Genomic DNA, 227,579 nt, shown 5'->3' with positions numbered 1-227,579 from the left:
CGGGTGTGTCCCCCACAGAGACACATTGAGCCCTAACCCTGTCCCGTGGGTGTGAACTCACAGGTAAATAGGGCCTTTGGAGACCCCCTCAGATGAGGCCAGATGGCAGCAGGGTGGGTTTTCACCAACGTGGCTGCAGACCCTATAATCAGGGAAAATTCTGACACAGGCTGGCCGGAGAAGCCAGAGGAGAAGAGAGAAAGCGACAGGGCGCCACGGGACAGGGGCCGAGGAGACACCCCCAGGACTCTGCCAACTTCGGAGACAGCGAGACTCCGAGACCTTGGTGTGGGGCCTCCGCCCTCCAAAACCCAGAGACGATGAATTCCCAGTGCTTAGGCCGACTGGGTGGTGTTTGTCACAGCAGCCCTGGCAAACGAAGACATGCAGCTGCGTCAGGCAGGGATCATCAGCTCGGCCTTCTGGAAGAATCTCTCCAGCGTCCCCTGACCTGCTGCCAATGGCCGTTGCCCCGCACACCTGATGACAGCTTTCCCCATCGGGATCCTTTTGGGGGCGCCCAACATGTTTCCTCTGGTGGAATTTCTTGTTCCCTTTAGCAGAAGGTTGTAACCTTCTCTTTCCCCTTTATCTTGGTGGAGCACATCCTTCAAGTGGCTTCATTAGAAAGGATGCACAGCAGGCAAACATTTTCCAAACCTTGCCTGCCTGACGATGTCCTTATGCCACCCTCGTGGTGATGTTTAGGGTCGTTAGTTTAGCTGGGATCAGAATTCCAAGTTGGGAATCGTTTCCTTTGGAAGCATGAAGGCGTGTCCACATTGTCCTCTGCCCCCTGGTATTGCTTTAGAGAAGTCTGGAGCATAGTCCCCAGTGTCCTGGAAATAGCCAAGGCCTTCACCAAGGCCGTGTGGACTGCGTGGGAGAAGGTTGCCACCACCTCTAAAAATTCCAGTGGTGAACCCCTCTGCAGGCCGGGGGCTCTTACAGAACTCGGCTCGCTGATCACAGTGGAGAGACAGAACCCTAAAATAATAGAGGCCTGAGGACAACACTTAACTGCCCACACCGGGAGGCTGTGACTATCATACCACAGAGGGTTACGGAGACGGTTAATAGGACACGGTGTCCTGAGGCAAAATGGACGGGCAGCTGTCGAGGGCACAACTCAGCCTGTTACCTGCAGAGCGGGGTGAGGATGGATGCCTGAGAAGCTGGTCACCCCAATAAAAAGTCACAATTCCTTGCTTGGGGTTTGGACCTGAGCCTGTTTTCAGAGCTGGAACCCACTGACTGAGGGGGGCCAGGAGGAAGGACCGGACAACACACCAGGTGATGAGCGCCCTGGCTCCTCCCAAAGGGACCGAAGGCAAATCGCTCTGGTGACTGTGCGCTGAGGAAAGGGGAGACCAGCACTGAAGCCCTAAGGGGCAGGTGGACACTGGTGCTGAGACATGGAACGTCGTCATAACTACCCATGACGTCAGAGTGGGTAATAAATGGAGTAGTGCCCAAGGCCCAGCTCATGGTGGGTCCCCTGAGTCACAGACCCACCCAGCGGTCATTTGGGTTTGACAAATTTGGCAGCTGGCACAACCCCCACCCCCAATCACATTGGGTGATTGATCTGTGGGGTAAGAGTGAAATAGGTAAGGTCAAGGGGAAGATTTGGAATTACACCCCACCCCATCCGTTCTGGTTTGCTAATGCTGCTGGAATGCAAAACAACAGAGATGGACTGGTTTTTATAAAAGGGGGTTTATTTGGTTACACAGTTACAGTCTTAAGGCCATAAAGTGTCCCAGATAATGCATCAGCAATCAGGTACCTTCACTGGAGGATGGCCAATAGTGTCTGGAAAACCTCTGTTTGCTGGGAAGGCACGTGACTGGCGTCTGCTTGTCCTTTGCTCCCGGGTTGCATTTCAAAATGGCTTTCTTCAAAATGTCTGTCTCAGCTCCAGCAGCGAGCTCCTGTCTGAGCTTATACAGTGCTCTAGTAAACTAATCAAGGTCCATGTGGATGGGCATGGCCGTGCCTCCAAGGAAACCATCCAACCACAGTTATCACCCACAGTTGGGTGGGGTGCATTGCCATGGAAACAACCCAATCTAAACGTTCCAACCTAATAAACACCAATACATCTGCCCCCACAAGACTGCACCAAAGGACTTGGCTTTTCCTGGGGGACACAATACACACAAACTGGCACGCCAGCCAATGGTAAATCAAAACACTGTCACATCGGAGTGGCGAGACGGTGAAAATCAGACCCATCCTTTGGGGATCCAAAGAACACAGGGGTGCTGATCTATTTAACTCACTCATCTGGTCCCTTCTGAAACTGAACAGGTCCTGGAGAGGCCATAGACGACCGGAAGCTCCACCAACCAAGAGGGCCTGGTCTCGGCCTCCCTGCCAGGGCTTGTCTCTGCTGTTATGGGAGAACCTGGCCCAGGTACCTTCTAGTAGACCCTGGTGCACACATGACTATTCCCATCAGAAATAGCTTGCATTTGCGTGGAATGAACAACTGTGCGTATTTACGGTTTTGCCCAGGGCTGTTTAACCCTCTTGCCCTCTGTCATTACACAGCACAGCTACCTGGCCTACCTGGGCGTTCCTCGTGTTGCCCCGTGATGTGTCAACGGTGCTGTGTTGACCAGGCTGGTTGAGCAAGAGCCCTTTGTAGGACATACACACCCAAGCGGCGGCACGGGGCAGCGGGGTCAGGCCTGGCACTCACTGGCTGTGATGACTGGAGAGCCACGACGGCTCAGAGGCTGTGTCACCGGCTGACATGACAGGTCCAAGTGCTCACCCAGTCCCCTCGTTTGGAAACAGAGCCTTTGAAGATGTTACTAGCTAAGATGAGTCCAACACGATGGGTGGGCGTAGGAGAGGGAACTTGGACACAGGGACAGAGACACACAGAAAAGGACAGCTTGTGATGACAGAGGCAGAGATTGGAGATGCATCTGGCAGCCGAGGAACGCTGACGATCGCTGGCAACCACTGGAAATGAGAAGGGGCAAGGAAGGCTCCTCCCCTGCAGGTTTCGGAGGGAGAGCCCTGCTGACAGCTTCTTGGCCTCCACAACTGGGGGATGATATGTTTCTGCTGTTTGAAGCTGCCCAGTTTAGGGGTGGTGCTCTGGTGCAGCAGCCGGCAGCCCCGGGTACCTGAGACACCTGCAAAGATGCAGAGGTCTGGCTCATCCACAAAAATTGTAGGGGTCCGGCCGTAAGGGGCATTTTGGGGGCGTCTCCCCCAAAGTGAAAGACCCACTGTTGCTCCTCGTGCCTCCCACCATGAATCAGGAAGCACAGCTGCTGGGGGGTCAGGTGTTGGAGGCCACACGTCTCACTCCTGGGGCGATGCTGCAGCCCCTGCCAGGTGATGTGGAAGGTCGCCGGCTTAGCTTGGGACCCAGAGCTGGGTGGGGGTCCGCAGCAGGCCCGGCAGGCCCGGTGGTGCCGTGTGGCTCAGGGACAGGGAGCACTCCACGGTGGCTGGCTTTTCACTTTTTGGGAAACCATCCCTGGTGTGCTCCTGGGCCCTGCTAGGGAATGAGCTCCTGCCCAGGGACCAAGTCCCAGCCCCAAGGCACAGGCCAGTGTCGCTTGAAAGTGGGCCCACCTGGAATGCAGGCGGGCAGGGTGGGGGACACAGCGGCAGGAGCCGGTGCCCAGGCAGGGGGGCCGGGGGGCCGTGCTCCCTCCGAAGGCTCCGGGGCAGCTCCTTCCTGCCTCCTCCAGGTCCCGGGGGTCCCCAGTATCCTTGGCTTGTCACTGCATCCCTCCAACACTGCCTCCTCCACCACAGGGCCTCGACCCCGTCCATCTGTGACCAAATCTCTTCTCCTAAGGACCCTGTCCTATTGGGTCCAGCCCTCCCTGCTCCAGCGTGGCCTCTTCTTAACTGATCGTGGCTTCAGAGACCCCATTTCCAAATAAGGTCACACCCAGGGGACCAGGGGCCAGGACCTGAGCATGTCTTTTTTGGGGGACATCGTATGACTAAAACAAGGGCTTGCTTTGCCCCAGGCTGGTCAGATCCCCTGAGAAGACCCTTCCACTCTCCTGCCTGGGGGGTGAGGTGGGGTGGGGTGGGGGGTTGTGCAGCTGCCCGAGACCCAGCTGCTTGTGAAACAAGCACTGTGCCCTCCTCCTGCTTGCGGCCCCCCCACCCCCACTTCCCATGGTTCCCCAAACCTTGAGGGGTCTGCAGTTTAAAACAGATCATTTTCCGGCTTCCAAAATTGTATGGCTTTTGTCTCCTTTCCTTTTCTTTGTGAGTTTATAACTTAACAAACAAGTTGTCCTGGTTTGTATATATTATGTCCCCCAGAAAAAGCCATGTTCTTTAATGCAGTCTTGTGGGGGCAGACGTATTAGTGTTGATTAAGTTGGAACCTATTGATTGAGTGTTTCCATGGAGATGTGACTCAATCAACTGTGGGCAATAACTTTGATTGGATAATTTCCATGGAGGTGTTTCCATTCAGGGTGGGTCTGAATTAAATCACTGGAGCCATATAAAGAGCTCACAGACAGGGGCTCAGAGCAACTGAGAGTGACATTTTGAAGAGGAGCTGCAGCTAAAAGAAGACAAAACACCCCAAGAACAACATTTTGGAGAACACCATTTTGAAACGCAACCTGGGAGCAATCAGACGCCAGCCACGTGCCTTCCCAGCTAACAGAGGTTTTCCGGACACCATTGGCCATCCTCCAGTGAAGGTACTTGATTGCTGATGTGTTACCTTGGACACTTTTATGGCCTTAAGACTGTAACTGTGTAACCAAACAAACCTTCTTTATAAAAGCCAGTCCATTTCTGGTGTTTTGCATTCCGCAGCATTAGCAAACTGGAACACAAGTGAACAAATCTCTTTGCTGTCATTTCAGCGGGCCTGCCCAGGGGATCACAGGTAGACGTGTGTTTGCCGTGGATGGATACGACCCGGCTGTAAAGACGGATGAAGCTCTGGCACCACTGCAACGTGGATGACCCCTGGGGACAAAGGACCATCACCGTGTCCCCTCACCTGCAGGAAATACCTAGGATGAGCAAATCCATAGCAGCAGCAGGTAGATTTGTGGTTCCCAGGGGCTGGGGTAGGCGTGGAGGTGGGAGTTATGGCTTATTGGTTTCTATCTGCGGTGTTGGGAAGGGCTCGGAGATGGACGGCAGGGCTGGTGGCACAACATGGTGAATGCAAAATGGGAAATGTTGTGCTATCCTTATGTTGCCACAATAAAATAGTAAAAATAGAAAAAGAAAAGAGTCAAGGCCCTTGGCAATTTGCTCCTGGCCTGGAAGCCAGAAGCCAGGCATCTTGAGCAGTCTGGTGAGTTCTCAGTTTCCCTTGGGTGAGGGTCTGCGGTGGGTGTAACTCACCTGGAGGCACCTGGCCCAGGTGTTCTGGCTGCAGGCCCTCGTGGGCAGGTAAGCAGCCTCCACCCCCCTCCCCAACCTAACAGAGGGCCCTGGGCCAGGGGCCTTGTGTCTGGGATGCTATGGGAGGGAGGACCCCAAGTGCTGAGGGGACGTGGCCAACCCCTCCTTCCCCAGGCCCAGGACCCCAGGCCGGAGCACAGGGCCTCCAAGGCCCCTCCCTCGGCCAAAGTGATTCCGAAATTACAGGGGGCCCCGGCTGGGCCCGGTGGACAGAGCAGCTGGGAAGCCCTGAACGGGTGAGAAGGTGGAGCCGGGGCTGACGCACAGCCAGCCACAGGGGAAGAGGCCACAGTGTGGGGAGAGGCCGCGGGGTTGGGGGTAGAGGCCGTGGATGCAGGGTTCCCATGGCAACCAGCCCAGTCACTGGGCCCTGCTGCTGTCTGGGGCAGGAGCCCAGAGGCCCAGGGAAGAGACCTCGTGGGGGCCACCTGGGCGAGGGCAGGTGGGGCCCAGGAAGAGGGGTGGCTTTGGCTCCATCAGTGCTTGGATGGATGGACGTATGGACGGACATCCCCCGGGGACCCACTGGGGGCAGGCGCTGTGGTGAGAGAGAAACTGCCCTGTGTCCCGAGCCTCCCTGGGGCGGGCAGGATGCCCCTGCCCTGAGGCTCCCCTGTGCCCCCTCAGTAAGTGCAGGCTGGGGCTTAGTGGCACAGGGCAGGGGGCGCCTGGCTCCTCTGGAAAATGCCTGTGGCCGTTCCCCAAGTCCCTCCGGTGTCCCTGGACCATGGGGAGACGGCCTCCCAGGTCCCTGCCCCAACCCTGTGCCCCCCAGCCCGCCGTCCCTGCTGCCTCCGAGCAAGAGGTGGACGTGAACGTGCCCCATTCTGCACCCCCAGGGCACCCCCGTCCTCAGAGGGCAGCAGCCAGAGCTCCCTCTGGGGCCCCTCTGCCTCCAGCCCCTGGCCCAGCCATTCTTCTCCACAGCTGTGCACCCCACAGCCCCTGTCCCAACTCTGGAAGGGGAAAGGCATCCCCACCTGACTGGCAGCCCCACACGAGTCCGGGGGGACAGTGTCTGAGTGCAGCTGGGAGACCCTCCTAGTCACCTGGTGGGAGGAGTACAAGAGGGACTTGGGGATCCCTGGGAGGGGCAGGTGTGGCCAGGCATGAGCGGGTCCCAGGTGTCCCCCAGGAGGGCCCCGCCTGCGCCCAGTTCTCGGGGAGGGGGTTGGGGGGCAGAGGCGTGCCCAGGGTGGGGGGCGGCTGCTGGACACACTGCAGGGCCTGGAGACCCCCTCCCGTTCAACCCCCTCCCTCAGCCTGGTGGCCCCTCTGGACGTGCCCCAAATGCAGGAACTGTCCCACTGGGGCAGCAGGAGGCCTGTGCCCACGGGTTCCCGCCCGCCTCCCGGGCGCTGGGCCAGGTGGGGACGGTCAGCCCGAGGCGGTGAGCGGGGTCGGGGCAGGCCCCAAGGGCACGGGGAGGACTGTCCCTTATGCTAAGGGCTCTGCCGGCGAGTGCTGGTTCATAGGCTCCACTGACGGCACAGGGAGGAGAGGCTCAGAGGAGGGCAGGACCCAGCGTGGGAGCCCAGAGCCGCCACCTGGGCACAGCCCCTCTGTCCCTTCCCAGGCTGGGCCCCAACACACCCCCTTCCTGGAGAGCTGTGGGCTGTCCCGGGAGCGGTACCCCCCCCATGCTTCCCCGCCTTGGGCCCTGACTTGGCTGCTTCTCTCCCAACGCCCTGACACCTCCGGGGCCCTGAGGCTGAACCAGACGGCAGCTCCTCCACCTTAGACGGTGGGGCCCGGACAGCAAGAGGGACTCCCGGCACTCAGTGAGGGTTTATATGCTGGGGCCGCACTGGGAGCTGCAGGCCCACCTGGCTCCATCCACCTGGCACTCAGGTGACCTGTCTGGCGTCACGGGGCTCAAAGGGGCAAAGGGAGAGCAGCCTGAACGCCCAACGGCAAGGGCCCAGCTACGAGGCAGCATGTCTAGGAGATGATGTAACCGAGCCACACGCACATCAGGTTTGTGAAGACCTTCTGGGCATACTCAGGTAGACGCTCCTAATATGATGTGAGGGAAGACAGAAGCTACAAAACTACGTGTGCTGCATGGTCTGAGCTACATAGCCACCAGAGCAAGTGCATGTGCTGAAAAGTGAGCGCAGAGGGTTGCCGCTGTTACTAAATTTCATGTCTTCCTGGAACCTGGGAATGCAGCCTTATTTGGAAAAAGGGTCTTTGCAGATGTGAGCAAGTGAAGGGCATCGAGATGAGACCACTTGGATGGGGGTGGGGCCCTAAATCCAAGGAGGGTCCTTAGAGGAGAAGAGAAGGGGAAGCCTGACGGCAGTCTCAGAAAACCCAGTCAGTTCTGGGGGGTGAGACTGCGGATGGTTTTCAAGTGTACTCCTTTTTGAAATGTGCTGTGTCAAACATGCAGTGCTTTTACAAGCAGAAAGAAGTGGAAGTTGTGCTTTGGTTTGGGGTTTGCTTTTCCTTGGCAGTGATTTCAGAGCAGCGGCGGCAGGAGGGAGGTGGACAGAATTGAGCCAAACGGCGACAGCCCCCCCCGAGGCCAGGGCATGGCCAAAGTCCATCTGTCCTTGGAGGCTGTCGTGGGTGGAGTGGGACCCCCCCAAGTCCACGTCCACCTGGAACCTTGGAATGGGACCCTATTTGGAAACAGGACTCTTGGAGATGGGACGAGTTAAAAGGCAGCCAAACCAGAGCAGGGCAGGCCCAATGTCACTATACCTGGGGTCCCTGTCAGGAGAGGAGGGGGACACACAGAGAAGAGGGTGGTGAGGACAGAGGCCAAGGGCTTCCAGCAGTCCCCAGAAGCCGGGACAGACGTGGGACGGAGTTGCCTCAGAGCCTGCAGGGAGGAGTGCTGGGGTCAGTGTCCAGTGCGGCAGCCCCAGGGTGCGGCACGCTCTCCCATCCCAGCTGGCTCTCAGCACTGTCACTCTCCGCTCCAAGGGGACCCTCCCAGCAAGCCTGGGAGGGAAGTGCTGGGGACCGGCCCCCCTGGGCTGGCAGCCGGGGGTCCTGGCTCCTCCCCAGGAGTCAGCCTGGCCCCCCAGAACTGTGCCCTCGGGTCGGGGAGCTGCCTGGCCGGCAGGGGTGCCACAGGCAGAGATCCGTGGCACCTGCTGTTTGCCCTGGGGGTGTGTCACGGGATCTATCTGGGGGGGCAGATTCACCTTCCTAATTCCATTCAGTCTCGGGTAATGTTGGGGGCTGCCCTCTGCTCCCCACACACCCAAGACCCGGGCAGGGGGGCCTGGAGCCCGGACACCCTCCTGGTGAGGCCTGGCTCTCCCTGCCTCTCTCTGGCGCTCGCCGTGTGTGCCAGGCCAGACGGGGCAGACGGGGCGGGGGGCGCACAGACGGCGTGTGCGAGAGCGTGCGAGCGTGCATCCTGCGGCCCTGAGGACAGAGCCGGTGACGAGTCCGCAGGAATGCCGCGCGGCGGGTGTCCAGCGTTCCCGCAGGTGGCATCGCCCCACCTGGGCCTCGAGCTATTTCCTGCGTGTGTCTCAGCATCCGGCCGGTTCGAGCCGCGCCTGTGACCCCACCGCTCCCCCCACGGCCCCTCCCTGCAGGGACCTCGTGGCCCCCGGGGGGACGCTCTCGGGGGGCCTCGGGGCAGGAGGGAGGGCTGGGGCCCCAACCTCAGCGGAAGAATAGGCTCTTTCTCCGGGTGATGAGATTATTTGGAAACAGGGCTGAAACTGCGTGTTCTTTTTACTGGAGATTATTTGGAAACAGCGGTTGGTAAAACCGAGTGTTCTTTTCGCTCAGGCGTCAGTGCGCTGGGGGGCCGGTCCCCGGCCTTCTCCTCTCCCCCTCTCCCCTCACCCGGCTGGAAACCCAGGGCAGAGGCTGGCCGGGAGCCACCGGGTTCTGGGGTGGGGGTCCCACGGGGGCGGCTCCTGCAGGCTGTGCCCATCCCCCAGGGCCTGGCAGCAGCGGCCTCGTGGGGGGGGGACGGGGGCAGTGGGGGGGGGCAGGCAGGGGAGGGAGGCGGCGGGGTGGGAGCTGGCCTGGGGGCACTCCTGGCCACCCCCACCCCCACCCCCACCCCCACCTCTGACCCCTCCCCACCGGCCAAGGGTCCCCGTGAATGAGGGGCCGCGGGTTCTGTGGGAGCCCGGGGTGGGGGGGCTTGGTCTCTGGATGGCTGGGGGCATCCTGGCCACCTCCCCCGAGCCAGCACCCCTAGGGCCCATGCTGGCCTCTCCCCAGGACCCTGGGCCTCTCCCTGGGATCCCCGCTCCTCCTCGAGGCCTCTCAGGGCCGCGGCCCGGCGAGGGGTAAGGCCCAGTCAGCAAACCGCGGCCCAGCCAGGACCCTCAGGTGAGGCCGCCCTGGCTCATCCGTAGAGCAGACGGACGGGCCTCCCGTGCTGGGAGACGATGTCGTGAGAGGCAGGGAGGGCTGAGAGGGGGCCGCCAGGTGCGTGGCAGGTGCCCACAGGTGGGGCGGCGCTGAGGACGGCTGGCCAGGGTCAGGCCTGGGCGTGACAGAGCCGGTGAGGTGGCTCGGGCCACGGCCTCACCTGGACCAGTGGGGAGGGGTGGCAGAGGTGGGTCTACACCACCATCTCCCCCTCCCCCCGCCCCCCATCCTCCCGCAATTGGCCGGGGCTGGAAGGATGCACCTGGGACGGGAAATTGTTTTTCTTTCCTCTAGTGTCCCTTTGGGCACCAGGCCCACTGGGGACGGATGGGGACCTCCCAGTCTCCCAAGGGGGCGTTCTGCCTGGGCTGGTGCAGGGAGCATCACGGGTACGGTTAGGACACAGATACAACGACGTGCACAGGTGTGAGCGGGTGACACGCCCCCAGGGGGTGGAGGGCAGGTTGCCTGGGGACAGCAAGCAGAGTGAAGGGAGGGGAGGGGTGCCCCAGGGGCCCCCTCCTCCAGAGCCCCTTCAGCCCAGCCCTGCTACCCTGGGACCCAGGGGCTGCCTTGCCCCCCGGGAACCTGAGGCACACGTGTTCCCGTGATTGGATGGGGGTGTGGAACCACAGGTCGCCACTGTCACCTGCCCTGTTCAGCCTCCATCTCGAGGGGTCCCCCAAAAGCCATGTTCAAGTCCAGACCCCAGCGCGTGGCCTTATTGGGAAATAAGGTCCTGGAAGACGTGACTGGTTAGGGTGCGGCCACACTGGGGCAGGGTGGCCTGATCCAACAGGACTGGGGCTGTTACATGAAGCGGGGCACAGCTGTAGCCCGGGGTCACCAGGGGCAGAGGAGCCAGGACGGAGCCCCCTGCTCCACCGTGAGGTCGGGCTTTGGGCCCCCAGAACTGTGAGAAAAGCTTGCAGTATCTTATTAGAGCCACCCTCCATGCGGGGCAGTGGGGGTGTACCCCAGACCCAGCCAGGACAGCCTGCTGGGCCCAGAGCTGGACCAGGCACCCGCCCCTCCACTGCTACCAGCACCCGTGTGTGCTGAGCTCTGGCTGGTGCTGGCCGGGGGCAGCCGTGGCCTCTGGCAGCCGCACAACCAAGGGGCGGCAAGCTGGGGCTCTGAACCCCAGGGACCAGGCTTCCAGGAAGACGTGGAGACGCTCTCCCTCCGACGACTGTGCAGGGTTGGGGTGAAGCCCTCACTCTGACATTCACCAGCTCACTGCTCCAGGCTTTCTCAGCACAGGCGCCCAGCTGCCCATGCCCGGGACACCCAAGAGGCTCATGGGGGGAAAGGGGAGCTCAGCTCAGGTTTGGCACGAGCAGGGTGCACGGCAGGCCCTGCTGTTACCAGGAGGCCTGAGGGGGGCTGCACCTCACCGGGTTGGCCTGGAAGTCCACAGCAGAATCGCCGAGGGGCCAGGCCGGGGGCCGAGGAAGAGGGAAGAGGGTCCGGAGCTGGCTGCCCCCCACCCCGCAGCCACCCGGGCAGCCAGCGGCCTGGACCAGGGCCCAGCCCAGCTCCTGCGGTCGGAGGAGGGCGTGTGGGGAGCACCAGGCACGGATGGTTCTCATTCCCCAGCCTCTCCTTTCCCACAGGAGAAACAAAGTGGCCTGAGTCCTGCATGTTTGCTTTTGTTGCATTTTCCTCATCTTGACTGTGGAGCCCAGGCTCCATGTGCTGGCCTTTGCCAGGGGCTGGCTGTGGCCTGCCGGGGCCAGGCTGGGGGAGCTGAGGCTGGGGCAGGGGGCAGGGGCAGCTGCAGGAGCCACCCAGTGCCCTCAGGAACGTGCCCTTTTCCTGCCCAGAGCCGTGCCTGCTGCTAGTTTTCAAGATCTTGGAGCCTCCCAGCTGCACCAAGTGGGGTCGGGATGGGGGAGGGATGGAGGGGGAGCAGGATGGAGGCTCTGAGCCCACCATGCCAGCCGCCTGGGGATCTGCAGTGTGCCCAGCAGGTGGAGAGAGCACCCTAAAGCAAGCCAGAGCTGAGGGCTGCTGGGGTGAAGCAGCCCTCCAAGACTGTCTGGGCCCTGATGCCCCCAGGAACTCACAAATAAGGGGGCATTGGCAGGGCAGGCCTGGTGCAGGCTCTGGGAGGCGGGCTGGTCACATCCCCATTTCACAGTTGACGTAAGTGAGGCCGGGACTGGGAGGTTGCTCCCCAGGGTCTCAGAGGGGAGAACCCCGGAGAGGTGAGGGGCCCAGGCCCCACGGCTCCCCACCACGGCCCTGGTGAGAATTCCAGTGGTCTCGTTCCTCCCCAGACCCACCAAATCCGGGGCGCTGGGCGGTGGGGGGCAGAACCCATATTTGTAATGGATCAGGGGCCATCACACACCGCCCACTCCCCATGCCAGAGGAAGAAGTCTGGAGCAGGCCGAGAGGGGTGTCAGGGCTGGACAGGAGGGGGGCTGCCAAGCAAAGGCCTCAAAGAGGGCAGGGAGTGGGGGGAGGGGCAGGGAGGCCAGCGGGGGCCACTGACGCCCCCCAGGGGCCTGGTGCCTCCCCTCCCACTGACCCCGGTGCGGGCAGGGACCGCGGCCTTCCCGGAACCCCCAGAGACCCCCCGCGGGCACCGGGAGGCGCCCCGCCCCCAGCCTGCCCCCCCCCAGCCTCCCCCTCCCCCTGCGGCCCGGCGCCCCCTCCCCGCGCGGGCGGCGGTGACATCACGACCACGGCGCGGGCGGGGCGCGCGCATCACTTCCTCGGCGCCTCCCACCCGGCGGACTCACGGACGGACCGACCGACCGAGGGGCGGAAGGACGCGCGCGGGCTCCGGCGCGCCCCGACCCCATGGCAGCCCCCGCACCGCCCGCCGCCGACGAGCTGCCCGGCCCGGCCGCCCGGCGCCTCCACTCCAGGTCGGGCCCGCGGGGAAGGGGAACAAAGGCGCGCGACGTGGCGGGGCGCCCCTCCCTGCGCCGGGGTGCGCGCTGCGGGCTGGCGGGGGAGGGGGCTGCCTGCGGGGTCCCGCCCCAGCGCCGACCCCCCTCCGCGGCCCCCGGGCCTCCCGGACCCCCTCCCTCCCGCCCGGCCCCGCCTCCCAGCCGCCCCCCGCACCCAGGGCAGCAGGGGCCCCAGGGACCCCAGCCGGGCGGCCCCCGACCACCCCGCTCCCCATGGTGCATGGGACCCCCGGCCGGGCGGGGGCCGTTGACTGAGGGCCGAGCCTGGTGGGCATGAGCCTGCCTGGGGAGCACCTGCCTCCCGGGCAGGGCACAGGTGAAGCCAGCGGTTTGGGCAAGGCACCCACGCCTGTCGGTGATGACGGGGTGCCTTCCCGGGCTGCGTGCCGGCGGGGTGACTGGGCCCTTGTCCCCAGGGTGCTGCCCTGTGCCCCAGAAGGGGCCGAGCCCTGCCGGTGTGTGCGGGCATCGAGCAGACCCGATGGGCAGTGGCCGAGGCAGGCCTGGCTCCCAACTCCCACCGCCATGGCCCTGGCGCCCTCTGGCCATCGCTAAGGCCTGGGGGCCCAGGCCGCTGACCCCTGGGGGGCCTAGACCCGAGCCAGCAAACCTCCGCCGGGCGCCCAGCTGCCGGGCGAGGCCCCGGGCCAGGAAAGGCGGCCTCGCTGCTGGCCAGACACAGCCCCGGGGCAGGAGAGGCACCCAGACCTGATGCTGCCAGGCCGGCAACGCGGGGCCTGCCCCAAACCATCCCCGTGCAGGGTGGCCCTGGGGGCCGTGCAGCAGCGGCCGCCCCAGGGTCACCTGGAGAGGGAACGCTTTGTCCCAAAGAGGGAGGGCTTAATCTGGCACCACCAGCAGGCAGCCTGGGCTTGGCAGCTCGTGTGAGTGTGTGCGTGTGCGTGTGTGTGTGTGTGCGTGTGTGTCTTGCTTGTGTGTGTGTGTGCGTGTGTGTGTGCAAAGGGCCCAGCTAGGCCCTGGGAGACCCCGCTGAGCCGGGCACAGGGTCTGTGCCGCCTTGGTTGCTCCGTGGACGACCTAGAGCCTCCTGTGGGGCCTTGGGAGCCCCCGAGGAGTTAGGCCCCGACCCCGCAGCTCTGGGGGCCTGGGAGGCTGGCAGGAGGGACGGGTCGGGCAGCAGTGTGGGAGCAGGAAGGCGCGGCGCTGTGCCCGCTCGCCGGTGTGGGAGCCGAGGGGTGTGGGTGCTGGGATGTGAAGGCCTGGGGGACGGGATCTGTGAGGCCTGTGTGTGGCTGACTGGTTGGGGGAACCTCAGTGGGAGGTTTCTAGTTGTTTGGGGCGCCCTGGGCTGGCCCAGGGTCTGCTCTGCCATTCCCCCTCCCCAAATGCACACCCGCCTGGGGGGCAAGCTTGGGTCTTATAAAGCAGGGTCCTGGGAGAAAACTGATAGAGCAGAAGGATGGCATGTGCCCCCCAGACCCCCAGCCCCCTGCCAAGCCCCATCAGGCCCCAGGGAGAGGGCAGGGTCTGGGAGGCAGCTGGGAGTGGGCTGGGGTGGTTACCGCTCAGAACCCTGGGTCCCGGATGCCAGGGCCCCTTGCCCAGAGTAGCGGCTGGGGGAGGGGGTGGCAGTGGCCAAGAAGGCCCCCCCGTGGGAAAGCCGTGGCTGGGGTCTTCTCCAGGCTCCTTCTTCCCTGCCAGCAGCGCTTGCCCAGGGCCAGGGGGTGGGGTGAGCCAGGGGCAGGGTGCTGTGTGTGCCCCCAGGCAGCAGCCACCGGTGTGTGGATGGGACGTCATCACGTGTGGGGCAGGCCTGCCCAGCTGCAGTGTCCCCCCACTCGCCTCCCTCCCGGACCCTCTCCCCTCCCCGTGGGGCCTCAGGAATAACGAGCTGCCCCCCCCATACCACTCTGCTCTGGGAACCCCAGGACACTCCCCAGCCCCACCCTCGGGTGCTTTCCTAAAGTGAGTGACACTCATGTCCCCCCTCCAGCAGTGCCCGCCCCTACCCTCGTCCCCTTCCTCTGATCGTTGGTGGGTCGGTGTGGCTTCGCTGGATGCGGTGGGGGAGATGGAGCTCCTTAGCAGTGTGGGCCCCACAAAGTCAGCCTGGGAGCCAGAGTGAGGGAGGGGTGGGGTGCAGGCCGAGGGGACGGAGCCCGTCCTGGGAACGGCTGGGGTGGTGGGCCGCTGATGGCACCGCTGGGCCTGGGGGTCCTTGCTGAGCAAGGACAGGCTGGACCCGGCCTGTGGAGGGCAGGGTGGGGAGGGGAGCAGGCTCCAGCCTCGGAGAGCCACGCTTGCCGTGAGGGTGCAGGGTTGGGGTTCAGCCTGGGAATTGGGGTCAGGCGAGGAGGAGACGGTCCAGGTTCCCTGAGCCATCCTGGGGTGTGGACTAGTGACCGCTGGAGTGGGCCCCTGGGAGCCCCCGGGTGCTGGACGGAGGCCGGGGGACAGGGAGGAGCGAGACAGGGACCCCGTGCTCCCACCCGTGCAGCGTCCCCACAGCCCTCCCGGGCCCGAGTCCCCGGGCCGCGTCCCCTCCCCATGTGTCCTGCTCATCCTCAGCCCCCGGCTCTCCAGGTCCCTCGGACCTTGAGGCAGCATGTCCCCTCCACCCCGGGTAGCCCTGACAGCCACGGCTGGAAAGGGGGTGGCTGGGAGGAGAGGATATGAGTGGGGCAGGGGGGCCTCTGAGAGGGCCTGGGGGTCCCAGGGTCCTCCTGGGGTGGGGTGGGGGGAGCCCCTTGGAGGCTGCCCAAGAGGCCTGTGACATCTCTGCGGGCCCTGCCCTGGGGGCCCCAGGCTGGGGTCCCGCCTGTCTAGCAGTCCCCTCTCTCGGCTGGACATCGGCTGCCCCCCACCGCCCCCAGGGCTCCCCGCTTTGCCCCAGGAAGCCGGCCCTCTCTGGCTTCTCCTCATCCCCGGGATGGGGGCCTGGGAGGTGGGAGGCAGGGAGCCGGGTTGGGGCGTCTGTGCCCCCAAAGCCCAACTGACCGCTATGGCCTCGTCCCTCGGGTACAGCCTGCCTCCGGGCGGGTCACAGAGGCTGCTTCCTGCAGGGCCTGCCCCAGGTCGGTCCGGGGATGCTGGTACCCGGCCCCCGGGGACATGGGAGGCCTGAGCACAGACCCTGCCCGGACCCCCACTTCACCGCGCTCAGGTAGGGCCTTGGCAGCCGGCAGGGTGGGCTTCCCGGGCTTGGCGAGCCGAGCGGCCTGCTGGTCTGGGAGCCCCACACCTGCCCTGCCAGGTGGGTCAGCCCCCGCCCAGCCTGCCCCGCTGTGTGGGTGCCGATCAGGGCTCTGAGCTTTGACCCCGACCCATGTCAGGCCTGGGGAGGCCCTGGACGGCCGAGCCTGCAGCGCTGGCCTGGGGGTGTGAGGGAGGGAGGCCAGGGACCCCGAGCTCACGATGCTGGCAGCCGCCGAGCAAGGCCGGGGCCTGGCCCCGAGCGGGGCCGAGGGCTGTGTGCAGGTGCTGCCTGGCCCCCTGCCTGCCCATCACTCCTCGTGGGCCCGGGGCTGTGGCCGCACAGGCAGGACGTGGTCAGCCTGTGGGGAAGGGTGAGGGCGCCATCGGGGGCACCTTGGGGTGAGTGGACACCAGGGCCCCTGACCCCTGGACACCCCTCCTGGTGCCTCTCCAGGTGGCGTCCCGGGTTGCAGGGGCCCACGTTAGATTCCCCGATCTGGAGGGCCACGCGGACCCCCTTCCCGCCCCCCTGGGCTGCTGGGCCCTGGACCCTGCTGGAGCCGGGGTGCAGGGAGCAGCTCCCATTGGCAAACCTGCCAGCACCCCGACTTGGCAATCACCTGTGGGCATGAGCCCGGTGCCCGCTGGGTCTCTGCAGTCCCCTGGGGAGGGCAGCGTTGGCTGTGCCAGGCCACTGGTCAGGACGCGCAGGCCTGAATCAGGGCGCCCCATTGCCATGGCGACCGTGGCCGGGCCTGACTCGCTCCAGGAAACTCTGAGCTCCCGGGCGGTGGCTGCGGGGGAGCCCAGCGGGCGAGGGCTGGGGGCCCAGCGGCTCTGGCAGGCTGTGGGCAGGTGCCCGAGGGCCTGGTGTCCTGTCCCCAAGGTCAGTGGCGTCCCTGCCCCCGGCCTGGGGCTCGGTGCCCACCATGGAGGGAGGGGCCAGCTCATCCCACAGACCTGAGCTGATTCCAGGCGAGTTTGACACTCGGCCTGTGACCCGGCAGATCCCGACTGAGCTCGTGGGCCCTCATTGACGTCTAGGGGGTTGGTGTGGAGCTAGAATCTTCTGTAGCCGTCATGCCTCCTTGTGCAGGGTCAGTCCTGCCTTCGAGGCGGTGACCCTGTGGCTCTGGCCAGGGCTCCAGCCTGCAGCTCCCTGACTCGGGATGTCATGGCAGACCGGGGCATCCGGGGGGCAGTGCCCAGGGCCTCAGGGCTGCAGGCCTGGCACCCTGTGGCACTCAGTGAACCCTGGCCGGCCGTGGGGAGGCAGAGGGTGCGTGGGCAGGGCCAGCCCAGCTGTAGGCCAAGGGGTCCCCACCCCCCGAGGAGCCTGACCAGCGTGGGGTGCACGCTCCTGGCCACCCACTGTGTCAGAAGCCCCTCTGTGCCCACCCCATCCCTTCCTGAGAGTTCAGGCCCACGTCCCCTCCTGGAGGCCTGGGGGGGACTGGAGAGCCCCACGGCCCCTGGTCGGGGGAGCCTGGGCAGTCAGTTTCTGGAGAATCCCCTTGGCGTGTCAGGTGGCACTCAGCGGTGGGCATGGGCGGCGATGGGGGGCCTGGGTGCCACAGCCCGGGTGCAGGGCAGATGGGCCCCGCGTGGGTGGGGGCTCCCCAGCCCTGCAGGGTCAGCTTTTCCCGGGGACCCAGCGGCTGCACCCGGGCCTGCTCCTGAGGAGTCGTGACATTTAGAGGGGTTTAAACTCCTCGCTTTCTCAGTGAGGATCCGGCAGTAAAAGGAGCGGGCAGCTGTAGCTTGTATCAAAGGAGCATTTGTTTAAAAAGGCCGAGAAAAGCTGCCGCAGACAACTCCCAGTAACCCCCGAGCGCAGGACAAACCCAGCGACACCGGAGAGGGTGGGCTCCTGGGCACGCGGGGCCCGGCGGGGCATGGTCAGCTGCTTTCCTGGTCAGTCGGGAAGCGGTGGACGTGACGGGGAAGCACGGTGGGCACCTCCCCGCACAGCCGACCGCGTCTCCGTGTCCCTGCCCATGTGCACGGTCCCCCGGGCCCCTCCTCGGTCTCCCCACAGCCCTTGCTGGGGTCCTGTGGCTTCCCCGCCCTTCGGGGTCACGGCTGCCCTATCCCCCGGCCCCCCGCCCCGTCCGCCTGCTGTACTCTCCTGCCAGTGGCCCTCACCTCCCTACTCCAGCCTCCCCCCAGCAGGCGACGGGCCGGGCTTGGGGGTCTCACGGGCAGGGCTGAGGAGGAGCCCGAGGTTCCGGGGGCCGGGGGTCAGGGGCTGACCTCAGCGGGCCGGGCAGGCTGGGGCGAGGGCCGGGGGCGTCACGCGGGGCCTGGGCCCCTCGCAGGTGGCCGGGTGCTCAGGGCAGAAGCCCGGGGCGCTTTTCCGGGGTCGAGTCCACTTCGTCCCTGCAGCAGTGCCGTGGGGCTGGGGACATCTGAGGGCACCTGGAGGAGGGACAGGTGCTCAGGCCGCGGCCGAGAGCTGGGGGCCGTGGTCCTGGCGAGGATAAGCCGCACGGGTGTGTCCACCTGGTAGGGGCAGGTTGGTGCCCGTGACCCTGCTCCCAGCGTTTGTCCCTGAGAGCGCCAAGGTGTGGCCTGAAACCCACAGGAGGGGGCGTCCAGGTGGGCGAGCGGGCGGGGGCCGGGGGGCAGCCGGAGCCCTGACGTCCCGGCCCCCCAGGATGGAGGCCTCGTGCCTGGAGCTGGCCCTGGAGGGCGAGCGGCTGTGCAAGGCGGGGGACTTCAAGGCGGGCGCCGCCTTCTTCGAGGCCGCAGTGCAGGTGGGCACGGAGGACCTGAAGACGCTGAGCGCCATCTACAGCCAGCTGGGCAACGCCTACTTCTACCTGAAGGAGTACGGCCGTGCGCTCGACTACCACCGGCACGACCTGCTGCTGGCCAGGTGCGGGGCGGGCGTGTCCCACGTCCTGTGTCCGCGTGTCCCGTGTCCTGTATCTGTGTGTCCCTTGTCCCGTGTCCTATATCCATGTGTCCTGTGTCCGCGTGTCCCGTGTCCTGTGTCTGCGTGTCCCTTGTCCCGTGTCCTATATCCATGTGTCCTGTGTCCGCGTGTCCCGTGTCCTGTGTCTGCGTGTCCCTTGTCCCGTGTCCTATATCCATGTGTCCTGTGTCCGCGTGTCCGTGTCCTGTGTCTGCCGTGTCCCGTGTCCCAATGTTCCTAGATCCATGTGGCCTGTGTCTGTGTGTCCCGTGTCCTGTGTCCGTGTGTCCTGTGTCCGTGTGTCCTGTGTCCGTGTGTCCCATTTCCTGTGTCCACGTGTCCCATGTCCTGTGTCCATGTGTCCTGTGTCCCATGTCCCCGTGTCCTCATGTCCTGTGTCCCGTGTCCTGTGTCCCGTGTCCCGTGTCCCGTGTCCCGTGTCCTGTGCCCTGTGTCCTGTGCCCTGTGTCCCGTGTCCTGTGTCCCGTGTCCTGTGTCCTGTGTCCTGTGTCCTGTGTCCTGTGTCCCGTGTCCTGTGTCCTGTGTCCCTGGGTCTCGTGTGTCCCATTTCCCTGTGTCCACGTGTCCCCATGACCTATGTCCGTGGTCTGTTCCCATGGGTCCCTGTGTCCCGTGTCTGTGCATCCGTGTCCGTGGCATCTGTCTGTGCATCCTGTGTCCACGTGTCCTGTGTCCGTGTGTCCTGTGTCCCGTGTCCTATATCCATGTGTCCTGTGTCCGCGTGTCCTGTGTCCTGTGTCCGCGTGTCCCGTGTCCTGTGTCCGCGTGTCCCGTGTCCTGTGTCTGCGTGTCCCTTGTCCCATGTCCTATGTCCATGTGTCCTGTGTCTGCGTGTCCCTTGTCCCGTGTCCTATATCCATGTGTCCTGTGTCCGCGTGTCCCGTGTCCTGTGTCTGCGTGTCCCTTGTCCCATGTCCTATGTCCATGTGTCCTGTGTCTGTGTGTCCCGTGTCCTGTGTCCGTGTGTCCTGTGTCCGTGTGTCCCATTTCCTGTGTCCACGTGTCCCATGACCTATGTCCGTGTGTCCTGTGTCCCATGTCTGCGTGTCCCGTGTCCGTGCATCCTGTGTCCCATGTCCCCGTGTCATGTCCTGTGTCCGCGTGTCCCGTGTCCTGTGTCTGCGTGTCACTTGTCCCGTGTCCTATATCCATGTGTCCTGTGTCCGCGTGTCCCGTGTCCTGTGTCTGCGTGTCCCTTGTCCCGTGTCCTATATCCATGTGTCCTGTGTCCGCGTGTCCCGTGTCCTGTGTCTGCGTGTCACTTGTCCCGTGTCCTATATCCATGTGTCCTGTGTCCGTGTGTCCCGTGTCCTGTGTCCGCGTGTCCCTTGTCCCGTGTCCTATATCCATGTGTCCTGTGTCCGCGTGTCCCGTGTCCTGTGTCTGCGTGTCCCTTGTCCCGTGTCCTATATCCATGTGTCCTGTGTCCGCGTGTCCCGTGTCCTGTGTCCGTGTGTCCTGTGTCCCGTGTCCAATATCCATGTGTCCTGTGTCTGTGTGTCCCGTGTCCTGTGTCCGCGTGTCCCTTGTCCCGTGTCCTATATCCATGTGTCCTGTGTCCGTGTGTCCCGTGTCCTGTGTCTGCGTGTCCCTTGTCCCATGTCCTATATCCATGTGTCCTGTGTCCGCGTGTCCCGTGTCCTGTGTCCGTGTGTCCTGTGTCCCGTGTCCTATATCCATGTGTCCTGTGTCTGTGTGTCCCGTGTCCTGTGTCCGTGTGTCCTGTGTCCGTGTGTCCCATTTCCTGTGTCCACGTGTCCCATGACCTATGTCCGTGTGTCCTGTGTCCCATGTCTGCGTGTCCCGTGTCCGTGCATCCTGTGTCCCATGTCCCCGTGTCCTCATGTCCTGTGTTCACGTGTCCTGTGTCCCGTGTCCCATGTCCCTGTGTCCCGTGTCTGTGCATCCTGTGTCCACGTGTCCTGTGTCCGCGTGTCCCGTGTCCTGTGTCTGCGTGTCACTTGTCCCGTGTCCTATATCCATGTGTCCTGTGTCCGCGTGTCCCGTGTCCTGTGTCTGCGTGTCCCTTGTCCCGTGTCCTATATCCATGTGTCCTGTGTCCGCGTGTCCCGTGTCCTGTGTCTGCGTGTCACTTGTCCCGTGTCCTATATCCATGTGTCCTGTGTCCGTGTGTCCCGTGTCCTGTGTCCGCGTGTCCCTTGTCCCGTGTCCTATATCCATGTGTCCTGTGTCCGCGTGTCCCGTGTCCTGTGTCTGCGTGTCCCTTGTCCCGTGTCCTATATCCATGTGTCCTGTGTCCGCGTGTCCCGTGTCCTGTGTCCGTGTGTCCTGTGTCCCGTGTCCAATATCCATGTGTCCTGTGTCTGTGTGTCCCGTGTCCTGTGTCCGCGTGTCCCTTGTCCCGTGTCCTATATCCATGTGTCCTGTGTCCGTGTGTCCCGTGTCCTGTGTCTGCGTGTCCCTTGTCCCGTGTCCTATATCCATGTGTCCTGTGTCCGCGTGTCCCGTGTCCTGTGTCCGTGTGTCCTGTGTCCCGTGTCCTATATCCATGTGTCCTGTGTCTGTGTGTCCCGTGTCCTGTGTCCGTGTGTCCTGTGTCCGTGTGTCCCATTTCCTGTGTCCACGTGTCCCATGACCTATGTCCGTGTGTCCTGTGTCCCATGTCTGCGTGTCCCGTGTCCGTGCATCCTGTGTCCCATGTCCCCGTGTCCTCATGTCCTGTGTTCACGTGTCCTGTGTCCCGTGTCCCATGTCCCTGTGTCCCGTGTCTGTGCATCCTGTGTCCACGTGTCCTGTGTCCGTGTGCCCTGTGTCTGTGTGTGCGAGTAGGGAGCACAGCCACAGGCTCCCTGCACCCCCTATAAATGGATCCTGCCCAGGGGCTCCCCCATCTTCCCGGAAGCCTCCCTCCTGCAGGCCCCAGGCTCCCCCATCCTGCCCTTCTCCCTCCCTGTGGCTGGAGCCATCAGCTCCCGGCCTAGGGCCTGGGCCCCGGCAGCCCCTCGTGGAAGGAGTTAGGGTCTCAGAGCTCCCCTGCCTCCCCTCTGCCTCCAGAGGCCCGTCCCCCAAACCTGGCCCAGCAGAGGAGGTGGGGCCCCCGGGCTGGTCCTCTCAGAGCTCGGGCCAGACAGCGTGCCCCTGCCCCTCACACCCCCAGGACCATCGGGGACCGTGTGGGGGAGGCCAAGGCCAGCGGGAACCTGGGCAACACGCTCAAGGTCCTGGGCCACTTCGACGAGGCCGTCATCTGCTGTCAGCGCCACCTGGACATCGCCCAGGAGCAAGGGGACAAGGTGGGTCGTGGGGCCCCCAGGCCGCCTGCCCCCCGTCCTCGCCCTGAGGCCTGTGTCCAGATCCGGGTGCAGAGCAGGGGGCCCCCGCCTCTCACAGCCCCACTCACCTGCCCCCTTGGAGGGGGCCACCCGACACCTCAAGGCACTCAGGCAAGTACAGGGGTCCTCGGACAGCCCCTCCGCGAGCTGCTGTCCCCTTTGCCCCTGTCTTCACACCCCCTGCAAGGGGCCCAGCGAGGGTCTCTGAGGGTGACGTGAGGCAGTCCACACGCCAATAGTAGGTCCAGCCACAGTGCCCGAGGCCCCTCCATGTCCAGCACTTCCTGGTTACAGATGGGGGAACTGAGGCACCGAGGGCGATGTGCCCACAGCCTGTCTTCTCAGCCTCCACGTGAGTGTCAGAGCTGGGTGGAGCTGAGAACAGGCCTGCCTCCCCCTCCTGGGGCCCCGTCCTCGGACCCTCACTCTGAGAGCCCAAACCCAGCCTCACTGCCGCACGGTGACGTGGTGACGGCAGCCCCGCTCTGTCCCCGCCGAGCCGCCTGGGGTCAAGGGGCCCCCCCAGGCACGCAGGGGTGAAGGCGCTCCCCGACTGCCCGGTGCCGCCCGCAGGTGGGGGAGGCACGGGCGCTGTACAACATCGGCAACGTGTACCACGCCAAGGGCAAGCAGCTGTCCTGGAGCGCCACGCAGGGCCCTGGGCACCTGCCGCCCGACGTCCGGGAGACGCTGCGCAGAGCCTCTGAGTTCTACGAGTGAGCAGGGCCGGGTCCTAACGATGGGGGGCTGCAGGCTGGGGTGCCTGTGGGGTGGGGGTGAGTGGAGGGTGCCTCTACAGATGGGCTGTGGGGGATGATGGGGCGCCTCACAGATGAGGGTGAGCAGGGGGTGTGTCCGAGGGGCCCTTCCTGTGGAACGGGCTGCTTCCGAAAGCTGGAGTTGGACGGGGGGCACTCAGCCCGGGCCCCAGCCTCGTCAGGTTCTGCCCAGTGGCCGGGGGACTGAGGGAGCCCCAACCCCCAGCAGCCTCTCTCCCAAGGGGTCCCGCGGATGCAGTGGCTCAGCGAGTCCTGGCCTGGGGTGGGGGGGTGCGTCCCTGGCCGCAGGGGGCCACGCTGACCGCCTCGGCCCCCAGGAGGAACCTGTCGCTGGTGAAGGAGCTGGGCGACCGGGCGGCCCAGGGCAGGGCCTGTGGCAACCTGGGCAACGCCCACTACCTGCTGGGGAACTTCGCCGAGGCCACTGCCTTCCACAAGGAGGTGAGCGGCGGGGGGCACGGGGCGGGACGGCGCGGCCGGGCTCGGCGCTCCCCGATGCTGCGTTACGTCGGGCCCACGACCCCGGCTCAGGCCTGCGCCTCCCCAGCGCCTCGCCATCGCCAAGGAGTTCGGGGACAAGGCGGCCGAGAGGAGGGCCTACAGCAACCTCGGCAACGCCCACATCTTCCTGGGCCGCTTCGACGTGGCGGCTGAGTACTACAAGTAGGCGCCCCTCCCCGAGGGGACCCCGAGGTGGAGGCGGGTGTGGGTCTGACCTCCCAGCCTGCCCGGGAGCCGATGGCGGTTCCGGGTCATTTGGGGGATACCAAGGGCCTTGGCCCAGGGCTTTGCGGGGGCAGGTTATCAGGGCACAGCACCTCCCGTGCAGCTCTGGGGTGCGCGGTCACCGTCTCCCCGTGTGGGCAGGGAGACTGAGGCCCGGGGTCACTCCTGGCCTGGAGGCCAAACGGCAGCCCTGGCTGCACCCCGTCCCGGGCCCTCGAGGGGTGCGGCACCACAGCCCCCCTCAGAGAGGGAGGGAGGGGCCCCAGAGCTCGGGCGGCTGCGTCCGTCCAGCACAGGCAGGCCCCGGGGCGGCCAGGCGGGGGGCAGGGGCTGAGGCTGCCGCGGGGGCTGACCGTGTCCCCCCGTGTCTCCCCGCAGGAAGACGCTGCAGCTGTCCCGGCAGCTCCAGGACCAGGCGGTGGAGGCACAGGCCTGCTACAGCCTGGGCAACACCTACACACTGCTGCAGGACTACGAGCGCGCCGCCGAGTACCACCTGCGGCACCTGCTCATCGCCCAGGAGCTGGCCGACAGGTGCGTGCCGTGACAGGTGTGGACCGGCAACGGGTGCAGGTGGGCCGCAGGTGCCGACAGGTGACGGGTGCGAGTGGGTTGACAGGTGCAGGGCGGTCGATAGCTGTGGGTGGGTCGACAGGTGCAGACAGGCTAACGGGTGCAGGTGTGTCAGTGGGCGTGGGCAGGTTGACAGGTGCAGGTGGGTTGACAGTTGCAGAAGGGCCGACAGGTGCGGGTGGCTGACAGGTGTGGTAGATGTCAGCCCAGACTCCCACGTGGGCCCACATGGCTGAGAACCACTGTGGGGGCTCTTGGGCTGCCTTTGCCCCCTAGCCCCCCATCCCCATCCTGCTGGCCCATGACCATGTGACCCCATGACCCCCTGACCCCATGACCCAGAGCTGGTGACCTGGGGCCCCATGGGGGTGGCCAGTGGGGTTGGGGTGAGGCTGAGTGGACTTTGGTGCCACGGCCCACAGTGACCCTCGCCCAGGCAGGTTGGGGGCTCACCTCCAGCGCCCCATTTCTGTCCCCCTCTCCCTACACAGACTTGACATTTGGGGGAGAGACAGACAGATGCTCCAGTGTGCAGTTAGACACACCAACCTGGCTCTCCCCCAGGGTGGCTCTGTGGGCCTCTCATAGGCAGGGCAGAGGAGGGGTCCTTTAAAGGGGGCATAACACAGCAGAGAACCCAGGACACCCCGCAAGGGTGGAGCCAACCGCCAGGGTGAGGCCCCACCAGTCACTAGTGAGTGAGAAAGGCCACGAGCAAAGCCCAGGTGGCCGTGAGCTCCCAGGCCTGCTCCAGCCCCCCTGCTCCCCCAGGCTGCCCCCAGGAACCTCTGTTCCCCCAGGCCCCGCTGCTCCCCCAGGCTTCCCCAGGCCTTCTGGGAGGGTCCAGAGCTGCCCTGACCCTGGCCATCCCTGCAGCTCCTTGGCTGTCACCCAAAGGCCCAGGGTGACCTTCCTGGCGTCACAGATGTGGGGCCCGAGGTCAGGGCCAGGCGCACAGCCAGGCCCGGAACCAGCCAGTGGCCGCCAAGTTGCCCCCTCTTGGGAGTGCAGGCCTGGACTCAGTTTCCCCCTGCAGAGTGGGTGAGGGCCGGGCGTGCTGGAGTCTGGGGAACGCCTATGTGTCCATGGGGAGCCCCAGGCAAGCGCTGACCTTTGCCAAGAAGCACCTGGAGATCTCCTTAGAGGTGAGTTGAGCCCCAAGCGCCTGGCTGGAGCCCCCCAGGCGGCTGCCTGCCCAGTCTTGACCCCTGCCCCACACTGCCGGGATCCTCCCTGCCCCGCGTGCCGGCCGGCGTCCGCCAGTGCCCTGGCGTACTCCAGCGTGTTTCCTAGACTGTCCCTCCTGTCCTGGGTCAGCCAGGGAGCCTGCCGCTGGGCCGCTGTGGCTGGGGTAGGACGGGCAGGGGGCCTGTATGCCCCCAGCGTGGGGGGACAGGAGCCACCCTGCCTTTGGAGTGTTCGTGTCCCCTGTGGACCGCCCCAACAGAAGCTCCAGCAGGCACCGGGACCCCCTTCCCAGGAAGCCGCACCTCCCTCCTCGGGGAAGGTGCTGGGGCCTCCGAGGTCCCCCCAGGACCCCGCTACCTTCCCTAATGCAGCCGGTCTGGCAACCCCAATCCTGCCCCCCAGCCCCCCGCCTCCAGGAGGCAGCCCCGGCTACCCTGAGCCTGGCTGTGCTGAAAAGGCACCAGCGCTTACCTGGAACCTCCTCAGCCCTGTGAGGGTAGCAGCTGGGTGGGTGGGGGGCCCCGGGCCACTCCTAGCCATGCCCTTCCAGGGGCTCCACCTGAGCCAACCCGTGCTGGGTGATGGAGTCGTGTGGGCTTGTGGGGTCCTCGGGCTCAGCTCCTGGGCGAGGCCTGGCTTTGTCCTGAGAGTGGGGAGCAGGGCAAGGCCCAAGGCTGGGGGACCCTGGGGGGCAGAGGCCCGGCCCGGGGGCAGGCAGGTGCAGCCAGGAGCAGGTAGGGGGCCGGGCAGACCCCACTGCCAAGCAGCCAAGCTTGGAGGCCACCCAGTGTGGGCCCGGGCTGCTTGAGATCCCGAGCGTGTCCAGGTCTGAGTGAGGATGGCGGGTCCACAGCAGCCCCGGGAGCACATGGGGGTGGGTTCCCCGCACTGGATCCGGTGCCCAGGGCCCATGGGACCTGGCGCCCACTCAGCCCGCCTGCCCGCTGCAGACGGGGGACCGCCACGGGGAGCTCACGGCCCGCATGAACGTCGCCCAGCTGCAGCTGGCCCTGGGGCGGCTCACCAGCCCAGCGGCCGCCGAGAAGCCCGACCTGGCCGGCTATGAGGCTCAAGGTGGGTCCCGGTGGGGAGAGGACTGTCCCTGCAGGCGCAGCCTTGGGGGGTGGGGGGGTGCCCAGGGGAGGGGGTGTCGGCTGGCGCTGAGCCCAGATGTGGGCACGGGGGCGGGCTCTGCACCCCAGGAGGGGAACCTCTCAGGACGCTCAGTGGGGGTGACGGGGCAGCACGAGGCCCCCAGGGGAGGCAGCACCCCAGCTCCAGCCCTTCCTGGTGGAGGGGGAGCCCCCGCCCGTCTCTGGAGCATAAGGTGGTGTGGGGGTGGACGGACAGCTCCCCAGCAGTGTGACGAGGGTGGGGCGGTGTGTCGGGGGGAGCAGGAGGTTTCAGGAGGCAGGAGTGAGAGTGTGGGGCGGCTCTTCACCTCCCCGGGACAGCCGGCTCCGTCACCCTGGGCTGATTGCCCCCCAGGGGCCCCGTGGGGCCTGGCCCTGGATGGGGAGTGGGGTCACAGCTGCTCGAGGGCCTCCCCCACTGTCCCTGCCCCGAGCAGCCCAGGAGGCCCTGCTCCCCCCTGGCCGGGGACCCCACCTGCAGGCAGGGCCGGGCCTGGGGGAGCACGCCCACAGGCAGAGCAGGGTGGGGGCTGCGGGAGGCGGGGAGGCGAGGGCCCCGAGTGAGCCCGAGAGCAGGCGGAGGGCATGGGGCTGGGCGTGGAGGGACTCTGGGGACCCGGCCACTGTCACGACCTCCTTCGCGGGCAGGGGACTGGCAGGGGCAGCCACCCCGCCCCCACGGTGCCCAAGCGTGTCCCTGCCGTGGCCACGCTCCCTGGGGCACCCACCCTCCCCAGCCCCCAGGGCCCCCCGAGGGCGAGGCCGGGGCAGCCGGCCCAGTGCAGGCCTCGGGGTCTCTGTGGTGACGTGTGGGGTTTGCCCCCTCCCCACGTGGCTGGTCCTCACAGAGCCCTGTGGTGCCACGACCTGGACCGGGAGGTCAGGGCCCTGGGTCACAGGTCACACCAGAGGACAGAGGCGGAGGGCAGGCCCGCCTGGCGGGGTATGGTGGGCCGGTGGGTTGATGTGGACACCCCCAGCCCCAGGACACACAGGCCGGGGTTCTCTGGGGGTGGGTGCCTGGCGTGGTGCAGGAACCCCCCTATAGTCGGGGGTGGGGCAGCCTGGGGGGGCTCCCCGAGGCACGGAGCCGAGGGAGGGCGGCCGTCGTGGGTGACAGGGACCCTTCCTCAGGCGGGGCAGCCCCGGGGAGGCCAGGCCCCCAGAAGCATCCCCCCACCAGCTGCCATTGGACACTCAGGGAGCCCACCCTCCGGGAGGGATGTGGCCAGCACAGGTCCCCCGGGCTGCACGGGGGTGGTCTGGGGGCCGGGCAGCCCCCACCCCGGGATCGGCCGGCCCGGCAGGCCCTGAGAGCCGGGGCAGCCCTGGGGAGCTCAGGTGAGCCTCGCGTGGCAGGGCCTGGCAGGGGGCGCCTGGCTTTCAGGGGTGCCGGTGTTCACTCGTTCCCTCATTCGCTCATTCTCCGATTCACTGATTCACTGATTCCGTCCCTCGGTCGTCCAGCTCACTGTGGGCCAGCCGGGCTCGGGCTTGGTCCCAGCCTTCCAGAAACTAAGGGGGGACGGAGCCACGGCCAGAGTCTGCCAGTGTGGTCAGGGGGCTCCTGAGGGGGTGTAACCCCGGTCCCGGGCCCGGGGGCCTCCTGGGGGGGATGATGAGGGGCTCGGCCGACGAGGGGGGCTTCTGGGTGAGGGGGGCAGAGGTGCCGGGGTGTGGTGGGAGCATCTCTTCATTTTCTCTGACACGGGGCAGAGGGGCTGCCCGTGGTTCAGGCCGTGGCCCCCTCACGCCCTGGACCCCGCCCCAGCAGCAAGGTGCCCCCCACTTGTGTGTCTGGGTGACGGCCCCTCTCTGCCAGCTGGGACAGCCCTGCGGGGCACCCCGTGCCCTCCACTCACGCCCCTCTCTGGCTCCCTTCACCCCTGGGCCTGCTGCCCGCACCGGGGTCCCACAGGAAGCGTGAGGCCAGCCTCCAGGGACAGCTCCCGGAACGCCACTGTGCGGGGCCCGGGATATGCGGGGCCCAACCTGTCGTGGCCCTGCCTCAGTGTCTCCACCCGCTGTGCTGGGGACAGCGCCTGCTTGTCCCTGGGGAGGGCCCTGTCGCTGCCCACCTGGGTGTCCAGCCTCTGCCCTGTGGCCCTGCCCAGCGGCGGGCACCTCCTGGCAGTCACCGTCCCCACGGCAGCCCTCCCTGTCCTCATGTCTGCCCGGGACCCCGGTGCTCCTTCCTGTTACCTGTGCCCGGGCGGCCACGCCTGCAGCCCAGTGTCCTGCCCATGGCTGGTGACCGACCTCCGTGCGCCTCAGAGTGCCCAGGGCAGTGGCCTCCCGGGTCGGGGAGGGCCGGAGGGGACGGGGCATGGGGCCCTCACACAGGGACGTGCAGTGGGTGCCCAGTGCACCCCAGGTCTCCCCGCTTCCACGCTCAGAAGGCACCTGCCCCGCACCTGGCACTGCTCCGGCACTCGGGACCCATCAGTGAGCGACACGGTCTGAGAGCCGGGCTCTGGCGGCCACGTGGCAGGAAGTGCGTGAGGAGCGAGCGAGTTCCAAGTCGGAGGGGCTGGGAAACAGGAGAAGCCGAGCAGGGCCAGGCCTCCCGGGGCGGGGGCAGGGCGCTGTGGGGTGACATTGTGGCCCAGCCTCGAGGTGGGGGAGGCGGGGAGCCTGGGCTGGAACGGGGGGCAGTGCTGCAGGCAGAGGGGTGCCCAGTGCCAAGACCCTGAGGCAGGCGAGCCTGGGCCGGGGGCGGCTGGGGAAGGGCCTCATGGGCCCCTCGCCCCAGGGCAGGGTCCAGCGGAGAAGGAACAGGGCCCCACCCAGGCCTGGGCAGACCCAGAGGGGCCTCGGTGGGCTGGAGAGGCAGCTGGGCCTGCCGGGAGTGAAAGGAGGAAGGAGACGGGGGCTTGGCCGGGGCAGTTGGGCGGCACCTGGGTTTGGGATGCGGTGCCCGGTGACGCCTCCTGGGCATCTGGCGATGGGTCCAGCCGGCAATTGGACACGAGCACCGGGAGCTGGTCCGGTGACAGAAACGGTGACGCAGGCGTGACGGGCAGCCCGGTGGCCCCCAGGCCTCGCCCTTGCAGGCGGAGGTGGGGTGGGCGCAGGAAGCCACTGGCGCCCTGTCGGGGCAGCTTGGCCAAGGCCCCAGAAGGCCCCGCAGCGTCTCCCAGACAGAGCCTGCATTTAGCCGGCCGAGGCCCTGCGCCCGCCGTCTGTGCCCGGCCATGAGGGGCCCGCCCCAGAGCCGGATGCCAGCTGCGCCTCAGAAGGCGCTTCAGCCCCCACTGCTGCGGCCGAGGACCCACCGTGCTGCATCCGGGTGGAGGGGCCGGCGGACAAGGTGGGGAAACCGAGTCAGGCTCCTGGGGGACCCGGGGGCAGCCGAGAGGGAGGCCCCCAGCCAGTGCGGGATTTTCGCAGGGTGTGATGGGTAAGGCCTGGCCCAGAGGTCTGCCCCCCACCCCCCATTCCCTCCACTGCTGCCCGATGGGGAGGGCTGCATCTGGAATGACCCCAGCATTTCTTCCTCGCCACGGGTCTGTATCGGGGCTGCCTTCCCGATCTGGGAGGTGGGGGGTGGGCAGCCCTCATCCAGCTCCGATGCAGCCCCCCTGAACTGGAATCCACGGGTGTTTGCTGGGGCGGAAGGCGGGCCCAGCGGGGCCTCCATAGGAGCGGGCGGGGGTCGGGTCCTGCGGTGGAGCCGGGGGGCAGCCTGGTTGCACAGGCTGTGCTGGGTGTGCGGGAGCTGCTGGGCGAGCTCCAGGGCAGGGACCCCCACCACCCTGTCCCAGGCACCTGGGCAGAGGACAAGGCGTGGGCTCCTGGGGGTCTGGGGCCGGGGGCAGGGCGCTGTCCCCTCCCGCCCAGCCAGGTCTCTGCCTCCTGGAGCCTCGACGTGCTTCAGGCTGTCCTGCTGTGGAGCCGGTTGGTGGGAGGGGCGGGGTCTGGATGGCGGGGTCCCCAGCTCCCCCCACTCCCGTCCCCTCCACCCTAAGCACATTTAAGACCTACACTAGTCAAACAGGGCACGTGGACTGGCTCCTGGGGGTGCTGGTGGCCAGGATCTGACAGGTCGGGGGGGCCACTGAGGGGCCAAGACGTGGGGTCTTCAGCTGCCCAGCCCTCCCTGCTCCTGGCGTGTGCAAGGCTGTCCAGAACGTTCTGCCGCCTGTCCCGTGGCTGGCCCATTTCACCCCGCATCTGGCAGCTCTGTGACAACTCCTGGGGGGCTGCCCTGGACCCTTAGTCTCTGCTGGCCTAGTCCCCTCCTCCTTGGGCTTGCTCAGGGCTCGAGAGATCTTTTGTGCCCACATTGGATCTTCTGAGGCTGCACTGCCCCTGGGGGCTCCCCTGGGGCCTCTCTCACTCCTGTACCCCGTCCCCACTCCAAGCTCCCCCATGACAGGCCCACCCAGCTTGAGGCTCAAGGGGCTGTGTGGGGCAAGGAGAAACCCTGGGTGGCTTTCTGGAGGTGGTAGCCGCGGAGCTGAGCGTGAGGCATGGGTGGTGCGGCTGGTGGGAGAGCATCCTAGGCAGAGGGAGCAGCCAAGCCAAGGCTGGAGGGGACGCCCGGGGAGCGGGCTCAGGCACCCGGAAACGGCCCTTGCCCAGGGGTGGGCAGGGCGAGCTGCCAAGCCAGACCTTCCCCAGACGTCACCTCAATGCCCTCCTGGGCCTGCTCGTCTGGCGTCTACGGTCAGGGTGGCCCACTGGACCCGCAGACACAGCGTTTGCCGCCATGGGGTGCACGGGGGGCCCAGCCCAGGCCAGCGGGCACAAGCCGGGGCTGACCAGGCACTGTCTTCCAGGGGCCAGGCCCAAGCGGACACAGAGGCTGAGCGCGGAGACCTGGGACCTGCTGAGGCTGCCCCTGGAGCGGGTAAGCAGGGTTGGGGGCCGGGGGCCGGGGAATCAGGCGGGGGCAGCATCTGCCCGGCTGCCCGGCCTCTTGCGCCGCCCCCTCCCTCTCACGGCCACCATTGCTGGGTGATAAATGTGCCCGTGGCCTCCCCAGCCAGACCCCCCGCCAGACCCCCGGGTGTGCAGTGCCCCACCCCTGCCGGCCTTGCCAGCTGCTCCCAGGGGCCCAGGGGTGGGCTCGACCCAGCGCAGACCCCTGGCCCCCACTGGCCACTCTGGCTCCTGGGAGTCCCGAGCCAGGCCCCCCTCCCCCGCTCCCTGCCCACCTGGGCTCTCCTGAGGCAAACCCCAAACTCGGGGGCTGGGTGGGGGGCCCTGCCAGCAGCATTCACCCTCCCCGGGTGGGTGCTGGGTAGCCCCAGGTTGTGCCTGCCCCTCCCACAGGGTCCCGAGCTGGGGGGCTGGGGTGGGGTTGCCGGCAGCCTCACCCACATCCGCCCCCCTCCAGGAGCAGAATGGAGACAGCCACCACCTGGGGGGCTGGCGGGGGCCTGGCAGGGACGCGCTCCCCCTTCCGGTGAGGAGCAGGAGGTACCAGGAGGGGCCGGACGCTGCCGACAGGAGGCCCCGGGAGGGCGGCCACTCCCCGCTGGACAGCGCGGACGTCCAGCTCCAGGTGCACCGTGTGGTAGGTGGCCCAGGGGACCCCTTGGGTGCCAGCAGGGGACTCCGGATGGGGCACCTGAGAACAAGGCCAGGCTGGAGGGGACAAGCGTGGAAACTGCACGGCAGCTCCCCCCCACCCCCCACCCCTAGAGCAGACCGGGGCCGGCCCCTCGGGGGCAGAAGCACGAGCCCCTGCTAGATGCTGGTGCCTTTAGCACAGCCCCGGCCGGCTCAGCGCCGGGACGGCGTCTACCGTTGTCGGCTGTGCCCCGGCCTCTGGAAAGCCCCTGGGCCTGAGGAGGAGGCCCCCAGGGCTGGGCTTGCCGCCCTGGGCCTCAGTTTCCCATCTTCACCACCACAAGGGCCTGGCTCTTCCCGTCTTGGCTTCGCCGCTGCACTGGCCCACCCCACCCGAGTCTCTGATAGTCCCTTGTGTGCTCCCCTTTGCTGCTGGCTGGGGACCAGCAAGGCACACCCTGTGCCCCCGGCGGCCCTCCCTGAGGTGGGCACGGCACGCCATGCTGGGGGTTGCTGGAGCCCCCACCACTCCTGGGGTCCCAGGGCTTCAGGACGTGGGCCAAGCTGGGAAGGTGCAGGAAGCAGGTGGGGAGCTCCCCAGCGGTGTCCACAGGTCACTGCGACCTGGTGATAATTAGGGGAGGGGCAAGGGGGGCTGGGGGGGGAGTTTCTTGTTCTTTGGAGGGTTGGGGGGCAGGGCAGCTGGGGATACAAGACACCCTTAGGGTGTAGGGTAGGGGGCCAGGGTTGGCGTGGGGCTCCCCAAAGGGCATCCTCAGGGATCCCTGCCCGCCCCCCATGGGATCAGGGTCCCAAGCAGAGTGGGTGGTCGGCCAGCCCGGGGTGCCTGCGGCTTGGGGTGGGGGGCTCACGGCCTCAGGCCAGCCAGGAGCCCCTACTGTGGGCACAGTCAGCTTTTATTGAGGAAAACGGGGCGGGCGATGGGGGATGGACAGACAGATGGGGACAGATGGTGGGGGATGGACAGACTGTGGGGGTCGGGTGGGGATGGCCCTCCCGCCGTGCCCAGGAGCGGGGCTGCTTCCCCAAGGGCACAGGAGCTGGTTGGGGCTCAGGGATCCCCAAGGGGCAAACCCACACACGCAGCTGTGACTGGTCCCACACTGGTGGGGAGACCCGCCTGGCCCCGCTCAGAGCCCAGTGGTGTGGGGGCCTCGTCCCGGGTGGGGGGCAGGAGCGCAGTGGCATCGGAGGCCGGTACTAGCCGGGGCTTGGCAGCTGGGTGCTGGGGAGCCCCCCAGGGCCCCCGGCAGAAAGGGCCTGGGCAGGCTGAGCAGGGCGGCTGGAGAGGGGCCTGGCCTATGCACACGCACACGGAGACATGCGTGCACACAGGCGTCACGCGCCCCCCACGCCCGGGCCCCCAGAAAGTCGAGCAGTGCAGGGGGCAGAGCCCGTACCCCAGCTGCCGAGGCGCCCGCCCCAAGGGAGAGCAGAAAGGCAAACTTTTGTCTTTCTGTGATTCATGGTACCCCTAAACCCCCAGCTTCCCCCCCAGGAGGCCTATTTTTAAAGTCTCCCCCAAAAGGCCACCAACGCAAGGCGTCTTTCCCTCGGCGCTGTCTTCAGCGTGAGCAGTGATGTGGCCCGCCCCCCGGCTGAGAGCTGCCCTTCCCCTCCAGGGGTCTCAGGGGCTCAGGTGGAGGGGTCCCCAAGGCAGAGCCCGGACAGCCTTGGGGCGGGCAGGGGGTTGCGAGAGCCCGTGTTCCCGTGGTCCGCTCCCCCTAGCCCAGCTTTGAGCCGAGGGGTGAAGCCGCGGCACCCCCACCCACCGTGGGAGCCGCAGGGGGGCCGTGTTCCCAGGGTCCCTGGGGTGCGAGCCGGAAAAGCGTTTTTCATGTCAGGTTTCCATCCCCCGCCCCCACAATGCGAGCGCCTGGAGGCCCGGGGTGGGGAGCGGGAGCGTCTCCGGGTGTTTACGGAGTGAGGCGCGCGTGTGCGAGTGTGTGTGCAAGTGTGCGTGAGACACAGACCGACAGCGCAGGCGGGGATGGGTGGGCCGAGCCCTCCCCCGGGGCCTATTTAAGACGCGGCTCGCCTGGGTGGGCCCCCGGGGCAGCAGCACCCAGCACCTTCCCCCGCCCGTGGCTGAGCACCCGGGGGACTCCTGGAGAAGCTGCGGAGCCGGCCGTGAGTGGGGGGCCTCCTGGGGTCCAGTGCCGCACCGGGGGGATGGGAGGCGAGCGGGCAGGTGTGCAGCGGGCACGTGGGCAAAGGGTCACTCCCCAGCGGCCTCACCCAGGGCAGGTCCTGGGGGCGCATCCATTCTGCACGGCCCCTGCCACCACCCCCAGCTGGGCTCGGTGCCCCGTCCTGGGGCAGCTCGTGAGACCAGCTGGGAGGGACAGCCCCAGGCCTTGGCCGAGCAGGGAAGTTTGGGTGCCCAGTGTCTGTGTTCGTCCTCCCGAAGAGGAACCGGGTTTAAACTAAAGCAGGAGAGACTAGTCAGACTTAAGGAAGCACTCTGAAAGCTCCAGGGAGAAACAAGCCATGGTCTGGGGCAGAGGCGAGGTTGGGGTGCAGGAGACAGGACCCAGAAGAGGGGCCACAGTCTCAGGGGTGGTCACCTTGGGGGCGTGGGGGCTGGGGACAGGGAGGTCTGCGGGGTGGGCTGAGGTCTGGGGGCAGGGAAAAGGCCCTGAGGGAGGCACACATCCAGCGGGGGCTGTCCAGGTGCCAGGCCCCGAGCTGAGCCCCAAGGGAAGTGCCAGCCCCCACACGGGTTTGTGCTGCCGGCTGCCCCACTGACACCCCACTTCCCTCCGAAAGTGCTCCTAAGCCCCAAGTCCCAGCCCGGGGCAGTGGGAAGAGTATGCTGCCAGGCGGAGTCCCGGGCTGCCTTTCGGGGCGGGCCTGGCGCGCTCCCCTGGTCACCTGGCTGAGCGGCTCCCCGCTGGCTTTGGTCCCCCACGGCGAGGACCAACCCCAGTTGCTTCGGGCCCAAGCACGGGAGACGCCTGTCCAGTCCCAGCCTGGCCTCCCTCTGCCGGGGCCTGCAGGGCCACCCTCCCACCCACCCCGACCCCGCTGGGGGTCTCGGCTGCTGCTGCCAGGACCCCGGCCGAGCCCCTCCCACAGCTGTTCACGGCGCCTCCCAGGCCAGGGGTCCCTCTTCAAAGGAGTGTTTCTGTCCGTGGACTCCAGACCTGTGTGCCTGTCCCCTCCCTGGATGGCCCCCCAGGGGCTTGGGGGTGTCGGCACCTCCCCCTCCAGACCGACACCCCTACCGGGGTCCCAGCCCCATTTCCTCTGGGCTGCCCCTGGCCCAGGACCTCGTAAGCCCAAAGCTCGCTGGGGGTGGGACCAGCCCCCACCTCGCACGCCCCACCCCCGACTTGGGCTCCTCATGGGCTTCTCTGTGTCCACTCGCCGTCACCGTCACCATCACCGCGGGCCTGGGCAACCACCAGGACGTGTAGTGACCAGCAGGGGACCCTGTCCACACACGCCTGGCCCTCCGCTCGTTCACCTCCTGGTTTGTTCTCTGATGGCCTGGCCAGGTACTCGGGGGTCCCCTGGATGGTCTGACCCTGCCCGTCTGTGCCCCCCAGGGCATCCCGCGGGCCCCGTCCTCCGACGACGAGTGCTTCTTTGACCTGCTGAGCAAGTTCCAGAGCAGCCGCATGGACGACCAGCGCTGTCCCCTGGACGAAGGCCAGGCCGCTGCCGCCGAAGCCACAGCCGCCCCCACCCTGGAGGAGAGGATCGGTGAGCCCCCACCCGAGGAGGACCACCCCTGCACCTGCCGCCAGGCCCTCCGGGGTCTCCCCCCGAGACGCAGTCACCGCCCCCCCCGGCACCCATGGCCCACCGAGCTGGCAGCTGTGGGTGCTGGCTCTGGAGCTGCATCCCGGGGGCTGGGCAGATCCTCTGCAAAGTGCCCCCTGTCAGCGGGCGCCGCCCCCATCCCGCGCCTGGAGCCTCCGGGAGCGTGTAATTACCCCGCCCGCCGGAAGCCGTGTCGGGGCACGTCAGTGGGCGGGGGAGGTGTGGGGGTGCAGGCGGGGGTCCGCTGGCCGCTCACCCCTGTCCCCCGCAGCCCAGCCCTCGCTGACGGCCTCCCCGCAGACAGAGGAGCTCTTCGACCTCATCGCCAGCTCCCAGAGCCGCCGGCTGGACGACCAGCGGGCCAGCGTGCGCGGCCTGCCCGGCCTGTGCCTCACCCACAGCAACCGGGGCCACCTCCGCGGCGACGGGGACCCGCAGGAGCCAGGGGACGAGTTCTTCAACATGCTCCTTCAGTGCCAGGTGGGCCTGCCCTGCAGGGCGCTCTAGCCCCTCAGGAGCCCCCAGAGGAGCGGGAGCTCGGAGGTCCCCTTTCCTGAGATCACGACCTTGGGAGGCCCTTCAGCCGTCCACAGCCAGACGGAGGAACAAGAGCTGGCCACAGCCCCTTGCACGGCGCAGGGCCAGGCGAGCCCTGGGGTGGCAGCTCGGAAGCTTCCTGAAGGATGGGCAGCCCGGCCCCGGCCTTGGGAGCTGCCAGCAGCTGGCAGGAGGGAGCCCGAGGGTGGTCTCGGCAGCGAGGATGAGCCAGGGACAGGCCCCCGCTAGCTGGAGGAGAGCACAGAGGGAGGTGTGGCAGGAGGGTGAGCCTCGGCACCCCAGGGCCTCGTGGTCACCATCCACCTGCCGGCCAGGACGGGGCAGTGGGCTGGGTGGGCTTGGCCGGCGCAGAGAGCTGCGAGTTTCCAGCAGTGATTCTCCTTCCCGCAGAGGACAGGGGACCGCAGCCCTCGGCGAGGCGTGGGGGGAGCCCCCACCGAGAAACCCAGAGCCCCCCGTCCGCACGCACACACATGCCAGCGGCTGCGCCGGCTCCCCCGCCTCCTGCTCCAGGCCCTGCGGGAAAGCCCCCAGGCCTCCTCAGCCCCCCACCCCGGGGCAGCAGGTCCATGAGGTCAGCCCCTGCCCCAGGGACGGCCACAGGCGGCAGGGCCCATGCAGGGCAGCAGGAGATGGACTTCCTGGCCCTGGTGGAGACCCCCGTATGAACCTCCAAGTGACCCAGCCGCCAGGGTGAGGGTCCCAAGGGCTCTGGGCCAGGTGGCAGGCACCGACCTCATGCTGTCTGCGCAGTCCTCCAGGATCGATGAGCAGCGCTGCCCCCCGCCCACCGTGCTGCCCACTGGCCCCACCATGCCCGACGAGGACTTCTTCAGCCTCATCCAGAGGGTCCAGGCCCGGCGGATGGATGAGCAGCGGGTGGACCTTGCCACAGGCCCCGAGCAGGAGGCGGGTGGGCCGCCCGGGCCCCGGGAGCAGTGCCAGCCCGGTGCCAGCTGAGGCTCGGGCCCCTGAGAAGCCAACCCCTCCTGAAGCCGCGGTGAGGGTGGGCGCTGAGCCTCCCCGGCCCTCCTTGCGAGCCGGACGCCGGGCCTGCAGTCAGGAGGGGGGACAGGCTCAGCCGGGGCTGCCTGGTGCCCTCCTGCCCACCCTGCCCTCACCCTGCCCCTGCCACCCAGACCCTCTCCGTCTCCCTGCCTCCCCCGCCAGGCTCTGTCTTGCCCTGCCAAATGTGAAAATCTGTCGCCTTCCCCACTCCAGCCTCCCAACCGTGTCCCCGAAGCCCCTCCCCTGGAGCCGGCAGCAACACCGGCACAGACGGCCCCGACCCCAGGAGCTGGGGGAAGGTGATCCCGGAAAGCTGCCCTGCCTGGCACCTCAGCCCCCGTCCCCCACCCCACCCGCAGGCCCCGAGGAAGCCGTGAGGAGGGAAGGCACCAGCAGAGGCGAGGGCTGTCCCCAGGCCCCGCCAGGGCAGGTGGGGGCACATGGGGTGCTGGGCCCTGCGGTCACAGCCAGAGCCAGTGGGTCCATGAAAGCTGGGGGGTCAGTGCACTCACCTCCGGGCCTCCCAAAGAAACACCTGCCCTCCCCTCGCCAGCTGGGGGGGACGGCCCAGACCCCTGCCCACCTGCATTGGTCCCTGGCTGGGGCCCTTTCAACAGGCCCTGTTGGGATGACCGCTGCAGTCTGCTTTTAGCCCAAAGGCAGCCCCTCTGGGGAGTTCCAAGGGCTGGACCACGGTCCCCACGGCCCCCAGCCTGGGCCCAGTGGCCCCTCTCCAAGCTGGGGGGAGACGGCCAGGAGTCCCAGCCCTGGCCTGCACCGGGAGGGGGGGACCCAGGGCCAGGATGGTGGGTGCAGGCGGCCGCGGCCCCTCCTTGACTGCACTGGCCTGCTCCTGGGTCACGTGTCCTGCCTTGTTGTCAGTGGGTTCAACCCAACAGGTACGTTTGTTTTTGTTTCTCCTGAAAAAATAAAGTCTGCCAAGTGAGTCAAGGTGCCCGGGGTCCCCAGGAAGCTGCCCCAAGCTCCCAGAACCGCTGTGCACTCGGAGGCCACATGGCCGGGGGGCTCCTGCAGCTGCTGGGACAGGGAGCTGCACGTGGGGGGCCTCAAACAGCAGACGGACCGTCCCAGGCTGCACTCTTGGCCCCCCAGCACGTGGCCCTCTCTGCGTGGCCGTGGTTGGGTCAGGGCCCACCCTGGGTCAGGGCCCACCCGCATCCGGTGCAGCCTCGTGAGAACCAGTTCAGTCTTCAGAGACCTCATTCCAAGCAAGGCCACTTCACAGGTCAGGGCTGGGGCCGGAGCATCTTGTGGGGGATGCATGCACCCCAAGACACGGCCATCTGCTCCCCAAAGCCAGTGCCTCCACCCACCTTCCGGGAGAGGCAGGAAGGGGCCAGGGCGAGGTACCCGTGGGGGGCTGTGCTACTGGAGTCAGCTGAGTGGGGCAGGCAGGCCTCTGCCACCCTGACCAGGGTAGCCACTCGGGCCATCTGCACCCACGGCCCTGCGAGCCAAGCCTTCATCACCGAAAGATTCCACAGGGATGCACGGCCTAGGACTAGGCCACAGAGAGGGCTCAGGGCAGCGTGGGGGCTTGTCCTGGGCATGGAGAGGGGCAAGGCCCCTGCACACACCCACAGAGCTGGGCAATGGGGTGCACCAGCCACGGCGGCTCCCAACCTCCCATGGCTAGTGCCCCCAGCCTCTCCCCAGACGTGGGGGCTTCTGTTGGAGGGCAGGTGGGATGGGCAGCCCAGTGCCCTGCCCTTCGCTGGCACAGCCCCCAGTGGAAGTGGACGCTCTGGTTCTGTCTCCCCCGAACCATGTCCAGTCACAGACACCATCTCTGGGAGCCCCTCTGTACCCTGTGGGGTTCAGGCCAGGCAGAAACGAGCCACTTCACCGGGGAGCCAGCAGACACTGGCTGGGATCCCCACCGGGATGGTGCCCACATACACGCTGGATAGACCCTTCGGATGGAGAGTCTCTGGCAGGCCTGGGAGAGGGAAGGAGGTTCGGGAAGGGAAGAGCTGGAAGCACGGCGGGGCAGGGGTTCCGGCACTGCAGAGGCCCGGAGGGACCCGGCACGCACACAGCCAGCGCTCGGGCCAAGGGGATCGAGAGCCGGGCTGGTGCGAGGGCCCTGGAGGCAGGAGCACGTGTCGAGGCGCCCAAGGAAACCGCCAGCTGGTGGGAGGGGCCGTGGGCCGGCTCCGCTTCAAGGGCACAGAGGCCCCGGGCGGAGTAATGGAGGGTTGTCTGCTGAGGGGAGGAAGGTGTCACGGTGCCATCAAACCGCAACAGGCTCCCGGCACGGCGGGGGCAGAGCTGGGCTCGGAGCCTGCTGCTCCCTGCTACCCCTGCACCGGCCCCCGGCCCCCGCCCGGCCAAGGCAGAGGGAGGTCATCAGCTCAGGACACTTCTGCAACGAAATGCACCGCGAGCTCCTAGGCCCACGTAAACAGGGATTCCGGGGGACGCAGACTGCTGGGAAGACAAACTGCCCACCCCGACAGTGCTGTGGGGGCCCCCCCATCCGGCCGCTTTCCAAATGCTCTGGGCTGAGCCCGGCAGCTCCTGGCGACAAGGACCTGGGTCCCTGCCCGCAGCAGCCAGTGGAGGGTCTGGGTTCTCAGTCGGTCTCAACAGCCAGCGGCTGAGGTCAGGGCTGGGGTCGGCCCAGCCTCCCAGAGGGGGGTCCCCAAGGCTCCTGGAGGGGCCTCTGGGGAGCCCGAGAGGAGGATCTGTAGGGCTGCCTGTGGCAACGGGAGGGGTGAGCAGGGAGCGCCGATCCCAGCCCCCACCCCTGGGAAGAAGAGGGGTACCCCCAGAACCCAGCAAGTTCGGGGCCCCGATATTGGGTCAGGCACCTCCTCTTTCTGTCCATGAAACCCAATAATGTGGGTTCTTAGCCTTGTCTCCCACAGATGGGAAGGCACAGGCCAGAGGGGGCTACCGAGTCCTGGCCTGCTCCCGGCAGGGACACCGTGCCGGGCAAGAGGGACACCGCGGGCCCCCATCCCCCAGCAGCCCCAGGGATCCCCAGAGGAACTCTGACTCCAGAAAGACACAGACAGGAGAGCCGGAGCCCAGCGCCTGACGAGCTGTTTATTGACGGGAAGGCCAGGTCTGGGCCGCCGGGCACCTTCTCTTGGAGGAGGAGGCCAGGAGGCCCCCAGCGCCAGGGAGGGGGAGGTCAGCCGGGTGCTGCCTGGCCAGGGGGGGCGGGGTCCTGGTCCTCCCCAGCGTCTGGGTCAGCAGCAGAGGATGTGGGGGCTGTGGCCGCCTCCAAAACCAACTGCAGGGCCCCATCCCCAGCCACTCGGCACACCTGCTCCCCTCGGGCCGCCAGGATTTCCTCAATGTTCCTGAGACACAAGGGAAATGGCGTCACGCTCCAGCCCACGGCCGTCCGCAGCCCCAGCCAGGGGCAGCCAGGGACTCAGGCCTAGCAGCACGTGGCCTCAGGGTCACTCCTGCTGGGGCAGCTGGGCAGCAACTGCACTGGGCCCCTGCATGTCTGTCACTGAGAACCGCCTCTGGAAGCAAAAACCAAAGAAAGGGGATCATCTGAACCCCCTTGGGTGTGCCCACCCAGGACACACCTTGGGTCTGCGAGGGGCTCAGCGCTGCCACCGTCCCATTGACCGGCGCCAGTGGGGCAGCCCAGTTCCCAGGCAGGGGCAGCAGGGCAGGATCCCGAGCACCCCCCACTGCCCTCCCAGAGGGAGCTGGGCGGCACCTCGGGCCCAGGACTGCGCCCCCTCCACCTCCCAGGCATCCGAGAAGGCCGCGCGAGTGAAGGCACCGCACCCTGGCCCCCGCTGCTCCTTCCTCCAGCACTGAGGCTGGGCCAGGGGCAACAGTGAGCAAGGTGAAGGAGGAACCCAAAACCAGAGGAGGCAGCCGTGGGGTGGGCCAGGCCCAGGCCTCTCGCACAAGGAGGGCACGGGGCTCGCTGGGGGACAGGGCCTGCAGTGGCCGCCAGTGGCCTGGCCCCGGCCGAGTGCCAGCTGAGAGGGCGAAAGCACCGCACCGGCGTCAGGCTGCCGGGATTCAGCAAGTGAAACCGCGCCCGGCCTGGGCGACCCGGGCCTCATGCTGAGACGCCCTTCGTGGTTCATCTCAGCCGAGCTCCATGGCGGCCCTAGGAGGAGGCCTGGCCGACAGCCGCGTTGCGGGAAGTGCCAGGGGCCAGGGAGGCTGGGGGGTCCTGCTGGGTGGGCTCCCGGCCCCCATCCCCCATCCCCAGCCCTGTGGGCGCCTCACCTCCTCCCGTCCAGGTCGGAGAACCAGCCCAGGTTGTCGGCTATGACGTGGTGGCTGCGGCAGCCGCGGCAGGTCACGATGACCACGCCCTGGTGGTAGGCCCGCTTGGAGATGCGCTGGGAGGACCGGGTCCCGCACACCTGGGCGGGGGCGGGCAGCAGGTGAGCGGCACAGCGCGCCGCTCCCGGAAGACCCGCCCCCCGAGGCCTGGCCCCGCCCCGACGAGCGATCCGCCCCCTGGAGGCCCGCCCACGTCTTAGCCCCGCCCAAAGGGTGGCCCCGCCTCCTCCCCCAAGAAGGCCCCGCCCCTCCCAAGCGATAGCCCGCACCGCCCCGCAGCTCGCCCACCTTGCAGGTGTAGACCAGCTGGTAGTGCCCCGCCTCCGCGCGGCCCAGCGCCGCCCCCGGTCCAGGCTCCGGCCCCGGCTCGGAGCTCCAGCGCCGCCAGCCGCAGGCCCAGGCCCGCCGCCTCGCTGCGGCCTCCGGGCGGGCCCCGCGCCCCCACAGACGCCTCAGGCCGGGGCCCTGGGGCCCGGCGCGGCTCAGCAGCACCCACGTGCGCCCCAGCACTGCCCGCAGCATCCCGTCGCCGCCACTGCCATCCGCCGCCGCGCCGCTGCCATCTTACGGGCGGGCACGGCGAGGCGGAAGTGACGTCACGGCTGCCGGGCGCGGGGCGGGGCCGCGCTCTGCTGCCCCCTGGCGGCGGGTCCCCACGCGCGCGCCGAGCGGTGAGGTCTGGGGCGCGCGCCCCCGCGGCCGCGCCGCTGCTGCCGGAGCGCTGACCCGGGTGCCGCGGCGGGGGCGGCGCGCAGAGGAGGTCCGCGGTCAGCGTGCACCCCAGCGCGGAGCCGGGGCCGGGAGCGGCGGCTAGCGGAGGCGTGTTCCCGTGAATATATACTATGTAATAAAACAGAAGCCGCCCTTTTTACTGACACAGACACGCACTGACATGAAAATGGCCCGCATTGTATCATGTTGCAAAAAGGGTCACGTAAGTCCAGCTGCCCTCGCGGCGTGCGCGTGGGGCTCTCGGGGACGGCACGCCCGTGGCTGCGGCCAGGTCGGGGCAGGCCGGGGACCGCTCCGGGCGGCGTGCGGGGCGGCGGCTAGGGGCCTTCGGTGTCCGTGTTGTCGCTGCCCGTCGTGTTCTCCCAGTCCACCTCCCCCTGCCGCGCGCCGTTCTGCATTTTCCTAAGCGCCCGCTTCCTGTGGGAGACGCAGACGGTGGGGGACACAGCGACCCGCCCCCTCACCGCGCAGGCCCTCCCCGGCCAGCGCGAGAGGTTCCCGGGGCCACCGCCCGCCCCCACCTGCGGTAGTTCTCAAAGCTCTCCTTGAGGCGCCTGCGCTCCTTCTCCTTCCCCGGGGGATCCCTGCTGCTCCGGCCGGCGTCCTGGAGGAGGAGGGAAGTCAGGCTCCCTGGCTCCTGGCGCTGCAGAGGGGTAGGGGTGGGGGGCAGGCAGGTGCACCCTGTGAGCCTAGTGGGGGTTGGTGTCTTGCCCTTCAGGGGACAAGGCCCAGCAGCCTTGGACCTCTCCGAGGACGGGCAGCCAGTTTGGGCTGGGCAGGGGCATGGTGACAAAGGAGGGGCTGTCAGGACCCAGCACGGTGGACATGAGGTCGGGGTTCCCAGGCAGGGCTAACCCTGCGAGCCCTGCCAAGGCCCCAAGACACCACCACATCCGTGCAAGGAGCAAGGAACCACCCTCCCCACCACCAGTCACGCCAGCCCGCGGCCGGGGAACCACTGCCTCTTTGGCAGGGACCCTGGCGCCGCCTTACGTTGGGGGCCAGCAAAAGCCGATCCTTCTGCAGAGCCACCAAGGGCTGCTCCAGGCTCTCCCCCTCAGCCGTGCCACCTGGAAGGAAGGCGTGTGCTGCCGGCCCTGCCCACCTGCCGGACTCCCTCCTCACCCTCGGGTCACAGGGCCCTGGGGCCAATCTTACAAGACCCCGTGGAACCCTCCCGTCCACCCAGTGAGGACATTTGCATTTTACAAACAAGGAGTCTGAGGCCCAGTCCTCGTTCCTGAAAGAGGTCTTGGGCTGGGCTGAGGCTCCTTATAAGCTGACCGCCCGCAGGTGACAGAGGGCAGGAGGGCAGGGGCCTCCTTAGGGCCGGCACCACCAGACTGGGCCATGCTCCAGCTGGGGCCACCTCCCACTGAGCGGGCAGCAGCTCCTGGGAGGTGGGGGTGGGGGGTCCAGGGCCAGGGTGGGTCGAGGGTGGGCTGAGGCCCAGGGGCTGGGATGCCCGGGTCTCTGTGCTTGGCCGACACGCCCCTTCCTCCTTGCCCTTGGATCCCCAGGCCTGCGGGTCTGGCGAGGGCCCATGGCACCCGGGTTGGGAACTGCAGGAGCTGAAGGCCCCCGGGCCAGGCGGCTGCTGGCCACGTCCCCACCCCCCACCCCCAGTGGCCGCTGCTGGGTCCCGCCCCCCTCTGTCCCACGTGGGTCTCTGCAGCCACCAATTAGGGTCTTCTGGTCAGAAGCAGGCGGCCGACTACCCCCGGCCTCCACTTCTGCTTTCTGCTGCCGTCCTTCCCCTTTAGAAGTCGGGGTCAGGCTTGGTGCTGAGGAAGTCTGCAGCCCTCCATCTGATCTGTGGCAAATCCTGTGGGCCACCTGGAGAGCTGTCCCTAGCCACCCCTTCCTCCACCCAGGCAGGGGTTCTTTAAACTGCAAGTCAGATGGCAGCCCTCACTGACCCACCGTCTGAGCTCCCGCTTCCTGCCCCGGCGGCCCCTTCCCTCCACCCAGCCCCCAGCCTCCTGCTGACCCTCCACGTGCCCCCTCCACTCCCTCCAGCCCCGGTGCCCCCTTCCACCCCCATTTCATAGCCTCGTGTCCTAGCACCCTGTGTGCTCACCGCACCTCCTGTCACCTCCCTCGTGGCATGACCTGTCCTGGATGATCTGTGCATGGAGCCATCTTGGCCGAGCTTGGATGGCCACTCAGCCACCCTGAGTCCCCTTCTCCCCGATGGTGGGAATGGGGCGTGAAGCCCAGGCCTCACGTGACGGCCCAAGTCCCAGGCACCGGCCCCTGCGGCCATCAGTGCTGCCACGTCCCAGGCATGGTGTGCCCAGGGCCACAGGCCTCAACCAGGGTCCTCTGTGCCGGGGGCCGGCCGCTCCTGGGGGCACACTCACACCCGCACGGCCCGCTCCTCCTCACCTTTGTCCGAGAGCCGGGTGTCCTCCTCCAGGCCCCTCGGGAGTGAGAGCTGGCAGGGAGACACAGTTCAGATCGTCCGCCTCACCATGCGCTCCCCACGCCACCCCCGAGGCTGTGCATGGCCCTCCCTGCGCCTGACTGCAGCGGACCTCACTCCTCGGGCACTTCCGCTGCCCAGCCGGGCTGGGGCGGGAAGGGCACCAGGAAGGCCCAGGCCACAGCAGCTGGTAGGCGGCCACTGTCCACGCTGCATTTTACACCCACGCCAATGGCGGCCTCTGGGCTCGGTGAGGGGACAGGGTCTGCCGGAGGGAGGCCACCCTGAGCCCACCCCAGACTCACACTCACCTCCTGGGAGCTCCTGGGTGAGCTGTCCTCCAGGTCGGAGCTCTGGGGTGTAAGAAGGGGCCTGCTCAGAAGGCTGGCCTGGGCCAGGGCTCGGGGAGGCGTGCCAGAGCACCAGCCCCAGAAAGCACATGGGCTCCTGGGCAATCCTTGCCCTGCCCCCTCCCCAGAACATCTCTGCCCCACCCCCAGCCACTTCCAAAGCAGCCTGTGGGGCCCTGTTGGATGGATGTCACCTCTGTCAGACCCCTGTCCAGTGCCCCACTTCCTGTCCACAGGCCTGAGCCAGGGCCACCCCCATGGCTCCTCCTCTGGGCTCTGGACTCTCGGGAGCGGTCCCCAGAACCCCCATGCCACTGTGTTCTGCTGAGCCCCCCAGCACTGCCCCAGCCCCCCAGGGTCTGAGCTTGGCCTGACACTCGCTGCCCAAGGGCAGGCACAGGTCCCCCCACCCCCCCAGGCCCCCAGGCCCACCAGGACAAGCGTCTCCAGCTGCTGCCGCTTGAGCCTGCCCTCAGCCGCCAGCAGCTGGCCCTCGCACTGGAACAACTGCAGCTGCAGCTCGTCGGCCTTCTCGCCCAGCTCCCGGACCTGCTTGCGGAGCCCATCCTTCTCCTGCAGGCCCCGGGCGCACTGCGTGTGCAGCTCCTCCCGCGACGCGATGGCCTGCGGGGCGGGCAGGGGAGACCTGGGGCCGCCAGCAGCTGGGCAGAGCCTCCCCGGGCTCCAGGCACTGCTTTCGTTTCTCCTTGCCAGTGTTCTCACTTCACGTCCGGCCCCATCGCCTTCTAGCAAAGTTCCCAGCTAAATTTCTAGCAATGGGAAGGGCCATGGGGGAGGTTCAGTGCTGGCCCCGCTCCCTGTGTCTCCACTGACAAGCGAGTGAGTGTGGGATTGCGGAAGTGATCTAGGCTCATCATGGAAACTAAACCATTCAGAGATGAATCGAGTCTGCAGAGTCTCAGTCTGCAGAGAGAGCACCTGCTGGCCCCCCGATGTCTCTGCGTGGGCATCTGGTGTGCTTATGCCACACTGTGGGTTTTATAAATTTTGGACATGGTTTTATGTCAAAGCCCCACTTGCTACGGGCTGTGTAAAGATCTTGAAATGACCACAGCATGGCTTATCACGCTCGCCCCAGGGGATGCTGGTGTGACTTCCAGTTCATGGTCAGCACTCTTCCCCAAGTTTTACAAGTAGAACTGCTGGGTTGCAAGGAATCGACGCTTTCAGCCAAGTGAACTGCAGGGTTTCACTGAGGCACCTTCTGTGGCTGGGGGAGGTCAGATATGGGGACACCAGACCCAGCCACACGGGGAGATACTGTTCGGGAGAACATGTCAGCTGGGGGGGGCCATGGTCGTGAAGTTACAAAAGCTACTTGCAAAACAAGACAGCTGAAAGATTCTGTTTTTGTAGGACAAATCAAAACTAAAAATGTTGGGAAAAAAAGTCTGAAAGTATGGTGGAAGGTGGAGCACAGCCCCCCGCTGCGGACTGGACTGTACAGAAGTGACAGCACCAACTTTTATTTGCCCTTCCTGATGGTTTCTGGTCTTTAAACGAGCAAGTACCACTATTGCAACGTGACGACGTTTTGCTGCCTGCCCCCGAAAGGAGCCTGCATCTGCCCAGACAGATGGGGGGAGCCCCTGCCCCTGTCCTCACCCTCAGCCCCTACCTGGTCCCGCTCGATGGCCACCTCCTCCATCTGCTGCAGGATGGCCTCGATGCGCTCCTTGTATATGTTGGAGTCTTTGCGCAGGGCCAGGCACTGCAGTTCCAACATCTCCTTCTCCTCTAGGCACTGTGGGGATGGCTGCTCAGTGCTCAGCACCCACTGCCCTCGCTCCCCTGGGCATGGGCTCGGGAAGGGCCTGTCAGTGGTTCTGGGGGAGGAGGGGGCCCCTGCACCTCTAGGGGGTGGGGGTGGAACGGGGAGGCCATACAAAGCGCCAAGCACCTCCCCTCCGGGCCCGGGGCCCACCACCCCACTTGCATACCCGGGCCCGCAGGGCCTCTCCCAGGCGCAGGTCTTTGCGCAGGGAGAGGATGGTGCCGGCCTGCTCCTGGTGGTCCCGCAGTGCCTGCCGCCAGTCCTCCTCCAGCACCTGGATGTAGGGGCTGCTCTTGTCGCGGTTCCCCACCTGCCAGTGGCATAGAAGAGGGGTTTGTGCAGCGGCCTGGTGCGAGGGGGCCACGGCTGCCCTCAGGCCCAGCCTGGCCCCACCTGCACAGCAGCCTCCAGCTCCTGCACCCGCGCCTGCAGCAGCGCCTTCTCCTGCTGCAGCTCCCACAGCAGCTCCTGGCTGGGCCGCTGCTCCATGGCGTGCCGGAGCTTCAGCGTGTGCTTGCGCTCCACCTTGCAGTCATCCTCTGCCTTCATGAGGCTGTGCCGCAGCCGGTCGATCTGCCGGACAGGCCCGTCAGCGGGCGCACTCACCCCGCGCCCCGCCGCGGCCTGGACACGCTCGGGGACTCCGCTCAGCAGCTCCCCACCTGGAGCGAGGGGCCGGGGCAGGGCCGGGGTCCCCCCATCGCCAGCAGGGGTCTCAGGGTGCGGCTCCCCGACCTGGCGGCGGGGGCGGGGCGGGGGCGGGGCGGGGGCACCTCCACCTGGCGGCGGGGGCGGGGCGGGGCGGGGCGGCGGCACCTCCAGCTGCAGGTCGCGGTTGCGCATGAGCGCCGCGCCCTTCTCCTCGCTGAGCCGCGCCAGGCGCAGCGCCAGGTCGTAGTTCTCGTCCTTGCAGCGCTTGAGCTCGCGCGCGCCGGCCTCGGCCTCCTCCTTGAGCCGCTGCACGCGCTCCTGGTGCTTGCGCAGCAGGCTGTCCTTCACCCGCAGCTCCTTGATGAAGTCGTCCTTCGAGCTCAGCAGCGCCGTCAGGTCCTGCACCTTCTTCTGCAGCTTCATCACCTCCGTCATCAGCAGCTGTGTCAGGCCCGACTCCCCCGAGGCGTCTGCGGGCGCGGCAGGGTCAGGGACCCCACCCCGCACCCACGCCCCTGCCCCCACCCCACACACGGGGTGGCCCTGGCCTGAGCCGCCCCCTCTGGGAGGGTCCCTGGAGCTGGCTCCCGCCCTCAGTGACCTCAGACCAGCAGCCCGCGGGCCTGAAGTGAGCTGGGTGGTGTGGGTGCCCGGGGCTCTGAGGGCGCTGCTGGCCTCCCCCGGGGACCCTGGGCCCTGGCGGGTGCCACTGGCCCCATCGGGCTGCCTGGGCGTGGGGGTCACTTCTGCTTTCCTCCTACTCCAAGCTGAGAAATGAACATTGGCTCCTTGCGAGCTTCTCTCTTCTCCCAGGGCCCTGGCCTCAGGAGCTGCAGGCCAGGCACCCCCACCCTGGGATTTCCTCCAGGGCGAGGGGAAGCGGCACGCGGTCCCCAGCTCACCCCGGCCTAACTGGGCCAGCAGGCTCCTGCACCCCCTCTGGCTGTGGGAGAGGCTGGCACCCCCAGCACCCTGCCTGCCCCTCCAGGTACTGGCCGGCGAGCCCCCCTTGCAGGGGGCCGGAGCCCTGGCAGCGAGGCTTCCCTCAGTGATCAGAGAGCAGCCGGGTCCCCGAAGGGCCGGCTCCCCTCTCCTCTGGCCTCTGCCCCACCAAGCACGTTGGAAAGGGGGGAGCATGAGAGCGATGGCCACTTCCTGCCCCGGTGGCACAGATGTCTCCTCACACCCCATTGTTTCCTCCTTTGATTCACCAGTTAGGAGACGTGCCCGCCCCTGCCCGGCGCCTGGGCAGCCCCCAGCTCACCTATGATCATGGAGAAGACCCGAGTGGGCTCCTTGCCCGTGACCTTCCTGTAGAGCTGTGGGTAGTACAGCTCCAGGCTCTCGAGGAAGGCCACGTAGCCCTTGTGGCCCGTCCGCTGCAGGATATCCAGGAGCACGCCTGCAGTCAGAGAGGCCGGGCTGGGGGCATCGGCGGGGGCCGGGCCGGGGCAGCCGGGGGTGGGAGGGACAAGCTGGGGGGAGGTGGGCTGCGAAGGGCAGGGGCTGGGGCAGAGGGCCCGGGAGGGACAAGATGGGGGCGTCAGGCTCGGGGGGCCAGGGCGTGGCACTGACCCACTTTGCGCTTGCGGATGACCAGGTTGGGGTCACTCAGCACCTGCTCCTCGTCGTCGGGGTGCAGCACCTTGCACTGTCTCAGGTAGGGCGTGATGCGCGAGGGGTCGATGACAGAGATGAGCTTCACCCGGAAGCCCTCCAGGGCGTTCCAGCACTCGTCCTCGTTCTCGTAGTCGGACATGGCGGGACTGGCAGGCCGACAGGAGCGGGGGGCGTCACTGAGATGCCACCTCCTCCCTGTCGCCCCGTCCCCACAGCTCCCCTTGACTGCCACCTCCTCGGGAGAGACCTACATGGTGGCCCCTGCCAGCCTTTCTGGGCACCCACTCCAGAGCTTTCTCTCTCCTGGTCGCCCTGACAAGTGGGGTGAGAAGGTGCAGAGATGCCTGGGGCAGCTGGTTCTTAGGGGAGAAGACTCCCCTACATGACTGGCCTCCATGGACACCCATGGGTGTCATGAGCTGTCACGGTGGCTGCAGGGCAGAGCTGGAGGAGCTGTTTGCCACCAGATACCACCCACCATGGCCCCATGCAGTGAGAGTGGAGGTGGCAGCCTGGCCGGGGCTGGGGCAGGTTGGAATGTGGCCTCCACCTTCACAGGCGGCTGCGGGGACTTCCTCATTCCCTGATGGGCCCTGGCTCACAGCTGGTCCCTGTCCTCTCCTTCCGCCTGCCGGTGATGCAATGGAGTGGCCACCCAGCCTCCAGCAGCCACCAGAGCTTACCCGCACCGAGGCACCCGTGGCTTTGTCGCCTGCCGCCCCTGGGCTGGCCGACTTGGAGAGGCCAGCCGGGACACCCCCACGTACAGGCTGGACTCTTGGTGCTAGGCCCGGCTGTTGCTGGGTTCCTCTCCTGCCACCGTGGAGTCCTGGCTCCCGGCCACACCCTTGACCCCGATGGAGACCAGATGGTCACACTCCCTCCACCAGGACCCCCACCACGACCCCCGCCAGATGGTGAGGCCGGAGGGCCACAGGGTGGCGGACAGTGCCTCTAGCAGGATGGAGGCCAGAGCTCTCGGCCTCCAAAGGAATCCTCCAGCTCTCCACACTATCGTCCCATTCAGCCGGGTTGCAGACCAAAGGCCGAACAAAACACCAGTGCCCCAAGGAAGGCCGAGGACCTGGGCTGGCTGTGTGGACCCTCAGCCCATTTCCTGCCTTTCCAGCCTGAACCCACCCGGGTCTCATGCCTGCGGGGTTGTGGACAGGCATGTGTCCAGTCCCCTGGAGGGGCAAGGGCAGGATGCGGGAGGCCACTGGCCCCTCTGGGAAGCTCCTCGGGGCAGCTCAGTGCCTCTGGGGTATCTGCTCAGGACCCCCAGCCCCCTGGGGAGGGGGCACCCGGCTGGCATACCTCGGAGTCCTCAGGCTGCTGTGGGGCCAGACCGCTGCTCTCTCCACTGCGGCACTCCAGCTGTCTGTCTGTCCGTGCTGCGTCTCTGGGTGGCTCATGGGCGGGTGGAGTGGGAGGGAGGGAGGGCCCGGAACTTCCGGGCTGGTTCTGGTTAAGTCCATGGAGAGCGGGCGGTCCTCATGCTGGGACCGTTCCCCAGCAGCCCACCTCTGACGCACCCAGCCAGGCTGGCCCCAGGAGGGAAGTGGAAGTTGTTGGTTCCTGCAGAGGAAAGCTGGGGGTGAAGCTGCTCGGAGCCCCCCCGGACCCTCTGGTGGCTGGGGCCCACTCTGGAGGCCCAGACCAGGCTGGCATGGGGCCTGGCGGTGGAAGGGAGAGCAGAGGCCCTCCCTGAGGTTGGATGGGGCCAAACCACTGTTTGGCCTGCTCTGGCCTGGACACAGGCTTCCAGAGGCTTCCCCAGCTGGCGGGTGCTCTGTACCTGGCAGCTTCACCTTCCCAGCCGTCCTGGGGACCAGGGTCAGACCTCAAGGGGCAACAGCCTGACTGGCTTCCCAGCAGAGTGCACCCACACAGCTGGCCCCACATGCACCAACAGGGCTGCTGGGGCCTCTGGTCACGTAAGAGCCGGCAGCCTGTGCTGCCCCAGAAGCAGAGGCCATGGTGGCCGGCCACACTCAAGCTGCTGCCTGCAGAGGGGCCAGACTGGACACAGCCCTTCTCGAGTGTCAACCCCTGAGCAGTCCCTCAGGCTCCCCCTTCCCCACTGGGCATCCCCCTCTGCATGCCCTCCCCGGGGGGACATGAGGGACGGCTGACCATGGACAGCAGGGTGGGCCTGGCCAGGGCCTCAGGGACCAAGCCGCTTCCTGTGGGGAGCAGCTGGGCCATCTCCCCAGCCCGGCCCCGGGGCCTCCCTGGGGCCCTCACCTCACCAGCAGAACCAGTTGGACCAAGCTGCTGCTGGCAGGCTTGATGCAACCGGTGCCGAGAAAGGGCCGCGGCCACGGGCAGGCTGAGCCTGTGCAGCGGCCCCACCTTCTGGAGTGAAGCTCGCTGCTCCTGCCCCGGGTTCTGCCCCATCACCCCCGGCCCTGTCGTGGCCTATGCTCCTGCTGCTTGACTGAGAGCCGTGAGGGTTACAGCACAACCCCACCGTGCTGGGCTGTGGGCTACCCAGGGCGGACCTTGCATCACTGAGGAGCAGCCTGTCGGGGTCTCCAGGGGTCTCAGGCCAGGCCACGACCTCCTTGCAGCCCAGGATGAGCGGACAGAGTGAAGAGGGGCCCTGCTGCAGCTGTGGGGTACAGTGCCCCCCACTCTGCAAGCTGCGGCTACCCGATGGCACCTTCTCACAGTGAGTGTGAGGAACTGAATGGTAGAATGTCATGCTCTCAGATCATCAAAATTAAACTAGAAAGCAGTCACTTTCTACGAAATTGCTAAATGCTTAAAATCAAATGACAAACCTTCAAATAACCTGTAAGTCAGAGAAAATCGTAAGGAAAACCAGATACTACTTAACAGAGTCTGGGGACAAAGTAAAAAGCCACACACGTGTGCATATACAACTTTCCTGACATTAGGACGGCACAGACAAAACCATGCAGGGCCTGGGCAGGGGGCGACGGGGGAGAGAAAAGGACTCCATGGCGATTACTGGGGCAGCTGGGGATGGGGGAACCTGTTCTCTCTACTTCTCTAAATCTGGGCTTTTCCATGAAGAAAGCAGCCCAGGCCCGAGGCTGAGCGGTGTCAACACAGAGGGGCCCCGGAGGTGCTGGATGCCCAAGAGGTGAGCACGGAAGGCAGGAGCTTGGTGGTCATGGGCAGCACCAAGAGGGCCGGCTGCTGCCTAGAGGTGCTGGGTCCTTCTGCTTAGAGTGGATGGCTCTGCCCACTGGGACCCTAGCTCCCAGCCTAGTGGCCCTCCCTGGCCCAGGGCAGCTCCGCAGGCTTCTCTTCAGTTCAGGCGGCAGGTGCTTTTCGCAAAAAGGGTGAACGTTCATCTTGACTCTGGGCTACCTCCCCCAGGACCCCCGACCCCCAGGCTTGGGTTCAAGGGCCTGAGTAGCCCAGTCACCTGCTGCCTGCCCACCCCATGGAGCTGAGGGCACTGGATGCCAGGCCCAGCAGCAGCCCGACATCCAGGTGCTGCCGAGGATGGGCCCCCTGGCCCGGGTGGGGGCTCTGAATTTCCTGCTCGGGGTCTCAACACAAGACAGCCACAAGAGCCTATGCTTTGCTTTTTAATTGAAAAATAATGTTTGTCGTATTCCTTCAAATATTCAGACTTTGCCCGGGGAGGAAACAGGTCTGTGGGGCCACAGGTCACAGCAGGGGCCTGGGACCACAGTGCAGGGGGGATGGGGACGGGAGTTGGTGGCATCCATAGGCAGGCAGCTCCCGCTGTGTTCTCCCTCCTGCGGTGGGCAGCTCTCCAAATCTAGCTGGGCCCTGCCTTCCTGAGCAGCAGCAGAAGCTTCCAGGCCAGGAGGTACCTGATGGCAGGGAGAGAGACCCCAGTAGCCCAGGGAGAGGATCGTGTTGGCTGCAGGGTAGGCCTTGCTGCCCGCTGGCCAGTCCACCAGCCACCCAAAGGCCCACATGGAGGAGCTACGCCAAGGTGCAAGCGCAGGTGCTGGGGCCTGAGAAGACAACTCCCACCACCACAGAGGCTGCACAGCCTGCCTCCGTGTGGACTCACACCGACCCCCTTTCCCTCTGCTAGGACTCACCCCGCTCACATCAGCCTCCTCCGCTTGCGGACGTGCCGTGAGCGCCTGGTTCTGAGCACATCCAGGTCATCAGAAGTTTCTAGGCAGGAGGTGGCAAAGCCCTTGCCAGCATTTAGGGTTTCCTAAAACAGCCCCAAGCAGGGGAGAAAGGTGATAATCCAGTGGAAAAGAGTGGAGAGCAGGGGTCAGACAGGGAAGGCTGAGCCAGGGTCTCTCGGCAGCTGACGCGGCCACGGGGGGCAAGGCAGGCAGGGAGTGGGGTGCTGCCTGATGGCGAGACGCCCACCTGCCCACCGGGACCTCCTTGCTCAAGGGCTCCCTGACAGGGACAGACGGCCCGGCCCCAGTGGTCCAGGTGGGGCCAGGCCTGTGGGAGGGCGGCACAAGCACTGCCTCCACAGGTGTCCTGACAGGCACCACGTGTGGGCCTGTGGGGTGGGGAAGGGGCGGAAGCGCTTCAGAGGGAGGGGCTCCCCTGACCCAGGCCAAGCCCCCAGTTCCTGCTGGGCCCCACCCCGCTCCCCTGGGTCGGCCGCGGTGAAGGCAGGGACCACACACGCTGTTTCTGGTTTATTTCCTCATGAGGAAATAAAGAATACGGTGTCTCCCAAACAGCCTAGAAGCCTCTTCTGACGTGGGCAGTCGCAGCTGAGACCCGGCCACAGTCCTCATGCCCACGTGGAGTCAGGTGCACAGGCAGAGGAGAACAGGTGGGGCTGGGCCTCCCGGATGTGGGAGCTCAGGGCAGTCACCCCCGCCAAGGCCGCAGGGCCCAGCAGCCAGGCTGAAAGCGGCCAAGGGGATCCCTGCACCAGAGGTGACCCCCTCATCCTGGCTGGGATGGAGGCAGCTTTTGTACAGACTCTCCGTGTGGCAAGGTCAGCGGGAGCTGGCTCCTCTTCAGATGGCAGAGCGCCAGCCCTCCTGCCCCCTTCCACCCGTCCTGGCCCCACATGGCCCAGTGCTACACCCACAGCCTCACCTGTGACTCCAGCTGGGGGGGGCTGGCCACACAGCTGGGTTGCCCGTGCTGGAGGGCCGCCCTGTCAGGGGCTTCCAGCTCCCCTAGAAAGTCCCCGTCCTCACTCTCAGAGTCCTCGCTGGCAATTATCGAAAGGGTGGTGTGGACGCCGCGAGGGGGCAAAGTGGCAAGCAGTGCAGGGAGGGTGAAGGCCGCCAGGAAGCGTGTCTTCAGCAGCAGGTAGGCCGGGCTGTCCCGCAGCTGCCCCTGCACCAGGCCGAGTGAGGCCTGCAGCGCTGCTGCCGGGGGGCACCCCTCATGCCCGGCCACCTCACCGGACCCGGCCAGGGTGGCAGCCCTGCACTCCAAAGCCTTCTTGTGCAGCAGGAGGCCGGCCAGGGTCCTCAGGCTGCCCAGGGCAGGGGGCTGGTAGGGCAGCCTGTTCCCCAGGGGGGGCACACGCACCCCTCGCCACCCCCGCAGCCACTCCTGGGCAGCTGCCACACTCTCCTGTGAGATGAGGCTCAGGTCCAGGGCCCGCCTATCAGCCCCAGGCTGGGGTGTCGGCCCCAGGACCAGGGGCCCCCTGGGCTGTCCTGTCCCAGTGGGGAGCCCCGGGACCCCTCCTGTACCACCGCTTGGGCAAGCCCCGCTGTGGAGGAGGGGTTGGCTGAATGAGGGTGTCTCTGTCTCAGGATGGGCGCCTGGGGGCATGGTCTGGGAGGGCATGTCAGGTGGGACAGGAGCTGCAGTGGCCTCTCTGGTGGGAGAGAGCTCCCGAGGGGCACAGGCCACATCACTGTCCACCCCAGCAGGGCTTTGGGAGGGGTCTGTCCTGGAGAGGGCCGCTGGTGCCAAGTCTGCAGGGGGTTCCCGAGGGTGGTGCAGTGTGGGGGTCCAGGGCCTTGGGCCCCCTGGTGTCTCAGTCCGGGCAGGAGGCAGAGCAACTGATGGCCCTTGGGCTAGCAGCCCCAGCTCAGGGGCCACCTTGGGGGTCCCACCTGGCTGCTCTGGCCTGGGAAGGTCCCCCATGGCTGGCACAGACACGGGGAGTAGGCCCTGGGCTGTCAGCACCCAGGTGATGGGCAAGGGGGGTCTGGCTCTCACAAGGGGCGCCCCCCTGCACTGGCCCAGAGCTGGCATCAGACTGAGGGGCTGCACAGGCAGCTGAGTGGGGCTGGGGGCTGCAGGGAGGAAGAGTGGCGGCTCGGGCAGGCCCTGCTTCCGGCACGTGGCGGGAGCCTGAGACTGTCCCACACAGCTCACAGGCATCTGGCTGGGGCCCAGGGCTGGGGTGCTGGCCGAGGCCTCAGAGGGCGGTGTGGAGGAAGGGTGCGGCACCTGCAGAGCGGGGGGTCTCTCTTGCCTGGCTGAGGTCTCGGCCTCCTGCAAGGAGCTGCAGCCAGAGGGCTTGGGACTGGCCAGGGTGGGGACACTGAGCCCAGGGAGTACTGTGCTTGAGAGGGCTGGGCCTGTGGCTGGGGGTCTTTGGGGCGCTGGCGGCAGTGGTGACTGTAGGATCAGGGGCGAGGAAAGCAGAATCTGGGGGGACAGGACCACCGGGCCTGGGACGGCCTTCCTGGCCCGGGCCTCCCGCAGCCGCTTCTCCCGCAGCAGCTCAGACACGGTCTTGGGCTTTGGCCGGGGCCCGGAAGGAGCTGGCAGGGGAGCCTTGAGCACTGCCTCGGATCGGCAGGCCCCTGGCCCCCCATCCCCTTGGTGGCTAGTGCTCTTCTTCGTGGCTACTCGGGCTGGCACCCTTGGAAGGACGCAGCCTGCAGGGGTCAGATGATGGGAGAGACCCGCGTGAGAGGCGCTGCTTGGTGTGGGACAGGAGCCTGGGGTCCAGGCAGAGTGCCTACATGCGGTCCAGCCACGTGCTTCTAGCCCTCTCTGTGCCTGGTAGCACAAGCCCATGGCCAGGGAAGTGGGCACGCAAAGCGGCTCAACCCACCCAGTGCAGACCCAGGTCCAGGTCCCTCACTTGCCCGTTTCACCCCCTAACTCCCGAACATCATCAAGACAAGCACTGCGGGGCCCCGGCTCTCCCCTCCTTGCTCCCTCGGGACCCTGTCCCTGCCCTGCTCTGTGGCGTGTGGATCGGAGCTGCTGGCTGGGAGGCCCTGAGATGCTGGGCTTGGAGAGAAGACCCTTGGCTCCCGCCCTGGAGCTGGGCTGTCCCCGCTGGGGGTGCCCGGGGCTTCTCTGCTTAGCAGGTGGGGACCGAGGAGCCCAGGCGCGCCCCCCAGGCCTCAACCCTTCTGAATCAATGGAGATCCCATCACCAGTGGCCACAGGCTGTGTGCCCAGAAACTGCAAGTTCACGGCCTTTTCCCCGCTAGACAAAACGGCCCCAAAAGGGGAAGCAGTACAGTACCTGGGGCGTTCTGGGCACTCAGAGGCACCTGGAAGAGAAGCAGAGGGCGGCTACCACCCGTGGGCGCTGAGCCCTGGCCCACCACACCATCACCACCTCGCCACTGGGAACCAGGCCTTGGAGCCCCCCTCCTGGCCCCGGCAGGGGACTTGCACGCCACAGTGAGGAAGGAGGGGCCAGGGCTGTGGCCAAACGCCCCGTACGCGTCTTCCCTGCATCTCTCCTCTGAGCTCCTTGCCTGCACATCGTGTGGCACCACACCGGGGTCCTGACAGCCCCTTGGCACACCTGGCTCCCCCCCCGTCTCCCTGGCAGGGTTCTTGTGGAGGTCAGGGGAACAGTGGACACTGGGGGCAGCCAAAGGCACCCCTAGTGATCTCTCAAAAGGAGGCAGTGGGCCAGGGGCTGCTCTCTTGCCACAGGGGCCTGCAAAGCACCACTTTCCTCTCCTGTGCTGCACTGGGGGGGAAGGGGAGGGTGGCAGGGGTCGGGGTCCCTACCTGAAGAGGAGACCGTGCCAGGTGCCTGGAGCCCGCCTGGGGCGCCGTGGGTGGCTGAGCCCTCCTCTCCCGGATGACCTGCATGCAGCCGTCTGTGTCGATCTGGAGCAGCTATGGGATGGGGAGAGAGTGAAAGTCCACCCAGTGGCCCCCCACCGCCCATGGCTGCAGAGACACCGCTGGCAAGAGCGCATCCTAGAGGTGGCGGGTGGGTGGTCTCTCGAGGACATGGCCACTTCAGGTGGGACTCAGGTCCTTGGGGAGGTTCCAACGCAGGACCCCCACAGGACTCCCCGGGCCACCCGGCAACCTGTGTGGAGCCCACGGCGGCCCTCCCTTCTCCTGTGCCTTTCCCCGTCTCTGTGTGCACCAGGCTCCTCCCTTCCCGAGGCGCGGCCTGGCTGTGGCGCACTGACCGCCTGTACCCCCCCACCACAGCACGCTCACCTGAATGAAGAGGGCAAACACAGGGGTGCTGGCCAGCTGGGCGCCCTGCAACTGCATCCTGATGTTGTCGGCTGGGGACAAGGGCACAGGGCAGAGCTGGGGGGCAGGCCCTTGGGGGCTAGGCACTGCACAACCAGGAGGGCAAAGGGCAGCCCTGAGTCCCTTACCCCCTCACAGAGCCCACCGTGCAGCTGCCCCGGGCTTGCTGGGGAAGAAGAGCAAGGCAGCAGAAAGGGACACCAACCCTTATCTGGTTCTCATCAGAACGTTCCAGACAAGAGTTCCTGGCCCTCAGCACCGTGTGCCTCCTCCAGCTCCCCAGGAAAGTGCCCACATGCACGCACATGCGTGCCAATGCCTGGGAGAGACCCCGGCTCAGGCCCCACATGGCAGGTCACGTTCCTGATTGACCACCCGTGCCAAGCAGGAAGCAGCAGTGCCCCCCACGCTCCCACAGGCAGATGCCATTCCAGGGCACAAGCAGGGCAGGCGGCACTGCTTCCACTTTCGGAGGGGCTGCCCTCTCCCCAGCGGGGCCCTCTCTCCCATCTACAGGTCGGCCTTCCTCCCCCCACCCCCAGGCCCCAGGGCAACACCTCGAGTCTGCACCCCGGGGGGCCTCCTGGGTGCCTGTGCGCGAGGCAGGGTGATGTCGCCCACCCATGGGCTCACGGCCATCAGGAGCTGGCGGTCCAGCAGCCTCCTCTGCAGGGTGTGCCTCCGGCGCCGCTGCCCCCTCGGGCTGGAGGTGGGCCACGGCCGCAGCACAGGGTTCCCAGCTGAGGTGCTGCCCGGACCAGAAACCAGGGGCGAGCCAGGCGGGGGTGGCTGCCTCAGCTTCTCCTTCTGTGGGAAGGGACAAGCGCTTGGGGCCTCGTGGCCAGGCTCGTCTCCTGTGGCGGTGGACCCTGGCCTGGTGGCCAGTGTTGCCACTAGAAGGGACCAGGAGCGGGCGAAGTTGGGAAGGGCCCCCCCCCACTCAGTCCACAGCGTCAGAGCAGGGAGAGCGCGCTCAGAGAACGGGGAACAGTGGCGGTGGTGGTGGCAACGGGGGAGGACGGCGCAGCACGTTCAAGGTTTGTGTGTGGCTGTGTGGGGAACGCAGAGCTGGGCGGGGGCAGGCTGGCAGGGCCTTACCTGCTTCCGGCACCGGGTGGCCGTGTTGGCCCTGAGCACCCGCAGCACAGTCTCCGGCGGCACCTTCAGCAGACACTTCCCACCCTGACAAAAAGCACGGGATGGACATTACCCTGCTCTGCCCTTGCTGGGGGCTGCTGCCGTGAGCCCCTCCACTCACGCTGCGGAACTCCCGGCACTTCCACTTGGGAGAGGCTGGCCCTGCCCCATGGCCCATGGGGGCAGGCAGGGGTTCCGTCCCCCAGAGGGGCGTGGGGCAACCCTAAAGCCGGATCCTAAGATGCCTGCCTGGCTTGACCCAGGGCACGGAGAGGGCCCTGTTGCCAAGCCCATGGCGCTAACTGCCCAACAAAACCTCGCAGCAACCTCTCGATCGAGTTGCATGAATAAGAGGCTGCGGAGCACGTGTCCTCCTCCCCATCGCCTCAGCGGCCCCACCGTCCCCACAGGCTCAAGGAGTGCAACCTCCAGACAACACCTGAGGAAGACCAGTCCTCAGTGCTGCTGAAGACCAGCCATGGCAGGCAGACTCCCCCAGGGGGGGTGCACAGGGGAAGCTTCCACAGGGGTCTCTCTCATGGAGAACCCCTGGATTCCTGCAGGCTGGTAAAAACAGCCCTTCCTCCCTGCCAGTCCTCCAGGCTTGGGGGTGAAACATTTCAGAAATGGCACAACACAAGGAGGGGCTGACAGGGCTCCGGTTCTGCCACAGCCCCCACATGGGATTTTAGAGCAAACGAGTCGGGACAATGAGGGCTGCCCTGGGTGGACAGAAGAGAACATTCTATGAGCAGTGAGGGCTGTTTGGGAAGGCACTGGTGTCGAGCGGGGGAAGATCAGGCTCCCCAGGCCCGTCTGGAGCTTCGGCCTCCTCCCCAGCGAGCAGGAGAGCACTGCTTCCCTCACGTGCCCGGTGGGCATGCACTGGGCCTGCCTACCTTATCCTCCAGCAACTCTGAGCAAGCTGGGTGCGTGTCCGTGGAGCGTGAGTCCCAAATGCCTCGCAGGACAGAGCTGCAGAGCCCAGTGGGTGCCTGTGCCAGGCTCACGTCCTCTCTGGGTGCCAAGTCTGAGCCAGAAGCTTCTTTGCTGCCACCGTGGGTGGCCCTGGCTTCCTTGGGAGGGCCAGCGGAGTGTCCCGGCCAGCCCCCTGCCGCTGCTGTCCACGGCTGGTGGGCGCGCTGCCTGGCAGGAACCCACAGGTCCACGTTTGGCACCACATACTCGGCTAGAGGCAGTGCCGTCCCGTCCTCTGCGACCCCTGGCCCTTCCTCCAGCTCCGTCTCCGAGTCCTCACTGCTGCTGCTGCTGCTGCTGCTCTCTCCACTGCCCCCGCTGCTGCCACTGCTGCTGGAGCTCCAGCGGGCGCGCTGACGGGGCCTCCGCCGCCTGTGCTGGTGGCTCTGTCCCTTCTGTGGGGAGGAAAGGGCCGCTCTGGGCCACGTGAGGGACAAGGACAGGCAGCCCGGGCACCCAGGGAGAGGCGCCAGCCAGAAGGCCTCCAGGAGGCGGGGGCATGGACTCCCAGGCGAGGGGTGCCCTGAGGGCTGCTCTGAGAAGGAACAGCTGCTGACCAGGCAAGGGCCCTCGGCCCCTTCTTCACAGCCAGCAGCCAGACGGCCCTCCCTCCCCAGGCCCCTCGTTCCGCCCTGCATCCTTCTGACTTCATCCTCACCCTCATCAGGATCTTCCACTTGCTCAGACACTGAGAGCCTGTCCGGTGGGGGAGTTCAGAAGCTATTTTTGCCCAGTGACCTATAAAATCAAAACAACATGACAACTCCTTCATACGAAAACTGACAACATGCTGCTGCCAGCAACTCCCAGACACAGCCGGGTCTCCCCGGGGCCCTGCCCCGCCTGTCCGAGCTCCGAGAGAAGCGGGGTGTCGGACACGGGCCACGCCTGCCAGAGCATCTGGTTCTCACTGGGTAGTCAGCCCCTCACGAGAGTTCCAGCAAATGCACAACCAAGAGGAAAAAGCCATCACCAGGTATTAGATTTATGTAAAAAGTGCTCTCACAAATCTGCTCTACCCAGCTACCTGAACCAGAAATTTTGAATCATTTAATGGACTCTTTCATGTGGTGCTGGCTTTTTATGGGGCAGTTTAATAGCATGTAACAAAAACCTTGATATCATGCAAGTACTCCAACCTCCTACTCCACATCTGGGATTTTCCCTGAGGGGATATCAGAGATATGCAAAAATTTAGCTACACCAAGGGAAGAGATGTCTATTTGGTGCAGGATCTCTATTTTCTGAACAGTATAACTCGACAGTTTGTTCAAACACCACAGTTACTTGAAACTTGGAATAGGAAGTGAGATGTGGTAGGTTTGTATAGGTTAGAGTGAAACAGTGACACATCCCAAAGTAATTTGGGCAGACAATAAAACTATATTTGCAGGGCCCCCGAGGAGCTGGGGGGAAACACGGAAGAGTTGGACATCCTCACCTGCACTGATGTCGGTGCTGTCACAGACATTGAGGACTGGCGGTTTGATGTAATGAGCCCCCTACCATGGGACTTGCCCTTATGAAACTCGTTACTGCAAGGGAGAGGCTAGACTTGCATATAATTGTGCCTAAGAGTGTCTCCCTGAGTACCTCGTTGTTGCTCAGATGTGGCCTCTCTCTCTAGCTAAGCCATCTTGGCAGGTGAGCTCACACTGGTGAGAAAGAACGCAGCCCCTGAACACAGAAGCAATGGACCAATGATGCGGGAGGGTGGGGAGGATGCTGGGAGTGGACAGCACGGCACGGCCACTGCCCAGTGACCAGCAGCTCACCAAATACAGGGTCAGGGGAAGAGAACACACATCTCCCTCGAAGAGGACCAGACAGACGTTTACCAGTTAACAGCGGTTAGCTCTAGCTGGTAGATTAGGCACGTTACCTTGTTTTTTTGGGTGCATCTGTGCTCCCAAACCTTCTACAACAAAAGTGCATTAGTCTGTCCTAAGACGAGACTGTGGCCATCTGCCGAGATGGTAAGAAGCAGGGCAGGGCAGGGGCCAGGAGGCAGGCAGCCGGGGTCAGAGCAAAGCCCCCCACCCTCTGCTGGCTTCTGCAAACCTTGAACGCAAACTCAAAGCAACCAGAAACCAGAAACAAGAGAGCACATGCCAACAAGAGCTTACCAACACCATGTTTTTCTATTAATTCTATTAATTTTTCTTCTTCTTTTGAATTCCATCGTCCCTTTTTTAAGCCACAATATAATCTTCTCACATATCTGAAACAGACATGAAATGAATGGACATTGGAGGGACTGGGATGCCCTCCTCCTGCTGTCCCAGCATCTGCCAGCAGTGGAGACAGGGTCCTGGGGCCAGGGTCCCCTGGGTGAGAGGTCATGTGGCAGCCGTGGCAGGCTGCTGCAGGTGTCAAAGGAGACCACACAACCACAGGCCCTGGGCACAGGCCATTTGGGAGGTGTGAGCAATCATGACTATCAGCGCCAAGTCCCAGAAGGGACAAGGGTGGGGGTAACACACCCGCAGGGGAGATGCAAAAAAGGCAAGCGCCCCTGCCAGCCCGCGCCAGGCCCTCTGTGCTCAGCTGCTCGTTTACTTCTGCCGCTGCCTTACCCTGCTCTGAACTCAGCTACAGAGAGAAATGACTTGTACGACGTCCCAGCCACGGCTGGGTGGAGCAGGGCTGTGCTCTCACTCCCACCCGGAACTGGGACAGCCCAAGAAGCCCTCAACAGCCCATCTGAGCCAACACTGTGAGGTGCTGGGAGGGACAGCCTGGAATGCCCCCGTCTCCCTGGGAACAGTGGTGGCTGCGCTTTAGTGGGGTCCCCATCCGGAGCACACGCAGAAGCGACTGAGTCCCGGCCCAGTCGTATTTGCTGGTTGAGAAGAGCATGCTGCGCTGCGCCTGGGGGTGGTGTCATCTCAACAGCCTTCTAGGAGTTCCGGTTCCTTCTACCTAAGCTATCCCAGGATCCCGTCCGCCACGCCAACCCACAGTAAAGAGGCAATGACACGAGTGCTGGCTGCCTGGGGGCGATGTGTGGTCCAGGCTCTTAGCAGACCTGAGGGTCACAGGGCTCAGAGGGGAGAGAAAAATAATCACTGCGGAGCCTCAGTGCGTACATGAGGCCAGCTGGGTGAGCTGGGAGAGTGGAGGTGCGGAGTTCTAGTGACGTTGGGATTTAACAACAAGCCTGCTGTTTATCATGTGCTCCTAGGAGCGGAAAGAGGTGGACTGGAAAAGCACCTACAGGTATGGGTGCCGTGGTTTCCCTCCAGCAAGGGGAGGCGGCCCCCTGGGAGGATGATGTGCAAAGACGGCCCCACTTCTTCCCGAAACCCGGCCAGGTATGCCAACAACTGGGGCGCTGTGTCAGCGTCCAGACGCCCAGGTCCTCTCCCAGATGGACAGATCAGACTCTCTGGGGCCACTCTCAGCACTGCGCCCGTGTGACCAAGTCACCCAGGAAAACACCACTCCCAATCTGAGGGCAAGGGGAAAGCTGCAAGGAACCTGGAAGAACAGGCAGGGAGGAGCCCCACTTCCTGACCTCAGAACGTACTGCCAAGCTGCAGGAATCGAGAAGACATGCTCCCGGCACAAGGAGAGATGCAGAGAGGCCAGTGGGTTTTCGACAAGGGCGTCGAGTCCAATCACGGGGGAAGAATCATCTCTTCTACGAGCGGTGCGGGGACAGCTGGATGGCCACAGATTAGGGCCAAGGCTGGACCCTACCTCACCCCACCCACAAAAATTAACTCAAAAGGGATCCAAGACCTCACTATAAAAGCTACAACTAGGACATTCTTAGAAGTGATGCCAAAAGTCAGAGCAACAACAAAAAAACCAAGATAAACTGGACTTTGCAAAAAATTGAAAACTTTTGTGCTTCAAAGGATTGAATTGATTGTTAGCACTTAACAATCAAAAATGGGGAAAGGATCTGAATAAACATTTCTCCAAGAAGATATTCAAACGGCCAAACAGGTACATGAAAAGATGCTCAGCATCATTAGCCACTAGGGAAATGCAAACCAAAACCACAGCAAGATCCCACCTAGTGGCCTGAATCAAGTCACACAGTAATGGGTGCTGACAAGGACGCGGGGAAACCAGAACCTCACACGCTGCTGGTGGGAACATAAAGCGGTGCAGCCGCCTTGGCAGGAAGGGGAAGGCACAGGAGATGGAGGAGCAATGCTAACGGGTACGGGGCTGCTTTCTGGGGTGATGAAATGTTCTAAATTGCTTATGGTAAAGCATCTGTGAATACACCAATAACCGCTGGATTGCACACCACAGTGAACTGCACGGTATGTGAATTGTGCAGAGCCCGCCGACTGCATCTGGCTCCTAGAGAACAAGTCCTGGGACGGTCTGCCCTGGAAAACCGCAGCATCTGTGCTTCCCACCAGATCAACTCCGGGACTCCTGGCCCCCGTGGCCACGCCCTCCTCCCCCTGAGCGACCCAGCCCCTGCCACCGTCCCCTCCCGCCCGGGGGAGCCCCGGGCTTGCAGAGCACTGCCCCACTCACCGGTCTCGGCACTGGGCGTCACTCCTACCTGGCACCTCTTCCCGGATTTTAAACCAGTCATGTTCTCCATATTTGGCAACAGCTTGAAGTAACTTCTGCAGGAAAGGACATCAGACCCCATGACACCCCTGGGACAGGCACTGCCACAACGTGCCACTGCCCCCACCCCACCCTCCAATTCCTCCAGCCTCAGGAGGGACGGTCGGGGCCCAGGGAGGCCACCAGGGCCTAGCTCTGCAGAGCACGGTGCCCTCCCCCACAGAGCTTCCCCAGTCCTGTGGGGACAGGGTGGCAGTGGTGGGGAGTCCCCAAGAGGAGGCCCTACCCTGCCAGGGCAGGAGGCCGTGGACTCACAGCATCCTCCTCGGGGGCCCAGAAGCCCTTCTTCAAGCCAGGGTCCAGACTCTTGGTCCAGCGGTAGATGAGCTGCATGGAGTCTCTCCCTTCCATGTAGTAGACAACTAGGGCGGAGTGGCCATGTGGGGCGTCAGAGAAGCCACCCTTACAGGCGAGACCCTCCCACACCACCAGCCATAGTCACGGACAAAGGAGCCCTGTGCGCCCCAAGAAGCTGGCCAGTGACATCTAGGAAGCTGTGGCCACCTGCCCCCCTGACGCACCCCAAGGCCATTATTGGCGGTGGCCATGCCAGCCGCTGGCTCCACCTGCCCAGGTCCCAGCCTCCCCGCAGACTCACTCCTCCGGTAGGGGATGTGGCTCCCAACGCGCATCTCCTGCACCAGCTGGGACAGCAGGCGGTCCTCCTCCTCCGTCCACTCACTGCGCTTCAGGCCCTTGTTGTGCTGCTGGAACTTCTGCAGGCACTGGAAGGCGCCGCGGTTGGTCTTCCCGAAAGGCCCAAACAAAAAGTACAGGTGTCACCTCGTGCTCAGAAGGGGGAGGGGTCCTGGATCGCCCTGCAGCGGGGGCAGACATCCTGCAGCGCGAGGGCCAGCAAGCCCCAGATGTCCATCAGTCCAGCACCTGATCCTTGGCCCCCCGTGGGGAGCTGGAGAGCCTCATTGGGGGGAAAATACTGGGTCCAAGTGATAGTATGCTAACAAGCCAGTCTGGAGAAATCTTGAAAAACTCAGAGAAAACATGTTCAGGAAAACTACTAAAAGTAATAAATATACATGGTTCCCAAACTGTCCTGCAGGCACAGACCTCCCCACACTCCGTCCGCCTGGTGAGTCTGTGCAGTACCACCCCATGAGTCATCTGCCCTTTAACGTCACTCCTAGCCCTTCCTCTCCCTCGTAACCCCCAACTCCAAGGGCTCCCACCCTGTATCAGGGGAGGAGCTGGGACGGTCCTTGGGGCAGCATCCACACCTCAGGGGCCGTCCTAATGGCAAATTCCCACAAGGACTCCCCAGCTCAGACCTCCGGCAGCTCTGCCGCCACCCCTGCCCTCGCAGTGCTGGCCCCCTTCTCCCCCTTCTCCTTGTGGGGGAGTCTTCCAAGGGCTGACAAGTGATCTTTGGACCTAACCGTTTTTCCAAGCTGAAGAGAACAGGTATGCGGGACCATGCACTGTGTTTAGGTGTGCTGTGGGACCCCAAGAGCTGGCCCTCACTCAAGTGCCTGCCGACACAACTGCTCACAGGCCTCGGAACCCCACAGGGGTGTTTCCTGTGTGCGCTAACACACCCATGCTCTCCCCCAACACCAAACACGGGCAGCTTCTGGGCCAGCAAAAATAAAGACCCCTTTTGCACACCAATTCCTTGCCTGCCGGGAGTTCACCCAGGCAAGCGTGCAGGCAGCATTTCTCCTAAATAAAAGCCAGATTTGGGGTGTCCCCAGGGCTGCAAGTGGGGGCTTGGAGGGTGGGGTGGGCAGGGCTAGGCATTTGGGCCCCTGGGAGCCGTGATTCTCAAGGGACACTAGTTCTGGGCCAACTTCGACAATAAGAACATTTCTTGGGAGGGTATAGGGAACATTCTGGGGGAACCTGCTGGTCTCCTGCTTTCAAATACTAGTAGAGAAATATGTCTGATTCTGTGCTTCAGGAAAGATGATACAGCCATAGTGGAATGGAAAAGTACAGCTGAATTTCCAAAATTAAGCAGGACAACAACTAGCCTTAGGACTTGATCAAATTACCAAACATAAGTAAAAAGAAGAATAAGGCAAACTGAAATAATCAGTGAGCATGCAGTAAGACACAGGGGTGATGGTCCAGAAAATCCCATTTTATGACTAAACACGAATGACCAAACCCTCCCACTAAAAAACAGTCCAGCAGAGTGAGCTAGAAAACAAAACCCAGCTGCACACCACCTTCATGAAAACATGCAAAAAAGGCAATTTTTAAAAATGTTTGAAAATAAGGGGCTGGTCTTATCAGCAGTAGTCCTGAAATACCTAGGTCCCTTTCTGAGATTCTATAAAAAGATTCACTAAGTTTTATCTCTCAGAATCTTAAATCCACCAGTGTTCCTACACCAGACAAGTCCTAAAACCCAGAGGCAACAGCCTCTTTAAGAACAACAATCAGATGCAGCCCCCTCCCCATACTGTTGACACCCCCTTTCAAAATGAACAAGTCAGGGTGCTCACTGCCTAGACACCCCTGAAGATGAAGGAAGAGATAAAGTGAAAGCAAGGGGTAGCAACAGACAGATTGGATTTAACAAAGGATTACAAATACTGAATCTTTATATAAATATATATACATATATATATATATATTTAGAGCTAGGATATTAGAATAGCTATAAGGAAATACAACATCCTTTGAAATTTGCTCTATAGCTACTTGTTGAATGATGCTATGAAAGTCTTCACCTTCTGCATCTATCCCGTATTGCACAGTGAGGAAAGAACTGAGACTGTGGAACTGTGGCCCATAACATTCTTTGAAATTTGCTAACTGCTTGTTATATTGTACTTTGAAAGTTATCACTGTTACGTATATATACTAAAGTTCACAATTAAAAAACGTATAAAAAGAAAAGGGTTGGAGAAAAGAAAGGGAGGCAAATGCAAATAACAAAAACAGGAGTTACAAAATTTTTACCAGATAAGGATAAGCTGTAAAATGACTTTTAAAAAAATGTATCTCACAAAATGAATAAAACGATGAAGTCACCGGTAAAAAATTACACAGCAGTTACATGTATAAAGCAAAACTATCAAAGACACAAGGAGAAACTGGTTTTTAAATACTGTTTGTCAGGTTATATCTAAGTTCAGAACTGGATTGATCTAGAAAACAAAATTAACACAACCAAGGAACTCAATTTAATGGACTTACATAGACTCCACACTTCAGAATGGATAATATACATTGGAAAAAAAAAACAAAAAACAAAACGGCTTTGGTAAGTTTTGCTTGGTTTGCTACAGTCCTGTGCCAGGCCATAAGGAGGTGATAAATTAACAAACAGATCTTTTAAAGATCATGTTTCTCAGGTCACGTGACCCAATAAAATCAGAGCAAAAGAAAAAGCAACACAAATGATTCCAAGAAACCTAGCTATTGAAAATGAAAAAACATTCCTACGTCAACTTGGGTTCAAAGAGGCAATCCAAACTGAAATTACACACTCTAGACATCTGTGGAAAAGAAAACAAGCCCCACCAAACTACAGAACACAGAAGCTCCTGTCGGAAAAGCCCAGCCCCGGCGCCTCCTCGCTGAGCACAGGGACGCGGCCCCCGGCTCGGGCGGAACCCGCAGGGCCGAGAGCTGCCCTCCTGCACCACCCCCGGTCTGGACTCTGGGGCCCTGGCGGGAGGACAAGGAGGCGGAGGGGCGAGACGGCTAGAGCAGGGGCTGGCAGGGCCTGGGGCAGGACTGTGGGGGACCAGCCCCGCCCAGTGGCCACACCACGAGGGTGGCAGACGGCCGCTCCTCTGCCCTGAGGCTGGAGCACGGGCAGCACCCTCGGCCCTGCCCGGGCCACCTGCCCCCACACCGTTTCCCCGCACTCGCTCGCGGCGTGCAGTCCTCACCCCCAGCTCCGCTGCAATCTTCTGCCACTCCAGGTGGCCGTGCCGGGCTGAAACCTCTTTCAGCAGCTCAATCTCCTCCCGGCTCCACTCTTGTTTGTTGATGCTGGGGTGCTCACAGTTCTGCCAGAACTTCCGGATCTCCTCCGCACTGCGGCCACCTTCAAACTACACCAAGAGACATCCAGCCGTCGGGGGACTGAGACCCCAGGCCCACCACAGACCCACCCGGGTGCAGGTTCTGCTGGCTGTGTACACCTGGGGGGAGAGGCGGGGAGCTGCTGTCCAGCCCCCAGCCTTTGCACAGCCAAAACCACATTCCAAAGCAAAGCTCCCCGCCACCCATTTCAGCAGAGGCAGCTTGCCTCAGGGGAGCCCATGAGGCTACACTCCACCGCCAGACACAACTCTAAGCACACGCTTGACCAAAGGGGTCATGTCAGGTCCCAGAGCATGTTTTGGCCATGCAGAGGTGGCCCCGCTGGCTGTGACCCCCACCCAGGGCTCCCAGGACATGCTGCAGGGCTCCCTGTTCTGTCCTTGGCGCACGTTGATGTTGGAGATCTTCTCCCAATCGTGGCTGTCCAGTCTGTGCCCCAACAAGGCCTCTTCCGGGAGCTGGCTGGAGGAGGGGACAAGGCTTCATCAACCGGCCCCCTTGGCCTTGGCCCCCGCCGCCCCAGCCCCACTACAGCCTGCCTCACTTGATCTCCTGGATGTCCTTCTCTGCTTCTTGGATCTGCTTCTCGAGGACCTGCCTCTCTGGCTCGCCGGCAGCCTTGCTCTGTTTCTGCTGTAAGTACTCGAGCCTGCACCGTGGGGAGAAGTGCAGAAGGTCACGGACAGGGACGCCACGTGCGGGCAGGTATTGGGGCTGCCCCCCCACCCCCAGTAGCCCAAGGCACACAGCTGCTCCGCACAGTGCCACAGGCAAGAGCAGGGGCCGGGCAGCGGGTCCCAGTGTGGCCCTGCCTCCCATGGACGGGTTCCCTAACCGGCTGCCCACGCTGGCACGGGGAAGAGGACAGCGTCTGGCGGGTGCTAAGGGCTGCTCTCTGTCTGCTGAGGCACATGATGAAACCCGCCTGCCCTACCCTGCATCAGGAAAGACCCCCTGCCCGCATGTGCTCAGCACACAGCTGGGGACCACTCGTTCCTCAGGCTGCAGCTGTCCCCACAGGAAACCACTGCCCAGAGCAGACCAAGAGGGAAAACCCAGCTCTCTCCTGGCCCAGGAGAAGAGACTCCCAGTGCCCCCCACCTTGGGAGGAGGGTCCCCACATCATGTATCATTCCCTAGCTCCCCCTGACCTAAGAAAAGAATCCTCTGTCATCACAGTGACCCCCAGCTCCTCCAGCCATGGAGAAGGGTCCCCAAGTCACCATAGCAACCCCTAATGACCCCCTCAGCCTGAGAGCAGGAACCCCACATCAGCCCAGCACCTCCTGACAACACCTTCCAAGCCATGAGGCACAGGCAGAACCCTGGGCCCCCTGGCCAGGCTCTAGGCCTCCTCAGGACCCAGAGAGGCCACTTCCCTGGCTGCTTCTGTCCTGAGGGCCTGGAAACCCACCTGGAACACCCCACCTCCACCTCCAGATGCCACCACAGTTGGAGCAGCAGGGGAAAGACCTGTGTAAATGGACGGGGACCTGCTGCCATCGTGCCAAGTGGCACAAATCAGATGCTCAGGGCCGTGGCCCCCAGGCCCTACTGGTCCCCCTCAAGGGCTCTGTGAGCCCCTAGCACTGTGGCTCTGGGACTCTCATCTCTCCTACCACAGTTATCCCAGCAATGCCCCTAGTCCAAGTATTTACAAAATGGTGGCAGCGTGCAGGGCGTCTAGTTGTGTAATGAGACTTGATTAGCAAACACAGAAAGTAGGTTTCATGGTGCACATTTTCAAAAGAGGGAAACCGAGGCCAAGAAGAGAAAAGACTCACCAGCTCACACGGCTCAACCGCAGCTGTCCTGCCTGGCCCAGCACCTATGTGCGCAACGGCCAGCCCCACCGCCCGCCTCAGGAGAGGTGGCAGAAACTGTGGGCTCAGGCCCCCGCAGCTGGGCAAGGCGAATGCAGTGGAGCCCTGCCCACCCCCAACGGGCTAAGTGGACTCTTGCTGCCGACCAGGGGAGGCTGCCTTTTTGTTTTCAACTTACTTCAGTAGCTTGGGCTGAAGCAAACGCTGAAGGCGGTCGCTCACCACTGACTTTCTGAGCAAGGTCTTTTCCCAGTTCTTCCCTGAGAAGAAACAACGATCCCCCGGCAGTTGGGGGTCAGGCACCCCACAGCATGTTCCACAGGAGACGCGGTCCGCACACGAACCCTCAGCACAGGCGCGATCACCAGCTCCGACTCCCAGGTAAGGAGCCCGAGGGACAAGTGACTTTCCCACCCCCGCCAAGCTGCCACTTGAACCCGCCCGTGCTCCACGGCAGGACCTCCAGGGAGCCACAAGGACGCCGCAAGGAGGCGCCTGAGAGCCACGGCGGCAGCCCTGGGCTCTTACATTTGGTCACGAGGAGCTGCTCGAAGGACTTGATGCCCTGGGCTGCCTTCTCCCGGGTGTCCTCGTTGGCAGGAGGTCCCTGTTGGAGGGCACAGCACGGTGTCACGGCGTGGACAGATGGAGCTGTGCTCACCTCGGGGGCCTAGCAGGTGCCCCTGGGGTCCAGGCCAGGACTCGGGGCCCCTGGACCGGGGCCTCCTCGGGGGTGCACCCACAGGCAAGGGCAGGAACTGAACCTCTGGCTCACTGCAATGTCACGGGGGCTGCTCCGGGCCCCACCCAGCCCAGTGAAGAGTGGGCTCGACACCTCAACGGCCCGGGCGGAGGGCAGGTATTGCCCTAACAAATGGGGACGCCACCCTGGGGCAGGTTCTTCCCATGCCCCCCACCCACCTCACAGGACGCTCCAGGCAGGCCGGCCCCAGCGCAGTGGGCAGCTCTGCCCCATCCGGGGGAAGGAAGCCCTCGCTTTCACCAGGGGTGAGGGAAAGGCTTTAAGGAGAATGGAGAACATTATGCTGAAGAACCCAGTGAAATTCCAGACCACTGGCAGCAGGCTGGGGGACCGAGCCCCCCACTCACCACTCCAGTGACCCTGTCCTTGAAGTAGGGCTTCATGAAGTGCCCGATGTACACGTTGGAGGGCAGGCCCTTGCCGTCCTTCACCTTGGGGCCTTTGGAACCAGCCAGCTCCCACGTGATCTCCTCCTGGGATGGACAGGAAGGGAGTGTCCTGAGCAGCCGTGGGTGGGCCGGGCCGCGTGGAGACAGAGCCCGGCTGCCGGGCGTGGTACAGGTCCCCCCAGGGACGGGGCACTGCTCTACCTGCTGCTGCTGGTTCTGGGCCAGCAGCAGAGTAACCTCCGTGATCTTCTCCCGGATGACCTCCTGGTAAACCATGTTGAGCTGCAGGCAGGTCTCCGGGTCCTCGGGGAGGTTTCTGTCCTTGGGGTCATCCTCATCATTGCTGATGTCACCCCACCGCTCTTCTTCCTGCTCACAGCCAGAAGCCTGCATGAGCGAAGGGGACGTCTACACCCGGCCCCGCCGTGGTCCTGACACACAGGCTTGTTGCATCCCCTTCAGGAGGCCGCATGTACAGGTCCATGAGGTGGGTGGGCTCCAGAGAAACAGTGGGCACCAGGGGCAAGACCCTCCATGGGGCAGAGACCCAAGCCTCCTGGGGGGCCGGGCACATCAGGTCCGTAAGTGGACCCTGTCACTTTCCCCAGCGGTTTGTTAAATGTTTCCTAAATTAAAACCCGAGGAAATTCAACTTCCAGAAGCCTGTCACCTCCTTTCCTACAACACACGTGCGTGTTACGACTGAACTTCCGCAGTGAGCAGGTGTCCCCTCTGCCACTGGGAAGTGACAGACGCACAGCACGTGGGGATGAAGGGATCAACCCACACGTCCACCCAGAGACGGACGGTCAGGGGAACCCGGGAGGCCAGCACAGCCATCTGAAAACGAGGCCTCCTTGCACCTACTGACTTGGTAGGAAAATAAAATAATGAAAAATTCCCGAACAGTCGAGAACAGTGAATGACGGCTGGCGTGGCGTGCCTCCTGCTAGGGGTCATTCAGGGGTTCCACATACAGGGAGGTGCAGAAATTGCCCCCATTGTGCAGATGGGAAACTGAGGCACCGAGAAGGCGGCTGGGAGGGCAGGACACAGGCAGCCTTTAGCGTGCAGTGTCACGTACGAGATAAACGCAGGCAAGACGTGCTCAGAATAAATCCGGAGGCACAACTGCCGAGCTGCTAACTGAGCTTGTTTCTGAGGCAAACATCCGTTTCAAGGATGAGTGCTTTGTGGTGTTTGCGGTTTTAATGAAAAACCTGCCTGACTTTGATAATGTGGACAAGCACTATGGTTTAAGCCCAGCCCAGCCTCCTGAGCCCTCTGGAAGGGTCCAACAGGCTGGTTGCAGTTACCGAGACTGGGGGACTGGGGGCGTCGGAGTCCTCGCTGAGCAGCAAATCTGGAAAGGCAAGCACAGGGCCACTGACGGACGACACAGACTGATGGTGGCGCGGAGACGTCACGGGTGCTGGGGAGATGAGCAGCCATGCTCAGGGGCAGCTGCAGAGAAGGAGCACCCAAGGTCCCCAGACACAGAGGTGATGCGTGTGCCTGGCTGGGGCCGCCACCTTCCGAGGGGCCACGACCTCTGGGTGGAAGCCCTGCCCCTGCCAGCACCAGGCTGCGGGGTGCCTGGCAGAGAAGATGCCCGCCCTGCACAGAGCACCCTGGGCACAGACTACACAGAGAGTGAGCCGCGTCGTCTGTGCTGAGCTCCGCAGAGGACGTTCTGCAGAGGAAGTGAGAGGGAAGGGGCAGGTGGGAGGCCCTAAGAGTGGGTGAATGAGAGACCCCGGTGTGCTGGGGACCCTGAGAGATTCAGTCTCAGGGATGAGCCTTGGGCCTGGGGACAGGCAGGCGGCAGGGCTGGGAGGTGGCCACGGGCAGAGGCTCCGGCAGGCCGCGAGGCCCAGGGAACCCCGCCATCACAGGCAGGATCCATCCAGGCTGGGAGCGGGAGGGAGAGCACATGTGCTCCTCTCGGGCCCACAGCCAGTGGGTCTTGAGGCTAAGGAAGTGGCAGGTGGGATACAGGGAAGGCCTGCTCCAAGCAGCACCGTGGCAGCCAGGCAAGGCTGGCCGGACCCCAAGGGTGGGCACCAGCTGTTCTCAGCCATATCTAGGATGGAGGATGGGCTGCATGGGAACTCACCTCCTTCAGAATCTGAACCGAGACTCGATTCCGAGACCTCTCCGTTGATGGTCGAGGAGCTGGGATCTAAGATCCTTTCTAGTTCCTCGATCTCTTTTGCTATTTTCTCTCTCTCAACATCTACATCCATGACTTCCACCTGCCTCCAATCACCAGACATTAGAAATAAGGGCATGCTGGGTTCCCTTCCTTCTCAGAGACACACATGCCTGGGGGAAATGGAGAGCCCACTCCAACGCTGGGGTACAAACCTCCCACCACATGGCAGGCATGGGGCTCCCAAAAGGGAGCTTGAGGCCCAGGCCCCCCTTGGGGGAGCTCGCAGGCTGTGCCTGACACTTGCTCACGCCCATGGGGTAGAGGGGGTGGGAGGTGAGCCTGCAGCCACGTGACCATAGCCTGCTGCTCTGGAGCGTACCCAGCGCAGGCAGGAGAGCAGACGGCCACCGACGCGGCCCAGCTGCCTGGTCTCTGCCCTGCCGTGGCTGAGCCACCAGTGAGTGGTCACCTGGGCAGAAAGAGCAGAGCAGGATGGCAAATTCTGCAGAGACTATGACGAGGCCAGGGACCATGGGAAACCCAAGCCTATGACCACAACCTGCCCTCCCTCGGCAGAGCTGGACACCAGGAGTGCAGCAAACGCTCCCTGAAACCAGACCGAGCAGGTGACAAGCACTGACAGCATGGAAACCATGCTCCTTGTGGACAGACGGCTTCTATCTGTCCCTGCTGCCCCTCCAGTATTTGGCACACGGTAGCGTCTGATGCTCGACAAATGTTTGCTGAAGGAATAGAAACCTTTTTTCTTAGGGATAATGGTCTTGGAAATCCAAGGGGTAGAAGGCTGGGAAGGGTGTAGGGTGGGAGAACAAAACATTGGAGGAGAAAATTCCAAAGAAACACAGGAGCTAAAAAGCAAAGCAAAGCAAAATGCAAAACACGCCCCTCCCGACGCCCTGCTGGAGCCCCTGGCAGCGCCATCCCGGACTCGTGCGCTCGCGGACGTAGTGAGAAGGCTGAGAATGGCCAACGGGCTGTGGTGACCATCGAGGGCCAAGCCACACTACGGCAAGCTGCAGCCAGAGGCTCGCCCGGGGCTCCAGGGAGTGGATGGGTGGATGCAGGGAAACCCAAAGAGGGGGTCGCGCCCACCCCGCCACTGTGGGTGCGGCACAGCCAGAACAAGACAAAAGCACCCGCCCACAGGGTCCCCACAAAAGACGCGCTGAAGTCCCAACACCAGGACCTCAGAACGTGACCTTATGTGGAAACAGGGTCGGTGAAGACGGGATTAGTCAAGAAGAGGCCAAACTGAAGTGGGGGGAGCCCCAAATCCAGTGTGACTGCTGTCCCTGTGGGAGGGGAAGACTGGCCAGGCACACACGGGGGGGACGCTGCACGACGATGGAGACAGAGATGAGAGCGATGCGCTTACAGGTTAAGGAACCCAGGCCTGCCAGCTGCCACCAGAAGCTGGAAAAGACAAAGAAGGATTCTCCCCTCCAGGTTTTGAAGGGAGCATGGCCCTGAGGCTGCCCAAACCGAGACAACCAGTTTCTGTTATTTTAAGCCGCCCGGTTCGTGGTAGCTATGGCAGTGCTGGGAAACTCAATCAGCACCCCAGTGCCCCTCGGTCTTGGAGAAGGTGCTTTGTTTATACTTGAAACTATTATAAACCAAACTCAGCCAAAAGCCAAGCAGAGCTGCAGACCAGCAACAAACTACTGGCAGGCTCAAAGATGCCATTTGCTCCAAGTGGGACAGAAAGGAGAGACTTTTCTAGAAGCCTGGCTTTGAAGAGAAAAGGCAATTCATGTTTAGGAGATGCTTCGCTTCCAACCTCCATGCCCCCTCCTCCCCAGGTGGCACAGGCGGGTAAGGAACAGCAAGAAGGAGGTCAGAGTCACAAGTTCAAGTCCTGAGCCAGCCTGTTCCCTGCTCACAAACCTACGGCTTCACTGCCATCTGGGGCTGCCCCTTGCCCACACCAACCTGCCCCCACACCCTCACTGCTGGGGGAGTGTAAGGGACCACCCCAAAGGGCCACATCTGCAGAGATCCTCCGTGGGCGAACCCAATCCACTCCACCCGGGATCCTGACTCGGCTGCTCCTCTGGAGGCGGTGCCTCCCCAAGGGCTGAACCAGAAGCCCAGGAAAGCCCCGTCACCTCGGGACCGCGGACCGGTTAGAGGCGTGGAGACCCAGCACTGCGCCGACTGGCTGTGTGGCCTCGGACCGCTCGCTTGACTTATCTGAGCCTCAGCGGCTGCGTCTGTGAAACGAGACGGTAATCGGACCCCACAATCCCAGGAAAGGCCTGGCGCGGGCCTGGCACCCGGCAGGTGCCCTAAGAACCGAAGCCAGGACCTCCCTGGCGCCAGCAGCTTCGTCTCCCCTACCCTTCAGGGGTCGCCCAGGGCTGGGGGCGTCGCCTGCCCCGGCTGAGGGGCTCCCGGACAGGAAGCCCCAGGTCCAAGCGCTGCCTGCCGGGCTCTCCCCGCTCCGGCTGGGACGCGGCCACGCGGGCCTCAGTTTCCCCTCACTCGGGCGCTGCCCCGCCCCCTCCCCGGGCCTCGGCTTTCGCTCCTCGGCTCAGCGCCCCATTCGCGGGGAGCGCCACGGCCCCCGCCGCCCCCGCCGCCCCCGCCGTCCGCCGCCCGCCGCCCGCCGCCCGCGGCCGGGAGATCCGGCGCACCACCCTCACCCGCCGCCGCCGTCGCCCGGGCGACCTAGTCTCGCACTTCCGGCGGTCGCATCACTGGAGTGCGCGGGCCGGAAGTCCCGCCCCTGCGGGCTGGGAGGCGGCGCGGGGCACGCCGGGAAGGACCGCCGCAGGGCGGCGGAGACCGCACGCTGGAGAGCGGCCCGGTGCTGCACCCGCGCGGCCGCCCTCGGGACTGCCTCTCGGCGGCCGCGGCCCGGAGGTGTCTTCATCTCTTGGTGGTCTCCCCAGGGGCTCGGGAGTAGCAGCCGCGAGAACGCCTGGGTGCCACCAGCCGCCTCAAGCCGGGGGAGACTTGGGCTACTTTCCCGTCCCCGGCGGACCTCAGACTGCAGGCCAGGCGCCGAGCAGAAGGACAAAGCACGGGGGCGGAGGGGCTCACCTGCTAAGGACCTGGGCACACCTTTGGGGGCCTTTGGCGCGCGTGAGCCTGGACAGCTGCATGATGGCCCAACCCTAAGGGGTGTGTGCTAGGCCTGATCGGAGAATTAGACCAGTCTTCAGGGCTGCGCCATGGCGCGGTTCCAAGCACTTTGCAGTGTCGCGTCCGTCGGAGCCTCGTAGCAACCCCATGACGCAGAGGCCACCACCCCTTTTACAGCTGGGGGAGCTGAGGAGGGAGGTAAAGTAGCGTGCTCCCAGCCACCAGCAGGGCAGGTCAGGGGCCCAGGAGACCAGGCGCCCGGCAGAGTCGGGGCCAGCGCTGGACTGTGGGTGCCAAGAGCTAAAGCAGCGGGGCCTGAGCCCCAGGGAGTTCTGCTCTGGGGCTGCCGCGAGAAGAGGACCCAGGAAGTCACCCCGTTGTGCTTGGAATGTGCTGGTTACCTCCCAATACTGTGTGTCGGACCTGTCCGCATGGGGTTTCAAGTGCGGAGGTAGAGACAGGTGTTATACAGACTTTGTCACCGTGCGCTAGCTGGCTTAGTCAGAGAAGCTTGGAGTTGTGGACCCCTGACGTTGGCTGCAGCTTAAGGAGACATTTTGAAGACGGCTGTTGAAAGCTAAAGCTGACATTTTGGAGAATGCCATTTTGAAACGCAACCTGGGAGCAAGCAGATGCCAGCCATGTGCCTTCCCAGCTAACAGAGGTTTTCTGGATGCCAGTGGCCTTTCTCTAACGAAGGTACCCAATTCTTGATGTCTTACCTTGGGAACTTTATGGCCTTCAGACTGTAACTTTGTAACCAAATAAAGCTCCTTTATAAAAGCCAATCCATTTCTGGTGTTTTGCAAAATGGCAGCATTAGCAAACCGGAACACTTCCTGTCTGCCATTTTGCATGATGCCACTCTCCCTGAGGTTGAGTTGTCAAACAAGATGATTAAACTGCTACACCCTCTGATCTCAGAGGTCAGAGCTTTCCAGAAGGCACCGCCAAGTGCATCCCTCAGCTTCATCCCCTGCACTACCTCAAGGTCATGCCATTGGTGAAAACCAGATTCCATGTTCTGTTGACAAAGGAGACCAGAAGGTGGCATCTGGCCAGAAGGTGCTGGAAGGAGGTTCTCTGGGTGCACCCATGAAAACTAAGGGAACCTGTGCAGGTGGAGCTGGGGCTGCAAGGAGGGCACCCTGGGACACCCTGAGGTTCCGCCAGCATCTTTCACACCAGACCCACTTGCTGGGCGTGTGCCTCTGCACTTCTCTGAGCTTGGACTTTCACACATATCTGATAAATGTTTAATATCCAGAATATATAAAGAACTCCAACTCAACAAAAGACTATCAACCTAACTTAAAAATGGGCAAAGGACTTGAATAGACATTTCTCTAAAGAAGATATTCAAATGGCCAGTAAGCAATGAACACATGCTGAACATCATTAACCACTAGGGAAGTGCAAATTGAAATCACAATGAGATACCACTTCACACCCACTAGGTGGATGACTGTTATTAAAAAAAAAACAGAAAATGTGTTGATGAGTATGCTGAGAAATAAGAACTCTTACACACTGCTGGTGATATTGTAAAAGGGTGCTGTTGCTGAATTCAGTTTGGCAGTTCTTCAGAAAGTTGAAAAGAGACTTACCATATGACCTGGCAATCCCATTTCTTGGTGTGTACCCAAAAGAATGGAAAGCAGGTACTCAAATGTTTGTACACCCATGTTCATAGCAGCATTATTCACAATAGCCAAAAGCTGGAAGCAACCCAGTGATGGATAAAAAGTGAGGTATACTCCATTAAATGTAACAAAGGCAATATGCCAATGCTAAATGTATATGAGAGGGGGATATAGGGGAGGAATATGGGATTCTTGGTAGTGGTGTTATTTGCTGTCCTTAGTAGTATATTGTATTGTATGACATGTTATTTTTCTTTTTATCATTTTTTCTTATTGCTAAAAAAAAAACAAAAACAATTTTTCTTGTAATCAGTATGTTCAAGTGCTGATTGTGGTGATAAATGTACAACTTTATGATGATACCATGAACAACTGATTGTACACTGTGGATAAATGTATGGTATGTAAATATAACTCTGTAAAAAATTGTAGGAAAATATATATATAGGAGTAAAAGTGTTGGAGAAAACATGGTGAGAGGGATGATGCCTCACCAATATGGACTAACTACAATGTGTAAACTCAGAATTGAATCTCAGAATATAGCCTAACGTGGACACAATAATTGTAATAGTCCCTAGATTGTAAGCTCTTACAGCAGTTAACTCTATCCCTGAATTGTAAGGCCTATCTCTAAACTTTGAGATGCTGATCCCCTAGTGTATAACCTGATTGGTCTCTGGAACAATGCATATCTCTGAGACACCTGAAACTCAGAGCTAGAGCTTGGCAGATATGAATGTCAGTATTAGTGCATACAGCCACTGTCAAAAAGAAAAAAAAAGCTGAAAAAGAGCCCAGACTTCAATTAGTGATATGAATGAAGCAGGTCTGGTTAAGACCAGGGCAAGCCAGGCCAAAGGATAAAGGTTGAAACTGATTGTGTTTTAAAACTTCAACTTTCATATGAGACCAAGGGAATAGATATCTATTTGGTACAGGATCTAAATTTTCTAAACAGTACAACTGTACAGTCGATTTGTTCAAACACCACAATTGCGTGGAACTTTGAATAGGAAGTGAGATACAGTAGGTTAGTATAGGCTGGAGTGAAATAGTGACACATCCTAGAGTAATTTGGGCAGATAATAAAAAATATATTTACAGCCACCCCCCTCCCCAGCCCCGAGGATCTGGGGGAAGGTGCGGATGTCTTCGACATCTTCACCTGGACTAGTGTTGATGTTGTCACAAACATTGGGACTGGCGGTTTGATGTGCTGAGCCCTCGAGCATGGGACTTGCCCTTATGAAGCTCATTACCACAAAGGAGGGTCTAAAGTTGTATGTAATGGTGCCTAAGAGTCTCCCCCTGAGTACCTCTTTGTTGCTCAGATGTGGCCCTCTCTCTCTCTGAGCCAGCTTGACAGGTGAACTCGCTGCCCTCCCCCCTACGTGGGACCCGACTCCCAGGGGTGTAAATCTCCCTGGCAACGCAGAGTATGACTCCCAGGGATGAATGTAGACCCGGCATCGTGGGACTGAGAGTATCTTCTTGACCAAAAGGGGGATGCAAAATGAGACGAAATAGTTTCAGTGGCTGAGAGATTCCAAATGGAGTCGAGAGGTCACTCTGGTGGACATTCTTATGCACTATATAGATAACACCTCTTAGCCTTTAATGCATTGGAATAGCTAGAAGTAAATACCTGAAACTACCAAACTCCAACCCAGCAGTCTGGACTCCTGAAGACAATTATATAATAATGTAGATTACAAGGGGTGACAGTGTGATTGTGAACACCTTGTGGATCACACCCCCTTTATCTAGTGTATGGATGAGTGGAGGAATGGGGATAAAAACTAAAGGACAAATGGGGTGGGATGGGGGGATGATTTGGGTGTTCTTTTTTCACTTTTATTTTTTATTCTTGTTCTGGTTCTTTCTGATGTAAGAAAAATGTTCAGAGATAGATTGTGGTGATGAACGCATAACTATGTTATCATACTGTGGACAGTGGATTGTATATCATGGATGATTGTATGGTGTGTGAATGTATTTCAATAAAACTGAATTTAATAAAAAAAAAAGTGAGGTATAAACATAAGATGGAATATCATTTAGTGATAAAAAGGAATGAAGTTCTGATGCACGATACAACATGGGTGAACCTCGAAGACATCATGTTGAGATAAGCCAGACACAAAAGACAAGTATCGTATGATCTCATTTATATGAAATACCAAAGCAAATTTTATAGGGACAGATAGATTATAGGTTACTGGGGGCTAGGAGGTAGGGTGGGGGGAGAGGAAGTTATTGCTTAATGGGTGTAGTCTCTGAGGTGATAAAAAAATTGGAGTGATGGATATTGACGATGGGAGCAGTGGTGTAACTTACACCACTGAATCATACATTCAAAGGTGGTTAGAATAGGTAAGTTTGAGTCATATGTTACTACAAAAAAAAGTTAAAAAAAAAAGTCAAGAGTGGGTAGAATTCCTCCCAAGTTCCAGTTACCATCCAAATTAATTTTTTTTAGTACAGAAATAAAAATTCCGCTCACTGAAAAAAAAAAAAAAAAAACTCGACAGATTTGCAGGGGAAAACAGTTCCACAGTAGTAGTTGGAGGCCTCCAGCCCCCGTTTTCGATGATGGACAGAACCAGCAGGCAGATGACCGGGGAACCCGGGGACTCGACCGGCACCGTAAGCTCGTCGGACCCGACAGACACACACCGAGCACCCACCCCGCTCCCCACAGCAGCAGGACACGTGCTGCTCCAGCACATGGATCATTCGCCAGGACGGATCACACGCTAGGGCACAAGTCTCTCTATATTTAGAAAGACGGAAATCTTTCGGAGTATCCTCTCCACCAACAATGGAATGAAGTTGGAAATTAGTGGCAGAAGGGAAACTGAAAGAATTTAAAAAATGTGGAAATCAAACAACATAGTCAATTAATGAGTCAAAGAAGAAATCACAAGGGAAATTAAAAAATATCTTGAGATAAATAAAAGTGAAAACAGAGCATACCTGAAGTTATGGGATGCAGCAAAAGCAAGGCTCAAAGGAAGCTTATAGCTGTAAACATCTAGATTAAAAAGAAGAAGATCCCAAAACAATAATCTAACTGTATATCTTAAGGAGCAGGAAAAAGTAGAACTAAACCCAAAGCTAGCAAAAGGAAGGAAATAAAGATCAGAACAAAGAGCAAGGAAAGAGAGAACAGAAAATCAACAAAACCAGAAGTCTGTCCTCCGAAGAGACCAACAAAACTGGCAAACTTTTAGCTACACTAAGAAAAAGAAAGGAGACTCAAATTACTAAAATCAGAAATAAAAGTGGGGACACATCATTACAGACCCCAGAGAAATAAAAAGGATGACAAGAGAACATCATGGTGTACTATCTGCCAACAAACTTGGGTGACCAGGAAGAGATGCTGCGGTTCGGAGCTGTGGGTACCCCAGGAAGGCATGGTCTTAAATCTAGTCCATTCCCGTGGGTGTGAGCCCAGTGTAAGTACGGCCTTGTGATAAGGCTACTTCAGTTGAGGTGGGGCCACCTCAATCAGGATGGAGCTTAACCCTATTACTGGGGTCCTTTATTAAGAGAATGAGAGTCACACTGAGGGAAAGACACAGAAGTAGGAAGCTGAAATCAGCAAAACCCGGAGAGTAGGGAGAGACCAGAAGACACCAGCAGGTGCCTGGCCACGTGGCCGAGGGGAGCCCAGGACGGCAGCTGGTCCTCGAGAAGAAAGCATTGCCTTGATGATGCCTTGATTTGGATGTTTCCCAGCTTCAAAACCATGAGCAAATAACTCCCCCGCTTAGCCTGACCCATTTCATGGCATCTGCTCTGTGCAGCCTAGGAAACTAAAGCAGGTGAGTAAATTCCAAGAAACACACAAACCACCTACACTGACTCAAATAGAAATACAAAGTCTCAACATAGCTGTAACAAGTAAGGAAACTGAATCAGTAATCAAAAACCTCCCAACAAAACAAACAAACAAAACAACAACAACAACAAAAGCCTTCCCAACAAAGAAAAATCCAGGACCAGATGGCTTCACTACTGAATTCTAGCAAACATTTAAAGACGATTGAACACTAGTCCTTCTCAAATTCTTCCAAAACACTGAAGAGGAGGGATTACTTCCTAACTCATACTACAAAGCAAGCTTTACTCTGATACCTTGGTCAGATAACAATACCACAAGAAAAGAAAACTACAGGACAACATCCCTTTTGAACATGGAAGCAAAAATCCTCAATAACATAATAACACACTAAAGTTGGTAGCACATTAAAAGGATTACACACCATGACCAAGTGAGATTTATCCCTAGAATTCAAGGTGTTTCTCCATAGTGAAAATCAGTGTAATACACTACATAAATAGAAGGGAAAAAAACAAAAAACAAAAAACAAAAATTGATAATCTCAATTGATGCAGAAAAGGCATCTGACAAAAATCCAACACCTTTTGCAATAAAAATACTCAAGCTAAGAGGTGTGGGAAGCTTCTTAACATGAGAAACAGTATACATCAAAAACCCACATCTGACATCGTGTGCAACGGCAAAAGGCTGACAGCTTTTCCCCTCACATGGGGAACGAGATGGAAGCTGCTGGCACTACTGCTCGTCAACAGCCGTGGAGGCTCTGGTCAGAGCAATCAGGCAAGAGAAAAAGCACCCAAATTGGAAAGGAAGAAGTAAAATTATCTGTCCACAGAGGATATGATTTACATGTAGAAAACCCTAAGACTCCACAAAAAGCTGTTAGGACTAATAAATGAAAGCAGCAAAGTTGTAGGGTACCAAATCAACATGCAAAAATCAATTGTATCTCTCTACACTAGCAATGAACAACCCAAAAAGGAAATTCAGAAAACAATTCCAGTTACAACAGCATCCAGAAGAATAAAATATCTGGGAGCAAATTTAAACTAGGAGGTGAAAAAGTATATGCTCTAAAGTACAAAATATTGCTGAAAGAAAATAAAGACCTAAATAAATGGAAAGACAGCACATGTTCATGGACAGGAAGACTTATTAGGATTACAATACTATCCAAAGTGATCATACAGACTTAATACAAACCCTATCAAAATCCCAGTGGTTTTTTTTGTGTGTGTGCAGAAGTAGAAAGGCCGGTCCCCTCAATTCATATGGAATTCCGAGAACTCCAAACAGGCCAATCGTGATAAAGAGCCAAGTTGAAGGACTCACACTTCCCATTTTCAAAAACTCACTATAAAGCTACAATAACCAGAAATATGGTACTGGCACAGGGATAGACACAGAGGCCAATGGGTACACTAGAGAGCCCAGAAATAATGGTGAACTGAGTTGAAACCAGGGTACAAAGACCGTTCTACGGGGAAAGGACAGTCTTCAACAAACTGGGCTGGAACAACTGGATAGCCATATGCAAAGGAAAGAAGCCAGACCATTATCTTACACCACAGACGAGAATGAAATCAAAATGGATCAATGGCTCAATCTAAGAGCTAAAAACATAAAACTGTTAGAAGGAAACATATGGGGAATTCTATCTGACCTCAGATTTGGCATCGGTGTGGGGACCCAGGGGACCCCCTCTTTAATGGGGAATTAAGCCCCACAGCACACAGCAGCCTGCATGTCTGGGACAGACACTGAAGATCACCAGACCTCCTCAAGGAAGAAAGAATGTACAGACGGGATCGTAAACAAAGCATTGAAACACCCTCTCCTGATCACTGTTGAAAACACACCTCCAGACCCGTGTCACGAGACTCTGCTGAAACTGTCCTCACACCCTACGGACTCTCTCTGTCCTCAGCTCTGGTAAGCTGCCCTCTGCACTCCCCACCCTGAGGAGCACTAATTCCATTTTCCAGCCGGCCACCAGCGGGAAGAGCTCCCTCCTGTCGGTAAGTCCTAATAAACCCATGGCTCGCTTGTGCCTGGCAAGCTCTTCGCTCTTAGGGCTGTGCTCACCCAAGCCCTTCAGGAGCTGGGTTGAAACACATCGGTTTCTCACATATAATGCACAGGAAACAAAAGAAAAAACAGATAAAATTGATTTCCTAAAACTAAAAACTTGTACATCAAAGGACAATATCAAAATAGGGAGACAACCCACAGAACGGGAGAAAATGTTTGCAAATGTCTATCTAAGGGTTTACTCTCCCGAATATATCAAGAAATAATACAACTCAACAAAATTAAAAATTAAGTTAAAAATTTGGGCAAAGAAGTTGAACAGATATTTCTCCAAAGATATGCAAGCAACAGAAAAGATACCGTCATTAGTCATTGGAATGTGCAACCCCAAACCACAAGAGGGTCCCATTTCCCACCTACTAGGATGGCTACCACTGAAAAACCGAAAAGAGCAAGGGCTGGCAAGGTGGGGAAATAGGAAACCTGGAACACTTTTGGTGGGAATGTCAAATGGTGCAGTCACTGCGGAAAATTTACATGTTCCTCAAAAAGTTAAACACAGAAATACATGACCCAGCCTCCTCCCTCCTAGAAACATGCCTGAAAGGACGAAAGCAGGGACTGGGATGGGCACATGTCCACGAATGTCCATCGCAGCATTACCCACCAGTCAGAGGCAGGAAGCAATCAAGATGTCCATGAACTTAGGAAAGGACAAACAAAACGTGGTGCACGTGTATGGTGGCATATCATGTAGCCATAAAGAAAAACGAAGCACTGACACATGCTATGCTGAAAACATGCCAAAAAAAACAAAGCCCAGGCACAAAAAGCTATATACTGTATGACTCCATTTACGTGAAATCTCCAGAATACGGCAATCCATAGACAGAAAGGAGACTGGTGGTTGCCAGGGGCTGGTGAGGGGGGAATGGGGTGTGGCAGTTTAATGGATACGGGGTTTCTCTTGGGGTGATAGAAATAGATAGCGGTGATGGTTACACAACCTAATACACGTGAAACACCACTGAATGGCACGTTTAAATGGAATCTTTCACATTATGTAAATTACATCTCAATTAAACAATAAAACTCAACCGCATGTCAAAGATGGCTCCCATGCTAGAATCCGATCTGCCCAACTCCAAAACAGGCGGCTGAGTGACTGACGTGCAACAGCATGCTTGCTGCAGGGGCCAAGCATGCCCCTGCCCCCGTGTGCCCTGGGCAGGGGGCGTGCTGGCCAGCACCAAGACCCAGCTGTGAGAGGAGGCACACCCTTGCACCTGAGGATAGCAGCGTGAGTCTCAAGCACGAAGAACTGGTTAGATCAGGAAAGAAAAGGGGGACGGTGCATATGAATATTAGAGTTTATTAAATAGGAAAGCTGTTGACTTCAACAGGAGGGAAAAGGACATTGACTTGGAAACCAGGTGTGAGGGCGCCAGTGCGTGGTACACCCCTCCCCCCCCCGCCCCAAGTACACTGGAACACGCTGAGAAAGGCACCAGGGCTGCGGCCCGCGGGGAAGGCACCGGCAGCCTGAAATCCCTAAGTCCTGACCCTCACCGTACAAAACACCACTTGAAAACTCTTGTCAACCCAACCCAGCCCAAAGATTTAGAAATACAAAAACCTACAGAGAGGTGCATTGAACCAGCTTCACAGTGTGGGTCCTTGCGACCTGGTCCCTGGGGGATCTGGATAGCAGCACACATCAAGAGGAGCCCCAGAATTCAGAGCTGCGGCCTGCTGGAGCAGGCCTGTGAAGGCCACAGCAAACGGCAAGTCAGAGGCACCACCATGGGGGCAAGAAAAGGCACGGGTCCCTGCGGAAGTCAACACTTGCGTACAGCTTGATGACTGTCTCCCCTTGTTAACTTCTCTCACAAGTAACATTCTGGGATAATAATGGAAAGCACTTATTCAGAACTGCTGTTTTCAAGTTTAGTAATTAAAAAAAAATCACTGGCTCTTATAAAAGTTGTTCCAGTAGCTTATTAGAGTCTATAAGACAAGACAGTTGCTCAACGAGGACTTCCTATAAACTCTCTGTGCAACTCGTGTCCTCATGGCTACCCCGGATCACAACTGGCTAGTGACACTGCTTCAGGTCTTGAAATTAATATCTCATGATAAATATGTTTACTATAGGGGAAGGCTGCGTATTTAAAGACAAAATCACATCTCTAAATAAAGCAAGTAGTGATTTCCGATGTAAACAGAGCTTCAGGCTGGAAGCATTTCCAGGCTCTCAAGAGTCTTCCTCCTTCTCCTCGTCCTTAATCTCAGAAATTCTGTCTATAGATTTTAGGATTTCAGCAACAAGATTCAGTGTTTCTGCTCCAGAAACCAGCTGCCTGAAACAAAAACACAGATGTTATGAACCGCGGCTACGACTGGTCAACAGCAGAGACAAAGCTGTCCCAGCGTGACAGCAGGTCCCCTCCGGAGGCGCACATGCCCGATGGCCCCGCGGGGTCATTAACGACAGCAGCTGATGGTTCCCAGGGTTCATCTGTGCCAGTTCAAACGCCTTCTAGGAATTTGCTTTTCATCAACAGGAAGGAAAATATTATTGTTCTTTTAATTCAGTAAATGAAGGAGCTGGGGTTCAAATCTGTCTTGACAGTGAGGTCCAGACCTCCCAGGTAAGATGGTGATCACAATGCAGAAGGCTGCAAAGCCTCAGTGCACACCCCCCTGCGCACCCTCAAGGGTTAACAGTCACCACGCTTCCCCTTCTAGAGCATCCCAGGAGAGCCGGGGCTGCTGCGGTCAGGACGGAACCCCGTGCTAAGGGATGGCCCTTGCCCGTGGGTCCATCCTCGTCTGGCCCACCACACCAGGCCTCCTGGTGGCCAGCTGGACCCTCGCTGTGCCAGGCCTCCCCGGGTCCCTGCAGGGGCTTACTTTATCGAAGAGTGCGCATTGTTCATGACGACACGGAGGTTCTGCAAGGCCACGTCGGTGTTCTGCTTCACCACGGTCAAGCTAGCCCCCTGGCCCGACCGCAGGGCCTCGTTCTCTTGCTGGATGTTAGAGACCTGAGCCTGGGGCAGGGAGGCGGGTGGACCGTCAGAAAGGGACCACTTCCCCACAAGGCCCCCTGGCCTGGGCAGCGTGCACTTTCTGATGGAGGGCAAGTGGGGGGGTGGCTAATCCTATCCCCCTCGCTTCAGAACTGGCTGCCTCGAGTTCTGCACGTTTAGCACCGAAACCTAAAGACGAGACTCCTGCGCGTTCCACTCCACCCAGACTCTCTGTGCCCTGGTGTCCCTGTGAAGGAAAAGAAACAGGACCAGGAGGCCTTGAGCTGCTTCTGTGTCAGAAACCCTGAAGGGAAAACTCCCGCGGTCCTGACTTAGCGCTTTGTCTGCAGGGCATGGGGGAAGAGGCCGCCCGCTAGCACGCTTGCTTTCACGGCTGATCTTGAACTCACTTCTATACACTTGTGACTCCACAAATCAATGGAAAACATCTAAGGCCTTTTCTGTAGTTACCTGGAGCAAACTTATTTCCTGTTTCAGTTTCATTACGTGATTTTCTGCCTTCATAGCTCGTTTCTGTTATCCCAAAAAATAAAACCAAAAAGCATCACTGACATGGTAACATCCTCCCAGGACACTCCCCACAACGCAGAGGGAGCTGGTGGCCCCCCCATGGAGGGATGTCCCGCTTAGTCCCGGTGACACCTCACCTGGGGTACCTGGCCCTCCCAGCTCCCTCCAGCAAGCCCCTCCCTGTCAGACGTCCCGCTGTGTGCCTGCCCCTCCAGAACCTGTGCCTCTGGCCCCTCTGCTCACAGCGACTTCTGGGACCACCCAGAACACGTGCACCCAACCCAGCAGAGCTCTGGGTGTCTGAGAGAAGCAACGCCTAGCGATGAAAGCCAACCATCCTGAGAGTGGCGTGCCCTGACGTCCCAACGCTCAGCCCCAGGCCGCTGGCCTCCTGGCGAGGGTGGGGTTCCCACCAGCCCCGTCTCCCTGTCAGGTTCCCTCTCAGACTGCCTTCGTACGGTCATCAGCTCGAGGTTCTGCTCCACCTGCTGCACCACCGACTCCAAGTCATGGTAGTCCCTCTCCTCCTTCAGCATCTTTGCTTCTAGTTTCCGCTCCAGAGTCCTCACCCTCGCAAGAGGAAAGAAAGAGCGATGAGCAGCTCAGGCGACCCATCCCAAGAGTAATTCCAAAGGGCACTGAAATTTCACTAACTAGCTGGCGCCAGCCCTGAGTGCCCAGGGACAGAGGAATTGGGCAGAGGGGGGCAGGGGCCTCCCAGCCAGGTAGGGCACACGCGGAGCTGCCAAAAGCTTTCTGGCGCTAATGCAGAGGCTGGGGATTTGGGTCTAACGTTTACAACGAACAATTACCCAGAGCCCGAGAAATGTGCCTGATACTGAGGATTACATAAAACAGGCTCGATAAAACTTGGTGGATTCCTTTGTTATCATTTGGAACCAGGTCCCTTGAACGTTAGAAGATATTCTCAATTGCATCCCTAACTAGAGTCTTACATACATTTCTGTTTGAGTTTCAGAGAAGCTCTGAACCTCATTCAGCTTTCTTCTTAGCTTAGAATTTTCATCTTTCAGCTGTAGAGAAAGAAAATCCTTATTAGAAACTCGGAATGCCTCACTCAAAAGGGGCCTGGCACTTCTGCAGTTTGGCTCTGGCGCTTCTTGCTTGGCAAAAAGAAATAGCTGCACCAATGGAGAGTCACCCCACAGCACACTCACCAAGGGCCGTGACAAAGCTGCCACTTCCTGGAGACCTGTGCTCACAGATCCCAATTTTACTCATACCCTGTCACTTGTTTTCTTTTTTAGACGATTATAATATAAACAAAAATTTCTTGCACTCAGGCGGCTTCCCACGATGGCCCAGAGCTGGTGGCTCTCTGGATCCCTCCTCTCAGCCTGGTCCCTGGCAGCCCATGATGGGCCCCACCTGCCAGGACCCGCTGGTTGGTTCTGTTCACTGGCGTCATTGGAGTCTACCCGAGAGGAAGGCTCTCTACCGGGAACTCTACAGCGGCTGCTGCACACCGGGCCGTCCTGTCCTCTGAGTCCGAACCCAGCCCGAGGATGCGCCCCGCCCCCACTTACTGCCTCGTAGCTTATCTGCAGCGACCGCAAGTGCCGGTCTCCCACAGACTCCCCGTGGGCTGGGAACTCGGCGGTGGTGCTGCTTGCTGGAGACCCCGGGGAGGCCCGGGAGTCAGTGTCACTCAGGGTCCATGTGGGGAGAGACTCGGGCCCTGCCAGCTCCGACGGGTTGGAGAAAAAGGACACGTAGGTGCTACAGGGTGACGCACTGGCAGCCACCCTTAGCGAGTGCGTCTGCTCCATGGCCGACGGCAGGTAGGCCCCATGCCACCCGTCATCCTCGTCCTCGTCCTCATCCAGCAGGTCGCCGGCCCCTGTCGGGTCCTCAAAAAATGGCTGCTGGTAGTCCAGGCCATACCCCACGGTCGGGGCAGTCGGCGAGTTGTGTTCGAGCCCCAGTGAGTGCCTCGTGGCTTCCTAAAGAAAAAAGCAGGATGCAGAGCTTCCGACTCAGTTGTGAGACTGTACCTTTCCTGTTAGGTGTTCAGTGTCAACATACAGAAGGGCTCCCCCACGTCTACCGGGGAGAGGAGAACCCTGGAGGGCTCCAAACAGCTTTACTCCTGGTCCCACCAACACCACCACCAGCATTTGCGCCTGGGCTGCGCCTCGCAGCTCACGCACCACCTCCTCCAGAGGACACCACGAGCCACAAGACAGCCATCCTTGGAAGGCCTTTTCCATCTAAGGGCACTGAAAACAACTCCTTAGATTACCTTTGAATAAATCCTACTGTTGGGCGTATCCTCTTTGGACAAACTGAGATTCTTGGTCTTTAAGAATTCTTTAAAGGAGAATGGATTTGCCTCTTCAAGATCTTTAAGCTTATCATCTGAAATTAAAAAAAAAAAATAGATAAGGCAAACATTTCATGTCCATGAAGGTCATGAAAAGGGAGCCTTCCTGTGGGTTTCTCTTCCCAGAGCACTTCAAGAACTGGGAATGCGCCTCATCATCCCGCGGCAACCCAACAGCGCTCTCTCCTCACCCTAATCCCTCGCATTCCCTTTGTCAGCCTCCTTGCCTCCCACACTGTGCCGCACCCTTGAGCCACCCGGGGGTCAAAAACAGCGACACTGCGGCCCCTGCCCTGTCCTGAGTTCATCGGCGTGCATGTAACCTGGGCATTGGGAGGCTTGAAGGCGCCTGCCTCAGGTGCGCAGTTAGGGAATCACTGCCCACCTTGCCCCTTCCTGCCTAGGTAATCAGCGACTTGCATCCACCCTCCCCTCCCCTGCCCAGGTGCCCCCCAATGCCCCCCCCCCCAACTGAACAGCACACTGCCGCGGGGCAATCCACAGACTACTTTCCGATCATTTGTCCTCGTGCCGGGCACTGTGTTAAGCCAGCACCTTTGATCCCAGCCCCTGCTGTCCCCTCAGGCCACTCAGGTGCCACTCTCCACCCTCCCTGACGTCCAGGGCTCTTTTCTGTCCCTGGGGTCAGCTGCTCTTTCCAGTCCCAGGTCCACCACTCACTTCCATCAAGCCGACAGCCCACCACCTAATATGTGCCTCACACTGTGTCAGAGAGAAAAAGAAAGGATTACCGAACTACTCTACCTCCAAAACGTGTCTCGTGGGCTCCTGATGGACCTTGCTTAGTACATTTCCCCTTTCCATAGCCAAAATCTGCAAAGAGACATTGTCGCCCCACCGTGACTGTGGGAAACCCATAGGACCACGGGTGCATGTCTTGACTCATTGACACGGAGTCTCCACTGCAGTGGTTCTTGTCACCCAGGGCCCTGAACCTGCAGGTTCTGACTTCCACTGGCCTGTTGGGCCCTGGCATCTGTCAGTGGATTCTGACCGCCAGTGCACCGAGCCTGGGGTTTCCATGTCTTGTGTGCACCGCCCCCCATCTCTAAGTCTCTGTGCTGCCATTAGCCACTCAGACCCCAACGCAACCTCCTTCCATCTGCCCCTCAATCCCACCTAAACACTGGCTGTATGCCCTGGATGCCAGGCTGTCGAGAAGAGAGAGGGGAGTCTGACCTGGGCCCTGCCTGGGTGCAGCCTGGAGCAGCTCACTGACTTTTCCAGATACAGTCCACTGGACAGAGGCTCCCTGGCCCTGCGGCCACCGCCCTCCACCTGTGCTCCCACTGGGCTCACCCCTGTTACAGCACCTACCACTCTGGATTGGGATTGTGTGTCTAGGTTGGTCTCCCCAAACCAGACTGTGAGCTCCCAGCGGGCAGGGACCGTTGGTCATCTTTGAAATCCCAGGGTCTGGCCACCGGCCTGCAGCGAGTGCGCGGGGACCAGTAAGGCACAGGCACCTGCAGGCGGTGCAGCCCCTGCAGTGTTCCCTGGGGCCAGCGCCCGGGCCTCTCACCTGTGTCTCCCACGGGAGCTAGCACGGGGCTGGGCACATAGCACATAAACGTCGGCCGAATGCCAAAGAAGTGGGAGTCCAGGTCCCTGCCACGGGGGCGCTCACAGTCTAGCTGGGGGAGGCAAGACCGGCCCTCATACAACGCTGGAGCTGCAAGTAACAATAAGAGCGACTTTACGGGGGGCCGGGCGCTGCACGGGGCCTCACGTGATGCCTTACCTGCGCCTCAGCGCGACTCTGTGAGGTCACCCAGGTGCGAGGGAGGCCGCCGCGGCTCCTGGCGGGCACTCGGGGTGCAGCGTGACGCCCCGGGGGTCCCGGGGTCCCCGGGGACGGGCGCGCGTGCTGCTGGCCAGGGCCGGCCCCACCCCGCCTCTCCCACTGCTTTCCCCGTCCCCCCGACCCCCTCCGGCGCCCGCCGGGCCCCGCTCACCGTCCGGAATGACGAGGCTCCGGGCTCGGGAGAGCGGGGTGACGCCCGGGCGGCGCGCGTAGCCCGACATCCCCACGGGCCCGGCCCCGCCTAGCCCGGCAGCAGCAGCTCCATGGCCTCGGCTCCGCCCGCCCCAGTAGTCAGCCACTCGGCCGCCGCCGCCCCTCCGCGCCGCTCGCCACTGCTTCCGCTCCGACCACCGGAAGCGCACGTCGGAAGCCCGAGGGCCGGCGCAGGGGAGGGGGGGCGGGGCGCCGGCGGCGGAAGCGGAAGTGACGGCAGAAGCGGCAGGCGGAGATACAAGATGGCAGCCGTGGTCGCGGCGGCGTCGAGGCTGCTGCGAGGCTCGGGTTCCTGGGGCTGCTCGCGGCTGAGGTGAGCGACCGGCGAGCCGGGCCTCGGACAGGGGCCGGGGCTGCTGGAGTCCCTCCGGCGGCTGCGACTCCGGTCTCCTTGCGTCCAGGCTCGGCGCCGGCTGGACGGGCTCGGGGTGGGCGACGGCAGCTTCGTCCCCGAGGCGACGGGGGCGCCCTCCCGCCTTGCGCTTCGAGCCCGGGCCCCGGGGTCCAGCCGCTCCTCCTCTTCTCGGCCCCTGGGTCCTTTCTCGCCCTCACGCGTCGGGCCGACGGGGCTGGTCCGACGTCTTCCCATCCTGTCCTGCCCCCTTTCCTGCCGCGTGCTCCTTTACGAGGCTGAGCCAGAGCCGTCTCCCGTCTGTTAGAATCAGATCCGGGGTTCTCTCTGACACCAGAGTCTGTGTTTTTCGCTCCTGTGCTGTATGCTTTTCCCCGTTGATGGCTGATCCTCTCCCCGTCCCCACCGCCCCTCCCGCCCCAGTGGCTAAACCAGCCTCTTTTCCCCAGCGGCACAGTCATGCAGGCGGCAGCTATGTGTGGACCACCTTTTGTATGCCAAGCACTATGCTAGGCGCAGGGACACAGTGGTCGGCAGAAACAGTTGCTGCCCTTCCGACGCGGATGCAGATAGTAGACGGAACGGTCTCAGTAACGGTGTGAGTGCTTTGAAGTAAATAAGCAGCACTCAGGAGAGTAACTTTAGATGGAATGACAGAATCATTCCAGTCGGCCTCCCTGAGGACGTGATATTTTCAGCCAAAGGATGAAGGAGGGGAGAAGGGTCAGCCATGTGAGCAGTGCAGGCGAGTGTGTGTTCCAGAATCAACCAAAAGATCAGTGTGACTGGAACCTGGGGGTGGGTGGGGCGGCTGTTGGGAGATGACTTTGAAGAGGGGGCCTTAGGCCAGGTCACACAGGGCCTCCCTGACCAGGGGAAGAATTGCAGTTTTTCAGAGTTCACTGAGGCTTTTGCAGGACCGTGCTTTTCTAATTGCTTTAAATTTACCAACTTTCCTGCCCAAGGTCCCATGGCTGAGCTGGGATTTGTGCCCAGGCACGCTGCCCTTGGTCCTCTGTGTTCTCCCCGAGACGAATGCACAGGTGCAGGGGTCTGAGCCTTTTTGTTGTAACTGGGCCGGTTTCTCTGCCACAGGTTCAGAGCCCCCGCATGCCGACAGTTCAGTAGTGGCGGTGCCTATCCCAACATCCCCCTGTCTTCTCCCTTGCCTGGAGTACCCAAGCCTGTTTTTGCTACAGCTGATGGACAAGAAAAGTTTGAAACCAAAGTTACCACGTTGGATAACGGACTTCGTGTGGCATCCCAAAATAAGTTTGGACAGTTCTGTACAGTAGGAAGTAGGTCCTGTTAGTCACATCATGGGTGGTCTCGTTTGTTTGAGCAAGCGTATGTTTCGGTCGACAGTCAGTTACGAATTGTACACAGTGAAAGCATGCTATAAAATCTGAAAACTTAGTAACCCAAATATAAACAGTGGTTATTTTTGTTGGTGGCATTTATGGTGGGCTTTTCCCCCCTCTTTCTACTTTTCTGTAATTCTAAAAATGCTCTACCACAGAAATGTATGATATATACGTTATTGTATTGTCAGAAAAATGTACAGTAAATTCTTTTCTTAGCTTTCCTGAGATATATTTGGTATACAGACCAGACACAATTAAAGTGTGTAATTGAATAATTGTTGATGTATATATGTACCTGTGAAGCCATCATCACAATCAAGATAATGATCATATCTATCTCACCCCTATAATTAAATCTGATTTTAAGCCCTTTCATAATTTAAAGAGATTTCTTTTGATGAAATTTTCTTGATTTAATCTCTCAATTTTTTTTTTTATTACCAGTTCTTATTAATTCAGGATCAAGATATGAAGCAAAATATCTTAGTGGAATTGCGCACTTTCTGGAAAAATTGGCATTTTCGGTCAGTATTCAACTTATGTTTTTTTGGCCTTTCAAGTGTTTTTTAAGGATGGTTTTCATTTTAATAAATGATTAAGTTGCTAAATTAATGCTGTTTAAAAACCTTTGAGTTAAAAGATAATTTGATTGTTTTCATGTGTTTTGAAAGTGAATGTAAATTTCCGTCTTAAAAACTGTATATGGGGGTTGTTTAAAGTAACTGATTTAGGTTTCCTTATTATTTCCACCAGTCTACTGCACGATTTGACAGCAAAGATGAAATTCTGCTTACCTTGGAAAAACATGGTGGTATCTGTGACTGCCAGACATCAAGGTACAGCAGCTGTTACAAAAAAGCTTGTTTTGCCTCCACGTTGAACTGCCATTTTCCCTCTTGGCCAGAATGCCACTGAGCCCCACTGTCGAAGTTGGGGAGGTGGATATGAGAAGGGACTCTGGTGGGCTGGATGGGGCAACGGAGAACTGGGAGGGCATTGGTCTGCTGGGGGACACCCAGGGGCTGTGTGCAGCCGGAGCACAGACTTGAGGGGTGGGGATGGGGGCAGGAGCAGGCGGGTCTTTTGCAGGCCCAGGGTGGGGCTGTCGGAAAGCTTTGTTGGGGCAGTGTGAGATGGGCATCAGTCTTGTGGATTATGTGAATCTGAATGCTTTGTTGTAGTTTTTTGCACACAAATTACATTTAAAAGACTCATTAAGTGCTAAGAATTAAAGTTAGTCACTTTTTTAAACAGGTCTGCTCAAAAGCCTTGGGCCCCCGCTGCCTCTGAGCAGGTCCAGCTCCTTGCCTTCTCTGGGCAGGCTGCTCCATGGCTCGGGCGCTTCTCTCTCACTCTTAGCTCAAGCTTCTGTTCCTGCTCTTCTCCCGCCTTCCTCCGCCACCCCCCTCCCTCCACTTGGTCCCACAGCCAAACTAAGGATGGCTTCCTCCCGTAGAAAGGTCCAGCAGAAATCCCCCTTCAGTACGTGCCTCCTGACCGTGCCCAGCTCCCAGGCCTCACTCCTTCCTGTGTCCCAGTGGCATCTGTTCTGCACAGTGCTGGACTGTCCTTGGACCCATGTGGGTTTGTCGTCGTGTCACCTGTGTACCTTCCGTGACCCCCTCAGCTGGGAGCCTGTGATCACGTGGTGCCCTAGGTCGCCCACACCATCCGAGGTTAATCCGTGTTAATCTGTCAGTTCGTTTGCCAACACCAAGGAAGCACTTTACCTTTTGAGACACCGTGGTTGTAAACCACTTTATCAGAATTGGCTCTTTAGCATTTTGATTTGATGTTTCTTTTATTAAAGCCCTTTCCCGCGTGCAGTTATGGTTCTTGCCCACTAGCAATTTGTACTGTGAGGTGAAGGAAGGACGTGTGAGTGCAGATCCTTTATACAAAGGAATGAAAGATGCCCACAGGTGTGCAAGTCTTTAGTGATGTCATTGTCCTGTCCTGGACCTCAGTCCCTGGTGCTGGTCCTTTTTTCCAGAGACACCACCATGTACGCTGTGTCTGCTGACTCAAAAGGCTTGGACACTGTGGTCGGCTTGTTGGCTGATGTGGTTCTGCAGCCCCGGCTAACAGGTGTGGACGTGGGCACAGGAGGTGGACCCGGGGGTGGTGGCGGAAGAGGAGTTTGGCGGAAGCACTGCCTTCTGGTTTATTGGAGGAGTTGGGTTTACCTCCCGACAGCGAGTCGGCAGGACTCCATGGGAAATCACAGTGAGAATGGAAAAGTGCTTTGCATTTGGAGAGCACTTAAAACTTGGACACATCTCTCTGCACCCTTTGACATTTCTCGAGAGATTGGGTCTTTCATATCAGAAAGTCTCCTCAATCCCTCTCTATCCCATTTTTCCTTTGCCCTTCGTCGCCCTGCGGGTGGCAGGACTCGTGAGCTTCCTTCAGGAGTGGACGGGAGACGGGACGGTGCTGCTTGTTCCAGCCTCCTTCCTGCCTGCCCTGTTTCAGAGCCCTGGCCTCGGGTCCCCAGGGCTGCAGGTCCACATTAAGATCTGCTTGGTACCTGCTGCAGGCAGGTCAGGAGCCAGCGTCCCCTGATGTTTGTGCTCCTGTGTCTTTTAAGCACCTTGATATTCGACACCACCTTATCCCCACAGCAATGTGTGGGGCAGACAGGTCTGGCACCTTCCGGGCCTTTTACAGATGGGGGAGCTGAGGCTCAGAGCAGGTCCAGGCAGTAGCTTTGTGGTAGAGTCAGGATGTAAGGCCTGGGGGCCCCAGGGGCCTGCTCACCATGGCTCTCTCCCCCTCTCGCGAGCGTTCCCTCCAGCTCTGCCCCTGGAACACGTGAGGATCTGGGGGGAGGGCAGAGGTGACTGCTGCCACCACCCACTACTGTCATGGCGATTGCCACTCGACCCAGCCCCACGGTGCAGGATTAGCTGTGCTCCTTGCTCCGCCTGTGGTCTGAGCCCTGGCCCTCTGGGTGTATTTGCAGATGAGGAGCTAGAGCTGACCCGCCTGGCTGTCCAGTTCGAGCTGGAGGACCTAAACATGAGGCCTGACCCGGAACCTCTCCTCACCGAGCTGATTCATGAAGTAAAGTGTGAACTTCACTGCCCCGCAGCCTCTGGGCCAGGGGGAGAGGGCATTGGCTTCTGGAGGCCGTGGGTGTTCGCAGCATGTGCTTAATCCCCAAATCTGCCATTTATGCAGCTGCTGCATTTGCATCTTCTTACGTAGCAAGACCTTTATTCACCACTCTGTCTATAAGAGAACGCTGTTATCTTATGTTTGTGACAAATTTTCCTTCTCTTGTGGTAGATGTTACCATATTCGTAAATACATACAAAGCCGCCATTGCTACCTGCAGATGAAATAGCAGACAGTGGTGTTTTTTCAGCGACGTGGCTGGAGAAATGTCTCAGCAGGCCCAGCCTGGCTCTTGAGGACGTGTGGCTCCATCCTCTCTAGTGACATGTGTTTATCTGAATTCCCTCCGTAGGCAGCGTACAGGGGGAACACGGTGGGCCTCCACCGCTTCTGCCCCACAGAGAACATAGCCAAGATCGACCGGAGGGTGCTCCACTCCTACCTGAGCAGCTACTACACTCCCGACCGGATGGTGCTGGCTGGGGTGGGGATGGAGCACGAGCACCTCGTCGAGTGTGCCCGGAGACACCTGCTGGGGGTGCGGCCTGCCTGGGGAGACTGGGGGGCTGCGGAAGCCGACAGGTCGGTTGCACAGTACACGGGCGGGATCGTCAAGGTGAGGCCGGGGCAGGAGAGCGTCCCTGCTCTTGGGCTGTGTGTGCTGCTTGCTTCTGTTTGGGGGGTGTCTTCCTGTCTGTCCTGAGGGCGTTAGAAATGACCTGCGTGTTTGTGGCTCTGCCTGAGCATGTGTTGCATGCACAGTGGCGCGTGGAGTGCATCCTGTGCGGAGGCGGAGGGCTTGTAGGACTGGTGCATGCGAGCCGAGCTTCGGTGGGCAGCTGCTGTTCTTACTCGGAGGGGAGCGTGCTGGTGTTGCCTGTGATTCCTGCGTGATTGGATTTTGTTTGTATTAGAGCAGCTGGAGGTTGTTTTACAGAAACATTGTGCAGAAAGTGGAGTTCCCAGATTCCCTCCCCTCTTGCACAGTCTTCCCTGTTGGGGACATTTTGCGTCAGCGTGGCGCCTTTGTTACGATTCGTGAAACAGTAGCATCGTGGTTACGCCCTTCAGCTCGCTGCACGTTGGGGTTCATGCTTCATGATGTAGGTCCTTTGGGCTCCAGTGTGTGCATAACCGACCTGAGAGGGCGGCTTTTCACGTGGGCTCCCCTTGTTTGTCCTTGGCCACAGCTGGAGAGAGACATGTCCAATGTCAGCCTGGGCCCCACCCCGATCCCCGAGCTCACGCACGTCATGCTGGGACTGGAGAGCTGCTCCTTCCTGGTGAGTGCTGGGAGCTGCTTAGCCCACGGGCCACCGTTGGGAGGGCCAGCTCCTCACCCAGCTCCGTGCTCCCTTCTCCCTCAGGAGGAAGATTTCATCCCCTTCGCGGTGCTCAACATGATGATGGGAGGAGGGGGCTCCTTCTCGGCTGGCGGTCCTGGGAAGGGCATGTTCACCAGGCTCTACCTCAATGTGCTCAACAGGTGGGCAGGCTCCCCATGGGGCATCCTGTGCATTTGGGGGGTGGGGGTACACCTTCCAGGCGTTCCTTTCTCCAGTTTGCGTGTCGGGTGCTGCCCGGTCCCTCTCACCACAGCAGCTCTGTCTCCCCCACAGGCACCACTGGATGTATAACGCCACCGCTTACCACCACAGCTATGAGGACACAGGCCTCTTATGCATCCACGCCAGTGCCGACCCCAAGCAGGTGAGAGCTGGGGCCGAGTCTGTCTCCCTCAAAGCTTACTTAACACGTCCCCTTTTTCCTCCCCCTGGATTCAATGTCAAGTGTCCTGGAAAGACGTCTCACAGGTTATGCCCAGATTCTCTGATTTGACTAGCTCACATCTCAGCGTGAGAAGCTCCCCTTTCAGGCTGTGGTTAGGAGCCTCCTGGGGCTCCCGGCCTGAGTGCCCACACAGGTGGTCACCACTTGGGCTCTTCAGCCACGTGTTCTTTTTCGTAGGTTCGTGAAATGGTGGAAATCATCACAAAGGAGTTTATCTTGATGGGTGGAACTGTGGATGTGGTGAGTCCTGTGTGGAGCCCTTTTCACAACTTCCTACAGCAGCTGACAGAGAGTCGTGTTGTGTTGCAGGCTGGCCAGCAGCGGCTTCTGTTCCTGTCCTCCCCGCCCCAGTGCCCCACCCAGTCCCCCTGCCCTGCCCCAGTGTCCCTATTGGGTCCCCCTGCCCTGGCCCCAGTGTCCACACCGGGTCCTCCTGCCCTGCCCCAGTGTCCCCACCAACCTGAAGAGCAGAAATGTGGGATTGACTCTTGATATAGCTGCAGACCCAGGTCCTGGAAGAACCGTTCCCTCCCTTACTCTGAGCTGCAGGTAAAGGGAAGTTCTCGCACCAGGAAACCTCCCTGCTAGTTCTCCGCTAGCTGAAAAACCCCAGGGGCCACATGGCCCACACTGGCTCAGAGCAGCAGTTGTATGCTACATCATGTTGCTTGTGGAACCTCCCAGGTGGAGCTAGAGCGAGCCAAGACCCAGCTGATGTCCATGCTCATGATGAACCTGGAGTCCCGGCCTGTGATCTTCGAGGATGTCGGCAGGCAGGTGCTGGCCACCGGCTCCAGGAAGCTTCCTCACCAGCTCTGCAGCCTCATCCGTGAGTGCCGGGCACAGCGGGCCCTGCAGGCCTATTGGAGGCCGGGGGCGGAGGGCGGGGCTCTGTCATCGCGGCCCGTTCACCCTCCGCTCTTCTGTGGGCCAGGCTACCTTAGGCGTGGGAGCCAGCTCTGTGCTCCCTGGTGGAGGGGGTTAACTGGACCCAGCTGTCTGCACTCTGTGGTGGAGGAGACTAAACTTGGTAAGGGATGAAAAGTGCAGAGCATAACGCAGTCTCTCCCCATGTGGAACAGTGGTAGCTTGGAATAGTGCTTTGCCGTTTGCAGCCCTGTGGGGGTGTCCAGCTCCCTGTGAGCAACCTTCCACGGGTCCTGGAACTTTCCAGGCTGCATTCCAGCTTTTACTGGCACAGGAGTCTTTGGGGGCTGCTGTATGTTGGCTTCTCCAGATTCCCAAAGGACCTGTGACCTGGTTCTTGGGGCCTGTTGCCCCAAGACTCACTCTTGGTAGCTTTGTGTTCCTTACCAAGCCGGGCCCAGCGCTGCCTGGCATTGGGCTCTCAGGCATGTGGCATATTCTGGGGCAGCCTCTGGGCCGGGCAGAGCCTCAGCCCACTGTCCTCCTTGCTTGGGGCTTGCCCCACCTTCTCACTGGCACAGTGGGCCCTTGATCTCCCTCCAGGAACCCCTCAGCCCCCGAGTAGGAGTGTACCTCATCTCCCAAAGGGCTCGTTTTCTGTAGCAAAATAAGTGTGCTTGGGGGCTGCTTGTGGCATGTGGTCTCCATTCCTCGCTGCCTGGGGCCGCTGCAGCATGCAGCCCCTCGGCCTCCCTCAGCCCACCCCACCCTGCTGTTGGCGCAGCGCTGAGCTCGCTCTTCTGAGCGGGTCCGTCTTGTGGTTAACACATCAGGGAAAGAGTTCTGTTAGGGTGGGCCTGCCCCTCCCCATCTACTAAGAGGAACTCACTTCTGCTGTTCCGGTTCCCCGGTCTCGGCTCGCAGGCCCCACTCGGAGCCGGGTGTGTGGACCCTGGGGGGTGAGGGCAGTGGCCCTGGGCAGCCCCTCGTGACAGTGCAGCCCTCACAGGCAGGAGTTGGGAACGGTTATAGCTCTCACTGCGCCCCCTTTGTCCCCCACACCAGGCAATGTGACGTCAGAGGACATCAAGAGGGTCACTTCTAGAATGCTCCGTGGGAAGCCTGCAGTGGCAGCGCTGGGCGACCTGGCAGACCTGCCGGCCTATGAGCACATCCAGGCCGCGCTGTCGAGCAGGGACGGGCGCCTGCCCAGGGTGTTCCGGCTCTTCCGATAGCGACACCTGAGGCCTGGCACTGCCCCGGGCTGGCGTGTTTCTGAATTTGTTTCCTTGGAGGTTATTTTAGTACAAAAAGACGCCTGGGTATATAAACAGCAAGCAGTGGGACTCTTCTCTTAAACTTGAAAGAAAAACTTAACGCCCCTGGACTACCAGCTCCATTTTCGTTCCTTCAGAACTGAATGTGCCCATCTGTGGAATAAATACTTGCCTTCACCACTCCAGGCTAGAAACAAGAAGATTAAAGGCCGCCTTCTGTGGTAAAACCAGGTCCGCTGTGTCCGTAGCCTTTGTCCTGGACCCTAAGCACATGGAGTCTGAAGTTGCCTGAGCCTGGGGTCCCTGAGTGAGTAAATGCATGAGCCCCTTGCTGCAGAGGCAGTGAGTCTGGCAGAGCTTCTGGCTGTCCTGGAGGCCTGGGCCCCGCATGCCAAGCTGTGGGGGTCCTGGGCTTGGTCACTGGCACCAGGCCTCCCAGGACTCGTCCCTGGGGGACTGGCCAGGGCAGGAGCAGATGAAGCACCTGTGGAGCACAGCGATGCCGGTGATAAAAGGACAGTGCTTCTAGGGATGATTCAAAGTCCTGTCCATTCAGATGGCGAGCGAGCGAGCCTTTACCCTCTGGGAACCATCCAGTGTGACCTGTCTTGCTAGGCCTTGTGTAGGACTCATTCTGGAGGTCTGTGAGGTGTCAAAACATGGGCGGGGGAAGGGCCTCCAGAACCCACCAGGCGATGTACTCGGTGAAGTGATGGGAAGTGGCAGCCACAGCAATTTTAGAAGATGAAAAGGCTGAAGAGCCGCAGTGTTCAGTACGTGTTGTGCAGGCACTTCAAGAGAGCCGAGGGGTCTAGCGACTTTTAGTCATACAGGTTCAAATTGTTAGCTGGTGTGCATCAGTGGTTCTCAAACTCAGGCGCACACGGGGATTGCCCAGGGGTTCCGTGTTGGTGGCCCTGGGCCTGGGCATTCTGATGCTCGCGGCAGGCCGGAGGCACGCGGCAGGCGGGGCCTGGGTCACAGTTTGCTGCACAGTTTTGTTAGGAGAAGAGGATGGTCGACGAGAGCTATTTTTAATCCAAAATGTTTCACCTCTTCCCCGTGGAGTCAGATGACGGAGTGGGTGTTTTAAGGCAGCCCAATAAACATTTCAACATTTCTTCTGTTTTTAATCCATTTATTCTTTTACCAGAGTTTGTCCCGCTATTTTGAAAACCTGGCACCTTCGCCACCCACATACCCGTGTGGCGCGGTTTGTCTGTGTGGGGGGCCTGAACTCCTGGCATGAGCTGCCCTTGGCTCCGAGCCAAACGGAGATAGAAATAGATGGTAACAGTTTTCTGATGGCATCAGTTCCAGGAGTGGCTCTTCAGTGGTTATAAACCCTTTCTTGTTACCACGTTGGAGAAAAGCACCGTCACGCAGCCCTGCTCCCTCGGCTGAGGTTCAGCTGCGCCCTGGAGGGGCCTTGGCACGGTTAGTGGGGTCTCAGGTGGGAACGGGGTCCGCAGGGGAGAGGGGCTGCCCTCCCTCGGCCTGCTGCAGCCCCGGCTGAGCTGCAGTAGAGGGCAGAACTTTTCTCTCCACACGAACCAGACGCTGGCAGCGCCACCAAGCCACGGGCAGTTCTCTGCCAACAGTTGTAATTAGAAAAAAGGACATCAGTGTCAGCACCCCCAGCCCCATTGTTTTAAGCTGACACCCCTCCTGCCATCGCACTGCCAGCACTGCCCTCCTGTACCCCCTGCGCTGGACCAGCTCATGCACGAGCAAACGCTTTTGCACATGGATCATCTTCAAACAGAAGCACCCCTTCTCGCCCCCACCTCCCCAGCTCGCTCCCCAAGTGGACTCCACCAGGACACGTCGACTTGGTCTCACTGGTGGCCCGAGTCCCCATGACTTCCATGTTGCCAAATCCCATGGCCCTTCTCCAGCTTTGGGCTACCAACCTCCCAGGACACCCCCCCTGCCCGTGCCCCTTCCCCCTCACCTGGCCTCTGCACCTGGGGTGCCTGGAGCTCAGTCCCAGACCTCTCCTCTCCCAGCACGTGTCACAGGATGAGCGTGTCCAGGCCAGGAGCTGCTACAGCTGCTGGTGGGCACCGGCGATGTTGGACTGACCCACGGGCCTGCCAGGCGGGCTCCCGCCGGCTCCGCTTATGCGTGTGGGAAGGCCTCGAGCCTGACGTTGCCAAAACGCAGCCCTGCCCTAACCCGCCAAGCTCCTTCTGCAGCCTTCCCCGTGCCTATTAGGGCATGAGCCCGGGTGCCAGGTGCTGCAGCCACCTCCCGTCGACTCCACTCAGCGTCACCCCCACCACCCAGGGCCTTGGCACCCAGTCGGGCAGGACACCCTACTAGGCGCCCACCCAAAGGTCTCCCTCACGTCTCAGGTGCCCCTTTCAGCTGCTGGCCCCAGGCCCCTCCCTGTCCCCTCAGCCCTGTCTTCCCTCTGGGGCTCACACACACCCAGGCGTCTTCTCACAGCCTCCCCCTCAAAGCCGCCCTGAGACACTCAACGGGGGTTCTGCTCGCCTCCGCCCCTGGGCCCGGGACCTGCAGTCAGGAAGACGCTTGTCGCGAGAATGACCGGGCCCCAGACCAGAAGAGAGCAAGAGCTCGGTGGAAGAAACACACCCTCAAGCTTGTTGCGTTTCACAGTTCTTTATGAATTTCACAATTCATGCAGCTTATTTCCCAGAGACTGGCCAACTTAATTCGCATTAATTTGAATTTTAAATTAACTTTCCGAAGGCCATGCCTTTCATCTAAACCCTAAGGGCTAGTGTTGAGCAGGTCTCTGGCCTGCCTCCGAGCCCTGGGTGGTGTGTGGTTCCCCTGAGGCATGAAGCCAGACCAAGGGAGGTGGTGGGAGCACGTTCAAACCTTTCTTTTCCATGATCAGAGAATATGCCTAGAAAGAACCCATAAAACTGTACCCGGTTGAAGACTTGTTGCGACAAAAATCTAACAGCGAGATTTTTAGTGAATTAATTGCAACTTAAGGCACATTCATTCAAGCAAAACTTGATGTAGACAAACAGTCTGAGTAATTTCTGGAAATTGGATGGAATGGCTGTGCCGTGTCTTAAATAGAATTTCTCCTGCTGTATTACAAGATCAGGGCGTGCTGCTGGAGAATCCACATGCCCTATTTTGGAAGCTCATGCCGATGGACGTTTCCTGTGTGGTTCATTGGAAAGTGACTCCTCATTTTGCAGGGGTGCCCTGAAGGAAGGCCGCCCCGGACAGCACTCGCCCCGGTCAGACGGCAGGACAGCAGGATGGGGTCAGACAAACCCGGCCGTGGCTCAGAGAGGAAGGTACAACGTGGCCTTGGCGCTGCGGAGCCTTTTAAAGAACAGAGGCGCACGGACAGATTCCCTCCAAGATTCAATCTTTGGCCAGAAAAGAGTTTACGTTTTAATATATGCATTTATTAAAAAATATAAATATGGAAAAATAAATAATTTGAAGACTAGATCAAATGCCCCTAGGCCTTTCCACGTTCAAAGCCCCCACTCTCCTCAGGCGACGGGAAAGACAGAGCAAGGACCTCTAAACCTGCCTCAGGCGCTCACGAGCTGCTGTTGTCCTCGCCTTCCAGCGCTTTCTGAGGCAAGGAGGGGGCCTGGGTTAGGAGCCTGTGGCCTGACCAGGGGCTGGGGGAGCTGGAGGGGACGGGGCCCACTCGGCCCAGGGCAAAACCAAGCCATGACCTTGGTGGTTGCTTCAGCCTCCGACGCCGACTCGGCCTCGGTTTGGTCCTAAGGGGGTCTGGGGGTTCCGGGGAAGGGGAAGGTGTGTGGAAGAGGCTGGGGGCTGGCAATGCTGCTCTGGCGTGACAACCCTGAGAAAGCCGAGGGGGGATCTTTTGGGGGTTGCTGGCACAAAACGGGGAACTTGCTCCTGGCCGCCCCCGGCCAGCCCCGACGCGGCCCTCTGCAGGGGAGAGGAGCTGGCCCCGGCCCGGCCTGCCCGTGGGGAGAGCTGTATCTGGTTAGGGAGCACCAGCTGCTCTCGAGGTGGCCTTCCTCCTGGGGCACGGGCTCACTGCCACCGGGCGAGTTTCTGGTTGACAAGAGAGGATGGCCTTCAGGAACTGGCCCTCGGCTCCCAGAGGGCTGCGCAAGGCTGTCCCGGCAAACCTGCCCGGCTCTCCCATGGCAGCTGGGAGAGCCCTCAGGACACCGTGCAGATGGTGCTGGAGTTCTGACTCTTCAGTGCCTGCTGCCTCTGAAGTTCTCTTGAGATCCGTCTTTTAATTCCTATCAAGTACAGTTCTCGGTCAAACTTGCCGGCCGCCAGCGGAATGCTGCAGAGGGAAGAGCCTGTGAGAAGGGGCACATGCACCGTCCCGGGACGGACACGGTGGCTGCCCGAGTGCCCAGCCTCCCTGGTGGGCTGGGGTCTCACAGCTCTCTGGATGCCCCAGTCCGACCTGAAATAGCGGGGAGACAGGGCCACCCTAAGGACGCCCCCACCACGGGCAAGCCCCCAGTTCAGCTGCAGAGAGCACGGCCCGGCAAGCCGAGAGAGGAAGGGCCCGGAAGCCTGGCATGCCGCTCAGTGGCCACTGGTCCCCCAACCGCGGCAGCTGTTTCTCCAGGGCAGCCGGTGCCCCTGCACACACCTGGTGTCCCCAGGCTGGGCCTGCACGACCTGACGGTGTGCACACCGTGTCCGAGCATGCCCCCCATGGCCCCGAGTGGAGCCAGGCAGTACTGACGTGTCTCTCCCGGGCCTCACTCTGACCCGGAACAGGCCGTAGACTGGGCGGTGGTCGGACGTCCTGATCCCTGGGCAGGATGAGTACTTGACCGGGCAGATGTCGTCCTTGTGGCGGCTTCTGTACACGACCCGGTCCTTCGGGAAGAGAGGCCACAGCAGGCGGCCATTTGCACGGCCCTTGCCCGAGGCGCCTGGCTGGTCAGCCCCCTGGCCCTCCGTGGTAAACAAACTCCCAGGCAAGAGCACCCGAGTGCCCTACGCGGTGGCCGTCTGTGGGTGCACATGGGAGATGGGCTCTCCCTCACCAGTGACCCCACTTAGATGACGCCTGCTCCACCCAGCTTCTCTGGGGTCAGATCTGAAGCGGCTGGGTCAGCCCCGCACCCCCTGGGGAAGGCCCAGGCCTCCATCCGGTCGGAGCCTCCTGGGGCATCCGGCAGAGGGAGCACAGAACAGTGGGGTGCAGGGTCATTGTGGCCCCTGGCCAAGCAGGTGCTGTGCGCCGCCTCCGAGAGCTTCTGGGGCAAGGAGGGGGGCCCCTAATCAGCCAGAACCCCAGGGAGAGCCTGAGAGGGAGCCCTGGCCCCGGCCGCTGGCTCCAGACCCGGGCCCCGCTGCGGCCCTGGAGGGGAAACGTCCGAGTGGGCTGCTGCTGGGCAGGGCCTGTTCCACGCGGCCTGTCGGAGCTGCCTGGGTGCCTCCTGCACTTGATGTCCAGGCCTCGGTGCAGGGGAAGGGTGGCCTGATGGGCTGCGGGACGGAGGGGCATGCCTACCGTGTAGGAGGGTGTCCTCTGCTTGGATGTGCTGTCGTACGTGTCCTTCCCAAGGTCGAACTTGTACGAGGGCAGGAAGTGGATGTCTGGCTCCTGGAAGCCCTTGAAGATGGTCCCTGCGGTGGGCACAGACGCACTCAGGCCCCCCAGGCTCCCAGGCCGGCCGCAGGGCCCTGCTGCCCCCCCACCCCGGGCACTCACCCTTCCTCATCTCCCTGGTCAGCTGGTCGAGCGCCAGCAGAGCTGACATGTTCGTCCCCAGGTCCTGCCTCAGGATGGCCTCCACGGCTGCCCGCCCGCCACTTAGGCGGAAGTTGAAGTCCCCAAACCAGAACACCTCGTCGAAGCGGGTGGTGACGTCGGCTGGAGCACACGGGAAAGCACATTGGTCCCACCACCCCCCCCAGCTGTGCCTGGCACAAGGCGGGCGGCGCCACCTCCCTGGCTGAGGGCGTGGCGCTCACCGGGGCTGGAGCGGTAGGGGTTGGTGTCGGGCACGTTCCTGGGCAGCCCCAGGGCCTGGATGGTCTTGGCGTAGTCCAGCAGCCTCTCCGCCACCTTCCCGTCCCCGGCTGTGGGAGCAAACGGCTGTGGGAGCAAGATGCGGCCTGCACGTGGCCACGCCATGTGGGCGCTCGGCCTCGACCCCGCGCCTTCACCCCCAGTGGGCCACGGACCCTCCGGGGACGCGCTGCAGGGGAGGAGCGCCGGGCCGGGCGGTGGGGCGGGCGGCCAGGCCAGGGCTCCTCTCTCCCCCTGGCTTGTCCACCCCACGTCCGCGCCAGTTGTCTCGCACAGAGGGACAGAGACGGGACCAGCTGCCGGGACGGAGGCGCCCCACAGCTTCCGTTTAATCTTTCCAACTGTTTATTAAGAAATTTTTTTAAAATACCCCAAAATTGGAAGAGTTGAAAGGAAGTGTGTACCCACTGCACTGACATGACAATTCCTACTGTCTTGCCCCGTTGGCATTACATCTTTTAATGGAGGTGTGTGTACACACACACACGTTTTCAGACCATTGGAAAGTCTTGCGCCAATCCGTGACACCTTACCCTGAACCCGTGCGAGTAAAGACCTTCTACGGAGGTCACCATCGTCGTCTCACCTGGAAAACCTAGTGATCCTCACTGCCAGTCACCTGTAACCCCTCCACATCTGCGCTCCCAGCTGTCCCCCAGCTGCTTGTCGTAGCTGGTCTTAACCACTGCGTTTGGTTGTCTGCCCCCGTAATCTTTCCATCTGGAACCGGCCCTCCTGCCCCCCTTCTAGAAGTTACATGGTCAAAGGGAGGGGGCAGCCAGAGTGGGCCTCCCCGACCCCAGCCCCGTGCCCGCCTCCGCCTCCCGAGGGGCTCCGCCCGCTGGGGTGTCTGGTGCGGACACTTGCTGGAGCAGGGGCAGGGGTGACGCGGAGGACTCACAGGTGAAGTGGGAGGTGATGAAGAGAAAGGAGGTGCCAAAGAAGGTGAAGCTGACGCCCAGGGCCCCCTTGGTCTTGATGTGGGACACGATGCGCGTGGTCACCGTGGAGCTCTCCACCTCTGCGGGGACAGCAGTGTCCTGCAGCCCACAGCCCCCGCCCCTGGCTCCTCCAGCCGTGCCCCGGGTGCCTGCGTGTGCAGGGGCGCCCGCCGTGGGAGGTGCAGGCAGAGACAAGCAACCCCCCGGCCGGTGTGAACCGCGCCTTCCTGCCTGACCGCCTGGACGCCGGCGAGTGGGGGGGCACGCGGCGCACAGCCGGAGCCCCACCCAGGCCCCGCCCCACCCGCAGAAGCCCCACCCAGGCCCACCCAAGCCCCTCCCCCATGCCACTAGCCCCGCCCACCTGAGCAGAACCAGATGAGGTCCCGGCGGATGAAGACGGACAGGTAGAGCACGCCATGCGCAGCCGCGTACAGCATGACATAGTGGGGGCCCAGTGTCTCCTGCAGGCGAGTCTCCCACTCCCGCCTGCGGGGTAGCAGAGCCAACCTGAGGGCGCATCGACCCCAAGAGAGCCCCTCGATGCATGCGGCGGGAAGCGACCCACTACGGGAGGAAAGGCCACTGTGGCCAATCGCTGGGCACTCAGGGCATAGGTGAGCACCTGGAGGGCAGGTGAGCACCCAGGGTGCTGCGGGGGCTCCTGAGCCAACAGGCTGCTGGGCTGGGCAGCTGCTGGAACCCCACGTGCTGTCTTACCCACAGGCTCGCCATCACTGTACCTGAAAAGGCTGTCCCAACGCCCAGTCGAGGGCCGAGTCCCTGCCAGGCCACGGTCACAGCTCCCACCCAGGGACACAGGCCCAGGGGGACAGTGGGGGAATGTCACCCCCACCCCAGGAGTCCCAGGGGAGGGGGCAGCCCACTGCCCGGCCCCTCCCTGCTCTGGTCAGACCTCCGGGGCTTGGTGTCGAGGATGAGAAAAACCTAAACAGGCGTCTGCAGCCTCCACACCTGGCTGGAGAGCCCTCCCTGCGCACCTGTGCAGCCGGCAGCAGATGGGAGCTCGTAAAGTCGCCTCAGAGCACCTTGCCAAGGCCTGGGACACCCCGCAGGGATCCCTGAGGCGCCATGCACTCAGGAGGGAGGGGTCAGCGAGCCCCCAGAGCAGGGGGGCAGCAGCTGCTGGGGGCCCCGGGGTGGCTCAGCGGTGCCATTTTGGAGTTGGGTGCTGCGTCCTCGAGAGTGGGCTTCTGACGACAACCTAGAGGCAGCCCTCTGCTGTTTCTCTGTGCTCTTAAGCCAACTGTTCGACTGAAAAAGGCGACTAGCATTTATTCAAGATCCCCTGGGAAGCGAGCACCGAGTTCCGTGGGTTTCCCCGGCCACTCCGGGGCCCTGGTGCTGCCGTGGGTGCAGCCTGCGCCTCGCCACACGCTCTGAACAAAAAGGCCGATCTCAGAGCTGGGCCCCCAGAGGACACACGGGCCAGCGGGCTCCAGGGAGGAAAGCACGTGGGCAGCGCTGGCGTGGGCCCTGGCCACCCTACCTGTCCGAGCAGCCCTCCTGGACTCCGACCACGTACATGTCCTGGGCGTAGTCGGCCTCGGCGGGCAGCAGGAACTCGTCCAGGTTTGGAGGAAGCTCCTGAGGAAAAGCACGGAGGGGGCGGGCTGGGGACCCGAAAGCAGCACCTGCCAACAGCGTGGCCGGGGCGCCTGGGGGAGGCCACAGCTTCCAGAGCGATGGCCAATGCCTGTCCTGCCTAAGGGGGACTCAAGCTACCAGAGCTGAAGCGAAACGGCCTCGGCCTCCAGGGAAGCTTCCTGCTGTGTTGGCCCGTCTGCACCCCGCCCTGCCCGTCTCAATTCCTCGGACGTGAGCCGTTCACCGTGCACGGTGTTCATCGCCTCCACCGGGCTGGGCCACCAGCACCACCGCCCTCACCAGCCTCCTCACCAGCGCAGGCACAACTGTGCCCGGGGAGCCCCGATGGCCCGTTCCCCAGGTACCCGCTTCTCTCCTTCCCCCATGAGCCTCCTGCTTCTGGGTGTTTCACATCACTGAGGTCAGGCAGGGTCTGTCCTCAAGGGTCACCCAAGTTGTCACGTGCCTCAGTCATCCTCCTTACGGCCGAGCGGTGTCCCATGTGCGAGAGGGCCTTGGTCCATCCGGGAAGCCCTTGACTCCCCAAAGACGCACCCGGTCTAGGCCCCAGTCTCCTTCCCTGGACACGGTTTGGGCAATGGTCCCTCTGAGTCCATCTCAAGGCCGCCCCCTGCAGCTGGCACCCTGTGAGCTCAGTGGGCATCTGACCCTCCTTCTACAGCTGCACCCCCAAACCCCACCCTCCCGGGCGGAGACCACGGGCTGCCTTCCAGCGCATGCTGGCTCACGCCGTGCACCCCCAGCCTGCCCTCCAGCCTCCAGTGGCCCCGTGTGGCTGCACCAAATGCAGGACAGACACACACATGGAAGTGCTATGGGACTGGGGGACGTCCCCTCCGAGGGAAGCGGGGTGCTGTCAGCCCTGCAGGGGTGGCCCCTGCCCATGAGGATGGGCAGGAATTTCCTCCTGCTTGAGTCACTGCTTCCTTGGGGCTGCACTCACATCCTCCTGACCCCTGGCCCTGCGTCGCTCTCCCCAGGCTGGTCACCCCAATTGGCCGCCTCCCCCTCTGGGCATCAGAGCCCTTGTTTGCGCCGCGCCCCAGAGCCTGGATGACCCCAAGAGGCAGGATCCCCATGCTGTGACCCTCCACCTCACCCAGCTCCTGCCACTCGGGTATTCTGCCCTAGGCCCCCAGCCTCATCCTGACCCCAGCGGCATGGGGGTGGCAGAGCTTCTAGAAAGTTCACGCCCAGGCCCGCCACCGAATCAGAACTCTGGCGGGGAGGGGCCCCACGTCCCCACATCTTTCCAGGCCGAGAACACCCGGGCCCAGCCCCCGCCTGGCAGCCCAGGCCTCAGACACACAGGACCCCTCTGCCCAGACCTGGCCAGAGAACAAGATTTCGGGGTGACTCTGGGAGTCAGTTCAAGGGCAAGTGAACAGGGTCCAAAATAGGTTCCCGTGGAAGCCAAGGCCTCAGACAGACGAGCACAGGAATCCCCTGGCCGTTGCCCCCGGCCCCCCATGGATGCAGGGATCAGGGGGTCCGGCCCCCACCATGGGGGGTCCAAGAGTGGCTCATCTTTCACTCACCATTTCCCGAGGACCCCCAGGCCCCAGGAAGGGGAGAGAAAGATGCCGGGCACAGTCTGGTGTGGGAGACGGAAGCAGACAAGCAAAACATAAAAATGCTGACAGACGCATGTGGCTGTGGGAGTGACAAGGCAGGGAGGAGACGGGGCCAGGAGGGGCTGTGTGGGCACAAACTGAATGGGGCGAGGGACGGGGGCCACGAGGGTGTGGGCAGATGGGAGAGCAGCAGGCGTTGGCAGGGGTGGGGGGGCAACAGGAGGGAAACCGAGGCTCATCTCTCACCTTCTGGCCCTGCATGTTCCAGGTGGCCACGAAGACGGCCACGTTCCGGTCCGGGAAGTAGCGGGCCAGTTCGTCCGCCCCCAGCAGGGCTCCGCTCGCCAGGAGGCTTCCTTCCAGGTAGCTCCTGTGAGGAGGGGGACGCGCTGACCCCGGGGAGGGCCGGCCCGGGAGGCACAGCCCGAGACCCCCAGGCCATCGCTCAGGGCGGGAGGCGGGGGGGGGGGGGGCCCAAAGCCGGGGTCTGAGCAGACAGCCACCTCTCCAGGGCATGACACCGGTGGGGTCTGTCCATCTGTCCCCTGAGGCATGACCCTGGATGGACAAGGTCAAATCCCACAGAATTTCGGGGCCACCTTTCTCCTAGATCAACAACTTTCTATATGCAGACCCTGTAGGGTCATCCACAGTGCCGTGGTCGGCTGGCTCTCCTGGAAAACAAGCTGTGCTCACAGCTGTGTAGACACCAGCTCAGAGTCACACTGGAGTCAACGTTCTGGCTCTTTTGGTGGACCCCCATAAGGGGGCAAGGTGCTGGGAAGACCCGCGGAGACCCAGAGAGGCACCCACGCCCTCCAGGTAAAGACGCGTACGACAATGGGGAGCTACACAGCCACGAAACGGGGTGACGTGCTGTTGCGTGGCCATGACATGGATGAAGCTTGGGAAACAGGATGCCGGTGCGCGGAGGCACATCCCGTTCAGTTCCACTGATGTGAAACGTCCAGACTGGCAAATCCATCGAGGCAGGACGTAGACTGGCGGTGACTGCGGGGAGGGGGCTGGGTGGGGAGTGGCGGCTGATGGGCTCGGGGTTTCTGTTTAGGGTGAGGAACAAGGCTTGGGAACAGACACTGGTGATGACTGCACAACACTGTGAAGGTGAGGATGGGAATCAAAAGGGTCCACTACAAAAAAAGCAATTAAATACAGAAGCAGTAATGCAGCAAAGAACAAACAACATACCAGACACACAGAAAACAAACGGCAGCATGGCAGTTGTCCAGCTTTCCTTCTCAGCTACTCCCTTAAATGCGAACGGGTTAAGCTCCCTGTTAAAAGGCAGAGACTGGGAGATGGGCTGAGAAAGCACGATCCATTTAGATGTCAAGAGACTCACTTTAGGTACAAAGACACAAAGAGGCTGAAAGGAGACGGTGGGAAAAGATATCCCATGCAAACAGTAAGCAAAGAGGACACCAGTGTGGCTATGTGATTGTCAGACAAAACAGACTTTAAGTCAGAAAAGATTACAAGAGACAAAGAAGGATATTATATGTTGATAAAACTTCTATCCAGCAAGCAGATATAATGATTAGAAACATATCTGCACCTCACAACAGAACCCCACAATATTTGAAGCAAAAATTGACAAAACTGAAGGGAGAAATGCACAGTTCTACAAGACTACTCGGAGACTCCACACGCCACTTTCAACAACCGACGGGACGTCTGAGCAGACCGATAAGGAAACAGAGGATGTGAGCGACACCATTAAACGACTGGCCCTGGTGGACCGCACAGGACATGCCACCCACGCATCCTTCTCAAGGGGGAACATCCCTCAGGACAGCCGTGTGCTAGGCCATAAGTCAAATCTTACAAACTTAAAAATACTGAAATTGTATAAAGCTTCTTATGAAAATGAGATTAAGTTTACCTTTCACACAGGAGAGGTATGCCTGGTGGGGTGGGGCAGTTCAGGAATTGGCAGAAGGTTAAAAAGACAAACTGTAGTCCATGGTCGGTCCCCCTGTTTATCCACCCACTATTCATGGTCAGTCCCCCTGTTTATCCGCCCACTATCCACAGTCAGTCCCCCTGTTTATCCGCCCACTATCCACAGTCAGTCCCCTGTTTATCCGCCTAGTATCTACTATCCCTGCAAGTTGGAGACTTGGGGTTAGAGGTTCCCAAAATAGCCTCATAACTTTTACCTAACTAGCCCAGATTGGCTCTAAAGAGGCCTAGGCATTACCATTATAGTCAGGGGTGGAGATTTGTTCCAACCTTCAAATGTTGCAAATTTGCATGAGAAACTTTTTTCAAATGTTTCCAATTCCCCCCCCCCCCCCAACTGCATGTTTCAAATTTGCGCGGGCTAGTTAGGCTTGTGGAATAGAATGTAACCTCTGGAGTATCAGCCACTGGAGAAACAGGGGAGGGACTTGCAGTTAGGTGTAGGGAATAAATACTGCTGGGTCTATTGTTCAGCGCGCCAACCCCCACACTTTGGTTGGGTGCCCGTTCTTGCAAGATCGTGAATAAATTCTTTTCTTCTCCACAATCGAGTGAGTGTTTATTCCTTTTAGGAATAGTGCTTATTCCTCACAATCGTCTCAAGACCACAGTGGAATAAAGCTGGAAATCAGGAACAGAAGGAAAACTGGAAAATTTACAATTAACACACTACTAAACAACCAGTGGATCAAAGAAGTTGAAACCACAAAGGAAATTAGGAAATATCTTGAGACGAATGAAAACAAAATCACAACATGCCAAAACTTATGGGGTGCAGTGAAGGCAGCGCCCAGAGGGAAATTTCTGGCTCTAAATGCCTACATTAAAAAAGATCACAAATCAATAACCCAACATCACTAAAAATTAGGAAACACTAAAATTAGAGCAGCGATAAATGAAATAGAGAATCAATAAAACCAAAAGTCGGTTCTTTGAAAAGATCAATAAATTCGACAAACTTTAGCCAGACTGACAAAGAAAAAGAGAGAGGGGACACAAATAACTAAAACCAGGAATGAAAGTGGGGGCATGACTACCAATCTTACAGAAATAAAAAGGATTATAGGAGGGTACCATGAATAATTATATGCCAACAGATTAGAAAACCTGGATGAAATGGACAAATTTTTAGAAACATACAAATTACCTAATCTGACACAAAAGGAATAGAAAATCTCAACAGACCTCTAACCAGTAAAGAGACTGAATCAGTCATCAAAAACCTCCCAACAAAGAAAGTTCAGGCCTGGATGGTTTCACTGCTGAATTCTACCAAACATTTAAAAAGTTAACACCAATCCTTCTCCAACTCTTCTAAACAGTAGAAGAGGAGTGACTACTTCCTAACTCCTTCTCTGAGGCCAGCGTTACCCTTATACCAAAGCCAGATAAAGACAAGAAAGGAAAATAACAACCAATATCCCTTATGAATACAGATGCAAAAATCCTCAGCAAAATTCTGGCAAACTGAATCCAACAGTAAATTAAAAGGATTATACCCCATGGCCAAGTGGGATTTATTCCAGGAAGGCAAAGTATTGTTCAACAGAAGAAAATCAATGTAATTATTACATCACACTAATAGAATGAAAGGGAAAAAAACAAACAAACCACGTGATCATCTCAATTGATGCAGAAAAGGCATGTGACAAAATCCAACATCCTTTTGTGATAAACAATCAGAAAACTAGGACTAGAAAGGAACTTTCTAAACATGATAAAGGGTATATATGAAAAGCTCACAGTTTACATCACACTCAATGGTGAAAGACTGAGTTTTTCCCCTAAGGTCTGGAACAAGACAAGGATGCCGCTGTCACCACTATTATCCAACACTGTGCTGGAAGTGCTAGCCAGGGCAGCCAGGCAAGGGAAAGAAAGAAAGGGCATCCAAATTGGAAAGAAGTCAAATTATCCCTATTCGCAGATGACATAATCAAACAGAGGAAATTCCAAAGAATCTAAAATTCCTAAAGACTCTTGTAGAAAGCTGCAAGAATAAACAAGTTCGACAGGATACAAGATAAACATGCATAAGTCATTTGGGTTTCTATACCCCAATAATGAACAATCTGAAGAGGAAATCAAGGAAACAATTCCATTCCCAATAGCATCTAAAAGAATACAACACTTAGGAATAAATTGAGCCAAGGGGATGAGAGACTTGTAGGCTGAAAACTCCAAAACATTGCTGAAAGAAACGAAAGACCTGAATAAATGGAAAGACTTCTTGTGCTCATGGAGTGGAAGACTTAGTATTGCTGAGATGTCAATACTGCCTAAAGCGAGCTACAAAGTCAGCGCAATCCCCATCAAAATCCCGCAGCCTTTCTTACAGGAATGGGAAACGCTGACCCTCAAATTCAGGGGACCTGCAAGGGGCCCCAAGTGGCCAAAGCCATCCTGAAGTGTGATGTTGGAGGACTCACACTTCCTGACTTCACAACTTACACCAAGCTGCAGTAAGCAAAACCGTGTGGTCCTGGCGTAAGGACAGACACAGAGACCAATGGAATAGAACTGAGAGCCCAGACAGAAGCCCACACATCTGTGGCCAGTTGGTTTTCCACAAGGGAGCCAGGGCCAGTCGATGGGGAAATGACAGATGGTGCTGGGACCACTGGCAATCCACATGCAAAGGAATGAAAGGGGACCCCCACTCGCACCATATGCAAAAACTAATTCCAAATGGATCAACAACAGAATATAAGAGCTAATACTATAAAACTCTTACAGGAACACACGGGGAAGTATCTTCAGGACCTTGTAGTAGGCAATGGATTTTTAGACTTTACACCCAAAGTACAAGCAACAAAAGAAAAAAGAGATAAAGTGAACTTCGTCAAAATTAAAAACTTTAGTGCATCAAAGGACATTATCAAGAAAATGAAAACAACCTAGAGAATGGGATAAAATATTTGAAAACCATATATCTGATAAGGGTTTAATATCCAGAATATATAAAGAACTCCTACATTTCAATAATAAAAGGACAAACAACCCAATTTGAAAATAGGCAAAAGACATGAATAGACATTTTTCCCAAGAGGAAATACAAATGGCTAAAAAGCACATGAAAATATGTTCATCTTCATTGGCTATTAGGAAAATGCAAATCAAAACCACAATGAGATATCATCTCACACCAATAAGAATGGCTGCCATTAAACAAACAGGAAACCACAAGTGCTGGAGAGATGTGGAGAAACTGGAACTCTTATTCACTGCTGGTGGGAATGTAAAATGGCACAGCTGTGGAGGACAGTCTGGCGGTTTCTCAGAAAACCACTGAGTTGCCCTGTGACCCGGCAATTCCACTTCTCAGTATACACCCAGAAGATCTGAAAGCAGTGACACAAACAGACATTTGCACACCGATGTTCACAGCAGCGTCGTTCACAATTGCCAAGAGATGGAAACAACCCAAATGCCCATCAACAGAGGAGGGGATCAACAAAATGTGGTCTATATGTAGGATGGAATACTATGCAAAAGTAAGAAGGAATGAGGTCCTAAAGCATGTGACAACACGGATGAACCCTGAGGACACAGTGCTGAGTGAAATAAGCCAGACACAAGAGGACAGATATTGTATGATCTCACTAATATGAACCACCTAGAAAATGTAAACTTAGTCTTAAAATGGGAACACAGGGACCTACAGACAGACAGATGTTAGAGAGGGGGAGTGGTTACCTAATATGTGCAGATTTGTTAACGAGCTTGAACTTAAATGTCTGAGAATGGACAGAGGTGATGGTAGTTTGTTATTGGGATTACTTAAGAATTTGGTTGAAAAGGGTTGTTTAAAGTCATGTATGTAAATCAGTCCATGCAAGAACTACTACAAATGTAAATAATAATAGAGGGGTATATGGGAAAACATAACAATTGCAAACTTTGGACTACAGTTAACAGTAATATTTTAATAATATTTAATATTTTAACAAATTTACTACACCAATACTATGGGTCAACAATGGGGGTGCTGAGAGGTATGGGAGGATTTGGGTTTTAGTTCTTATTCTTATTTCTGTTCTGGAGTAATGAAAACGTTCTGGACTTTATCATGGGGATGTACGCACAACCATGTGATGATACTGCGAGCCAGTGATTGTATACTTTGGATGGTTTGTGTGGTGTGGAATATATTTCAATAAAATTTAAAAAAAAAGAAAAGAAAAAGCAAAAGGAAAAAGGGAGGGGGGGAGGCAAGGATTTGAACAGACTTTTCTCCAAACAAGATACTGAAACAACCAATAACTATGTGAAAAGATGCTCAACATCATCAGCTGTTTGACACATGCAAATTAAAACGACAATGAGATGCCACTTCACACCCACGAAGATGACTATTATTAGGAAAACTGAAAATGACAAGTGCTGACAAGGACGGAGAGAAACGGGAACCCTCGTGCAATGCTGCTGAGAATGTAATATGGTGCAGCCGTTGCAGAAAGGCTTGTCGGTTCCTCAGAAAGTTCCGTGCAATCACCACGTGGCCCGACGACCCCCTCCCGGGTAAAGGACTCAGAGGCGCCGGCAGCGGGGCCCGGGCCGGCCGTCTGGGTATTAGTGTCCACGCAGCGCCGGGCGCGGGAGCCACAGGGCAGCAGCCCGGTGCCGGCCACGGACGAGGAGAAACAGGACGTGGCCCATCCGGATGAGGGGACGTTACTTGGCGGAAAAAGAAGTGATGTACGGGACAGGCTACAACCCGGATGGGCCTTGGAGACATCACGTCGAGTGAAATAAGGCAGACACAAAAGCACAAGTACTGGCTGATGTCTCCCATACGAGATCCCTAGTGGCTCCCAGGGACGGGGTGTGACTGCTGAATGAGCGTGAGCTTTGGTTTGGGATGAGGAAAGCCTGGGTTTAAATAGTCGTGAGCGTTACACACAATGGTCGGTGTTCTTAACGTCAAAGAACTGTCCACGTAAAATGCTCACAATGACTTTTATGTTATGTCGTTTTACCACAATTAAAAATAAGTGAAATAAAAAACAGCCCAGAGAGTTCCTGTACACCCCTCACCTTTGCCCCAGCTTCCCCAAATGCTACCCTCAAACAGTGCACAGTGTGGTGACGGAGGCCGGGAAGCCAGCCTGGACCGAGCGGACAGCCACCCCGGGCCTGCCACCCACCGGCACCAACCCCCCGCTGCCCTCAGCAGGCCCCCTCCCTCCGCCCGCCGCCTCCTCCGCGAAGCCCTCTCGGATAGCTCCCTCGGTTCTGAGCGCTTGCTCCTGAGCTCGGCCGGGTCACCTGCCACCGGTGCGCCCGCTCTCCTTTCCCACATGACCCCGAACACCGGGGGGCCAAGGCCGCATCTCCACTTGGGGCTGGCACAGGCCTGGTATACAGTAAGTGCTCAACAAGCGCTTACTGAACGAACAAGAACGAGTAAGGGCTGGAGTAGCTCCAGGAAGGCGGCAGTGTTGGGCTTCCTGGAGGAGGCAGCTCAAAGCTTTCCTTTTTTAAATTAATTTTATTTAAATGTGTCTACAATTTAGAAACACTCTATACCTCCCAAACAAAAACTCCCCCTTCCTCCGTCCCCTCGCTCCTTCTGGATATTTCATGAATGGGACCTGAGAGCCCTCGTCCTCTTGTCTGGCTTGTCTCACTCGATGTGCTATCTTCTGGGTTCCTCCATGCTGCAGCTCGTCTCAGAAAGTCATTCCTGTTTCTGGCTGAGTAACCTTCCACTAGGGCAGGCCACACTTGCTTCTCCATCGTCTGGCAACGGACACCTGCGCAGGTACCTCCACCTGTTGGCTCTCGTGACCGTCCTTCGATGGACACTGGGGAGTGAGTATCTGCTGGGGTCCCTGCTTCTGACTCTCAGGGGAGGCCTAGGAGACGAACTGTGGGGCCCTACGGTAACTCTCAGTTTAACGTTCAAGGAACAGCCAGGCTGTTCTCCACCACGGCGGCCCCACTTTCCATCCCACTGGCTTTGCCTGAAGCTGCCGCTGCCCCACGTTCCTGCCAACACTTGTCATTGTCAGCTTTTCTGTAAAAGCCGCCCTCTTGGGCGGGAGGTGGCACTGCCCTGGGTCTGGCTGTGGGCAGTGGGGTGACCCTCTCAGCCCAGCCCTGGGGGTTCCTCGGTGTTTACTTGTCTCTTGCTGTCGATTTACAGAGGTCCACAGGGAGCGGCAGGCACAGAGCCCACCCCCGTCAGGTCACGGGACCCCCAAGTGTTCTCCAGCCCTGACCGACTCTTTTCATTCCAGTTTGCTAAGAAAACCCCAGTCCTGTCTTTCCAATACAGAAGCTGTCTTCCTTTGAAGGAGGCCACACCACGTGGCACACTTGAGCCACGGCTGCGCGATTCAAAGCTGGGCGAGTTCCTGTGAAGTCGTGAAAAATTCTTCACAATTGTCTATTCTCAGCTCACCAGCGGGAGAGTGCGAGGGCTCAGGCCATGTTTGTGAGCCGTGCCTGCCAGGGTCCTGGGGACCTTGTGGTGCCCACCCTCCACCCCTGCCCCTCAAGCCCACCGCCTCCTCGTGTGACGTGCCAGCGTCTTCCAAGCCAGGAAGCTCTGCGGCCCGTTTACACAGCTCCTGCACAGAGTACTATTTAGAAGGCAGCAAAATGAACGGCACAATCTTCATTTTCATTTCCTATTTTCCAGTTTACCAAACAAGAGCTCTTCCGTGTAGAACCACCAAGTGTAGGGGTTTGAAGCTGCGTGTTCCCCAGAAAAACATGTTCTTAAACCTAATCCATTCCTGCGGGTGTGGACCCATCGTAAGCAGGGCTTTTTCATGAGGCTACGTCAGTGAAGGTGTGGCCCGGCCCAATCACGACGGGTCTTAACCCTTTTACTGGAGTCCTTGATCAGCAGAGTGAAATTCAGCGAGAGACAAAGCCATGGAAGCAAGATGCTGAAAGTCCAGGGAACCCAGGAGAGGGGAAAGGCCACCATGTGTCGAAAAAGCCAAGGAACGAGGATCCCCAGCGGTCAGGCCAGACGCCCCATTCTTCCGGGAGAGAGCATCATTGGTTTGGACTCCCGGCCTCAGAACCAATGAACTCCTGCCCTGTAGGTCAACCCACTGTGTGGTCTTTATTTTGGCAGCCAGGAAACGCAGACATCCAGGAGACGGACTTTGTAACTGGGCTTGCTCTCAGAACGAGGGAAAACGAATGGTAGAAGCCTTTCCCCCCACCCACCATGTATCTTCAAGCTGGCTGTCATTCTAGAACAGGGTGGGCAAACTGCCGTCTCCGGCCACAGCTAGCCCGCTGCCTGGTTTTGTGCGGCTAAGGCTGCTTTTTACACTTTTAAATGATTGGGAAGAAAAAATGAAAAAGAATAGTACTTCAAGGCATCAAAGTTATGTAAAATTCAAATTTCAGCATCCCAAATAAAGTTTTATTGGCAAACGGCCCTGCCCTTTCCTGGGCGCGCTGCCCGAAGCTGTGTTTCTGCTCCAGCGGAGCATGGCTGTGACGGTGGGCCCTCGACAGAGAAGGTTTGCCGACTCCTGCTCCAGACAAAGGGCCTAGAAACTGGGACCCTTCAGGCAGCAGAGCTGGGGGCAGGAATCTCCAGCCACCCACTGCCCGCAGGTTTTCTGAAAACAGTGGCTTACTTGAGGATCCAGCCATGATCCGATCCACCTGCCGGGGGTGTCTACCCAACTCATAACGTGTCTAAATAGATGGCACATGACTAAAAGGACGCACCGACACTTCAAATGCACCAAGACACCCCACTCTTCAGAAGCGCCCCTGTGGTGACTTATTTTAACAAAGGGAACAGCTGTGCTCGAAAAACAATTGCACTTCTAGCTTCAGGGGAGCGGAGAGTCACAGCAGAGAGGGAAGGCAGCCAGGCCCTTCCCGAGCTATGAGAAATCCACTGCAGACTAACTATCACGGTTCCACAAAGCCCAAGCCCGGGAGACAGAGGGCCAGCTCCTGCTTGCATGCTGCAAGCCCTCTCCTGCCCACAGGATGCGAAAGGCAGGAGCCAGTGAGGGAGTGTCAAGCCGGCAGACGGGACCGGCCCTTCTGGAAATCGCCGCAGCCCAGCCAACACCTGCTCTCTCCCGGGTCCTGCCACGAGTGGGCCCTGCAACCTCCCGCAGGGTCCCTGCCCCTCAGCCCAGCAACTCTGCTTCTGGCTGTGGGTGCTGGAGAAGTCCCCAGACATGGGGGGAGGGGGGGCGAGACAGAGCGAGCGTGGATGGGTGCTGCAGCATCACCCCCAGCAACAACTGGGACCCACGTGAGCTCATCGCCAGCAAAGCAGGGACAGCAGCTGTGACTCAGCACATCCTGGGACTCTGCAGCAGGACAAACGAGGGGGCAGACAGGAGGAACAGGGGGCGAGGGGGTTACTGCTTTCTGGCTCCAAGTTTCTGTATGGGGCAATGGAAACACACTAGAAACGGATAGTGACAGCTGGCACTACCAGTGTACTCCGCAGCACAGAACTGTCCATTCTAAAGGGTTAATATGACTTTTATCATGTCTGTCTTACCACAGTAAAAAAAAAAAAGAGAAACAGAGAAAGGAGGAAAGGAGGAAAGAAAGAAGGAAAGAAGGAAGGCAGAAAAGACAAAAAAAAAAAAGATGAATGGGGAAGATTGTAGAGACTGACAACGCAAGCCATTCCAGACAGAACAACAAAGAACAAGAACACGATAGGAAATGGTGCACAGAACATGGGCTCCCTATGTAAGTGCAGAACCAGCCAAAACCCTGTACTTATCCACGTACTTTGAGCCCATACGTGGTACTGAAATACAAGGGGAAAGTTCTGGAAAGACATGGAGCAAATCAGAAACCATGTCACTTCTGGGAGGGTGGAGGGCTGAAGGAAGACATGCTTTCTCGGCTCCAGTCACGCACCTGGTAACAGTTTTCTTAAAGAACACATGTAGGCCTCGCGCAGCCTGCAGCCGAGACGGCGGACAGGCCCTACCTGCTCCGGACGTCCCTGGCGCGGATGGGCGCCAGGAGGCTGAAGGCGGACCGGGCCGAGCGCAGGGAGCAGTCGTCGCCGGCCAGAGGGCTGCGGGGCCGGCAGGGGCCCAGGCTGCTGCGGGCGCGGAGCAGCGGTGTCTGCACGTGGCGCCTGAGGCCCTCCTGCTCGGGGTCCCCCTTGTTTGCCACCCACAGGGAGTCAGAGGCCATGTTCGGGTCCATGGCTGGCAGCGGGCGCGGGGGCAACCTGCTGGCCAGCCTGGGGGTGCCCCCCACAGAGGCCACCTCCCGGTGCAGGAGGTCCAGGGAGGTGCTGGCCGACCCCGAGAGGCCCTCGGCCCAGGATGAGGAGCTCCCTCCCGCAGGGCCCGCGGCCGTCCGGGGCTTTGGGATGTCCTGCAAGGAGGTGCTGAGGCTGGGTAGGGCCCGGCCGGGGACGGGGGGCCCGGGGGTCTCGTCCCGCGTTGCCAGGTCTTCATGGCTTGTTCTGAAACGCCTTCTCCTCCAGCCCTTCTCGTCGAGGGACAGGGCTCGCTCCAGCCGGGGCCTCGTGGGTGGCTTCGGGGTGATGGGCCTGGCCTTGGCTTGTGTGTTTTCCGGGGTGACTTTCGCCAGAGAGCTGAAGGGCAGCACCGGGCTCTGCTCCGGCCCCCCACCGTCAGTGGTGGGTGGGGGCCCGGGACTGGGGGCACAGGCCTTGTCTGCCTTGTGCATTCTGCCTTCGTGGGAGGTGGACTGCTGGGGGAGCCCCTCCAAGGGGTGCCCAAGCAGGGACTTGGACGGCATGGTGCAGGCCAGCCCGCCTCGGCCGCCCTCACGGACGGGGGCAGCCCGGCCTCCCTGGGGTGTGGGCGACACAGACGGGCAGTGTGCGGGACAAGCAGGCAGACTCTACCGCAGGAGGCACCCGGGAGACAGCCCGCAGCGGCAGCGGCTCCCCTTCCAGCCTGGGGTGGTCCCAGAAGGTGGCGGTCAGTTGCTGCATGGCCGGAAACTCTGAAGTCCCCGAGTCACCTACGAAGATCTGAAGGGAAAACCGTGCAGTTGGGACCCGACAGCTCATGTCCGCCGACAATTTAATAATCCAGAAGGACTGAGGAGAGGCTGTCTGGGAAGGAGCTGCGTCCTCCGTGGAGACGCTGGCACCAGCCTCCTCTAGGAAGCGGGAGCAGGAGCCGGGGGTCTGTCGGGGTCCCAGGGCGTGGCCGGGAAGGGGCGGAGCTCCCAGGTGACAGCCGAGCTCAGGGCGCCCGGGGCGCAGGGCCCGGCCCCCGCTCCCCTGCGCCACCGCCGGCACGGCCTGGCCCGCGGCTCCCGCCCCAGCGCGCCGGCCGGGGCGACCCTGGGCGAACCTCGGGCCTCTCGGAAACCGCGACGGCTGCCCGCCCGGAGGACGCTGCCAGTGCGGCCCGGCCCCGCGGGCTCCCGCCACGCCGCTCCCGAGAGCAACGACCTCCGCGGGGAGCGCGCGACCGGGGCTCGGGCCGCACACCCGGCCCCCGCGCCCAGGATCCCACCCCCGCGCCCCGGCCCCGCGCCCCGGCCCCGGCGAGGCCCCGCTACCTCCCGCGCCTCCGCGCGCCCCGCCGCCGGCCGGGCCCGGGGCTCCGCCTCGCCGCTCCCTGGCAACGCGCGCCCGGGCGGGCAGGCCGCCCCCGACTCCGGCCGGGCCGCAGCGGCCCCTGGCGGCCGGAGGACCGCGCGCCCGCACCCCCGCCGCGCCGCGCCCTGCCCCGGGAGGGACGCGGAGGTGGCGCTGCCCTTCCGGAGCCTCCGGGTGCCCAGGCACGGGGCTCTCCCCGCCGGGCAGGACCCGAAGCCGCTGGCCACGGGAGAGGCTCATCGGACCCGGGGAAGGGGCCCTGGCCCGCAGCGCCTCTACCCCTGGTGCCCGGATGGAGGAAGTGAAGGTCAAGGGCGCCAAGGCCGAGTGGGTCAGGAGCGATTCCAGGGGCTTCCCAGGCTCCCACGTGCCTGCAGAGACCCCACTGGAAAGGCAGGATGCTGGGCTCCATGTCACCCACGCCCCATTTCCAATAAACCAAAGGAAATCAGAGGTGAAAGGGCTTGAGAGCGCAAAATATTTTATTTAACAATTTGCAGTGTAACAATTTGCATTTAGGAAAAATAACAGCTCCCACTCCGGGAGGAAGCTTCTCGAATCAAAAGTTGTTGGCAGTCGACACAGAGGACGATCAGCAGGGCTGGCTGGGGGAAGCCGGGGTGGGGCCCAGAGGTTTTCAGGTCCAAGAAGTCACACGGCCCCAGAGGAGGAGACACCACAGCCCACTCTGCCCAAGGGCTGCCCCGCCTTGGACCGGCCTTCTCAGAGTGGACAGGGACAAAGGACACCACCACACCATCTGTGAGACACTGCGGAGAACACCCTGCAGTGTTTCCTAGGGAGTCTGAGTCAACCAGAAAAATGGGAAGGGTCTGTCCTAATCCCTCATTTATACAATTTCTACATTTAAATTTTAAATACCAAGCAAACTGTTTGTTCCCCCAGAAGAACCTACAGAAGTTATTACCTACTGATTTTATAAATATTTAAGTCTTTTCTTTTCATCAGTCTCTTTACAATTAACAAGAAAGTTGAACATTTGAAGAACAGTCGAGGAAGCCGTAAAGCTTTTCAAGTCTGGCACAAGGAGGTCTGTTGCTGCAGTGTAATGCGGCCGGCAGCTACTTCAGTCCGAGTGTGCAAAAAGTTCAGGGGCAGAACTAGAAGATTCCAGAAAGTCTGTCAAGAAATTATTTTAAGCTAGTTTCTTCAAGATATTACCAACTCCTTCAATGCTAGCAACCAGTGAGAGAAAGCAAGTGGACTGGATCGCACATAAAACCACTCACGAGAGTAATGGTTTGTCTCTTTCAGGAATGTCGATCCATACAACTTTTTTTATGATGAATCTAACCAAACAACTTACATGCTAGATAAACCCCAAATCATGTTTATTACAGTCACAGTTTAACAATGGTTGATCAATTTGGATCAGCTATGGCCCCTCCAAATCTGAGCTTTCCAGTCACAACTGGAACCTAAATTTTATTGTGACTCTAGGTGACTGGGCCGTCCTCCCGGGTGGGCAAAGCCAGGCCTGATGGTGGCATGACATCACTTGCAGGTCCTCAGAGGCCATGGAAAATGAAGTGAAGCTGGAAACCCAGGAGACAAAAGCTCTTCAATAACTGGGGATCCCTCCAAACCTGACTTAATCGCCGTCCAAATCCACCTTGTGTTTCCACAAATTGAGAACTCCGGAGCCTCCAGTCACTCTCCAGGGCAAGGCACTGCCTCTGGCCCCAGGTGGTCCCGGGTGGACATGTCCGCTCTCCTGCGCTGAGCAGTCACCCTTGGCATGCAACCCCTCAAAGAACCACCGATTCTGGCAGTTGTTCAGGTCAGGCTTGGAGATACCCAGTTACCAGAGGCTTTTCCCTCCTGGAGCCAAGACCCCTCCACTTCCCCCGAACGGCCTCCTCATACCACTAAGAACATCACCTTCTTCGGTCACGCTGGGAGGAGACAGACCGTCATGCCCTTTGTCATTCTTTTACATAAAAGATTCTGAGTAAAAGACTCACTCTTTCCATCCAGCATTGTAAAGGACACGTGGGATTCATTTAGGCAATAATTTATCAAGATGAGTAGTGAGAAGGGAAATGCAAAGTATGATCAGCTTTGAATTACTGCTGTGTTCATTTCAGGACAGGAGAGAGCTCACAATCGATCTGAATTACTGGTGGAGAAGAGGAATTTCGGGCTTCTGAACTTGAGTCCACTCCAGGGAAGGCTCTAGGTCAAGGCTGGGTATTTCCTCTGCGCCATCCTCCCCGTCCTTGAACTCCCCAAGGTGGTGGAGGCCTGAAAGGAAAGAGCCAGCACTGAATGCCGCATGCCCACTGCCCCGAAGGGCTGGGCACAGTCAGTTAAGGTGAGTGCCAGGCTGCACACCAGGACAAATGGGTACTCTGTGCATTTTGGTTTCCAAAAGTCCTTGCTAATCGACAACGTCAGAACAAAGGCCTGGCCCCTGCCCGCAACATTCTCGGTATATAAAAGAGATTAGCATTTCCTGCTGTGTCGGGCCAAGGCCGAACCTGATGGCAGCACTCGTGCTCTAGAGCCGCACCCAGCTTAGCTTCCAATGGCCCCAGAGGGAGTGGGGCCCAGGGCCCGAGGCCCAGCTGCTCTGCAGGACACGCACAGGGTGCTCTGGGTGGGGACGGCAGGCTGAGTGCTGGCATCGGCTCTTGCCCCTTCTCAAAGCTGACTGAAGTGGGGAAGGAAGGTTTAAAACCACAAAGGTATCAGGGGAGAAGACCAGCACTAAATACCTGAGGCTGAAAAGCAGATGGCTGGACCAGTGGTAACTTAGTACGTAGCAGTTCCAAGACAGAGGAACCCCAGGCTGGCCTTGGGAGCTGGAACAGCCCAGTGTGCTCTGCAGACACCCCAAAAGGCATCCAAGGCACACAGTGGGGTGGGTAGCTGCAGGCACAGGGCTGGCCCCGGCACCCTGGGACAGCCCCCTGCCCCCCACGGAGGAAGGCATGCAAACAAGGTGCAGCTGGTACGTGAGGGCAAGGCCGGCACCATGGCAATCAGGGCAGACGGGGAACCACATTCTGGATGCCAAGCCACCCCTTCCAGACCTCTTCCTCCATTCAGCTCCCCCCAACACTGGCAGCCAGTCTACCCACTGCAGGCAAGAGCCTGGAAGGGAGAGGAATCAAAGAAAGCACTTGGGAGCATCTTCCCGACAGAAGCGGGCGAGCTGCCAGAGCGAGGGGCCCGCAGCAGTGGCCCAGAGGGCCTGAGCCGCAGACCTGAGAGGCAGCCTTACTGACCTGTGCAAACTGCGCTGGGTGGTAGAAGGACACTGCCCCCGCAGGGGGGTGATCGCCAGGAGCCTGGGGGCCAGAGAACAAATGCCTTTAACAAGGTGAAGTCACACAGTACTGTTTTCACTTGCAAGACACACATACAATTCCTAAGAGTTTATTAATACTTCTGAACGAGCCGCAGAAGCAGCCCCAAGACTCTTCCTGCAACACTGGATTTCATTATTTAACAGTTCATATAAAAAACATGTAAAAACTAAAGCAACATGCAGAGGAAAAAGCTTTAAAAACCAGAACATGCAAAAATAAGTAGCGCACTCACTGAGATGTCACGTTAGCAGCAGTTTAAGCAGTTAGTGACTGTTTGAATCCCGTGGACTAAAGCGTCCAGCCATAAAACCCAGAGTTTTAATGTGCAAGTCAGAATGGCCCGACTTGCCTTTCTGTTGAGCCCAGCAGAGGAAAGCTTAGTTCCATGATCTAAAAGATGAAGTATTCCTTTATTGCCCTCCACGGCCACCACAGAACATCGCTTTTACACTCTCCCCAGCTTCAAATAAACCTTCATGCACTTGAAATCAGAACCAAAAGTTCTTATTTCCGAATGAGACCTCCCTGGCCTGGACAGGCTTCTGAAACACACCCACAAGGCCAGGCAAATGAAACCCCAATTCAGAACAAGTGAAATTAGGACACTCGTCCCTTAGCTACAAACATTTTCGGGTCAGTTCAATCACTGATGTAACTGAATATTTAACAACTAAAAACCCTCTAAGCCCATTTAAAGAAAGGAACACTACATCCTTCGTTGTTTGATGTCTGACAGGACCATGGGGTAACGTTAGTTACAAAGTGCACAATCACAACCCAATACCCAGCACTCTCAAACAAACAGAGGAGAGGTGATGAAACCCTCACGTTAGGTGAGCACTGCCAGCCACGAGTACCTGGTTAAAATGCTGGCTGACTTCACGTGATAATGAACTCATTGAACTACAGCGCGAAAGCTACAAAACAGCAAGGACACACACAAAATACAGACAAATAAAAAAATCAGCATGCACATCACTGTTCCAAGCTGTCAGTTTTATCTTCAAAAAGCTGTATGATGCCATTAGAATCCAAACAATTGAAACGGGGAAAGCCAGAGTTAGCTCAGAGTTCCCACCAGGACGTTCGGTTATGGGGCGTATAGTTTCTATTCTAACGTTTGGTTAAGAAACTCCCGTTAATTTGAGGTAGGGCGGAGGATCTGCTCGGCCCTTGCCAGGCCCGCGTCACCTTGCGAGACGTGGGACATGACGGAACATTAGAGGCTGCTGAGTGTGAACCCAAGCCCGTCACACTGTTTGGTGCTAACAATTTTGCTACGAGTGTAATTTTTCTTTTTCTTTCTTTTTTTTTTTTTTTGAATACAACAACACTTCACAAGTTCTAAAAATTTCTAAACTGCCTTTTCCTACTCACGAACATACATTTTGAAAGGAGCAGCCACCTGGACAATTAAAGTTACATACGAAAGCCTCGAGCATCCATGGATTTTGGGAAGATGTTTCTGTCCAAGGCCTCCTTACCTCTCCTCCTTGGGATCTGTCCACACCAGAGGGCGGGAGTTCAGGGCCAGGAGGCAACGGTGCAGAATTTAGAATCTGCCAAGATAAACAGGAAATGCAGCAGCCACCGATCCCAGGGCACTCAGAAGTCGCCCTCACACAGAAGAGACAGGCGGCACCTCTCCGGCCCAGGTTGCGCTTGTGCCCTCCCACAGGCTCCCATTCCACTCGGGCCTCGAGACGGCAACTGTGCTGTTGTGCGGTTGTGGGTGCGGGCCGCCCTCTTCCCGGGACATTCACGGGCAGGCGCCAGCCCCGGCCCTGGGGCGTGCGGCTCGCCCCCCTCAGCCCACCGCGGCCTTGCGGCTCTGTGCTACTGTGAGGCCCCCAGCAAAGGGTGGCAACTAAGGCTTAGAGAAGTTCAGTGACTTTCTCAAAGTTTAAACAGAAAATTAACGGAGAGCCAGTATTCAATTCCAGGTCGGTTCAACTCCAGAGACCAGACTCTCCATCATTATATCTCACTGATCTCCGTATAAACTTCAAACCATTAGAAAAGGAATCTTTACTATAATAATTTCAGTAAGACCAAGTGACCATGTAATGTACACGTGATTATAACTTGCAACTTGGCAGAGAATATTCAGTAGGAGACAGAGCTGCAATTAAAACGGAATACTCTGCGAACAGTGATGGGTGCTGATTTGCTGAGGGTAAAGGCCGCCTCACTGGGCGAGGCCAGCTCTCCCTGGTTCCCCATCCCACCCCACTGTTCACCTGGGTCTCCGAGGCAGGCTCTGGAGGCACCTGACGCCCAGACAGTGCCCGTCCTCCCATGCCAGCCCCTTCCACAGGCTGCGGCTCTTCTGCATCTGTGAACGAGACCAGGAGGGAAGCCATTGTGCTGTCCCAAAGGCCTTTAGGGTTTCATTAAAGAAAAAACTTGAGGAAGTGTCTCCTATTCTGCATTTGTAGAAGGAGAAGTAAAGGGATATAGAGGGAAGCACCAACAAACCTCAGGTTCTTACAGCAGCCAGGTCATTCTTCTTAAGGGAAGACACAGGCCGGCACCTCTTAGAAAGAGGGTCAAAGGTCAGGAAAGCGGGGGTAAGACAAGGATGTGTGTTCTGCTTCTGCCTACCTGGGTTTGGTACAAACAAGTTGGAAGGAATTGGGAGCGGGGCCAGTGGGGCAAAAAGATCTGCAGGAGCCAGAACAGGGTCACTCCGTTTGGTGCCACTTGGGTTTAAAACATCCACGTAACGAGCTCTGGTTCCGGCTACAAGGAAGGAGAGGAATCAAGTTCAGGCCAGTGGACTGGACATCCAGCTCAGTGTAACTGTCGGAACGCAGCAAGGGCCCCGTGGGCCTGCATGTGACATGAGCCTCTCCGTGGGGCCCAGGGCTCCGGGCCTTCCCACCAGGGCAAGGTCTCCCATCTTACACCTTGAGTTACAAAGGGGGGCATTTCCAACAAGGCATCTGTAATGAACAGGCTGAGGAATGCTTTATCACTCTGGTGAACTGGAACCTTTTGACTCTGTGGACTCATCTTAGTGAAACTAGTTATTTCCTTCTGCCATGAAGAAAAATTACCACCTAGTCTACGCATTCTCACTGCAAAACCCCAGGATGCCTGTAGGGAAACAAAATCCCAACAAACCCTCATTTCTGGTTTGACTGGGTTACCTGCTTTTCTAGAAAACATGTTCACTGAGGCTCTGGGGGGGCCTCCAGGACCAGGGGGCGCCGCGTGAGGGGCCGCAGGAAGCGACACTGGAGGCGGGGGTGGCACCTTCTTCTGCGGAGGGAGAGACAGCCTCAGAGCCCCCTCGGGCAGCACCCTGGGACCTCCCACAACTGGGAGCGTCCACGGCCTGCCCAGTGCCCAAACGCTTAGGGGCGGCAAATAAAGGCTTTTCCTTCCAGTTATAGCAAACACCTAACTTCATAATTTACCTCCTCTTCTGGTTCATTTAAATTCACCCACTGATTTTTCTTTTCATCCCAAACTATCTGCCAAGATCAAAAAAAAAAGGAAAGAAAACAATTAGTAGAACAAAGGTAAAGAACAAGAAAAAAAAAAAACTTCAGGAAACATCTATCCAGGGCCACCCTGAGCCTGAGACGTAGCGCACGGACACCCACAGGCAGGCCAAGCACACCGCACCCAGCGACTCCAAGCATGCCGCCACCTCCCAGCACCTACCGACTTGTTCTTGTCGTCCGGCAAGTAAGCTTCTGTCCTCTTTTTCACAGGAAGCCAACGAGAGAACCAGGACTCGCTGCTCTAAATATAAAAACCACCAGAACAACAGTTCATCTCCAGGAGTGTTTTCTGTCAAAATGCCAACAAAGGGCTGGCCTGTCCCTCTCGCCGTCTGCGGTGTGGCAGGCAGGACTGGGGAGGCCAGGAGGAAGGGGCAGGAGCTCATCCTCACTCGCTGCCACTCACTCCCCGAACCCCGTTTCCCCGTGACCCCCACGGGAGAGCGTGAACCTGTGTCTGGGAGGCTGCAAAAATCTCTGTGGGAAATTTTTTGAAGTCTTGTATCTTATCTCAGTGCATGCAGGTTTCACGTTAAATTTGTGGCTCTGTTTTTTGGGGACACTAGCCGTGAAAGGAAGATGGATAACGTGCTGACAAAAGACGCCCCCGTTCACTAACTGCCAGGGAAAAGCAAATTCAGCCACAATGAAACATCTCTACGCACGCACCCAAAAGGCTCAAACTCAAAACACAGTGCACACCCAGCGCGGGTGAGGACGTGGGGCAACCACAAGGCCGGGCGCTGCTGCTGGACACAGAGCCTCCCTCATCCCACTGCTGCGGGGACCCAGAGACCCCCAAGGGCAATGAGAACACTGGCCCCGCAAGAGAGATGGGCAGGGGTATCCACAGGCTCTACTCGTAACAACCTCAAATTGCAAACAACCCCAACATCCAGACAAACACAACTGTGGGAAAGGCCCAGGTAACAGACATTACCCGACAGCAAAAGAAAAGAACAAACCACTGCCATCCGACTCCTCTCCTGGACGAGGGGGAAACCGGTGACAGATTGGGTGGAGTTGACCTCGGGGCTGGGCTGACAGCAGAGGACACGAGGGCACCCCCTGGGGCCTGGGAGCAGCCTGGTACTGACCCACGTGCTCAAGTACACAGGTGGTACGGAGCGGCTCTGCCTTTGCACAGCTTACTCTATGCCTACTAGACCTCAATAAAAAGAACTAAGAATGTTTGCTTTAGTTAAAAAAGGAAATGATGGCTTTTCCTTGCCCCCAGTGCAGGAGGAAAGCAGCCCCGCCCGGAGCTGCACCACGTCCCAGGCCACCCAGCCGCACTGAGAAGTCCAGCTCCAGGAGGCGAGATGAGCTTTACCTTCTTGGGTTCTTTGAGCTCCTTTTTGACGGCAGCTTTCACAGGCCTCTTCGCATCAGGCGTGGAGGCAGGGGAGGCCGAGGGAGGGTCTGCACAGTCCCATCCTGGAAGCACCTCAGAGCCCTGTTCCAAGGCAAGGGACAGGCTCACCTGTGTGCCCCCGCACAGGGCCTGGGAGGTGGGGACACTGCCCCAGGAAGCCGCAGACCACCCTGTGCTAAGGCCAGAGCACAGCCAGCTCGCCTGCAACCCTCCAACGTAAACTCTGGCCTCCAAATGGAACTGGTTTGGGCGGGAAGAAACTGGATATGTATAGGCATGGAAATGCTATGCAGTGGACATTTTAAAAATCAAATGATTTTTTTTTTAATATTTAAGTGTTTCAGTCCGGCTAAATATCATTGTTACTTTTCCAGGGAGAGGATGTTTCTCAGCGGTAGAACACATATCAAGTTTTAAACTCCTGCAGTCCCTGCAGGCGGGCGCTCAGGGAAAGGCTGGGCATCTGCAAGGAGGGCCCAAGGAGGCGGCCGGCAGTCGGACTGGAGCGAACAGGAGGTACTCAGGCCAAACGTGTCTCATAAAACTAACCTGAAGCTCAAGAAAACCAATGAATATTTTAGGGTAATAATGCAGAAAAAGAGGTACAAAAATCGGGAAGGTTCTCCATTTTAGGAAATGTTCTTCTTCCACTGACACTGAATTGTAGTCAATACTAGAGTTAAAAATTGGTAAGGGGTTTCATTTTATTTGGGTTTTGCTTCTTCTTGGTTAACAGATTATTTTTACACCATTGATGACCTCTTTCCCCCTTCTTTCTGTATTAATGTTTTTCACACTCTCTGCATCTTAAAGACTACAGCCGTTTGAGAAAGGCTTTTTCTTTAAGAAATAATTTACAAGATAACTTCATAATCATTATTCTCTCTCCACTTAAAAAGCGAAGAGGGAGAAGTCCGGGTCCCCCTCAATGAACCCTATCTGGGAAAACCAACCACCACGCGACAGAAGGCCGCGGTGAGTACCGGCTGCGCAGCAGCGGCTCCGGCTCCTGGCGGCTCTGCGGGCTCATTCTGGGCGAGTGGATCCGGTGGTGCTGTCCCCATGGGCGGACAAAAGGGCGGCTGCAACCTCAGGACGGCTGGGCCCGGAGCGACAGGGGCCGGGGGCATTTCTATGAGAGGCGAGACACCCCACTTCTCAGTGGGCCACTTCCACACCCATGTTATTTTCAGAGACAGGATTACAGCTTCCCCCAAATACATGGACGCTGTTATCACTTCCCAAAGCCAGGCTTATGTTTTGCATTTGTCCAAATGGACAAAGTCCGTTCGGGATTGGGGACAGGAAGTGCCTAATGCTGGGCATTTCACAGGGAAGGCAAGAGGGCTGTCGGAAAACAGAGGCCCGGGAAGCCTCATAGCCCTCCCACCGTACCTTGAACGGCCTAACAACAAGCCAAGTTACAGGGGGAACTCATGCTAATGTTCCTGCTTCTGTCTGGCTCAGAACTTCTAGAGCTGTTGGCCCAGTTGAGACAAGTTCTAGAACTTGCTTTAAGTTCAAATGACTTGCTCGGTCCTGGCAGCCACTGCCTCCCTGAACACCGGGGCACCCACCGGGGTACTGCTGCCTGGCCTCCAGGAGCAGGTGTCCGCCTTCGTGGAGAGCAGGTGTGCCGACTGGCATGCCTGAGCTCACATGCAGAGCCGCAGGATCAAGCCCGGAGGGTTCTGGAAGGCCGAGGGCAGACGCTGGGGGTCTGCAGGCAGGCCCAGGCTCGCTGGGGCCCAGGGGCGGCAGCACAGGGAACAAGGGCACCCTGGCAGGGTTCGCTGGCTGGCTGTCAGGGAGCATCTGCGGAGCTGCCCGGGGACAACAGAGAAAAGATGGTCCCGTTTACTGGGGCAAGAGAGTCACCTCCAGTCACGTGAAGAAGCCTGGGGAGTAGCCCCCAAACCACGGGGGGTACAAAATGACTCCTTGGTTCTCCTGGCAGCCACCCAGGAGAGGTGTGTGTCCAAGCCAGGCCCCGGGGTGCAGGCTCACCTGAAGGCAGCAGCTGCACGTTCCAGCTGGTGTGCTCTGCATCTGGCACGGACAATGCCAACAGAGGGTGCTCAGCCCCCAGGCCCTCGTCCTGCTCCACCTCAGAGCTCGGGGTGCTGGGGTACTCCTGGGGAAAGGCTCCGTCCTGATGCCAAACCACAGCTCCCTCCTGCAGAAGAGGCTGCGTATCGGCACTGCTGGAGCCAGACATCTGGACGCACATCCCAGCGCCTCAGCCACGCAGCCTCCCCCCACCCATGGGCCTACTGCTGCTGCTTCCGGAGCAGCCTGCTGGGAAACCAGAGAACCCTGACAGATATGTTTGCTTCTAAAATTTCAAGATCTAATTCTAACGTCTTCAGGACGGAGACCTGTCAGCAGTGGGGTCCCTGCCCCAAACCCTACCTTGATCTGCTTCTCCACATGCTGAAGCTGCACCAGCCAAGCTGGCTCCACAAATGACTCCTCTTCTGGCTTCTCCTTCAGCTGAGGATCAAAGAGCCGCAACTGGGAAGCTACCTGGAAACAAGCGAGAAATAAAAGCTTTGGTTCTTACTGGGGATCGGGAGCAAACGCATCATCCGTGTTCAGTCAGCAGCAGCTGATCAGTGACCTTCCTGCTGTGGTGTGCTCGGGGACGGGACGCTGGGTGACCAGAGAGAGCCTTGGCCTCTGGAGCTCCCGATGCACGTGCTGCTCCACATCTGCTTGTGGCTGTTATTGACTGGGACTCTACTCGTGCTGATCAAATAAGCCCAACACAAAGAATGGGAAAGCAAGCGGTCAAAGGCTCCCTCGCGCACCGCTTCGCTGCCTCTTTAGTAGTCTTTCCTGCCCCATCTCCCTACAGGGTGTGCAGGCAGGAAGTGGTTCTCCCTCTGTGCACTGCTCCAGGCCAGGGTTCTGCAAACCGCCCCCCTGCTGCTGGCTGCCACCACCACCCATTAGAACGCAATGGCCAGGAGCAGGGGGCGCCTGTGGGTGGCGGAGGACGAGGGACTGCTCCTCTGTGAGCTTCCTGCTGGCTCAGGGTCCCAGCAGCAGCCCCCATACCACCTTGTCACCCCAGCAATGGCAGCGCCCGCCCAGAGCAGCGGCTGAGCCCCTTTCCCATTTTCCCGTCACGTGCCCTCAGCTGCCCAGCCCAGGCAGCTCCCCTTCCTCAGGGGTCCGGCTCAGCCCCACAGGCCTCTCCTCCGAGCCTCTTTGCTCTGTTCCATCAGCCCCAGGGGTGTGGCTATTTCCTGCAGTTGCTTCCTTTGCAATACTTTTTACCCTGAAAATCAACTGGTTAACGATTCTTTGTGTGAAACTCTGTTCTAATACCTGGTGTGGTTTCTGCCTGCTATCTGGACCTGACTGACACATGGCAAGAACAGCACACACTTGTGCATCCAAAAGGGTCACACGTGAAACATAATGTTCCTGGGATTTGCTTTAAATGCCCCAGCAGGTGAGTGGGTACAGATGAAACAAGCTTGGCCACACCAGGGCCCATTACCATGTCAGCTCTTAAAGTCGGAGGATGAGGACATGAGGACTCATTATTTTCCCTACTTTTGTATACGTCTGAAGATTTCTGTAATAAAAATGCCTTAATGAATCTCACATAAGCACATTTTCACAAACAAAGCTACTGGAGGGAGTGAAGACACACTGACAGAACCACCCTAATGTTACGGTCCACTTTAAAAACATTGTTGTCACCGTAACCACCCCCTCGGTAGAGCTGGGCCCTGGCTGAGTGGTCTCCATGTCTCCTTCACTCTCACAGAGCTGCTCAGAGGCACATGAGCTCCCTTTTACGGGCGGAGAAACGGAGGCTTGCTGCTGGACCCCAAAACCACCCAAGCACATCTCCTCAAAATAAGAATGGCACAAGGTACCTGAAGAATTCCTGTGCTAAAATACAAAGTGAAAGGTACCTGCCCAAGAACATTCAAGCATCTCCACTCCTTCAGGAAACAGGTTCTGAGCACCCATGAGCAGCAAGCGCCCCAGGACCGTAATTCAATTCCCCCCAAGTCCAGGGACCCAGATCTACTGCCTTTCCCCCCCAGTGATGAAAGTGCCACAAGGAAAGACATTGAAAAGCCTCTACCTCAATCAGCTGGCTGATCAGCACCGGGGAGAAGCTGTGCGGCTGGGCGAGGATGCTCTTGGCAATGACTTCACAGTAGTGGAAAGCCTGGGTGGCGAGCCCCATCTCCGCCAGTCGGCACAAGTAGATGAACTTGAACACCTGAAACAAGCACACCCAAGCGGCCTTCTGCACCCCCACGAATGTCACCGTGTAAGGTGTGAGTCAGGGCAGCCGCTCTGTTTATGACTGCAGCCTCCACCTGCATGGTCCTACGGTTTCCATTCTAGAAGACACCTTAGGATCAAGGTAAACAGACCGAGCTTCCAAGAAACAGGCTCTGCTTTCTCCCCCAGCACCTTTAACGTGTGACCGTGGGGGCCACAGCCCTGTGAGGTGCGCAGACCATGGCTTTTCCAGGAGGCCTGGGCCGTACCGCCCACATTCTCCACACGCACTCTCTCTCTCATGTACACAGGGGATCAGATAAGAGAACCCGCCCAAGTGTGAAAAACACCGGATGTAACTGTACACTTTGAATGACTGTATGGTATATGAATCTATCTCAATAAAACAGAATTAAAAAACAAACAAAAAAACACCTGATGTAACAGTACTTGGAACCAAGGACTCAAGGTTTTTAATATATAAACTATTAAGAAACAAAATGTGAAGTCATCGATTCAATTTGGTTTAGTTTTAGAGCGCTACAGATAAAGTGTCTATCCTAAAAGATTTCAAAACAACAAAAAAAGGGCGGGGGACTTTGCATAAAGGTTCAAACGGTTTAAGCACCGAACACTTGTACACACACCAAGCACCCCCGGGTGACCACTCGCCCGGCGGTCCGGCTGCTCACCTGGAAGCTTGGCAAGGGGCAGGTCTGGGCCCCGAGGGACTGCGCGTACTCATACGCTTCTGTCCTCTGGATAGCTTCATTGGTCGCAAACTTCAGAAATGGCAAACTGTTGGGGAAAAGAATTATTCTGATTTGGAAAAGCAGACAACTCTCGGCATAACCCACCCGAGCGGGTCACCCAGATGCAGCGTCCCACTAGGTGACGTGTAAAGATGCAAAGCCGCCTCTTCCCGCACTGAGGGCCGAAGCTGGAAGCAAAGGCCAATTATGGAAAACTGCAACTGCCGCTTCTGGTTAAAATGAAGCAGAGGGAAAACAGAACCACTGTATTTATCTGATTCCTTACCTATGACTTGATCCAATTAAGACAAGTTTCGAAGTTTTCTTTGTATAAACCCCAAATCCAACCTGGGCCATGAGGTAGCAGAAGTGGGCGGCATCCAGGAGGCCTTTTGAGGCTGAAGAGACACGAAGGAGCCCAGGTCTCAGCTCTGGGAAACCCTCACGGAGACCGACTCATTCTAGTATAAAATCCCAAAAGGCCATGGGCCTCGGCACCCCACAGCATCTGCAGGATGGCTCACCCAGGGTGTCCCCCATCGTGGCAATCGTCCTGGACTCGACATCCACGTTACTGTTCAAGTTGGACAAAACCATGGCAAGATGAGGCCTCCAATCTCCCCACTTCTCATCTCCGCAACACTAAAATAAGGAAAACAACAAGGCAGAACAAAAAAGCCCTTATGCTTGCAAGACAGCGCCATTTTAATCTTACGACGGTGGAGCCTGGCAAGCATACTGCAAGTGCGGGTGGGGGTAAGTGAGAGACGCAGCCTTCATACCCTGTGGTGAGATCTTTAACGAAGGGAACCCCACGTGCATCAGAGCCTGCGGACTCACCGTGGAAGCAGCAGGCATCCGCCCAGACATGAGCTGGTAGACCGTCTGTAAAGGGTCATTAATGGGCAGACTGTTGGCGAACCTACAGACATAAAAATAGAAAGACTGAACTGTGGCTTGGTTTAGAAAAAACAACAAGATTGATCTTGTCCCCCTCATTTAATGATCAGATGGAGGCTGAACCCAGGCAGCTTCCATGTATCTCAGGATTAGGGAGAAGATCTGTAAAAGATGAAAGACTAAAGAATTCTCGGAGCTTTTACATAAAGTATTAAAAACCAAGTGGCTAAGGAAAAAAAAACCCTCAGCAATCCAGCCCTGGGAAGTGACCAAGAAAGCGCTGAGTCGTGTCCAACAGCCCCCCGGCTCCAAAGGATTTCCCCATTGTCCACGGCGAGCCCGGTGGTGGCGTGTGCGTCACGGCGCCAACACGGCCGCCAGAGTGGCCAGCCCATCTGGGCGTGCCCAGAGGACCTTTACCTGGTCATAACTCGTGCATGTGTCCGGCTGTCCATCTTACTCGCGAGTAACAGGGCGTGACCCCATAAGCCGTTTTTCATTGCAGACTCGAGAGCATCCTGCAAAGCGTTTCAGTGGTTACTGACCCGGGAGGACGCCCTCACCCATCAGAGTAACTCGGGTCACACGTGTCACTGCGCGGTGATGGGAACGAGGCAAGGACTCAACTGCAAGTTCACACACAAAAGAACCCAAAGCCTCCAGAACACGTGGTCCACAGGGCAGAGACAGAAGAAAGGCTAATTTTTCATTATTTTCTTTAGTTTCAAAGTTCCTATGATAGTGGGTCTTCGTATATGGTCATGGGTTTTATTATTGTTTTTAAAAGACAGACATACTTGCGGCCCAAAGTGCAAGCACACCAACTCAGGAACACGCACAACCGAGGAAGAGCCCGTCCCAAAGCCAACCCTTCAGCACGCGATGACATGTCAACTTTACTCCCCGATTCCAGAGCGGTACACGGGCCTCCAAGGATGTCTTCTAAGCCAGAGTAGTGCTCTAATTAATGTAGCCTCCCCTTTATCCATAATGACTGGGGGTACCATTTGGAACTTCTGGCTAAGAGGCACAAATGCTGTGATGGAGGTAAATGTCATCAAGTCTGACAGGTTACATGATTTGAATCAGTTGTGAAGTTTCAGTATTAAAGGCCTTCATTTATCACACATTAGGTTTCTCTCTTTCTCACAACCTTCAAGCGCAGAGTCCCGTGACCTCTCTGCCCCTTGCCCTCCGGTATGGCTGCTGACCCCTCAGGGGGCTTCCTGCAGGCGCCTCCCACTCAGCCCGGCAACCAGGCGTCTTCCACTCTAGAACGCCCCCGTGTGCCTGAGCTTAGCGTCTCCACTGGGGTCTCTCTGGCCTGGCCCCTGCCACCCCCACCCCCAGCAGCCCTGCCTCTACTCTCATCCCTCCCCACAGGTCACCTTGGGGCCGTGCCACCTGGGCCTGCTGCCCTCTGTGCGCTCCAGCTGGGCTTCATCTCCCCACCCCCAACACCTGCTCTGCTTCCTGCCCACAGGCCTCTGCGGGTGCTGAGCCCCCTGATCAGGCCATGCTCAGCAAGCTGCACCCCTCCTCCCCAACAGCCTGCACCCACATCACTTACAGGCCAGGAACTGTTTAACTTCTTAAGAACAAATGAACTTCTATTCTGACCACATTTATATTCCTGAGTCTTGCTATACACAGCAAGTTGCCTGTGTGCATAAAAGCACTGATGTGAAAACTGGACATGCACGTCTCCAATGCTGCCCATATTTAGAACAGAAACTGATACCTGCCAGGGCAACAACAAGCAGCCCAGCAGGCCCACAGCACAGTGCAGCTCCAGAGGCGCCATGTTCCTGGGAGTGAGACCCCAACCCTCTCCCTGCAGCCCCAAAGCTAAGCCAGACGCACAGACACTCAGGGGCTACCAGGGACCCCACGAGGCAGTAGTTGCTCACCTTCTTGCGGCCGTAGAGCAGCAGCTCTCGGAACCGCTCAGTCTCCTTTTCGAGGCTGCTAGTGGCAGAGGTCTGGGTGTTGGTGAGGAAGGAGAGCTGGGCCTCGCCGGGCTCCTCCTCTGGTGCCTGCCCCACGGCCTCACTAGTGAAGTCTATCAGGTTGGCCTCATTGGGGGATTTTCCAGGAAGCCACACCGTTTTGTGGTCTCGTAACAAAAGCTCTGCAATGTCCGTTCCCACCACAGTCTGTCAAGGTGAATAGGGGACGGGAAGGAGAGCAACAAAGGGTTTAACATGAATCCAGCTACTGCAGGGGTAACGAGAGTCACGACACTGGTCAGCAAGGATTCCCAAAGGGTCTCCTCACATGGACACATACCCGACACTGCGGGGGCACGGCACACAGACCCCGGACTCCCAGGAGGGTTTACGATGGCTGGCCAGACCCCCACGTCCCCCCAAACCACACATTCCCTCCTTCTTTGACAAACTGAGCCTCAGATGCTCTTCTAAGAGCATCTCTGTGGCCTGCAGCCAGCAGCTTGTCACAAATCAGCCCTGCAGTCAGGAGGGACGGATGGTTCCCACCCCAGAGGCCAACAGAAAGAAACATTCTAAAAGGAAGACACATACCCCATTCTGTCTGCACAAGAGAACAATAAAATTCCAAAGAAGACTTGCAGACTCTTTGTCAATTAAATTTTCATTCTGGAAACATTTTGTAGCTTTGTTCTGTGCAAAATTAATAACATCCACTTTATGGGTGTCATCTCTGGAAAAAGAACAGACACTCAGTGCGGCAGCAGCGACTGTAGCTGGGAGGTCAAACTCAACACTGGCCGCCTGCCTCCGACATGGAAACGCTCTAACGGGGAACGTACTTGCCGAGAGGTCCCGGGAACGCCCGCATCTCCTCCTGCTCAGCTGTGTGCTGCAGCAAGGTCTAGAACAAGAGGGGAGACGGAGAGAGCAGCTCGCACCAGGCCAGGTGGGCAGCAAGTGCCCATCCGGGTCTGCTGGGCAAGTTGGCAGATGGAGCTGTGGATGCTGAGAGCATGGCTGGACCTCCACAAGGAGGCTGCAGGGCACGCGTGAGGCAGGACACGTTCGCTTCCCAGAAGCCACTTTCAAACTAGTTAAGCAGTAAGACCCGCTTTTTCTCCAAAAATTCTGCAACAGGCCTTGACATACACAGCAGAAGAAGCCGGCTGGGGTTGCAGCTCGGCTGCAGCACAGGGGCCCTAGCACGAGCTCCCTGGCATCAGCCGCATCCCCACCCCCGTCTCGCCACTAGACTGTGAAGTACGTCCATCCACCGTCTGACAGGCTGCTCCTCAGTGTGACGTTATCAAGATGTAAGAAAATGAACACACAGGGACCCTCTCCACAGAACCCAAAGATGGAAACAAAGTAAATGAAAATACAATAAAACCAAGTCTAACACACTAGCTGGTGCAGACGCTTAAAATGCTGATTTCTAGGGAGATGAGGGAATAGAAGAAAACTTGCAAATTTAAGAGTCACAGGAACACAAGTGTGTTCCAAGGTCTTTTTCTCAGAGACAACGATCCACAAGTTGAAGACGACACATCACAAAGCACAGCAATGACTTGGAGGAGCTGTTGCACAGAGAGCACAGGGGAGAGGGGGGCTGCCAGCCAGTGATGGGGATCCCCGCTGTCCTCACCTCCATGCTGTGGACCTCAACCAGGGCAGGCTGACCTTCCGAAGGCAGGTTTGGAATCACCTTGATGAGCTGCCCGCCAGGACCAAACCTGGCGCAGATGTGAGGCGCTGAGAACTTTTCAGGAGAAGTTGGTCTTGACGGAACTGTGTTTAAATAAATTGAAAAAGAAACAATAGGTTTGTCAGGTTTTAAGGTTTCTCAACTAGATCAATAGCTTAGATTTTCAAGGTGCCCATGCATCTGAAACCAAAGACAAAAAGGCTATAATAGATTGGCTTTTGAATGAAAAGTGATAATTAACATCTTATCTAACAGTAGAACTTAGACATCTATCTCAGCAATATACTTAAGTCATTAAAAATGAGAACCATCTGAAAACAAAAAAGCACCTTACAAAAAAAAAAAAAAATAAAGCCCTTTTCGACCTGACTGGCATGTGGGATACGGCGAGGTCAGCCAGAGGCCCCAGGGTCAGGCCTTGGCCAGTGCCCCTTGAGGGACATGCCTGGCACCGAGGCAGAGCGGCCCCCGGCCTGCGGGCCCCAGCCGCACTCCCAGGGACGGAACAGAGCCACAGGACAACCCCGTCACTCAGAAGGACGGCCATGCAGGGCTGGGGCACCGCAGATGCAGGGTCCTGGAACCACCCCTTCCTTAGGGCCCCCACGTGGGTCTGAGCTGCGGGGCCGACGCACCTTGCTCCACGCTGGGCCAGCCGGCATCGGGGGGGTAGCCGCACTCCGGGAAGTCCTGGACCGCGGCGAAGGTGCTGCCATAGGTGCTGTAGGGGTAGTCGCCATGGAAGGAGCCCGGGGGGGCCGGGGCATCATAGGAGCTGGTGGGCCCGGCGTGGCGCCTGTAAATCTGACTCTTAAGCGTGGAAAAATCAGGTTAGCGCAAGCACTGGCAGCAGTTTCCTCTCCGAACTACAAGTTAGAAGAGGGTAATTGTGTTCTAAACAGAAACAGTTCCACATATTTCTTCACGCTTTCCAACAGGTTCTTGACAAATTCCTTTTTTAATAAATCTCTGCCAAGACCCTGCTCATACTGATGAACTTTTGTGGACCGTCAGCCAGTACTTTGTAAAATTCTTAAATGTCAACGTAAACAAAGCCTTACATGAATTCGAGTCTCAACAGTGTGAAGCCCCCTTCAGAGGACACAGCAGGAAGCTCCGGGGCAAGGAGACCCCGAGGGGGAGGCGAGGGCCGGGGCGGGCCGGGGCGCACCTGGTGGGAGTGGGAGCTGAAGCTGCTGCGGCGGCTCTGCAGGCTGCGGGTGCTGCGCAGGCTGTGGGCCGAGTGCTCGCTGTGGACGCTGCGCCTGTCCCCCTCCTCCCCGTAGGGGTCCCTGGGAGGCTCAGGGTCGTCGTCGAAGCTCCTGGTGACGCGAGGGTCATACCTCCAGAGGCCCTCATCTCTCTCGGGTCTAGAGGGGGCCGTGGGGCGGAACAGAGGCACAGGGCATCGCGCGCGCTCCCGGGGACAGCGTCATGTGGCTACAGACCCAGCAAACCCCGGCCACCGCATGCCTGCTTCAGCCTCCCACCATTCCAACACGTAGCCTGAGGGCACCAAAGACAAAAATCCGTCTCTCATGAAGTCAAAGCTGAAGCTATACTTAAGTCACGAGGTTCAGACTCTGTTTATGTGTTGTCCCAGCCAAGGGCACTGCAACCCTGTCCCTAGCGTGGTCTCATCCTTGGGCTGCAGGGCCCGACACTGCTGTGCAGAGGCCACGAGAAGGGAAGGGTGAACCAAGACGCCCCCTCTCCCAAGGGCTGGAAAAGCCACGAGGGTCTGGCTCATCTTTCCTCTTCCCACAGCGACTGGGAGTGGGAAGGTGTTCACCAGGAACCCAGTGCTGTGATAAACAACAAAGACCTGAGGACAAACAAGCAAGAGCCCCTTTGCCAACCTGTTGCCATAAGCACGGAGCTCCCTCCTGTACGCATCGTCTTCTGCACTGTACCAGTATGTCAGGTCACAGCCGTGGGGGTCCCTGAATCTAGAACCATAGTGGTAACGATCCCAGCGACCTGGATCTATGGGCGAGGAATTAATGGGTTAGTATACAACACACACCTGGACTGAATCATGTCCCACCAACGACGCGTTCGAGTCCCAGCTGCCCCATCCTGTGGACGTCAACCCACTGTGAGCAAGACCTCTGCAGCTGTGATTAGTGAGGACGAGGCCAAACAGAGCCCAGCTGAGCCTCACCCAGGACACCTGGAGCCCCGTAAGCAGGCGTGGGAGGCCGGGGCAGAGACACCGTGATGGCCACTGGCCACCCTCAGGACACCCTGCCGACCACTCAACTCTGGACTTGGAGCCTCCAGAACTGGGAGACAACACGCTCCTGGTGTTGACGCCAACAGGCCTGCGGTGCTGTGTTACAGCAGCCCTGGCAAGCCAAGACCATGTGCCAAGGAAGAAATGCCTCCGGATTTCCCTAAAGAAGTTACACTGCCTCAGGACTTAAGAGTGCTTCAGGGACCCCCAGAAGAGCCCAAGTTTTCAAAGAGTCAGCACAAGGCTGGGGGACGCCTTCTGGGGGCTGCTGGGAGATCTGCTGTCTTGCCTGTTCCTATAATACCTCATAGCCACTGGCTGTTTTCTTCTTTCAATGCACGTGTGTTTTTATTTGTTAAAATAGAAAAAACAACCCCAAACAGCTACAGTCATCTTTGTAAAGTTCTTTTCAGTAGCCACGCCTTTCCACAGTTAATCCCACGGTTTGTTTACTCCTCTCTTCCCTCTAAGAGGATCCACATGTTTTAAGAAACACTTTCAAAATGAAAGGTTACTCATAAAGGGCATATTAACACTACAAACAAACCGGACGTGCCACTCTCGGTGAGTTTGTGTAGGGCAAGTCTTCAGTGGGGTGGGTGGCGAGGCTGCCACATCGTCACCGTCGGGAAGGGGCCTCTGTGTGGACTGAGGACGGGTGAGCACCAGAGCAAAGGGGAGAATGGCTGGCCGAGGGGACCCCCAGCCCCCCCACGCTGCCCTGCTAAGCTGCACACGCTGCGTCACAGCCGTGCCGTCCTGCCTGGCAGAGCCTCTGCGGGGTCGGCCCTGTCCGGTACAGGGCCACTGGCCTTGTGCAGCGTCCGAGCACTCAAAACAAGGCAATTTGGATTTTATTTAATTTCAATCAGTTTGAATTTAAAAGTCATATTTAAAAAGCCACTAGCTCCCACACTGACAGTAGCTCTAGAACTACTGACAATTAGTTATGTTTGGCTAGAAAATCAATGAATTCTGCTAATATGATAAAAGCACATAATGTTATGATCAAGATGTAATTTCTTAATAAAAAACATCAACATAATCGTTTCCAGATGCTGATGATTCAGGCTACCCTGGCTCTTAGATAAACGTAAAGAAGAGACTGACGAGAGGGGCAGGTGGCTTCCCCGGGCGGCCTCCGGGCAGCGGGCCCGCTCATGGCCGGCCTTCCCAAGCATCTAGACGTACCTCCATAATCGTACTGGCTGGAGTAATAATTTGCATAGTAATCGCTCTGACTGCTCCATCCGCCTTTGCCATTATAATATCCTTCAGGAAACCCGTGCCTGAAAAACACAGGGTGCTATTAGCAAACGGACGACCATGCCTCAGCGAAGCAAACCCTGACCCGGCAGCAAGGCCCAAGTGCCTTGGCTATGGAAACTTCCAACTGGAAGACTCCACACAGTGACCAACATGAGATCAGGGAATTCCTGATCTGTCATTTGCTGACAGTTTATCTCAGCACAGTCACTATCTGCGAGCTGTCTGGCATCAAAGAACTGACCCTTGTGTTCTTAGTGCCGTGCCCTATAAAAGTTGATGCCAGAATATATGCTGAAGTGTTTGATATCATGCTTAGAAGCAAAGTGTGCTGATCATTGAAGTCCCCGAAATAGTAACCTCGCCTTCTTCAGTCCCTGGCCGGCTGCAGGTTTGCTCCCTGCGCTCCTCTCTGCAGCGGCCCTCGCATTCCCTGGGGGGCGGGGACCGTGACTGGCCTGGACAGTGAGCCCAGGCACCTGATGCGGCATCAGGCTCAACGTCAGCGTAATACATGGAGCACAGACCCATGCCTCGGGAAGCTAAGTTTAGCAAAAAAAAAGGCCAGACTATTTGGTACAGTCAATTCCTGAAAGGATATAAGGGCGTTCGTTTCCTGACAGCAAGTTCTAAGTAACACTTGATTTTTCAAACATGAGTTCTCACACAGCCCTTTAGGAAGTCCCACAGCAGTTGCCAGCTCGGCCTGAGGCTGGCTGTGTGGCCAGCAAGGGGGGCCTGCCACCCAACGGGCAGAGGGGCCTGCACCCCAACCTGACCTGCCGCACCCCACGGCCACGCACTAGCCTGTGCTGAGTGAAATTTGCACACGCCCATGAGGGGCCTGGACACGGACAACAATCCACCCTAAGGCACAACCAAGAACACTGCGCCTGCACCAGCCCCACCCTTCAGGGAAGACACAATCTTAAAAATCAAAGAAGGGTTTTCACCTCAGGCAGTTTCCACCATTATTTCCTCACTGGGCAGGAGAAAGGTAAGTTTACACTAAACGTCAGGATTAAGATAAAAACACATCCACACACATACTCTTATACTCCCTTGCACGCTCACACACCCCCACTAACCATAGCAAGGAAGGACAGAGTAGAGATTCTCTAGAGATTATTACCCACAGTGAGCAGTGAACACACCCAGACAACAGAAGCAGCTGAAGGCAGAGCACAATTGCAGCTACGATTACAAACCAGCCCACGGCCACCCAACCCCTCCCGTGGCCAGGGGGCCTTCTTGGTATCGTAGTGCCATCTCTGGCCTCCTGAAACTGATTCCAACCATGATCCACAAGTTGTCAATCGAAGCTGGTGACAGCTTCGAGTCTGAATGTGTCAGTTTGGTTCAAACCCTGCTTCCCGCAAGGTGTGAGCAGATAAGCAGTTAAAATACTCAGAATTTCCTGACATTCGGAGTTCCTTGCGAGACAAAGACCTCACCGTGTCCTGGGCTTCGGGGAAGAACACTCAGTTACGCGTGGAGCTCAGCGTGTGCCTGTGAAGCAGCGTGCACCAGGGCCAGCCAGGTGGGCAAAGCTTTTGACCTTTGGCTCCACCGCTCAGGGTCAGAGCCGCAGGAGATGCAGGCAGGTGCGAGGTCTTCTCCACACTACGGTGGGGGCAGCGACGGGCCCTGTGGACAGACTCCTCCTGCTGCCCGACTCAGGAAGCCACAGGCGGGGATGCTGACTGGCAGGCAGAGCTGAGAACGGCTAACAGGTCCCTGCACCCTGCAGCTCCATTCCAACACACCCAGCTTCTCTGAGGGGAAGTGAAGAGCAAAACCAGCAGTCCACCTCCAGGAGGGCAGGGGAACGCCGACCTGGCTGAAACTCTTGCTCAGGTGAACATGTGGCATCAACAGGCCCTTTAAATCCCTTCCAGTGGTGGCAAAACAAAAGCTGCTGGAGCACGCTGAGGAACACGACAGCCAGAGAGGCCAGGGTGCAGGGAGGACATGGGTGTCCAGGCCCTGGCCTGGCTGGCCTGCTTGACCCTGCGCTTACCAGCCTAAGGATATCTCCTCCCCATAACCAGGGACCCCGTCACAGGGAGGGGCCCACACCAGTTAATGGCTGCCACGGGCTGGGGACTGGGCATTCTGTGGCAAGCTGCCAGAGCAGCAGGTGTGCCCAGGATGGAGACATCACCTTCTCCAGGAAAGCACAGCAGTGAGGGAGCCACTCCTTGGCAGCCCTGTGCAGGGTCTGGCTTGACCAGGGGGCAGGGCCAAGGCTCACCTGACTGGCAATGGCAACAAACACCCATGGCAGTGTGTTTGGCTCGATTTAAAGACACAGCCTGCAACTGCCCACACTGACAAAACACACACACACACATTCAGTAGGACTGAATAAATTTTTTACAAATACAGTATTTTTCGAATCACTAGGTTACCACAGTAGCCAGCAATAGAGAAATCAGTCCGCGTGCGAGAAGGAAGCAGCGAAGGGGGGACAAAGTGCCAACCTGGGAGGTGGGCGGTCTGAGCTGTGGCTGGCTCGGGAGCTGGGCCGCTCCGGCTCGGGATAGCGGTAGCTCTCGGTGTAGGCGGGCGCAGGATCGTCGTAGTGCCTATACCGGGGCTCGTACAGCCCATAGGTGTCCTGCTGGAGGCAGAGTTTGTGCAATGTTAGACACCCATCAAAAGCAAAACCCACCAAGCTCTCTGGCTGAGGAGACCTGAGGCCTCATGCTCTGCAGCCTGGGGTCTCCTCGGGTAAAACCACACAGGCCTGGATCTGTCCGACTGCGGCATCAGCAAGTGACAGAAACCAGCCATGGCCTTTTCCACAGAGGCCCATGAAGCTTTTACTACAGATTTCATAAATGGGCAGAGACAAACTGAGTCACTGGAGTGTCTTACTTCAGACACCACCTCGGCTGAGCAGAAGGATCACGCTGAAATGCACTCAACTACTGCCTCGGAACCACAATCACTGCTGACTCCTGAGGCTTTGTCCCCGTTATAAGCCCGTTGATGACATAACTGGTCTCTCGGGTGGCCAAAGCACACAGATTCAGACCTGAGGCGGAAGGGCGAGGTCACCCAGGTGCAAGCCAGAACGCACCCTTCTGTGCCTAAAAGCCTCAACTCTGCCATTACCTGGACACAAACCAAGTAAAAACGTATTTATTTTTGGCCATACCAGAGACCACAACAATAAAAAGAAAAGGCAGAAGAAAATGCTGTCAGACAGAAGAGGTGAGTCCGGGAAAGGGAAGGAGCTATGAGGACATGGGGTGGCCATTCTCCCTGTGCTCCCTGTTCTCCCTCCTGCTCCTTCTATGGAAATAAAACCCTCTGGATCTTGGGAGTGAGATGTGTAACCTCACTGTTCGCATGTCTAGGGAAGGCGCAGCCCCCTCCCTGGGCAGCAGCCTCAGCCCCGGCCTCCCAGAACAGCCCCTCTGCTCTTGCTGCTTCCCGCAGTCCCGTGGGCCAACCCCACTCGGCTCTGGGCAGAGCATGACACTGGTTTACAAACTTCACGTTCCCCCATGACTCTACTTCGGACGACCTTGCGTGACACAGGATCAGGGGCTAGCAGTGGTGAAAAGCGGGTGACAATCAGCACGTCCTCCTGGACTGTACCTTCAAGCGATTGCAGGATTAAATAGAACATAACTTAAACAGCATTTGTGAGCTGTGTCACATGAAGAGGGGCATTAAAAGGTTTTCTGTGCTAACACGGCAGAGGCTTCCCTGGCTGGGCCGCTGGACGCCCCGCCCGCCCGGGAGACGCTCACAGGATGCCACCTGCCTGAGCCGCTGCGCTGGGCGCCTCTGCCGCCACAGCTGTTTCCTCTAAACCTGCCTATTCGGAAGAAAGTCCTTTCTTCAGAGTAGACTTAAAAGAAACCAGTTATCATGTTGTTTCTTGTGTTGGTTTTTTGATATCAAAACCACACATGACTACGCTGGTTTCCCAAGTGTGCAACCCTGAGCTCTAGTTCTGCAGAGCGCCAACTGGTGTCACTGGAAGCAAAGGCTCTTTTTGTCGTCTCAGCTGGGGGGTGCAAGCAGGTAGGGTAGGCAGTTCAACATGTCACCATGTGCCACGGACCTCCAAGGGACGGGGTGTACCCTGCAAGGCAGGCTCTGTGGCTGGGGAGTACTTCTGTCGTGAAGCGTTAATACATGCCGTGGGATTGCGGATCCCTTTGGAACTGAAGGGAAACACACCCAAAAGCAAGAGGAAAAGAACATGGGCTTAAAAAAAGAGGACTGCTCTGCCCTACCTGGTAGTAGAAGGAAGCCACCCCTGGATCCGGCAGGTACACTGAGGGGTACGGAGGCTGGTACGCGTCGTAGAGGGGTCTGTAGTAATAGTAGGACAAGTCCTGGGGTGGCGGGCCCAACATGCTCGGAGGCGTCAGGTGCTGCCACGGCTGCTCTGACCGCCCGGCAGCCTGGCTCGAGCTGGAGGACACAACCGACGCGCTGGACGACCGAGGTGGCCGAGGCAGCAGCTGCTGACCAGTGTCGGCCGGGCCTGGACTTGCTGGCTGCTGGGCCAGGGGGGTCCGTGGCTGCCCTTGTGCTGGAGGGCCTCCTGGACTGGAAGATTCTGGAAACACAGCTTTGGGCGCTTGTGGGGAAGAGGTCCGTTGCTGAGGAGGCCCTGCTTCTCGCTGGGCTCCTTCGAGTTCCTTTTGCTCCTGTGTGTCTTGCATCACCTGTTGGTAGAAATGGCCTGGGTCACGCACCCCAGGCCCGGGGGGTCTGGGCTGACCAGCAACAGTCTGCTGAGCAGCGGCTGGGCCATCAGAATGGGATGGACTACACATGCTCACAGGATTCTCCCAAGTCCGATTTAACGTGAAGTCTAGGGCTCCAGGAACGTCTTCCTGAGCGCTGGCGTGGTCTGCCTTCTCGTCGGGTACCAAGGTGCTGTTCGCAGGAGGTACTAACAGCACACCTGTGCCTCCAGCAGGGCTAGGAACAAACTCAGGGAGAACGTTCTCTGCATTCTGACTCTGCTGACTTCTGGGCACCAAGTTCGTAGGAACTGGGTGAGATGGCGGCTGGACCAGCAAATTGGCAGGCTGATTAGAAACCATTTCAGGAGTACCAGAAGCTTGGGGAAAACTACTTTGGACAAGAGACTGAGGCAAAGGCGCACTGAGGAGTGAGCCGGCCGGAATCCCAGACAAGAGAACCTTCTCTGCAGAATCCCCACAGAGCGCCCAACCGCTTGGTGCAGCTTTATCCCCGACCAGAGCTTCTTTCCAGGACCGACTCTTCTCGCTATGATTCGGTAAAGACATGGAAACATTAATGGGCTGAGCCAAATTGTAGCTCTGATCAGGCTGGGCAATCAGGACCGGTTGATTCTGCAAAGACTCAGTGGGCGGTGAGGATAATAAACTGGCGTAACCAGAACTTGCCTGAGATTGAAAGGCCTCCTCTTCTCCCATCTTGGGAGGATTCTCGAGGTTTTCCGAAGCACCGGGACCATCTCGGTTCTGGAGAGGGGGAGTGGAGCTTGGCTTAGGCGACTGGCGACTGGCCATGCCCTCTTCTGGAGGCTGAATCACTTCTGAGGGCTGAGGTTTCACAGGTACATAAAGTGCAGGAGCAGCTGGGGCGAGAAGGACATTGCCTCCAAAATCGGGCAGCTCGTTCTGCGCCCACAGAGTCGTGGCTGGGCTCTCACACTTCACAGCTCCCTGGGCCCGGGCAGAGGACCTTTTCTCAGGAGCCAGAAGCACAGTTTCCAAAGGCAGGCCCCCTGTGTGCAGAGCTGTGGTAGGCGGCAGAGGGCACCCCTGGGGCGTGAAGAGGGTCTCCATGTTGTCTGGTGGCTGTTCCAGGTTACCAGGGCAGGTGTCGGGCGGCGCGGCAGGTGGTTTTTGCTTCTTCTGGCAGGCACGGGTCCCCCTCACTTCACCCACCATGTTGGCACGATCTGCCTCAACTGGTTTTACCCCAACTAGGTGGGATTTCACTGGTTCAAAAGAACTATTTGCACTTGTCTGGAATATTCCGGTAGGTTTCGGAGGACTTGGTGTCGAGGGCTGGGACTGACTGTTGCAGTAATTTGGGCTCGCCATGGTGTCATCAGTCTCACCTCCCACGGGAGAAGAATCGATCTGCTTATAAAAACTACCTGAAGTCTCTTCGGGTTTTCCGGCTTCTTGCTGAATAAACGTGCCTGGCAATTCTTGGGGTCTGGTTGAACTGGGAAGACCTCTGTGGCTTTTGCTGCTGTAGCCGGATGACACACTATCAGACCGCACGGGATGCGGCACTGTGTCGGGGGCCTCAAGATTTGGGCTGCCCCCACCAGTAAGGCCCCCGGCATCATGCTTGGCAACGGCTGGTCCAGGCAGTGGCCCAGATCTGAACGGCTCACTCAGGGAGAAAGGGTTCAAACCCAGGGGCTCACTTGGCAGAACTTCCTGGTTCTGAAGGAACTCTAAGTTCTCCACGTTCTCACAGTGTAGTCCAATGGTGCAAGGCACCCCTGCACTTGCCGTGTCCCCCCACATATCAACAGCAGCGTTTTTAGGGGCTTGTTTATCATGGTGGCTGTCTGCAGGAGGAGGAAAATATGGCGGCAAGTCTCCTCCCTGCTGCATGGTCTCGCTGTTGGATCCTTTAAGAAAGGCCTGGTAAATGCCACCTGCTCCCAGGGGACGGCCAAGTCCAGGGTTGTGTGAGAAGCCATCAAAGTCAGGTTTACCGACCAAGCCTGTTTTTTCTGCAGGAAGATTCTCCTCATTTTCTGTCTCCCCGCCTTGGAAAAACACCGAGAGTGCTCCCGAACCTGCTGCTGGCTGGGCGCGGCTGACCCCGGCCCCCTGAGGGTAGTGCGAATGGTTTTCTGGGCCATTTCCCTGAGCCAGAGCATCTGTGGGAACAGGCTCTGACAGGTGCACCCTATTCTCCCCTGGATTCTGCCTAAACTCTGGGCCTGCCCACAGGTTCCCAACTGTGGGACTCTGCCCGAACGCGCTGTAGGGATCGAAGCTCTTTGCTGAGTGGTTTCCACTCTGCAGGTCAGCCTCCTCGCTTCTCTCATCACCGGCCCAGGGTCCTGGTAAAGAACCGAGGGAGTTGTGCTGCTCATGGACAGGGGCCTGATGCCCAGCAGACTGAAGGGAAAAGTAAGCAATGCCGGGCACCTGAGGCACCGCGTTTTGAACGGGCCCTTCCGGGGAGGGTGGGTACTGCTGGCCTAGGGGCTGTGGACTTCCCTGAACCGGCCCCCATGGGTCTGGCAATTGCTGATGATGTGGAGGGAAGAACGAGGGGGCCGCTGGAGTTGCAGTGCTGTCGGGTGGGTTCTGCCTCTGAAGGGGTCTGTCAGGCCCAGGTGCACCCCCCTGAGGATGACCCCCATGGGAACCGTCAGGGCCCAGCCCTGGGGTATACTGAGCAGGATGTGGCGCAGTCTGTACTGCTGGCTCGGAGCTGGGACCTGTGCCTGGGCTCCTGGTCATCAAAGGCCCAGGCGGACTGGCATCTGCTCTGGGCTGTGAAAACGGTCTCGGCAAAGGCTCGTGTGGTCCTTGAGGGTGACCCCTGGCTTCTGTGAGAGGCGCAGGTGGACCAGGACACTGAGAAAACGCCGGCGGGGATGGGCCTTGCATAATGGGTGGGCTGCTTTTGGATAAGCCGCCCAGTGATGTATTCTGGAGCGCCTGCCTGCTGAAAGCAAACGGATCCGTTACCGGCTGCAATGGGCAAGTCATGGGAGCCACAGGTGCGCTGCCGTTCACCCGTCTTCTGTAGGGGCTGTTAGACCAAAACAGGCTCTGAGGGTTGCCCGCTGGGGGTGGTCCGACCACTCCTGATGGCGCTGCCTGCGGCGGGGGCTGCATGGTTTACTTCTTGAAAAATTAGATGCTGCTCGCAGAAGAAACAGAATGCAGGTTTTCCTTAATTTGAACTGAAAAAAGAAAAACAAAAAATTAGCATAAAACCCAGATATTCAAAGTTCTAGCAGCAGTGAGGAAAACAAAGAGAAAAGAAAAGACTGAAAATGATTCTGAGTCATTTAAAGGCTGAGGAGCACAACCATATACAAAGCACGCCCCCCGCCAACACCAGCAGAGGACATCCGTCCTTGAGGTATCCCAGGGAGCACGGTGAGGGAGAAGACAGGCTGAGAGCACGGGGTGGGGAAGCAGAAACTGCTGGGCCTCGAGCTAATGAGGGGCTCTGGACAGTCCCTGCCCTCTCTGGGACTCGGCGACGTAACCGCTCGACATCTGCATGGATGCCCTCGCAGAATGGCAGGAATACGGCAGAATCCGACGGCCAGGCTAGTGCACGACCACGTATACAGTTCCTATAAATTACCCTATAAATTATCACCAGACCCAGAAAAACTCAGCTCATCTATTAAGATAGAAAAACTGCATATCATACTTTCCATACAGGTTAATTTTAAATCTTGGAACGGCAACAAAAGCTTAAAATCCACTCTTCCATGTTCTTCAATGAAAGAGCATTATAAAGTACAGAGTAATAAAGCCACCAAATAAGCATCTGGCATGAATTCATCTAAAATGCCATCTATCCCACCATGTGAAATACCTTATTTTTTTACACTGTGACTGGTTTAAGGTTTGAAAATTTCACTAGCAAAATAAGGCTGTCCCTGACCACTGGAGTTGTAATGACTCTGCCTGGAATGAAATGCCCAAGTAAACTTAGAGAAGCTTTAAAACTGACCGACTTGCAGCTTTCTTCACAAAGGCCTAAAGGTGGAAGCCACCTGAGTGCCTATCAACAAATTAAAGGACCAACCCAATATGGTTCGTGCTACAACGTGGACGAACCTCGAAGACATCACGCTGAGTGAAGTCGGACACAAAGGACAGATACTGGTGATTCCTCTTACATTTCTAAGTATTTCACCTTAGAATAAGCAAATCGATAGAGACAGAAAACAGAATAGTAGTTATCAGGGGAGGAAAGAGGGAGTTATTGCTAAATGGGTAAAAGTTTTGGTTTGAGATGATGAAAAGTCTGCAGATAGACAGTGGCGAAAAATAAACGTATTGTCAAGGTACTTAATGTCAAAGAATTGTCCACTTAGAACAGTTAAAAATGTTTATGTTATGTATATTTCACCACAATTAAAGCAAATACAATTAATTTTTTAAAAATTGAACCACCTGAGATGATTCCAAAATTTTCAGCAACAGCCAGAATGCCGACAAACCTCTTATAGAAAACAAAGAGGGAAGAGATCCACATTACAGTGTTTGTTGTTTGTTACATAAAATGCAACAAGTACAATCCCGAAGAGCAAAGCTTTAAGCTTTATGTACGTAAACACACACACACACACATTTTTTCGAACCTAGACTTTTAACGCAAAGCCCAAGTACTCTATCCTTAAAAAGTCCTTTTCTTTGCCTCTCTAGCACAACCTGCACAAACAAACCAAAGAGAAAACTTTCTAAGGGGGAGCTCCAGGGAAGAACTTGGAGTTCAAACAACACATTTTTACAGATGTCCTCCTGATACTTGAATAAAAGCAGCAGCTTCCTATGCCTACCGGGAGGCTAGTCCCATCAACGTGTTAACCAACAGGCCCCGTCCCAGGCCCCCAGGGGACCCTCCGTGACTGCCAAGCACCTCAAAATCCACTCACATGTAATGGACTCTGTTAAAAACAGCATCCAGGGCTTCCCTGGGGTCAGTTTTATACGGACTTGAAGTGGGACAAGCAGGGCCCCTCCCTAACACCTGCTGTCTGGGAACCTGCTCCACTCAGGTACCCAGCTGCAGCAGCACAACTGGACGCAGTGGACACCTCCGCCCCGGGAAACGCAGGGAAACGCCAGGAAACGCGGCCACTGGGAGAAATGGAGGCTTCTGAGGACGCTGTCCAGGATGTGGGCTGCCTCCTGGGAAGGCTTCGCCAGAGGACCCTTAACCATTCTAAGTGGGTTTTTTATTTAAACAACAACAAAGGAGTGTGGGCCTAGAGGATTTGTTTACCCAGATGTCACTGTGAGAACAGGAAGGCAAGACTGGGGGACATGCTCAATTACTTGGGGCACGTTGCTTCTCTTTTGGACACTCAGTTTCTTCATCTATAAAATGAGAGAATCAATCAGATGATTTTCCTAAGGTCCTTCCGGATTTAACCTTCCAAGATTCTACGCACACTGGATTCTGGGTGCCCTAATCCCAACTGCTATTTAATAGACAGATCATAGAATCTAAATTTCCCAGCTCTATACATAAAGGTTTTTTAGTTGCAGAAACTTTCCTAAAATTGTTTTCTTGACTCTGCTGGACTAAGAACTGTTTTATAAAGAAACACTATCACTTTACTACAAAGTAGCACCCTCCCTGCCCCCAGCTCCCAATGGAGAGCTTTTTAGCAATATGCCAATTTCAAATGGAACATTATTCTTTTGCTCCTTTTTCTCTATTCACCAGCAGAAAAACAATGCAACTGCATACTATTTACCTCGTGGCCATAAGGAATTTTATTCTGTAGAATAAGTCATTCTGCAACCTCAAGTGATCTAACTTTTAAAAAAGCAGCTGTTTCAAAAAGACCACTGATCTTGAAAATACATTATTCATCAACCTAGCTCTCCAATTAAACTGACCTGCATCTATGTGAAATACTTAAGCACATCCTGTTTTAGGACAAATTTCTGGCTACTGAACTGAGATATTTAAAACACAGGCACACCCTCTTCTCCCAACACCTCTGCCCTCAAGCTGCAAATGGGTAAATCACCAGAAGCACCATGAACCCTGGCTGTCTGCCGACAGGACACGACAATCTCTCTCATGCTGGCTGCAAAAGGGACACCCTCATTAGACTACTGGGATACCTGATGAGTAGCAGATACAAAAACACCATAAACTGCTGATCAAATACGCTCAGGTGCTCCAAAGGACTCCCTGACACCCATGAAAGATGTTTACAGAAGAAGGAACCACATTAAAATTCACTCACTATCTTAAAGGAAACTTGCTGTGCAATTTCAGGAATTTCTATAGTAACTGCTATTAAGGTAAATGAGTCCAGGGAACAAGAAAGAAACACTATTTTGCCTCTTGTCTTATCAGAATCCTAAGAAAGGGCATAGTCAAAAAAAGAAAAATACTGCAGGGAAGCTGCATAAACTTGCAAAAGTATCACTCTAGGAACAACTGTGATTTCTTGCTTCTTGGTGTCATATTGGTGGGAGGGGTGAGAACCACCTATTCCAAAGGAAATCTTGATAAGCAATCCATGCCCAACCTACAAGCCATTCAAAGTGTTAAATGAAGCAGCAAAAACAGGTTAAAAAGGCTTTGATGTTTGATTTACACATTCTTCTCCCCCTCTCCCATGTGAGACAGAGGCATCTACCTCTGTAGCAACATCTGGATCACCCCATCAGGAAATTACAAACAGCACTAACAATGCTGCTTCTTGGTTCAAATGCACCCACCTCAGCACCAGCACTGCTAAGTAAAAATGCTTCAACCCATGACGGCAAAACATCTTCAGATCCTTTTTAAAGCAAAGGAAGAACTAGCTGTTAAATAAATTTAAGAGTTTCTACTTTGTAAAGAGTTGCAGGTTCCTCGTGGGATGTTTGGCTTCTTTTCCAAGAATTCTAACACAAGCCAGTAAAGGCCACCGTCGCTAAGACAACCGTCAAACCAGCTAGGCCCGACACGCGCTCGCGAAGGGCCCCGTAGTGTATTTCAGGTCCACGTCGATCTCTCCTGGGACTCCGTAAGCTCAGCCCCACAGCCGCTGGGGAGAGAGTCCACAGAGATGCAGAAGGCGACCGGCCGGGCCGCAGCAGCACCTGCGCCACGCACCTGCCAGGGTGGGCTGCTCACAGCGCCCGGGCCGGGACCCTCCCGACTCCGCCTCGGCAGCCCCCGGCCCCGCGGAGCCCCGTCGCCCCGGCCTGACCCTCCCAGGGGCCGCCCGCTCGGGGCCCGGCCCACCCGGCCTCCTCCCCTCCGCCCGGCCCGGCCGCTCCGCAGCCTCGCCCCGGCCGGCGGACCCCCCCAACCCCCGGCCCGCGCTCGCCGCCTCACCGGCTCGGCGCAGGGCAGCCGAGGCCGGCGCCCGGCCGGTCCTCAGCAACCCCGGGGCCGGCCCCTCAGGAGCCGCGGGGGAAAGCCACCCCAGCGGTTGCCACCAGCGCAGACACAGAAGCTTCAGCAGCCATCTTGGCATATCCGGCTCCGCGCGCCGGAGCCGCCGCGTCGCCGACGTGTCCCGCACGGCGTCAGCGCGCACCCCGCCCCCGCCGCCCTGCCCCTCGCCCCGCCCCTGCCGTCGCGGCCTTGCCTTGCACCAATCCCTCAACGCCCGCCCCTTCGCCCCGCCCATCACCACGCGCCCCGCCCCCGCCGGCTGCCGTCCCGCCCCCATCGCCCCACCCACCGCCACCACGCCCCTCGCCTTCGCCCCGCCCCCTCACCGCCCCCACAGACTGCGGCCCCGCTCCGCCCCTCGCCCACCTGCCCGCCCTGGCAGGGCCGGGGATGCCCCGGGATGTCGCCTTGCTTATGTCGGCTTCTTCCTCTAGCTTTTCCTCTGGTAAAGGGGAGACAAGAGACCCCCAAGGGACGAGTCAGGCCAGAACGACCGACGCCAGTAGGTCCACCAGGAATGGCTCCTCCCGGCCAAGCCGCGAACCTCAGCGAGGGCCACGACGCAGGCGCGTTCCTTGAAGCCTTCGGTTGGAACCGAACGCTTGGACAGTCGGGAAGGAAACGCGCATGCGCCCCGTCCACCACGCGCCTGGGACAATCGAAGGCGGCGGCGCCGGCCGCGCATGCGCACCGCGCCGGGTACCTGGTCGCGGCGGTCCGGGCTTCCAGATCCTCATCCGCCCTCGGCGGTCGGTGATAACTAACTTTTGCTCAGCGTGTTGCGGTTTACTAAACGCCTTCTCGTTCGGCGCGTGGTTTGTCCCTCGAAGTCCCGGAACGGAAGCAGGGCGTCCCGTCCAAGCTGCGGAGAGCTGCACCGGCGCCGAGCGCGGCTGCGGGGCGCCCGGCCGCTCCCAGACCCTGGGGACTCGTCCTGCCTGCCCCTCGCGCCATCGCCGCCGCCGCCACCGCGGCTCAGGCCATGTGCACTTCCCTCCCGGAGTCACTGGCCCCCGCGGCTGCAGCCTCTCCGTCCGCGCCGGGGGGCGAGACCGCCACTCTCGCCGTCGCTCCTGTGCGCGCCTCCCGGGGGTCCCCTCCAGTCCTTCCCCTCGGCCCCCCACCCCTGCTGGTCACCTCCCGTGCCCCCTTCATGTGCCCCCAGAGGGCCCCAGGTTCCTCAGTTGTGTCCCCTAAACGGCAGCGCCCCCATCGCTTGTGCCCCGTGGTCGGAGGGCAGGGACGAGGCGGCTTCCCCAGGACCCCCACCCGTGACCACTGAGTATTTGTGTCGAATAGGGGGGGTACCAAGCCTGTCCCCAGCGCCTTCGGGCCAGGCACCAGCTCAGCCTCCTGTGGCATGACTCGGTGGAAGGGCGGGAACTGCAATTTGTATCCTCATTTTCCAGATGAGAAAACGGAGCTGGGCGGGTGAGAAGAGGCCAACCAAGCACGGCCCACTCACCTGCGCTCCTGGCCCGGCTTGCACCCCGCTCCTTCGGGAGGGCAGGAAGGGCGCATCACCCCGCGGCCATCCTCCCTGTGGCGTTGCGGCGGCGGCTGAGGCCTGCCCTGGGCGGGAAGGCACCCTGGTCGCCGGTGAGGCCCAGAGGCCGTGGAAGCTGGGGCGGGAGCCGCCACACTGTCGGGGCCCCAGGCGGCCAGGGATGGCGTCTGACGTGGCCCCACAGGCCGCTCTGCTAAGCTAACATTTGCCTTTCAGGAACCAAGTCCCCACCTGTGTAAACACAGAGCTAGGGAACCCCTGGGAGGGCTCGGTCCTGGCCCCACTGGCAGAGGCAACGGGGACAGCAGCCCCAGCACACCTGCCCAGCTTCCTGCCCTGGGGTCAGCGCACCCCAGCCCGGCAGCTGCCAGCCCCAGCAGGCACCTCCTTGGAGAGAGGGGTCGCTGTCAGGCCTGCTGAGAGACTGGGTGTACAAGTAAGTGGACGGTGACTTGGAAACCCTGGCCAGTGACCTGCAGCCAGCAGTGCAGGGGCTGCCCTGCCTACAGTAAACATCCTGGGAAGTCACAACCTCATTCCTGTGACAGTCGACCCCAGAAGAGCCAGGACTTGATTGATAACTGACAGCTTCCCTCATTTTTCCAACCTAAGACCCACTGGAGAAAGCCAGATCCACTCCCCTTACCCATCACACGGGATGCCCCCTCCCAATCAGCCGCCCCCAGCCTCCGAGCACCCAGCCTCCCGCCAGGGCCCACTGTAAAGCTTCCCCACTCCCCTGCCTGCGGGGAGTGACAGTGGGTGCCACCCTTGCTGTAGGAAGCTTGGATAAGCAGCCTTTCCATACTCTGAAAGAGGGGAAGCACCCAGCCCCAGGGCTCCCCACTCTGGTCTCGAGTTGGTGGAGAGCCCAAGGGCGGGCGCCTGTGTTGTCCAGCCCTGCCCAGGGCAAAGGCCAGGCCTCTGCTGGAGCCGTCCCTGGGGCAGGCATGTTAGGGACCCAGCGTTGGGCTTGTGGGAAAGCCGCCCATCAGCTGCCCTCTCCACTGCCCCATCTCCCTTGTCAGAACTCCTCAGATCTGCTGCTGTCCACAGTTAGCACCCTGGCGTGGAGCAGAGAGTTCCTGGGCCCTGCAGCGAGATCTGGGACCTCCAGGCCCTGCAGTTCCGGGCCTGAGAGTCACAGACATTTCACTTAAGGCCCAGCACGAAGATGCTGCCAGTCCCTCATCAAGCAGGACGAGCACCTGGGCAATTCGGGACTGGAGGGGGTGCTGGGGTGGCCTGGGACCTGGGGGTGGTGCTGAGGGCAGAGCGTGCAGGGGGCCCATGCTTTGGAGGGGCCTCATCCTTGGGGGCCACCATTCCTCCTGATGACTTTCTTCCCTTTGTCTGGAATAGTCTTTCCTCTCTCCTTTCCCCCAAACTCTCCCCATCATCCTTGAAGGCTAGGCTCAAATGTCACCACTTCCCTGAAGCCCCCCAGGTGCCTCAGGCCGAAATCACCGTGAAGTAGCAGCCCTCGTCCCCAGCTCTGTGGTCTCTCCTGTGGATGTATTTTCCAAGGGCTGCAGGACACCAGGCTTCTATGGGCTATGGAGGTGCCAGGGCAGCGGGCAGAGCCTTGGAAACGGGGCCCGGGCCAGACCACCGGCCGTCCCTTGCCGTCATTGCAGCACCTTGTCACCTGGTGAGTTCGATACAGCAGCACAGCCGGCCTCCGCCTTGAGCCTGTGCTGTCCAGCACCACAGCCACTGCCACACGTGGCCACTGAGCACTTGACGTGAGGCTCGTCTGAACTGAGGCAGCTCTTGGTGCAACACACACCAGATTTCTAAGACAACACAGGAAAGGAAGGTGAGAGAACTCATTAGTGATGGTGTTTGGGATCTATTTGGGTTAAATAAAATAGATGAATAAAATTAATTTCACGTGTTTCTTTGTACTTTTTAAAATGTTGCTACTGGGAGATTTAAAATTACTCATGTGGCTGCTGGCAGTGTATTTCTGGGCTGTGTGCGGCTGGCAAGCGGGAAACGGGATCAGGCCTCCCAGCTTGGGGGCTGCCAGGCAGGGCTGGCTGTCTGTGGGCCCCACAGGAGCCATGGGGGGCACAGCCCCAGGGAAGGCAGGTGACCCCGGGGCCACGAGCCTCTGCTCCACTCCTCCCGTGTGCAGTGGCACTGTGAAGAGTGGCCGGCGGTTTGTGGACACGTGAAGGGCAGCCTACTCCATGCTGGCTGCTGTGTTTGGCCCCTGACGTGGATCTTCAGACCTGGGTCCTGAGGCTGGAGGTGCAGGGGAGGGGCTGCCCCCCTCGGTCTGGGAGAGAGGGAGGGGGCACCTCTGTGAGGCAGGGGGGACTGAGCACCCAGGCTGAAAGTGGGTGAGGGCCTCGGGTGGGAGGAGCTGGCAGGGGGGGCTTCCTGAAAGCGGTGGCGGAGGGCTGGGGAGGACGGAGCTGCAGGAGAGGAAGGGGTGGAGGGTCCCCTCCCTCGGGAGAGAGGAGGCCCGGAGGTGGCTGTGTGTGACCCGTTGGGCGGTGTCTGTCTGGCATGCAGGTTGCCGCGCCCCGGCTCAGCCACACACTGGGCAGCTTGGAACAACAGACATTTATCCTCTGCAGTTCTGGGGGCCAGGAGCCCTGAATCGGGGTGCAGGCAGGGCCCAGGAAGGCGCTTCCGTGCCCCCTCCAGCAGCAGATGGGGCCGGCCATCCTCGGCGACCCCCGGCTGGCAGCCGCGTGGCTCCAGTCCCTGCCTGCATCTCCATGTGGGCTTCTCCGCCCTGGCCTCTCCTCTCCTCACAAGGACCCCGGTCCCCGGGCCAGCCCCCGGCCCCTGGGTGGCCTCATCCGAGCTCACCACATCAAAGACCTTGTTCCCATGGAAGGTCACGTTCCTGGGACCGGGGTCCGGGCTTGTACTTTCTTCTGGGGGGACACAGTTCAAGCCGGGACGGGGGCGTGAGCCGTGGCTGGCTCCTGCAGTGTCCAGCTGTGCCAAGAGACCCCCGAGGCCACCTACCAGGTGCCCACCTGGGCGAGTCACCCCAACTCTCTGAGCCCCATTTCCCCTCCTATAAAGAGGGGTGATGCGTGGACTCCTGCCGTATCCCCCCTCCGCCGAGAGCGTCCTGGCACCGTCCTGCAGCACAAATGCGGAGCTGCCTTCACCTCCCCAGGGTCTCGTACCCCGCTGGGCAGAGTGGGGCTCCCACAACATGTCCCTGAATTGCCGAGCAGGCCGACATACGAGGCAATGAGGAAGGCCAAGAGACAGGTAGAAAGCTAGAGGGGTGCCGGACTTCACCAGCCCCAGGGCCTTGATTACAGCAGGAGGAAAAACCTCATGGCGTCCCCTGGGCCACAGCAGGCCTGCAAAACCCAGCGGCCCTCCCTCAGCAGCCCCCGCACACACACTGAAAACCCATCTCACGCCTGGCACCAGGGGAGGAGGTGGTCCTGAGTGGGGGGTGGGCAGCCTCCAGCTGCCGTGAGCTCAGCGAGGGGGGCGTGCCTGGCCCCTGGCTGAGGAGGCTGGGGAGGAGGTGAGAGGACGTCCAGGATGGTTCTGCAGTCGAAAGGAGCAGGAAACCAGAAACAGGGTGATGGGGTGTGGCCAGGGCTGCTGGGTTTGGGGGCTTTGCAGTCCTGCTAAGGGGTCTGTACCAGACTCCAAAAGCAAGAGAAGCCTTCGGGGCCCCTGCAGCCAAGGGCTGACGCGGCGGGCGTAGCTCCCCCCAGGTGTCTCTAGCATGGCTGGGAGGTGGCTGTCTGTCCTCGAGGTGAGAGGCAAGCCTGGGGCTGGGGCGGGGAGAAGCAAGACCTGAGATGACCCCCTGAAAGCAGGTGACCCAGCTGCACCCTCAACTACACCCCAGCTGTACCCCAAGTCCCTGGAGGGGCACAGGCACCCCACAAACATCAGTCAAGTGAATGGACTCAACAGGAAGGTGCGTGATCTGAGCATCAGGAGGGAGGTCTCAGGTGTGGATGTGGCAGCTTGGGGTGGGGGTGGGGGGTGAGGGGGTGGGGAGCAACACCAGGTGCCTTGGCCAAGCCCCTTCTCCCCGAGCCCCAGTTCCCGTGTCTGGAATGCGCTGTGCTTGCCATCCTGTGAGGGGGACCCCGAGAGCAGTTGCAAGCTTGGACCCAGGAGTCAGGCGACCCTGGAGGAGGCACCTCACCTCCTGGAGCCTCAGCTTCCCCATCTGCAAAACGTGGATAGCCCGCTTGTCTCGGGGTGCTTGGCTGCATCAGCGGGGTGCAGACCTAAAGCGGGGAGCTCACTGGGCCCCAGGAAGTCCCACGGGACCCACGGCTCGGCCAAGGCGGGGGAGGCCAGCAGGGGGAGGCAGAGAGCCGCTTCGGGGCGCTGCTCACCGGGTGGGGACGCCCTGAGCCCCTGCCTCCAGGGGACCCCATGGTGGGCACCCCTTAGATGGCCCCCGTGCTCCGGGCTCTGTGCTGGGGGCCTGCTGGCCCTCCACCCCGGCCCACGGAGACCCCCACCAGAGTGGACAGGACCCTGTCCCTGCAGCACGGGCCCGACACACGCCTGTTGTTTTCCCCCCATTTTACAGACAAGGAAACTGGGGTTGGGAGGGAGTAAGTCGCTTACTTCAGGCTACACGCTTTTCCAAGACTCATTTTTCAAAATGAAGGAATTCCAAAGCAGGGTGATTAAAGCTCTAGTACGATGGGAACGTTTACCTGCCCCCCCCCACACACACGCGTCTTAACAGTTTACATTAGGGTGGTGGCTTCGTTGTAATTGATGAGAGAATATTGCAATTGTATGTAATTGTATATAATTTACATTAGGGTCACTGGGTTATGCAGTCCTGTGGTTCTTTTATTTTAAAATGTTTATTCTACTCACTTGTATACCACCTAAAAATTTCCCATGTTTATCACATTCAAATAAATAAGTCAGTGCCATTAGTGCCACCATTCCCACTATCATCACCAAAACTTTTCCATTACTCCAAATTGAAACTCTGTACAAGTTAAGCAAAAACGCCCTTTTGAACATTCACAGTAACAACAACAGCCACCATTTTTGAGTCTTTACTAACGTGCCAGGCCCCGCACCAGAAGCTTTAATGCTTGTGCTCTTACAGAATCCACGCAGGCAGCAGGCCCCAGGCAGGCGCCGCGAAACTCCCCTGCACGCCGAGGACGCCGAGCTTCCAAGATGTTGAATCGCCTCCCACAGCCCGACAGCCACCCAGTGCAAAGGTGAAGGGAAATGACAGGAAAAAACAGGAGGCCCGACAGCACAGCGGGAACCACTGAAGGTCTTCTCCAAAATGGAGATGCTGGAGCAGTGTTTCCCAAAATGCGTACAACGGACTTGAGTCTTAACCTGCAAAATAAGGGTCTGGGTAAACTGGTTTGGGAAACGCTGCTCACGTTAACCATTCTTAGAGACCCATGGCGTGCATGCACACACACATGCACATGCAGGCATTTTAAAGGCTCTGACAAGTCCTGCGATAGAGGATCCTGTTTCACTGTGACCCAGGACATCCCAAGCCCATTGACCTCCCGCCTCCATTTGGAATATCACGATTGTTATGGTCTGTCTGTCTGGCTACAGTGGGGCACTGGGAAGGCGCCCCACTGCTGAGGCCCCCTGCTGAAATACTCTTACAGAAAGTAAGGTAAAGGTGGGGTTGTGCCGGGGCCTGTGTGGGGCCACTCACTGTGAGAACAGCCGCGTGTCCCCTCCAGCGGCAGCTCCCAAGGGCAGGGTGCGGGTCGCTGCTCCGCCAGCAATTTGTCATCAGCATGTGATGAGCTAAGGAGCCGCAATTAGGTTTGCATGATTCTCAGGTATTCTCTCAAAGCAGGGCTTCTAGGTGAAGGAGGCAGGGGCTGATGGCGGCCTGGGGGGCTCAGCCAGGCCTGGCGCTGTCCTCCTGCATCCCGGGCTCCCTCTGGCCCTGGCCTGAGGCTCGCAGCGAGTGCGCCTTGTTTGTTCTCCGGGGTGTCCTTGTGGAGTCTGCATCTGCGTATCCCGTGATATTGGGCGCCGATGCGTGGCCCTCCAAACCAGGACGTGCCGCGAGTGTAAACCGCACACAGGGTTTCCAAGTCGCAGGACAGGACAGAGCCAAGTATCACTAGTCTTGTGCATGGACGGCACGGGGAACTGAGGACAGTTTGGACATCTCGGGCTGAGTAAGATGCACCGGTCCAGTGAACGTCCCGTTTCCTTTTCCTTTTTGAATGTGGTTACTGCAAAATCGAAAGCGGCCTTTGTGGGCCTCGTCAGGTATCCACTGGCCAGTGCTGCTCGGAGTCAGACTCGCGGCACGGAGGAGAGTTCCTGCTCTTCCGAGAGGGATGGAGGCCCACACCCTCACCCCACGCCGCCTACTCTCTGTCCCTGTCTCCCCACCTTCCTTCCCTGCTCCCCTCATCCGCCCACCCACCTCCCCTCCCCCATCACAGATACAGGGTTGAAGGGAGGACCCCTAGGAGATGGGTGGGTGGTGCTTGTGCTGACTTTGTGTTTTGAGAGTTGAAAGCACAGACTCTGGGAAGTGACACCCTGAGGAGGGAAAGAGGTGACAGCTGGGGTACCCTGGCACGGAGAGCTGCTCTTGGGGCATGGGCCCCCCAGGAGATGGCACCTGAAAAGCCACGGGGGCTGGGGCTGAGCCTCGCCCCGAGGGAGTGGCCAGGCCTTCCCTGGGAGGTCTGAGGGGGACGGACAGGGTGGAGGTGGGTGGTCAGGCGGCCCCAGCTGTGCACCCAAACCAGAAGCAAGTTGGAGGGAGGCGAGGGGCCGATGGGGCCCTGGGGAGGGCAGCGGGGCGGCTCTGGGCCCCGTGCTGGCTCCCACCCTCACCCTGCGGGCCCTTTCTGGGGTCCTGGGAATCTCAGCTGCTGCTTCCAGGCCATGGCCTGCCTCAGGGTCCCAGGCCTCGCCCCTCTAGGGTGCTGTTTCAGGCTCCCCATGCCAGGTGGCCCTGTTGTCTCCCGGTTCCGAGGCTGGGGTCCCCGGGGCGGCGGTGGCGGCCCTCTCTAGTGCACCCAGTTAAAAGATGAGGTGGAGACTGTGAGAGCATATTGCTCTCTCCGTGGGCTGCCGGGCTCCTGTGACTTGTGGGAGGTGGAGAAGTTCTCTTCGTTAAAACCTCCAGCCCCATGGAGGCTGGTCCTCCCGCCTTCTTTGGGACCCCTGGAACTCAAACTGCACTAGGGGTCTTCGGGACAGCATGCGGGCTGACGAAGACAACTGCCACTTGACTCTGAGTTCAGGCATCTTCTCCCGGAAGCTCTCGTCCCACATGGGTAGCCCAGTGTCCGGCTTTGCGCCTGCCCCACGCAGCCAGACTTGAGAGGCCAGGCCAGGCCGGGCAGCGGCCAGCAGCTAACTCTCCCCATGTCACGTGGGCATGAAGCTGGGGGAGGGGGGACGGCGGTGGTAGGTGGGAGCGAAGGCCCTGGGGCGAGCGGAGTGATGCCCTGAGGAGGCAAAGGGGTGAAAGCTGAGGTCCCTGGGATGTCCAGTCACACACTGGCCCGGGCGTTGCCGCAGAGCCCCTCATAGATGGGGTTGGCACCTCGTCCCTGACATGAGGTAAAGGAGAGGCCCCTCAGCAGTGCAGGGGCTCAGCCGAGCGGCCAGAGGCCTTGAGAGCAAACACTCAAGACAGCACCGTCAACTCTCGCCAGATACCTGCCGCCCTGGAACTCAGGCTTGCCAGCCTGTAGTCGTGTGAGCCATTTCCTTAAAATAAACCTCTTATTTATTTAATAAAACACACGCACGCACACACACAGACACACCCGTTGGCTTTCTCCAGAGGACACTGGCTAATGCACCCCCTGGCTGGGCTCTGGCTTCCCCTCTGGGGTCTCCAGCTCCGAGGGGTCTGTCCCGCCGTGCACCCTCTCCCCGCAGGCCGTTGGTGGGACGAGTCATTGGTGCCTTCACCCCTCTGTTGCCAGGACAGATGGGGGGCCTCAAATTGTATGGGGGGACACAGACCCAAGTTGGGGAGCCACGACTGCAACGCGCTGTGTGTCTCGCACAGATAGTTGTTCTAGTACCTTCTAGCAACTTCTGCAGAGTGTGGCCCCACATCCCCTTCTGGCCAGCACTGGGTGGTCTTTCCCTTGCTCTCCGTCAGACAGACAGACAGACAGACAGACAGACTGCAGGCTGACTCAGAGGGGAGCAGAGGGCCCGCCTGCCCCCCTCCCCCAGAAAGCGAGCAAACGCCACAGCCGACCGTAGCCAAACATGGACGACCATCAGCATCGTTTTTATTGCAAATCGGTTTTAACAAAAAAAGATGAAAAAAAAAATACATCATCTTCATCACTTACAGTTTTGCAAGTAACACGATAACGTTTAAAAAAGGTTTACTTTTTTTTGTAAACTACACTCTATTTTATAAAACACAGTAAGAACCAACATCTTAGGACGTGTCTGCTCCCTCGGGGGTGTCCTAACACAGCTTCTTGGCTGGAGAGAAGTCGCCCTGTTGGGGGGACAGGGGTACCCCAAGGGAGCCCCGTTTGGGGCTGGAGGACCCCTCCTGACCTATGCTTGCGGGAGCTACTGTCCCGGCAGCTCAGGCGGCAGGGCCTGTGCCACAGAGCCGAGCCGAGCCATGAACGACACCCCCCTTAGTGGGACACATGAGAGATGTTCACTGAGATTTTTGAAACAAAATCTACCTTTAAAAATGTATTTACAGATACTTATTCTGCCACAGGCTTATACACAACACTGCAAGAATCTGTTCCTGCCCCACGGCGGGCACCCACGACACCCCGAGGCTGGACAAGGCGCAGCCCCCACCACAGACGGGGCCACTGGGGTGAGCAATGACCAGCCACACTGCAGAACCTCGATGTGCCTCCCTAGAAGGTGGGAACCAGCCAGATCCAGGGTGTCATGTGCTGAGCCCACAAAATGCCGTTCAAGGAGAGGCTGGGACCCCCAAGGGGCGGCGGGGGGCAGAAGCCCCCCACATGGCGTCCGAGGTGGGCAGTGGTCCCCGCAGACACACACCTTGGCTCGAAGTCCTTGTTCTACACGGCGCTTAACAGTCGATGCGGCAGGGGGTGGGGCGGGGGCTTCGGGAAGGAATGGGAACTTGCAAGACCCCTGGACAACTACGTAACACTGAACCTGAAACAAAGATTCATGATTGGCACCACGGAAGGGACTCTCGGGATAGCCCAAGAAGATACTTTTAAAAGCATGTTTTTTAATTAAAAAAAATCATAAAAAATAACCCCACGAAACACCATGTTTTACTGTAGGGCCACCGTACATCTCCTGTTTAGGATGCACATCCGTCCCCGTGCCGGGGGTGGGAAGGTTTCGCCTGGCTGCCCATGACTCGGGGGGCGGGTGGGCCCGGGAGCGTGGGGGCTTTTGGGACAACGCCGGCTTCAACCTCCCTCCTCCTACATCACTTTTTTTTTGGATTTTGAAAACAACAACAAAATCAATAAATAAATGGCATTTATAAATCATGAATCTTTGTTTATATTTTACAAACACACACATAAGAAATCTTTATCCTAAGCAGGAAAATCCCACCTCTGAGAACTAGGATATTTGCTTGAAACAGACAAAAGATTCTACCTGGTGTCCTAGAAAACGGCACGCATAAATAAAAAGGCAGTGTTTTCATGTCAAAGAAAAGTACATAAATAAATACTAAAAAAAGGAACAAATTAAAATCGTCGTGTTCTCATTTTGTATAAAAACATCGCTTTCCCCACGGGCTCCTGCGGCCAGCCTGGTGTCCGTCCGGCGTGGGGGCCCGGGGAGGCCGCGGCCTACTTGAAGGCCTCGGGGATGTGGACCGCCTGGGGGTGCACGCTGGCGGGGGGGCTGGAGACGCCCTCGGACCAGTCGGACATGTTGGAGTGTGGCGACGAGCTGGACCACTGGTCGGGGGACTCGGGGGACGGGGTGAGGAAGGGGTGCTCAGGCACCTGCAGCTGGTGGCTGGGCGTGTTGTCCAGGGGCGAGGATGAGTAGCTGTGCTGGGAGGGCGGTGTCAGGAACTGGGCGGTGGTCATGGGTGGGGCCAGCGAGGGCGGCAGCGCCGTGGGCAGGGCCTGGCTCTCCGGGGGCAGGATGGTGTGCACCGCCAGGCCACCGGCCCCCAGCGGCTGCACGTCTGCCTGGCTCGGCTCCCCGCCCAGGAAGCTCCGGCCCAAGTGGCCGCTGGCCGCCGAGCTCACGCCGAGGTGTGGCGGCGGCGGTTGCAGGTTTGGCTGCGGCTGGGGCTGCAGGCTCTGCTGCTGCTGCATCTGCAGGTTTGGCTGCGGCGGCGGCGGCGGCGGTGGCTGCTGCACCTGCTGCAGCTGCTGGGTCTGCACCAGGTGGGGCTGGGCGGCCAACCGCGTGCTAGGCAGGCCCTGGTAGCTCATGAGCTGGGTCAGCGCCGCGGCAGGAAGGCCGCCGTGCAGCGGGCCCATGAGGCCGTGCTGGAGAGTGGGCGCCGGTGTGCCCAGGGTGCCCGAGGCCCCCCACAGCGGGTTGTACTGGCTCGGCCCCAGGCCATTCTGCAGCCGGGACAGCCACTCGCACTGCCCGTTCAAGGCTGCTGGGCCCCCACCCACGGCGAAGTTCAAGCCGCCTCCACCGCCGGTGCCCAGGACGGCCCCGGTCCCAGAGGCCATGGGCAGGTGGGACAGGCGTGGCGGCCCGGCCTCAAAGGCCAGCCGGCCGCCCACGCCCAGCGCCGCCATCTCGGGCTTGGCCGCCACGCCCAGGTGGGTGTCGGGCATGGTTGGCAGGTGGCTTAGGGGCAGGGAGGGGGACGGCTGGAATGGGGAGGGCAGCAAGGGCGGCGAGGCCACGTCCGACAGGTAGCCGTGGGGTGACTCGAGGGAGTCCACGGGCGACAGCACGCCCGAGCCATCCAGCAGGCAGCCCTTGCCGTCCGGCACCTTCTTCCTGCGGGCCTTGAGCTCCTTGGCGTCCTTGCCGCCGCAGGCCGGGCCCTTGGCGCTGAGCTTGCGGGCCTTCTTGCCCTGCCCGGCCGGCTTGAGGTTGCCCAAGTAGCCGTTGGGGGAGCAGAGCGGGGGCGACAGGGTGGCGCCGTGCAGTGGGGGGCTGCGCACAAGGTTGTGCTCGTCCAGGAGCCGCACGATGTCGTGGTGCATGCGCTCCTGGGCGATGTCGCGCGGCAGCCGGTCCATGTGGTCCGTGATGTCCCGGTTCGCGAAGTGGTCCAGCAGTGCCTTGGCTGTCTCATAGCTGCCCTCGCGGGCGGCCAGGAAAAGGGGCGTCTCCTCCTGGAGGACACAGGGACCCCAGTCAGCCTCACCCTGCACCCGTTCCCGCTACTCAGCCCCAGCACCTTCCTTACTCTGAGCTCACGTCCACCTTCAGGCGCCCTCAGAGAGGAGGTGCAGGGACTCGGGTTCTAAGCCAGCAGACCTGTACTTCCCAGGGGGCACAAGCCCCACCGTGGCCCTTCTTTCCACCCCCCAAAATGGCACAGATGGAAAGCAGTGCGGCCGTTTTGGGAGCTTGGGGCACCCTGAAGTGCATGCATGGATGCTCCGAAAGGCCCCCAAGTCACCCTGACGTCTCACATGGCTTCCCCAGGCCTCGGTGTCCCTGTCAGTGGAGCAGAAACATCCCGTCCCCGAAGGCAGCAGTGACAGGGGTCAGCGAGGCACACGCGGGGCTCCCTCCACATCTCAGGGGCCCCCATGCCGGGTGGGGTGGTGCTGCCACCCCAGAGGGAGCTAAGGAACTCGGGGACCCCAGGCCAACAGCACCCCGGTGCCCAGAGCCCGCTGCGCCCCTCGCCCAGTGTGGGGAGAGAGACCCTGCTTGGAAGAGTGGCGGCCGGGGGGCTCGGCGGACGAGCGGGTCTTGAGGGGCGGAAGCCGCGGTTCTGTGCTCCAACACCCAAAGGAGCCCGACAGTGGGCAGGAGAACGGCAGGGGCCTCGGGGTTTTGCCACGGAGGAGACGGAGAGCGTGAGCACAGCTGAGAGGCTCACCCTTGCGGGACTGACGTGGCAAGGGGTGGGCTCCCTGAGGAGGCGGCAGCCCCCACCCCATCTCTCCCGCTGAACCTGTACCCACGCCCCCCCCCCCACCCCTGGCGGCTGAGAAGAGTGTGGGGGCCAGGCAATGGGGCAGCGGTGACTGCTGACCACAGCATCTGAGTCCTCACTGGGATTGGGGGTCAGGCGGGGCCGACTTCACAGACAAGGAGGCCGAGGCCCAGGCGTGTGGGGCTTGAGTGGGGGTCCCGCCACTGGGGGAGGTGACCTGCTCCCAGGTGTGGCCAGAGCCCCCAGAGTGGCCCCCAGGCTCCCACCACCATTGCCCACAGCACCTGGAGCCCCTGCCCGGGACCCCCGGCCCACCTTGTTGTTCTGCATGTCCTTGTTGGCACCGTTTTTCAGGAGCACGACAGCGGCATCCACGTTGTTCACGGCTGCGGCCCAGTGCAGGGCAGACCTGCCTGGGGAGGGGGAGCAGAGGGTGGTGGGTGGGCAGGTCGGGCGCCCCCGTTCCCCCCGCAGGGCGCAGCCTTACCAAGGTCGTCCACGGCATTGACGTCAGCATGGGCACTGACGAGGTCCTCCAGCATGCCCTCCACAGCCAGGCGTGCGGCCAGGATCAGCGGGGTCGTGCCATCGTGCATGCGGGCGTCCAGGTCTGTGGCCCGGTTCCGGATCAGGATCTGGGAGGCAGGGCGGGCTCAGCGAGGCCCCGGGCGCAGGCCGCAACACCCCTGGGGCCAGCCCCCCGTGACGGCGGAGCCAGTGCGCCCTCCAATGCCCTCGTGGCCCAGCTGCCAGCACCACCCCGGAGCCCCTGCCCCACTCCCACGCCCACAGGGGCCCACACCAGGTCTGAAGGCAGCCGACAACGCTGGAGCCACGCTCTGGTGGCCAAGCTCTGCCACAGCCACGCAGGCCTCGGGAGATGGCAGGTGCGTGGGCACAGGGGGCTGGCCGGCAAGGAAAGCAGAGCACAGGCCCTGGGCAGGGCCGGCTCCTCCACAAAACCTCCTTCTGGGATATGCCTAAACGCTCGTCTGAAGAGGCACTGCCAGCGTTGGCAGGCCTGCCTCAGGGCCACGATGACTCGCTGGCAGCCCGTCTCGTCTTATTTCTACGGAGCGACACCTGGTTACTGGGGTGGAAAGCTCCATGTCGGCTGCCCACACAGTGCAAAGATGGGCCGGGCTAGGCACTGGCAGTGGGGCGACTGGCTGACAGCGTGGAGAGGAGCCTCTGTCAGGGATGCCCCCTGGAGACCCAGGCGCCCAGATCCCTAAATCCACCCACTTCAGGCTCCCGGCAAAGCCGGAGCCCGGGTTTGCAGGCAGCCGCGGCTTCTAAGCCCTGCCTCTCGCTGCCACGGGCAATGCCTCCAGCCAAGGCCACTGCTTCCCGGGAAGGGAGGGCCAGGGTGGCGGGAGGCCGTGGCTGCCAGGGGCAGCTGAGGGGACTGGACACCAGGCCCCGTGCCTTTGACCAGAGCCCCCGGGGGGCGGGGTGGGAGACTCCCCTGAGAGCAGAGGCTCAGGAGGAACCCGGCAGCGGCCCGGCTGGGGAAGGGGCTCCCGGGCTCCCGGCTGCTGCCCACCTGGAAGACACCCTGCGCATCGGCAGACACGGCTGCGTGCAGGGGCGTGCGCCCCATGTTGTCCTGGATGTTGGCATCGGCGCTGGCCTCCAGCAGGCGCTTGGCGGCATCGGAGCGCGAGTAGCGGGCAGCCAAGTGCAGGGCGGTCTCGCCGGTGCGGTCGGTCTGGTTGTGCAGACTGGCGCCCTGGTAGATGAAGTCCGAAATGACAGCGGGCGCATCCTCCTCCTCCTCGCTGTGGCCCGTCTCCAGGCCCCCTCCGCTGCAGGATGCGATCATGAGGGGCGTGAAGCCGTCTGGAAGGCACAGAGGGTCTCAGGCCAGGGACCCGGTGCCCGGTTTGCAGGCTACCAACCTGCGCTGACCCTCCTCCTGCTGCCACACTGAGCTTCCCAATGGATAGAAGCCACGTCCAGCTGCCCCTCAGCGGCTGCTGGAGACCCCAGGGCTTTGTTTCCCACCCGGGAGGATGGTGGTGTGCGAGGAGGACCGTTAGAGATGCCATGCACGGGTTGTCCCCGAGTGAAAGACAGAGAAGACTGGGGGCAGGCTGGGCCTGGGTGACTGCCACGGGGCAGTGGCACTCATGAGGACCCCCACCCCCGTTTGGGGCAGGAAACAGCCCAAGGACTTTAGGAAACATCTCCACCCCCACATCCCAGCTCTGAGCTTCTAGAACACTGGCCCTGCCGGGTCAGGAGAGGGCAGCTGCCAGGGGCAAGGGGCCTTTGCAGAGGTCTCTGGCCAGGACGGGGGGCTCACCGGGCCCGCGGACGTTGACGTCCATGCAGTCGGCCTCGGCCTCGCCCTGGGGTGGCGTGGGAGCCATGGCGGACACGCGCAGCTCGGCGGCGTCCAGGTGCTGCTGGGTCCACTGCCGCTGGTCCGTCTGGGCGTCCACATCTGGCAGGACCACCTGCTCCTCGAACTGAGGGGGCGTGAACAGAACCTCGCGTCATGGGGCGCCCGGCCTGGGGGATATGCCGCGGCCGCAGGCCCAGCGGACTCACCCGGAACTTCTTGGTCTCCAGGTCCTCGTCCCCCCACTCATTCTGGTTGTCGTCCATGAGGGTGCCGTCTGAGGCATTCTTCAGGGGCCTGGGAAGGAGCGAGAGTGAGGGGCTCCTGGGCCCTATCCCCAGACCACGTGGCCCGCCGAGGCCCTTGGGCATAGGGGCATCCGGGGGTCTGGGGAGGGGGCCCCGGTCCCCAGTGGGCGCCATCTCCCCGCGCCCGAGGACGGGCACAGCAGCCACTCACTTGAGGCCCACGGAGTCCTCCCCCAGCGGCTCCCGGCGCTTCTTTTTGCTGGCCTCCGACACCTTGAAGCCCTCGGGGAACCAGAGCTGGCCATGCTGGCGCCGCCGCTTGCGGGAGAGCAGCACCCCACAGCCCACGAACAGGAGCAGGACGAGGGCGGCCACGGCCACGTACATGAAGTGCAGCTGCGACGGCGGCGGCGGCTCCACAGTCTCGCCTGCGGGCGCGGGGGCCGGGGGCAGGGCCGGACGTCGGCGGGGGGCGGGCTCCACGGCCGGGCACCGCCCCCGGCCCGCCCCCCCGAAATAAGGTCATTCTCCCCACTAGTCATCAGAATTGCAAACTATCGCTAAATTCGCTCCTGCACCGTCTGGAGACGGCGCTCACTTTTTTCTCCTTTAAGGGAGGAGGATTAGCAAACTTCAAATCGCTGCACTCGCATTGAGCTGTTAAGACAAAGGATTTAGTGGGATTTTCAAGCTACAAACTTCAACACTTCACATGACACCAATCAATTCCTCGCTCGCTTCCTGTCTCTTTTTGAAAAAATAGCTGTAATGATTTTGAAATAATAATGCATCAGAGAAGATTCTGGGGGAAGGGGTGGGGAGAGGCGGCTCCCCCTCTCTGGCAGGTGCGCACCCCTGCCCCGGGCCAGGCTTGCCGGGCGCCCCCGTTGCCTGGGACACCCCCAAACTCTGGACGGCCGACACACACCCCGGGGCGGCGGCATCTCAAGGGAACTAGGAGATCTGGCCCCGGCCAGGCAGAGCCTTAGGGAGCACAAGCGCCAGCTCCTCTGTGGCCCCACACTCACTCTGCACGGCCTCGATCTTGTAGGGGATGTTGAGGCTGCCGAGCGAGGCGAGGGCCCCCAGGAAGGCAGCCACGTCCGTGGCGCTCGGGAAGCACTGGGAGGACGACTGGACACACTGCCGGTTGTCGATCTCCAGATACACGATGGACCTGGGGGGTGGGGGACACGTCAGGGTCAGAGGGTGGGACCAGAAACTGCCAACCCCCAGTCCCGGCCCCCCTTTCCCAGCAGCCTGACAGGGTTGGGGCTGGAAAGGAGCTGCCGGCACCCGGGGACAGCCTCGGGCCACAGAGAGCCGTCCTGTGGGGAGGTGGATGGCCCCAGTGGGGGGCCTCCAGACAGCGCTGCCAGTGCTCGCCCAGCCCCTGTTCCCCGGGGGGCCGCAGTGCAAAGCCCCGTCCGTGTCTCGGGAGGGGGGGAGACTGTGGGAGCCCCCCCCCCGCCCTCCAGGAAGCTGCTCCCGGCCCAGCAGGTGAGGATACACGGATGGGACTGGGAAACGAGGGGAGCAGGGCCGGGGCGTGGGGGCACCCCTGGGACCGTGCAGCGAGCAGACTTGAGGGCTGGAGGCGGGAACTCCCTGCCGTTTGGACCACCCAGTCCGGGGCGCTTTGGTACAACACCCCTGGGCGACTACAGTGCGGGGTGCTGATGGTCACGGCGAGTTAGGAGGAGACCGTCCAGCCAGAGTGGCCATGAGCCGATGCAACTCACATCCTCACAAGAGGGAAACTTGGACACAAGTACAGGTACGAGGGGAGATGGAGGCAGAGGTGGGAGGACGCATCCACGAGCCAAGGAACACCAGGGCCCCCAGAAGCCAGATGAGGCCAGGAAGGAACCTTGCCAGCACATCTGGGGACAGCGTGGCTCCCTCCCGTCCCTTGATGGCCTCCAAAACCGAGACAGTAAACTCGTGTTTGCTTAAGCTGCCCGGTTTGTGGCCCTTAGTGACAGCAGGCCCAGGACGTGCATGTACTAAATCCCAGGTCCTCTCAGACCCTCGGTCTCTTTTACTGTGAAGTTGAGGCAGGACACCGCCCACCTGCGCGGTGGCTGTGTGGGAGGGCAGGGTTGGCTCACCCACGGACGTCCATGGGGTCGAGCTCCCTGCGCCGCCGACCGCCCCCGCCGCCAGGCAGCAGGGCACCGGGCGCAGAGGCCCAGCCCTCGGCGGAGCGCCTGATGGGGTGTTTGCGCAGCTCCTCCTCGCGGCCGTAGTAGGGGAAGATCATGTGCTCGCCACGGGCGTCGCGCTTGAAGACCACGTTGGTGTGCAGCACGCGGCTGAGCTCGCGCAGGAAGTGGAAGGAGCTGTTGCGCAGGCGCGCGGGCGGCACCAGAACCACCACCACCAGCGTGCCGGCCGCCAGCAGCTCTGGCACGTGCTCCGCGCAGTCCAGCCCGTCCCACTCGCAGGCGGCACTGTTGCAGCCCTGGTCGCAGTGCCCGTCGCTGAAGTGGTCCTTGCAGTACTGGTCGTACAGGGGGCTGCGGGGACGCGGGTGCTCTCAGGCCGTGCCCCCCGCCCCGCGGCCGGACGCCCGGCACCCCCAGCCCGCCGACCCCCAGGGAGCTGCCCAGGGTGCTGCACCGGCCCGGGGCCCAGCCTCACTTGCACTGGTCCTCGAGGCGCTGGCAGTCGAAGCCGTCGAAGAGGCAGCCGGCCGAGTTGCACTGGCTGTCGCAGCGGCCGTCGTTGAAGTACTTCCAGCACTGCAGCGACTGCGAGCAGTTCTTCCAGGGGTCGTCGAAGTTGAGCGAGCAGTCGCCGCCGTCCCAGCCGCAGGCGTGGTTGTTGCACCGGACGCTGCAGACCTTGTCGCCGGCGTCCCGCTGGCACTCGGGGACCTTGCAGGTCTCCTGGAGGGGTGGCGGGGCGATGTCGCGCCCGGCGCCGCCCGCGAAGCTGTAGTCCAGGATGTGGCAGAGGAGCCCGTTGAACTTGGGGGGGCACAGGCAGCGGTAGAAGGGGCTCTCGGCCATGGGCTCGCAGGTGCCCTGGTTGTAGCAGGGGTTGGCACCCAGGCAGGGGCTGCCAGCCGGGAACTGGCACTCGGGGCCCGTGAAGGTGTCCAGGCACAGGCAGGCGGGGCTCTGCGGCCCCGACAGGCAGGTGCCGCCGTTGAGGCAGCGCAGGGAGCCGCAGGTGTGCGCGCTGTTCTCGCAGGTGGCGCCCTCGAAGCCCTGTGGGGGGTGGAGGAGGGCGGCTCAGGGGGCACCGCAGCACGGCCGGGTCCGCTTCCCCAATGCGGTGTCCCGGGCCAGTGTACAGCAGCCCCGGGGCAGGACTCTGCGGGTCTCGAGTATGGGGCTGCAACCCGTGCACTTTTGGGGGAATTGTGTATGGGGGGTGGGACCTGGTCGGGCACCTGCTCCAGGGCTCCCTCTGCAGACCACTTCCCTCCACCCAGACCCCCGGCTTCCCCTCCCGCGTCCCACACGGACCAGCGGCGCCAGACGCCTGCTTAAGCAAAACCTTTAAAGCAATACCACCCAAAGGGAATGAGGACAGAGGGAGCGAGATCAGCCCTGGCCTGCACCCCAGCAGCCTGTGCCGGAGCCCCCAAGGGTCCTCTCGGGCTGACCGTGCTCAAGGAGATGGCATTTGCTACACCTCGTCCTCCTCCTCCAGGCAGGCAGCCCTGACCACCTCGCAGCCTCGGGGACACGGCTCTCCTCCCACCACACAGCCTCAGACCCAGAAACACCCCCTGCCCTGGTGGAGTGGCTGCAGAAGTCCGGACCCCTGGCAGCACGCCCGCACCCCCTCAGCCCCACCTACCGCGGGGCACTTGCAGATGAAGCCGCGGGCAGTGTTGGCAGCCACGGAGCAGGAGCCCCCGTTCCGGCACGGCCCGTCCCTGCAGCCGTTGATGATGGCCTCACAGCGGCGCCCTGTGTGGGACCCGGGGCGGTGAGGGGCGCTCAGAGCCCGGCCCCCGTGCCCACCCGCGCCCGCCCACCCCCGCACCCACCGGTGTGGCCGGGCCGGCACTCGCAGTGGAAGTCGTTGACGCGCTGCACGCAGTTCTGGGTGCCGCGAGCGTCGCAGGGGTTGGACAGGCACTCGTTCACGTCACCCTCGCAGCGCTCGCCCACGAAGCCAGGCGGGCAGGCGCAGCTGTAGCCGCCCACCTGGTCCACGCAGGTGCCGCCGTTGAAGCACCGGGGGCTGCGGGAGGCGGGCTCCACGGGCGGGGCGCAGTTGTCCACGTTGACCTCGCAGTGCACACCTGCGGGACGCGGCGTGTCGGGGAGCCTCGCCCGGGGGCCGGCCGGGGGTGTCCCGCCCTCCTGCTCCCCCTGGCCGCAGCCCCTCACCCTGTGTGCCCCGGGGGCAGGAGCACTTGTAGGAGTTGGTGAGGTCGAGGCAGGTGCCGCCGTTCTGGCACGGGCGGGACACGCACTCGTTGATCTCCTGGGAGCAGTTCACGCCGTGGTACCCGGCCGCGCACTGCACAGGGGACACGGGCCTGGCTCAGCTGGCAGCCAGGCGCAGCGCCCCAACCCCCCGTGCGGGCCGCCCCCTGGCCACCGAGGCGGGGGCCTCAGGGCTGGTCCCGGCTGAGCCCAGACACAGCCTCGGGAAACGACTCCTCCTCCAGGCAGTCTGCCCTGGTCACCCCGGCCTGCCCGCCCATGACAGCAGCCGGGGAGGCAGCCGGGCCCCTGGAATGGGCCGCACCTCACAGGAGTAGCCGCCCAGGTAGTCGGTGCAGGTGGCGCCATTCTGGCAGGGGCTGGGCAGGCACTCGTCCACCTGGTCCTCGCAGTAGCTGCCCGTGTAGCCGGCTGGGCAGCGGCAGTGGTGCGTGTTGTGCGTGTCCACGCAGAGGCCCCCGTTCCGGCACAGGTGGGCCACGTCGAGGCCTGCGGGGGCGTGGCGGTGAGGCCCGGGCTGCCACCCACCCCCAGGACCTCCCTGAGGCCCACCTGCCCCACGGTCCGGGCGGGGGCATCACCCTGCTGCTGCGCGGCCTCCTCGCAGGAGACGCTGGGCACATCGCAGTAGAGCCCGGTCCAGCCACTGTGGCACTCGCAGCGGTACAGCGTGTTGGTCTGCCAGCACTTGCCACTGTTCTTGCAGGGCGAGGAGTCGCACCAGCGCACGAGGTTCTAGTGGGGGATGGGGGTCAGTGGCGAGCCACAGGCCCAGGCTACTCGAGGGGAAACCGAGGCCACTCGCCCAGACCAACTGCCTTCCCTCAGTGGGGGCTTTTCAGGAAGAAACGACTCGGCCGGACACTTCGTAACTGACGCTTTACCAACAGTGGTGAACTGGCAACACTATTGTGTGTTTCCCACAGAAACGCTGCTCTTTAACCATCTTCCTTCCAAGTTACCTCCTTCCTGCCTCACCCCACGGGCGCTGCCTGTTTACGTGACTCTCCAATCCCGGGCCGGCAGCTCAGCCGGGGGCAGGTCCAGGGTCTCAGTTCGGACCCCGGGGCCTCAGCTGAGGCCTCGCCCGGCCCTCCCAGACCCCGGCCCTCGCCCATCGCCAGGCGGCCGCTCACCTGGCAGTTGAGGCCTGTGTAGCCCTGGGGGCAGGTACACCTGTAGGTGCCGTAGCTGTCCTGGCAGGTGCCGCCGTGCAGGCAGGGCCGCGAGTCGCACTCGTTCACGTCGTGCTGGCAGTAGCTGCCCGTGAAGCCGGGTGGGCACAGGCAGCTGAAGGAGTTGATACCGTCCACACAGGTGCCGCCGTTGAAGCACGAGCTGCGGGGCGGGTGGGGGGGGAGCAGGGTGAGCGGGCAGGGCCCCCGACGGCCCCATCTCCCCTCCAGCTCACACCGTGGACACCTAAAGGGACCTCGAGGACTGAACAGGCCGGGAGCAGCCACTCTCCCGACACATCAGAGCTCCTCTGCCTCCTTTACAACTCAGGCCGAGCCTCCCTCAGCGAGTAAGAGAAGACGGTGACACTCACAGGCAAGCAGTAGTTAAAACAGAAAGAAGGAAGAAGCTGGAGCCTGCATAAGTAACGTAAGAGACGACTGTGTCCGAAAATAAGGATAGGATTGCTATTTAATGCCAAGCTTCCTGGCAGCCAAAGCAAAACAGGAAATTAGATGGGCTACAAAGCTCCTATAGTTGAGAGAGGAAAGCACACTGGTTCTTCAGGAGAAACCACCGTGTTCCTGCTTCTCAGTCCCAGAAGGCACAAGACCCTCTGAGGGGCCCGGCTCCAAGACCCCCGCACCCACCTCTCCGTGCAGTCGGGCGTGTTGTTCTCACAGTGGATGCCGCTGAAGCCGGTGGGGCAGGTGCAGGTGTAGCTGTCCATGCAGTCCGTGCAGTTGGCGCCGTTGCGGCAGGGGCTGCTGGCGCACTCGTTGATGTCCTGCTCACAGAAGGCGCCCTGGAAGCCCGGCAGGCACTGGCAGAAGGCCGCGTTGACGCCGTCCGTGCAGGAGCCACCATTGTGGCATGGGTCTGCAGGGGGCAGAGGCCGGGCTGGGGGGGGTCTGGAGGCCCCTCGCCCGGCCAGTCACCCAGGGCCTCCCAGCGTGGCTCCCGGAGCACGCACAGGCTCGATGGTCAGAAACAAATCGGGACTCAGCCATGGCTTGTCCCCCTGCTCGCTGGGGGATGGTGGGCCAGGCCCTCGAGGGTCTTCCCAAGGACTCGCTGAGTTGTGGGGTGCACAGGCCGGTGGCACGTGACTCAGCACGGAGCCTCCAGCTGGGAGGTGCAGGACGGACACAAGACCAGGTCATCTGGCCCCAGAGCCTGCCAGGAGGCCCCTTGCCTGGGTCACATGCACCCCGTGAGCACAGCCACCACCCCAGCGTGTCTCCGAGCAAACACCCGTGGCTGCCTCCCGGACCCTGCTCAGGCATCCGAGCCGAGGGCCGGACAGGGCCTGGGGACGCGGAGGCCCCGAGGGCACCTCAGGGGTGGACAGAGCCAGCTCGGCCCCCTGCAGCACCGCCGAGGCCAGAGGCTGCCCCTCTGCCCACTGACATCCTCACCAGCCAGCACCCGCCCCCGGCCCCCCAGCCGCCCGCTCACTGGGCCGGCAGTCGTCGACGTCCGTCTCGCAGTTGTGGCCTGTGTAGCCGGCCGGGCAGAGGCAGCGGTAACTGCCGGGAGAGTTGAGGCAGGGGGCGCCGTGCCGGCACGGGCTCTTCACACACTCGTTGATGTCGACCTCGCAGGTCTGCCCTGTCGGGGGCGAGGAGGAAGCTGTGAGCCACCCCCAGGCCTGCCGCACCCCGGGTCTGCCCTCTGGGATGTGCCGTCCCCCCAATTCAGGGCCACACTGGTCACAGAGATTCAGGGTGGGAGGGGCTCTCCAGGTCCGTTCCTGGTTCTAGAACCTCCCCGCCGGGCAGCTCCCGCTCACGACCCCTGTCCTGGAGCGGCTGTGGGCTGTGGGCGGCCTCACCTTGCCAGCCCCCGGGGCAGGTGCAGTGGAAGCTCTCGTAGTCTTCGGACTCCATGCACTCGCCGCCATTCTTGCAGGGGCTGGGGGCGCAGGGGGCCAGCACCCCCTCGCACGTGGCTCCTGGGGGTGTGGGGACACACGGTGAGGACCCTGGGACCCCGCCCCGAGGCTCGGCAGCACGCCTGGCTGGGGGACGCTGTGGCCACCTGCGTGCAGGCCGTCCAGCCACCGCACCTTGGCCTGGCCCGGGGCTGGCGAGCAGGGATGCACCTGGTCCCCGCAGGACCCCCCCGGGAGAGAGGACCCCAAAGTAGGTGGAGAAACGAGCAGAGCACGGGGGGGGGGGGGGCTAAAGACCAGCCCGAGCAACCCTCAGCTCTGGAAGCATCTGCCTGCTCCCCCAGGGGCTGTGGGGCCTGCCTGGGAACAAGGTCCAGCAGCCCCCAGCCCACGCGGGCATCTCCGCTCTGCCGGGGAAACCGAGCCGGACTCGGCCCTCGGCAGATCCTCCTGGGGGCCCGGGGCAGGTGTCGGGACTGCCGGGCAAGGGGTCCGAGCTGAAACGCCCTATGGGAAACACGCAGCAGGGTGACTTTTTCTCCATTGACCCCTGATGGACAGTTTTCCTGTTTACGGCCCGCGGGGTCTGGGTTCACGAGGAAGCAAGGAAGCATTATCTTCCTCGTCTCCCGCTATCTCCCGGGTGGGCTGGGGCCGTTTTCCAGACCCTTTCTTTCTATCGGTTTCCACGGCGACCTGGGCAGGCAGGAAATTCGCCAGAGTTTCCGACAATTGTGCAAGGGGAAGCAGGAAGCGGGCAGACAGGAAGGAGGTCAGCGCGTGGCCAGCTCCGCCCGCCGGGACTATCAGGTCCCCGATAGCGACACGTCCAGAGGGGACCCGGGGGCATGTCCCAGGTGCAGCAGGCCCCTCGGCGCCCGCTCCAGACGCCAGAGAGAAAACCCAGGTCCCCGGCTTTGGTCAAAGAAAACAGCTCTGGCCAGGGCCGTCCAGTGTCACGGGAAGGCCAGCAGGGAGCCCTGCCCAGCCCAGGAGCCCGCAGAGAAGCGTGGGGCCCACTCCCAGGTAGAGCCAGGTGGTGGCCGGGGGCTTTCGTTCTTGAAGCGCTTTGCCAAGCGCTTGTGCGGAAGGGACCGCTTCCCACCATCCCCTCGGCCAGGCCAGCGGCAGGGCTGGGGCGCCCAGGAAAGTACCTCCCGCCCCTGCTCGGCCTGAACAGAGGGCCCCTTGTTGCTCCTCGAACAAAGAGGCGCCCATGTCAAAGGACTCCCTCGGGCCTGGCCGGCAGACAGGGAGGGCGGCCGGCTCCCCGGCAGACTGGACACTGCGGGTGGGGGCCCAGAGCCCAGAGCCGGCTCCCCCGGGAGAGACAGCCAGATAAGAGCAGGACACACTGGTGCTAAAACTTTCTCTGCTGTTTATCTGGCAGTCAGGTGGTTTTATTGGCTCAACCTGGCCACCCTTCCCCAGGACAGGGCCCAGCTGCTCCCGGGCCTGAGGCTCGAAACAGGGAGGGACCCTCGAGAGACACAGACAAGGCCCAGTGTGCGTCTCTCTGCCCACAGGCCTGTCCCCATAAAGCCCCCCAGTTCCCCGAGGCCCGCCCGTGCCCCCGGCCTGCCCCTCACCTGTGTAGGGCAGCAGGCAGTTGCACTTGTAGCCAGCCACGTCGTCGATGCACGTGCCCTGGTTGAGACACGGGTTGGACGCGCACTCGTTGATGTTGGTCTGGCAGTTGGGGCCTGGGGTGAGAGGGGAGCAGTGGTCAGCGTCCACACCGGGGGCTGCTGACGGGGCCTGCTCCCCAGCTCCCCAGCCTCACACCCGCTCCCTGCCTCCTAGAGCAGCCCTGCAGCGAGCCAGGAGGCCCAGAGACTATCCCAGGGGCTCTGTGACACAGATGGTGAGCTCCCCATTGTGTGAGGCAAGCAAATCAATGCAGCAACAGAAGGGGGCAGGCCTGAAAGTACCGCGGGTGATGTGGCTGCATCTTGACCCTGGCGCGGGCCCCGCTCACCACTGAAGCCCTCCCGGCAGGTGCACACGTAGCCGCTGGTCATGTCCTTGCAGCTGCCGCCATTGGCGCAGGGGTTTGACTCACACTCGTCGTTGTTGACGTCGCAGTTGATCCCGCTCCAGCCGGGATCACAGGTGCACTTGTAGCTGGGGGTGACAGCACCGCAGCTCAGGTGAGGCCTGGCCGGGCCACCGCCTGCCACCCGCCTGCTTGGAGGCGCTGGTCCACTCTGACCCTCAGAACCTCATCTTGAAAGCAGGGGTGACACAGCCACCGGGCCCGAGCCTGTGACGAGGGCTCAGTTCTGTTCGCTTTGGGCCAGTGCCCAGCTCAAAGAAGGGGACCAGAGAGCTGGCAGTGCTGAGCTCGGGGTCGGACTGTGTGGCCTCAAACCAGGGACACGACGAGGGCAAGGCGGCCCCTGCCTGCTTCGTGGGCGCAGTCAAGCCGTTGTGACTGCGTGACATGTGCTCCTGGGAGCCCCCAACTGACACCGTGCCCCAAGAAGGGGAGCCCTGTCCCCCATGGCCACCTTGGAGCCCAGGGCGGTGCCAGGCAGTGGGGCTGAGCTCTGCTCACGAGGGGAGCTCCTGGCCCGAGCCCCCACAGGTGCTGCCCCCCAGCCGGAGCCTCTGCAGACCCCAGGGTGCCCTGCGCGGCGCCTACCCATTGAGGCTGTCCACGCAGGCCCCGTGGACGCAGGGGTCACTGTCGCACTCGTTGACCTCGGACAGGCAGGTGGGGTCGTGGAAGCCCTCAGGGCAGCGGCAGGTGAAGTGGTTGATGCCATCCTCACACGTGCCCCCGTTGTGGCAGGGGCTGTCCGCACACTCATCGATATTGATGCTGCACATGCTGCCTGCGGTGGGAGGTAGGGCTGAGAGCCCGGCACCTTCCGTGCCTCGGTTTACCCCTCCGTCGCACTGCAGGGGCCAACCCTTCCCCACGGGTCCCGGCAAGGCAGAAACTGGATGAGGGGGTGCCCAATGTCCCCTCGGGCCCCAGGGTCCCCGTGCCAGGCCCTGATGCACACCTGCCAGTGCCCCCTCCCAGCAGCCCAGGGGCAGGGACCCCCGCCCAGCCAGGGAGCAGAGGCCCACCTGTGAAGCCCGGCTCGCACACGCACTCGTAGCCGTCGATCTTGTCCAAGCAGGTGCCCGCGCCGCAGGGGCTGCTGGCGCAGTCGTCCAGGTTGATCTCACAGTTGGGCCCTGGGGCGCGGGGAGGCCACGGGTCAGCGTTGTGCCCCAGCCGCCCGCCCATGCCCGCGCCCGGCCCCCCGGCCGCCCCACCTGTGGTGCCCTTGAGGCAGAAGCAGACGTAGGCGTTGTCGCGGTCCTGGCAGGTGCCCCCGTGGCGGCACGGCTGGCTGTGGCACTCGTTGACGTTGGTCTCGCAGCGGTGGCCGGTGTAGCCCGGCCGGCAGGCGCAGGTGAAGGCCGCAACGCCGTCCTTGCAGGTGCCGTAGTGGCAGGGGTCGGGGTCGCACTCGTCGATGTCCACCTCACAGTGGGTCCCCGTGTAGCCTGCGGCCAGGGGGGGCTCAGCACTGGCCCGCGGCCGCCCCCCGCCCCCCGCGCCCGCCTGGCCCCTGGCCGGGCCCACCTTCCGTGCACACGCAGCTGTAGGAGCTGGGCCCGTCCAGGCACTTGGCGCCGTTGCGGCAGGGCGTACTGGCACACTCGTCCATGTCCGACTGGCACAGGTGCCCCGAGAAGCCTGCGGCCCAGAGGGGAGCAGTGGTCACTCTCCACCCTGCCCAGATCACTTTTTGCTTCACTCCCTCTTTCCACTCCCGTCTGTGGCTGGGCGAGCTGCACCCCTAGGTCCCCAACATGGGGCACCTTTTCCCAAAGGCCTCCCGGTCTCCATGGCGACAGCTGGGCGGGCTGGGAACGGGGTCCCCTCCCTGCGGGCGGCTGACGTGCATCTCTGGGGGCTGAGGCCCCAGCCCGCAATGCCGTGCCCGGCTCTGCATCCCCAGGACGCACAGCAGCAGCTCCTCTCTGCAGCCACCCACCCCAGGCTCCTGCCCGTCCCCCCGGCCTGGGAGGCCCAGCTTCCCGCCTGGCTCTGTCTGCAGCTGCGTGGCTGCTGTGCCAGGGAGCCGGGCGGGGCGGTGGCTCCATTAGGGCCGACCAGCCTCCCTCCTCAGGCTGCCAGCCCCCCACCCGAGGGCTGGGCTGCGCCCCTGGGGGTCTGCGGAACACACTGTCATCCCAGGGAGCCCCTCCTAGAGAGAACACGTCAGACGTTTGGGCTAAGAGGGGAACAGGAAGGGGTCTCCTGGCCCAGGACTCTGTCCCCTGCTCAGCCCTGCCGGCCGGGGGAAGCCCCCACCCCGTCCTCGGTTAGGACGGCGGGGGCCAGGCCTTACCCGCGGGGCACTCGCACAGGAACTCGTTGATCTTGTCGAGGCAGCGGCCGCCGTGCAGGCAGGGGCTGCTCGCACACTCGTCCGTGTTGACCTCGCAGTAGACGCCCTCGTAGCCTGGGGGAGGGGGCGGTGAGCGCGGGAGGGCCGAGGGGTGCAGCAGCCTCGGAGGAGGCCCCCTCCATGGCCCCACTGGCTCAACTCCCCAGGACGCCCCTCCCTCCGGGCCACCCACTCCTGCACCCTGGAGCTGCTCCGGCCGCCACGCTCTGACCCTGCCATTGGCCGCGCCACGGGGTCTGGCCTCGGTTTCCCCTGACATACCAGGCATGCAGATGCACTGGAACTCCCCGATCTGGTCCAGGCAGGTGGCGTCGTTCTGGCAGGGGCTCGAGACACACTCGTTGACGTCGATCTCGCAGCGCGGGCCCGTGTAGCCCTGCAGGCACTGGCACTCGAAGGAGCCCAGTGTGTTGATGCACTTGCCCGCGTGCTCACAGGGGTTGGCGCCTGTGGGGGGCAGGGCGCAGTGAGGGGGCTGCCCCCCGCCAGGGCCCCCAAGTGCCGGGCCCCCCACGCCCCCGCCACGTACCCAGCGAGCACTCGTCCACATCCTGGCTGCAGGCCGGCCCCGTGTACCCTGAGGGGCAGGTGCAGATGGCCTTGCCGTTGACGGGGTTGGTGTCGCAGTTGGAGCCCTCGTTGCAGGGGTTGCTGATGCAGGCATCGTTGAGGTGACACAGCAGACCTGCACGGGGCCGTGGACGTCAGCGGGTGCCCCCACACCCACCCCAGACACTCAGGTCATTCCGGAAGGTTCCCCGCCAGCGGGCCCATCCCCAGCCAGGCACCAAGGGCGTGGGCTCACCCGTGCGGCCGTGGGGACACTCGCAGTAGAAAGAGGCCACACGGTCGTGGCAGGTGGCGCCGTGGAAGCAGGCGGCGTTGGCGCAGTCGTCGATGTTCTCGCTGCAGTCCTGGCCGGTCCAGCCGTTGACGCACACGCAGTTGTAGCCGCCGTGGCTGTTGTGGCACGTGCCACCGTTCTGGCAGGCGTTGGGCATCAGCTGGCACTCGTCCACGTCCTCCGTGCAGTACTGGCCTGCAGGGGCACGGAGGGGGCTGTCAGCTGCTGGAACCCGTCCCCCCGATCATGGGGCTGCCACATCACTGCCTCTAGGAAGCCCCCGAGGGTCCACCCCTGCTGGCCCCGGACGTGGCCTCGTCTGCTGACGTGGACGGATGTGTGTCGGGGTCCGTGCCTGCCCAGCACCCCACAGAGAGCAGGACCCCGAGGGCAGGGCCAGTGTCCGACCCCAGCCTCCCCGGGCCCCGCTCGCAGACTGTGCATGGCCTGCCGAGGGTCCCTTAGCCTGCGACGGAGAACCTGAACCGGGGAGGGTGGCTGGGGCCCTGCAGACCTGCTGCCCCGCGTCTGTGCGGACCCCTGGACCTGGGCTGTGGGCAGAGGGGCCGCCCCGAGTCACGCCAAGCCCGGCTGCCAGGCTCGGCTCTCCCCGCCCGGGACCGTGCCTGTCCACTCCGGAGGGCAGCGGCAGTTGTAGGTGTTCACACTGTCCACACAGGTGCCCCCGTTCGTGCAGTCGTTTCCGGGACAGTCATCGATGTTCTCCTCACAGTTCTGGCCGCTGAAGCCTGGGGAGGGGGACAGGAGCTGTGTCAGCCCCTCCTGGGGGCTGGGGTCCCCCTTTCCTGGCAGGACCCCCTATACCTGCTCTGGACAAAGAGCACCCCTCCCCCTCAGCAACTCGGCCCCACAGGGCCCCCGCCCACCATGTGGCACCCTGGGATCCGAGCCACCCCCCGGCCAGCTCCTGTGACTGGGCCTGGCCTCCAGAGCCCATGGGCAGCGCGGTCACCTGAGGCAGCTTGTAAATGGGGGCTGGGCAGACAGGGAGGTGGAAACACATGGCTCTAGAAGGTTCTGTCACCTGTTAGGTGCTGCCTGAGCCAGGGCCATGCTGGGGGACTTTCTTTGACACCCTGGTGGGGTGGCCCCTGAGGCCTGGGGAAGGCCTCTGAGCTGAGAACCAGAGGCAGCAGGACCCTGGCGGGACAGGTGGGCCCTGCCCCAGCAGCTCAGGCAGGGGGAGTGTGGCGACGAGGCCCGTGGCTCCCAGGAACGGGGTGCAGCACCCCCTTCCCCTCCAGCCCCAGCCAGCGCAGCCGTCAGCTGGGAAACCCTCAGCTCTGGAGGCTCCACCATCACCCTCGGGAGGCGCATCCGGCCACAGCCAGAGCTGCAGCCACTCACCGGTTAAGGCCCCTCCTGGCGCCTCTGAACCCCACCTGCCCTGGGGGGCCGCCCATTTCCACCCTGCCCTCTGAGGGCCCCCAGCCAGCCACGCCGACCCAGGAGCAGAAGTGGGGGGCCAGGGGAAGTCAGGGAGTTGGGGGGGGCACCCTGAGCATGGGTGTGGAGACTGGGAACCCGGGACCCCTGACCTGTGGTGGGACCTCAGAGGCTCTCACGGTGAAGAGGGGTGGGGGCGGGCCCACAGCTCGGGGCTCTGGACAGACCTCGGTGCCCCGTGACCCTCGGGCCGCTCTCCCAGGCCCCTGGCCCCCAGGAGAGTTGAATGGTGGGTCTGGGTGGTCTTAGGAGGCGCCTCTGAAGTACCTCCACCCCCAGGTTGGGGTGGCCCCTCTAGTCTGTCCCCCACGGCCAGATGCCTGGGAGCTGGGAGCCCCCCACTACGCAGCCCCTGGGGGAGGGTGGGCTACACGGGCCTCCGAGGGCTGCTTCTCGCGGGGAACTGGACCCCCGGCTGCCCGAGCTCAGTGCTGAGGCTCCCCCCGGCTCTGAGTGGGGGGATGTCCTCGGTGACAAGGCTGACCCCTGACCCCCAGCCTCTGGCACAAGGGCAAGGCCCGAGGACCCCAGCTACCGAGAAGGGATTTGAACCCAGAGCCCGAGGCCGCCGGGCAGGGGAGGGACGCCTGCCCCACCCCTCAGGCCTGCTGTCGCGCCGCAGCGGCCAGTGACACACAGGAAGTGCACACGCTGGGCCTCCCCCCGCAGGGCCGGCCGGGGCGGGGCACGGGTGGGCAGCCTGCAGGTCACCCCAGGGTCACAGCCGCTCGGCAGGGGACCCTGGGCTCCCCTCCTGTCCCCTCCCCACCTCGTGCCCCTGGGCCTTCCCCCCCGTCAGACAAGACTGGAGGCTCCCCAACCTCTTCACGGCGATGGCGGCGGTGAGCAGTAGAGCAACAGAAAAACTTACTCAAGCAGAAACCACCGCAGAACGGCTGGGCCTTGACCCCGGACAGAGCTGGGGGCAGGGCTGGGAGGGGCTGGGTGGGTGGGGTCCCTGCCCGGTGCCCCCCCATGCCACAGGAAGCGGGCAGAGCGCCCCGTGCTTTGGGGGGCGGGAGGAAGGGCCCCTGCAGGGGGAAGTGGGGGTGCATGGGCCGCTGCCTGGGGAAGCCCCAGGTTGCATAACGTGGGGAGCCCCGGGCAGGGGTCAGGGACGAGGGATGGCTGGTGAATGGCTGGGAGGTGGCCTGCTCCCCACCAGAGGATCCACGTAGTGTTGGGGTCTCAGGACCCACGGGCCACAGAAGGGGGGCGTTCGGGGCGGGTGGAAAAGCCCAGGGGGCACTCCTGCTGCACCTGGACTCGCCTCCGCCGCCTCCCGGGAGACCACCCTGGGGGCTGCAGAGGAAAGGAGCCTGGGGGGTGTGGGAGGGGGTGCTGATGGGAGACGTGCAAGGCCGCGGGTGAGCCTGGGCCCCTCCTCCCAGGTACCCCAATCCCAGACCTGCCCCCACCCCACACCCAGAGGCCCTCCCTGGGCTCCCTCCACCCACTGAGCACCATTCCCACAGCCCAGGCCCCTCCCTCGGGGCCTCCCGCCATCAGCAGGTGGAATGCTGGGGACAGTGGGCTACAGGGGCCAGTGCGGGGGGCACGGCCCAAGCATGTGTGTGCAGCCTGGCGTGGACGGCAGCCACGGGGCACATGGCATGCGTGGTGTGTGTGGCTGTATGGGGGGCCTGGCCTGGCCTTCGCAGCCATGGGAACCAGCGTGGGGCGTGGGGCAGGTGGGCAGTACCTGGCAGGCAGGCGCACTCATGGGTGGTGTCCCCCGTGGGGCGGCAGGTGCCCCCATTCTGGCAGGGCGAGGGGCTGCAGGGCACGTAGGGCAGCTCGCAGTGGGGGCCGGTGTGCGTGGGGCAGCAGGCGCAGCGGTAGGAGCCAACCTCGTTGTGGCAGGTGCCCCCGTGGAGGCAGGGCCCGGTGCCCTGGCTGCACTCGTTGACGTCCTGCTTGCAAGTGGGGCCGTGGAAGCCGGGCGGGCAGCGACAGATGTAGGAGGCCTCGAAGGGCAGGCAGCGGCCACCATTGCCGCAGGGGTTAGAGGCGCAGGGGTCAGCCTGCTGGCACGTCTTCCCTGGGGAGGGGGACAGGGTCACGCCGGCCCCCAGAGCCCCGGAGGCCAGCCTCCGAGCCCACCAGCCCGGCAGAAGCTGCACCCGTCATGACCCGCCCCAGAGAGGACCACCAGGCCAAGGGCACACAGCCCAGGATGGGCAGGCCGGGTGCACCCAGCCCACAACACTCAACCTCTGCGCTCACTGAGCCCCCGCCCTGACCGAGGACCCGGGTGCCCAGGATGGGGACGAGAGCGAGAGCCAGCGCTGACACAGACACCTCCTCTCGCAGCCACACGACTAGGCAGCACCAACCCCGAGGACTCCGGGGCAGAAGGGGGCACGGAGAAAGCCCCGGACCCTCCCTCGGCCGTGCAGACACCGCCCGCCCAGCCCTCGACCCCAGGTGAGGGGCGCCCCCTGCCCTCACCTGACCAGCCCGGGGGGCAGCGGCACTTGTACTCGGTGAGCGTGAGCAGGTCGCAGGAGCCGCCGTTGCGGCAGGGGCTGGTGAGGCAGGCGTGGTCCCGGGGCGTCAGGCAGAGCGGGCCCGAGAAGCCCAGGCGGCAGGCGCAGGTGTAGTCCAGGGGGCCGCCGCGGTCCAGCACGTGGCACGTGCCCGCGTTCTTGCAGGGGGCGCTCAGGCAGGGGTTGGGCGCCTGGCACCGCTGGCCCCCGAAAGCCCCGCTGCAGCTGTGGGACAGATGCCAGGACGGTTGGCTCCGGCCCTCTGCACCCGGGCAGCACCTGTCCCTGCAGCTGTCCCCCCCGGAGCCCCCACCTAGCCAAGCACACGACTGGGTCCCGCCTCAAAACTGAGAAACGGGGACTGTGGAGGGGCGCGGGGCCCCTTCTGGGGTGATGATGTTGTTTGGGGGGCACATGGAGGTGGCGGTTACGCAGATTTGTGCAGGTGCCAAACGCCCCAGAACTGACCACTCCAAAAGGGCAACTTCCAGGTTCTAGGAATTTCACCTCCGTGAAGACAAAAAGGAAATAGGGTTATGCTGACCGGGTCCACGGGCTAGAGGCTAGAACGCCTGCCGGCCGCCCCCTTGGATTTCAAAACGCTGAGGGGTGCAATGCAGAGCGGCGGCCGCCAGGGCAGGGTTGGGACAGCTGCTTTTTGGGCTTGTCTGCTTTAATTCTGGCCTTTCTGCAACAAAGGTGCGTTGTTTGGGTGGAAAAACGGCCGGTGGTTTTTTTTCTTGCATCAGATTCAGATATCAACATGCAGAGAAGACGCAGAAGGGGCCAAAGCCGCGTGGACAAATTTGCTTCCCCTTTCCCTCCCGACCCTTCCTGGGGGAGGGTCGCACACCACGGGGGTCCCACCCCACACACAGCCCTCGGCACCCGCCTTCCTGCTGCCAGGGGCCGGCCCGGCTCTTTGTGAGCGGGCCCAGGTGGGCTGCAGGTGCGGCCGCCCAACCCGGCGGGTCCGTCCCCTTCCCTGGAACATGGAGTCCTGGAAGCGGCAGCTCCCGGGCTGGCCCCGCGGGGACCCCCGGGAGCCTCTAGAGACCGGGCCATAAACCACAGCCCTGGGTCACCGCGTGGCCTCGCGCTCCCGGGAAAGCGCAACGAGAGGCCCTGGGACCGGCCGGGCGTCGTGCTTCCCAGCCGCGGAGCCTCCGAGGCAGAACGCGGCCCCGGCCCCCCGCAGCCCGGGAGGCCCCCGCGGCGCAGTCGCCCTGCAGCAGCGCCCCGACCCCGACAAAAGCCGGCCCACCCACCCCTCCCGGCCGCCCCGAGCCGGCGCAGGGACTGATGTCCACCTGCCCCCAGAGGGGCGGCAGTTTGGGGTCCAGGGTCCTCTCAGCAGCTGGCCGGGCCCCCACCCCCGGCCCAGAGGCATCTGTCTTCCCTGAAGGCCTTTATCGGGGGCCGCGGTGTGGGGGGAGACCGGGAGGGAGCAAAATGGCCACGCGGGCCCACCATCTGTTGCCAGAAGCCAAAAGCCCCAAACCAAGTGGCTTAAAGAAAACAAATCGCCCCCTGCCCTGGGAGGGGCCCTGGGGGGTGAGCTGGGAGCCGGCTGCACTGGCAGCTCCCACCCAGCCCCCTGGGGAAGGGGGCAGGCGGTGGGCCCCCCCAGCGACAGGCCGGGAGGTGGCTGCCCCTCCGGGTCACCGTGGGCTCCCATGGCCCCCACCCTGCGTGGGGGTCAGTCACCGAGTCTGAGTGGCCGCTGGGAGCTGGCAGGGTGGGGGTGGGGCTGCTGGCAGCAGCCACGCTCCCCTCCCTGTCAATGCTCCCCATTGTCAGGCCGCAGATCGCCCCGATCACGCTGGGAGAAAAGGCTCTTTTTTCTTTCCCAGCCGTAGACAGAGTCCCGGGGGGCGGGGCCGGACGGAGGGTGGCTCGGCAGCCGGGCCAGCTCTCCTGGGCTCCGAGGGGCGGGCAGCCCTCTGGCGGGGGCAGGCTGGGCAGGCACCACCCCCGGCTCTGGAGGGAACCCAGCCCAGGCCACCCAGGGCCGTCCTTGCGTGGCTCAGATCCCCACTGACCGTCCCACTCGGGGCCCCTGGCCCTTAGAGCGGCTCTCAGCGAATGCGTTAAGGTGCTGACCCACTGGGTGGCCCCAGATGGACCAGGGGCTCTGCCCAGACACACCCCCAGACCTCCAGCCCAGGCCTGAACACAGGCCCCGGTGTGGATGGTGCAGAACCCAGTGCCCAGGTGCATCCCGGCTAATGTGCAGCCGATGGGCCGGCTGGAGGGGGCGGCACCCAGTGAACCAGGCACAGTGGGCAAAGGGCGGCAGGAGCAGGTGCGCCTGGGAGTGGGGCGCGCAACAGCTGCTCGGGTGGGCAGGGCGGGGCCCAAGGCGGCTCCGCATGAGGGGAGGGGGGCGTGGGAAGGCCTGTCCCCGTCCTCCCCTCCCGCCGGCCTGGAGGACTCGGCCGTGAGCGCAGCCCCTCGCGCCTCCACCCCCAGCACCCCCGGCCCAGGGGCATGCAGATCACCCTGGGAGGGACGGCGTGGAGGCAGGAGGCCATGGCAGGTGCTCCGTGGGGGAAGCCCCAGGTGTGGGCTGAAGCCAGGTAGAGGGTGCCCAAGCCAGGGAACCTTGGAGCCAAGCTGGGAGGGTGCTGGGTGCTGGGGGGTGGCTCTGGGGCGGGAGCTGCAGCGTCGGGACCATCCCGCAGGCTGTGCCTTCCCCCAGCTGCTCGGGGCGTGCCCTCCCCAGGTGTGAGGCTCCTGCTCCAGCTGCACCCACCTGCCCGCACCTGGCTCTCCACCTGGCTGAAGCTCAGGGGCCACAGAATAGGGCTCCCTGCGGACAGACACCCTGCATCCCTTCATGTCGAGCCATGGAGGCCCCCCTAGGGCTGAGGCTGGAAACGCAGCTGGACAGAACCGCCCTGCGCCGGCCCTGCCCGAGGCCAGGACCCCAGCCCCTCCGTGCCCCAGCCCCCCACCCAGGTGTCCCGTTCTCTGCCGAGTGACAGCAGTGTGGCCCTGAAGGGCTCTGCTTGCTCCCTCACCTCTCTCTCGCCCCCCACACCACGGCCTGCAGGTGAGCTGTCCCACGCAGGTGAGGGCAGGTGAGGGCTCGCAGGGAAGGGCCGGGTGCCACTGCCGCCACCAGCACTGGGCCCCTGGGCCCCTCTGTCCGCTGCCCCCAGCGCCGCCCTGGGCTTGGTCCCCGAGCCGAGAGCTTCCCGTGCCGGCGGCTCCACAGAAATGCGAGTCCGGAGAGCACCGCAGCCAGGGGCCGCCGCCACCTTTGACTGGGACAAATCCCAACAGCACCGCTTTCCTCGAAGCCAAGCAGCCATCTGCCAGCCCAGGGGACAGAGGACAGCTCCCTCCGCCCCAAAATGAGGAAGGGGAGGGAGACGCAACAGCCCTGCCCTCCAGGAGCTTAGGGTCACACTGGAGAACAGAGGGGTGCGGGGCAGGTCCGGCCAACGGGTGGGCACCCTGCACCCAGGCACAGGCACAAGCCGGTTGGGTTGAGGGGGGGGGACTGAGAACCAGAGAAACCCCATGGGAGGCACTTCTTGGGGGTCCACAGACGGATGCGAAAAAATGGCTCAACCAGAGGAAGTTTTGGGTGTGGGGGAGTAGCTCAGAGTGGGATCCCCCCACCCTGCTCACTACTGGTGAGGCTCTGCCCCTTTCTGGCCTCAGTTTCCCATCGGTGCAGTGGGGTGATGGAGCACGGGGTACATGCCAGCTGCTGCCACACTGGAGCCGTCACCACAACCGAGCTGAAGCCGGATCTGGCTCCCACACGCTGCGTGACGAGCCCTGGGACCACGTTTGTGGGTGCCTGCTTAGGGACGGCCTTGTCAGGGCGCAGCCGGTCTCGGGGTGCAGCCAGGGAAGCCCCAGGGGACCCAGGCTGGGGGGAGGGAGGGCACCAGGATGGGGAAGGGCTGCGCAGCCCCAGCCCTCACTGCTGCCCACCCACCCACAGCCCTGGGAGCCCGGGGGGAGTCGGGCCTGGCTTTGTGGGCCCCAGCCCATCTTCCCACCACCGCAGCAGAGGGATTACTCATATAGCAAAAAAGGGGATGATCTCCACACCGGGAGGAAAGCAGAGCCCCCAAATACACCTCACAGCTGCCAGTTCCCAGGGGGACTGCAGCCCTGTCCTGCTGGGGCCCCTCATGACTGCAGCAGGGTCTCGGGGTCCAGCCAGCGGCCCCCTCCCACCTGCTCATGCCTGCCTACAGCCCCAGCCCCTGACGCCAGCATGCCCTCCCCAGCGGCCCCAACCAGGCCCCTACCCAGGAGAGAGCGTCCGGGGCCCGTGGCTCCTGCTGTCCCAGTTCAGCTCCACAGGCCACTGTTGGGGCCTCTGTCTTGGAAGATTTGGGGTGAGGGTGGCTGCCCAGGCAACCCCCACCCTCCTCCCCGGAGCCGAACCCTGTGGGACGAAGCAAACGCCAGCAGGGCCCATGGTCTCCACCCAGCCCCCTGACCCTGGGCTCTGGGCCAGGACCCCCGCCTGGGGCAGGCCCACCCAGCCACCCACAGGCGCCTCGAGCCAGGAGGTTCTGGGAGAACAGCCGCCAGGTGACAGAGATGGGACCAGAACCTGCCCTGAGTCCCACCGAGAACAGGGGGGCCATTGTGCAGAGGTGGTCAGGGGATTCCGGGGCTCCCACGGCCTAGCCCCGCCCCAGCTGGGGCTTCCAGGGGTAAGGGAGGGGACCCCAGCCCCTCTCCAGCAAAGGCCCACTCATGCGTTGCCAAGTCCTGGGGGGCCCCGGCCCTGGCAGCTGAGGAAAGAGGTGCTCACGGCAGGCAGGGGTGGGGTGTGTCCTTTCCTACTGGGGGACGTGCGAGTCGGGGTGAGCAGGCCCAGGGTCCTACCAGCCCCTTCCCCTCACCTCCCCAAAGCGTCCTTCCCAGAGCCCCTCGGACAAAAAGCCACCGCATGGAGGTCCCTGGCTCCCCTCACACCTGCCGGGGGGGCTCAAAAGAACCCCCTCCCCGCCGTTGACCGAGGGGGCACCTGACACCTGAGAGCCGACCCCTCCCGTCTCCAGGTCTTTCCCCTCTTCCTCCCCCACCCCGCGACAGGGAAAGTGGGGCGCAGACAGCTGGGGGGAACTACCAGGTCAGCCTCCGGCACCACCGGCCCTGCCCACTGTTGGGGCCCCAAGCCAAGGACGGGGGGCTGCAGCGTGGGACCGCGCTCCCCAACTGCCGCCTGCAGTTCCACCTGGCCCGGGGCTCGAGGAGCCCGTTCCACCCCTTCCTGAGCCGCCCTCCAGCTCCGGGCTCTGCAGACCGGCAGGGGCAGCTCAGGGCCGCGTGGGGCCCCGATGACCCCCGATGACCCCCGGGCCTCGGCAAGGAGGGAGGGGGTCGCTCGGGGCTGCAGGAAAGCCGAGAGCCGGATAAGGGGCTGATGCCGCAGACCCCACCCCAGGCCCCGCAGTGCCGCAGGCCGGTGGGCAGCCGCGGGTAGGAGGAAGCTGGGGCGAGCGGGGGACTGGGGGGAGCAGGCCCAGGGCCAGCCGGGAGCTGGGGTCCGGGCCTGCCCGCCGCCCGCCCCCCACATCTGACCCTTTCTTGGGCCGCATCCTCGGATGGGCTCAAAGGCGCTGGGAAGAGGAAGAGCAGTTGGAGGGGCCACTTCCTCCCCAGCTCCGGGGCCGGGGGGCCGGGGCAGCCCTTTGTGTGGAGTCTGGCGGGACCCTGCCCGCAGGAAGCCAGCTTTCCCACCGCAGGAAACAATGCCCAGCTGCTCGGGGTCCCCGCCTTGCGGGAGCTGCTCGCCCCAACCCGGCGGCTTCAACACGGCCAGCCAGCAGGGGAAGGTGCTGGAAAGGCCTGGACACAGGCTGGGGGTGGAAAGGCCTGCAGGAGCCCCCCTGCTCTATCCTGGGGCAATCTTCTACCAGCTGGAGACAAGGCTAGGCCCGGGGTGTCTTCCTCTGGACTCTCCAGAGCATGGCCATCCCAGACAGCTCCTGGGGACCCCGCAGCTGAACCCTTCGGCCTGCCTCCCCTCACCGCAGCCACCTCGGGGTTCTCCTCCCAGATGGAGAGGACCCCGACCCGCACTCCCCGAGGCTGCTCAGCTGCGTGGAGGAGGCAGTGGGGGGCACGGGAGGCTGGGAGGGCTCAGTCCACGGCTCGGCTGACGGAGGCAGCGACCGCAGACCCGGCTTCTCCGCCCGGAGCCAGGCAGGCTTTTGGCAACTCTCCACACCAGCTCCGGGGCACGGGGTGGGGAAGGGGCTGTGCCCCCATGACGTCCCCCTGCACGGCCGCCCCTCGTTGCCCGAGAGACCACCTGCCCAGCAGGGCTGACGTTCGGGCAGCCCCGCTCCTGTCCAGCGGTCCCTGTCCAGGATGCAGGGGGAGGGGCTACTGAGGACCCTGAGGTCAGCCAGGTACACCCCCCAGTCCCCAGATGAGGAGAGCAGCCCCCCACCACACCCAAGGCCCGTCCTGAGCCTGCCCAGCGCCTGGTCTCGTGTCCCTGCACCCCCGGGCAGTCCCCTTCACAGGTGAGGGACACAGGCTCGCGGTCACGCCCACAGGACACAAGACCTTGGGGGGCCAGCCCCCCGCCCTGCAGCTGAGGAGGGAGGGGCTCCCCGGGAAAGCGGAGGGAGGGTGTGGCCCCCCAGCTCCGGCCTGGATTTCACACCCAACCACCTGATCTCCCCAGACGGCAGGGCCGGGCAGACAATGCCCCTCACATCCTGACAGGCTCGGGCTGAAACACAAAACCCAGGGTGGGCTCCAGCGGGAGGGCTGAGGGGTCCCCGGCCTCCACCACCCACCCAGCCAGGGGCCACACGGCCCCAGTCCCACCTCACCAGCGGTGCCCGGGGGGCCTTCCTGCCGTCCCCGGCACCAGTGGATGAGGGCAGTGCACCCCAAAGCCGCCCCAGGCGTCAGCGCTGGGCAGACAAAGGTGGCAGGGGGGCGGCCCCGCATTCTTCCACTCACTCCCTGGAAACCCGACCAGCTGCTGCGGCGTCTGCCAGGCCGGGCCCTGACTCTGTGCAGCGCGGGGCGCCGGGAAAACAAGTCGGCCTGGGCACGGTCAGCCCCCGTCCTGCAACTGTCACCAGCTCCTTTCTCCCAGCCAGACAGTGGGCAGGAGGGGCTGCCCGCACGAGGGGCTTCCAGCTCCTGTCAGCCAAGCCCCCGCCAGACCCCAGGCCTGTTCCCCCAGAATGCGCTCCCCACAGGACTGCAGGGTCCCAGCCTTGGGGGCGAGGCGGGGGAGGCACTTGTGCACCTGCCACTCGCTGACAGCCCGGGCACTGCCAAGGCGCATCCTCGAGGTGCCTCTGGGGGAGTGGGTGGGCTGGGCCTTCCCTTCCCCACCCCCAGCAACTCCAGAAGGGCCCGGAGGGGGCTCCAGGAGAGGGCCTGCAGCCTCACAGCTCAGGGGGCCCCTGGGGACTGAGGCCAGCGTGGGTATAGTAACGGCCGGGGGGTGGGAGGTGGGGTAACTTGGGCTGGCCGTGGCAGGCCCCAGACCCTCCGCCCCACAGGACACCGAACCTTGCAACCCCTCCCCCCAAATCCCACACAACCCCCCCAATACCACACAACCTTCCCCAAATCCTGGGGCTCACCTCTGTGGGCGAGACCCAGGGCCTCAGAACAGGCCGGAGCACAGGGTCCAATGCACCTGCCCTTCCCGCTGGGGGCCCAGGGAGCAGGGCGCGGGGCCACCCGTGCTGCGCCACACAGCTGCATGTGCAGCCACCCTTCTCTCCGCGCAAACCACGGAGTTGAAAACAAAGCTAAAGAGACAGTAACGGCAGCAGGTCCACCTGCCGGGAACTTTGTGGGGTTCACGTATCGTCACGCGAGAGGACAGACGGGCACCAGCAGCCCGCAGCCGATGGCCGGCACGGGGGGACGTCCCACGGCCCCACCCTGGGCCGATGGGGACAGGGTGCCTTGAGGAGCTACGTCGGGCCCCAAAGGAAAAGTCCAGCTCTGGCAACTGGCTCGGGCTCTGCAGGTCCTATGGACAGGAAGTCAGGCCTTCCGGAAACCCGGGGCCGCCCACCTGCCTCCCCCGGCCTCCACTCCCAGTTCCCGGTGCCCACCAGCTCCAGCAGGACCATCGTCCTGTCAGCCCTTGACACTAGGCTCCTGGGGGAGCCCCGGCCTGGTGCAGACGCTGGGACAAACACCCCCGTTGGGCCTCGTGCCCCTGCTCTGTCAGCCACACAGAGGCCACCGCCCTGTGCCACCACCATGGGGGAAGAGAGCAGGGGGCCCAGCGGGGCTGCCCCTGGCTGCCGGGGTGGACGACTCCTGGGGCTGAGGTGGAGGCTCAGAGGTGTCCCCCTCTCCCCCCAGGTCCCCAGTGTACGTGGGGACAGACTCCCGGGGAGGCAGAAGGGTGGCCGGGCCCATGGCCCATGTCCCAGCCCTGCCCGTGCACCCCCAGCCCCCCAGCCTCGCTCGGCGTCTCTTACTGAAAAGCCGTCAGGGAAAAACACGCACACTCAAAACTCCGGCTGCCCCCCCCCGGACCTCTCATTTCCAGTAACTGCGCAGTTTCCGCTCACCAACGACCAAAACCGAGAGGAAACGGTGGGAGGCAGGGCCGCAGGCCCCGCGACGCCGTCCCTGCCACCCGGCCCTGGACGGATCTTTCCAGAGGCTGTGGGCAGTAGGCTCCCGCCGCCCACTCTCTCGCACATGTGTCTGCCTCTACCCAGGGCCCTCTCGCCCCACGGGGCCGGGCGGACAGCAGCCCCTCGTCTGTAAACGGGGTGCCATCACCCCATCGGGGCTCAGCAGGCTGAACGGGCTTGGGAACAGGCCGTCGAGTAGAAGGGGGTCTACGGTGGAGGGCAGGGGCCCCAGGCGAGCACCCACTCCCCCTACGAGCTGCAAGCACACCTTCCATTAAGCACCTGCTCTAACGGGAAAAGCCTGTTCTGGGGAGAGTGACTGATGGGCACGAAGGTTTTGCCAATAAAGCCAGACCCTCTGCGGTGGTGGCTTCCGAGTTAAAGCCAGTGGCCCGGCCGGGACTCCCCCGGTGCGGGCATGGGGGCCACGCTCCCCGAGGAAGGGGCCGGCCAGGGGCTCCAAGGCCCCTCACAGGCCACGAGGACGACAGTCTGGTCTCCCCTGGGCCTCGGGAACAGGGCAGCAGGTCATCCAGGCCCCGCTCTGCTCCCCTGGACCCCAGTGTCGGGGGTCTCACGGGTGGGAAGGGGAGGGGTCTCAGGTTTTGCGGCCACCCCTCAGGCCCCCAGCCCCTCTCCTGGACCTGCTGCACGCCCAGGGTGCTGAGCACGACACCAGGGGACCTGCCTCCCCGGCCCGAGCCAGGAGTGCCTGCCTTTAGGCCACCCGGGGGCAGGGGGTGCGGTGGATTTGGCAAGTTAACAGTCACCAGGGGGCCGTGGGCTGCCTCGGAGAACCACCAAGGGGGTCCTCAGGGGCACCACGGGCCTGGGTGTGAGTCTACCAGCTGCTACTTCTGCCATAAGAAGAGAACCTAACTCGGTTACCTGAGGCTGCAGTGAAGACACGGGAGGGGCTGGGGCGGGGCCGGGCCTGGGCTCCTGAGCATCTGTCACCTCTGACACTGCCTAAAATCTCTCAGGGGGTCTCAGGACCCCTGTGGGTAGGCTGCCCTGTCCTTGTCGAGCAGCTACTGCCATCTGGAATTCAAGGGAAGTGGGGGGCTGAGGGGCTGCCAGGTGCCCCTGGGGTGGGGGGTCCCCCGTTAAAGCAGCATACCCCGACTCCCGCAGGTGACAGGCTAAGCCGGGGACCCTGATCTTTCCATAGAGAAAGGCTGGGATGGGGGTGTTGCCGCCTCTCGTCTGGGTGTGGAGGAAGCAATAAAACGGCGTTTGGGTGAAAAACTCTGCAGCCCACCTGGGACCCCGCCTGCCGCCCATGGGTGGGGGGAGCTCACGTCTGGACCCACCTGTCCCAGGGACTCTGGAAGGCAGGGCCAGGTGAGGGACTGAGGCTGGGGGAGGCGGCCAGTGGGTTGGGGTCCGTACTCCGTGGCCAGGGGGTTATGGCTACATTTGGCCTGCCAGACCCTCAGCATCCTGACCGGCCCTAAAGGTTCCTGGGAGCCGCTCTTGCGTGACTCGGGGGCCTGGGCAGGGCCTCGGTCTGGGTGGCTCCCAGGTTTGGAATCCACAAGGGTGAGGCGTCAGAGGTGGGACCCCCACCTGAAACTGAACCCCCGACAGTCTTCCCAGGAAATTGTGAGAGGCCAGCAGGCTCCAGGTCGGGCTCGGGTGCAGTCCCCCAAGCCCCCACCCCAGAACACCCAAGACTCCCATCACTGGAGCTTTCCAAGGGATCCCAGGCAAGGCTGAGGGGCCCAGGGACGCTGGGGGTTGCCATCTCCCACCCAAGGGCAGGGCCCAGTCCCCTGGGAGCTGTCCCCGCCCGATCCACCCGGCGATGGCAAAGCAGCAGCTCTGTGTCGGGGAGGGGGTGGGGAGAGGACCCCGGTCAACCCAAATAATTCACTCAAAAGTGTTCATGGCAGCCATCCCCATTCCCCCACGGAGCACGAGGGAAGTGGAGGAGGGTCCTAGGGGCAGGCACCAAGCCCAGGAGGCTTCCACCGCAAGGCAGGGGGTCCAGGGTCAGCAGACGCAAGGAAGGGACCACTCCATGGTGAAGCTAGTCCCAGAATCCCCATGGGCCTCGGAGCTTGCAAAAAGCTTCCTCAACCTGGGGAGGCCCAGGACATCCAAGTCCCCGGCAGTCCCTGGGGACACGCAGGTGTCCAGAGGCTACAGCTCACAGGGAGGGAGGGGTATCCAGTGGCCGCCATGCCAGACCCCCGACAAGGGCCACCTGGCTGCAGAGGTGACCTCACAAGGCCAGAAAGCAACCTGAGGGGGGGCCCATCTGTGGGTAGGAGCGAGCGGCCAGCCCCCACCTCACACAGGGCTAAGCCCCTTCTGCCGAGCCAACCCCGAGACTGGCCGCACAGCTCCCACCCTGGAGGGAAAGAATCCGGAAGCACACAGCCAACCAAGTACTCAAACCTCACTTCCAATGTCTGCACCCTGGCCCACTCCTGCCTGGACCCCACTGCCCCCCACCTGCCAGTCTTCACGCCACCCTCCCCCATGGCCCATCCTGCCACAGAGCCTTGTGCACAGTAGGTGCTTAAAGCCCACCAGGCCCGGCCCCCGTCCCACAACGTGCCCCCACTGGTCCTGCACCTGACAACTCTGCAGCTAGAACCCCACAGCCCACGACCCGGGCAGCGGGCCTGCTCCGCCTGCCCATCCCCACTCCTGCCACCCCCTCCAGGCCCCTCTTTGCGCCACCTGAAGCCAAGAGGCCGGGCAAGAGAGTGGGGGATGGGGACGCCGGCCGTGAGCTGCTGCAGGCCCTGAGCAGAGCTGGGGCCATGGCATCCCGCCATCCTCACCAGCCCGGGAATGAACCCCACTGCTTCCAGGAAGCCCTCCTGGATGCCCACCACCCCCCGACTCCCACCTCCTCTGGACCTCCATCAGCTGACGGCCCAAGGACACGAGTGTCAGTGGCCCACCTCTGCCCAGTCCCTGAAGGCCAGGCGTGTAAAGTCTCGTTCTCACTCCCTCGTGTTCTGAGGGGAGCCAGGCTCCTGCCTCCCCACCCTAGGGCCCCTCCCCAGGGCCTGGAGCAGGGTGGGGACCCTGGGGCGATACCAGGAGAGACAACTCTGCAGAAGCCACACTCCTCCACGCTCCCGCCCCTCTTCCGTGACTGGCCAGAGGGCCTGTCGATCACTGTCCCTCCCCCAGCAGGTGCACCCCCAGCCCGGGCAGGCCTAGCGAGACTGGCCTAGCGAGACTGCCGGGCCCAGAGCAGGCCCCAGACTGGCCGAACCTGCCTGGCCGCATTGCCAAGCCCGACCCCTGGGTGCCCCCACCCCAAAAGCACCGTGGGCTCCCAGGCCAGTCCCAGAATCCTGCCCAGACACAGTCAGAAGGGGCACCAGGGGCCATCGAATCTGACCCCCGCACATACAGAGGGGAAACTGAGGCCACCAAAGAGGGGGCCCAGAGGGTCAGCATCCGTGTCGGCCCGGCTCCGAGCAGGTGTGGGGTTGCCCGCTCAGTGTCCACACTTCCCGGCAGAGAAAGCCCCGCTCCGCCCGGGCACATGCCCGCTCCGTGGAAAACTTCGGGACATCCCAACGTGTCCCGGCGGGGCACCGCCGCCCCGGGGCCAGCCGCTAGTTAAAGCGGTGACACACCGGGAAGCTCTGGGGAGCCTGTGCCGTCTGGGCCCCGCGCCCCACCCTCGCCAAGCCTCGGTTTTTCCCACCTGTAAAACGGGGACGAGCCCGGCGCTGGCCGCCACCTGGCCGGGGCGTGACCACGGGGCCGAAGCGAAACGCCCGCCGGGGCTTTTATGACGCGGGATGAAAGCCCCGTCTGCGCGCGGCCCGGTCCTTACGAGACTGAGGAAGGACAGCGAGGCGCTCAATCGACCAGCAAAGCCACATCCTTTCGCTATTTATAGACAAGACCCGGGGGGCAGGAGCGGCCCCTCCCCACACCGGGAAGCCCGGCCTGGCACTGCCCGCCCGCCACTGCCGCCCCGGCGCGGGTGCCGCGATCGAGGGCTGGGGCAGCCAGCCTCGGGGGCCTGCGGGGGCCTCCCCGCCTGTGGAGAGGGCGCTGGGACCCGGTTCCCGGGCACCCTGGCCGAGACCCCTCGCGGCACCCAGCCTGCACCCCCAGACCCGAGCCAGCCCGGGCACCTCCTGAACGGTTTCCTCCTCTCATTGTTTCCCCTGCCCCACCCTCTTCCTGGTAAAGCCACAGTTTTCTTTCTTTCTTTTTTTATTATTATTACTTTTTTCAATGGAAACACGTTGGCTGCAACCCAGAAGCCTGCCGCGGGGGCCCCGCTCTCCCACACCCCGGCTGTGCCTGGCGCCTCACCTGGGCCTCCCCGCAGCTCACACGAGCAGGTGACACTTTCCATCTGACACTGTGTTTTTCTAACCCCGGCATCCTTTAAGACGAAAAGCTGCATAAACAGAGGAAGTCCCGAGGCAGGCCTGGTTCACCCCGGCCTCGGGTGACGAGGAGGGGAGCCCGTCCTGCCCCCGGCCGCACCCAAGACGCAGCAGGGGACAAAATGGGAACAGCAGGACTGGGCAGCACAAGCTGTGACTGTGCCCACCTCCCCAGCCCCCAGGGGGCGGTGCCCAGTGTCCTCCCCCGGCCGCAGCCTCCGTTCCTCCTCCTTGAGGGGGAAATAAGGCACCGGGCCCCATTTCCTAGCAGGCCAGCCGGGGGACAGGCGGACATAGGGCCAGGTCTCCTTGGACACAGACGGCTGGGCCACGCCAGGTTTGGGGCCAGACCCCCTGCCCCCTGAGCTCACCACCACCCGGCGTGTCCGAGCCCACAGCAGAGCAGACCCTTTGAGGGCAGGGCCAGTCTCCGGCCTGTCCCCTGCTGGCTCCCCAGTCCCTCAAGCAGCACACAGCCCATAGCTGGTGCTCGGAAATCCAGTGGCAGGAAAGAGGCGGCTATCCCAGGGCCAGGGCCAAGGTGCCAAGGCAGCGAGCCCCTCCTCACACTGAGCCCAGCAGGTCTACCAGGCAGCCCCCCCGGGGCTCCACGGATGAACTCATGAAGCCAACTAGACATCCCAGAATGAGGACGTCGAAACCAGCACTGTTAGCACAAAAGGAGCCTGCAGAAAGGGGCTGCTCCCGAGTGCTAGGAGGTAGGACGGGACCCAATCCCGGTACACCTGCGGGTTCCAGCCTCTACAGGTAAGGAAGGTGAGGTCCAGGCAACACCATGCCCGGCACCAACACAAGGTCACCCAGAGCATCCCAAAGCCACCTGCCAACGGAGACAACTCTATCCACCCCCGTGCCCCCTGGAAGACGGCCCTGAAACTGTGTGACTTTCTCACAGGTGGGGATGGCAGCTTAGTTGTCTAGAGCTGGTGAGACCCGATAAACCTTTTGGATAAAAGCCACGCGCCCACCCCAGCGGACAATCTCCCTCTGGCCTCCCCACCCCCCTCTTCCCATCACTGGCGGCCCCTCCCAGCACTTATGGGGTGGCAGGGGGGCTGGAGGGGGCGGGAGCCGCGATGGGTGCCCTGGCTTGCCCACAAGGACAAGCAGTGGCTCCCAGAGGCTCTCCGACTCCCCTGGGAACGCAGGCCACATGGCGGAAAACCTTTTTCCAACCCTGGGTCCTGCAGCCGCCTGACTAGTGACTTCTGGGGAAAGGTTCCTTGTCTCCAGGGTGGAAACGGGTGATTCACCGGCACTAACGCAGCCGGCACCATGAGCTGACTGTTTCTCACGCCCCTCTGACAGGAGAGCACATGGGCACAGAGGACCAAAGCTGGATGCCGGAGAGCTGGGCTTCAGCCCCCCGCACGTGGAGGTTGGAGGTCACAGGTCACCTGGGGGCAGGATGCAGACCCCCTGGGTGCCCTAACCGGGGACAGCTTCAATGTCCCCCACATTGCACCATGAGCCCCCAGAACCAGGCCTCTGCCTGGCTGTGGCCCCAAGCACGGGCCGCCCCGAGTTGGGGGCCTCGTGGCGGCCCTTTCGACCTGTCTCCTGATTGGATTTGGGGATGTGCACAGTGGGGTCTCTGAGGGCTAAGCGTGGCTGACTACCACGCCACACCGGGGGAGGCTTTCCGCCAAGGAGGGGGGCGTCACCAAGGCCCGGTGAGAACGGAGGCCCCCAAATCTCCATCAGTGGTCTGGCTTTGCTGGGGGAGGCTCCCCAAGACCCCAGGTTTCCTGGGTTTGGGGGTGACGGAGAGGGTCCTCTCTTGAAGAGCCTCTGCCCAGATGCCAGGGCTCAGGGGCTGGGGTGGCTGCGAGTGTCCACACCCTAAGGCTCAGTCCCTGCCAGTCCAGGGGGAGCCCAGCCCCTGGTGTCACGGGAGGGGACACGACCCCCCACGTCCCCCAGCACAGCACAGCACCCCTCTGTCCCTCTCCAAGTCCTCCGCAGAGGTAAGGAGATTCCAGCCGCCTCTGTGCGGGTGGGGGGGTCTGAGGGGCAAAGTGAGAGCAGGGAGGGCGCGCGTTCCGGGAAGCCGCGCAGAATTAATCAGCGGCCCCAACCCGCCTTCCCCAACAATGGGCCCCGCACTTCCACTGAATCCCAGCTGTCAGGCTCTGAATGAAAGGAAACGAGATTTAGGACATCCAGCGTTGGCCAGGCTTCTGCAGGGGGAGAAAAAGGCCCCAAAAAGCTTAAAAAAAAAAAAAAGACAGAAAAAAAACGCAGTGTGCATTCATGAGGGCCTGACAAAGGGGCGCCCGCTTTGCCCATTAAACAGCTCGCAGGCCTAATTGGCTCGAGTTCAAGGAGGGTGGGGGGGGGGCCACAGGGGGCGGTCGGCGCCAACGGGCAGGGCCAGAGCCCGAGTGGGGGGCTGTCCGGGGAATGGGCCCCTCAACGGTTAGAGCAAGGGCGGCCGCCCCGGCTGAGAGCCTCGGGAGGAGGGAGGGACCTTGGTCTCCGGCCACCAGGGCTCCTCGCCCTTCCCATCGGGAAGAAGTCAAGTTGAAGGGCACTGGCCCGCAGCGGGCGCTGTGCCGAGGCAGCTCGGCTCCGAGCGGATTTCCTCCCAGGGCCCGGAAGGGACGGCAGGCTGCCCTGCCCCCGTGCCCATTTCACAGCCCAGGACAGTGAGGCTGGGGGGGCCGCCCGGACCCAGCATTCGGGAGGGGGCCAAGGGGGAAAGCAGAATTCCGGTGGCCCCAGGAGACAGGGAGGCCACGCGGGGGACCCCAGCACATTCCTCTCCCCAGCCTCATCCTGAGGCCAGGAGGGCTTGAGCAAGGGAAGGTAGACAACCCAGAATGTGGGGTTTTATTTTGAAATAGACAACTTCCTGTTGAGAAGTTCACCTGCCCAGGGGGACGCTCACCTGCCCAGAGGAGGTACCACCTGCCCAGGGGGGGCGCTCACCTGCCCAGAGGAGATACCACCTGCCTGGGGGGGGCGCTCACCTGCCCAGGGGAGGGGCTCGCCAGGTAGAGGGTAGCCGGGGCTGCACCTCTCCATAAACAGTCTGAGCCCCCGGCAGGTGCACCAATGCTCAGAGACTTTAGAAAGACATGGGGTGCTGGGGATTCCCACCTGGAGCCCCGGCAGAGGCAGCGCTGCTACCCCGGCAGCCAGACATGCTCCCGCTCCCGCTCCCCACGCAGCATAATTGCTGGCGATTAAGTAATTGCCAGACTTTGTCCAATAAAAGTCAGCACGTGACCACGCCCAGCCTTCTGGGCCATCTCCGCAAGACAATGGGCCAGTGTTCTGTCCCGGCCGCCGCAGCGGGCAGGGGCTCCCGCTCCCACAAAGCCGGTCCCCGGGCGGGCGCACACTGCATACTCACACACAGGCCTCCGTGCCGTTGGCAAACACTTCACACTTGCCGCCATTCAGGCAGGGCTCGCCGGGCTGGGAACATCGCAGGCCTGAGGGGGGAAAGCGGGGGTCAGCGTGGCCGGTCCTGGGCCCCTCCTCCCCGGAGACCCCAGCCCACCCTGACACTCTGGGTCAGGGGGCAGAGTCGACCCCTCGCTTCGGAGGCTCCGTGCTGGGTGGCAGGGGGGGGCTGGGGACAGGGGACACCGGGAGCCCCCTGCATGAAATCCGACGGCTTCAGCATTCTTCCCGATGTGCTGCAGCGGGAACTGGGGAAGGGGGCCAGGCTGGCAGGTGGACGGGGTGCCCCCCCGCCCCCTTCTTCATCAGGGAGCCCCGCCGGCTTGGGGATGGGGCCCCTGCTCAGCCACCACCATTGGCTCGCTGTTCAAACACGCTGGCGAGGGGGGTGGCTGGCCAGGGGACGGCCACACTCGGCTCCCCGCTCGTGGGAAAATGCGACAGCTGCGGAGCCCCGCCCGCCAACAAAGCCCTGGCCGCAGAATCAGAGTGGCTCATTGTCGGGCCGGCTGCCTCCTGGGGCACCGGGACTGTACCCGCCTCCCCCCCCCACCGGCCCCGCCTTCGCAGACACCCAATACCTGCTCCGGCAGGCGGGCACCTCCAGGGGCAGCCCCCGCCACATCCAGGGAGGGGATGGGCAGCCCCATTTGGAAAGAACCCCATTTCTCGGAAGGGACAGATAATGAAGCCCCCCTTCCCATCTTAGCAGGACTGGGCAAGTGGAGCCCGGCCACTGGACACCGCAGTGGCCTGGAACTCTGCTTTCTGGAAGGAGAGAGAGAACTCTCACCTCCAGGTTTTCAGGGAAGAGAGGAATTAATCACCACCAGATTACCGGGAGATCCCCTCGGATGTGAAATGAGGAGGCGTTAGTGCTCTCTTCCCACGTCCCCCTCTCCACAGCCCCCCACTCGCAAAATCCCCAAACTGGAACTCTACAGAGCAAAGCCAAAACCAGTCCTAGGAGTCCCGCATACCCGCCTCCCCTCCCCCCAAAAAAGTTTGTGAGCAGGGCCGGGGGTGGGGGTTGGGGGTGGCGGCGAACGGCGTGGTGTGGGGAGCCGGTGGGAGCCCGGGGAGCGAGCCCACCCCGCCGCCCCTGCGTTGATTTTCCTAAATGGTCAGGAAGCCAGTGCGGCCGCGAGGATTCGCGAAGTGGACGGGCGCCCCGGACCCCGCACTCCGCGCCCGGAGGTGGAGAAAAAAGAAGATAAATGGCCCCGAGAAGCAACAGGAAACCAAACCCGACTCTATTCAAACCGAAAACTCGTAGGCAGCGCGCCCGCCCCGGCTGCGAGCCCCACGCGCGCTGGTGAAGGACGTGACCAGGGGGGCCAGGGCCCCCTGCTGGCCACACCCGGCTTCAAAGCCGGCTCCAAACCCGGTTCCAAGGCGGGCTCCAGGAGCGGCCCCCCAGGGCCGGAAAGCGAGGGTCCCCTCGGAGCGGGAGGGGAGGAATGAATGTTCTCCCTTCTCCAGGGCCTAGGACTCCCGACCGCCCCCCCTCCACAGCCCTCCCGGTTACCCCACTGCCTCGGGCGGCCCGGTGCCCCCTCCCCACTCTGGAGCGCGCACTCGGGGCGCCGCCAAAGTTTGCCAAGGGCGCGGGAAGTTACGGGGCCCCGCGGCGCAGACGCCTACCTCGTGCGGCGAGTGCGGGCAGCAGCGCCAGGCAGAGCAGCGGCGCCAGGGACGGCATACCTGCCCGCCGGCTGCCCGCTGCGCCCGGGGCGGCCTCCTGCGCGGGGCCGGCCGGGCTGGGGCGCACTCGCGCTCCGGAGGGTCCCCCGGGCGGCTCCTCCTCTCCTGTCCTTCCCGGCCGGCGGGCGCGCTGCACTCCCGCCGCCTCCCGGCTGCCGGCTCGGCTCTCGGCCCGTCCCTCCGCTCGCCCGCGCCCCGCGCCCGCGGCCCTGCGCTCCCGCCCGCGGCCAGGCGCTAGTGAGGCGCGGGGAGGCCGTGCGCCCCGCCCCCGCCGCGCGCCCCGCCCCGGCCCCGCCCCGCCGATCCCTCCGCGCCCGCGCCCCTCGCGGCCCGGGCCGACCCCGCGCCCACTCGGCCTGGACACGCCGGAGGGAGCCGGGGTCCCCGGGGCTAGACCGGGGCGGCCGGAGGGCGGTCCGGGCCGGCCCTGGAACTACTTCTTGTTCGAAAGTTTTCCGAGTCCCAAAGTTTGGGCCCGGGCCGCGGAAGGATCCGCTCTGGTGGCCGCCACGCTCGGCGACAATCGGCATATTTGCATCTTAATGGCAGGGGAGGCGCGGGGGCCGCGTCCGGAGGGGCGCTGGGCCCTGGACTCGGGGAGGAGCGGCCGAGGCCAAGTTTGGGAGATCCCGGGACTGGGCCCAGGGAGGAGTGGCGCCCTCGGCTGCCTTGGGGGCGCCCGGACCGCGTGGCTCATTTCCCGGGTGCCCCGAGGCAGCGGCTTTTAAACCCCTGGGGACCGGGGTCCGAGACCAGACGTCCTGGTCGACTTGACTCTGAGGGCAGTGGCGCCATGTCCTGGGCCACTGGGGTGGGGATTCGGGGCGCCCCGAGGGAACAGACCGGGCCACCGCCTCGCGGGGCGGAGAGCGCATCCGCTCGCCCAGGCGGGAGCCCGCTGGTCTCGATGCTCCTTGGTCACTGTCCTCACCCTGGCCCCGGCACCGCTCGTCTAAGGTGGCCCCGGAAAGCCCGCGAGGGCCGGGCCGACCGGCCGGCAGCGCCAGCGCCGCCTCGGCCCCTCCCCCGAGCTCCTTCCGGGTGGTTTCTTTCTGCTCGGGCATCTTGTGCCAAGCCTGCCTGAGCGCTGGGCGCCCACAGTGCCTGCCTGGTCCCTGCACAACCAAAGTTAAAGGACCGGCGCCGGGGCTGGGCAGCCAGCCACCCCCATTCCCCATCTCCACCGTTGGGGGGGAGGTGAGTGCAGTGGCCCCGGGCGCACCAACCCAGCCCTGGTCCTGGCTTCCTTTCTGGAGGAAGCGAGGCCTCCGCTGAGGCTAGAGGCCGGGAGGGGGCTGGCGGGCCGAGTGCGCACTGGAGGCCGCCGGACCGCGAAATCCCGGAGGCTTCCGGAGGCAGCGGCCCTTGCTGGGAAGGCGCCTGGCGGTGCCCGTTTCACGGCTGCCGGGGCCACCTCCCCTCCCGGCCTTTCTTGGCACACCTGTTGCCGGACAGTGGCGACAGCTGCCCCCTGCCCGGAGCACTCCCGGCAGCCACCCCAGGCCCCGGCAGCTGCTGCGGGCAGCCTTCCTCTCTGCCTCCCCCCAGGCGCTGCCCGCGCTGGCGGGGTAACTTCTTGGGGGCAGTGCCCAGAGAGGAGGTGCCTGGAGGCAGCTGAGATGTTTATATCGCAGCAGCCCAGCTGCTGGGCGGCCTGGAGGAGCAGATTTTCCCCTAGAAGGAAGAGTAGGGCTGCACAGACCCCTCCCCTGCCCCCCAGCCCCCATTCACAGACTCAGAACTCTGGGCACCACGTCCCACCCCTCTGCTGCTAGGGCTCCGGCCCCCTTTTCCGGCACCACTCCTGTGTGCCCTCCATCTGAGTCCCAGGCCACAGGTCAGAGCTCCTCCAGCCCTGGCTGGGAAGAATTCTCAGCCCTCTGAGACCCGGCCAGGGCTGGGGGCAGGGGGAGCACTGGACCGGGAGTCCTCCTCCACTCTGGGCCCAGCTATACCCACAGCCCCTCACTCTGGGCCTCACCTGCAGACACTCACGCTCACCCTATTTATTCATTCCAGGAATAAAGCTGAGCGCACAGGTCTCCCAGCTGCCAGGGGTCCGTGCCCTCTGGGATGGCTGGGGGGGGAGGGCACCCCATGAAAGTGCCTGGAACTGGTGGAGGATGGGGGCAGGGGCAGGTGGGGCTCCCCTCCCCTCTCCTCTCCTCCCCTCCCTTCCCCCCACCTCTGGGCCTGGGAAGGGGGTGGGCCTGGCCTCTGGCAAGTGGGTGTGGAAGCTTTTTCATTCACAAATTGGGCTGGAGAATTCTGGCCTCCCCCACCCCCCTTTACCTATCAGGGCTTTGGGGGATGGGGTGGGGCATGGGGATCCTGACCAAGCAGGGGGAAGGCCAGGACAGCCTGGGACCTTCTCCAATGGGGCAGGCGGCCTGGGGGCAGCCCCCGGCTTTGGGGGGCTAAGGCAGTGCAGCTTGGCTGCTGTGGAACCCAGTGGGAGGGTGAAGTGGGTCAACAGGAAGCTAAATGGGGGCTCCCGAGGCAGCCTCTGGAGTATGAAGCGGCTTCCGGCTCTACGTCCGGCAGTGGTGAGAGCTGGGACAAGGTTCCCAGGGACAGGCCCCTGAATGGCCGCGGAATCTGGAGCCAGACAGGCAACGCTGACCCCTTGGTGCCTGGTTTGCAGAGGGAGTCCTGGGGCGTCCGGCAGCCGCGCTCTTCTCCAGGCTCCAGAGACACGGGGCTGCTCTTGGGGTGGGCTGGGAAGGCAGTGCTGACTTTGCCCCATTTCTGCCCCCCAAAGCTAGTCCCCTGCCCCCACACGATCCAAAGGGGTGCAGCAAGCGCTTCTAGGATCCGAATACCTCCCTAGGTAAATAGAGAGGGGCCCAGTCCCAGGCTCCGGCATTTATGAAGCACCTGCTGTATACTCAGCCCAGACAGTGAGGTACGGGGGCCCCTGGCCATGCATTTCGCTCGCCCCAGTGACCTTAGCACGGGCCTAGCCGGCTCCAGCCCGAGTGACCTGGTTTGTGGGGGAGGGGGAGTCAGGGCTGTCAGAAACCCCCCAGAGATTCCGGGGTGCAGCCAGGGCTGAGAACCACAGGGGGCGGCCTCTTTGGTTGCTGCAGCAATTTCACTAGGAGCTTCTGGTGCAGCCCCAGGAGGAAGGCACCGTGAGGCTCCCTGTTTGTTTTGCGGGCGAGGAAGCTGTCCCAGGGTGTCTGGCCACCCAGGCACAGGCCCCCCGAAGGCCATGGTGGGCTGTGTGCATGGCTGGTGGCGCTGGGGAGACCCGACCTCAGGCTCACGTGCTGGTCTGGTGTGTGGGGGGCAGCGGACTGGATTTAGGGCCCAGGGGACTGGCCTGACCTGAGGGGTGGGTGCCAGCCGCGGGTGTGTGGGGGGATTCCAGGACACCAAGGGGTCAGCGTCACTTGTCTTTTAAAGTTGATAGTAGAAGATTCCCCGAGCAGCTTGCAAAGCTGGAGCCTTGGAGCCAGAGCACTGGCCTCTATCCTGGGTCCCGCCGGCCCAACATGGGCACTCACGCACCCCGGGCCTCAGTTTCCCCATCTGTCAAGTGACTTCTGAAGGCCTGGCTGCCTTTTCCACTTAGAAACAACCTCAAACATTTCCTTAAGTTTCATCCGTCTTTCCAGAATGTGGCTTCGGTGGCCATGGGGCATTGCTGCAGACGGATGGGCCAGGACACGGTACCCAGGCTGTGACGCATGTGTCACTGCGGCAAGAAGGGTGTGCTAGTGGGTTTTGGCAGCTCCCCGCTGCTGTTTCCTGAGGGTGGGTTCCTACCAGTAGGGGATCAGGCTTGGAGGGTTTCTCCTGCCTTCTGAGAATGGAGAGGGGTTAGGCTGGGGTCTTGATTTTGCTTCCCTGTCCACTCCCCATGTCCCATGCAGATATCCAGCCCCACTCTTGCCCAGGTGCCCACCCAGCCACCTGCTCCTGGGTCTGGCCAGCTGGGCCCCGCAGGTGCTGGGAAGAGGGGCAGGTGCCTGCGCAGGCTGAGGTCCGTCTGTCCCCTCTCTCTGGCCTCCACCTGGAATGACCCCCTATTTGTCCCTGCCTGACTCCTCAGCCTTCACCTCCTCTGGGAACCCATCCCCAAGCCCCGAGGTCCCCCACCCCCTTGGGCTTCCCTGCTCCCAGCTCCCATCACATGGCGTGGCTACAGCTTGTTTGTTCTAGGGGGTGTGTGTCCCCTGAAGGTGGGGACAGGCTGGGTCCCCAGCACCCACCCATGGATGCTCCCGGAAGGTTTGCTTATCGTCCATGACTGGACAGAAAGGCCACATGGTGCGGAGGTCCAGACCTCCCCAAGCCAGCCCTCTGGCCGACGTCCCCTGCCGTCCAAGGGCTCCTGGCTGTGGTGGGGAGTCTGGAGGTGACCCGGCTCCCTCTCTGCAGGCACCTGTGGGGTGTGTTGCCCAGGCAAGTCCCTCTCCCGGTGCCCGGCCTCCCCAGCGGGTGAGCCGACAAGGCCCCGCTGGGGCTGGGCCCTGCGTGCAGCCAGGCAGCCCATGGGGTCGGCCTGGAACCTTCCATCTCAGGAGAGGGGCTGCCGCACAGGGAGGCCTGGCCACTGGTGCTTTCCCCACAGCCTGGGGCCGAGGCCACCCACCGGTTCCCAGGTGGACCCTCAGAGCACAGACCCCAGCAGGGGCTCAGAGCAGATGGCCGCAGCCCTGGGCCTGGGGTCTCCCGAGCCCTGAGAGGGAGGGGCCCCGCTTGGATCTGCCCAGTCCCCCCACACCCCGTTCCCCCACTGGCCACAGAGCCTGGGCTGCAGTGGGCTTTCAGTTGGGGCCACTTGGGGTCAATCCCCCTCATCGAAGCTTTCTGGGCGCTCCAGGGGCATGGGTGGACACAGAGGAGCCAGGCTGGCTGGGGGACCCAGGGCGGTCAGGGGGAGGAGGCTCTCCGAGCTCAGGGTCTGTGCCCCCAGGCAGGGGCTGGCTGAGGGGACAAGGGCTGGGGCTGTGCCCGTTGTATGACGAGGACACTGGGCCCTGAGTGGGGTTAGGGGGTCCCCCTGGATGGCTCTCCTTGCCCAGGCACCGGGGTGTCCGGGAGGAGGTTCTGGGGTGTTTCCTCCCTTCCTCCTCGCGCCTGCCGCTGCTCAGAACTTTCTCCCAAAAGAGAGGGCCCCGGGGGACGAAACCGCCCGGCCCCGCCCCTTGGGCTGGGTCCCAACTGAGCGTCCCCGGGGCTGAGTCATGGCCAAGCCTCCGTCCTCTCCTCCTCCCCCACTTCTTTCCCGAAGTAAAAATAGCCAGAAAGCTCTTTTTTTAAAAAAAGTCCCGTTTCATTTTCACCAGGAAGACCTGGATCGCCAGAGCAGGGGCCCCTGCCCCAGCAGCCCCGGGTCCCCAAGGCGGGGGCCCTCGGCCGCCCTCGGCCTCCGCGCTCTGCCCCGGGGAGCCCTGAGCCATCGGGAGAGTGTCTCGGTCGCTCCAGACACATCTCAACGTGTCCAGACCGTCCGCCACCCCCCTGCGTGCCCCCCACGGCCCCTGGTAAAGAGAAAATGGGTCTGTGCCCCAGCCCTGGATTACAGGGCACAGGGAAATCGCCCCCTCGAAGAAAACGGAGCACGAAGCTCAGCAGATACAGTGCATCTGTGAGTTATTTTCATGTCTCCAGGGGGAAAGAGAGAAAAAAAAACCCATCAATTCTTAAGTAAGACCAGAATTCTTCTATATTTTTGCCTTGACAGCTAAGGAAAAGATTTGCCAAAAACCAGAGGCGCTGCCGAGTGTTGGCGTGGGAATGTTGCTTTAGTCAGAGATTTGCTCTGGGGCATTTGAATAAAAACAGGCACTTTGGTGGCAAATGCCGGCTGATCGTGAACACAGTCGCAGCTTCTGGGGCCCAGGAACGGGGGAGCTTTGTCATCTCGCTCTCTGGGCCTCTTCTTGACTGGCCTCGCCAATCTCCCTAGCGTCACCAGTGAACATTTGCTGCAATAATTTTCAAAAATCAGCACAAACAGTCCTGGTCTTTAGAGTGGCAATGGGTGTCCCCGGCTGGAGGGTGGATTCCCAGCCACCCTTCCGGCCCCGGTCTGAAGGGTGCTCGGGCCACTCGAGGGTCTTTGCACAAAATAAATCACCCAGACTGCCGCTCGGGTGCAGAGGAGGAGAAAGATGTCGCAGGAACGTGAAGGCCTGCAGGCTGGAGCGGGGGCGAGCTGCAGGCTCCCAGGGGCTCCCTGTGCCAAGGAGGGAGGCCGAGGGGACCCGGCCGGGCTGGTGGACGTAGGAACCCCGGCCCCCCCGACCCCTGCACCCCAGGGTGCAGTGCTCGCCTGGGGAACCCCACACAGGATCCACATTCAGGGCTGTGCCTGCCCTGGGTATGGATGGAGGGGATGGTGGGGGGCGGGTGCCTCACTTTGGGGCCTCGTTCAAGATTTGAAGGTGCCCCACGGAGTCTGGGGGGTAGGGCCCTGGGAGGCCCCTTGGAGCTCATTGCTTTTATTGCTCTTTGGCTCCCACCCACAGGAGGAGAGCAGGGGCCGGGAAGGGGTGACAGGGCAACTGTGTAGGTGGGTGGGATGGGGGGTCCAGACCCAGGCCCCCAAGGGAAGCTGTGTTCCCTCTGCTACCTGCCCCCTGGTGACCCTGGGCAAGCTGGCAAGCCCCTGGGGACCCCTCGGGCAGGGGCAGGAGTGGGGCCGCTGGGACAAATCTGCTTTCTCCTCATGGTGGAAGGGACATCCTTCTTCCCCCCAGCTGGTGATGGTGTCAAATCCTTAGAGCAGGGAGCCCTGCAGTGATTTCAAGAGAAGAAACGTGAAGTAAAGCAGGTGCTGTCCACCTTGAGACCCCCATGCCCACCCCCCATAGTCTGGGAGCTCTGGGCAGGTCTGGGGGGCTGGGTGGGGCCTGCGGAGAGGCCCTGGTCCCCCCAAGGGGCTGGCCGCGGCTGCTGCAGAGCGCTGGCCCCAGGACACCTGGCCGAGGCAGGCAGGGACACGGAGGGCTCTGGGCAGGGCGTCTGCCGGTCAGCATGTGTGGACCCCGCACTGGGCCAGGGCATTGGCTTACAGACCTGGGGCTCTCCCGTCCAAGGAGCCTGGACACTGGCCCCAGCCCTGGACCCAGTCGGGGACAATGGAGCGGTGCAAAGTGCAGCTACCGGAGGGTTTGTGTGGTGAAGGGAGCAGGGGTGCCCCAGAGGTGGGGGGTGGCTGGCGATCATCCATCAACTCAGAGTGGGCACACTGAGCAGCTGTCTCGCCAGGATACGGTGGGGACTGAGGCCCTGTGGAGCTTGTGCGCTCATGGGGGGAGGAAGTCAGGCAACACGTACAGACATGTGCATCTGCTGAGGGTGGGAGGGAGGTGAGGGGGCAGAGGGCAGGGGCCATTTAGTGGGGCCAGGGAGGGGGCCTCTCAGAAGGTGACCCTTGAGCAGTCACTGAAGGAAGTGAGGGAGCGGGTTGTGTGGGTATCTGGAAAGAGTGTTCTGGAATAGGGAACTGCGGGGTGCACGCTGTTGGCTTTGCCCTGCCTCTCTGCTGCCATGGGACTGCAGAGGCCACAGCGAGCTGGTAACAGCTCATCCTCCCTGGGGCCTTTAGCTCGGCCGGCCCCATCCAGGGACTTTCCGTTCCACGCTCCCCACAGCCCCGGTTAGAATCGGAGACGTCAGTGCCAACCACCTGTGTCCACCCTCACCTGGGCTCTGCTGCACCCTCAGGAGAGGATTTCTGGCTTGTCGCTTCCTGCTCATGGGGAAATGGTATTTACGTGCAAAGAAAGATGGGTTTTAAATTTCACACGCTTTGCGAAAGGCTGTCGCGGGCATTGGCGTGGGGGAGAGGGCCAGCGCGGGGGCAGCAGGAGGTGAGCTTCTGGAAGGACGGGAGCCTGTCCACGCGAGGCAACCGGCCTCTTTAGACGGAAAGACCTAACGAGATGCGTTTGTGTCCGTTAAATTATAAAGTGGGCTTTGCGTGTCCTCGTGGCGGTGCCTGGGCCTCCCTGGTGGCTGGAGGACCCCGCGTTCTGCGTCCACAGCGCCAGGCGCCCCCCTCCAGGCTTCAGAGGGGGCAGATGACATGCCAGGCTGCCCCTCATCAGGCAAACACTCTGCCAAAACGTGGAGACCCTGGAACTTTAATTTGCTCTGCAAAGACAGACACCAAACACGGAGCCCTGATCGAGCCGATCCTGCAGCCGAAGTGGGACTCGAGGCTTTCCAGAAAACGAACAGAACGCTACGGCAAAACTGCGCCTTCCTACAGGGCACGTCCAGTTTTTCTTGCTCCAAATCCACTGACCCCCACCCTTTCCACGGAACAGCCCAACCAGCCCGCAGGGACGGGTTTTAGTTACAACACCCCGAGCTGGCTGTAAAAGTGGAAATGAAAAAAGGGTCAGCTCAAGTTCCCTTGATCCGCAGGGGCCCAGAGCTCTCCGGCCTGTCTGAGATTGTGCTTCCTTCCCCTGCTGTGGGGTGGGGGCGGGGGCAGGGCTTCCAGGGCAGCCGTGCTTCCTTTTTCTACAGAGTAAGGGAAAATGTTGGGTTTCTGGAACCTTCATGAGCCAGAGCCCTCGGAAGCCCAGGCGAGACTGCCCGTCGTCCCCAAAGCTGGCGTCTGTCCCCAACTCACTGCCCCACTTCCTGGGCGCTGCCAAAACCCAGCCCTGCAAATTGGGTGGCTAGAAACAACCAAACCCCAGGTCTCGAGTCCCAGAGGCCCAAAGCCTGACCTCACGGTGGGGGCAGGGGGCTCCTTCCCAGCTCCTCCGGCCCCTGGTGGTCCCTGATGGCCCCAGGCCTCAGCTGCACTGCTCCGATCACTGCCTCCATCTTCCCACTGTTGGCCCCCTGTGTGTGCCCCCCTTCATGTAACGGCCCCCGTCCTGTCGGATCAGGCCACCCTGCACCAGTGTGGCCGCACCCTAGCCAGTCACATCTTCCAAGACCCTATTTCCAGATAAGCCACAGGCTGAGGGTCAGGGCTTGAACATGGCTTTTGGGGGACCCAGTTAAACCCCCAACCCTTGTTTTTCCCAATTTAATTGCATTTAGCGATAAGATTCGATGAGTTCGCCCTTCACCGTGACTTATTTTGGTTAAAGACAAAGTCAGTAGCTTGATCCTAAATCTATAAATTAGGTGTAAAACACCACAGTCCCGCGTCACTAAGGTGAACTTGAGCTCGGAAAGACGAGGGCCCGGCTGCCGAGAACCTCCCGTGGGCCTGCCGGCTCCTGCCTGGGCATTGGCACCCCAGGCACCTTCTGGGGGCACCGCACGGCCATCAGTGGGCAGAGGAAAGGGGGGACCTCCCTCAGACCCCGCCCGGCCCCTCCCGGCCCCACAACCTGCTCTTGCTGCGCCTCGTTTCCTGGCCTGAAAGTGGGAGACATTGGGGCTGAAGGTGAGATGTGTACCAAGATTTGCAAATCCGCTGGAAAGGCAGTCACCCGAGTCACCCCGCAGACAATCGGTGTGGGTGGGCGCCGCGTCTTCTCCTACCAGAGGGTGGGGTGCTGCAGCCTGTGGAGGGCTCGGGCTCGAGGGGACGGGGCTGCCCAGCCTGGTGAACCCCAGCTCCTTGCACACAGCTGCAGGCCTTGAGCGACCCACTTCTTCCCCAGACCCCGTCCTCATGGGGCCCACGGGGTCCTTACTGTACACGGCTTCTGGGAGACCTTGGGGTCGTAATTGCAAAGCCGCCAGGTGGAAGTGGCCCGCCAGGGGAGGGCTTGAGGGGCAGGCGGAGTACCTGTCCCCACAGCGAGGACCCCAGGATCCCAAAGGACAGGCCTGAGCTCTGATCAGCTGCCCACAGAGCTGGGCACCCGTCTCCCAGCCTGACGGGTTGTTGTGCCCAATTCCATCCCTGATTCAGCCCTGCTGCCTGTGGGACACAGACCATGGCATGAGACAGACAGACACAGCCTGAGACAGACAGACGTGCTCTGGGTCCCCAAGAGGCTCCTCGAAGAAGGAAGGTCTGATGGGAGATGGGGTGTCCAGTCTCGGCTGGTACTGACTCCAGTGGCGCAGGCTTCCTGACCCCACCTCCGGCAGGAGGCCCCATCACCTTGGAGCCCGGAGCCCAGGAAATGGCTTCCCCCCCAGTGGGGACCCTCTGCTCAGATCCCACGGTGGCGGGAAGGCTGGTCATCCTGGGGACACCAGGTCAAAAGGTGGGGGTCATGGGAGGAAGAGAACAGCCGAGGGAGGAGGGGGAGAAGCAGAGAGAACCATCTGGAACACAGCCTTCAAATCGGACCACCCTCCTCGTCTCAACCAAGGCAGGGGTGGGCCCCTAGCTCCCCAAGTGGGGAAACTGAGGCACGGAGCCCCAGGCTGGGGCCACACTTGCCTTCAGGGGCTCTGGGAGACCTGCCCCCCCACCCCCCACCTTTGCTTTTCTGCCCCCTCTGTGGGGAGCACTTTTTTTTCTTTTTTTTTTCCCTTTACCTCAAGGCCAGTTTAGAGAAACATATTTATGTTTCTTGTTTTGCATGACTGAAAATGGCTTTTATTATTTTTATTATAAAAGTTCAAACAGAACAAGTAGAGAGAAGAAAGTTAAAATTGCCTACAATCCTAAAGCAGGGTGTGCCTTGCCTTAAATGAAACTGGGGCATTGCTTTTTTCCTGGACTTTATGAAACCCCTGTGGCAGGGAGATGCCCCCCACGACGTGGGGTGTCTGCTTCGGGGGGTAGAGGGTGTTGGTGGCAAGTCCAGCTCACAGGTCCCCCCCGGGGAGCCTCCCACACCATCTTCTCGCCCCACTGCTGGGCCCTCCACTGGGGCTGGAGTGTATGTGGAGTGTATAGTTATCTTCGTAATTCTCCACTCAGCACCCTTTCTTCCCACTGGAGCAGGACCCACTCCTGAGGCCACGGAATCAGCAGTGTCTGCTCAGTGTGGACGCACAGCCCACGGATGAATGAACAGACACAAATGTGGGCACATTTGAGCAGAAGCAGCCCACAGGTGGCTCTCCCATCTCCCACCCTGCGGTCAGCTCTCCGGCTGGAGGGGTGGGTTGACGTCCACAGCATCCTGCCCGTGTCCAGACCCTCCAGTGGTGGGTGGCATGCTCACTCCAGCCCCTGTGCCCCTGGAGCCTCAGGTCACCTTGTGTGGGTGGGCAGGGAGCCCCCGTGACACATCCACGCGGTGGAGCCAAGATGGAACATGAAGCCAAGCCAAGGTGAGCTCCGTGCCAAAGGCACTTGCGTCTCTCGAGACATTCTCTGGCCTGGCAGTCAGGGACCCCTCTATGGCCTAGAGGTGGCCATGGCCAAAGCCTGGTGGTCAGCACAAGGAAAGCAGCATTATTTTCTTTGGCCAGCGTTTGGAGCTCATCGGAGGTTCTGTGACTACCTGGAGCAGCATAGACAAGTGGCTTCTGTGGCAGGGTGGGCTGGCAGAGCTGGAGGGGACCCCATGGCCCACAGCCCAGAGCCCCTCCACCCTTCCCTGGACCTCCAGTGCCTGTGCTCCAGCTTCTCCAAGGCAGCCTTGCATCCCAGGAACAGAATCCTGAGAGAGCTTCGCCCCGAGGAGTCCTGAGGTGCCTGGGAGCAGAGGGAGTGGGGGGACCCCTCCAGGGCCATAGTCCACCCTGGCTGTGTCCAACAAAATGTTCTGCTCCCCCAGCATCTGCCATGTGGTTGGATTTCCAGTCCAGGGGTGGGCACGTGTCCCAGGCTCACCAGGACAGGGAGGCCTGGGGCTTGGCAGCCCGTCTTCCACGGGAGTTGCTGAACTGGGGGAGCGGGGTGGGATGGGGGGCACAGTCCATCGTTGCCGAGCTGTGAGTAGGACCCCACCAAGGTAAGGAGTCCAGATATGGACAGCAGTGATGTCTGGACAGCATCTCTGGAACTGCTGGATCTAGCCGTACCTGAAGATGTTCTTAAGAATCCTGTTTCTCAAAATAAAGCGTCAGTGATTGAGAGATCTCAAATAGAGGTGAGAGGTCAATCTGGAGGTTATTCTTATGCATTATATAGATATTCCTTTTTAGTTTCTAGTGTATTAGAGTAGCTAGAAGGAAATACCTGAATCTGTTGAATGGTAACCCAGTAGACCTGATTCTTGATGATAATTGTATAACTATATAGCTTTTATCATGTGACCATGTGACAGTGAAAACCTGGTGAGTGACACTCCCTTTACCCAGTGTATGGGCAGATGAGTAATAAAATAATGACAAAAATGTATATAAATAATAGGGGGTATAAAGGATATGAGATGGTTTGGGTATTTTTTTTAATTTTTATTATTTTTTCTTTATTTTGAAGTAATGAAAAAGGTCTAAAATTGATTGTGGCAATGAATGCACAGCTACATGATGATACTGTGAACCACTGACTGTATACTTCGGATGGATTGTATGGTGTGTGACTAAATCTTAATAAAATTACGTTAAAAAATAATAATAATAAAATAAGAATCCCATTTTTCCTTCCAGGTTTTATTGCTTGCAAAGCAGCCAAGTATTCACCTTTCACCCTCACAGCAGCCACACAGGGGCCGGACAAGGCCATCTAGCCCTGCAAGACTGTGGGGAAACTGAGGCCCGAGGGGGAAGACAGTGCTCCAGGCCGTGCAGGGAGTTAGGGGCCGAGGCAGGATGGGAACCCGGGCCTGGGACGCCGCCACCCCTCCGGACGCCCCTGGCTGGGGTGAGCAGGCCACCTTCCTGACCACTGGTCTGTGAGCGCCCAGCTTCCTGGACTGACCGTGCCCCGCTGGGCCTCGGGGAGGCCTGGCTGCCAAACAGCAAGTGAGCCCTCCCGGTGGCCCCCCACCTGCCGCCCGTCCACCCACTGCTTCCCTCTGCACCACTGTCAAGCCGGCCTGCAGAAGCTCCTGGCTGGCGCCCACGCAGGCTCGGAGGGGGCCCTTGGCGCCACGTCCACCCTCCCTCCCAGGTCACCGTGCCGGGTCTGGGGCTGCACCACTGGTCACCAAGGCCGGAGTCGCCCTCCCCCCGGCCTAGCAATGAGCACCTCCCTCCCGCCCTGTGGCTGCAGAGCCCCCGCTGTCCCTGTGCCACGTCCTCAGCTCAGAGGCCAGTGTGGTGGTCTTGGAGAGGGTGTGGGCTCCACTCAGGAAATGCCTGACTCCCCATGTTTCCCCATGTGCTGAGCTGCCCGCCCCCCCGTCTTCCTCACAGGGATGAGCAGGTGTTCCTGCGTGGGGGGCGGGGGCTCCAGGTGACCTCAGCCCGTCCACCTCGGAGGAGCTGAGCCAGGAACTGACCAGGAAGGGACCGGAGCAGGACCCCACCCTCGGTGGTCCAGCCGGGGTGGGCACAGCCTGTTCTGGGTTCTCTGCCGAGATCATGGAGGGGCGGGCGTCTGGCTTGGGGGCTGCAGAGCTGGGTTCCCGCCTGCCACCTCCCCAGGCAGCCGCTGTCTCCTGTGTGGACTTTCCTGCCTGTGGAACGGGGCACGGACCCCCGTGCAGAGAGCTGCAGTCAGGACACAGGAAGGCCCGTGGGGGCAGAAGGAGCCGGGCCAGAGGGATGGCGGAGGCCCCGTCCTGAGTGGGGGCCCATGGCGGGAGCCGGCAGGGCTAGTCTGCAGCCCCCGGGGGTGGGGGTGGACCTGCCGAGGCCAGCGGTGGGGGTGCTGCTGGGCTCTCCCCGTCCAGCCGCAGGCCCAGGCTGGGGGGCCTTCGAGGCTCCCAGGATCCTGGCTCCGCGCTGAGGGAGCCCACCCGGGAAGGGGTCCAGACCGCCCCAGAGCTGAGTGTGGGGTCCGCACCAGGCCCCTCCTCCCTCAGAGGTGCCGAGAGCAGCTGGCCTGCACGCCCTCGCTGGAGAGACAGCCTGGGGTCAAGGTCGAGCTGCTGACCTGACGCCGGACAACCGTGGGTCTGTTTTCCGTGCACGCGGCTCCAGCTGGTGTGGGTGGTGGGACGCAGGCACGCCCAAGGCCCCAGCCAGTCTGCAGCTCTTCAGAATCATCTCCCCTGTTCCGGTTTGCCAATGCTGCCTTTTCACAAAACACCAGAAATGGATTGGCTTTCATGAAGGCGGTTTATTTGGTTACAAAGTTACAGTCTTAAGGCCATAAACTTTCAAAGGTAAGGCATCAACAATAGATAACTTCACTGGAGAAAGGTCATTGGCATCCGGAAAATCTGTTAGCTGGGAAGGCATGTGGCTGGCGTCCGCTTGCTCCCAGTTGCGTTTCAAAATGGTGTTCTCCAAAATGTCAGTGTCAGCTTCCAATGGCCATCCTCAAAGTGTCCCTCTTGGCTGTAGAAAGCTGGCTCCTTCTGTCTGAGCTTATATGGGGCTCCAGTGAACTAATCAAGGCCAATGCTGAGTGGGCGGGGCCTCACCTCCATGGAAACTATCCAATCAGAGTCATCACCCACAGTTGGGTGGGGCGCATCTCCATGGAAACAACCTCATCCAAAGGCTCCAACCTAATCAACACTAATACGTCTGACCCCATGTGACTGCACCAAAGAAAAAGAATTTTTCTGGGGGACAATGTATATACAAACCAGCACACCCCCCAATTCCACGTTGCTGACATTGATCACAGACAACCTGAGCTCTGTTGTGCAGGGTGTGAGCAGATGCAGGTCACAGAAGGAGGGGCTGTGGTCCCCAAGACCAGGAAGTGGGGGTGCCCCGTTGGTGGGGGAGACCCTGAGAGCAGGCAGCACCCCCAACACAGGAGGAGGAGGGGGCTGCCAGCCTCCCCTGGGGGCGTCTGCTCCTGGGCCACACACGGGGTCTTCCATCAGCTGTCCACAGGGTGCCCTGGGGCCAGGCCCCCAGCCTCCTGCCCTGCCCCAGCAGAGCTGCCCCTGCTCCCAGCCATGCCGCGTGATCTCTGGCTGCAGGAGGAGTGTGTTCCCGGGATACGAGGGCAGGGATGGGAAGCGGTCCCCAGGGGCTGCCACCCCCCGAGCAGGAGGAGGCCTCGTTCTCCTGCTCACTAGCTTTGGCGTCTGGGGTAAGTGCTGTCTCCTTCTGAGCTCTGCTTTTCTCCTCTGAAAAACGGGTGCGCTCCTTCCTGCCCTGCCTTCCCCATGGGCTTGAGCGAGAATCAAGAAAAACGGTGTTCCAGTTTGCTAATGCTGCTGCTTGCTCAACACTAGAAATGGACTGGCTTTTATAAAGGGGATTTATTTGATTACGAAGTTACAGTCTTAAGGCCATAAAGCGTCCAAGGTAAGGCATCGACAATAGGGTACTGTGTCGGTTTGTATATTTTTGTCCCCCAGAAAAAGCCATATTCTTTAATGCAATCTTGTGGGGGCAGCTGTATTAGCCCATCAACTGTAGGGGATAACTCTGATAAGATAGTTTCCATGGAGGTGTGGCCCTGCTCATTCAACGTGGGCCTTGATTAGTTCACCGGAGCACTATATAAGCTCAGACAGAAGGAGCTCACAGATAGCTGGAGCTGAGACAGGCATTTTGAAGATGGCCATTGGAAGCTAATGCAGACATTTTGGAGAACGCCATTTTGAAACGCAACCTGGGAGCGAGCAGATGCCAGCCACGTGCCTTCCCAGCTAACAGAGGTTTTCCGAATGCCAATGGCCTTTCTCCAGTGAAGGTACCCTTTGTTGTTGGATATTTTATGGCCTTAAGACTGTACTTTGCAACCAAATTAACCCCATTTTATAAAGCCAATCCATTGCTGGTGTTTTGCATTCTGGCAGCATTAGCAAACTAGAACAGGTATCTTCACTGGAGGAAGGCCAGTGGCATCTGGAAAACCTATTAGCTCAGAAGGCACGTGGCTGGTGTCTGCTTGCTCCCAGATTGCGTTTCAAAATGGCATTCTCCAAAGTGTTGCTCTTGGGGCATTTTTCCTCTCTTAGCTGCAGCTCCTCTTCAAAGTGTCACTCTCAGTTGCTCTGAGGTTCCTCCGTTGGCTCTTTTTATAGGACCCCAGTGAACTAATCAAGACCCACCGTGAATGGGCGGGGCCACATTTTCGTGGAAACATTCAATCAAGGGGTCACACCCTAATCAAAGGTGTCACTCACAGTTGGGTGGGTCACATCTCTGTGGAAACAATCAGAAGGTTCCAACCTAATGAGCACTAATACATCTGCCCCCACAAGATTGCATTAAAAAATACGGCTTTTTCTGGGGGGCATAATATATACAAACCAGCACAGACGGCCTGAGGTGAAAATGCTGGTAAATATGAACAGTTCAGACAACTCCAGCCAGGCCAGCTGTGCTGCTGGGGCCACAGGCCTCCTTGTCATTCACATGGCAAGGCCACCACACTATAGTCTTCGCATCATTTCAAGGGACCCTTGTCCTGGATGGCCCCAATCCCTGAGACCCCTCTTCAACCTTACCCTCCCCTCCCCACAGCCTGGGTGTTTGGGGTGTCACTGCCGTGCCCCAAAATCAAACTGGCTGTTTGGGAATGTGTTAATCAGAATTGGAGGGGGGTTCTCCAGCGTCTCCAGGTTTGGAGATGCCGTGCTCAGATTGAGATTTCACGAGCAGCTACTGAGGCCCACTCCGAGCCAAGCCCCCGGGGGCTCCAGAGACCCGGGTTTCGTCCCCCAGGAGTCAGGCTCAGTGGGCCGTGCGCAGTGTCAGTCCCACGGCAGGCCCTTCCTCCACAGCTGCAGGTTTGGGGGCTGCTGCCTGCAGGACGGACAGTGAGAGAGGGATGGCGGGGCGAGGAGCTGGGGGGGGGCTTCCAAGGAAGGGCAGCGGGGGCCATGACCCGGGGCCTGGGGTCAGATCCAGCTGCTGTAGCCAGGACCCCCCACCCCGGCTGCCCGCAGCTCCGAGACCCATGGGCCTGAGGCCGAAAATGGAATCTGACCATTTATTTGGGAACTAGCCCCCACTGAGGTCAAGAGCAGACTCTGGGGGGCAGTAAACAGGAAAATCCATGGGGGGCTGGGGGCCGTCGTGAGAAAGGAAAGGGCTGGGCCAAAGTGCTTCACAAAATGTTTAAAATCTGCAGGAAAGGAAGTGGTGGCGTCTGAAGTCGAAACCCACCCCCACGCTGCTGAGCAGACAATCCGGCCTCCGGGGTCACTGCCCGGGTGACTTGCCCGGAGCCCACGGCTTCGGCTGCGAGGCCCTGCTCTGCTTGACGCCCCGCTCGGCTCGATGCCCTGCTTGGCCCGACGACCCGCCCCGTCTCTCCGTGGCCTCAGATGGCCCTCTGGGGCCTGACCCTGCCTCAGGGGTTCTTCTGCGGGGCCCCCTCCCACCTGGTCCCCGAGCACCCACCCCAGCTGGAGTCATGTGCTCGGAAAACTGAGGCCCAAGGTTGCCCCAGAGTCGGCAGCAGGGCCTGACCTTGACCCTAGGGTCTGGTGGCCCGAACTTGACCGCAGGCCATGGCCATCTGAAGGAGGGTTCCCCTCGAAGGACTCCCCGTAAAGGAGGCCCAGGTGTTGGCAGTGGGGCTGCGGAATCATTTGCCCCAATATGCAAACCTGCTCTTTGGTGTTTCCGCGTGTGAGAATGATTTGAAATGGGGTGAGCCGCTGCAATGCATTGAAGTGTCCCCCAAAACCTACATCCACCGGGAACCTGAGAATAGGAGCTTCTGTGGAAATACAGTCTTTGCAGAAGCAATTAGTTAAGGATCTTGGGATGAGATCTTCTGGATGACTCGGGAGGACCCCATATCCATCAGCGGTGTCCTTCTAAGAAGAGGGGACACGGGGGCAGCTGGGAGGGGCCCCGAGTAACGCCTGGGGCCGCAGGCGCTTGAAGTGGCAGGAAGGACCCCCCCGAGGGCCCCGAGGGCTGCGGGAGGAGGGGGCTGGGCCCCGGGAGCAGCTGGCCTGTGGACACTTGTGCCAGCGAGGCACATAACTTCCTGCGGAGCGCGGTGCCGACCGGCCGGAACCGTCACCCCTGGGGTCCGGCGACACGGAGGGCGGGAGGGGATGGCCACACAGCGAGGCTTCCCTCCACGGGACGATCCGGCGGAAAACGGCTCAGCAGAGGGTCCTTGACGGCCCCAGATTGAATCCAAAATTTATGCTACTGACAGGATGTAGCGAGAGGCACACAACATCCATAGTCCTGACCCGGTGATACCACTGCTGGGAATTTATCCCGAGGAAATAACGGGAAACCCAGAGAGGCTGCCTGCCTGGGGCCGCGGCGGCGGTGTTATTTCTAACTGGGAGGACTGGCCGCAGCTGGGGCGCAGATGCAGAGCGCGAGGGGCCTCACGCCCTTCTGGTGGAACAATGTGTCGCTGGCGTCTGAGGAAGGCTTACTGGGTTTGGGAGGAGGAAAGAGCAGAAGGGAAGCTGTCCTGGCCGGGCGTCCAAGGCTGCGAGGGTCGGGGGATGGGTGTGGGGAGGGGTCCCCCAAATGCTCCCCTGCAGTTCCTGGGGGGCCCCTGGAGCTCTGTTCTGGCTCAGCCCCCAGCATGGCACATGGCAGGGACTGTTTTACAAAACCGGTACGTAAATACCGGGTCAGTCCCCACCCGGGTCCTGGAGACCCTCCCCGGGGGCCCCTTGGGAGTTGGGACCCAGGGTGGTCTGGGGGAGGGGAGTAAGGAGGCCAGGGTGCCTGCCACCTCCCCTCCTGCAGAGGGGGTCGCTGTGGGGGGTAGAGGGGGCGTGGACGGCAGGGAAGGGCTCAGTCCCTAGGCCTGGTGCTCTGCTGGCTTCGGGATGGCCGGAGGCTCTGTGTGGGCCACCAACCCCCCTGGAGGGGCAGAGAACCCCTTGAGACCCCCCTGGCTGGGGGGACATTCTGCCCAGCTCCCCCCAGGGGTGGTTTCTAGGCCCTTTTGGGGTTCCCAGAGAGAGGGGCCCCTCCCAGTGAAATGGGGATGGAGTGAGGGATGGGGTTTGGGGGGGTGGGGTCTTGGCCCCAAAGTGAAGAGTCCCGGGGAGCCTGGAGCCCCTTCCAATGTGGCCCCCAACCCTCCAGCCCCCCAGGGTCCGGGCTCACGTCAACACAGATCTCCCACCCCCTGTACCCCCCTGGCCTCCTTGGAGACCTTGTGGCTATCCCTATCCCCGGGACAGGCTGGGTGCCCAGACAGGGCTCTGGGAACATTTGGGTAACACAAGAAAACGAGGAGGGAGAGTGTCCCTCGGCCTGTCTGGCCACCACAGGGGAGGGCAGGGGGAGCCGGAAGCCAGGTCCACATGCCAGTGCCCTCCTGGCACTGCCGCCCTGGCGGGCAGGGGGCTTCAGTGTCTCGGCAGCACTGCAGCCCACAGAATGGAGGCTAAACTGACCCTCAGGAGCCAGACAGGACTGTGCCCCCCAAAAAGATGGTGAAAGTCTGAACCCCAGCTCCCTGTGGTGTGAGCTTATTTGGAAATAGTGTCTTGCAGATGTGAGTAGTTAATTCGAGGCCTGATCCAAAATGACTGGTGTCTTTGTAAGGAGGGGAGAATGGGATGGACATATGGACCCAGGGGAGGCAGCCAGGTGAAGACGGGGGAGATTGGGGCAACGCAGCCATGAGCCCAGCCCCGAGGGACCCCACCCCGCAGGCCCCCTTACATGTGCGTGGGAAGCCCCGTGGCCATGCTGGAGCTGCATGACCAGCCTGGGGTCCAGGGGGCTGCGTGGACCTGTCCACAGTCACAGAGCGGGCTACCCTGCCGGGGGACAGGGATCCCGAATACGGACCCCCAGCTGGGAAGGGAGGAAGGGCCCGCAGCCCGGGAGAGGCTCCCCTGGGCCCTCCCGCCACTGGCCCTGGTGTTTACCCCTGGGGAGAGAGTAGACAGGCCCCCACTTCCCCGCTCATCACCCACCGTGCCT

The 227,579-nt window shown here is 60.9% G+C and overlaps 9 protein-coding genes across 31 annotated transcripts; 2 read left to right on the top strand and 7 right to left on the bottom strand.

Annotated features, from left to right (window-relative positions):
* The first annotated feature begins 12,523 nt into the window (after nucleotides 1–12,523).
* On the top strand, nucleotides 12,524–38,308 carry GPSM1 (G protein signaling modulator 1). Of its 3 annotated transcripts, XM_037797001.1 has the most exons (15): nucleotides 12,524–12,659; nucleotides 18,517–18,738; nucleotides 21,917–22,052; nucleotides 22,665–22,807; nucleotides 23,188–23,311; nucleotides 23,418–23,533; nucleotides 23,975–24,130; nucleotides 25,206–25,314; nucleotides 26,308–26,431; nucleotides 31,272–31,342; nucleotides 31,832–32,011; nucleotides 35,580–35,736; nucleotides 36,068–36,276; nucleotides 37,108–37,354; nucleotides 37,576–38,308. In XM_037797001.1, exons 1-14 carry the CDS (start codon nucleotides 12,592–12,594, stop codon nucleotides 37,312–37,314), a joined length of 2,022 nt encoding a protein of 673 aa, XP_037652929.1. In that variant the 5' UTR covers nucleotides 12,524–12,591; the 3' UTR covers nucleotides 37,315–37,354; nucleotides 37,576–38,308. The 3 variants fall into 3 exon arrangements, with proteins under 3 accessions (XP_037652929.1, XP_037652928.1, XP_037652930.1); XM_037797000.1 differs by having other exon boundaries at nucleotides 37,108–38,308; XM_037797002.1 differs by lacking the exons at nucleotides 12,524–12,659; nucleotides 18,517–18,738; nucleotides 21,917–22,052; ... (6 more) ...; nucleotides 31,272–31,342; nucleotides 31,832–32,011 and adding an exon at nucleotides 34,004–34,158 and having other exon boundaries at nucleotides 37,108–38,308.
* Nucleotides 38,309–40,413: 2,105 nt separating this feature from the next.
* Nucleotides 40,414–42,257, bottom strand: DNLZ (DNL-type zinc finger). The gene is made up of 3 exons (XM_037797008.1): nucleotides 41,944–42,257; nucleotides 41,596–41,735; nucleotides 40,414–40,694 (listed from the first exon to the last, which is right to left on the bottom strand). The coding sequence occupies exons 1-3, from the start codon at nucleotides 42,175–42,177 to the stop codon at nucleotides 40,523–40,525; spliced, it is 546 nt and encodes a 181-aa protein (XP_037652936.1). The 5' UTR covers nucleotides 42,178–42,257; the 3' UTR covers nucleotides 40,414–40,522.
* Nucleotides 42,258–42,503: 246 nt separating this feature from the next.
* CARD9 (caspase recruitment domain family member 9) lies at nucleotides 42,504–50,663 on the bottom strand. Of its 4 annotated transcripts, none has more exons than XM_037797003.1 (14): nucleotides 50,546–50,663; nucleotides 49,912–50,075; nucleotides 49,184–49,374; nucleotides 48,873–49,010; nucleotides 47,774–48,078; nucleotides 47,351–47,530; nucleotides 47,124–47,267; nucleotides 46,802–46,927; nucleotides 45,595–45,786; nucleotides 45,124–45,165; nucleotides 44,776–44,824; nucleotides 43,381–43,457; nucleotides 42,909–43,030; nucleotides 42,504–42,804 (listed from the first exon to the last, which is right to left on the bottom strand). In XM_037797003.1, exons 3-14 carry the CDS (start codon nucleotides 49,365–49,367, stop codon nucleotides 42,705–42,707), a joined length of 1,659 nt encoding a protein of 552 aa, XP_037652931.1. In that variant the 5' UTR covers nucleotides 49,368–49,374; nucleotides 49,912–50,075; nucleotides 50,546–50,663; the 3' UTR covers nucleotides 42,504–42,704. The 4 variants fall into 4 exon arrangements, with proteins under 4 accessions (XP_037652931.1, XP_037652934.1, XP_037652933.1 ...); XM_037797006.1 differs by having other exon boundaries at nucleotides 42,909–42,991; XM_037797005.1 differs by lacking the exon at nucleotides 49,912–50,075 and having other exon boundaries at nucleotides 50,546–50,635.
* A 2,115-nt stretch (nucleotides 50,664–52,778) lies between these two features.
* SNAPC4 (small nuclear RNA activating complex polypeptide 4) lies at nucleotides 52,779–76,166 on the bottom strand. Of its 4 annotated transcripts, none has more exons than XM_037797342.1 (25): nucleotides 76,141–76,161; nucleotides 75,604–75,708; nucleotides 73,436–73,574; nucleotides 72,636–72,682; nucleotides 71,521–71,688; nucleotides 71,278–71,403; nucleotides 70,696–70,774; nucleotides 70,346–70,427; nucleotides 68,889–68,993; nucleotides 68,734–68,806; nucleotides 68,188–68,352; nucleotides 64,923–65,070; nucleotides 64,580–64,686; nucleotides 64,226–64,320; nucleotides 61,849–61,943; nucleotides 60,381–60,460; nucleotides 59,644–60,117; nucleotides 58,706–58,789; nucleotides 58,165–58,414; nucleotides 57,569–57,639; nucleotides 57,122–57,232; nucleotides 56,622–56,649; nucleotides 54,266–56,019; nucleotides 53,284–53,405; nucleotides 52,779–53,046 (listed from the first exon to the last, which is right to left on the bottom strand). In XM_037797342.1, the coding sequence occupies exons 3-24, from the start codon at nucleotides 73,563–73,565 to the stop codon at nucleotides 53,289–53,291; spliced, it is 4,389 nt and encodes a 1,462-aa protein (XP_037653270.1). In that variant the 5' UTR covers nucleotides 73,566–73,574; nucleotides 75,604–75,708; nucleotides 76,141–76,161; the 3' UTR covers nucleotides 52,779–53,046; nucleotides 53,284–53,288. The 4 variants fall into 4 exon arrangements, with proteins under 4 accessions (XP_037653270.1, XP_037653269.1, XP_037653267.1 ...); XM_037797341.1 differs by lacking the exon at nucleotides 76,141–76,161 and adding an exon at nucleotides 73,854–73,943 and having other exon boundaries at nucleotides 75,604–75,973; XM_037797339.1 differs by having other exon boundaries at nucleotides 73,436–75,708; nucleotides 76,141–76,166.
* A 9,876-nt stretch (nucleotides 76,167–86,042) lies between these two features.
* Nucleotides 86,043–92,197, bottom strand: ENTR1 (endosome associated trafficking regulator 1). 5 transcript variants are annotated; one of them, XM_037797867.1, is made up of 11 exons: nucleotides 91,993–92,197; nucleotides 91,560–91,709; nucleotides 91,355–91,465; nucleotides 90,782–90,850; nucleotides 89,936–90,051; nucleotides 89,220–89,636; nucleotides 88,633–88,706; nucleotides 88,131–88,242; nucleotides 87,613–87,675; nucleotides 87,023–87,162; nucleotides 86,043–86,469 (listed from the first exon to the last, which is right to left on the bottom strand). In XM_037797867.1, exons 1-11 carry the CDS (start codon nucleotides 92,060–92,062, stop codon nucleotides 86,364–86,366), a joined length of 1,428 nt encoding a protein of 475 aa, XP_037653795.1. In that variant the 5' UTR covers nucleotides 92,063–92,197; the 3' UTR covers nucleotides 86,043–86,363. The 5 variants fall into 5 exon arrangements, with proteins under 5 accessions (XP_037653795.1, XP_037653796.1, XP_037653797.1 ...); XM_037797868.1 differs by lacking the exon at nucleotides 91,355–91,465; XM_037797869.1 differs by lacking the exons at nucleotides 90,782–90,850; nucleotides 91,355–91,465.
* Nucleotides 92,198–92,281: 84 nt separating this feature from the next.
* On the top strand, nucleotides 92,282–101,945 carry PMPCA (peptidase, mitochondrial processing subunit alpha). 2 transcript variants are annotated; one of them, XM_037798249.1, is made up of 13 exons: nucleotides 92,282–92,367; nucleotides 93,502–93,704; nucleotides 94,215–94,294; nucleotides 94,524–94,606; nucleotides 95,764–95,858; nucleotides 96,736–96,836; nucleotides 97,243–97,506; nucleotides 98,081–98,173; nucleotides 98,258–98,376; nucleotides 98,510–98,600; nucleotides 98,859–98,921; nucleotides 99,366–99,510; nucleotides 100,614–101,945. In XM_037798249.1, the coding sequence occupies exons 1-13, from the start codon at nucleotides 92,297–92,299 to the stop codon at nucleotides 100,781–100,783; spliced, it is 1,578 nt and encodes a 525-aa protein (XP_037654177.1). In that variant the 5' UTR covers nucleotides 92,282–92,296; the 3' UTR covers nucleotides 100,784–101,945. The 2 variants fall into 2 exon arrangements, with proteins under 2 accessions (XP_037654177.1, XP_037654178.1); XM_037798250.1 differs by lacking the exons at nucleotides 92,282–92,367; nucleotides 93,502–93,704 and having other exon boundaries at nucleotides 94,239–94,294; nucleotides 95,766–95,858.
* A 2,236-nt stretch (nucleotides 101,946–104,181) lies between these two features.
* Nucleotides 104,182–123,516, bottom strand: INPP5E (inositol polyphosphate-5-phosphatase E). 2 transcript variants are annotated; one of them, XM_037797454.1, is made up of 11 exons: nucleotides 123,457–123,516; nucleotides 121,892–122,917; nucleotides 111,208–111,331; nucleotides 109,269–109,366; nucleotides 108,123–108,247; nucleotides 107,719–107,838; nucleotides 106,760–106,867; nucleotides 106,497–106,658; nucleotides 106,296–106,411; nucleotides 105,519–105,655; nucleotides 104,182–105,104 (listed from the first exon to the last, which is right to left on the bottom strand). In XM_037797454.1, exons 2-11 carry the CDS (start codon nucleotides 122,677–122,679, stop codon nucleotides 104,972–104,974), a joined length of 1,911 nt encoding a protein of 636 aa, XP_037653382.1. In that variant the 5' UTR covers nucleotides 122,680–122,917; nucleotides 123,457–123,516; the 3' UTR covers nucleotides 104,182–104,971. The 2 variants fall into 2 exon arrangements, with proteins under 2 accessions (XP_037653382.1, XP_037653383.1); XM_037797455.1 differs by lacking the exon at nucleotides 123,457–123,516 and adding an exon at nucleotides 123,246–123,378.
* Nucleotides 123,517–123,951: 435 nt separating this feature from the next.
* SEC16A (SEC16 homolog A, endoplasmic reticulum export factor) lies at nucleotides 123,952–157,458 on the bottom strand. 7 transcript variants are annotated; one of them, XM_037796941.1, is made up of 32 exons: nucleotides 156,826–156,995; nucleotides 149,595–152,695; nucleotides 149,040–149,477; nucleotides 147,267–147,406; nucleotides 144,709–144,806; nucleotides 143,141–143,267; nucleotides 142,453–142,651; nucleotides 141,917–142,091; nucleotides 141,222–141,364; nucleotides 140,416–140,477; nucleotides 140,168–140,306; nucleotides 139,535–139,780; nucleotides 138,045–138,142; nucleotides 137,565–137,646; nucleotides 137,249–137,366; nucleotides 137,011–137,122; nucleotides 136,665–136,770; nucleotides 135,827–135,967; nucleotides 134,131–134,244; nucleotides 133,726–133,894; nucleotides 133,296–133,541; nucleotides 132,702–132,850; nucleotides 131,677–131,799; nucleotides 130,504–130,584; nucleotides 130,254–130,310; nucleotides 129,984–130,095; nucleotides 129,436–129,573; nucleotides 129,072–129,166; nucleotides 128,316–128,390; nucleotides 127,689–127,748; nucleotides 126,748–126,810; nucleotides 123,952–125,761 (listed from the first exon to the last, which is right to left on the bottom strand). In XM_037796941.1, exons 2-32 carry the CDS (start codon nucleotides 152,625–152,627, stop codon nucleotides 125,693–125,695), a joined length of 7,008 nt encoding a protein of 2,335 aa, XP_037652869.1. In that variant the 5' UTR covers nucleotides 152,628–152,695; nucleotides 156,826–156,995; the 3' UTR covers nucleotides 123,952–125,692. The 7 variants fall into 7 exon arrangements, with proteins under 7 accessions (XP_037652869.1, XP_037652871.1, XP_037652866.1 ...); XM_037796943.1 differs by having other exon boundaries at nucleotides 150,189–152,695; XM_037796938.1 differs by lacking the exon at nucleotides 156,826–156,995 and adding an exon at nucleotides 157,255–157,458 and having other exon boundaries at nucleotides 149,040–152,695.
* Nucleotides 157,459–166,624: 9,166 nt separating this feature from the next.
* On the bottom strand, nucleotides 166,625–208,066 carry NOTCH1 (notch receptor 1). Of its 3 annotated transcripts, none has more exons than XM_037851144.1 (34): nucleotides 207,786–208,066; nucleotides 206,089–206,170; nucleotides 189,675–189,937; nucleotides 188,926–189,264; nucleotides 186,383–186,505; nucleotides 185,718–185,951; nucleotides 185,442–185,597; nucleotides 185,174–185,359; nucleotides 184,853–184,966; nucleotides 184,081–184,194; nucleotides 183,768–184,001; nucleotides 183,576–183,686; nucleotides 183,142–183,334; nucleotides 182,476–182,621; nucleotides 182,087–182,200; nucleotides 180,438–180,557; nucleotides 180,062–180,214; nucleotides 179,254–179,482; nucleotides 178,564–178,765; nucleotides 178,009–178,162; nucleotides 177,732–177,916; nucleotides 177,368–177,500; nucleotides 177,022–177,279; nucleotides 176,829–176,941; nucleotides 175,659–176,230; nucleotides 175,127–175,534; nucleotides 174,044–174,192; nucleotides 173,227–173,443; nucleotides 172,977–173,064; nucleotides 172,729–172,894; nucleotides 171,967–172,262; nucleotides 170,908–171,055; nucleotides 170,736–170,833; nucleotides 166,625–169,644 (listed from the first exon to the last, which is right to left on the bottom strand). In XM_037851144.1, the coding sequence occupies exons 1-34, from the start codon at nucleotides 207,841–207,843 to the stop codon at nucleotides 168,175–168,177; spliced, it is 7,626 nt and encodes a 2,541-aa protein (XP_037707072.1). In that variant the 5' UTR covers nucleotides 207,844–208,066; the 3' UTR covers nucleotides 166,625–168,174. The 3 variants fall into 3 exon arrangements, with proteins under 3 accessions (XP_037707072.1, XP_037707074.1, XP_037707073.1); XM_037851146.1 differs by having other exon boundaries at nucleotides 177,807–177,916; XM_037851145.1 differs by lacking the exons at nucleotides 206,089–206,170; nucleotides 207,786–208,066 and adding an exon at nucleotides 198,169–198,248.
* Nucleotides 208,067–227,579: the final 19,513 nt, after the last annotated feature.

Source organism: Choloepus didactylus, chromosome 10, assembly GCF_015220235.1.
Source record: "Choloepus didactylus isolate mChoDid1 chromosome 10, mChoDid1.pri, whole genome shotgun sequence".
Taxonomy (NCBI): domain Eukaryota; kingdom Metazoa; phylum Chordata; class Mammalia; order Pilosa; family Megalonychidae; genus Choloepus; species Choloepus didactylus.
Note: the sequence above shows the minus strand (reverse complement) of the source record. Positions and strands in the feature narration are given on the sequence as shown.

Coding starts and splice junctions, on each gene's coding strand:
- SNAPC4 (XM_037797339.1), bottom strand. CDS start 73,610: ATGCCCTTATTTCTAATGTCTGGTGATTGGAGGCAGGTGGAAGTCATG. Junction 70,775..71,277: donor AGGACAGGGTCACTGGAGTG/GTGAGTGGGGGG, acceptor GCCCTCCAACAG/GGACCTCCTGCCAACGAGGA. Junction 60,461..61,848: donor AATAGAAAAACATGGTGTTG/GTAAGCTCTTGT, acceptor TTGATTTTATAG/GTCACTGGGCAAAAATAGCT.
- SEC16A (XM_037796938.1), bottom strand. CDS start 152,627: ATGCAGCCCCCGCCGCAGGCAGCGCCATCAGGAGTGGTCGGACCACCC. Junction 137,647..138,044: donor CATGCACGAGTTATGACCAG/GTAAAGGTCCTC, acceptor TTATGTCTGTAG/GTTCGCCAACAGTCTGCCCA. Junction 130,096..130,253: donor TAAATGAACCAGAAGAGGAG/GTAAATTATGAA, acceptor CTCCCTCCGCAG/AAGAAGGTGCCACCCCCGCC.
- CARD9 (XM_037797003.1), bottom strand. CDS start 49,367: ATGTCCGACTACGAGAACGAGGACGAGTGCTGGAACGCCCTGGAGGGC. Junction 43,031..43,380: donor GGCTTTTGCTGGCCCCCAAC/GTAAGGCGGCGC, acceptor ACCCCTCTGCAG/CGCCAGGAGCCAGGGAGCCT. Junction 42,805..42,908: donor AGCTTTGAGAACTACCGCAG/GTGGGGGCGGGC, acceptor CGTCTCCCACAG/GAAGCGGGCGCTTAGGAAAA.
- DNLZ (XM_037797008.1), bottom strand. CDS start 42,177: ATGCTGCGGGCAGTGCTGGGGCGCACGTGGGTGCTGCTGAGCCGCGCC. Junction 41,736..41,943: donor AGCTGGTCTACACCTGCAAG/GTGGGCGAGCTG, acceptor GCCCCCGCCCAG/GTGTGCGGGACCCGGTCCTC. Junction 40,695..41,595: donor TCCGACCTGGACGGGAGGAG/GTGAGGCGCCCA, acceptor CTTGTGTCTCAG/GAACATTGAGGAAATCCTGG.
- PMPCA (XM_037798249.1), top strand. CDS start 92,297: ATGGCAGCCGTGGTCGCGGCGGCGTCGAGGCTGCTGCGAGGCTCGGGT. Junction 98,377..98,509: donor TACCTCAATGTGCTCAACAG/GTGGGCAGGCTC, acceptor TCTCCCCCACAG/GCACCACTGGATGTATAACG. Junction 98,601..98,858: donor CCAGTGCCGACCCCAAGCAG/GTGAGAGCTGGG, acceptor TCTTTTTCGTAG/GTTCGTGAAATGGTGGAAAT.
- ENTR1 (XM_037797867.1), bottom strand. CDS start 92,062: ATGTCGGGCTACGCGCGCCGCCCGGGCGTCACCCCGCTCTCCCGAGCC. Junction 91,710..91,992: donor GAGCCTCGTCATTCCGGACG/GTGAGCGGGGCC, acceptor TGTTACTTGCAG/CTCCAGCGTTGTATGAGGGC. Junction 88,243..88,632: donor TCTGAAACTCAAACAGAAAT/GTATGTAAGACT, acceptor TCCTCTTGCGAG/GGTGAGGACTCTGGAGCGGA.
- NOTCH1 (XM_037851144.1), bottom strand. CDS start 207,843: ATGCCGTCCCTGGCGCCGCTGCTCTGCCTGGCGCTGCTGCCCGCACTC. Junction 186,506..188,925: donor TGAGTGCGCCTGCCTGCCAG/GTACTGCCCACC, acceptor CCCCCTCCCCAG/GCTTCAGCGGCCAGAACTGT. Junction 177,501..177,731: donor TGGGCGGCTACTCCTGTGAG/GTGCGGCCCATT, acceptor TCCCCTGTGCAG/TGCGCGGCCGGGTACCACGG.
- GPSM1 (XM_037797001.1), top strand. CDS start 12,592: ATGGCAGCCCCCGCACCGCCCGCCGCCGACGAGCTGCCCGGCCCGGCC. Junction 25,315..26,307: donor ACCTGGAGATCTCCTTAGAG/GTGAGTTGAGCC, acceptor TGCCCGCTGCAG/ACGGGGGACCGCCACGGGGA. Junction 32,012..35,579: donor AGCTCCAGGTGCACCGTGTG/GTAGGTGGCCCA, acceptor TGTGCCCCCCAG/GGCATCCCGCGGGCCCCGTC.
- INPP5E (XM_037797454.1), bottom strand. CDS start 122,679: ATGCCGTCCAAGTCCCTGCTTGGGCACCCCTTGGAGGGGCTCCCCCAG. Junction 106,659..106,759: donor CCCCTACCGCTCCAGCCCCG/GTGAGCGCCACG, acceptor CGTGTGCTCCAG/CCGACGTCACCACCCGCTTC. Junction 106,412..106,496: donor GACCAGGGAGATGAGGAAGG/GTGAGTGCCCGG, acceptor TGCCCACCGCAG/GGACCATCTTCAAGGGCTTC.